Consider the following 281,515-nt stretch of genomic DNA (forward strand, 5'->3'; position numbering starts at 1 on the left):
GGAAAGCACTGAGATATTTCTTTCTTGGGATCGAAATTACAAGTTGATACGTGATCACAATTCACAATGATGTCACTTTAAATGTCTTAACCTATTGTCTGAGTATCGTAAAACAAAAGATTATTGTGCAGGAGCCGTATGTCAACATGAGAACCTATAGTAAGCCTTTTGGTCAGTAACTGTGGCTTTGTTGTAGCCTATTCAGACGTTGAAGTGTGACTTAAATTCCAACGTTTTATTAAGATTACACCTTAGGAGAGAATAGATTAATGTCTTGTGTTTTTGTATAGGCCTACAAAGTATCAAAATGCAGTTTCAATTGGCTGATTTTTCAAATTAATATGCAGTTTTTATTCTGACGTCTTGGCCACAATATTGAACATATCGTGAAGCTGGTAACATTTCTTTGCTGGTATTCGAAACTAAATTGGCGCAAAAACGAATTTTAAAACAAGATATTGTTTTTACGCAAAATTGCTTGTCTTGGCTTATTATGAGTTATGAACTAAGTTTATGAGCGAAGTAGTTTGTTTCATTTCAAGTCGCTTTGCACTGAGTGAAATTTAGTGTCGTTTTTTCCGAAAAAATCCATTTTGCAATTCCTCAGGGCGGTGGAATCGGGCGAAAAACATACGACTCTGACTCCTCGATATGTAACTGACAGACTCCGACTTCACTGTTACGATATTTTTGAGAGATGCCAGATTCTTTTCTTAACTTTTTTTTTCATTTAATTGACTTAAGTTGTGAATCAAAATTGAAATGGCGATTTACACAAAGACTGACAAAAACAAACACTACTATTTTCTGGTAAAGTTTTAGAGTGCAATACTGAAAGCAAGACACAATATTTTGAAAAAAAAGCAGAAACAAAAACTTTATGGTTTATTGTTTTGTATCAAGCGAAGTCGGAGTCGGCCTTTTTTTAACGACATCGACTCCGGACACGCCAAAATATCACCGACTCACGACTACGACTCCACAGCTCTGAATTTCCTTGATTTATCGTATAGGGCCTATAGGCTATACCATGGACTTCTAAATAGTAGCATCTGGACTGGAAACTCAGTGGGCAACAGCCAAGTAACTAACCCTGTTGGCCCACTGTTGGCCAACTGTTGTACCAACTGTTTGGCCTACTGTTGCCCACTGAGTTTCCAGTCCAGATGCTACTATTTAGAAGTCCATGGCTATACAAAAGGTTTTTGGAAGACAAATAACAAATTTATTTTACAATTGGCAATTACACAGCTTACCTTGACTAACTAATACTTAATTTTTCGCTAACACACGTATTCATGCACATTGCACAGATCTCGAATTTGCTTAGCGAGAAAATTGGCAATCAAAAGCAGGTGAAAAAATATAGAACGCTCTGGTTGTCCAATCACTTTGAAGGAGCAGCCTACGTACTTCATTAGGTTAACACGTGCTGAGAAAGAGCTATCAAAGGCACACACAACAAAAATCAAAGCAGACAGACGGGTGTGGGCTGCGGCATCATTCTAAGTGAAGATCAAACAAACTTCTTTCCACCTCTTACAAAAACCACCTTTGTCAAGCACCCTAGTAATGTTTTATCACAAACTAATACCATTGAAGTCAAGTTATCCAGAATATTTCATCAACTTTACATTTGAACACTAGAAAAGGCAATAATATGATTAATGTGCTTGAGAAATAAAGACCAACAAACATCAAGCAACCTTACGCCACTGTCATGACTCATATGAAGGATCTTATAGTGCTCTTTGTTTCTTATATCAATATCACCTAACAACGCCGGCAACTTTGCACTCTTTCATGAAATCAGAGAAATGTCACCTGGGATAATATCATCAGTTTTGGCAAATATCCGCTGCTAAACAATGCACGTGGTTAAGGTAAGTATTTTCAAAATGTATTTCACTCTAAAACAACAAACATAATCCAAGCTGAGGCCAGCCAGGTTTAATTGGTTTAGAGGCAGACCAACCATAACGAAAAAGTCACTGGAAACCGGTGATAAGGGATAACAAAAATTTGGCCCCAAACAAGCGTCAAGCAGGTCATTGGTAGGAACACGTGCAAAAATCGTATTAAACCGTTAAATCAACCCCATGTTGTAATTTTTATGTCTTTCGAGTATACAATAGAATCATAAATTTAATATGTCAGTACTGTACTTTATTAACTATCCGATGAAGGCTACAAGGGTGATTGCCTTTTCATGCCCCAGAAGCTTGAAACGTGTTTTTCTTTCATAAATTGTATATCCATAAATGTTGACAAGGCTTGGTGCAGATGGATTGTTTTCAACTCTACATAGGCCTATTAAGTGGGCTGATCAATTGTTTGGTTTCAATTACATAAGTTATTGTCATGACTTCATGATCTTATTTTTGTGTGAAAAATTTATTTTTTACTGAAACAAACTCATTTCGAACAGTGCTTGTTCTAATTTCATTCTTGTTGAAGGTGACAAGTATCATCGTAGCATGTTCTGCCCTATACCTATTATAGTTAAATTTTTCTTTTGATACAAGATGTGCGTGATAAGAAAGTGAAACAATTGATCCAACTTTGAATACTATTGAGTATCTCGCTGAGCTTGAGGGGGGTCGTGTTTGCATTAAATGTGCATAGAAACACAAATTCTTTTTATTGGAAGATCAAAATAAAGATGACAAACAACACATAAAAAGAATGGCTAAAACAGGTCGTTAAAATCTACATTGTGACATAAAAGGAATCTTTTCAATAAAACACGACAGCAGAAATAATGACTGTTTCCCAAGTATTTCAGAATCAAACGATCAAACAAAACTGGCACTGTTTTCACACTTTCTTATCTATCGGTCAGCTGTATGCAAATGATGGAAAGGAGATAATTTTTTTAAAAGTATTCTGTGAAATAAAAATATATATAAATTTAACAACTATTTGCTAAGTTACATTTTTAAATCTTTTAAGAATCAACCGTAAATATTTAAACCCATGTTATTAAGGTTGTTGCATCGTTCATACAATTACTTTGCTTGTACCTAGAACATAGTCACCGTATGCTTAACTTTGCGTAATGTTGTTATAATGACGGCACTCAGCAAAAATAGGCCAATTAGGTGAAACGACACTGTCAAACTGAGGAAATTACCAAGTTGTTAACTTTCTTTGAAACAAAATATGCTTCTCTTTAAGAATTAAACAGTGAACAATTTTATTTCGGTACATATAAGTGTTCTAACAACTTTCCTTAAATAAAGATCGTGAACTCTAACATCACACAATAGTTAATACAATACTTAAATTATTTCTATTGTGGTTTTCATGCTGTAAGCATGATTTTGCGATACGCACTTTTTTTGTTCGATGTTTGACCTAGAACTAGATGGAACAACACATCAGCTTTCAATTTATTACAATACCTTACACATACAGTTTAACCGACGATTAGCTTGTGAGTTGTACGAAAGATATCTTTACAAGTATTTCATTTTTGCATCCACTATAAATCTTGATTTAAACGATTGATTGTGAACGACGTATCGACACATTGCTGGCTTAGGACTATTGCAGCATGTGTGCTTTGTTTATTAATTAAACAAATGAAAAAAATCTAGTAATCAGGCAGTGTCAGTTTAAAAAGTTTATTGTTCTGTGCTAGTAATTTTAAAACAGTAACATCTTGTGAAGTAAAGTGAATGTACGGCCTTTGAAAGGTCAAAATCTCATTCAACCAAACTTCCTTTCCAATCAACAATGAAGCTTTTGTAGCCAACCGGTGCGCTGGAGTGTTTTAGGCTAGGATTTAGCGTTGAACTGAGATAAAATTTCAATGTAAGCGCAGACCTCCTTTGGTCCAACTATACTTGTATGAGTTTTGTACAAAAAGGGAAACGGATTTCCTTTAAAAGGATAATCTTTCGAACCTTTGTGTGAAGAGAATGCTTGATAGTGTCCCACATGGAAAGAAAACCCGGAAACGGTAAAAAAACATTCGATGATGTCAAACGTAAGCTAAAACTTGACGGTTCAGTATTCTAATTTGCAATGAAAAAATGCCTTCAAGCTAAATATAGAGCTACGTTGCAATATTGACATCCGCTGCAGCAGGATCTGTCGCCTATGTCACGCGCAATCAACAGAACCGTTTTATTGAAATGCACTCAACAACAAATATGCAGTTATTATTATGTAAGGTAAAGGTCCCATATTCAGTTACTGAGGTTTGGGAAGATAGGATTCTCTTCTCAGTTCTGTGGCCAGTTCCTTTTTCTCAGCTGTTGTTTCTTCAGCAGCTATGCCCACAGAACCGAATTTAGCTGATGGGGGGCCCGGGGAACTTTTAGATCGCCCCCCCCCCCCCCCCCCCCCCCGTGCAAAAACCACATCTACGTCTACAGTAGCATTAATCCAGCACTGCACTGCACAGCGTTTTGCCGAAACTTCAAAGGTTGAAAGAAAAAAAAAAAAAAAACACAAAATCGCATTTTTCCACGTCGGGGAGCCCTTCAAAAGGGGGGCCCGGGGCACCTGCACCCTCTGCCCCCCCCTTAAATCTGGGCCTGTATGCCCACCCAATTTATTACACCCAGGGTAAAGGTGAGCAGTGTTTATCAACAACCAGCGTAAGCCGGTTCGAACCAGGTTCGTATATTTGAAAAATCACCGCCTCATCCTCTGCGCTATCCGTATTACTAGGACTAATGGCTTCAAAACTTGTAGACTACATTGCACAAAGTGGCTTCGTGTGAATTTCAGTGCGTTGTGGGTCATGTCACAATCGTGCATTATTCTAAGTTTTTATCCTTTTGACTAAAATATGAGTTATAATACTGCACCAATGTGGTCCTACTGAGTGCGTAACATTTTGCAATAGGCTGTAAAAGTTGCCGTTTGTGACGGTAGCGGGGATAATATGCATATTTTCTAACTATGTATTTAATGCCCTTTTGAACGCATTTGTGTTTTTTCACTTCCAAGTGACTGACAGAGACAGCAACCAAAGTTATTGAAAACATTTTGTGAGTTTCTAAATAAAAGACCTTTTCTAAAAAAAAATCTTGAAAAGGTTTTTCTTTAATGCACCAATCATTAACTTACAATCTAGTAGGCTAATAACGCAATAGCACTATGTGACTTCTGTTATGGCGAACATGACTTACAAGAAGCTGGGTTTAAATCTTAACCTAACCTCTTTTCACAGAAAGGAAACTACAAAGTTGGCTACATTAATCAGCAGGTTGAGTTGATCGCCACAGAACGGATCAAGAATAAAAACAGTTAAGGACTTGACTAAGTGATCTATGTAGCACTGATAGCTTTGTGGATCATGTACCCCACAACAAGGACGTTGAGAGGATAATTTGGGCCTGGTACCAATAAGACCCTCGGGTCCCACATGAAGACATTTCTGACAAAAACCGCACTATACCCATTGATTATGAAGTGGTTTCGTTAAGTTAGCGGGCCCCTTGGTAAGGCTATGGGCCCCTAAAATCATCCCAGGCCAGTACTTCCCTGTCAACGGTAGCCTACTGCTTACATTACGCTGAAGCCCACAGTACAGTACATGATATCACAATGAACCTCAGTATACAACAACGCAAGCAAATTAAATCTACGAAAATAAATTTGTGATTTTAAATGGGTGTGTTTTCAATGTGCCCACAAGACGTGTGTCTTACGCTGGGGTTTGTTTAAGAATTGTGTGAAATTTATTTGTAACAGTGTGCCACAGTTTTACAAAAAGTCAAAATATTTTTTGTTTAGAAATACTCTACTCGAGCTCTGGTCAATCAATTTGGAAGAAAAGTTTAGACACAGTGGAGTAACTAAATATAAAAAGCAGCTTCGTCTATATAAAATTACTAAACCAATCAAATGCAAAGCCTCCCCCCTTGGCCAGAGAAATATTTCATTTTAGTTACCAGAACTAACGTTATAAGAAACCCCTTTCAACGAAACAGACTGGTGCGCCATCTTGACAAAAAGTCAGTCTTGTGCGTGAAACAAGGTCGCGGTTGTCGTTGGCTACACCACGTCATAAAGTAAACACGCATCAGCAGATGGCTACCACAACAAAGACACTTTTTCTGTTGACATTAAAACAGATTGAACAGGTATAAAAATATGAGTGTGACCCACTCCTAGTACAATTGTTTTCTAGTTTTACAGCCGTCACGTGCAAGAGATGTAACTGATAAAGAGGTAGAGAAGTAAATACTCTGCCAACCTAAATGCTAACATCTTAGTTTGTATTATGCATCATTTGATCAATGTTTATCACACCTCTAGTTACTGGTAAGTAACACCATTGGACATTTGAAAAACACAGACGCTAACGTGTGGTGTAAATTATAATTCAAACACCAATTTTTCTTGTAACAGATTCAGCAAAACTTGGGGACAAAAGCTGTATAGCTTACTGTTCGTTATGATAAAGCCATAAACGTCTTCATTCTAGTAAAGTATCAACTTTATTACTTTCTTTATCAGTGTGATTTAACACTGTTTAAAAGGGTGAAGACCTGTGGACAGGCCCATTTGATCAATGTTTATTGTTTATCCCCCATTTTACAAACGATCATTTATTAGGTTTTAATGAGCTAAGAAACGAGTACATTTGCAAAACACAAGTCATAAATATAAAACGAACAAAGTAAGCCAGTCTCACACGATCAAAACTTAAAGCAACAAAAAGTCTCTTTACCTGAACACTTTAAGAAAATCTCTTATAATCACTGTTGCCACTCTCTTGTCATGGAAAAGTAGCCTACTAGATTTGACTGAAAAAAAACACTAGATTCACAAAAAAAACACTAGTATCATAAATACACGATCATTTACATGCATAATGTACAAAATGACAGCCAATGGCGTTAGTGAGTGTTAAAAGTCCTTAAAATTTCAAAGTAGAACTGAATTTCCTTGAAAGTGATAGCCCTGAAGTCATACAGTAGCCGTAGGAGAGTAAAACATTTTGGGGGGGGGGGGGCGAACAAAATTTTCCCAAATTTGGCCTTTGCCGAACAAAATTTTCCCAAATTTGGCCTTTGCAAATATATTGTCAAAAACGCAATATTACTCACAATCATCTCTGAGGTAGCGTAGTCTAAGAACTCCACACTCATCAAATGTAAGCCGACGAAATGCAAGCCCTATGGTAGACTACGCTACCTACTTTAATCTACTTTGAACACTTTTCACAGTCATTTGTGTGTATTTTTTTAAAGCATTTATGCTAAATATCGCAAATTTGGTCATCACTGGGTGTAACTAGACAAAAAACTCGAGTCCACTTTGAAAAGCACTACAAACACATTGATGCAGCCAAACAAAAATAGGTGGGGCTACTTTGAACACTGTCGAAACTTATGCACACCAACATAGCGGTAAATCGCTAAAAAAACACTAGATAGCAAAAATAAACACTAGAACACTAGATGCAACCCAAAAACACTAGATCTAGTGGAAAAACACTAATAATAATAATGTTATGGTTTTATTTATTGTCGCTCTACAACAGCTAAGGTCTTTTAGCGACAGGGCTCATGTTTAATTTTTATCAGGTTTTACGATGTTATCACATTATTACCCGATTTATTCTCACTGCGTTACGCAAGAAAGAACACAATCGGTACCGTTTTTAAAGTCTTCGGTTTGACCCGACCTGGAATCGATCTCAGATCTACCAGCACCAGAGCCGAAGGCGAAACCACTCGGCCACTGAGCTGGTCGGAAAAACACTAGGAGTGGCACCACTGCTTATAATGCAAACGGGCTTGCTGACACTGAGTGAGCCTAGAGGGGCGAACAAGAAAACAATCAACTTAAAGCGCGCCGACCAGAGAAACCATAATCTAGAAACATAATGTAAAATAAACATAAATTTACAACAATTCTACTTCGGTCTAGAAGAAGAAGTTCTTTTATTTTGCATCATCAGCACATGCGAAAAAAAAAACAATACAAGATTACAATGTGAGCTAGGTTGTTTGCTGATGATGACTGGAGTGACAGAAGGACCGAACTGGTCATCAAGTCTGCCACACCCATGTGGTGTCATGGCTTATTTGAAATGGAACGGTGTCGAAGTTGAACGCAAATATTGATTGATTGATTGATTGATTTGATTGATTGATAGATATATATTATATACAACATAAAAAACAATACACATACGAAATTTAATAGTGCAATGTAAAAAAACAGGAATACTAGAAATGATGCAAAAATACAAAATGGCATATACAATATACATACAACACAGCATACTGATAAGACAAAAGCGAATATACAGTAATTAGCGAGATACGGTGAGAATAAGTAGAAGCAGTTTGATGGTACTCTAGGCTACCAGTTACTTATACTCAGACATTAAGTGCAGTTTTAATTTTTTAGAAAACATACTAATTGTTTGAACTTTTCTTAGCTGTTCCGGTAATTTGTTCCAAGTGTTTGTTCCAAGAAATTTAATTGAGCGTTGGCTAAGCTTTGTACGCATTCTTGGTTTAAAAAGCATATCTTTCTTAGCACCTCTGGTATTATAGTTATGAGTTTCCTTACTAGGACGAAATGACTCAAAAAAAAAAAAAATTGCTGGTAGATGTCCTTTATTGCTTTTACAGTATAAACGAACTTGCATACTTCTATTAAAAACATGTCTTCGACTTGTAGCAAGTTGCTTTTATTGAAAAGAGATTTGGTGGGAATTCTGTCCTTAATCTTGGTGAAGTTTAAACAGCGAATGATGCGATTGTGTACCAGATTTAAAAGATACAGTTCCGTTTTAGACGCACGACCCCAACAGATAATACCATACATTAGGTGGGAGTGAACTAGAGCATAGTAAACTGCTCTTAATGTCTGGGAATTTACGTACTTTCTTAATCGATATAGAGCACCACAGCTTTGAGAAAGTTTTGTTGAGATTATATTGATGTGGTGTTTCCATGATAACGACTCATCAAATGTTATTCCTAAGTATTTGTAGGTGTTTGTGCGTTGCAAACTGGTATTTTGAAAAGTTATTTGTAGATTTGAATTTTCTCATACAAACTGTGACCCAAACAACGTGTATTTGGTTTTGCTTACATTAATTGTTAACTTGTTTGTATGCATCCAGTTTTGAATCATTAGGAGGTTAGAATTCACTTTTTCTTGCAATCTAGTAGGGCTTTTATCCTTAATACATAGTAGTGTATCATCAGCAAACAAACGAGTCTCAAATTCAGAAGCGTGATTAAGGTCATTAATGTAGATAATGAACAACAGTGGACCAAGAACTGAGCCTTGGGGTACACCACATTTGATTTCTTCATATCATTTAGAATTTGTAAAAATAAATAATTCTTTGTAACTTACAATTACTCATATTCGCTTCAAAATAAAAGCAATTATTTCTTATTTTCTTTCATTTTGGTTGTCAAGACGCAAACATACGATACCACACTGAAAATAAACGAGAATATCGTGACCTTGTTCAATAACTTCTTAATAATCTTCAATTTTCAGCATTGCGACCTTTCTTAGTTTTTCAAGATTAAACATTTCTATCTCTAAAATCCAGAGCTGAATCCCTGCGCAACCAATGCCGCCGGTTGGGTTAATAAAATGGTGTGAGTTTGAGCAAACAAACCGAGGTAAAAACTTTGCAAATAGAAGAAAAATTAGGCTACATGATTACCAAATGCACCTCTGTACCTGTTACTTGATCGAATTATTCAACTGCATGTTTGAAATTTGTTAAAAAGTAATCGGTAACGTCATTATAACGTTGTAACCCTAATAATGCGTTCACATCACAATATTCACCCACACAATGTGTTTGCTAAGACAGTTTTCTGACAATGGAAAGCATGTCTAATTATTATTACAATAAAAGAAGCTCCACTTATTGTGTTCGGCTGCAGCAGGAACTTTTTGAAAAATATAAACTTAACATAAAATATTATAAACTCTTTCGGTATTGTTTTAATTTGACTATTTTTGTGCATTTGCCATTATGATTTACGTATTGTCATTTCATTCATGTTCATGTGATCAACGAGAAATCATACCGTAAAAGAACCAGGATTACCTGGTATTTATTGCTATACAACAACTCAAGCAGCCTACTTCATGCTAGTGTGTGATTCAAAAGTTTTTCTTTTGTAACTTTGTGTAAGAATTATCACGCATTTACGTTCTCGATCGAATAAATTTCTCGACTAGTGCATATTGCCCTGATGAGTATCATTGATGCAACCGATCTTGCTGGCCGAATGTATTATAATTTATTTTATGCTAACACTTGTACCAATGGTCGAATCGCGCTGAAGAATCTTGTGTTGCAGAGAAACGCGCTGTTGATGCAGCACAGTTACCTTCATGGTATGCGTGAAGCATATAAATAATTTCTTTCTACTTAGAAAATTGCATTGTTTGTTATTGATGGAAAGTATCCCCCTGTTCCATATTGGTCTGACGCACACTTCTTTACGCTGGCGGGATAAATTAACTTGACGTAGCTGAACGAGAATAAACCAGAGTGATGGAATGTCGTTGAAATAGGAGGGAAGGAACAACTCATTTAAAATCGCCTTTGTCATGATCAAGTCATATTTCAAAAGGTTGCGTAATTTCCTCCATGCTGGAACTTGTGACAACACTAGCAAAGGCTGTTTAAACAATCCTATAGGATACAATGTATCCCCACGCATGTTAAGGCTACATGAAAAGCAACTTTAACAAATACAAGAATGTCAGTTTCACTCTATTTCTTTGAAATTGTGCAATTAATCTTGAAATAGCAACACACTGAACACAGACTTAGTTGTAACAACATCAACTCGATGACTTTTGACATTGCCTAATCAACATAAGAGGGACTTTGTATGTTTTAAAATGATCACAAAAGAGGCTTCTTCATTCAAGTACGTTGGAATTTGTTTTAAAAGTTACATCACACAAAAGCTATTTCAATAGTTTGGTGTTTGTCAAATAGGAGCCACGGTGAATAGGGAAAAGTATTTGAAACATTTTTTTTAAACAAAAACAAAATTTATCGCCATAAAAATTCATTTTAAATAAGAAAAAACGAAGACAAAAGAATTATCATGGATGTTCTAACAATCACTTAGCACTTGGTTGTGTTTTTGTACTCTTCTGCATTTTGTTCTCATTTCGAGCAACTACCCAGACAGCAAATCAACTGTTTTTTACATTCGTCTGCAGACGTTAAATCAATGTAAAAACAGTTGATTTGCTGGCTGCTGATAAACGAGCAAATTTACTTCGATTTTGAAACTAGTCCCGCAGCAAACGAATTATGTATCAAAATTAGAGCTGTTGGCAGTAGCGGATCTACGAAACACATTTTGAGTTCCGACAAACCAAAAATTGTAAGTTAGCACAAAAAATGCAAAAGTTGATGTCCAAAACAACAAAGATTGTTGTAGGAGATCTAAGGATTTTGCTTCGACAAAATGTTTATAAACTTTGTCTTGTGATGATTGATTTTGGGTGCTTTGTGGCCCAAACATTGTTTTCCGTTTTAAGACGCACACTTTGTATTTGGCCATTTTCGTCACTTCAATCATAAATCTATACTTCGGTACTGTAGATGTTGGCAACTTGGCAAGTTAAGTTCGACTTTTGTTTATTAATGGCAGAAGAATTTGAATAGTTCATGTTTTGCAAACTTTTGAATGGCCTATAATGTTGACTACAAGAAGTTGGAAACCAGTTCCAATGGAAGGAGACTGTTTTTTTTTTGACAAAAGCTAATAATAACATTTGCTTTCTATTTTTGCATAACAGAACTTGTGAGGAAAATTGCTGTTATTTCCGCTTGCTCCTTTTCACAATGAACAAACTTCAATCAGCATATTCTTGATTTTCACGTAGCATTAAAATTCAAAAAGTGCATCCCAGCCTCCGCGATATTATATAGACGATCTTACAACATAATACATAGTTTACTTCATAGGCCTACATCTATTACTACCTGAATAAATGAAATTTAATTGTCAACTACACGTAGACGAGTGTTCCTACTTATTGTTATCTTCAATTTTAGGAAGTCATACCACTAAGCTCCTTAGGTCCATGATCCTTGACCGACCATGGGATGCAAATTATTTCGGAATAGTTTATATCGTTTTATTTCTTATGTTCTTTCCAATTTTTTTTGGATTGTTTTTGTTCCGAAAAAACTCGTTTGTGAGAAATTGTTTCGTTTGGACCCAAAAGAGTTTCAAATAGCATTTTTAAACTCTGCTTAAAATTAATTTAATTCAGTCAAAAGTATGATTAAAATTAATTTAATTCAGTCAAAACTCTTCTTCAAATTCTAAAAAACGTACCAGACTTAAGTGTTTTTCCAATTCACAGCGACATTCAATAATGACAGAATGGTTCTCTTTTATTGCCAAAACGGGATATGTTGTAGCCTACACAACAAATAAATACGTCGTTTCAACGAAAGCATATCAAACTGACAACGCCATAAAGGAAAAATTCCCAGCCGTTTGTGAAACAACAATGTCTAACTAGAAGAAAAGGCTTTGGAAAATGTACAAACTATGTAGGTGTTTAAATCCACAGTAGAACAAAAGACACAGAAATTCTTGGAAGTGTTACTGGCTACAAATAACTCTCAAAAGCACTTCATCCCCGTTCATAGACGTCATAAATCAGTGGGATCAAATAGTTTAAAGAAAACATGTCGTTGACTTCATTGAGTAGATAGAGTAATTCTTTTTGAACTCACAGTGACTACAGGAGCTGTCATCAATATCCCATACAGACAACTCGGTAACTTTCAAGGCGTGGTAAAAATAGGTGTAAGCGAAGGGCTGGGTTAGTCTGCAAACAGCGAGCATAAACTCGCTGGACGAGAATAGTTATTTTACTACTACACCCTTGCCAAATACAATCACAGTTAAGTTACATAACTACACTCAATCCGTAACAGAACGAGACTACGCTTCGATCACACAAGTGCAGATGCGCATGCAACAACTTGTTATTTGCACAAAACTGATGTATTTTGATGGATATGGTTGGAGCACAAAAAAGAGGGCGTAGCAGACCGACTTCTCGCCTCCGCGTTTTAGTGAAAATGTCCCCACCTTATTACATTGAAACTGACAGGATTGATATACCTTATTGCTAAAGCACTTAACCATGCTAACTTTGAAGAGCGATTTTAGGCAATAGCAGTATTTTACATAACAGCATTACAACAAATCTTTGGTTTCACAATGGCGATCAAAGAGCTATGCTTCCTAAATACTTAATGCAAAAAGAATTTACAAAGCGGATTGCGCTATACCAGGGGTTCTTAAACTTTTTTTTAAAGCAACCCCTTAAAAAATTGATTTGCGTGGACCCCCTTTGTGGCCTAGTCCGAGAAACTTTTTTGATCAGCATGAATTGGACATAACGCAATAAAATTAAAATGAATTGGTAATAAAATCTATGTTTTGAAATAGCAAATGCAGATTGTTTTTCAATATCTTCGATTTAATTTCATTAATGTGAAGGATGCTGCTGTTTGTTTTCAACAAGAACATGAAATTGTGATTTCGTCTTGGATAGGGCAACACGCATGTCGTCATTTGCATCCAACCGGTTTCGACTCTTCGTTTTGATAGTTACCAAAGATGAAAATCCTGACTCAAATAAATATGTAGTCGCAAAAGGGATTATAGAAGCCATGGCTCTCTTTACCAAAAGAGGATATGCTTGCGTCAACGAACTCAAAAAATTGTAAATACCTTTCGAATTGAAGGGCATTCTTAATGATTCCATTGCCCTTAGTTTAATGAACTCCTTTTGCAAGGTCCTCATCACTGATAGATTCCAGTTCAACGAGGAAAGAGCAATGTTTCCATGCCGTATTTTGCATCCAATATCCTCTGCGGCTAAGCAGTAACCTCAGAAAGAGTTTTGCAATGCTTCCAAATGTCTGTGTGCAGAGAAGATGGTAGAGCATTACAAAATGCAGTTCCATTTTGAAGCATCAATTCTTCCAACGTTGAGAAATTAGAATAGTTGTTAGTCTCCAATCTTCTTTTCCACAGAGATAACTTGTCCTGAAAAGCTTTAAGTTTTTCAGAAGCGTCCATAGTTTCTTAGTAAAAAAGAAACTTTCATTCGAAGTTCAAATAAGCACTTCAAAACTTGTCCCTTGACAGCCAGCGAACTTCTGTATGATAGAGGAGAACTTCATGTTCCGCTCCCATTTCTTGACATAACCTCTTGAATATTCGATGGTTCAAAGCGCAAGCTCTGATAAAATTAACGATTTTCACACTACCAGACAAAATTTCTTTCAAATTTGTTGGGAGAGTTTTCGATGCTAATGCATGGCGATGTAAAAAGCAATGAGTAACGATGACCTGAGGAAAATCATTAGCGCTGTTTGAACTTAATCTCTTTTCTTTTGAAAAATTTATTGCATGTTTGAAATTATACACTAAGATTTCCATTGGGCCTTCATGGATCCCCTAAAACTAGTCCGCGGACCCCTTGGGGGTCCACGGACCCCAGTTTAAGAATCCCTGCGCTATACCCTCATGATTTACATGTATAAAAACATAGGGAGGGTAACTTCGTTACTCCTGCACAGACGTCCAGTGGCGTGCGCAGGGGTGGAGGGCATTGGGCGATGCCCCTTATTTTAAAGAAATGTTTCAGTAATTTAACGAAGTAGACGTCATTTAATATGGTTTGGATAGCAATGTCAAAGCAATTAATAATATTGCTATAGACAGCAAAAAATCTATGGCTCAATCCCCTGTGCCTATACCACTACATACGTCTACGGTACCTAAAAAAAATGCAGCGTAAGTGATAGTTATTGCTCTACACAAAACCAAAGTAGGCCTACAAACTATCTTCACAACGCATGTAGAATGAGAAAATCAAAACTCTTCACAAAGCAAACAGACATCTGGCTGCAGTCGAAAAGATGACCCTGGTATTTTCAATGAGATTTATCTTGGCGCGCAAACATAAGAAGTCTGAAATTAATAGGAGAATTTGTCAGAAGGTAAAGAGAATTATTTTTACGGAAACAAAGCTTTGAGAATGGATCAGTACACAACTTATAGGAATTTCCAGCCAGCAAAGTTAACATTTTTCATTGTTTTAAAGTATGATGACTTCGAAAACGATGTTACGACGGCAAATTTTGCTATCTGGGATATTATTCAAACAAAACAAAGTTCAAACTTAACCAATCATGTCTAACAAACGCCAATAGAGTTACCGTGTAAGCTGTAGTAGCCTACTGTAGTATAATTGTACCTACACAATTGCATATTTCATACTCATTTTTTTGGTGTTTCGTTTCAAGCAGTGTTTGAAAATGTTGTCACATTTATGTATTGATTCAGGTCCGCCGTCGAGTTTGGTGGCTGGGTAATCCTTGACCAGGTGATTGACGTCATGATTTTGGGCAAAACTGTCCAGCTATTTGGGAAAATTAATCTCATCAGGATGTTTCGACGTCTCACGGGCTTAGAAATTTACATAATTGTTATAATTTATGAGATACATTAATATTTTCCAATAAATATGTCACAACTCACAAGCACGTTTTGTACTACGGACCGTGTCCTGTTTATAGGGCTTGTTCGTAGCATTTAAGTGGGTAAAACATAACAGCTTCAGTTTAGGTAGATTGGTAGAAAAATGTAAAATAAAAATGTTTTCTTTGGAGTGTAAACATTCAAGTTGAGAGTAATCTATAAACACTAGAAAAGCATTGGACCTAGATGTCTAAGCAATCCCATATTCAATCAAATTAAAAGTTTCATTCAGTTTGTCTAACTTAGCGAGGAGTATTTCTGAAAAGAAATCAAATGGTTTGCTACTTACAGTAGATGTTAAATATAAAACTTTGCCTTATGGTTTTGCAGTTACCTACCGGCTACCATTGTTGCAAAATGCTATAAAAGTTGCTGGTCAAATCTGGAATAGCAGCTGTTTTTCAATGCTTACAGACTAATCTTAGTAAATATTTTCACAGATGAAACAGGTAAAATGCCCTAAAAATCAGTTCGGCATTCATTTATTCATACAGTGTGTTTTCAATTGTTTTGCCAAAATGAATTGAAACGTTTTAACAATTGCTTGATGGATCAAAAAAACTAAAATACCGCTAAAAAACTCCGTGAAGTGTGAAAACTGACTTCTAAAGTGTCCTGCTAAACATAAAATTCTGCCATTGGATTTTGGCTTGAAAGGTCGTCTGTAATGTCGCTAGTCTGCAACGTCTTTGTAGGCTACTTGATATTGTTTGAAACGTATCTGTATACACTGGAGAGTGTTGTTCAGACGTTATTGTTATGCAACAAACTGTTGTATGGATGACAAGGTGACATCTTCCTTTTCCTACAACTTTGCGAGTGTGACGTAAACATGTCGAAGACGACATCGTCAATTATTATTGGACCAACCCCGTCTACCAACTGAAGAGGAAGTGATCAAGGACTGGCTGTTATTCAGTAGCTTTTCGTTATATTCCAGGAAACATCATCAGTATGGTGTGGTAGTGATGGTGAAAAGAGACCCCCTTCCTAAATTGATTGATTGAATTTTATCATTGGACAGGAAAAGCTTCCTTTAGAGCAGTGGTTTCCAACCTTTTTGTTGTCACGGACCCCTTTAGACAAATTATTAATTCTGCGGACCCCTACCTAAATTTTGCCTAAAACTCAATCAACATACTATTGACTATTGTAATAATTATGCTACTCAACTACTGTGCTGTGTCATGTTGCGTTGCCGCTATGACTCCTGCGGCAAATATCAGGTTAAACAGTTGCTCAAATAAGAAACTGAATGAATTGTTCAAGAAATGTCAGCAGTATTTGAATATTAAGGTGACCCAAAGTGCCATGCCGAAACTTTTTCAACGTAAGCAAATTAAATGAGAGGGCTGTTGGCTGTTGTTGCCTTTCCTGAACTAAACGACTGAACTATGCTTGAGTTTTTGACAATGCAACACGCATGTCATCTTCAACGTCCAGGCGATTTCGATGTTTAGTTTTTATTGTAACAAGAGCTGAAAATGAATGGTAACAAAACACTAACCGCTTGCTTTGCCAAGAATGGGTAGGTTTGCAGCTGTGAGCACCAAAATTCTTCTACAGGTTTTGAATGAACTTCAATGCGTAATAAGTTAATAAATCTTTTGATCTCAAATCAATTGGGTCATCTTTACTGAGATCGTCATCGCTAATGTTGTTCTTTGTTCTTGTCAAAAAGAAAAGGATTTCGAATCCATGTTTCAACTTCGTTCGGCAGGTGTTCTAAATTAAAATAACGTTGAAATGAGATTTGCAGGGTTTCCAAGTGTGCGCAAAATTTTTCTCTCATAGAAATCAAAAGAGTACATTCTCTTTGAGTTTCATCCATCAAGATAAGATCTTCTAACATTGGAAAGTTAGTGTAATTACCTGCTTCCAATCTGCGTATCCAAACGGCAACTTGGCTAAAAACGCTTTCAGTTTTTCAGCTGCATCAATTATTGTCACACCTGGTCCTTGAATGCCACGATTAACATTGTTAATATGACCGAAATTATCGGCTAAGTAGGTCATGCCGTATAAAAAGCTTTTACTCTCAAACAATTTTGAGAGGGGACTTCCTTTTGCTTTCAAAAGAGTTGATACTTCATTTTTTAGCTGCTGCGGTCGTTTTAAAACTTCTCTAGATAACCAACGTACCTCAAAATGATACAAAAGTATTTCGTAATCTGACCCTACTTCTTGACAGAGCGCTTTAAAAGTACGGTGGTTTCCAGCTCTGCTTTTGATGAAATTAACAACTTTCACGCAATTCGTCAGAATTTCTTTGAGACTTGCTGGTAAAGTTTTTGCTGCTAAGGCGTACCTGTGCAAGAAGCAATGGGTAACAACCACGCGAGGAGCTTCGTTTTTTACTAAAGCAGCAAATCCAGATTTTGTTCCCTAGCATAGCTGGTGCTCTATCCGTGCATATAGAACATTTTTTTTTTCCAAAATTCATCAAGGTAATCACGGACCCCCAAATGTTTTCTCACGAACTCCCAAGGGGTCCGCGAACCCCAGGTTGGGAACCACTGCTTTAAAGCTTAATCCTGGTAGTTTCGCATAGGCTACTTGTAGAGGCTTTGAACCACTGACGCAGGCCCGGTCACCGAGATTTACAGAGTGAAGTTTCTGATTTTTGAAAGGGAACTATTCAATCCATTAGATGCCGCTGAATGGAGAGCAGTCCTTAACGTGCGTTGCTCAAGTGCACACCCCGAGAGTCAAACCAGCTCCGCTTCGTCTGGAAGTTTCTTCGTTGACGAAGTCACGCGCTTAGCAACTGAGCTATCGGGGCGGGCAAAGACTGCTGGTCGTTAAACGTTTACCAAATTTGCTTTGGAAACATTGTTGCCCTAGGCTACTGACATGATTCAAACATGACTTACTTTCACTTTGAAATGAAACGAAACACAAAACATAAAACATGGTTGCACAAACTTTTTAGTCGGGCCGCATGCGGCCCGTAGTTAAACATAGCTGCTCTAAGGTATTAAAAACTTTTTTTCAATTTCGTGCCTCAGTTTTTTCAAAAATATTTCTATTTGCAGTTTTGGTTATAAAATTAAACTACGCGTGACTCAATAATCTCTGTACACGTAGCCTGTTTCAAAATAAACTTTAGTCTTTATGATTGACCTTGAAAATCCGTATTCTGTCAACCGAGTATTTTTGCGAACATGTGTAAAATCATTTAACTTCACGCACGATTAATTTTCTTTCTAAAAAGCTTTAGCATTTGGTCTGGGGAGCTTCCAACCGAATGTTTGCATTTTAAAGTAGGCACGAAAAATTTGTTCAGTTGAACATGATTTTTTAATTTTCATCAAATGAAATATGTGAGCTAATTATGCCATACCTGAAAATAATTATTTTCTAAAAATATCTCTAATCTCAATATCGGAAAGGCCAAATATTTTAAAGGGTTGATGAGAGTAAAGCCATAGTTTAATGTATGGACTATGGATATCAAGCTTTGCTTAGTCAGCAAATCAGTTTTCACATTGGTTAAGGTTAAACGTACAGCCTACAATGATTAAATCAATGCGAAAAGGACTACTCTGCTTGGTAGACACTCAAGGTAGGTCAGTTTTCCGGTGTAAGCCAGCTACCACCATTGCGACGCATTAGATAAGAAGGGTGGGACAGTTTTCCTTATGAACTCAACTGATTGAAGTCAAAAAGATCCTTCTTGCACACGATTCAGTTACAGAAGAAAACATAGTATTTGCAAAGTGGGAATCGAACCTACGCCATCAAAATGACTATTCCATTGCCCTAACCCAGGGGTCACCAAACTTTTTTCTCTGAGGGCCGGATTGCTGCGAGATTAACAGCTGCGGGCCGGATGCAAATTGCAAAAAGATATACAACTATTTAAAATCTCCATTGACTTGAATTAAGCACAATAAATAACAAAGTCAGAGGTGGTACAGCAAAGTTGTGATAAAAATCGAAAGTTTGCTAAAAAAGTTATCCCCTGCTGTGATACACTACAAGGCATCGTGCTCTTAAAAAAAATATTATATCTTTCCAAATTTGGCCTAGGCTGTTCCAATTTGTGGTGGCCTAATGATAAAAACAGAACACGTCAGCAGGGGCGCCGGAAGCGGGGGGGCAGGGGGGCGATCGCACCCCTGCCCTAAATTTTCTCTGGATGGGTGCCCTTTTAAGGTTATGTGAGCTACTGCACATTTTTCAATAATAATAATTTCTGCTATTTGCTTTTAGCCTAATTACAATCTTTCATTTTTGCCTCAAAATAATATTCACACACAAAATTCCGTATCACAGTAGCATGATACGCTTCCGTGCCATTGTTCTTTGTACACCGGTATGTAGTTCTTGTACCATTACCCGATAATGAGCTATTGTGTACTGTGTAGGTCACAAACATAATTTATTGCAATTCTACCACTTCTATGCTTCTTCAAAGACGGTTTTGTTACAACTATGTTTGGTGCTACCACCAGCCGTGAAAATCAAACGCCAATGATTCGAGGCACCACTAACGACCGTTTTGCATTGCATAGGAGAAGGACCAAAGGTAAGGCCGGATGGCCGGGTATTGTTGATGGCTGACTTATGAGAAAAAAAATGTTCCTCGTGGTCTGAGTTTTAGTTAGAACAAAAAAACTGAGTGATATAAAATTGTAGAAAAGTTAAGGAATGGTAACCTATAAACGTCTTGGCATAGCAAAGAGTGTGAGAACCTGGAAGTTAAAAATTTTTAGAAGAAAAAGTGTAAGTAAGCCGTTATGATATAGCGTCAAATTAGGAAAGGTGAATGCTGAAGGCAGTTTTAGCGCCATGAGGCGTGTAAAAATGTGGCTTCGTACCACAATGATAGACAAAAGTTTAAACAACTGACTGTTTGCGACTATTCACAAACAGGTGATGGACACCATTGACAATGCTGTTGCAAATAAGCTCATTCGAGCAACCGGCGCGCGTAAAATATACTTCGAATTGGTTTGATATTTGTCTACAGTACACTCTAGTTATACTTTGCTGCAGATTGTGACGCTATGAGCGTGAAATTTATCTTTCGTTTCTTTTTGTTCAACCTATTTCAATATATTTCATTCATTTATCTTCATCTGTCTCAACTGTCTAACTCAACAGCCGAACATCTGTTGAACTGCCCAGCATTATCGCTATATTTTATTTTAAAACTTAAAAAAAGTGCCCTTTTTTCATAATCCTGCCCCCCCCCCAGTCAAAAATCGTTCCGGCGCCCCTGCACGTCAGTCCTTTACAAAAAGTTTGGTAACTTTTTTCCTTAACAGTTGTAGTGCAGCTGTTATTTCCGCAGCACGTGGCGGGCCGGATGAAATCAGTTCGCGGGCCGGTTGCGGCCCGTAGTTTGGTGACCCCTGCGCCTAACCCATTAGGCCACGCTAATGGTGGCGTCATATTCACCTTAACTTAGGCTACATTGTATCAAAAATCTTTCGAGGAGAACGCTCAGAATATCATGTGCTGAGTCACCTGACTGAAATCAGCTGATTCACAAGGAAAACTGCCCTATTTTAAAGAGCCTACCACTTTGCTCGGTGTAAAATTCAGAAAAAAACATTTCGGGGGCAACATTGATTTCGAAAACTAACTACAACAAAATCGAAAACTGACAAGTTAAGGTCCGGAATGAAACAGATATCTTGAAGAAGGCTTGTCCCTGAGGCAATTTCATCATTTATAACCTAACTTGTTTTGGTCGTTTTGCGCATTTTGTACCTCCATATTTATTTGTTCATCAAGCACCCTTCGCATTTTATTTTAGGAGCCAGCCTGTGTGACCGAGTGTACCCTCTTTCCTGGATCTGGTAATGGCTGCATTCATTCCTAGTCCCCAATCGGCTCTTACAACTTGTATTTAAAAAAGAAACAATGGGCATCATTAGAAAGAAAAGCATTGCTTTATTCAAGGCGAAGTGGTGATGATAAGCTATACATACTGCTTCAATAAATAAGCCGCACAATATTGTGAAAACAACTGCGCCACTATAGTGCTCAACAACACAAGAAGGCAATTCAGAGAAAGATTACAGTACATGATTTGACACTAGTCTAAAAAACCACTATGACACAATAAGAATAAATAATAAATACACAATATAAAACATTACAAAGATGAAAAAAGTTTGATACTTCTTGTTGGTTTTTGATACTACGGTAAGTAATTCGTATCCTTCAAAACAGTGGCGTAGCCAAGGGGGGGGTTTTGGGGGTTACAACCCCCCCCTTTGGCACGTGTGTGACGTCACGATATTGAGAATGATGCTTTCAGTCTAAAAAAAAATTGCCTAGTTTTAAACAAAATTGCATTAAAAGAGCGAGTTTTGCCAATACCAAACATTCAAACATCTCAGCCAGGAATTAGCAACAAGAAAACACAGAGACTTTGCTTTTTTTCCGAAAAAGGCCGAAGAAAACATGATCTTATCCTTTTGTTATGCTACCGGACAGCATCATTTTACAGGAATATTCTTACCCACATTTTTGTTGAAAATGCTCTCAGAATGCACCAAATTCAAAGTAATTTTTCAAAATTTTCTGGGGGAGGCCCCCCAGACCCCCCGCCGTTGGGTGGTCAAAACCCCCCCTTTCAAAATTCCTGGCTACGCTACTGCTTCAAAATGCAGTATTAAATTTTTGGGTAAGTAGGCTACAACGAGCAAAAAGTAAGACATTGGGCGACGAAGGAATAATAGCTTTCTTGTTACAGTTAATACTGAGAAAAGCATTTTACATAGTTGTGTACGGATAAAAAGCATTGAAAAAACAAATTGAACTAAAATGTGAGATTTTATAATGCATGATTATTTATCTTTCACTTATGCTGACGTCATAGTGACGTAGGTCATTTTCAAAACATTGTTTTCAACACGATTAGAAAACTACGCCTAACTTGAACACACGTTTCTCATTCAGCTTAACTGATCAACAAAGCAAAAATACACATTCTCTTTAAGTTTTCAAAAAATTTCATCATTTCCAAGCTTATGGTATTGCTGGAGTTCATGGTTGCAAGTTGTACACAAAACAACATTAATTTTCAAAACAAACGGTGAACGAATTCAATACAAATTCAAAAACTCACATTATATCGAAGGTGAGAGAAACGGAGTCACAGACTGAAAAGCAATCGTTTTTACATTGATTCAACGTCTGTAGACGCTAGAATCGGTAAAAAAACGATTGATTTGCTGTCTGGCGGGGCTCACCAAGGCAGTCAGAAAAGATGTGCTTATTCATGAAAGCTGTCAAAGCCGGTTTACACAACTTCCATAGTAATTGTTTCTTGTAAGCTCAGCGAACTTACAGTAACCTAAGAAACACAGACATGCTGTGGTTTTTTCGCTCAAGACAACAGCTCTGATTTCAAAAAAGATCGGTTGCTTTAACGTTGATGTAAATGTTACTAACGTTAATAAAACATTGATGCACATTAGCAAAAACTCGTTGTTTGGACTTGGTGATTGATTTGACGGCATGCAGACGTTGAATTGATGTTAAAAGAACGCTTTTTTGCTAATCAGAAAAGCGAATAGGATAGTCCCTAACAGTGTAAGCATTTACTGTATAAATACATGCTACAAAGCACTAATTTAAAGGATAGCATAAATACTGTAATAAGTTGAATATTGGTGGAAAATAATGCCTTGTGTGACATTGATAAAACGCAAACGGTTGCTTATTTCATGTCTACCACATCAATACTACACCAAAAGTCAATGTTCAGCTTTGAAAAGTTAATAACATTGATATTGTGTTACTCCAATGCAATTATTAAGTCTTATAATTGTCACATACACATCGAAATTACACTACTTTGCACAAATTAACCTTACATCGTACAATCAATTACTAGGAGGATGCAATTTGGTCATTAAAGAGATCAAAGGCAAAATCATAGGTTCTTCTTTCTGGCAATGCACTTTCATTTTCAAGACCCCAGAAAGTTAAGCTTTAGTTCCATGTCATGATGAAAAGGCTTTAACTTTTTAACAAACTATTTGATGAAACAGTGCCTTAAAATATGGCTAGGAGCAAGTGTAGGTTTGTGAAAGAAAATTTAATTTATCAGTCCATACGCAGTAGCCTACTCTCACAATCATTTGTCATAAACTAGCAGCAAAAAAATCTTGAACATGGTTGAATTTTGGTATAAAGTGCGGTTGATATAATTTGTGTTTGGCGCAGAAATACTTGTTGAAATCAAACAAAAAATTTTGTTCAGTTTATAGATACAAACATGAAATGATTTTGCTAAAACTGAATAAATAATAATAAATACACTTCAAAACATATTGAATTCTTTACACAAGTCTTTCAGGAGACTCAGAATCATTGAAATTTGCATTATTACATGATACAGATTCACAAGATATAGGAATCCCACTATCAGTAGGTGATGTTGCTTGTTTTGACAACATTGGTAATCGAAGTAAATGTGCTGAAGCAAAAGATGGATTAGTGTGAGAGTCTTTTGAAAAATGATCTTGGTGATCAACTGCATTAGTTGAGTATTCTGAACCTTTGCTTTTTTTCAAACTAGGATGAAGTGGATCATCATCATCAAGTCTGAGTGAAGTCTCAGGTATATTCAACCCAGCAAAGAAGTCTTCTGGATTAGACTCAATAATTCTAACATTTGCTTTACATTGAGAAGTGTTCTCACGGGGCAAGCTTTCCGGCATTAAAGCACAATTGGAATTGTCAATATGGTTTGGTGTGGACACATCTGATTGAGTACTAAGGGATTCTGTAAAATGGGAACCTGTTTTTTTCTTAACATCTCCACTAGAATCAAATGTACTCATGATCTTGGTGGCAAACATAGCGGTTGGAGATGATGAATGAAAAGACTGAATATCAGACTCAGCGATTAGATTACGATCACCACCCGATGATTCTTGAGATTGAGGCAAGGCAGATATATCTGGCTGGTGCTTGACGATGCTGAGTAATCCGCTATTTAAAGGTAGTGCAGGTATCAAGTGGCGTTCATGATGGTTTAAGGATGACTTTAAATCATCCTCTTTATGTTGCTGGGCCAATGCTTCTGTTGTAATATTTGGAGCGTTTTCATTAGTCTTCGCTGTAAGTAAATGTGTATCACTTTTTGCCAAACCATTTAAACGACTTCTTGTGCTACCATTTCTGCTTCCTTTAGTCAAGGAGGATTTGTGTACCAATCTAGCATGCTCACGATCAAGTTTTGAAAAACTGGAAGAAGTCCCTGAATCGTGTCTTGGTGAAAGGCCAGCACTTGTTCTATCCAAACTTAATTTGACTTGGAATGATTGTTTGTGTGCATCAGCAGCAATATTTGAATGACTACCAGTAAAGGTGGAAAAATGGTTGATATTGTCAACTTCAACTTCAGAGTTTTTGTAAGAAGTGAGCATTGGTGAAGCATCTATTTGTCTGTCACCATCTACTATTAACACCTTACGAAGCAATTTACTTCGTTTTCTTTTAAACAAGCAGTATGTCCCCAAGCAAACGAATGACACAGCCATTAATGTCAGACATGTTCCTAAAGCAACAGCAAGATGCTCTTGACCATTGTGCTTGTTCAACTTCTTATTTCTAATTAATGGCCTCACACTCCTTTCATTGCATCTGCTACCATCCCAGCCTTTGTTGCAAAGACAACGTCGACCTTCAACTTCTTGGCAACAATGCCCATGCTCACAAAAGTTTGCATATTTGACACCACATTCTTTGTCACAGGTTGCCACATGAACCTTTTTTATCTTGAGAGTTACTGTGTAATTTGCAGCATGTTCAGAGGCAACATTTCTTGCGCTGCATTTAAATTTGGCATCATGATATTCCTTTCTAACATGAGGAATTTCTATAGAACTAGATTTTTTGCTTTTCTTAACCTTAAAATCTTTTGGAATATTAGATTTTGTCAATAAAACATCATTATAATACCATGTCAATGCAGGACGTGGCTTTCCACCTGCTTTGCATTTTATTCGCAATTTAGACCCAGTTGATTTTTTGATAGTTTTCGACTTCTTTTTAAATGAAGGTGGAACCAAACAGCGCTTGCATAGAACTTTTTCAAATTTCCGTATAGTTCGCTTGCGACTTTTCATGGGATTATACCTAATCCAATAAAATCCATCTTGATCTGGTTCTTGCAAAAATAATAAATATTTAGAATTGCTTTTTAAGTTGGCACAGTCTTTCACTCTTCCAACAGGCCCAAATTGTATTTCAGTACCTTCAGTCAAACCATTGTTCTTGTGGAAAAAAACATGAACTACTTTTGCAGTGACATTGAACGTTGTTCCTTTTCTGGCGTGCTTTAGATTCTTGCTCTGCACAAGTGATACTTCTACTACAATTGGTGAAGTTGTGGCAAGGACATCTGAAGATGTTTTCTTCGGAACAGGCTTACATGTTTGACAATATCCAGAGCTTAAAAACATAGCATAAAGCACAATAGTATATAGAAGATTCATTTCAGTCACATTTGTTTCAATCTAATGAGAAAATGAAAAACATGCAATATTAGATCTAACATAAAAATAAAAACTTATTCTATTTATGACAGCACGCTCGCAATTACACCAAGTACCTAACATTAAGTTAGCAAAGGCCAACTAATCTGATGTGCAAAACCAAATACCTTAAAATTGCGGTTTCATTGTTTTAAAGCTAATGGTATGTTTAATCAATCTGATGATGAGAAATCTTTTATTTATAATTTTAAAATATTTAAATATAATTTCTTAAAATTTATAATTTTATGATAATGTTTAATCTAGCAGGAACATAAAGACTAATCAAAAGAGTCAAATGTTACCACTACAGGTACAGTGTAATTCCTTCAACCTGGTCTTAACTGTTTGGACATATTGAGTGAGCTTTTGAGGCTAATCCTAATTAATAGCAGGAGAAATTCACACAACCTTCATGAGATAATGTGAGTTGCGTGCGACAAGGCACAAGGCTGTTGCTCAAAAGTTAAGCTTATTTATTGTTATTCGCAGTAAAGTACAGTAGATATAGCTGAAGCTAAGCCGTCGAAATATCCCACTAGTGACACTGACAAACAATCAAGTAAGCTTTCAAACCTTGCAATATCGTACCTAGGCTATAGCCTAACGAGGTACCGGTACCTACATTTTATAACTTACTTTGCGTCTACAACAAAGTCTCCACTCAATTCACCATGCCATTTTACTGAATTCTAATACATAAACTGGGCTACTGCTCCACCTTTTATAGTCCACCAACTTGTGCGTCTAAAAACAGATCAAGCGTTGCCTGTGTTTTGACGTTGTTACGCAAGGCTCACGTAACAACCAAATACAACATTTTTCTCTGGTACCACTCTTTAACAACACCTCGTGGCAATCTTTCAGTACAATTCAATTTTATTTTATTTTTTATAGTTTCGGGAAGAGAGGGTTTGTTTTCTTGAACCAAAGACAGGCAAAAGACAACAATACAACTAGCTTGAGCAGTATAACAATATATTTCACATACTGACGAATAATTTTAACTACCAAACGTTTTCGGCTTAACTTAAGCCCTCATCAGGAATCTGAAAATATTTATAAAAATGCATAAATTTCAACTTCTTGAAGGTAACTAGCTCAGTGGCGTAACTACCCATTGGATTTTGTGGAAAAATCCAGGGGCGGCACGTCGCTGGAGGGCGGCAAAATGTGATAACGTTTTAAACGAACAAAGACAGTCACATTAGTTTATTCTCAAACAACTGACAAAGAAATCCAAAATCTTATGAATAAGGAAAAAATAGATGGAGAGAAATCTTGCAGAGCGTAATCGCAGTCATGAAGTGTCTTAGTAAACAAAATCTTCCTTTTTGTGGTCATCTGGAAGATTCTAATTCAAGGAACCAGGGAAATTTTCTTGAAATTTTAAAACTCCTTGCAAATTACAGTACAGTCATTTACGAGCACATTTTAGTACCAAACTCGCCAAAAAGAGCATGACAACATACCTTTCACCACCTATCTAAAATGAATTAATTGAGCTTTTTGGTAAAAAGGTAAAAGATCTCATGCTGGAGGAGATAGACAGCAAAGTATTTCTCAATTTTACTTGGCAGTAGGCCTACTCCTGACGACTCTCATATCGATGAAATGGCTTTTATAGTTAGATAGCTTACCTCAAAATCGACAGCAATCTCAATGAGCTTCAACAAATGGCTTAGACATAATGATGTGTAGAGGCCAAGCATACGACAATGCTTCCACCATGGCAGGACTACGTACTAGAGTAGGCTACAATGCAGAAGAGAAAAAATATTAGTTTTGAGGCCTTGTTTATCCCATGTAGAAACCACTCACTTAACCTTGCAGGAGTTCACGCAGTGGGATCGTCGGAAGTTTCTGAACCATTTTTTGCTGTTGTGAAAAGGATTTATTTCTTCTTTTTCTGCTTCTACTTACAGTCACAGATGAGAGTTGTTGCTTAAGTATGTGCCAAATGTGGTGAAAAGAGTGACGGACACACGATGAAGTGCACACGATGAAGTGCGCACTATGAAGCTGCGAAAGCGCATCAGCAATATTTCATTGATGTGGTGGGTGCATTAAATAAACTTTGTGATCAAAATGAAAATATTGATAGGGGTGGAATCTTTAATGCGAAACACCGTTTACGTGAATTTAGCAAACATCGTTTACGTGAATTCAACACCGTATTTACTTAGGAGTCACAACCTTTGCCTCTGTTGCCGTTTTTATCGCAAGCTGTGAAGGTAGTTTTTTAAAAACTTAAGTTGATAAAATCTTACTTGAGATCGACTATGGGAGAAAGCAGGCGGTCTGCGCTAGCAATAGCCTACTGTTCATTGAAAGTGATTTATTCTGTACATTATCTTTTGATGATTTAATATTAATTGCTGAATTTGCTTCAATGAAAGCTGGACGCATTGAATTTCCAACTTTCAATAAAAACTAAACAAACACTGCTTTAATTCTGTTGTGTGGAATTTTAATCAGCTTTTACGACGGTGTTAAGGGGGGCGGCATTTCGTGCAAAAATCCAAAGGCGGCATGTTGCGTTGCTACGCCACTGGTTGCACGTTATTATACTTTTCTAATCGCGTTAGGCGGTATAGCCTATATTCTCGTGTGTTTGAAACGGTTTGAAACCTAAAAACTCCTTTGATTTAATAGCAAGTTTATTCAGAAATATATTTTCAATCATTTCCAGGTGTTGAAAATGACCAGTAGATCGTATTTGTTATATACTTCTCCTGCCTAGCACTAGAGACGAGACGCGTGCTACTTTCAACTGATCACAATTGTAATGAAAGGAAGCGCGGCAACAACACAGATAGAGCGAGTCAACGAGTCACGTGATTACGCCAGGACGTAATAGCATTCCAACACCTCCCCCTTAAGTTCTCAACTTCTGTACATGCAATTTACAAAGCGCACAAGCATATTTGGCCCAGAAAATCACAAACACGAAAAATATACACCAGTATCAAGGCAACTACGGCCAGTCGGGGTCTTCCACTAAGCTATTGGGTTTTGTACGGTGACGACGTGTCCGGCGTGGAGCCGGTCCACCAGTATCAAGGTCATAGCTTTGTTGTTTTTCAATTGGTGTGCGCTCAGCGGGAGTTATTGGAACTCTTTTCTGCAAAAAGCGTCGATTACGATCCAGGAAGCGACCACTGTCAGTTTTCACCAAATATTTTCGAAATTGATATGCTTTCACAACAACGCCATAACTATCCCATTTTCCAGAGCGTACATTTTGGATGGCTACGTGTGTGCCAACCGGGAGGTCTGGTAATTCATGGGCATGGATGTCGTAATATCGCTTACTGGTTTCAACGGATATGGCTCGTTTGTTGTCGATGCTCTCCAACTTTTTCTGCCATTCAGGGGCAAAAGCATGTCTGGGCACTGGGATAGTGTCTTGCACGGGATGTCCAAATAATTTTTGAGCAGGGGAAGCACCATCTCTTTGGGTCGGGGTATTTCTATATTGCAATAGTGCACGGGCCAATTTTTCTTCATCTAGAGAACGGGTGTTCCACGACCTGCGATAATTATAGACCTATGCAGCAAAAGTTACAGCAAAAAAAACAGACACAAAAAACCCAGACAAGTTTGTTTTTCGCAAGCCGATTTGTTAGATTTATGTGACAAAATAAAAATGTCATGTAATAATGTAATAAAAATGTGACAAATCAGGTAATATCTGCAGGTAGCCATGCCTTAACTTGTTTGAGAAAAAAAGGATCAGCTTTAATGAAATCATAAAATTACTTGCATGAAATATACGGTAATTGAAGGTGTATACAGCTGTTAATGAGATGCTAAGGACAGACTCAACTAAAAGGCTGTTACCTTCCTTGTACTATTGTGACTGCATCATGGATTAAATTCATTCTACATTTGCACCCACATAAGTTGTAAGCATCCACGCCACGATTATTTTTAAAATAAATATTTTTGAAATATTTATGTTATGCACAGTGCACATTGAATATTTTTTCGATTTGCTTCACTTGGCAAATTAGTCAAACTATTAAGTTGGTAATCAGCAACGTCTACAAGCGATGAATCAATATAAAATAGATCTGGGTAAAACAATAATTTATTATAAAAGTGTGAGAAGCTTAAAATGTAAATATGTCAAACTCTTTTGCAGTTTTTGCGTTTTTCAATGTTTTATTTCTTTGTGATTTAGCCTACTCCATTTTCTTTTTTTTGATTTTGTCCCAATTTTTCATTTTCATAAATTTGTTGATCAGATCTCCTAAAATGAGGAAATTTCCTTACATGTGGATTTGCAGTTCCACAGCACTCATCGCTGACCACTATTTGACTACTTAAGTCTTAAGACAATCTCAAAGCAATGTACAGTAGTATGTTTCAATGAACGTCTAAGATTGTTTAGAACAGCAGATCAAATAGTAGGCTACGTCAATGTTTTTTTCAAAATCTATAAATCAACATGTTGCATTGGTACAGAAATGGTTGGAAATTGCGAAAAAGTCACATAACAATGAAATCCTGTTGAAAATATGAGCAAGAAAACTGAAAATGTTAAAAAAGAGGACATTTGAGCATTTTTGGGTGTCCTCGGAGGACAATTTATTTTTCTTCAAAAAAGAGGACAAATCCTCTTAAAAGAGGACATATGGTAGCCCTAATCCCAGGGATCTAACTTGGACCGCAAAAAGTTAATTATCAAATGCCTGGTGAACAGTCTCTCTCTGTTTTTGTCCATTCTTTAACAGAGATTGAGAAGCCTACTATGTGTTATATGTAGCCTACCACCAGTAGTGAGATTCAATCCAGTTGGTAACCGGTTCGCTTACCTTTCCATTGTCGAACTTTCTTTGTACCGTTTGGGACTGGTCAGTGGTTATATAAAAATAGGCCTACGAATGTTTAGATAATTTCTTCTCAGGTTGTCGTCGTAGATTTTAGAATTTCAAATCCGAATCCACTTTTAGATTTCAACTTAATAGCCAAGTCCAAACCCAAACAATAAAACATTGTAAAATCCTAATTCGATTATAAATCAGACAATATAAAGTACTAACATTACAGCCTAAAAGTAAGAGACTAAGCTTAACAATTTGATTGATTGTGATAATTCTTTAAATGTTGCAAAATAACTTCTTTGTCCATGATTTTTGCTAATTCTTTTTGTATAAAAAGTATGGTAAATGCTGACGATTATGTTCGGCTAGATATGCACAAGCTTTTGAAAACATAAGCCTAAGTCTAGGCCTACAGCTAGTTTTGTGTCAAATCATGAGCATTCATCATTGTGAAACTAACCTTCTCCTTTTGAGCCAGAAATTTTTTTATGAAGAGCTCGCTCAGGATCCGAAAGGAGACGAGCTTATTGCCTTGCTTGTCGAGAAACTGGATGGCTTTTATCAAAATTAAAGTAGGTAGCATTTCCTGTCTGCTCAATGCTCATTAATTAGTTTCACTTCGGACGAGACCACTCGTGGATCATTGTAAATTCATTATCACTTCAGTTTCCCTTGGTTTGTTCACCGCCAAATATTGCAAATGTATTTGACGATAGCGCTGCATAGCAACAAATGCGCGCTTAGCGTCAGTACCTCAATGGTCGAGGGCAGGGCCTCTTTCAAGTGGAAAGTGGGGAGTAATGCCTCCCACTGAAAGGTTTTGCCCCCTTCCCAACTGAAATTTTTCCCCTCATTTTATACTAACTTTTTTCACCTCAAATTAAGTAATATCAGTAACAGTCAGTGTAATTTTTACAAAAAGATTACGTAGTAGCTTACTTTATCTTAGGCCTAAGTAATAGGCCTATAGTTCAGCATTATTCCTTTGCGGATAAAACACTTTTGACATGATGAACACGATTATCGAACCAATAAAAATTATCGTGTTAAATCACAATCATATCAGTTAGTTTGGTTTGCACTTATTTGCTGCCACTAATTTCGACTTCCAAGACCTTTTGCGGTCATTCAGTATTCGTTTGTTTGTCTGAGACACAGGTAGTTTATTTATCAACGAATCGAAACAAATTCAGGACAAATAATTTTGCTTCAAAGCGAATGAACATAAAGTGTTTTGAAATTACGAAACAAAATTTTCAAAAACAAAACGAAAAAGTAGCAATATCAGCCTAAAATGACTTGCATATTCTGCAAGGAAAAAGCGTGATGAACCAAAAGTTGAAATTTCATCTTCTCGTGAAGATCTAAGTCGAAAAAGTACAAAATTCTCTCGTGTAGCAATGGCAAATCAAATAAATCCAAAACAAGATGAAAGTATAGGTTAGGCCTATAGTAACACTACAAGAAATTTTGTCTAAGAACCTGGTAATGTACAGTAAATAATGAGTCTCACGACATCACTGAAGAAATTGATGGTGTATTGGCACAAGTCTTCCGAAATATTTTAAATAAACATTTCACACTCTGCTACAGCATCATTTGACAAAGTTTTATTGTTGCTTTAGGCTGAAAGCACTCTCAGAATGCGCAATTTTTAAGGGTTTTTCAAAAAATTCTGGGTGAAGCTCCCCACGCTTGCCTCTGGGTGTTTCACCTTCGTCAACTCGTTGCTGAGTTTACAGACATGTGCAATAGTGCTTATTTGCCCCCCCCCCCTCGAAATTGTTTACTGGCTACACCTCTGGCACCAGAACATTAATACACTGACAATGCATTTCATGGGCCTGGAGGCAAAAACTCAAATAATGTTTTCATCGCAGATTTCAAATTATCATAGAAAACGTTGGAAAAATTGAAATTACACGGTTCGCCACGTGAATTATACATCAGAGAAGTCAGCTACGACAATCACTGATAATATTGTCCTTGCAGTGAAAATCTGTTAATTAAAAGTGGCCCTGGTTAGGAGTTCTCCTTTTACCACCTTCGGACAGTAGCGACGACTCGGTCTAGAATCTAGATGTTTTGGCAAGTGTCGAGCAGCCACTGAATAGATTCGTCATCCAGTTCACGCGGACGCACACCATTTGGCTCATGGTATATTGGTATAGATGGCGCAGTTGAAGTTGGTGTGATCTGCAATTTGTTCTTCCGTGCCACATGCATTGTTGGAGCTGACCGATACAAATCAGTTGATCGCTGCAAGAAATTTACTTGAATAGCCTAATAGTCAAATCTTTAAATAGGTTTACTGTAGCCTATTTGTGTTAAAATCATCATTCTTTTTTTTGGGAGGCAAGATAAAATTTTGTGGGAGATTATCCCCCAAACTCTCCGTGTTTACGATCTTGCTCTCAACATGCAAGGGTTGAACCACTCTTCATTAACATTGTCCTGCACGCAAGAATACATAGGACAACATTAATTACAGTTATATCTGTTAGAAAAGATTTTTATTGGCGAAACAAAACAAAAAATATTTTAGAAACACCTCGCCGTTTGGCAATAAAAAGTGAAACAAATTTCTTCTACAAGTTTCTTCAATTGAAACAAACAAAATCAAAATAAACAAAGGGAACTTGCGTTAAACGAAATTCCAGCATATAGGCTACAAACTTGTGCCCTAAAAATTAGAAAAATTTTCTAAGAAATTTCTGAAACTCATGCATGGTGGATTCCTGCTGATTTCTGCGTTTTTGTGAAATTTGATTGGGTTTCGATCACAAAAAAGCTTGCTTATATTTCGAAACGAAACTAAGACAATCAGTGTTGTACGCAGTGCTGTATTTGTAAAAAAAAGCACAGGGTATACTCTATACTGCCAGATTTGCCAAAATGATAAATAATAAACAACTTGCAAAATACTAATCTTTTTTCTACCATATCATGAATTATGATCAACATTAAAATTGGACGAGAGGTACAAAATTGTTTACTTTTCTATGCATACATTCCAAACAGCCTGCCGAGAGGAATCTACATCTTTGTCCTCTTTACAAATTTTGGATCTAGTAGCGTAGTTGTCAAGAATCAGTAAGCATAGCATATACACTCTCTTTGGAAAACCAGAGGGTATACTATAGTCTATAGTTGCTCAAAAAAGCAGAGAGTATACTGCGTATACCGGCCGTATACCCTTGAATACAGCACTGATTGTACGTAGGCTATGGTGCTCATCAAAAGCAAGAAGAGCACACTTTTGAAGTACGCAGAACGAATACAGACAAGATGCTCAACTTATGTTTTTTACAAGGGGACAATACGATCTACTGGTCATTTTTAACACCAGGAAATGATTGAAAATATATTTCTGAATAAACTTGCTATTAAATCAAAGGAGTTTTTAGGTTTCAAACACACGAGAACATAGGCTATACCGTCGAATGCGATTATGAAAAGTATAAAAACGTGCAACTAGTCAATTCAAGACTGCGCATCAGTGTGCACTTTGCACAACAAAAGCTAATAAAAAGTCGAGTACCTTCTGGAAAGCTGCAAAGGTTATAGCGGATGTAGAAACATTATTTCGGGAAGGCACCAAAGTTTCAAAAATGCCGAATTTCCAAAAGGTGATGAACAAAGTAAACGTTGGGGTCCAGGGCAGGATAAATTTGATTAAAATTTAACAAATTTTGGGTTGTTTTTGTAACAAATTATTGTTTTTTTTTTGTTTAACGCACATTGATTTGACTAAAATTTTCAAAATAAAACTAGGTTTCTATAGATTAGAAGTTAGAGTTGCAAAGATTGTTTTAATGGAAGTTTAGTTTCAAAACACCTTTTTCATGACCAGAAGGAATTCATTAATTTCTTTCTTGACGAAGTTTTAAGTAGTCTTTCAGTAAAACTTCGAAAATCTGTCTAAAGTGTTTCTATCTTTTCAGATAACAGTTTATACAAGGCACTGCTCACTTCATATATTTATTAACACTGTAATAGGTTAATGTAATTGGTAACGAGTTGAGCAAGTAATATGTGTACTTCAGAAAATTGTATAAATTTTCTTAGTTTTGTGAATCACATACAAAAACGATCTCAAACAAATAACAAACATGAATAAGCAGTAGGCTGCGCTGTAGTTATTTTCTGTGAATTAAAATTCACGTGAAAAGATCTCCTTGATAAATAGCGCCCGAGATACAGTTCCTCCCTTTGGTAAGTGATCCCCCCGTACAACATTAAAGCTATTTAGTGGGGGGATATTTTTCCAGGGGAATTTTCACAGATGACACAAAATACAAAATATTCCATCACGTTTAAAGCTTACACATGCTAAAACCAATACCGTTTGATAGAGTTGTTGTGGTTGTGTTATGCAAACATGTTATTATTCAAGTTTTGGGTAGCAGGGCCGTATTAACCGCCCCTCGTACCCACCGGGGAGGAGGCACTGCTGTTATGGGGCCACTCATTTCAATTTGCTTAATGGCTTTTGGCTAAGTTATTGGAAATGAACAAATGTTGCAAATATTGCTACAGAAGTTCGATATTCAATAGGTTAAATCACGCAAGGCCTTTTTCACGGGTTTCAAAACCCCGGTTAGTGGGCCCTCATCTCTGTTTAAGGGCCCATCCATATTCATATTTAGTTGGTGCAGTTTTTCGGAAATTTTAAATAAACAATGTGACAATACTGTTACAAAAACTCGACATTTTATAGCTGACCACTGAGCATACCCTCAGATCAGTTCAGTTGTTTTTTTATTTCTGACCATCATAGCAAAACAATACACGTCAACATAGCAAAGGTCAAGAAAAAGGTAGAAGCGACAAAACGCGAACGTTAAAACGTGCTTGTGATCGAAGTAAGTTATTGAGTTGAAAAAAATTTGGCACGGTCGCAACACCTCAATACGCGTAGTTCATTGGGTGGAGTAAGCTAACGTCACCGTCCACGTAAAACATTCTATGCGACGTCAAGAGTGTTATACCTCATTTTTTTGTTTTCATTACAAAATCTATCCAACTCAGTAAAGTAGCTGCATCAAACTAAAAAGATATCGTCAATTCAAGTTGAGTATGACAGGCTAATATTACACAATAAGATTAGCCTGTAAGTCTTTAATATGACTTACTGGTTATTTTTAGCAAATAAACGTTTTTTCAATTCGTATTTTTTGAAAAAATTTTGAATTATCCCCTCTCTCCCACCTTCCCTTGAGAAAATCCTGCGTACGCTGCTGATAATTTTCACCAGCCCAGACTTGCAGTGTTTAGACTAGAGAAATGCAAGCGTTGCGTTCTCATGCATTCCAGGTTGTCTACAAAATACATTTTTATCAAGACATGTTTCCACTTCCATAAGTCGTTAAGTACATTTGCTCTGCTTCCAATCTCTTGTTTTGCGGCTTGATAAAAAATGATAAAATAAAAACGAGGCAACTATACACAGCTTGAACAATAGCAACTCCTAAACCACCAGAATTATTCATTACAATTCTACTAATTACGCAAACTAGGACGATTGCAGGAGTAAAAAATCCAATTAACCAAACAGATGTAAAAGATTCATCAATAGGATATGTTTGTTGCGTAGACATCTCGAACAAAGGAACCAAACATAGACTTATTGCTAGACCAAATATAAAGTTTGTGATGAAAAGAGCCGGTACGTTTTCGTAATAATAAGCTAAAAGAAACCCGACATTTGATGCACCTAAGAAGAAACCTCCAATTTTTGTCTGCTTTAAGTAGTTTTTATTAATGTTCACTAGTTTTCCTGAAATAGCAGCTCCTAAAATTCCACCAAAGGAAATCATTAAAAGTATGAACGATGTAAGCTGGTTTGGGGTAACTGATACAACTAGTCTTGGCGAAATAGCTCTTATCATTTCTCCGAGCAGTATGGTCTCTACAGCACTTACACTGTGAGTAATTCCAAAACAAATTACTATCAATATAAAAGAAAAATCACAAAAAAGTTTTTTTATTTCCAACAAAAAGTTTTTCCAAGTCTTTTCAATACTTTTGAGTCCCAAATCAACACTTGACCACTGAATGGCCACAGCAACTGTAGGTGGAGACGGTGGGTAGTCGTTTGCAAACCACCACATAAAAATAAGACCAACAAGTGACGTCACCAACAGCGTTCCGTACAACAAAAGAAGCTTTTGGCGATCATAGCAATACCAATCTTCTTCATAAGATGAACAATCATGGGTGAAATTCCTTACAAAGTTTTCTGGCTGAAGAGGAGGAGACTTTAATAAGTTTGCAGGCAACAAAAACGAAAGTACTCCACCAATATGCATACCAGCTGTCGCAACACTAATAGCTGTGCCTACTTGATCGTTTGGAAACCAATGAACAGCAAAAACAGGAGGAATAATATGAGTGATAATGAACGCTATTCCGTCAATAAACTGTCCAATCAGCATCAACGCAAACGTTTTCGGCCACACTACTGCTATCACAAGGCAAACGTAGCTCAAAAGCACTGTAACGGCTTGTGAGATGGCAAGGTTTCGGAATCCGAATTGGTTTCTAAAACTAAGCCAAGCTAATATTGGAGCACACAAAAGCACTGTTATCCAATGAGCTAGAAACAACCAGTCAACTGCTTCATAACTTACGTTGAAATAAGCCACCATGACGTCATTGATCGTGCCAAATGAATTTGAGCTTGTTTCGGCAAGAGCATTTTCAAGAAGCAACACCAGCAACAACCACCAACGAATGAAATAAGTCTTTTTTGGCAAAGAATTAAAGTTTTCTGACACTGCTGTCCCGTTACTTTTAACAAGATTGTCTTCTTCCATTCTAGGGATCTTTGTACTTTTGTTGCAAAGTTTGCTTTGTTATTTCTTTATTGTTATTACAAGCGGCAGCTTTTTCCTGTAAATAGAAGCTAACATACAAATGAGAATTGTCCAACTGAAGCTCGACCCGGAACAGATTTTCAATACACTGGAACTAGTGGGTAAGACTTGCCTTAGGCTTTTACCATTGTCTATCCTCGTTCTGCAGCATATGTAGCATATTGACCCTATACGCCGGCTATGCGCTGAATATGTTTAATCGCAAAAGTCGATCTGAGACAATAGCTTCCTGTTGCGCCATACTTCCCATGAATAATATAACGTAGGCTCACCAGTTTTTTTACACAGTAAAGATGAAGTTTGGTAATTTTCTTTGGGCTATAACAGTGTTTCTTCCATTTCAAAAAGATGATGTTCATTGTTCACCCCGCTTTCTAATTTTATCGCTATACGTTCTATCAACGCTCTTTTCCAGGGTTCACGATTCACAAGAATTCGTAGGTAGCGAGGAGCAGCAGTCCCGTAACCAAGCAATGTTTTTAGATTTGTGAGCAATTAGGATATTCGAGATCAAGTTTTGTCAAAAAGTTTCCGGTTTTGTGATTTCAAAACTAGATAAAGGGAGGGCTTAGATAAAGGGATAAAACAGTGACAATATTTTTTTCAAACTGTTAGTTGTCTGTAGTTGTCTGCTATAACCTACTGCTATTTGCAACGCAAAGAAAGCCAACTTTCGACAAATAACTATGTACCGGTAGTCCAAAAGTAAGAAAAGGCTTTACAAACTTTGCAGCTTGTTGAGCCTGATGACAGCTACTACGCCATGCAGATTTAAAGCTATGACATCGTGAAGTTTAATTGCCCAACCAGTTGTAGCACTTGCTCCAAATATAGATAAGCTTCTAATCCTTCCTGCAAGGTCACAAGCGTGGAAGCTATTGGATAGTATGCAGTGAAGTTCGTAAGCAACCTATACAGCTCTACACAACAAGACTTTCTTCAGGAGTAGAAAAGTAAGTCAACTCAAAATAGTTAGATGCAAAAAGTTTAACAAGTTGAAAGCCTTTAAAATAGTAAAAGTTGCTTGAATAACTACTTTGTCAGCGACCCTAGGCCTAATCATTAAGTGAATTAAGTGATTTGTTTCATTTTTATATTAAAATAACTCGGTTTCATTTTTTACGAGTGTTAAAACTCCGACTACGAAATAACGCAACAACTCAATCAGTGAAACATGTCTTATTGGGAAGATTTAATTTCGCCTTTGTAAACTCAACAATCGCAAGTTTAGCAAGCATTTTTAAACTAAGGCGCATTGGACCAGTCTTGTAAGAGAAGCTATAACTTTTTCCGCCCATTTTAGGGTTAAAACCAAAAATCGGTTGTTCAAATGTTCAATAAAATTGAAAAAACAATTGTTTGCTGTAGCTATACTTAAATACTTAAGTAAAATCCTGTGCTTAATGAGAAGATATTATCCCCTACGAAAACAGAAGATCTATGAGCAAAAAAAATATACAGAAAGTACAAATAACAGCAACTGTTAACTTTTAACCAAAAACAAAGTGAAACAAACATAAGCAATCACAGCCTATGCGTTGATATTAATAACATGACAATATTTACTTTGTAGCAACACTCCGCAATCCAAACAATTTGCAAAACAGCCGAGAGTATTAAATCTTCAGGCGTACTCAGCAAACTTAGAAAATTCACTACTAGAAAAGTTCTAATCAATATTTATTATAGTATTGTACACTCGCACCTACAATATGGAATTATCAACTGGGGATGCGCACCCACAAAATACTTGAATAGAATTCAGGTTAGACAAAATAAGATAATTAAAATCGTTACAGGAGCATTTGAAATGAAAACTAAATTACTGCCACTCTATCAAGAAAATAAAATACTAACTGTTAATTCTACTTATAAACTAGAAATAAGCCAATTTATGTACAAATTTTATAATAATAAACTACCGGAAAACTTCAAAACTTTCTTTACACATGTATCATCTATTCATTCGTATAACACCCGACGTTGAAGTTCCAATTCACTTTATACTAAACTGGCAAATACCCAATTATTTTAAAAAAGTTTAAAATGCATGGGAATCAAGGTATGGGACAGTTTACCTCAAAATATGAAAAAAAAACATGAACAAAGGCTTCAAATATTTCAGTAAAATGTGCAAAATACACTTCTTCAATAATCAAGAGCTATAAAAACGACATCCACTACCTGACTATGTTAATTGTTATTATTGTTTGTAGCATTTGTATTTGTTTTGTTTTTTCTGTTCTTCCTTCCTTCTTCTTTTTTGTGTCAATTTGCAACAATATTAACAACGCAATACTTTCTTTTGTGTAACTATTTGAATGAGAGAGTGCAGACTCGACGACCTTCTACGCCTTCAGGGCTACGGTCTTTCGCACTCTCTCATTGGATGCACACTGTCAGTTTTTGTTTTATGTATGTTTCGGCGTTTCGCATCCAAACAAAAATAAAATGACCATCCATCCAATAGAAACAGTTTTTGGCAAAATTCATTTCGATAATAATTAATTTTAAGTAAAAGGCTGGTCTGTTGATCAAGTTTTTCTTGATGGAATCTATGTGAATAGGTAAATGGAATATTGAATAGGTCTCACAAAAGAGTTTTTCAGCTGTTTTACTTTTTTTTTTTTTTCAGCTCAACGACTTAACGTTTATTGTATGACAGCTGACTTAACAGGGTTTGATCAATTACAATTGGAATTGAATGTAATTAATTACACATTTTGATGTAATTGTAATTGAGAGTTTTGTTTTTGTTGTTTTGGCCCAATTTACAACAAGGCTACATTTGGTAATTTGTACTCATGATATCAGAAGCTATTTTTGTTGAGCCGCTATAGTTGTTTGGTTTGGTTTTTGGTTTTTGAATCTTTATCCTCGGACTGACAAAGCCTTCATAGGTTATTCCTGGTACTTGTTCGCATACTTGTAGAGGCTCTTGACGCAGGGCCGGTTACCGAGATTGGCAGAGTGAAGTTTTCCGATTGTTGAAGTGTTGTTGCCGAGAAATTATTCCATTCACTAGGTGCCGCTGAATGGAGAGACTTCTACATTGCAACTTGATCTCAAATGCAATGTTACTTGTCTTTGGTGAAAATGAATTTGTAAAAAATCGTCAAAAAACGTAAATGTTGAAATATTTAATATTTGTAATCCAAACGGCTAATAAATTACATTTGGATGTAAGTGCAATTTTAATATTTCAAAACAATGCAATGACAAAGTAATTGAAAATTTTGATGGCGAAATTGTAATGTAATTGAACTGAAAAGTATATAATTGAGCCAACTCTGAACAATATATTGATTTTTTCCACTTGTTTTAAACATCTTTTGTGGAATTACTAACCTGTTTTGCTTTTTTACAGCACCACGTCACCTTTTCGCAAACATAAACAATTCAACACAAGACAGTTTTTGCAGCTCGAGAATTTTGATTTAAAAAGAAAGAAAATGAAAGGTAGTCCCTTTATTTCGTCAGGTGAAGATAATATACTTTCTAGAGTCTAGACACAAAAGTTTTACATGTTTCTAGTCATACACACTTTGATGTCCCAGTCCCAATACACATTTCGTAAATGATATAAAATTATGAATACAGTACGGTAGGCCTATATACATTTTTCGGCAAATTCAGTTGAAGTACGAAAGTTGTTTTAAGTTTATTAAAAGAAAATGTAATTGTGGAAAAATAAAAACGACCAACTTCTCCTCAGCATGTGGCCGCATTTGATAGAGACGTTATACTGGTAAAAGTTTTAGTAGTTTGATTACTGAATAGCGCATTTAATTTTTACAGTACATATAGGCTTACTATTGTGTATAGTTTGTACCATAAATTGCTAAGGTAAGTTATTGTTTGAAAGTATGAATTTTCATTTCTTGGTAACTTAGTTGTCTTTTTGTGCACAACTGAATCGTATGCTCGAATTATCCGCTGGTAGATTAGTGCAGCAGAGCTTGTGAACTGAAATTGCTCTGGTTGATAACTTTCTGAGTTGTCAAAGAAACCATAATATTTTTTGCAAAGAAAATTCTGTTAAAATTCCAACTAATCGCATGCTACTTTAGCAAGTAATATTTTGGTAGGAATACACCCACAGACAATATGCTATAGAATGATTTATCAAATATTATTCAGAAAATAATAATTCATAAACAAATACCAAACAGACTTGGTGGCTGTTAGCTAATTTTTATGTCATGACTATTGTTTTGGTGGCCGCGCTTAACTATATTTATCGATGCTTATACCGCAATATTTTATCTTTTCATGCACGTCTTAAACCATTAATGTTTTGCCACCTTTTTCTTTTGTTGGTTTTGTTACTGTATTTCTTTTTCACAATATCATTGCTTTTGCATTCTGACAAAGAAAAGTAAATTGAATTGTATATTATCAACTTACTTAAACCACTTTGTAGGAAGTGCTTACTACTTCAAGAACTGGAGTCCTGAAGCAAGAGCTGCACAACGATCTGCTTTAGAGGAAAAAACATTGCAACAAAATGGTTTATGTCACTTAGGCTACAAATATACTAAATTACAATGCTTTTAAACCTGGGGTTACGAGCAGCTCCAAATGGGTTGCAAGCAGGGATGGAGGAACCATTTTAAAAGTAGGTGGGCCCAAAGGCGTAGCAGTCAAAGTTAATCAAACTTCTGGGGGGGCTTCGCCTCCCAGACCCCCCATAACATTGCTGCATACCTAATACTTGCAATCGCTTATACATTGTGTTTTCATGATTGCCTTTTGTGCCAACCAGCAAAAAATTTCCGTTTTTGGGCCCGATTTGGCCAAACAAATTACAAAATTGTTAAATTGCTCTACAGCGCTGTACAAAATATGGCGATTTACACACAAATAAAAAAGCAAAAATACACACACAGTTAAAATACCAACCTGGGAGAAATAATCTGCAGCATTATACAGTAGGCCTACATGCAATCGTGCATGCACTGCATAATATGTAATGATATCATTGTTTTAACATTAGAGAGCAGTTAGATTGATTTATAGATTACTCCACCAATCACACGCAACCACGCCCACACGTGCTGCCCACCAATAGTGGGCTCAACAGAAAAGTTTGAAGATTAGATTTCATCATTGAGCTATCAAAGATAGCACAGGTAAACAAAAATTTTTTTTTTAAAAGTCACGGCATGTGAGAGTCATTTTAGGGTATTTCGAAGCCCCTGATTCAGAAAATGCACTTGTTTTTTCGAATTGGCTCTAGTTTTGAGATAGCCTATCGCAAAAACATTTTTTGCAATTTTGAGCCCCTATAGATTTAACGTCGTGTCGTTTATTACATAGACAAAACTGAAAGTAATCCCAGGCACATTTCTGAGTTGTAAAAACGCTATTTGGAACCAATCACGTTGATTACAACCCAAACGAACGGCTATTTAACGTTTACTGGCCTAGTAACAATCAAAATAAGACGTGAAGCAAGCCTTAGGATACAAGATGTAGAATAAACAACTTGTGCTTTGCCTTAATGTATTTGTTGAATTCAACAATATCAGACTTACTAACTAAGCTACTAAGTACAAACAAAATACATAAATTGTTTTGCTTAACAAACTAGACGAATAAGCAAAACAAAGCCATCGATGAACAAGCGCAATTCTTTATTATGGTAGGCTTACTATACTGAGCAACACCCATCAAGGTACGAAGGCCATTTATGTAATTACAGAATACAAAGTTATGTTCTTCAGTAAAGTAGCTGCTTGAAGTTTTATCCTTGTTACGGAGGAACGTAATCTTGGTTCCAAATTCAATTCCTGGTAGTTTCGAAAATTCAAAAAACTAAGTGCATTCTTGGAATCAGGGGCCCTGAAATACTCTAAAATGACTCTCACCTTTGGTCTCAACATTTTTTGCTGGCCTGTGTAATCAAACTAAGGTGTATTAAATGATTGAAGAGCTTTTTTTGGGAACTCTTTCTCTAATTTGCCGTTTTCGCTACCTTTTCAAAAAAACTTGGCTTTCAAAAGTGGGTGGGCCAGGCCCACCCAGAAAATAAAGTAGGTGGGCCCAGGCCCACGAGGCCCACGTGGTTCCTCCATCCCTGGTTGCAAGGAGGACTTCTGGAATTCATGACTAGAAAGTTGCTGAGGATTGTGGTATTCTTACAAACACAAACAAATAAGTTATGTGAAATTTGCACGACTTGGTAACGCACGTAGAATCTCATTCGTGGATTGCTATCATTTGTTTGTCACGGACTTTCAGCAGCAGGCTATATGTCTCTACAAGTGCACAGGTAGAGACGTTTTAAGGACAATTTGGGCCTGGTGCCAATGAGTACCCCGCTCAAAATTTAAGATTTTTAGGAAAAGCGCACTACTTCCAAGGAAAATGCGGTGGTTCCTTTAAGTTTCCGGCCCATTGGAAAAGTTACGGCCCCTAAAATCCTCCAGGGTCCAGGTTCAAAAGTACCTCCTGGCAGAGATGTACGTAGCCTATACGCCTCAAATTCTACGCCGCAAACTTGCGGCGTATAATTTTGTTTACGCTAACGCTTGCGGCCACATCTTTTTGGATAGTTTGCGCTTGAGGCTACGCCGTAAAGTTTTCGCGACTTTTTAGCGCATAGCGTCAACGCATACTTTTTAAAGTATTTTTTTCGCTACAACACGCCAATACCTACCAGCGCTGCAGTTAAAAGAATGTTTTCAATGGGCAAAGACATATTGGAATCAAGACACAGCAAAATGTCAGATGAACACTTTCAGATGCTTGTGTTTCTTCGTGGAAATTCAAAATAAAACTTGTTTGTTTCGAGTGGTTTATACCGTGTGAATGTTTGGCACCTAGCAAACAAAGTTAGTTTACGCCAGTGTATGCGCTAACGCTGCCAACGTTTTTTACAAGTTGGGTTGACGCATACGGCGTATGGTTTTTCGAACGTTTGCGTTTACGCTGACGGCATCAATATTTTTTGTATGCGCGTACATCACTGCCTCTTGGACTTCTTTGCTAAGGCTACTGTGCACAGTCATTGCCATTGAAAGTTGTTTATTTTCCCGATGAGTTTCATGGTCAGTTTCTTTATGATAACAATGATTCATCCGTGACAGCGTGACAGTAGTCAAGACAGAGTTTGTTTTCACAACAAGTTTCCCAATCCTTAATGTAAATGAAAACAAAACAAAGAAAGAAAGAAAGAGACGACTTACCTTGTGCCCCTTTCAATACCATTCCACGTGTCCGTGAATTATCAAGAAAAATATAATCACAAGTGTCCCACTGACGCTAAATTCCACTAAATTTTTGTGCGTACATATTTTCTTCTCATTAAAACGATGGCCCTACAGTAGCCTACATGTTTTTTCGTTTTCTGGGGTCAGGTGACCAAGTGCCTCCCTAGATCCGCTACTGTTGGGACCCACTGTAACAAAAGCTTACATACGAATACGAGAAACTTTGTATAACAGTATTTGTAGTTTTTTTATTGTCAGATACTTTTCTTCTATCATTTACTGTAAAACTAAATTCTGTAGCCTACTTCTCTGGTCACATCTAAAGCTTGCAAGTGTTGTAATTGCATATCCCATGCTTTTGCATACTTTCGTTTTTTTGCGGAGCTTGTAGGGAAACTCAAGATCATTTTAAAATCAATGTCAAATTAAAATGATTGTTGTTTCTTGTTGTGACGATTGAAAACGATTTTAAACTTCCAGAAAAGTGGAAGGATTGGACGACGCTCAAGCAGACTGATCAAGAGCGCCATCCACCGGAAGAACAAAATCCAACAGCAGAGATTTTATCACTGTCTTGCAACTTTGGAGAAGCCCGTGAAATGCAAAGGAACAGAGCCGAAGAAATCGCTTCTGCATGTAGAAAAGGAAAGAAGAACAAAGCAGCAGTCATGTTTCAGGTTAGGCTACTTTTTTTTCAACCAACACAATGCCATACAGCTATTCATTTGCTTGTTCTTTCAGCAAGTATTTCACTGTCGGCAGCAGTGGCCGAGTGGTTAGCGCGTTGAGCTCGCAGTCGAGAGCCTGCATGTTCGACTCCAACCACCCGCACTTGCTGTTGTTTCTCTGGGCAAGAAACTTTACGATAATTGCCTCTACCCAGTGATCGATTTCGAGTAATGGCAAGGTTTTACGTCATAAGTAGAGTAGAATAGTATCAAATTTAAGTCATAAGTAGAGTAGACAACCGGAAACAGACATTGCAGCGTGGGTCAGGTGTACGTCGGAAGGCGTACACCGATGCATAGCGCTCAAGTTCGCTTTCCTGCAATGCAGAATAAAGATATGACAAACAAAAACAAACTAAAAGTTGATGCTAAAATGAGTATAGGTGACATAAGTTTGCTTACCTTAAAGGGGACCTGAAATGAAAAATGAAAATTTTTTTGTTGATTCTTTGGTGTTTGAGTATTATCTTTTTCGAAAAATTTTTTTGATAAACGTTTTTGTTTGGCAAATATAACGAAAAGAAAATCAGCCACCGGATAGCGCTATGTGCCGTATGACGTATTTGGTTGTTCACTCAGTTGGTAGCTTCATACATTAACACTGGAAGCGTTGCACAAGTCGTAATCTTTAAAGATGTCTGAAATCAGAAAAAGATTTTTGTTTGAACCAAAAAGACAGCGCCTTGACAGAGATGACTGTGATTCGGATTCGAGCTCCGACAGCAGTCGGATGGAGAATTTGAAATGGTGTAGGTGTGGAAATTGTGCCATCATGCCAACAATGATGGAAAATGAATGTTGCCAGGAGATTGACGCCGTGGTAGCCAAAACGGACATAGCCCGCCAATGCATAAACCAGGTCGGCAGCTTTGAAAAGATGTGCCTGGATACAGAAGTCTTAGAAGCAATTATGGCTGCACTAAAGGATGTGGTCGCGAGGATCTTCGAGATCCAATCTCAAACAGGTCAGTTTAGATAGTTGTAAAATATTATCCAAACTTAGCAGTTTTAGAACCCAAATGGTGAACTTTGCTCTTAAATATGTGAGTTACACATAGCCTATGGTAATGTAAAAAATCAAGAGATCAGAGTTAGCCTACCACTGTACATGCACCCTTGCCTGGGTCTCAAATCCTAAGGTTTCCATTCTTACCCTATGTTCTAAAGTTCTAGCCTAGGGCTTTTCTACATTGTGATTTACTGATAATGTTGCAATGAAAAAAAAATGATGATTTTACACTTCTCGGTAAATCACATTTTCTTTTACAGGTTGTACAGATATGTTGCTTATCGCAGCTTCAACTTCTGGATATATGGAAAATTGGGTTGAAAGAGACGTAATGTAATTCCTGCCTGTGCAGTCCTTGCAATCCGCAACAGATTTCCTGAAGAAGATGGCCAGTACGAAGAATACAAAGAAGCCATTGATTACCACTTGCCTGATGATTTTTAATGAAAATGAAAGTTATCTTGCTGGTTATTGTATTATTAATAAAAATTCTTTTGTAAATACAGTTTCCACCTCTCCAGTGTTTTGCTTGGGACAGTATTTATATTCAAATTGTTAAAAGAAATTTCCAGCAATCTTTCGATTTTCATCACAACTTTGCTATTCCACGGCTAACTTTGTTATTAATTGTGCTCAATTCAAGTCAATGGAGATTCTAAATAATTGTAGCCTATATCTCTTAAAAATTTGCATCCGGCCCTCAGAGAAAAAAGTTTGGTGACCCCTGTCTTAACCCTTCCTAACTTTAGATGTGGTGCCCTGTAGCTCTGCCCGTAGACCACGCTGGTAATCGCTGGCCAGAAAATGGTCGCTGCACACACGGCAGTGCTTGTTGACTGGTGGGTTTTTGAGTTTCATCGCAGAGATCCATTTCTTAAGCTTGTCTTGATTATTCAGAGGTGAACGATGAAAGTGTACCCCTTTCACGTTTCTTCCGTTACTACAACCGGGAGCCATACAAAAAACATCTCAACGAGTAAAACTCAAGTATAAAATTGTTCTTTGTATTAAGTAGCCCACTTGTTTATAGTTTATTTGTATACAAACTAGTGGCTCTGAATTCTGCCTGAACAACCAAGCACGTCATCAAAGATTTTGACCAATCAGAATCCTTTAAATCAATATCCCTTTTATTAGATTTTTGGGCTAATGACAAACCCCAAAAAAATTTTATTGTTACAAATCGCTTTTTCTCATAAAGCTCTATAAATACAAAAGCTATATATTTTCGTTGCAGTGCCCCTTTAAACTCAGTCATTTTTAGTTTAGTTTGCAAGATATGTTGACAAAAAACACCTTTTAGATGTATTGCGGATCTGATGATTGTCAGAAAACATTTTTTTTTATTCTTGAAACAAACTAAGCTTTTGTTTAATCATAGTGCAGCGTATACTGTGCAGAAGCTAACTGTACTTAGGCGAGGCCTACTACAAAGTATCGCAACGTTTAAACGCATAGTGACAGATTTTTTCCGTAAAATGTTCATTATTAAGTGCGGGCTACTAACCAAAAAAAAGGATTTCAGATAAGTTTTTTTTTAGATAAGTAGTATGTATCAACGGAAAACCATTTTATGAGATGTCTACATGTCTACCATTTGTTTTTTTACAAATAAAGATAACTTTATAGGCATAGGCATAGTTTTCATGGGTTATTTGTGTTTTTTCTTATGGTCATTTTTATGTTTAATGAGGCATTATCTGGACCGCGCGCTATGCCAATTTTTTCTTTGAGGAAGGCTCTGGGGGTAAACAACACCAGCAACTTTTTATGGAGCAACCACATCCTGCAGTCCGTACTCCGTAGTCCACAACCAGTAGCGTAGGCAGGAATTTTGAAAGGGGGGGGGGCTCTGACGACAGTGGCAGGGGGTCTGGGGGGCCTCTCCCAGAAAATTTTGAAAAATTACTTTGAATTTGGTGCATTCTGAGAGCATTTTCAACAAAAATGTGGGTACGAATATTCCTGTAAAATGGTGCTGTCCGGTGGCATAACAAAAGGATAAGATCATGTTTTCTTCGGCATTTTTCGGAAATAAAGCTAAGTCTCTATGTTTTCTTGTTGGTAATTCCTGGCTGAGATGTTTGAATTTTTGGTATTGGCAAAACTCGCTCTTTTAATGCAATTTTGTTTAAAATTAGGCAATTTTTTTTAGACTGAAAGCATCATTTTCAATATCGTGACGTCACACGCGTGCCAAAGGGGGGGAGGGTTGTAACCCCCCCCCCCCTGGCTACGCCACTGTCCACAACAATTAAATGCTTGTTCATAGCTTTGTGTTTTACTCTTTCTACAACCATTTTATTTCGTTTATATTTTTGTAGTTTAGTTGATATATTCTTTTATGTCTAAAAATCTGTGCATGTTTCATCCGATTCAGAAACGCTATGAAAGATCAGAAAAGTTCGCCATTGTTCGAGAAGCGAGGAATGAGTCTAGAACGCTGGAAACATCGATATCAGAAACTATTTCCACCACTTCTCGTTCTAAAAGCCCAAACGTGAAGATAGAAAGTGAATCCAAAGATGCTGAAAGATATTCCGTAGACCCAGAACCATGTGAAGAAGAGACAAATGCTATTAAAATCCCAGTTTCTCATGAAGAAGCTTCACCTGAAAAGACATCTTTTGATGATGGAGTTTCGAACAATGAGTTTTTGATGTCTCCAAGACCATGGCACCTTACACCCAGAGAGCTACCACCTGCTCTTCCCACGTTAGACTTCAATCGCACGCCAAAGGGATTTCTGGGCTCTTATACGTCTCCGTACGGAACTTATCCATTGACAATGGGAGTTTCCTTGATGGAGGAAACTTGCGATTTATAAAATTGGTACAAGCATCTGATTGTTGTTTAATTCACATCATTTATCATTGTTGTGTTCAATAATAGGCTACTATAATTTATTTGAATTACTTAACGACAGTTTTAATCAAGTTTATAGTTTTAATTAAATGATTATGCTGTTTGTGTATATGTTTATATTTCGTGAGGCACATTACAAAAGTAGAATCATAAACAGAGGTATTTGTTTCCAACGACCAGTAGTTGACGACATTCACAAGGGTGGGGGCTTGTTAATATTGATTAATGATAATAATCAGTTAATTCATATTTTATTTTTTGTCCATCACGACAATTTTCAGTACGCTGCAATCACAGATGCAACAGACACAAGGAAGCAGCAAAAGGACATATAGTCTTTGAGTCAGCTACTCTTCCACCATTTTGATATGCCATTAAGTGTTTTTCCGAGACACAGCCGCATGCTCTAGAGCGTTGTCAAACCGGCGACCTTTTGAGTACCGTTCCAGTGCTCTCACTGTTCGGCCATGCAGCCGACATTGAAGATGTTTCAGTCTGAGATACATATGCACGCCCACTCAATCTCAGCATCAGTTGGAGATTGATCGACAAAGCTGCATTTCAGGCTCTCTTGCACAAACTTAGCAACTCCGTGCTTCCTGCGTACAGTAGCCTATACCTGACTAGCGTGCGGAATAGCTATTCCAACCTATCTGTAGAAGTGCAACGGGTCTCCTGAAACACAATGATGAGCTTCCGGTTGGTGTGAGAAAGCTGGTAAGCAAATTTTGATCCTGCGTGTTGTCTTTTATGTTTGACTGCAGAATGGTGAGGCATTCGAACTTGTCAGAGGCATTGCCCTGTTTTCCATTGCCCCCTGCAGCTATGACGTCCGGATGGAAGCTCTGTATTGACAAATTTCATTTCGTATTTACGAGTTAATGGATATGCTACTTACAGGCTGAGGGTGCTGGAAGCTAATTGTCGTCCATTCTAGAGTTAGAGATGACAAAAACAAAACAAGTTTGATCCTTGTATGCAATGCCTTGTTTCATATTATGAAGGTGTCCTGATAATTCTATCTGAAAAAACTGCTACCTGATTAAAATGAAATTGTACGGTATCTGGATGGAAGAAGCAAGAAGCTAATAAAATAAATGCAAATGTTCAAATTGAAGCAATTTGGGGTTCTAAAATAAAGTTGAGTACAACTGAAAATAGCCGTGAGATGCAGGAAGCAGCGGCTGAGAACTATGTGGCAAGAACTAGTGGTGCGGTACTGATGAGCCCAGCCTCATGGCCATAACACGTGTCTATCGCTGAGTTCTTGCTACACTTGACTGCCGAGAAACACATAAGCGTGAGATGTCGCTAGTAAGCTAAAATTAACAAATTGTTTTCAGTTTTTCTGCCAGTCAACAATGATCAAACGCACATGCTGATTAGGGGTATTCTGCTTTGTAGACTGTATAATATATTTCATTTAGCAATATGGCAATGTCTAAAAGTAACATTCACCGGAACTTTTTCCAATAAAGTAGCCTTAAGTCTTATCGACATACAGGCATTTATTTGTTGAAATACCGTATGCATTGTTCAAGTGCCAAAAACTTGCTGTGAAATTCACTCTACAATACATTGCGTGTACTAATTTCAAAACTAACAAATAGGATATATTGGCCCGCAGGCTACTCATTGTAATGAGTCGTATCATATTGATATTGAAAACACTTTAGTCTGAAAACATTGCTGCAACAAGGCTTGGCAGCAAACAATCCTCTTATGGGCTTTAGGGAGTTTCGTCAGGCACTATTGAAAGCTCCTGGCCCCGATAGCAGCACAGCAACGACACCAAGCATTGTTGACAGGATAACTTGGGCCCCGTATCAATAAGAGCATGGGCTCCATAAACAAGATATTTCTAAAAAAAATGATAAGGCGCTAAATAATGCACTGTTTTTTTTTTTTTGTTTTTTTTTGTGGGCACCCTGAAATGATCCACCAATCAATAAGAAGGATGTCTCAAAATCAAGTATAATTTTTCTTTCACCTCTCTGCCCACGCCCACAATAGGCCTACAATTCTTTTGTCTGGCTTTTTTTATCCGAAGATTGGAATGCGCGTGGCAACTGCTTGATATGAACTTTACAGTGTTTTATATTTTTGATGACAGTTTTATTTGTCACATTGTCTGGTAGACTTGCTTTTGTATTTCTCTTTTTGTCTCGGCAAACAGATGGTTCATTGGCAGTAATAAAAGTAAATAAAGCCAAGTAAAAGTAGAGAGTTAAAAAAGGAAAAAAGTTCTTTGCAGAAAAACTTCAATGATTTATTTACATTTCTAGCAAAGAAGAAAATTAATCGTCACGCTTTCCAGCTGTCACCAGTGACCCAAGTTTTGAAGCGTAGAAATCTATTTGTATCAATCTTTTTTTGCAATAATTCTACGTCTGTAGATGTTGAATCTATGAAACAATAGACTCTGCTAGCTGGGCACACGCTGGGTTTAGTCTTCATAGGGCACATTTTGAATTGGATATTAGTCAATTTGAGGTCAGTCCTTGACGGATTCAGCCTTTTTGTGTCATTTTTTACTTATTTTTTTATCTAGTTTTATATTTCGATGTGACAAAGATATTTGCGATGAAAGAAATGAGCTTTCAAATCAAAACCCAAACCTGTTTGCAATGCCACTACGTCATGGCACTGCTATTTTGCATTCATCCACTACGTCATGACTTCCTAAACATTCCCAAGCGTAGCTCAGAGTCTTAGACCGCACCATAGTAAAGGGGAGGTCACAATTTTTTTAACTCCAGTTCCTGTTTGTTTTGATTTATAAACAACTCCCCAAAACAAGTTTTAGCCTGTTTTTATAAAAAAAACTCCCCTTCAAATGGACAGTCAAGAGGCAAGGTTTGCTTGATAACAACGTACGTTACATCAGTGTTGCCAGTTTATGGCCACATTTTAATTTGTGATCTTGAACTTCATTTTTATTTTCGAGAAAGTTTTTGAAAAGCACTGTTTGAAACAATAATGTCTTGAAGATGATTGAAAGTATTTTATTTCGGCTTAATATTTTCTGTTTTTACTTTGAAAAAAAGACTATTTCTTTTCTTTGTGAATTTACTTAAGAAATTCTTTGTAACAGCAACATGTTTGTCGAGCATGTGAAGTAGTGGGTAGGCTACGTTCAGCAAACAAAACTTAATAAATTTAAAATATGAGAAAATATGTGACAAACCACAAGATAAACAGAACAACAGGCCAAGGTGACCGACTTTGTTTGAAAAGCCTCTGTGAAGATCGTTTGATTGACAAACAGGAAAACTTGCTAATTTTGCGATCAACACTGCAATTGAAAGCATCCACAGCTCGCAGTGAAGACAAGTTGGCTCAAGGCAAAAAAGAAATATCATTGTGAGCTACACTGGCAGAGATGTCGATAAGAATTACAGCACTTGTAACCACGTTTTACGAAATATGTTTCAGAAACCGCAGAAAGCAGCATATGGTTGTTGGGCTTTATCTTGATATTTCTAGAAGCCATTTACTCTAGTTGTTCGGATGGCAGATGCTCAAGTTCAAGTGATATCATATGTCATTTACCCAATGCATATACAACAGCTCATCAAAGTCTGAAATATAGAAGACAAATGATGTGATATTTATGTCCAGTCTTAATGGCTTGGGTCCAAAACGCTTCTGCAATGGCTGCAGCTGATTGCAGACAATGTTGTCGATATAGAATCACTTCATTTGTGTACAAATTTGGCTTTGTGCTGTGGCACAACAATTTCAAAACGGCACAACAAAAGACAAAGTTAATTTTTAAAATCTAGCAAAAAGTGACACTGATCAAAACTGGTCGAGAAATGAAAAACAATCCACAATTTTACTCTAGGTAGTAGCTAATAGTAGATTCAAAAGGTTGCGTTCAAAGCTTTCTATACATACAGTAAATATGAGCAAAAACAATCTGCATACCGTACAATTGAATAAAACACTTGCTATTGAAATGTATATTGCAAAAAAGTTTGCAAAATCGTCTGCAGCACTTTCTTTTCCGAGTTGCAACTTTCCATTCTAATTGTTCTTACCATTTTGTGTCAGCAAATAACTGGTTATCAAGCAACAGCATAGCAATTTGCTGAGTTATGCTGTAAGGCGTGCTGGCAAAACGTGTGATTATACCTTTAACTCTTTTGACATAAATTTCATTTCAATTTTTTTTTACAAATGAATGAATAAAAAGTTCATTGCGATAAAAACGATTGACTTTGCGGCTTTGTTTTAATGCAGTAGGCCTACATAGTGAAAAACGTCTTGTAAACCAGAGAATCGATTTGTTGAAACCGTGGCCTACGATTGCAACTCAACCCCTTCTGATAAGTACTTGACTTAGCAAGTCAACACATCGATGCGGTTTGAGATATTTAAAGTCATGCAAAAGATTTTCAACAGTTTTATCACCAGTTGTTACTCTTTCAAAAAAAATTAACCCGTTGGTCACTTGGTTTCAGTTTAAAACGCGATTTATAACATTGTACAAACTTGTTGTAGCGTATAAGCGTTTTGGTACCTAACCGTTAGTGACGTGAAGAAGTGGTAACAAATTAAACAGGTCGGAGAATTGAAATGTTTATATCACACGAAGACCTGCTAGATTGCGTAAGAGACTCTTTCTTGCCGATATTTTGCTGTTACACGAATCGTAGCATGTTGGGACTTGAGCTTAATTTCAAAACGAGCTTTTTCTTAAAAATCTGTATTCCCGTTAGTGAATGAAGCTCCTAGTTTGAAGTTAGAAACTATCGCAATTTGCAACCATTGTGCTTGTCCCAAAACTTTCTTGTCATGGTCGTCATTTAGACCAAACTTGCATTTTTAAATCAGCAAATTTGTGGCGGTTAAACATTCCGGAAGGATTGAACTTCAGACTTAACTTTAAAGCCAGTATTTAGGTATTAAACACTGCTTGCAATTATCCCAGGTCTTAGAAATATCTCAATAAACATTGTTAGCAACTTGTAAAGTCCACCACTTCTTTCAAGATTTTTAAAAGTTAACTTTTACTGTTAACAGTGAATGCCTCGAGCTATTCAAAGCACGCGAGTAGTCGTTAATTATAATAATTAACTAAATCGATAGCCTGGAAATCTGAGAACATGAAAATTAAACTTGGGTCAAAAGTGTTGTTAATTTTAATTAAAAATCATTTGATACCAATCTCTTTGTCTTGATTTGCAAATTTGCTACACTTGCTGAGTTGCTGTTTAACTTCGGGTTAAATTTCTTTGAAATTATCGCCGATTTTGTGAAGAAATGGTCTAAATATAGATATTGTACAGCAAAACATTACAATCTGCTCAAGTGAATAGAAATTAAATTGGAACAATACCAATCTTGAACCTTTTTCAATTAATTAACAGCGAAAGGTTAAATGGGCTAGCAACAACTTGTTATATTTTGTTATTATCACCTTGCCAACCATTACCTGGGTGTAAAAGTTGCTGCAAAGACCCCCACCATTGACAAAGGAAAAAGAATCAGATAAATCTCTCAAGTGGTTTCTAATTTGTAACTACAATAACAAAAGAAAAAAGTTATTTTTTAATTGCAATGCAATGAAGCACATGATGAGTCATGGAAATTTTCATTAATTCCAGAACCACAATTACTGACATGGCAAGATATCGATCTATGAACAATAAGTATAAATACAGACAAAGATATAAGAAAAGCATTTTTTAATGAATTATTATTTTTTCATGTTTTATTAAACTTTATGTATGAACACACAAAAACGCTAATAAATATTAGCTACATTATGAAAATATTAGCCTACTGTACAACATTATTACAATTTACATTACGTGGACTCATCAAACGTAAATTTTGCATATGCTTACATTTTTTAAAACTGGGAAGCATAGGTATTACTGGATTTATTACAGTACCTTAATTTAATACAAAAAACAAATTAAAGGATATCGTAGAATCACTACCAGGTCTAAAACTTTGTACAAAAGTTCCCACTGTTATGCCACAAGAAATTGATTCATGAATCCGGTCGGTTAACAAAAAATGAAATTGTCCTAAACACAATTCCTACAAGTTAAGAAGAATCAACAGCAAATAACCCAAAACACAAGAAGGTCTTTAGATCCGTTCTTCAAGTGTTGATGCAAAAGGTCACCAGTTTAGTGATCTAGTCCAGGTGAAGTTTATGTATAATGGTAACCTCCAATTTGCAGCCTTTTTCATTTCCAGTTTTTCGATCCTGTGAAGAAAACATTTTCCAACAAACAACATCTCCAGATGTCGAAACGACGTAAAAGAGACAGCTTTTGCTGGGATGCAAATCCGATTGTGGCTGAGAATTCAATTCCATCTGCACTTGGTTGTTATCTGTTGTTGATTTTTTGCACGATTATTTCTATATCTTTTTCTTCAATGCAATAATTAAATTTGCCTCATTATTTAAAGGATATTTCGCCATTTCTTCGGCCAGGCGAGTTCGTCTGGCTTAGGTGGGGGAATCACCGTCTTGATGTTGTATTTCGTTTGACGTATTTTACCTATTTGTCAGAAATACAGTGAAGGATATGTCTAGTTAGCAAATCAGTCATCTGCAGACGTTGAATCAATGTAAAAAAGACTGATTAGCTGACTGGGATGTGTCAATGTGTCAGTGTGCCATATCAGTGTGCCATGTTGCTCATTTACTTAAGTGAGAAGTGTATCTACGTCTTCTAGAAGCCAAACATCACGTGACACCTTGAAAGCCGTGGTAATAAGACAGCAAAATTTGTCATGACAAATTTTGCTGTCTTGGGGAGTAAAATCAGCCTTCGATTAATTTTCTCGATTTAAAATAATTCTTTTGGGAAAGTGGATATTTAACATTTCTGACAGCGGTAGAAAAGTGAACAACGAAGCTGCATTGAAAAACGTCTATCATCATATCTTCATTTTTGGTAACTCATGCTAATTGATCCAAATGACTAACTAGTTAGTGGACAATAGCTCTTGAAATGCAAGTCTATCTTAAAGATTATTATTAACCAAGCGGAACCAACAGCCTTCTTGACTCAAAACTGGGGCTTTAAACTTTAAATATTTGATCCCAATTTAAAGTGTGGTTTAGGTACTTTCTAGTTTGAAGAAAGAAAAATAGAAAACAATTGAGTGACAAAAAGTTCAACAGGGTTTATATGAATCATGACAAATCACGTTACAGCACTTTATGTCTATGACTAAGATAGCCTACTACCATTCAACTATATGTGCTATAGGTATTGGACAGCCAACACAAGAATAGAAAATTTCCTGGTAGAAAACAACATTGCAAGAATGTTATATGCACATAATCACACTGATTGAGAAAAACGCAGCAGAACAAAAAAATATAACATTATCTTCTCCAAAAATACAACTCAAGAGCAGAAAAAAAAAATCGAAAATCGTTTTCTAGCCACTCTCTCTTCGCTATCTGCGCATGTCATTGTTTTACATTAATTCAACATCTGCAGACGTTGAATTAATGCATAAAATGTGTGGTTTTCTGGTTGGATTCGTGTGCTAAGCGTGTTCCAGGTTCAAGCAGTGTTTACTTTACAGTGTTGCAATAAAGGCAACTTTTGCTGACTGCATATTGACTAGAATACTGGATGTACAGTACATACAGGTATTTGTTAATATACGTAACTTTTCAGTCATCCGACGCCAAACAGTTTACTACTGTAGATAGAAAACCTGGAATATCTATAAACCACAAAATCTGTGCGCCTATGAGTGATACTTGTCAACATGAATGCAATCCCCCATAAATTGAAAAATTTGATTGAATATGTATCTTGCTGACATTGAGTTACATTGTGAAAACGTCAAATTTGCACAAAAAAGTATATTTCCAACCTGGTGAAAAAACGTCAGCTTTGGTAGGGGTAACGTAACTAAAAGGGGCGCACTTTTTCATTTTGTTTCAAGTTCAAGCTGTCCGAGTTGAGCCAAAGGAATTGGTCTGAAATGATGATGTTTGTTTTTTCACATTAATTTAACTCTCAATCTCATGTCACAAAACCACCTAATAATTTTTTGTTGAATAAATTGTTTCTGAATGACTAAAAACTTGTTGTTTCCCTCAAGAATTTTTAGACAGCTCAGACAGCAAATCAGTCGTCTGCAGACGTTGAATCAATGCAAAAAGCGACTGACTTGCAGTCTGGAAAAGAAATCATAATGAAGCCAAACAATCTTTTTGCATCAGTTTATGTTGTATCGTGGTAATATGAACGTGAAAGCTGGTTAATTTAACTTCAAATGTAGAACTTTTGTGAAACGTTTTGAAATGGTTTCCTCTCGTCACTTTGCTGGTAATGGAAATATCAAATGATTGTCACAATTTCGTCCAAAGTGCACATAGCAGATGAGATTTGACTTGTTTGAAACGATTTTTTTTTTGGTTAAAACAAACAAAATATCGTGACATAGAATTTAATTTAAGAAATAACCAAGTTAAAATAATCAGTTTTGTCCTGAAACAAAATATTTCTGTTTTAAAATTGTCTCAGTATAGTTAGCCTACCACATAATTTTTTGCAGCTCACAAAGTAAATTATTAAATATTTATTAATTTAGACTCGACTAGTGGCTTTAATCATGAAATAAAGACTCTTCTTTTTTAAAGAATTTAAAGACTCTTTGAATTTCCACCCATTCAAAACCTTTTCACTTTCATCTTTTACATAATGTTACCGGTATACCAAATATTCTTTCAGTTTTTTCGATGAAAAATTTTTACGAATTGTTGAAATTGCTTTGGCCAATGGCCATACATTGCTACAAAAACAAAATTATACGTGGGTAAAAATGTTTTTTCATTGTGTAAATTTGTTTTTAACTAAATCCAGGAAAGATTCAGTTGGTAAACTTTAAAAGCAAAATAGAACGAAATAAACCCGTTAAATCGGCTAAAAATCGTCAAATTAAAAGCTTCTTTATTGATGCAATTTTGTTACAATCTGTTGTTTTTGTGAAACATGTCAACATTAAACATGTTGCTGTAAAACAATTAAGCATGCGAAATGAAATTTGATTTTGAAACAACACTACCGCGTGCAAATTTTAAAACTAGAAAAAAAGTTATGTTATCAAAAAAATTATGACATTGATAACATTTCAATTTCTGTTCTAATTTCAAAATTTTACGCGATTATTGTGTTTTTAAATAAAAGTTCATTTTGCATGTTCATGGGTTTCAGAGCAACCTGGCTCTGTGTTCAGTCATACTAGTACAGATAAGCATTACCTGATTCATCTTCCTGAAGAAGTCAGTCGTGTCTGATTAACGAAAAATCGCAATACAGTAAATGCGGATTATCATCTGGAATATCTTATACTGTAACAGTTTAGCTCATTTTGCACCAAAAGAGCGAATCGTGCTATTAAAGCGTCATACAGTATATGCCACTCCTCATAAGCGGCAAGTAGGAGGGCTATATCCATCGCTTGAGCCTACGTCCAACATTGCTGCTAAGAACACTAGCACCTTCATTAAACAATAAGATAGAACCAGCTTTATTTATTCTTTATTTCAATCGCTTCGATGATGTAAAAATGTTTGAAAATGATGTTTCAATCCAGACAAGAAGAAGTAACTACAGCAGTTACAGTGGGGTGGGGAAAAACTTCCCAAATTGAACGTGCTGTGACTTAAATTAACCCAATCCAAGACATTCATGTCTTAAAATAGCTATTTGTAATGCTTTTTCTGGGCCAGTTAATCACAAGAGAGGTCTTTTAATTGCCCGCCAAAACACACTGACAATAAAGTGAAAAGAAACATTTACGGGGTGACTTTTTATTGTGTGGGGAAACACTCACTTGTTTTCAAGTGTTTATGCAGTTCAACCCTATTCATTTCTGATAATAAATTAGAAAAAACTTTTAAAAGTGGTTTCAAGTAACAAAGGCAATTTCCCTATGTTTAAAAACCATCAGTCAATGTTTATTGATGGGCTTTTCATCCTGAGATGATGACACCAGTTTACAAACAAGAGTCTAAGTTATCTACTGTATTGTATTGTGTTCACTGTACGGAAAGGATCCTTTTCTTCTCGAGGATTAGATATCTCGATTTGTTCCATTGCCATTAAAAGCAATTAAATTCGTAGACGATGACTGTTTTTGTTTAGAGCAATCAATAGAATGTAATGGATCAGATTACCAGCTTTGCAGACTTGGTTGTCCATGTTGATAATACGTTCTCAAACGCTGTATTTTACAAAATAAATCCATGTGGCTATTTGCTAATCCTTTTTCCACTATTTCTAAACATGTTGCAATCACCTTGTTTTCTTCAATCCAGTAAGCAAAATTTGTCCGTTTTCCGTTGATGCAACGTATACAGAAGCGCTTTAAATTCTATAATATTACAAGGTTAGATGTTGTGGTGTCAGTGTATGATATTTTTGTGTTAGCCTACGCAAACTTTTTTTCTAAGCTACGGCGTGATTGAAACAATCATTCATAGGTAAATTGGTCAATGGTCAATTGGTCATAGCACGGCCTGTTATAAGAAGTAGGCCGTAGTTAAGGTTTTCCTCAAGAAACATCATAACCAGTCTTTTGCTTTGGATGTTTCTGATTCAATTAGGGAGTGATAAAACTAAGTTGTATAATCTGACAGAAAGAGTACAAGTGCACGACTTACTTCAGTTTCATCATGTTACCTCTTCTTTCTGTCAGCTTCATAGCCGAGTGGTGAGAGCCCTGAAACGGCAATCGAAAGGGCGCCGGTATGACACCGCTCAAGAGCATGCGGTTGTGTCTTTGGCAGGACACTTAAAGACATGCCTGAAGGTGGGCACGAAGATTGGCTTCCTTGCCTTCCCGTTCACTTATTCTAAATCTTCAACCACCGGATGTACGCCTGGATATGGATACGACAAACAAAAAACCTCTTCTTTTTTCTAAATTTTAAAATTTTATTCAAGTGTAACCGTGCCATATTTTACACTGATTATTCAAAAACGTTGCAACGCTTGACATTTTGTCGGTTCTACCTTTTTCTAAACCTTCGCTATGTTTGGCATATACTGTTTTTGTTTTGATGGTCAGAAACAAAAACAAACTGAATTGAACTGAAACCAGGAATTTTCTATAAGTAGGTAACACAAAGTACGCACTCTTGTATCACATTGCAAGTATTTTAAGAGAAAACTTTTTTAAGTGTAACTCATTCTTAGTCTGCAATATGACGTCGTTTTCAAGAAAATTAGTAAAAGCACTGACTATATCTTTTATCACCTACGTACTGGAAAAAAGAATGGTTGAGGGGCCATTTATAGAGCCATCTATCCAGGAGCCTATGCTGTTCGACGTGTTCGTATCAACACGAATGTTCATACTTCGAAAGTTTGATATATTATGTCTTTGCCACGAACAAAAGTTACGAATACTTGTAGGAAGATATTTTTGTTCATAAAAAAGTATTTCCATGGTAAGGAGCCTTCTTGTTCGCACAAAAATTGTTTTCAAAAATCGTTATTCAAAAGGCAAGGTTTTCTTGGATTACATGGAATATAACTTGGAATATAACTTCCACAAAATTTTTTAGTAGTCTAGTTAGCTATAGACTTCATCGTAGGCTACAGCCGTATTTTGGTTTTAGGGGACTAAAGAAAAAAAAATGCTTATGGACTTTGTTGAAGGGTACGACGTTGAAGAGTGAGTTGGTTTCATTGAACTGCCTAGTAGTTAGTTTGTACAGTATGTAGCACGGGCACCAGGCACTGCCTTCTCCTACCAAAGTAAAAAGATCCCCTTTAGAAATGTCAGATGTGACCATTGACTCAAGATTGGGTAGGAATCTAAATTTCAGTCGGAGTAAGTCTGCACCACGTTAAAGTATTTCCATAGAGATGGGAGCTGAGCAAAAAGGCCCCCTCATACACATTTCGGAACTGTTTAATTCTGAAAACTCGTTCATTCTTATCATTTTTTTATATCTGTCTCTCCAAATGGTGCATAATTTGTGTTGACTGGATGATGAAACAGCACAACGTCAGCTCCACACTTACCCCAACATTTTACCCCAACCATCTACCCCTTTCTACCCTTGGACTAGCGAAAAATGGAAGGTTCATACGAAGACAAAAATATATTTGAGGCTGCATAGCCTACGCCATAGCACAGCAACAAACGAGTGAAGGTGTGCTTCTGTCTTAAATATGTCTACTGTAAGCATAGCACATCCAAGACCAACACAAAAACAATTTTTTTGGATTTCGTCGTTTTGATTTTAACAGTAAAAAAGTTAACAGATCAGGTATAACAGGAAGTCAAAAATCATTACTGTCATTTGCACTTGGTACTTTCCATTGCAAACAAGTGAAACAACCGTAAAAAACTTTAAGAAATGTAAAAAGCGTGCTGTGAAAATAAAAGGAGACAATACCAAACATTCAAGCAAGTAACATTCATCTCATGTGGAGGTTAACCTTGACAATGAATGATGTGAACCTAAAAATTGTTGTATTTATCCTTTTTGAAGAAGAATAGGTTTCATTTCGTGCTAGCTCGCATAAGTATTTAGCTGAATTCGTTTTACATTGATACGACAACCGCGAACGCTACGAAACGATCAAGTCTAGCTATTTCTTAAAACCACGTACGAGAAAGTCTGAGGTTTTATCACTCCAGTCCCAAGATAATAAAATGATTTATATTTTTCAGCAAGTCGTATTTCCCTATAGATTTTCTGTATAAACGAAAAATCGTCTGCATTTCTGAGCTGTGACATGTGACAATACAAATGTGTAACGTGAGCTACTAACTGGGCAATAGCTCTAGCTGCCACACACGAGATTATATGGTTTTCAACATAAAAAGACACCGATAATTGGGGTAGTCGACACAAACTTTCGTTTCGTTTGTTAAAACGAACAAAGAGTACTTGCTTCGGCAGTACATATACTAAAATTGGAACGATACAGAGAAGATTAGCATGGCCCCTGCGCAAGGATGACAAGCAAAATCGTGAAGCGTTCCATAAAAGAAAAAAAAAAAAAAAAAAAAAAAAAACGAACAAAGAAAGCTTAATTCGTAAACAAAACTTATCAGAACCAAAAGGTCAAAACATGTTTGTCCCAAGCCTCTGCAAGTTCCAATAAACCCGACATGAATCTTTCATGAATACGTGGCGTTCGCTTTAAAATTTGCACTTGTTTTTGCAGTTCTATCAAAGTTAAGCACTATTTGAAATTCAACCTAAGCCTCACCCATATGTTAAAACCAATGTTTGTAACAGATTAGTTTAAGGCAGTTGATCATCTCAAAAGCTAAAATAAAAAAGTAGCCTAATCATTAAACGAATACTCAAAGACTACTTTCATGGTACCGATACTTTTCTCTTGACCTCACTTAACCTCACAAGCTCGGATTGACCAATCAAAATCGTTCATCCACCAGCTGTTCCCCATCAGCTAAAATATCAATCGAAGATGAACTTATATAGCCTCGTGAAATCTCAAACGTATTTCCTCTACCTGTTTTTGTTTATATTTTGTATATGATAAAAATAAATTAGATGTATCTATAGAAAATCGCGTTGAATAGTGTGCTGTTTGTTGAACCACGCCAGGGTTGACCGAATTGCACAAAAATACAGAAAGTGCTTTCAAATACTTCTTATCTTTAGGGAGTCACACGGAATTTTAGTCTCCCTCCGGGAATGAAATAGAATTTCTTGTCGTTGAAATGAAATCTAAAACTGCATCACTCTAGCGTTAGCACACATTTATTTAATGCAAGTGCTACGGTTTGTGAGTGATTATTTTGACGTGAATTCAGCAACTGGCAATCACTGTGGGGCCAACCGGTAAATTTTGTCAACGTTTTCTTTGCTGATGTAACACACTTTTTATTTTCATAAATTTAATCTCACTCTGTCAGCAAAACTGGTTTTACAACAGATGTCGCTTTAATTCTATAAGGCAGCGATTTCTTGGTGTCATTCACAAGAATGGCTTAATCCAAATAAACTTTGAGAATTTTCAGATTAAAAAGATTTGAAATTGGCCGCATATGTCAGCCTTAAATTTTTTAACCTTCAAACCGCCTTACGTAAGCAAGAACCTTCCCAAACTTCACGAAAATGTAAACTATCACAAATGCAACAATACTCCTTGAGCTCTGAAAGTGAAGTTTAGGTTTAATAAAATGAATATCTCTAACCATAGTTTTTTTTTTGTCGTATTCAGGCTTACACCCGGTGGTTGAAGTTTTAGATTAAGTGGACGAGAAGGCAAGGAAGCCAATCTTCGTGTCCACCTTCAAGTGTCCTGCCAAAGACACAGCCGCATGCTCTTGAGCGGTATCGAACCGGCGCCCTTTCGATTGCCGTTCCAGTGCACTCACCACTCGGCTATGCAGCCGACAACGTGACCATGGCGTACGCAAGATTTTCTTGAGGGAACATTTCTCATTTTTATTTAGAATAACAACCATTTGCTCATAATAGCTGGCATAGGAGAATGCAAAGTCTCACCATGCTTGAAACTAAGTTTAGCAGCGTGTTTGCTTATCCTTTTGTTATGGATGGAAATCGGAAATACCAGATTTTTGAACAATGTAAGGTCAAAACGTAGCAATTGTGTATAGGTTATTGTAAGTTTGCAAATAAATATTGACTAGTGTTTGCATCAATCTATCTTGCAAGATATTGCACCATAAATACATCAAAAAGTTGATAGCTACTATTTGTCGTAACACACTGTTTCATAAATTGTTATTATCTCTTACTCAGCGCATGTTATTTATACGGTGAAGTCAGAATCCTTAAATTTTCAACAAGTCCGTAAATTATTATTATCTCCCACTATTCGCTTTTGTTGGCATGCAACAAATCAGCTGCATTGAATTTTTGAACACATGGGCATTTGCAGCAAATCGTTGACGAAAGTCATGAAACTGAACTATATTATTACCGAAAACTTCTCTTGAAAAAAAAATATTGATCAATTTTACGACATCAAAATTGGATTGCCTAATACTAACCACACAACGGATAATGGTCATATAATTGACCAAATGAAAGCTAATACTGTCACCTTTTGAGTAATTTAACTCCCAAAGAATCACCCAAACAAAAATAATAGCCAAGAAGACTAAATCTCAGCTTCGAGATCCGCCTTGCCGCCATACTATATGCTCGAAGGTAAACCGAGATGAAATTTATGCCAAAAAATTTCAAGTCTGTTTTTTTTAGTTATTTTGATAAAGAGGTGAGTTTCTTGAACCTTTATTTGTCCATGTTCTCCATGTTAGGCTATGTTTTTTTCCTTTTGTTGTCTTTTTTTCTCTTTGTTCTCTATGTTATGTTTTTTCTAGCTTTCTATGATGAAAATATAAACCTCAGTTCAACTGCAGCCAAGCAACATAGTAAACATGTGAATGCTAATTCCAAGTCGTTCCACGAAACACGCTGTGGCTGAAGTAGCCATTGAGAAAGCTTGCACTCATTTCATATCCGTAGACAGTTATTTACTTGTTTAGAAAGCTTTCTTGAAAACAAAAATCAATCATCTTCATTGTTGATCAAGCGCTAAACGAATTAAGCCTATGTGACACGACCAATTTATTAAACTTTACCTTTGATTGTCCATTTTAACACTTGTGTGAGGTTTTGTGGTCTACTTTCTAACGTAAATACGTAAATGGCATTATGATGAACATTGCGGTCTGGATTTCAGCTTAGGAAGCAGCACATGTGTCATCTTGACACAAAGGTTATTGTAAAGCTCGTCTAAAGTTTTTTAAAGTTATGACAAGTTGCAAGTCAAGTGGTTCATTGCTTCAACGCATAACTACCACCAGCAAGACGTGGGCTGTGTCCCCGATCAAAAATGTGGCTAACAGACTCACGTTGTTTGCCAAATGGTTGCAAGTCGCTTTTAGAAAACTTCTGATACTGTTAACTCAGGCCTGCAAATGTAGGTCCAGGATGGGGGAGGGGCCTGGAAAATTTCAATGCGCCCTGCTAGATTTTTTAAATGTATTTTAAATCGCAATTCATAGGCCACTGTGTGGGTTTGCTATAACTGTAAATATCCCTTTGAAGAAGGAACATTTATTTGATCTTATAGCAAACACAATCATCATTTTTTTCCCTAATGGTCAAAAATGGGACTACACGTGAATCAACGAATCGAACTGAACTTCACGCTACACTGCATATGTATACGTCACTGTGACATAGTGGTGTGTCACCACCTGCCGTGTTAATTCAAGGGTGTTTTGGATTTTGTATCTCTTGTTTGTGTTTTATATTCTACGGTCACAAAACATCAACAATAAAACACACAGCAACGATAGACCGGAGAAAACAACTTTTCCTTTGAGTTGTGCAAGCATGGGAGCTTGTGGTCGATGCTAGTGTCGGTTCAAATATCATCCAGAACACACTACCGTACTGCATTTAGATATGAGACACTGTTGTGACTCACTCAAAATAAACACGACGATTATGTTTATGAAGAGTTTCAAGATTTAAACACTGATAATGACGATGAGTGGCATTTTATTTTATGGACAGTTTACTACTGTAATTTTTTTTCAGCTTGCGGCGCAGTAACAAAAACAAATCACAGCACACTCACTACAAAAACAAAGTTGTTATAAAACAATTTTGTTTAGTAAATTGTGATGCGGTGGATGATGGTAAGAACGAAACGAGGTTCCATTGTTGCCAAGCCCATCACCCTATGTTTGAGAAGTTCTACCCACATTTTCGCTTTTAATTTTAGTCAATGCAAAAAATCTGTAATCACAGAGTTGTCAAGACGCAAATGAAAACATGAGTTTAATGACTTTTGCAATCACAGAGTAAAATTTTCATGCAAAAATGAAATCAGTTCGAGCTGTTTTTGAGAAAAAATGCTTGGAAAACGGGTCGTTTAGGAAACGAATAAGCTGCTCTTCTTTAATAGAAACGTTGCATAATAGATTGATCGCGAAATCATTTTCAATCCATTATTTTGCGATGCCATTTCTTTGATTATTTTATTTTTTTCTTGTTTTTAACATTCCCAAAAGTTTCGCGGCACACCTGAGAATTTCTAATGGCAAACTTGTATACCGCAGCTAACAGTTTGAGAAACACTGGTTTACAGTGATGCCAGATTCTATTTTGCTCACTACACCATTTAAAACATTAAATATACTTCATTACAACAAAGTAGAAATTTTTTTCCAGAATACACCGAATCTGTGATGGTTTAAAACAATTTTTGTCTACACCAAGCCGTTTTAAATTACACAAATTTTTTCAAAATTGGTGTCGTAAAACACCATCTGGCAACACTGGTTTACAGTATGAAGTTTTTCTAAAAAAAAGTTTAATTTAGTACAAGAGAAAATATTTCACAAAACAAAATTTTTGGCAAAGAACATAAAAAATAAGAGAGCCCATGAAATGTGTAGGCTGCGAAGTGGATACAGACCCTGATAACATAACATAATTCACAGAGGTTTTAGATTAAAGACAGCATAGGCCTAGAGGTGACCATAGAACAACACCAGAAGATTGTTGATGAAATAACATAATTCGGTAACGGAGAGACAGGTTTCATGAATTTTTAATGTCGTTTTGCTTTCACTGGGGCTTTGGCGTCACGAACGCTTACAAACAACCGCTTTGGCTTAACCATGGCTAGACTAGCACTATCTAGATCAGTGGTTCCCAACCTTTTTTACCTTGCGGCACACTATCAAAGAGATAAATAGTTTGCGGCACCCTGGCAAAACTGGGTCAATTTTATGAGATTTCTGTATTTCAAATAACTATGAAATAACACAGAATGAGTTGTACAGTAGGCTATAGTGCGCGTAAATAAATGTATTTATTCAAATGTTAGTGTGAAATTTGGGCTTGACTTCTTGAACAAAGTCCCTTAATATCTGGGGGCACATTCGATGAAGCCACCCGCATTTCTTCCTCGACTATAAGCAGTCGTTCTCGTTTTTTAGTTTTTATGCTCGTTAATACGGCAAATCCACTCTCACATAGGTATGACGTGGAAAACTGCAGCAAAAGAACAATAGCTTTCTTTCCAACGCAAGGATATTCATTTTGAATTTTTATCCAGAACTCGTCGAGATCGAGGCATCGGCTTGTGCATAAGCTTAAAATTTCCATCGTTACAAATGTCAATTAATTCTTCTTCTTAAGATTCAAAGCAATATGAGAGTCCAGCAAAAATGGATTTCTCACCCATGCGTAATTTTCCGTGGACAAGCTGAGAAAATACTTCTCGATTTTTTCTTCCAATAATTTTAGTTGCCGAGTTAGTAATTAGCGAGACAACTTCTTTGTTCTTCATTTCAGAGAAATGTGAAAGCATGTCAAAGTTTCCGTTCTCCACTATTAAGGACCACATTTGCAGTTTTTCTCTCAGTGCTTTCAATTTATCGGTTGAAGTTATCTACTAAATAGCCTATACACTAATTTGGAGACCCAATTGTAATCGCAAAGCAATTCACAAAATATATTCATAAGTATAAAGAACAAATTAATTATAACTTAGCCTTTTCTCGATTAGCTATGTATCGTGCTTGTATCCCCCATGCAAAACTTTCCTATTTTATAATGGTTCGTAAACAATCGTACAATTTTATAATCGTGCTGGGTCACACAATCCGATATTCTATCATTGCAATTTGACTTTGTGCGCCGTGAAACCTGGCAATAATGATGCGTTTCAAACGTTTTTATGGAAAGAACAGCAACGAGTCCAAATCTCTTTCACGCTGTTTTTCCTGGGTGAGAAAACAAAGGCTTACCGCGGATTAGAGTTAAACTAAATAAATAAATTCCACACTTAACGGGTTAAACTTAAAGTTAAAATAAAGAATGGGCCGCAGTATTGCAATATCTCGCGGCACCCTTGAGCATTGCAATTGGCACCCCAGGGTGCCGCGGCACCCCGGTTGGGAACCACTGATCTAGATTCTAGACCAGGGTTACTCAACTAATCTTAACAAAGGTCCAGTTTGACAAGACAAGTTGAATGTTTTTAGTGGTCCGGTGAATAAGTTATTTCACACGCAACCACGAAAGTTAAACTATTTGTACCAAACCACTTTTTAGGTAAAATGTAACTCGAATTGGATTTCTGAGAAAGTGTTGGGGAGTCTGGAAGTCGAAGCCCCCCAGCAACTAGGATCATCACAGTAAAAGTTGTTTCCCAGTAGAAATCTATTTGAGGAAGTCCTGAAACGTGGCGATAAGGTTGTTCTTCCAAAAGCTCAAAGTTCACCACCAACACCCAGAAGGTCCGGATTCGGACCGCGGTCCACCAGTTGAGCAGCCCTGTTTCTAAATTCTAGACTGAAACCACTACAGTAAGTTATTATAATATGTTTGTTAGTTTACTCTGCAAACATCGCACAATTACTAATAGCTTTTTTGTCGAATCACTGCTTAGCCTATCCCAGTCAAGATTTATAGAATACAAAGAAGCCAATCTTCGTTCCCACCTTCAGGCATGCTTTCAAGTGTCTTGCCACATGCTCCTGACTAGTGTCGAAACGGCGTCCTTTTGACTGCAGCAAAACTTGCCCCATCATCATATATAACATTGAGCAAGATTTTTTGAATGAGTTATAAAAGAATTCTGTAACCATAGTAACGTGGCCTACATGATCAAATGATCAATAGACCGGACATATTCTTTAAGCTTTAGAAAAAAACTACAAGCTGATTTTAACAAAGAGACGAATCTATAGTATTAAAATGATTGTATCTTTGGAAAAATAGTCCATGAAAATGATACTGAACCTTCTATTGGGTTGATAAGGGCGTACATGGGATAATTTGGACCCGGTACAGAAAGCATCTTATGGTCCATAAAGTAACGCATTTTTAAAAGCAACAAGACACTAAAAATAGCTATCAAAAGAAGAATAAACAAAAATAGTAGTAAAGAGATAGTTTTTTCCCAAATCAGGGTTGTCGTTAAAGAATGGATTGGATGCAAATAAGCTACAGCAAAAGAATCCGCGGTATTTTTGTCAATTTCCGGACTCCAAAGTTCATCTGGGGATCAAAAGAACCTTTGGACTTTTCTCTCAACATTACTGTCGGTTGCTCCATGCAGAAACCTTTGCCCACTGATACATCACATTAAGCCACCTTTTAACTTGTTGGTGAATTGAATTTATATAGAAAGTCTGATCCTTTTAAGTATAGTAGAATACACTTCAAAACCTCCTTTTTGAGAGGTTTGAATTTACTACCCATGTATGCTATGCAACAATATCACCCAAAATATCATAGAAATCACGCACATCTTTAAAAACTTTGAGCTTTTAATGTTTCATGTCTGATTGCTTGATTCAGCGCCTTAGCATTCATTCTGCAGTGTTGTTGTTTGTTTCCATGCTTTTCGTCGGTGGCTCACAAATTTCCAGCAATACCCCACAGATTGTCATAAAACTACAGACTGTCTTAGTTATGGATTCTCCCTCGGTTAGTCAGAGTCTGTTGGTCGTGATAACGTAATTTCAAATTTCACGGTCTTCACAGAGCTGGTTCCGGAAGAGAAACTAGATGCACAAAACTTCCGCATGGCGTGGTGCAATCAGGTAAATACCGGTAGTATCAACAAACTGTAGAACAACAGCTTCCACTACAAACTCGGAGCTCCATATAAGGAAGTCTGACGTATTTCTCAACGACAACGTTTTAGTCATCAGACAGACAAGAAGCATTTTCTCCTTTCACACTTGCCATCCGCCATCGCTTTGCAGCCGAAATAACTTCACAACTGGGTGGGAAAAAATTTCTGAAATCAAAACACTGCACACTTCTACGCATGCAAAAAAAAAACGTTACGCTTTTGAGCGAAAATTTCAAATCTTTGTTTCGTACTTTCGAAAACAAACCCCTCCATTGTTTTTTGAGCTTTGTGTTAATCAATTTTGTAAACTGTTCCAAAAAGAAACATATCATTAATAATCTCATAATTGTTGGCTTAGGCCACTCGAAAGTTCATAAACAATCTTATGTCACCACGATGGAAGCTTGGAAGATCATGTGTGCTGACGCGTAATAATTTTCATGAAACATTAGATCTCATCAAGACTTCTTCTTCTTTAATTGCCTTGCCTGAACCAGGCATCGACGGCCTCAGATGAATAATTAGACCAAATGTTCCTATTATATGTTGCATGGATGATTGTTTCTGTCTTGTCGTTAAATTGTTCCAGATGTGTTTGTCTTTGTCTAAAGTCTTTAAATCAAGAATGTTTGATTGATTTTTAATGATAAGTTACGAACAGATTGCAATGTGATTGTAGTCAGCTATTCCATTGTGATTTGCAAATTTAGTTGTTTTTATTTAGTATTTTTTATTAATTAGTTATCTGAAAACATACCAAGGTCACCCAAAATGAAACCACCAATTTTGCTGACCTGGTTCAAAAGTTTGAATAAACAACATAGGAGTACGTTAGCCTTCAGTTAACGTTTGAATTCAATTCTGCTGTGTCACATTTGCCAGTTGGTGCTTGAGAAACTCTGCGTGACACAATGAGTCATCATCATCATCTCATGTTGTCAACCTCCTCGCGGTGGTGAGTCCCGGTGTAACGGTCCAGGAGTTACTGCGGTCTGAAAGTTACCGTAACTTCTGGACCGCGTATACGCGGTCTGAAAGTTACTGCCAGTCCAGAAGTTACTAAAACAGGGTTTTCAGATTTGACGCTTGCAGCAGATTTGTATAAATAATTTCAACATTGGAAACATGCTGAACTTGAAGACTTATCCACCATTGCATCTTAACAACATGATTTACAGCAGAAACGTAATTGGGAATGAAGCGAAAATAAGATGAAAGTTAAAAGATGAGTTTTGTACCAGAAATTGTTGCTGTTTTGGAATGAAATTTGAATTTGTAACCTAACAATTTACGTAGGCTATCATTTTAACCTGATTTGTTTGTATTATACCATTTGAAGTTGTGTCCGTGCCTTACGTGCGTTGGCAAATAAATTTGCATGGGGAGGTGATTGACTAGATGACCACTTAGCCTATAGTTTTTTGCTGTCATCCTGATTGTGCTATAATGCAACCTACGATTCACAATGTAGTAATATGAGTGTTTTATTGACTCATTGTAGGCTATATGGCTCTGTTGAAACAAATAATTTAATTGATCATCGCTACAAACATTTCAAAGTTTAAATCGTGGCTATAGGCCTACGTGAATCGGTGGCATTTAATAAGCTATACAGGCCTTAATATATCGTGCAAAGTTTGCATTTGAAGGCTGACTTGTTAGCAACTGGTCTTGAGTCGTAGTTGACGAACATAGTCTTTGACTATATTTTATGTAGGCCTATTTCATGAAAATTAAAACCAAAGTTTTCTAGTGAATGAAGCACTGAGCCTATTTTTGGTCTGGCTTTTCATAACTACCGTTTTGAAGAAATATAAAGTAACTTAGGCTACATGTAGGCCAACCGGTAGTCAAAACGCCATCAACCTTCAGTGAGTAGGCTATCACAGTGTCACACGCGGGAAGGCTTTAGCTTTACGAAAGTGTTGAACACTTTGAGATTCCAATGAATTTCCGTTGGACTCCCATCGAAAACACGTGGCACGAAACTTAAAAGTCTAGGATTATGGTTTCGTGGTGAGAATATTTATCCTTGGGATTCATCTTTCGCACACTTGCAGAGGGTTTAATCTACTGACCAAGCGAAGTTTCAGTCCATTTACAAGTTTTCCCAAAAGAATTTCGAAAATGCACACCCACTTACAATAGCAGTAACTTTTGGACTGCTTCTGCGGTGTTGCAGTCTGGAAGTTACTGTCAGTCCAAAAGTTACCAGCGGTGCCAGGCGTTTTCACAATCGATAGAAAAGCGAAAGTTGTTTTAACTAAGTGTAATGAATTCATTGCTCTCAACCTAATGCAAGCTTTTCAGTTAACATTACAAAATACTTATAATTATTAATCTGACCTTTTGAGAGGTTAAAAATTTAATTATTTTTTAAAACAAAATTAAATAAAATTTAAATGAAATATTTGGCAACTCTTGTAACTTTTGGCATGCAGTAACTCTTGGACTGCTACACCGGTAACTGTAAAATAGGCTAATGACAACAAGCAGAGACACATCAGGGTATCTCTGGGGTGGTAAAAGGATAAACCCTCGGCCCCAGAGAACGAAGAAGTCAGAAGTCCCAACAAAAGCAAGTGAGTGTGGGACTACTGTGTGATTATCATGGAAACAGCACATCAATATAATCTCAACAAAGCTTTCTCAAAGCTGTGGTGCTCTATATCGATTAAGAAAGTACGTAAATTCCCAGACATTAAGAGCAGTTTACTATGCTCTAGTTCACTCTCTAGTTCACCTCCCTCCCATCTATGGTGTTATCTGTTGGGGTCGTGCGTCTAAAACGGAACTGTATCCTTTAAATCTGGTACACAATCGCATCATTCGCTGTTTAAACTTCACCAAGATTAAGGACAGAATTCCCACCAAATCTCTTTTCAATAAAAGCAACTTGCTACAAGTCGAAGACATGTTTTTAATAGAAGTATGCAAGTTTGTTTATAAAAGCAATAAAGGACATCTACCAGCAGTTTTTTTTTTGAGTACTTTCGTCCTAGTAAGGAAACTAATAACTATAATACCAGAGGTGCTAAGAAAGATATGCTTTTTAAACCAAGAATGCGTACAAAGCTTGGCCAACGCTCAATTAAATTTCTTGGAACAAACACTTGAAACAAATTACCGGAACAGCTAAGAAAAGTTCAAACAATTAGTATGTTTTCTAAAAAATTAAAACTGCACTTAATGTCTGAGTATAAGTAACTGGTAGCCTATAGTACCATCAAACTGCTTCTACTTATTCTCACCGTATCTCGCTAATTACTGTATATTCGCTTTTGTCTTACCAGTATGCTGTGTTGTATGTAGATATTGTATATGCCATTTTGTATTTTTGCATCATTTCTAGTATTCCTGTTTTTTTTATATTGCACTGTTAAATTTCGTATGTGTATTGTTTTTTATGTTGTATATAATATATATCTATCAATCAATCAAATCAATCAATCAATCAATATTTGCGTTCAACTTCGACACCGTTCCATTTTACATAAGCCATGACACCACACGGGTGTGGCAGACTCGATGACCAGTTCGGTCCTTCTGTCACTCCAGTCATCATCAGCAAACAACCTAGCTCACATTGTAGCCTAATCTTGTATTGTTTTTTTTTCGCATGTGCTGATGATGCAAAATAAAAGAACTTCTTCTTCAACTTTATTGAAACAATGAGTCTGTTTCAAAGTCACTCAAGTCAAACTTCATCACAAGCTTTAGAAGAATTCAAACATAAAATTTTCAGCAGAATTATGTCCATTACCATCACGACACTGTTTTGTCTTAGCATTAGCCTGTACTTAGTTATTAATCACTTCTTGGTATGCGATTTTTTAAATTAAGTTACACCTTAAAATTAGACGAACAATAGCTGTAACGTAGTTTTACTGATTATAAAAAGTACACTAATTTTCCGTAAAACCGTATCAAAAACCAAGTGCCTGAAGATGACATTTTGGTGATCAAACGACGAAAGACACCAGAGTACCGTATTGTATTGCTTCAAAACTTCTCTCATTTTCTACGGTCGAAAATTACATGCTTCTCCATAGGTAACAAAAGTTGCATTTTTTTTTTAAATTAAAAGGGCAAGTTTTAATGCAAGGCTTGAAATAAAGGTTAAAGAACGTTCAAGCAAATATAACGTCACGAAAAACGTGTACAAGTTGGTAAAAGTAACCAAACAAGGTTCTAAATTAAAATCAATTATGGGCTTTGCATACATTACTAAACGTTATGTAAAAAATTACCTGTAGCTTATTATAAAGTCAAAACAGGCGAAGACATAAGTTGCATTGCTGCGGTCAAACCAGATTTATTTTTGGTGAAAGTGTGTTGTTATTACTGACCATTAGAAGAATGATGACATCAGCAAATATTGTAAAATTTTGGTTGTCTTACAATATCGTCTTGCCCGCTATTATTCTCACCTGGCTGTCGTTTCGTCAATATGTATTCAGCCAGCAAAGCTGCAATTTTTTGCCGAAGATGTTTGCAGGAAATGATGAGTTTTGCTTGCTAGATACAAAAAACTAAAATACCACAAAGTAATTTGTGGATTCCATGGATTGATTTATTTTAGAGTGACTTTAAAAATGTGTAAAACTAATTGTAATGGCAGAACATGACTTCCAAAATTTGTTATTAACAAAGTTTTTTAAACGTTAGTTTAGCAAGAATTATTGACAAAGTTCCTAGATTATTGTTGCTACAGTCATGTAATTCACCTATACGGAGAACACTCTTGCATTCTTCACGTATGCACACTGCACAATTCAAAGAAAAGCCTTTGCCATATTTGACGTTTGCCATTCAGAAACTAGTCACGTTTTTCATTCAATCCAATCACAATATTGCAACAGGGAGAAAAATGTATCCACCTAGTTAGCATATGCTTGCTGCAAGACGTGTATTTCAAATGAATTTATTTTGGACAAAACGAAAAGAAAGTTTTATTAAAAACTGAACAATGAAAGGAAAACATTTCCTATCGTTTGAATTGAGTTCAAAAAGATGTCAGCAATGTTACCTGTATCTTGCCTGTGAATTATTGCACCCACTGCGTACTGCTGATTAAAGTCTTCATGAACTGCCATAAAATGGCCATGCCAACTATTCAACTGCGCACGATCAGATGTGAACCATTGCTGCTAATCGGACATGAGCGACCTTCGAAACTAATTACAACTCGTTACTGGTTATTAGCAAGTTGTCCATCATTCATTTTTATAAATGACAAAAACGACTTGTAGATTAGGAGAGAGATGAACAACAAAAATTAACATTTATCAAGAAATAGTTTTAGCATAATCGTAAAAGTCATCATCCGCGGACGCTGTCGCGTTGTTTTGATTCATTGCAAAATCAACATTTTTACTCTTGCCACGTGAAATTCAGCTTCCTATTGATTTAGTTTTTAGTCAATTAAGGATTAAAAATAATCATTAACACCAAATAGTTTAAAATGTCTAACCAATCATTTTCAGACAAGCAAATTAGCTCTTTATTGCGTTGATTCAACGTGTTCAGAATGTCTGCAGACATTGAATCAATGTAAAAAACGTTGCATTCCTGGCTGGGTTCAGGGATACGGACGCTTCAATCTCAAACAGCAAAATCCGTCATTTTTACATTGATTCAACTTTGCTGTCCGGGAAAGTTGTGTTTAACTTTTCACCTGCAAATAGTCCGTAGTTAGTCCTGTTCGGTATCCCGTACCGTACACAACACACTGTAGTTGCCTATTACAGTAGTTATTGTAGAATCCATGAAGCTTCATCATAACTTTCTTCTGTTTTCAAATGTTTAACATACAGTACTCACTGTTAGTGTTTCTGCATCTATAGAAACTTAACGATGTTGGTTATGTTTGTTAACTATGAAAATTAGCTAATTTTGTGTATGAAGCAAAAGCATGCAATAATTACAAAAGAATTAATTTTTATAAACATCTTTTTAAATTGTCCCCTGTTGATAATGACATTTACTGCAATAGAAATCGACTACGGTATGCCATAGCGCAATAGCTTATATTTTGTGATAATGTTTATAAAATAACCAAAGGCAATCAAGGCAAAAAATATCGTTTTTACGAGAAAGACGAGCATAGAAAGATTCAGCGAGAATAAGTCTTTTTTATGTTTTTATTTTTTAAAGCATTTTTTTGCATGAGCCTACATTTCGTGATCACAACAAAAAGTATTCAAAGAAAAGTACAATTAATCATCGATCGGCAACAAACAAAATGTTGATCGATTATATGAAGACTGAGCTTGTATTTCCTGTACATTTCCGGGTTCGCTTAGTTTTTGATGCAAAAAAATTGTTCAGTCGTAATTGGTCTGAGCTAGTTTTCCTTGAATCTGTAAAGTAAATGAAAACATATGTTTTGTTTAGTTGTGTTACGGTGAGTTTTTTGCCTTTTTTCAGGTGATTTTTTTTCTAGTTTTTTCCAGCACAAGCTGGTACATAATTAAGATCAATTTAATGCTACCTGACGTAAAATCAACAAAACTAAATCGATTTTGTAAAAAGGCAACCGTCTTGAACTATCCTTTATCCTTTTACTTGTATTAGTAAAAAGATTAAAAGGGTAAAATTTTTTTTTTATAAAATTTTCACCCACTGAATCAACAACCTCTTGAACCAAGTCAATAAATAATATCGTGTTGGTAAATTCAACGTTAAAAACCAGCAACACTTCAAAAAACTAGTTGCTTGCCAATTTACTTTCACTATTCACTGAGGAGATTTGTCGATGTTGCAAATCTTCAAATCTTCTGTGTATTGCGCTTTTTCGAGTTCTTTGAATCTTGAAACTTCAGCTTTTGATGAATGCTGAAACTGCTGACTAGGAATATATTCTGCAAAACGCTAGCTATTGCTATTTTATACCTTCATATTTCGAATGATCGTGGCATGATTATAGTCAGCAAGAAATGTTATTTGTAGTACGAACTAACGTAAATGAGTGCTTGTTTGCTAAGTAAAATCTAAATGAAATTTGTACCTAGATACCCTCGTCATTCAGTAATTGATAGTCGCAGCCAATAAATTGACGTTTAAAAGAATTTTACTTCTAACGATAATTTTGTTTTTTTGCGTAAATCTTGAGTGCGATCTCTATTCACGGTTTCTGGCTCTGCGGTCCCAGACATCAAATCAGTCGTTTTTTACATTGATTCTTGCAGACGTTGATTTAATGGTAAAAACGAATGGTTTATTGTCTGGGGTGGTAGTTGTGCATTGCAATGTCTATAAGTGAGTAGTAGACATTTAAAATAATTTCTGAGATTCGACCAACAAACAAGACAGGGGAGTTCCAAAGAAAGCTTCTCAAACAGCTTGCACCCCCCAACATTTTCTGCAGGTTCACTACGAACAGACAAACAGATAAAATACAATAAAATGAAAGACGAAGTGTATCAGACAGCAAATTATCCATATTTTACACTGATTTAACGTGGAATCATTGCAGAAAAAGAACAGGTTTACTTACTAGGTCCAATAAAAAGATTTTTAAGAAGGTTCGACATTCGAATCGGAAACTCCAGGAGCACTGTGTTTTTGTTGAAACAATGCAAATTCTGAAGCGATAAATTCAATGTTTTTTTTTCTTTTTTTAAATAAAAGATCGTTTCATTTTTGCTTCAAACAATGTAAAAGACGTAACTTTTTTCAAAAAACGGTTTGGTTGGAAAGTGAAATTGACATGGAAATGAAAAACAAATTTTATCGTGCAGCGTCTTTTTTGAATGACAGAAACGCAGAATAAAAACAGATTGTTGTCCAAGATAAACTCGCTCAAAGAAACATTCAGTTCCTGCACGTCATACAGTCCTGACACCGATGTGTTGTTGTGTAGTGTTTCAAACGTTGAAAAGTGAAATTTGTCAACTTAGGATTTGCTGACTTGACAAGTTCCTTTGAACCAGAGCTGAGGTGACGAAGTGATTTATTACGTCATATCCGACAAAAGCCAAGTCCCAGAAAGACCACGTGACTTTCAAAAGACTTGATGGTGATTGCATCAACAATTCGTAATGTTGATTTTACGTCACTTTGATGTTTGGTAGTTGCAAATTGATACCACAAATCTTTGCTTGCGAAAGTTACAAACACGTTGAAGCAACAATAACACTGAAAGTATCTTTGCAGACCAAAGGCAGCAACAAAAACATTACTCCCTTCATCGAATCAATCCTTTTTTGCATTAATTCAACTTCTGCAAACGTCAAGAGCTAAGTACCCAGACACAGACAGCAAAACCATCATTTTTACATTGATTCAGCGTCTGCAGACAGAATGTAAAAATGATGGATTTTGCTGTCCGGGTAGTGACCGACTCAAGAAAGTCAAATTGTCAGATGGTTTTTGTTTACACCAGTATTTCTCAACCTTTTTTGGCTCAACGCCCCCTTCATGAACTGGGAAATTTTTACCGCCCCTCAACAAAAACAATTAATTACGAAAAGCGAATATAAAACAATAAATAAGTTACTATGAATTTACTACAAAAATGCTCAATGCCAAGCAAAAAGCCAAGCAGAGCGAATTACATCAAATATAGGCTAGTTACAGTCTCTAAAACCCTTACAGCCTGTTTTACCCTAAAAGAGGGACCATCAAAAGGTACTTATTCAAATAGAATTACATTTCTATCACAATAAGGACCTTTTGATGCTCACCCTTTTAGGGTGAAACAGGCTGTAAGGGTTTTAGAGACTAGTAACTAACTATATTTGATGAAAAGCAAATATATATTGGCGAGCATGAAAACAGTATAGGCCTACTGGTAGCCTGTGTGAACCTTGGGCTTGGTGAGAAAGTGCCAGTTTCTTCACATCCGGTGTAAAGCCAGTGAGAAACATTCGAAGATCACCTCTTATGGATATTGGATATGTCTAGTGAGTTTCTCTGTTTGGTATGTAGCAGAACAACACAGCTGAAATACTTTTCCACCAGTTATGAGGTAGGAAATGCTACCACGAAGAAACGAGCACTTTGACGAAACCGTTACGCTGGGCGGTAGATGAGTTAAACCAGAATGCTCCCTAATAATCAAAACGCCCCCCTTAATCCGAGATAATCATACCGCCCCCCTGCAAAATCAAAATGCTCCCCGGGGGGCGGTACCGCCCCCGTTGAGAACCACTGGTTTACACAATGGTCACTTTCAACGCAGGATTGTTGCAACCACCTGACGTCGAAGCAACGTCACAAACATCGTCACTAATAACGTTTGACATCAAGATAACAGAAGTAAGATTGTTTACAAACCTGTCTTTTGACATCGCTTTAATAGTGCTAGACTTCAAAATGATGCAAATCAACTGGTTTTGATAGATCAGTTTAAGTGTGATCTCCCTGTACAATAACGATAACAATTTGTGAACAGTCTTTCTCAAACACTCAGAAATATTTTGTGACTTATTTCAAACGAATTTGTTAGGGCAAAACCAGGGTTAACGAAAGAAGTTAACTTAGATATTGAACTTGAACTCTAGGTATTGCATTAGTTTTCATGAAAAAGTTTAGTTGCAAAAAAGCAACAATATTGAATATGACATTTGGAATAAACCATTTTGTCACGTTGATTTTTTGTCCATTAATAAACTATTTTACATATTACATTTTTTGTATTCAACTCAGTGTTTCAAAATTAATAGAGGACGATTTTTTTCCACACAAAACCCCTAAGGCTTTATATAAACGAAACTTGTAAATATTTACCAACTTCCCAGTCAGCAAATCAGTTCATTTTTACATTAATTCAACGTCTACAGACGTTGAACCAATGTAAAATTGAATTGATTTACTGGTTGGGTTGATACCAATGAAAAAGCTGTCTCAGTGTCATGCACACTCTGTTGGTGTTGATTCAACTTTTTGTTACGCAAATAGTTTCTGGTTTACTTCAATAACAAAATAATTACCTGATCACGCATTTCAAGAAACCTCAACTGCAAACTGTTAGGGTGGTAGGCCAACACACTTCAATCAATTACTTTCACATAAACCCTTTTTGATTTTCTGATAAAGTTGCAATTTTCCTGGTAAGAGAAGTAAATCACCAATCTGGATTGCCAGTGAAGCAAACGTGAGTGCAGAGCAGGATCCAGGGAGGGGATATCCCCCTTAAAACACAGATACACAGACAATTAACTTTATTCACAGTATATTTATAAGGTCGAATTAATGAAAAAAACAACATAAAATTGTATTTTGTTAAAATCGACCCCCCCTCAAGCTACTTGCTGGATCCGCCCTGCGTGTGTAAGGCAAAGATTTTTTTTCGAGCTGAAGAAAAGGAGTAAACCGTGTAGCCTAATGAAAATCAATATTGTAATGTTACAGAACAAACAGATAATATTAATAGTATTCAAGTTTTTCATTTTACAAATTGTGATTGCCGCGAATAAATAAATACGTAAGGACTAGTTTTAAACGCAGCCTCAAAACAATTAAGATTGTCAAACGTCTTGAGACGTAGTTCTGTCTCAGAGTGAAAAACGCAACTCACTGTTAAGTGTTATGAAAATTTCAATTGCAACAAATACTTCACCAACATTGCAGTGAGGAAAAGGGGCAGAAATAAATATCTTCTCTTCATTTGAAAGGGGGTGACTGAAAATAATTGATGTCTTGCTAAAATAGAATTGAAGAGGTTCGAGCAAGAATAATTCATTTGATATTGCTGTATAGGGAAATAAAGCATAAAGTGGCGCATGTACTTTGTTTATTTAAATAAAAGATAACTTCATTATTATTCAAATAAGTCACCACTAACAGAAAAGTTGATTGCAGCAGCTCTACGTGTTACTTCATAATTCTGTTGGTCGCAGGCAACGTGTTTTCGAATTATATTATGCAGATTACTGAATTCATAAACCTCGGTTTGTTGTCAAATTAAATTCATAGAAGAAGCATATAAAGAGCTTTAGCATCATGAAAGCGAATGTCAAACGTGTCATAATAATATGACGATGTGTTCTTAACCATATCCTGACAGCACTTCATTTGCTTCACACGTGTTTTTAACATTTTTTTGGAGTAAAAATATTCAACTTAGTGAAATAAACGTGAAAGGTGGTCGATGAAATCCTACAACAATTACAATTGTGTGCTTTACATTGAAGATATCTCACTTGACGTTGCTTCAACGTTTACAATCTTTTTTGTGAATTTGATGCCTTGTTACTTTATTCTAACTTGACCATAATACAACTGGCAAAACGACTTGCTGTGTTTTGATGTTTTGACAACAAACAAAAACTCTTGAGTTTCAAAAACCAAAGTCGCTTTTTGAACTTTGAACAAAAACCTGGACAGATGGCTTGAAACATCTGCTTCTTTTTTTGCAAAGTTTTAATGTGTTTTTTTGTGCAATCAACGTCCTACCAATAACATACTTGAAAATCTCTCACGCGTAAAGTTTATTCTCTGGCAGCCATGAAAACTCCAAGCTATTTTACATTATTGCAACATTTGACGACGCTGAAGTGACAAAGGCAAATGTCTGTTTGTCAGCAGATAGGTTAACAAAGCATTCACAGATTCACAGAATCACAGGAGTTTTGGACAAATGCCAGCGAAAGTTTTATCACCATTCTGCTGACGACTGTGAAACCTTTCTGGACTCTCTAATTTTAGTGATATTCTGGTGAGAGATTTAACCTTGAGGAGACTAAAGTTGGGGTGTTCGAAACGAAATTTTACTTTATGAGAAATGATTTGAAATGAAACAAAATCTTTCACTGAGAAACTTAATTATAACTAAAATGAAGGCGAAGAGATTTTGCGGCGAAATAAACATAATTTCGTTTTTGAAACGTGTTGAGCAAATTTAGCCTACGTTCAACCCTGTGCTTTTCAGCCAATCTCATGGTGCAGGGCCATGCACTGTGTTTTACGGTGCTTTCTGTCTGCGAGATTCTCAGGTGTTTACTAAAAACGAAATGAATTTATAGACAGACAATCGATAACAACTTAATAACATTGAATTGCATATTTCAAAATTAATACAGAAATGAAATAGATACATAATTTCAAACGTTTTCGGCAAAACTTTCTGCCCTCTTCAGGAAAATATCTTAATTCATCTAAACAGAACAAAATTATTCGTGAAATGTTAATAATAAATGACTGAAATTCAATAAAACTGCACTGACCTGCGTACAAGCAACAACTGACGAACAAACACAAAAGGTGGTAGCAATCTGTCATAATTATGCGGGAGTGTGGTCATGAGACAAAATAGTGAGCGGACAACAAAAAGTGTTGCGTCAAAAAAAAAACCGAAATGTTTTCGTAGTAGTTTTGTTTCAAACAGCCCCCGAATGAAGAGCATATGATTATTCTGAACTATTATTGTTTGAAATCTTAACAATTTAAATATTTGTTGTTCACAGTCAGCAAAATCATAATGATGTGATAATTCAAGGTCGAGGTGAAAAACATTTCCCTGATTGCGCAACTTTCCGGAAAACATTCAAGTTGAAAAAAACTTGTCAATTCTCAACAACAAACTGCTTCTTGTGCAAAAAAGATGAGACACAAATCTTCAGCTTCTTCAAACAAAACAATCGTTTGATTAATTGAAGCAATCTTCACTTGTGGAATGATTAAGAAATGACCTTTCAAGTTTCATTATGTGGTTTTGCATACGAAAGAAGGTTTATCTTGCTAACAAGTGCTACTGCTCACAATTATCACGTTTTGAGACAATGGATGAGTTATTCGGCTTATTCGTTTTGATGAAACACAGCGGCGAAATGTACATCAAATAATTAATTTGCAAAAAGATGATTATTGACATTTTACGCTTGCATTCAATGAGTGATCAATGACAACTTTGACATAAAAACAAAGAAAGTTTTGCTGGAAACTTGTGGCAGTTGGTCATTACAGAATAATGGATGCTTGCTTTATAATAATGGCTACGCTTTCAAGCAAAGAGTGAACAGACAATCCTCATATTCTCTTTCATTCGAATTTTCTAAAAAGCTGTTTGGCGACCTTGTTCAATTGACCGGAACAACGATTTTATACGAACACTGCGAATTCATTTCAATTTATCGGCGGGGTATTCACTTGGGATTTGACATTCTCATGTAATGTTTTTCTTTCCAACCAAAGAACATCTTTTCGACGTTGAAATGTTATAAAAATGAAACTCAATTTTAGCATGCTCCAGTAAACTGTTCATTAATGTATTGATGGCTGGAGAATTTGTTTCTTTGGCCTGCCGCGTTGATTTCCCTATTGTCACTGACATATCAAGTTACACTTCTGCACTGAATCACCAGTAGTCACTACACTTGTAAACGTAAATTCGATTTCAATGACGATGGTTATTGTTTTAGGTTTGTCGGTAGATTTGTTTTCATGTGGGGTAACCTTGTTCATAGTTTGCTGTCGTATATTGTACGTGTTTTATTTACAAGTTGTCGATGTTGCCTTTTTTGCTTTTCTTCTCAGGTTCAAAATTATCATGCGTTATGATTGGCAGAAGTACAAACAAACTCAGGTGAACTTATTTTTTAAAGCCTAGTTGTCATGTCAAATGGCTTTGATACATTTTCAGTGCGAGAGATTAATCGACCTATCTACTCTATTCAGGACCACATCTACGTCAGTGGGTTTTGAAGTTTGTTGGACTACGGCACACCAAAGAATTTCCTGATCTACCACAGCACATTATCTTCATACGCCAATGTTTTTTTATTGTTTTCACTAATTTTTAGATCAAAGCCAGGGTGACCAATTTGGCTTTTTTGAAGCCAGATTTTGAGAATCTGGCTGTTTTTCAACTCCCTTGGCTTATTTTTTTTAAATAAAAAAAGCCAGAAAAATTAGGCTTTTTCTGGCTTTTTTTCATGTTTCATCGATTTTTTGTCAACTTAAGAAAAAGCCAACATAATTTTGGTTTTTTTTGGCTTAATTTTATCTTTCCCGTTTTTCTTAAAAAAAAAATTCAGTCAGCGTCAATCGGAGCAGTAATTTCTAACTTATATTTGGTTGTAGTGTCCGACCGAATGTCGTTTTGAAGCCGAAACGAGAAAATTTTCTAGTTGCTTGTCTTTTCATTAACTATGTTTCTGCGTTGTCGCTGAAGTCAAAGTTCGGTGGAACACTATTTGGTTGTGCAATTTTTATATGTGTATGTTTAATGAATACTAATTGGCTTTTTCTTGGCTGTTTCAGCTATTTTATACTGGCTTTTTCAGCTATTTTCTTCTGGCTTTTTTTAGGCTTTTTTTGTGACTAGGTCTGGCTTTTTTTGGTGAAGACAGGTTGGCAACCCTGATCAAAGCTGCTAGTTGAACAAACAGCTTACTTGATAGGAATTGAATGGCGCTATAATAGTATATGATAGATTTGCTCATACTTAAAGTTAGCGTCATTTTAATCAATGTAGGCTATCTAGTAAAATAATTTATTTGCAATGTAAAATGGTTGGTTGGTTTTGAATCTTTATCCTTGGACTGACAAAGCCTTGATAGGTTATTCCTGGTAGTTTCGCATACTTGTAGAGGCTCTTGACGCAGGGCCGGTTACCGAGGTGGGCAGAGTAAAGTTTTCCGATTGTTGAAGTGTTGTTGCCGGGGAATTATTCCATTCACTAGGTGCCGCTGAATGGAGAGCAGTCCTTGAAATGCGTTGCTTAAGCGCACACCCCGAGAGTCGAACTTGCGCCGCGTGATCTTGAGCCAGGCGCGTAACTACTGTGCTAACGGGGCGGACAAAATATGTGCCTGCTCTTGTGCTCAAAGAGTCTTGATTAGGGACTGATCTATGTCATCAACATTTTATGCACAGTGGCTAACTATCGTAATCCCTTCTACAACCAGGTTAGAAAAATGCTTACTTCAAACGTTAATATCAGTGATAGTCTGATACCAAATGATAAAGTCACTATAAAGGCCTGAAAGCGAGAGAGATGACCAGCAGAGGAAGAGTTGGGTGATGACTGGCAACAACTGCGTCTATGCTGATTTTTGCCGTGTAATTCGTCTATTCTTTTCTTAATTGCATTGTATTCATGTAATTCTATATGGACGCACCGCCAACATATGGAGACATATTTTATGGAGACAGCCGTAGCACTGCTAAATCAACAGTGCATGATGTTTGACAAAAAGTATTGCAAAGCTTCTATCTCCTTCTTGTCCATCCTACACCATGTCAGCATTTATCAGTCAAAATGTTAATATTCAATCAGTGGCGTAACCAGATCAGTTTTATAGGAGGGGTGGCAAGAAAAAGACAGCATTTTCAGTGACGTCATAAACGAAGGCGATATAAATTGGTCTAAAATTGAGGCTAACGTTAAATTTTGATTGACGACGAAAGGCCTAACTATTTTTTTCTAGAAAATCTTAAGAGTTGTTTACTCTTTGATAAAATGATAAAGTTAAATTTTTCCCAACACTAAAAGACTTTATGATCCTAAATGCTTTCTTGTCTTGTTTTTAAGCGCCATTACTAAACATAGAGACCCACTAGTGGATTTGGGGGGAAACAGTATAGTGCTCACACGGCCCTGGCTACTAGTAAGAAAAGCGTTGGACAACAAAATTAGATATCAATGCCTCTGATGTCTTTTTAACACTTTTTTTACAGCTTTCCAATACCTTTCAAGTTTGTTAGTCGGTTGCGTATACATTTTTTTGGAGGGGAAAGTAATTGGCTCCATGACTATATACCCCTGGTCATAGCTTACCCCCACGCAATGCACTTGCTAATTCTAGTTTGGAAAACGGATGTGTTTAACTGAATCTGGTTAAAGGTGACGAGCTATTGTACAGCACTAATCAGATCCGAAATTCCAATCGAAAACTGTATTCCTAGATTAAAGTTTTATTAACTGCATTTTACGGGGGGGCAATTGCCCCTCCATGGTTACGCCACTGCTTTCAGTACAAAGCCGACTAGCGACGTTCAGCTACGTGGAAAAAATTGAAAAGCACAAATGTGAAAGTGAAAGCACAGTGACTCTTGAAAAGTTATTTGAAGATTTTTACAATTTTGGTTTGGATTATTTTGTGCCTCTAGTAAATCATTCACAACTTGAGCATTCTTGTTGTAACCATGTTAGGAAGTAATATTGGCCAAACGCTAAGTCTAACAAATGTAGCATGCTTCATTTTGAAGTTAAAACTTACTGTAAGCAACTGACTGTCTTGCAATTTTGTAACTGCATAGAAACCAATTTATATTTTTTTTAAGATTGGATATTGAAAATGTGAAACTGACATGCAATGAAAAGTTTTAGACTTAAATTGCAAAAGATTAAGCATTCAGACATGAAAGAGCTCCATGAAGTTCCGTGAAAAAATTGAGCAGCAATTATCTACTTAATAACTACTTTAACAAAACATATCAACGAAGATATAGTGCTTCGTCTAAGAAGATTATCGCGTCATCGTGTGCTTCACCAAAGTAAAAAGTTTGGCAGCATAATATAAATTCCAGATAAAATTCATAACCTATTTATTGCTGTTAATTGAATGAATCTTTATCCTTGGACTGGCAAAGCTTCTTCGAGAGCTTAATTCTGGCAGTTTCGGATACTTGTAGAGGCTTTGAACCACTGACGCAGGGCCGGTTACCGAGTTTGGCTTCCGATTGTTGAAGTCTTGTTGCCGAGGAATTATCCTCCCATTAGATGCCGCAAAATGGATAGCAGTCCTTTAACGTGCATAACCCAAGCGCACACTCCCAAGAGTCGAACCAGCGCTGCTTAATCTTGAAGCTTATTCGTTCACGAAGTTACGCACTAACCAACTGAGCAAAGATCCCTTCTTCTTGCACAGTGATTAGTTGCAAATGCAAACATTTCGCAACTTACTTTTCGGTCAACAAGTTATTGACGATAAAGATAATAATTAAAGTTAGACTCTGTTTCTAAGATCAAACACTTTGCAGTCATGTATGACTATGAATGATGTAGAGTAGATTGTAGAGTATACCGTACTGTATTGTAGTTTAACTAAAAAGAGTATAGGCCTACATACATTTAATTTCCATGAGCCACACAGCCAAAAGAAATTAGAATTATAGCCTAACGCCTAGTCCGAGCCCTGTTTCATTTTAGCGACAATTGTGGAAAGGTTTCTATAGTATAGTGCTGTGCAATTATCTTATTTGGTTGTATGATTCAGTCTGACACTGAGTCACGTGCTGAAGAAAGGAACGACAAAGCTCGTCGCATGCCGCTTCGGTTGAAAGATGGCGCCTTGTAAAGCTACCCTTTGTATCTGCTTCGCAATGATACCAAGTTTTAATGAAGCGAAAACAAATCTGTTTGCCAGTGATTAAACAGCGGTTTATGACAAGTTTGCTTATCTCTTGATAGAACTATCGTTATAAAAGGCGGGAGAAAGCACTAAGATTTATTTTGGCTTTCAAGGAGACTCATTTAGGAAATCCTTGACACTCTTGTAATAAAATGGTATATTTCATCAGAGAAGTTATTCATTATTCAAACATGTCAATAGGCTGCGATGTTTGCTTGGTCGTAAGTAACTAAAATTTTTGTTGAGTGAGCTTGTGATCACTGAGAAACGTTGCACAGAGTTAAAGTAACGTTTGGGACTTCTGTCGTTTACTATTGCTTGCTTCCAAGCATTTGTTTGTGCAATAATCACAGGAATGTAATTTGCATACTCTATTCAATCTATCGCATTCAACAGTTAATTTCAGAGGAAAATGTAAATTTATTGTATTAAAGGTTCTATGGAGAGCTTTTAGGATCGTTCCATGCGGTGATTTACTGCATAACAAAATCGCTTTTATTTCGAAGCTAACGAAGAGAAATGAAGCATCTTGTTTCAAACTGCCTTGGCATTTGAGGGAATTGCAGCATATACAGCCCTGACAAATTGAAAGAAAACACTGCATGGATGTGGTGTTAGGCAGGGCCGGATTTAGCTGATGGGGGGCCCCCGTGCAAAAAATTTTTCGCGCCTACGGCGTGAAAAACCACCTCTACGTCAGTAGCAATAATCCAGCACTGCACAGCATTTTGCAGAAACTTCAAAGGCTGAAAGAAAAAACAACACAAAATTAAATTTTTTCACGTCCGGGAGGCCCGGGGCACCTGCACCCTCTGCCCCCCCTAAATCCGGGCCTGGTGTTAGGTGAACGTTACATTACGTGCCCTGCAACAATCTGATTTAATAACAATTTTTTTGATTTAGTAAGCATATTTGCCAGATAATTAATATATCACTAAGTTACTACAAGCTTGGATGTAACTACCTACTGAGTATTATATAGGCTACCGAAGAGTCTCCCCCTCTCATTAGCGATACCAAAAACATTCCATCCCATCATCGGCCACCCCTACTAGTGGGGAACAAACCGACGATGGATTACGATGAAAAACATTCCATCCCTCACTCACGCTACCAAAGATGCTTTACCTTAGGGTTACGGTACTCAACTGGAGCCCTTCTGAAAGAATAACTTTATTGCCAAGCCACGTTTCAGGGCTTCTTTAAACAAATTTTTAATGGGAGGAAGCAATTTTTAATGTGATTCTTCTAGTTGATGGGGGTGCTTCGACTTCCCAACACTTTCTCAGAAATCCAATTCGAGTTACATTTTACCTAAAAAAGTGGTTTGGTAGATAGTTAAACTTTTGTGGTTGCGTGTGAAATAATTAATTCACCGGACCGCTAAGAATATTCACTTGTCAAACTGAAACTTTGATCTTATGCTCTTACATGTGCAGAAAATTAATATAAAAAACAAAGCTTTAACTATTTTATCTTCATCAGCTGCCATGTTGTGTATTTATTCTGCAATCTATAGGCTACTTAATATCGTTGTTGCGAACTTTCATTTCTGCATGAAATCTGTACATAGTCCTCGTTTTGATGGTCCCACCGACACAATTGCCAACGAAAAATATTTAATAAAGACAGAAAAATAAAAACTTTTGATACAATTTCAGATTTATACGAAGCCAAAACATAAGACCATATGGATACAGATAGTTACAGCAACCATAGACAGTCTCCTGGTTGCCAACATTCGTCGCAGCGACATGCCAGGTGATTGTGAAAGAACAAGTTCCAGTATGCACAAAATACATTTTTTCAGCAGCAAAAATCAGTGTCGTGTTTATGTACAATACGCAGGAATATAAGTGGAAAGAGGCTTGTCAGGAATTAAAAATCATGTTGTTGTGCAACAGTCAAAACATCAGTACCGGTACCACGAAACAAGCTGTTAACAGTACAGTCGCATCACAAGGCCAATTTTTTTCTCTAATTAGTGGCTAGTTTTATCCACTTGCTAACTTTGGAAGCACATCAAAATACAGTATAAGATGAGCGACACAAAAGGTTTCCAAAAGGCGATTGTTGGTGTTTTAGGATTTGCCCAACAGCACGATTTCTTTGATTTACAATACCAGACACGGTGAACGCAGAAACTCCATCCACCATGAACATGTTTATAATGCTTGAAAGATTAACGCTCTCTTGTTTGTTGCATGACAGTGGAAAAATTAAGATATAATCACAGTACAATAAGACAAACTCACCAATTCGCTTATCACTTTAAACACGATTATGTGACAATTTAAGTTCGTAGGGTGCGTCTGGATGACGCACGAACAAATATTTTTAAGTTGATCAAGAATGTGGCAAGAAACATGCACGATCATAACAGAACAGTTCCCGTAGCTAATTATTAAATGCAAAAGTTAGTTAGCCGCAGTGATAACGTGAAGCACTGTCTAACCAGACAAAGTGATTCAACGGCGTTGATCGTATGTCTGCGCACATCAATCGAAAGAAAAATAAGACTTCGCTAACTAGGCAGACATGTATGTCAACACAGCCGTCTGTAACCTGAGCATGCTGAACGCGCGCGCACACACACAAAGCGACCGACAAACACATTGTGAAGTGGAAATCGAAGCTTCGATATTGTTGGAGTGGTGACTGGTAACATGAACAGCGTTAACTTTCAGCTACATTTCTGTGACGTTCGATATGTTTATGTAATTAAGATGTACATTGAAGCACAAAATTTTCATAATGCATAGCACCTACCCAACAATAATTTTGCAACAAAATCTTACATAAAATATAACCAGCTGTTGCTTTAAGATCAATAGCAGCTGTGGGACTGCTAACGTGCATAGAAACAACTGGCAACTTAGTGTGGTAAAAGGCAGCAACAAAGTAGACATGGTGACATAATCAAAACTCACTTTCACACATAAAAACGTTTTATCAGTAGTGGAGTGATTACAGAAAAGAAACTGCAGCGGGCCAACAAGCATTAACACAGGTCGTCAAATGACAAATAAAAATTCCCAGTAGTTATACAAAATATATTATTTGTACCAATAAATAAAAAGTCATCAACAGTTATGTGTGCTGTACATATGGATGCACTAACACATGACTGTGCGACTTTGCAACCGGATCAGCTATTTTGTCATAAGTTAAAACAAAATGAGCAGCAAAGATATCATCGACTCCATTGAACCATGATTGACAATAAAACTTGCCTGACACAAGTTGTGAAAAATAAAATATAAATCGTAACACAAAACGGACACATTTGTGACCTAGCAGCACTGACCAAAGAAAAAAATTATTGACATGAATGTGCTTGAAAGGCAATATAAAACAGATTGGGCTGAGTAACTAAAATCAAAATATACTTTGTATACAAAAACGCAATGGAATATCTCGTTTACAGGTCTAGGAAGACGATAATGTGCTGGCAGTAGCATAAAAAAGAAGTCTAAAATAATTCTACATAACATTTGTAGTAATGCTATACAGCAGCTAAGGTGTATGATTTACAAAATAATCTTTGATCGAATGAACATTCACTTTCGTGTAGTTCTACTTCTTAATGAGAAGGGCCATTGAGGCAGGTTGGTGGCAGCACGGACATTTGGGGGCAGATTGCTTCACACAATTGTTAGCGCAACCGTAACAAAAGAGATTGTGGCCACAAGGCACTAAGGCAGCTACAGCTCGACTTTCGTTGCAAAGGACACACTGCTGAAATTTGACAGGATCATCCAAAGTGAATTGAGACAAAAGCTGAGTTATGGGGTCAGGTTCAACCGGAGACGCAGCAGCACTTTCGTTCGTTCCACCTGTGACAAAAAGATCATGAAAAATACTGTGTCAGGTCCACTCGTCCACTCTTTTACTGGACATTTACCATACATAGGTATTCAATTAGTCTTGATGGATAGTACTGCTAAATATTATCCATTAGACAAATCCAATAAAACGAAAAGACCATACTGTGGCCAAACTTTAACTCACAAATTCTCGGCAAAGTTGTGCTGTTTTACGTTAGTTGGTGTAGCATTAGTTGCCACCTATAATTACTGTTAAAACCCATCTAACATACTTGATGAATAGCCACTCTCAATGGTAAGAGCCAGGTTGGACGTGGAAGTGAAGTTGTTAGAGGCAGGCATGTAGTTGGAAATGGTCGGGAAATCCATTGCGTTGTTGTTGCCCGTAAGTTGGTGATCTGACAACGTTGGCGATAGACGAGGATGAGGAAAGGTACTGAGAGATGAAGTGGGGCTCAAACTAGAACCATGTGACGCCGGGCTGCTGCTTCGAGCTCTAAATCCAATGGAATTGCAAGTTGTTGGAGGTTGAGAAAAGCCACCATATCCAAACGTCGGGGCAGCAGTTGACGCTTCACATACATTGTTGGTGTCAGCAGACCATCCAGTACTCCAATGTGGAGCAGGCTTTACATTATCGACGGGTTGAAATCCATTGCTACCAAATCCAGGCACATTAGATGATTGATAAGAGGGTGTTGTGAAAGTAGAGTTGTTTGTCACTGCAATGAAAAACCCAAAATTAATAGGATATATATGACAACTGTGGTGTTAACAAGCTACATTGTTGTACAGTAGAATGCATGTAGTTTATATTAGAAGCTCACCAAGATTGGACAACATGGACATTTGTTGTTTGACAGCAGAAAGCTGTCCATTGACCGCATCAGGCGGTATGACCCCAGGATTGGACACCGAAGGAAAAAAGCTTGGAGCAGCAGACCTAAGCATGCTGCTGTTATTGTAAGGAATGAACGCTGATGGGATTGCAGAACTGCAAAAAATGTAACACATTTTAGCAAGGTTTACTTCAGCAGGTTGGCAACTTTAGTGCCACTTTATTGCTGTGTAAAGCAGCAAAGGTAATCACAGAATTTACAAATGTGCATTAGAAAAAAAAGGATTATTGTTATGTTGACATTTTAGATTGAAAACTAAATATTTAACTTACCTATTCTTAAACAACATTGGGTTTGGCACAGACAATCCAGATCTCATAAAGTCATTCAGCGAAGGGCTTCCAACTTCAGTGCCATTGTTTTTGAAATCATCATCTATGCTGGTGTGCTGTGTTCCTGTCCTAGCAGCAATATGGGCTTCTATTTCCTCTCTAGCCTTTTCTACATTTTCTGGCAAACCTACAAAAAGCATTGGTTAGATTTAACATGACTGTACATAAAATCACTAAAACAGAACGTTTTTTTTGAATGAGTAAAATAAAAATACAATGTCACTAACTTTTAAATCTTAATAAAAACAAAGTGGCTTTACAATCAGGTGTTGCCAGAGTTAGGAAGGGTGAAGGTAAGTTAGGAATAAGGTTAGGGTGTTGATCTTTGACCTAGACTATTTTTTTTTAAATACAAGTTTTTGTTTTTTGTTTTTAACAGTTAAAAACTTTTCTCAAATTAGGTAAGATTTCTTTATCAGGCAACTCTTAGGCTATATTTGCAGCTTGCATTATACTGTAGTGTGAATAGTGCCACAGATTAATAAAAAAAAGTTTGTGCAATACCTGTGACTTCGAACACTGGCTCTTTTTCTCTGCTTGGTGTCACAATGTAGGTGTGGGTTTGTTGCTGAATTCGTTTGATGGTAGCACCTTTCGGTCCAACTACAAGCCCTACAACTCGATATGGAACTCGAACTTGAAGAGTTATTGTGCCTGGAGCTCCTTCACCATCAACACCAGGTTGCCCAAGAAGAGCATGTCTGCTTCGAGATGCTCTAAAAAAATGAATCAGATAAGCTGTCAAACAAAATAGCAGCAAAACATGGCACACATTATTCAAGCTATTGTAAGTATAAAATAATTTTGGTGTTATAAATTGCAGTACAAGTTTTGAGTACTTTAGCGCAAAGATGGTTTAAAGTGTTTAGTACATGATACATAAAATCAATCTTACCGGATTTGAGTAAAATGTTCAGCAGCTGATTGTACTTCACGTCGCGCCATTGCTACATCTTCTTTCCTTCCAGTGACAACAAAAACAGGCTCTTCTCCTCGAACTGGAGTTTTTATGTAGGTATTGGTTTTATTCCTGAGAGCTTTGATTTTGCATCCTGCAAACAGAATTGTTGACCTTAACTACTATAGTTACAAATTAGCAACATCAACATGATTTTTTTTACAATTATTTGATGAATTTAAAAGATTTGCTGAATAAAAATTAACAAAATTACATAAAAATATCAGGAGCTGGTATACAAGTTCCCCCCTCTTGGTAACTCATGACAAAGAGGAATTGACCAAAACATTGGGATTGAAGTGTGTGAACAGTAAAGCAAAGGTAAAGTAGTTTCACCCTATATGTTTGGTTGAGTCCTGTCTTTGTCATGAGTTACCAAGGGGAGGGGGGGACTTGTATACCAGCTCCAAATGTCATAACTATAGCTTTGGTAGAGATAATTTTTGAATACCGGTACCATGGACGATAATTGATAGCAACTGGATGGGATTAAATAGGAAGCTGGTATACAAGTCCCCCCCACCACCCTTGGCAACTCATGACAAAGAGGAATTGACCAAAACATGTGAATTGAAGTGTGTGAACAGTAAAACACAGATAAAGTAGTTTCACCCTGTATGTTTGGTTGAGTCCTGTCTTTGTTATGAGTTGCCAAGGGTGGTGGGGGGGGACTTGTATACCAGCTCCTTAAATAGTATAATATGTATGCATTTTAGGTATTGTTTTTGAATTATGCAATTCAATCCTATTAAGTTGCTATCAATTATCTGTCTACATCTACAATACCATAAGCATGTGATATTCTTACCTTGCCGTCCAACAATTTCAGCAACATGCTCAGAACTTGGGACTGGCACACACTCAGTCATATTTTGGCTTTTCTTTGCTTTAGTAATTTCATCATAACTGGAATTTGAATCTCTATCATCATCGCAAGAATCGCCCAGTCGAGTCAAACTGGAAATCTCCAAAACTAAGTTAAATTCCCGGTCTTTGTCTGATAGTGTATTCCCACCCATAATGGGCATTTGTTCCATAAGTTGATTAGAACGCTGCATACTGTAGTCTCCCTTCATCAAGATTACTTTAGTTTATAAAAAATCAATACATAAAATCTGAAAAGAAACATAGATAGCTATGCTTTGGATCTTACATAAATTTTCAACGCCTCACTTTCCCTGGAGATCGAGCATAAAAGCCGCAGGCTGCCACAAATTGAACTGAAGAAAGTTCAATGTACTTCTCTCACCACACCTACTCCTGACCACCATTTGCAACAATGAAGCGACCACTTTCTTCGATCGCCTTATCTACCTCGTGCCCACGTTCTTTTTTCATTTATAGCAACCAATCAGAGGTATGGAAGCAGTCACGTGAAAAATTACCACGAGGCGAGGCAATGTTTATTGAAAATGAAAGAGAAAAACAACGATGTCAAAACACGTGGTCCCTTTCGCGCCACAGCCAAGTGGGTGAAACGGTTTCACTGAAACCATAGATGAAACGTTAAATCAACGCGTTGACTTCAGGGATCACAAATTTTGCACCACAAGTTTCTTCCTGATATAGGCGGCAATAGGCCAGAAAAGCTACAACGATTGAAAAGCGTGACAGACATGGGATTTGTATCAAAAAATTGATTAGAACGTCCAACAGCATACACTTTCAAAAAGCATCCCTTTCTTGTTTTGATCAGCACTTTAACAGTATGCTTCAAATCGCCAAGAAACCGAGTACGTACCGTACCCTCTCTGTGTTAGTCTGCAGTAGAATCTAGACGAGATAATTTTTTTAAAGCATTTAGTCCTAAAATTTAAACCAAAACGAGCACATGGCTCACTTGGTTGACTGTACGAATCTTTATTTTCGAACTTAAAAAATCGCTTTCAGAAGTTTTCAACCGCAGCGGTTTTGCACATTTGTGAAGACAAAGATATTGTTTATTTTGGTATAGGCCTTTCGAACGTTTCAAAGTGATTCATACCACTTTAACTTGATTTCCTGCTATGGCTTACGTAACAAGACTTTCAGCACAGGCGGACTTGTTGCAATGAATTTCGTAATGGCCAACGCTTTATGTTCTCGAGCTCCCACTAACGGAAAAGGATATCTGGATTTCCTGATGATTTCTACACATTTTCGCAACGAAATGATTTGCAGCAATGGTTGGATGTTTGAAGGAAACAGTCCGTTGCTTAGAACTTTTATTTGGTCGAAGCAAAAAATTATCAAGACCATGAGTTTTGTGTCGAAATGAAATAGTTCTGTGCTGAACGCAAGCAACCTGCATAACCAATTTTCGAATTCATGACGAAAATGCTTTTTGTTTGTGCAAGCTGGTTTATCGAGCAAAACACTTGTATGATCTCCTATTATTTTTTTTTTAACTTCAAAGGCCGGTGGTAGGCGTAGCCAAACTATATTTCTTATCTCTCACACAGAAGGAAAATCCGACCATAGCATTTAGAAAAAAACGAGTTTGAGGCATTGGCATTTTTGTTAAAGGTTAAAGGTGATTGATATAAACGGGAGTTGGTGAAGCAAATGCATTGGGCAGCATCATTTTCGACATTGAATGTATGGTGTTTTACCAATCTCTGGTTTTACCGTGTTTGAAGGAAGACTAAGCCTAAAGCAAACCCAGGCCACATAGTCAAAAAAACATCAAAAAACTTTAACAAGTTGTCCAAGTAACAGAAGTAGGTGTTTCCTGACTGTAATTTCCCTTCATTAGGTCAAAGCATTGTAAACACAACTGGCTATTGAATTACTAAGTTTATGCATCCGAACTTTAAATTGAAACGATGTAAATAACCATTGTATTGCTGCCGTATCCGCGAAGTTTCTTGTTTGGGGAAGGTGTTGAATTTACAATCATGGGAGCAAGCTTTACGCCGAGGAAATCGACTTTGCTGCAAGTTGCTTGTGCATTCAATTTCGTAGAAAACAATGCGAGCGATCAGGTACGAAACGGCGAGATTAGGCTGGATTGTAAGCCCACAATGATTGCAACAAACATTAACTCAAACATAAGCTTACAACTAGACTAAGCAAATCATAAATGGTTCAAAAAACATTGTGTCGACATATGAGTTGTACCTATTTTGGTAAAAATTAATTTGTTGGGTAGTCATCAACACTTAATTATCCGTTTGTGCTTCTTCACCAAAGATGAACAATTGAAATAACAGAACTCTTTGTTAAAAGAAACCACAGCAATTTTCAGTGCTTCAATCTTTGCTTTCAATTTAAACCAAAGTGGGAATTTGCAGTCGCATTTCGATAAATCAATTGCAGCGTGAACAAACTCTTTCCTTTGCTTTGGCTTTAGGTCAGATGAAAATATTTCAGCATGCCAATCAACCAAAAATACAGCACGTAAACAATGCAAGAACAATCGGTTTTTCCAATCAGCGTGTTTTGCTACAGCAGTATTTCCACATTATGCTAGAAACCTAACTAAAAAACTCATTCCTTTTAACATTAACTCAGCGATTGCAGACGTTGAATCAATGTAGCAAAAATGAATTTTGCTAGCTGCGAAGAACTTCAGCTGGTTTCGAATTTGCTTCCCAGAGGCTGCAACAAATTTGCTTACCAACGATGCATTGAAAGCTGAGAAAAATTAATTTTATTGGAAAAAGTACAGCACACATTCAACTGAAACTCTGGAAATGACAACAGAGCAGTTTTAACAGATTAGTTTCAACTTGGGACGAATGCTTGAAAGAATGACAAAATCAAATATTCAGTGTATAAAAGTTACAACGAAAGAATGTGAAATAGCCACTGTAATGACTCGATCAATAGTTTCCTTCGCCTTGGTTGCAGTGAAGGGAATGAGACATTAATGCTTTATATTTTTAAGCCTACATATTGTGCAATCTTCCAGCAGCAGTGTGCCAAGTTATCTTCCTTCGAAGCATATGAACTGGCCGACTACTTTACGAAAGAAAACATGCAACAAAATTTGATTTAAAAATAATTTCAGCTCAAAGCGACGATGTTTATGCAAACCCCTGTTGATATCATTGGCAAGAAGGTGATGGAAATTTTGTGGGAATGAAAATAAAATACCAATAGTTTGGCTGAAGCTGAAACAATATTCTAAATTAAATCCTAGCGAACAAATTTATCAACTTTCCAATTGTGTTTCCACATCTTCCAGCTTGTCACCAGTCATAACAGCATCAATGTAAAACAGACCTTGTAAAGCTGCGGCAAAATTGATTTTTTTTTGCAAATTGAAACGTGCTGTTCCACCTTTATGAAGCAACCGAGAGCCGCTGTATGATGTTGTCACTGCTTTGTAAGACGCAACCGGATTTGTAACGTTCAAACTGATCGATTTTTACTTGATTCATGCCGGCCAAATGTGAGATTAACTTCAGATCAATGCAATGCTACACGAGAAGCAAGGAAGCAGAGGCAATTGTCGGTTGGCAGTGGCAAGTCTAAATTTTCTCCTTCCTTTCCTGTAAAAACAAATGTAATTACTGATTTGCTGCGTTTCTTGAAAGTTCCACGTCTCCTTTCGGAAGTAACGCACATAAGGCTCTGTTAATACTTAGACAAAAATCTGTCTTGTGACATCGATTCAACGTCGCTAGACTTGCTGGAAGGACGAAAAGAAAGGATGAACTTTCTAATCCTGTGAGGAACCTGAAAAACAGGCCTTCACTTTCTGCTTGCACAGAAAACCTCGTAGTTTGTGATTATTTAATGTATTTTGTAAATCAGATAAATTGTTATCCGCTTAGTGGGGTGTGCATTGACATGGGTTTGCGCTGCGCATGATGAGAACCAGCGAAAAGACGTCCGTTAAAAAAACAACAAAATTAACGCAAAAACAGCTGCCTCCTCTGTTCAAGCCACGAAAATACCAATCCGACCAAGAAAAAGATGTGATCAACATTTTGTTGCGCATTTTTCTTCGCGGTAAAGGACAACAAAAATTGATTTAACCTCTATTGACCGGCTATTGTTGCTTTACCGATTGGACGGCTGGGTTATCAATAAATAATGAAGCTACAAAATAATAGGTTCACCACATTTTCATATAGCAAGCAAAAGATTTTTTTCCGATTGTTGAAGTGTTGTTGCCGGGGAATTATTCCATTCACTAGGTGCCGCTGAATAGAGAGCAGTCCTAAAATGCGTTGCCCAAGCGCACACCCCGAAAGTCGAACCAGCGCCGCGTCATCTTGAGCCGGGCGCCGATCTAACGGGTGCGAATCATCAAATAACTAGTAGAGTGTTAGCCTACCGGACAAGATCGGGAACAAGAAAGTTGTCAAATTTATTAGCTGTTTTTTTTTTTAAATGATGTTTGTGTCGGTAATTGCCCATGTGAGATGACTAACAATGATTTCTTGCTACGAAGCAACTTAAAAATTTGCAAAATCAACGACGCCATCCATCAGTTCGTATGTGAATTCGTAAAGCTGCTGTTTTGCTCTGTGCTGTCGTAGGGAAAAGTTTTTGCTTTATCGTTACCATAACGTCTTCACGCGTTGCTTTGATAAAAGAAACTTTATGGAAATTTGGTCGGATGTTGATCCTTCTGCAGAGCAAACACTGGCAGTAGCAAATCGTTTCAAATCGATCAATTTTCTTTCTGTAGAAATGATTCACGCGGAGAAGAACACACAAGTCAAGAGTCACAACTCTACCCTCGCCTGCGACATTCCGCTTCTCAAATTACATCAAACAACGTCGTTATTACCATCCATCAATGGTTAAACCAATCAATTTTGCAGCTTCAAGAAATCAACATTACGTCATATGACCCCACGCGCCCGAAAAGCACTGACTCAGAAAAAAAACATAAAAATGTGATTTGGTGGAGTTAATCTAATGAATTACGATGTTTTGGTTTTAGATTAGTTGCCAAATTGCCTTGCCACAAAACTAGGGACGGTACATTACGGGACGCGCAACTCCGTTGTTCGTTCAACATTAGAAGGGTCAATTGCCAATCTGACATTTTTTTTACGCTTTACTGCAGGCTTGCTTTCAACTAAAAACCTTAAATTACTTTCAAACCAACTTAACTCTTCTTATATAACCCACAAAAAGTAAAATATTTTGTAAATTAGAAAAAAACGTAACCCTTCTAGTGTTGCGGATAAGCCAAAAGCGGATGAAGTTTCGCATCCCTATGATCTACAATCCCTACACAAAACGCACTGGCGATGCTTTGAGGCAGCGGTTCTCATTTTTTTTTCAGTGCGACGCAATTGGAAGAAAGCTCGCGACGCACACGCCAACTGATGGCATTGACATTTATTTCCTCAATTCACCATCTCCGTTGCATGTTCTTGCACAGTACCTTCTCGGCTTCTAGTGTGGTAGTGAGGAATATACCACCTCAGGCACATTTTTAAACAGTAAACTGCGTTGAATGAGAAAAGGCCAGCACGGCCTACTAAAACTGTTTTAGTAGGTCATGAGGCCAGTTTTGGGGAATGAATTACGGTCTTGCAAGCAAACGGTTGCCGTTTCAATGAAATGCAACTGATCGACGTAAGCGCTCAGTGGTTTAATTAAAGCAAGTTTGCAGACCGCAAACAGCGCTTTTATTTGACTTGTTGCTTGCATCTTTAAAACGTGTTCATGGACAGTGGCAAATGTCGTTGACATCGAAGATTAAAGCGGCAAGCCTGTCTATCAATGTGTCTGATGGTGCAGTGTCGAGAGCACGAAAGACAGTTGTTTAAATATTGCTTTTGTGGCGTTGGCGACGAAAGATTTTCGACCAGTTCCGGAGAGTCCCACCCCAAGTCGCGCGACTTTTCAATCTTTCATCGTTTCAACGAGTGGCGATGTTGATACGATGTAAATAGGGCAACTTTTGTCAACTGGGCCCATGTACAGCGGCAGGAACAAAGCAAAAGAAGCAAACATAACTTGCGAAGATTTAATTACCCCATCAGCCTACGAAAAAATAGCGGAAGACTCTCGGCAATAACAACTAACCAGTAAAGTATTGAAACAGCACAATTAACTCTTTCAGGTAGCCCGATAAAAATAAAGTTTTCTGGCCAAACACTGTCCAAAACACCGCTCAATCCAAACTATCACTTTTAAGGAAATTCAGTTCTACCGGTACTTTGAAATTTTAAGGACTTTTAACACTCACTAACGCCATTGGCTGTCATTTTTGTACATTATGCATGTAAATGATCGTGTATTTATGATGCTAGTGCTTTTTTTGTGAATCTAGTGTTTTTTTTAGTCAAATCTAGTACTTTTCCATGACAAGAGAGTGGCAACAGTGTGCTCTACATTTTAGACTAGAAACATGTATGACCACAACAATTACCATTGCCTCTTTTGGCAAGCCAGCAAAGCTTCAGTGCAAACTTATTCCACAATATTGCGTAATCAATATTGAAAACAACATTACCTTGCGACCTTTTAACCTAGTTAAATCTACCAAAATAGCTCTTTACTACAGTTTTGTCGTATGACGCCAACCCAGTAGACAAGCTTGGCTCCTGCGAAATCAGACACAAAAGCTCCAAATATTGAAACAGCGATAAGGTTTCGTTTTGTGAGGCAAATACACAAGGCTGGTCGCTGTCGTGCGGTGCAAATCGTTCGATTCTCACGTCGCTAATAAATGCATGTCGATGGTTATCAAAAACAAAGAGCCACTAGAACAAGTGGGCACACAAAAATTGGTGCCTTGTAGAGATAGCGAACACAAACAAGTGATAAGATGGAGTTTGCTCTGGACAAATAATAATGCTTTTTGCAAGTATTACTCACACTTGGGACAAGAATATCGGATGTTGGAACATTTTGAAAATATTACTTGAAAGAATGGCGGTTACCGATGCAGTAGATGAGTAGAGAATGAAAACTACGACGTAGTTGTGAAGTAAAAGTGGACATCAACTGGCAGTCTCTTCAATGAGCCATCGCAACCAGCACAACAACCCGTTTACATTGATTCAACGCCTGCACATGTTTGTCAATGAAGCGAAGAATACACATACCGTTTTTAGCTTGATTTTATTATGGGGTTTCAAGGCTTTTATCGAGTCAATTTGTTGGTGATGAAATACAAACAAAAACGACCGCAAAAATTACATCATTGTCATTTTTACACACCCAATGAAACAGTAAGAGAAAAAAATTAGCTCACAACTCCAACAATATGGCAATGTTTAAAAGTAGATCACGCTCCTCGTGCGACGCGTTTCTCCCAGCTTTGCAGCGCTAATATGGGGAAAAATATCATTTGTGGTTCCGGGCAATCAACCTCACAGAGGAAACTGGGAAGCGATGATCAAGTACACTCAAAGCAGCTTTTCCAGCAAAGCAGGTGACAAATTCCTCAACTAAAAAGCATACTGTCAAACATCAAGATGAATGAGAAAAGGAAAAAACCTGTGACCTCTTTTCACGATGCAAACTGTCAACGCGGCCGTAGTTTGTTAATTGATTGTTTTTGTAAATGCATGAGACGTTGAGTCAATGTAAAAGTACTGCATTTTTTTAGTAAACTCTCCTCGGTTGCAACGGCTCATTTACGACACGCGTTTTACAAGATCGTGCACGCCAAGGAAAATACCATTGGTTTACGTTACTTTGTTGTCGCTGAATGTTCAAACAACATCTTAGTGACAACTTTTAAGAGTCTAGACGCCATTATTAATGGGGATTGTTGGAAGCGCCAAAAAGTTGAAAAATCTTTCCCTTTTTGAAATCATCATCAACATCGGCCATGCCTGAACAACGGAATGGCCCGTTTCGGTGAGTCCGATCCCTTGACGGGGGATTTTTTCAATTTTTTTTTTAAATTATTGGGTACCGTAGCCTAATTATCATTGCCGTTTTAGGGTTAGGGGTTAGGGGTTAGAGGTTAGGAACTCACCGAATCGGACTCACCGAATAGTAGCAGACCCCTGAACAAGGCGTCGGCTACCGTGAGTCTCCACAACGATCGATTGTCCATAGTTCTTACTAGGTTTTCAAAATTTTGGTTTGTCCATGTTGAAAGATTTTTGAAGATTGCCAAACGCGAACGCCCCCAGTGCCTCTGACCAGGAAGTCGCCCCATCATTGCCGAGTGTTCAATTCCGCGTTTGCCTAATAAACGTCATTTGCCTTTTTTTGATAGTTGTGATGAGGACGCCAGGGCGTACGCCAGGACCCAGAGCGTCTCCACACTGCTTCGTTTTGAAATAGCGAAAGGATAAAATTAATAAATCACTCTTCCACGGAAGGTCTTCCTTCCAGAAAGCGTAAACCCTGGAAGTAGCCTATTGGTGATGCCTCAACCGCTTAAGAACTGGTATTGGAAGATGTGAGACGTTGATACGACAGTGGAGGTATTCCTTGGAAAGCACAAGTTATAAATGACAGCAGAAACGATGCAAAATCTCCTCGAACGTCCGGTCATAAAAGCAAGATGCTCTGCACAGGATTTAACTGAGTTCAACGATAGAGCAAGAGCTTGCGTGATGCTGTGAGCTACGACTGCATGACACACGACGATGAAAAAGAATAAACTATTTGCGAAAAATCTCAACACATTTTGGAAATTGGCGTTTGTTACAATTAGCTAAAGTTTACAATTATGTAAACAAACAAAAAGTGGTATAGCTTATTTTTGCAGTGGTTCAACAAAAAAGCTGCTTTCCACGAAGCAAAACTGCAGAACAAAAGATTCACATGGAAACCACTGGATTTTGTTTTCATACATTTGACATCTAATCAACGACACATTGTAAACAAAATCTATCCCAGACAGCAAAATCCGTCATTTTTACATTAAGAATGACAAATTTTGCTGTCTGGGATGGATATCGTTTCTGCTTAGCACTCAGCATTGTAGCGCCCTATAACTACTGAAACTATGTGCCTCAGAAAGTGTAGAAAGCGACGCACATCTACCATCGTGATGGATACTCAATTATCCACCATATAATTTTATCATTACTTCTTAGAAAATTTCCAAAGAACAAATAGTATAAACCAAGCAAGACCCTCACTATACTATTATTTCAACTTTTTATATTTTAAGTGGGGACGCCGATCGCATTAAGAGAAAACTCAAGGAACATCAAAAGTTACAAGAGATAAAATTTTAAACATGGCCATGAATTAAATTTGTTGCAGAGAACACTTTTTATGTAACACTTTCAAACGACCTCGTTTGTTGGCATGATTCCCCAACATTTACCGCCTCCATATCGCAAAGCTTCGACAGACAGAAGTTTTGTTTGATCACTGCGCTAACATCTACTTTTGCCGCCAACATCTGAAGTGGCACTGAGAGTAGTGGAGTCATAAAAACGTATTGTTTTGTCTAGATTCGATGATAATACTATCAGTTATCACGCCAGGAAGATGTGGAAAAAGTATTATGGATTCTTTCTCAGGCATAAAATTAGTATATACTTTTTACATTTCTTTATCCTTTTATCGTATGCTGACGACAAATGAATAAAAACATGATATTTTGCAGGCTGAACTTGATAAATTATGTTGCCAAAGGCAGTTTAATTAATTCTGAGAGAAACGAAAGAATAAATGATAGAATTGCTTCACAGAACGTCAATTCCAAATAAACTTACTCGCATACGGTTGGTCAAGCGAAAATAGTAATTGCTAATTAGCTTTTACGACAAAGCGCTTTTCATAAAATCAACGCTCATGACGAACAAGGCAATTTCAAAGACATAGCCATGACATTTCTAACCTAGATTAACTGTCTATCAACAGGTGTCATATTAGAAGGAAAATTGGCAAAGCTATACCACAACATGCAAGACTAAAGATGAAAGAATTAAAACTCGTATTTCAGTCTGCAGACGTTGAATCAGTGCAAAAACCACTGGGCTCGATAATTAGGTTTCAAAATCAATCGCAAAATCTTATCTGGTTATTTTTGTGTTGTTTTTGCTTTCATGCTCTAATTACTAGGCAGAATCACGAATTAGATTACGGTTTCGTGTAACACATTTCGCGATTACGAAATCCACGATAAGCTAATTGAGGGAGACTGCGTAATAAAATACGATAACATTGGAGAAGTGGGTTGATCAGGTTTTCTTTTTTCCAAAACCCGGCAAAAGGAATCAAAACAAAATCAATTGCAGCAAGTAAGGATGTTGCTTGCACAGCAAACATGCCATTGATAGAGAAGTCTCAAATCTCCCCAAACAGCTTTTATATGTTGGTAGGCAATCTTTGTGACCTATGAGCTACTGCTTCTGTCCATTCTCCCTTAATAAGCCATCATAAACACAGCGCTTGCATCAACCGGTGCAAACCGGCTAGTGGTCTCAAACACTGCTTGGCATGGCATTCTTATTTCCTAGGACAGTGTCCTCGAAACATTCGTTGAGTTTGTAAACTATAGACTCATTGGTCTCAACATTATATACTCATAATAATCATTACTTCATTTACTTGTTAAATTTTAATAAACTATTTTATTGTCTCGGTCTTATCAGTGTAAAGCTAAAGTGAGGTAAACCTGCTCAGCCAATATAGATAGTGTTTCATTGCAACCTCATTTTAACGGGTATAGAGAACAGACTGTCGCGTCAAATTCAACTTCCGGTCGTTGAACAGTCGCTTCAAACGTGTTTTCCTCTTTCCAATCGAAATTTGGTTTCGGAGCAATGCAAAGGCGACTTGTAATCTTTGGTCGTTAAAAGCGATGTTAAAAACCCCTACATCAAAAACGGATCGGTGGAATACGGTTTCATACTGATCACAGCTCAGAAAATTTAAGCTTATTGCTTCTCAGCTTAGTGTGTCTAGTCTTTTTCATATTTTTTCATCGTCTGCAGACACTGTAAAAATTTCAAAACGAAGAATTTTGCCAGCTGACTTGGAAAGATCTAAAAAGATCTTCAATCAAACGAATGTTAACATCACGAAGTCGTAACAACCTGAGCAAATATAAAACATCAGAAACCTTTGTTCAATTAAAGTTACATCAACAAGATTGCCATTCAAAATATGAAATCCTTTCATCCGAAAAAAAACAACAAAAAATGATTTGAGAATGAGCTTAAAATCAAAACGTCATTGTTGCTCTGTCCGAACAAAAAACAACTGTTTGGTTGGTTTTAACCTAAATATCGCACCTCGGTAACAAATTAAAAAAACAGTTGTGAAGGAGATTAACAGAGTCAGCCATTTAACACATCATCCGAATAGATGTTACAAACTTCATCACATTAAAAACAAAACGGAAAGTAGAAAAACAAGAACAGATGCGCCATGTTCGTAATGAATTTTATTTTGAATTGTCTCTAACAGGGCTGTAGTAGGTAGCTGTCCGGGTGCCTGGGTGGGCTAGGTTTTTATAAGAAAAAAAAAACGGGCTTTTTAAAGGACGTGGCTGGATCTAAAGGCAGACCAAGAATGACTTGGACAACAAACATCACAAAATGGACAAAATTAACTTATGAAAGTGCAGTACGCACAGCTCATGGGCGAGAACAATGGCGCATTGTATCCAACCCTCCATACGAGGTAGAAACAAAATGATGATGATGATGGCTGGATCTGCAAAACTAGTGTTGCCAGATCAAGAACACTGCTCCAATTTAAAACTTTCAAGCTGTTCAAGAAAAAAACTTATGATCACACTTGTGACGGAACAAAGCTTTTTCACAAAACTTTCAAGTGTTATTTTCAACAATTAGTCAAATAGTCAAATAAATACTGCAAAGTTTGAATGTTCATCACGATTGCTATCTTTTCTAGGATTAGTTCTGTTGCAACTATTGCCAGAAAATAAATAAACCAATCAAATTCTTGTTACATATAGCAGGCTTAGCAACCATCAACTCACTGCCTAGGAGAATGACTTTTCACACGAATGCATATTGTGTAATTGTGTAAATAACAGTCAACTTGTTTTTAAACCATGAAGTAAACTTGCAAAAAAAAGTTCGGCTATCTTTACATGATAAAACTCATTTTTGCCCACAAAACCAGTTTTTTTTAGCACAAATCTCATTTGTTCCCATTAAAACCAGGGCGGGCTGTATTTTATTAAAAAACCAGGTTTTTTTACAACCCTGGTTCTACTTAACCTGATCAAGTCAAATCTCTCGTAATAAAAAATAGAGAGTTGGACTATGCAATAAGCAAAAATAGCGTAGCCGTAGCCAAGTTGCTGGGTAGGAATATTCTCAAAGCAACCGAAAGAAAAGATTTCTTCGAAAGAGTCTGCTCAAAGACCCAATGTCTATTACCATAACGATGCATCACTTTCAGATCTTTTGCAGTCACTATGGAGCTGTTCTTCAAATACACACATTCCAATTTTCTTCGAAGGTGTGAAAGGATTGCATCACCAAGCCATCAACTCAAGGGTTTAGCATATAATCTGCAAGCAGGGCGTGTGTGACTGTGAAAGTCTTTTGCCAGTGGTAATGAGTAACACTGAAAGATTGTGAATTCTCCTGATAAAACGGTCAAGTAGCTCAGCCAAGTTTAGAGGTTTATGGCCCAACAATCCCAAAATGAACTATGTCAATCATGAGATTATCTACTGTTCCCGGTGGATCAACGGATAGAAGTCCAAAAACACACGATCGACTAGATTGGCAACAAAAGGGAAAGACCTTCGGTCAGCAGTGGGCAACCACAGGCTGAAAATGATAATGAACTCAAACATTTTTGCTGAAACTGAACTCAAACATTTTTTTACATCGCTATAACGTCACCTGGTTCATCGCCTTGAAGGGATGAACAAAGAATTGTTTATGCCGAGTCAGTTTTTCGCTATCACAACGCAGATGTGCTTCTCAAACAAAATGAGACATGTGCAGAAATACAGATATTATGTTTGTTATTGTATTATTCAAATACAGTATATTTTTTGTATTGAGTTATGATATTGCTTTTGCGTTGATTGCCTTGTCTGTGAGAATAAAAAATCTTCGGTTTGAATATACAACTTAAAACGCACGTCAAATCGGTATGGTAGTAAAATATACAATTCATGTTCCAAATGATTCTAACCTCTACCAATCAATGCTCTGCATACAACTTAAGATTAGTCAGTATCCACTATCCAGTTGTTGAGTTGTTGTTACGCGGCTGTGCCAAAATTTGAATTATTAACGTTACCTGACAGTGGATTGATGTGAATGCAGTATATCGAATTATATTCACGTCTTGTATAAGTGGTTGTCGAGTTTGTTGTTAAAGCAAAGCGACACTTATTCACAACCGATGATTTTTGTAGAGGTAATTTTACAAGAAAATAAAACAGGAAAAAAGTTGTGACAAAACTGACAATTAAACTCAATGAGCTTCTCAGGAATATGAGCACCGTATGTAAATATGAAGCAAAACGTACACGCTTATAGAAAAATTTGACTTAAATCTTACAAGATGCCATGTTGATACAACGCACCGTGATTCTCATTGGTGTATTCACTCGTGACAAAATCAGAAGAGTTTGGCACATACAGCGGCAGCTTTTTGAAATATTCGGGAAACACGTGTTGGTGGAAATCAGGCCACAGTGGTGTGGTCAACACGTGGTATGCTGACTGCACGTTGTAGAAGCTGACGCAGGAATTTCAAGGCTTATGCTTGACTTGCGGTTTACAATTACCCCACTACGAGCTGAGAGAAGGTTGTTGATCACGATCGGCGGCGAAAGTTTACTTGGCTGCCACCGTTGCATGGTAGCTTCGAAGAATTCGTTGGTGTACAGAAGTAGATATCACCTTTTGTTTTTTGTAGATTCAACGGCTAGCGACGTAAAAAGACACAAAATTGGACCACAACGAGACGAAGTGAACAACAACGCACAGCAGCAAAGCAAACACTTTGCCTGTTACCACGTGCCAGTGTGTGTTTACCGAATTGATGAAGACGTATATTAATCAAGTAAAAAATGATTACCGGAGAACGGCAAAAGAAGGAATTCTTCGTGAAAACTTAAACAAGATTACGCAACCCACCCGACCACGTTGGTAGGGCTCTTCTGGCATGAGCATTATTTGGATAAAACGTGGTGTTAAGTTTCTCCAACAAGCCAAACTTCATGTACAGTTATGCAGAAATACAATATGAAAGGGATGTTCAAATAACGACTAAAACGTGAAATAATGGATATTGGTAAATCGGACAAATAAATTTAACCATTTGTTGATGTGGAAAACCACGTTTTATTGAATTAACAAAAAAAGTCTTATTACATTTGCCAAATCGAACCATGATAAGTTATACTTTCCAGTTTCCACTGAAAAAGTACAATGGATCTTCAAAAATCTTAGCAATACACTACAGAATATAGGAATAAAAATCAAGCAAATTTAATCAGAGAGACCAGTCGACAATAATTCCTTTTCATTGATGAAAGCTGGAACATTTAAAAGTGTGTCCTCGCCAACAAACAAGCACAAGTGTGCCTATGCGCAAATAGCTTTTGTAGCTTGATGGGCAGTTTGTGTGTAAACTGTGCATCGTACAAAAAGTATTGATGACGGTGAGTCTGAGTGCAGAGTATGGCGTTAAAACGGCTCTCGCTTGCCCACTTGTGGACAATTTAAACGCTTGTACAAATCAGGAAACCAGCAAAGCGAATACGAATTTTGAATCACAATTATCAAGACGTTGCCAATGTAAGCTGATAAGTCTGGGTTAGCATTACTCACTTTAAACGTCAGATCAATACCATAAGTTCCTTTCTTTGTAACTCGATGTCAAGTTGGATGGCGTGTTCCAATTGCTTCCTGGCCGCTAACACCCTGGACTCCTGTTTTCTGAAATCATTTTGTAAAAAACAACAACATTAAAATCGAATTCATATTTCATAACCAAACTCAACCATCTAAAAACTACAAACAAGGCTTGGTAGCGTGACCTTAAAGTGCCCCTGACAGGTTGGATCCAAGTATAGTAACTTTTTATAGCATTTCCTAGCGCAGAATTACACTTAGCGAACTTTTTAATCTTAACCTCGTAGCTCGACTGGTTAGGGCGTAATTTAATCAAACGACTGCTCCGCAGCGCCACCACAGGTGAAACTCCATATTTCACTGCTCTGAGACGACTTTGGTGGTATTACGTCATCCTAAGTGGACGTCGTTAGCAACGGATGAAACAAACGCTTCCTAGATGTAATTGGTGGATCACAGTTTGGTCGGAGTTGGTACAAGCGGTTGCTTTTTTAGAAGATTTATTGTCTTTTGCAGTTTAATAAAACTGTACTGGATACGTTCCTACAAAACCTAAAATATACTTGAAGTGAAAAATGAAGAAATCGTACGAATCATCATACATATTTAATTCATCATCACTATTCAAAAATAAATAAAAGTTCTCTCTCTCTCTCATAATGTGCCTTCAGTTGGCCATTGAAATCCTGTGTAACGGCCATCTGGATCATGAAAATTGTTTCGGATTCGCCAAACAATGCATGACGGCATCACAATCCGATTGTTGCTTCCGAGAGCACCACCTTGTAGCATACACTCCAACACATGCCTGTAGGCATTTTTACTTGAGTGGTATTAACAAAATCATCTTCAGTGAAGTGAACGTATACGACTAGTTTTGTATGGCCCATCCCATTTTCGAACACTTGAAGAAAACTTTGACCATTTTCTTCTCAGTACCTTGTTTTGTGGGAAAAGAAAGCACACGGTGTTTGTCACTGACAATGTCACATAAACAGCAATTTGTAGGCATTGCCTCAACCATAAATTAAAGGTACTGTTTGTGAGATACTGTTGTTACACTGCAAATGGCTATAGCCAGATTAGGACAAATAAAAAAGTGTGAAAATTGTAGCCTTATGAAACTGCAATTTCAATTGAATTGAGATGCTGTTTAATAAAAGTAAACTCAACCATGGCCACCTGGAGATGTGGCCTGATTTGTCACATTTTGCAGATTTTGATTACAGCTACTGCTGGTCCTTGACTGACATTTTTTGAGATGTTCTTGCTTTTTGCGGTTTCCTAATGACATAAAACTTTTTTGTTGCCTTGGGGAAGCAGTAGCAAATGAGAAGAAGTAAGTTGAAAAACGCAAAATCAGACTGTTATTGAAAATTAACAGTCTGACTAAAATCTTCAAAATCAAATTTTCTTTGTTTTTCGACATGTGAGAATGTTAAAACCTATTGTGTCATCTGGGAAAAAGAATAATAAAAGCGTAAAAATCTAATTTTTAGAAAAATTTATTTAAACGTTCGCCCAAAGTTAGAAAAACCTGGAAATTTCAGCAAAATGTGACAAATCAGGCCGTATCTTTAGGTGGCCATGACTCAACCTATTTGATCGAAACCTGATAGTAATAATAAGTTCACTTTTTCATTTCGGTAATTCTTAATTTGCACATGCTTTTTTAGACCAACAGAGCCCCACACATTCACGTTTTGCAGTAGCCGCACCATACTTTACCAAGTCATCACAGAGAAAGAATGTATCCTTCCCGCTTACTGTGACGTCACAGCGGTGTTGCCGTTTTTATTTTCGCAATTGAATGAGTGCCAGATTCGCCGATGTCAACGAAAGTTTGCAAGCGTGTAACTTAGTAGCCTGTTGATATTTTTTACGATTTGCTGGTCAGGGAAGTTTGTTAGTGTCATCTTTTTGGTATCTTAGGTAAATTAAGCGAATTTATTTACCTGTCAGAGGCACTTTAAACAGCAACAACTTTCATCCTCGAAAGCCTTGTCCATAACAAAATTTGTCATTTTTACATTGATTCAACGTCTGCAGACGTTGAATCAATGTAAAAATGACGGATTTTGCCGTCTGGGTTGTCTAATTAGAAAATCAGTTCCGTTTCACATTGATTCAAAGTGTGCGGAATGCGGACGTTAAATTAACGTAGAAAAAAGGAGTTATTGTTTATGGGCCAAACGGTCCGTTTTAACACAAAGCACAAGCAATAAAAGGTTACAATTTTTACATCAAGCTTGGTCAGTTACGTTTTTTGTGTTTGTTGGGGCTGGTCTTTTCGAATAGAAACTAATTCGCATATAACCTGGATGACATACAACTTGTGGTACGTTGAAAAAGGGTTTTTCGTACGCTCAGGATGAAGACAATTTGAGGGCTCATATAGTCAAGCAAAAATAAAAGATTTGACCCTTGTTTGAAAGCGTCCACACCGCTACTGAGCCTTCACATCAGCCCTCTCACTCTCAAGCCTCATTTACATGAACAATGTTCAACGTAGATTAAAAACACTCTGAATCGATTCGACGTGAGCGAAGACTGTTCACAACCAACGTTGACCTGGCAGCAGTCGCACCTTAGTAGATCGGTTGGGACATGAGTGAGTTGACAGGATCAGTGAAGCCTCTTTCTAATCGAGCATTCAAAACACTTAGTTTCAGCTAACGTAATTTGTTATTATTACATCGTTTCAACGTCGCTACTGGGATGGAAACTGTGCCCATTCACGCCGGAATGGCCCGTTTCGGTGAGTCCGATCCCTTGACGGGGGATTATTTCTTTTTTTTTTAAATTATCGGGTACCGTAGCCTAATTATCATTGCCGTTTTAGGGATAGGAGTTTGGGGTTAGGGGTTAGAGGTTAGGAACTCACCGAATCAGACTCACCGAATAGTAGCAGACCCCATTCACGCATACAGCGGACACGATACTGTTGTTAAACCATTTCTCGGTATGTTTTGCTACAACAGTAAACTTGCTTTGAAAAAAAAAAAAAAATGTTGACCAAGCCAACTTCAGATGTGTGAATGGCGCCAAGAGACAAAACATATTTATCACCTGATGTCATCCTCGGTTACATTGAAGGACTTGCACGCGGGTTGTTGAGGGTTCAGCCAGACACAAGGGTCCTTCGTAACGTTAGAGGATGTTTGACCTACAAGATAAATATAACGTTAAAAAGGCAAATATACGAAAGTGGCATCAGTGGTATGATGCAGGCCTCTAACCTTCCGGCGGCCATCATCGCCGCCTCCGAAACCACCGCGCCGGTAGGCAAAGTTTGATCGCCGGCCAATATTTTGCCACTCGCATTCGTATTCCAAACTTTTTTGTCCACTCGTATTTGGATGTGAAACTGTTTTCTCTTCACTCGCAACCCTTTTTTCACAAGCAAGCCAAAGCTTCGCACACACCAACAAGAAATATTGCTGATGAAAGTTTGCAAAAGTCTGAGCGGGGACCCATAAAAACTCGAAAACTACTTCTACACCTACTTGGAAAGCAGTGCATTTAAATACAAACTGCAAATATGTTTTAGGGCCTTCTTACCTGAATGAACGCAAAAACACGATATTAATTAACGGGTTTTTAAATCAAAAGTGGGCCTTTAGAAAAAAAAACTACTGATTAGATTTTTAAAAACACGATATTTTTACGGATTTTTATTGTTTTGTCTGCCGGGCGCAAGCATTTTTCCGCCGGGAAGAAGATCTGGTAGGCCATGCCTGGTCGCCAGAAAAGAAGTTGCACAATGCTGTTGGGTAAGCAGTGGTGATTCGTGTCCAACACCAAACGGACAAAAAATTAGAGCAGTGTGGCAATTCAAAAAAGAAAAATTGACGAGCGTTACGAATTCACGTTTTAAGAATCAAGCCTTCTCGAATGTTCAGTCCGGATTAGTTGGTTATGTGCCGGCAGCATAGCCGAGTGGTGAGAGCCCTGGAATGGCAATCGAAAGGGCGCCGGTTCGCCACCGCTCAAGAACATGCAACTGTGTCTCTGGCAGGACACTTAAAATCATGCCCGAAAGTGGACACGAAAATTGGCTTTCTTGCCTTCCCGTTCACTTAATCTAAATCTTCAACCACTGGCCTGGATACGACAAACCTGGCCTACGACAAACTACGACAAGCTAAGCCTGGATACGACAAACAAACAAAAAGTTGGTTATATGTGAGTAAATCATGTGAGTGCACATAAAATTCAAGGTAAAACATTTTGCGACTGCTATTTCAGAAATAGGAAAACCGTTCAAGAAAAGACATTGAAAATATTACAGCGCTAAAGGCCCTAAAGTGACTGACCGACAATGGGAATTGATGCATCAAGTAAGTGCGTAGAAATTCGCCGAAGTAAATCTTCTGATGATGTGATCGGTTCAAGAACTGAACAAAAATAAAACAAATTGAAGCGTTAAGAACTGATGTGCCCCTCAGTATCAATTTAACATCATATGAGTTGTTTCTTTGAATGCGTGTACTATGCCTGTTCTAGGCTTAAGCGTTCATGCACAGTTCTTTCCATTTATCCCGGTACTTGACTATATTAAAAGTTGTATTAAAAATGAGTTGTAGAGAATGAAAAGTTTTAAAATGAAAAATATTGGGTTATTTTTTTAGATTATTAGTTGTGAAACAAGACCTCTTAGTGAAAGTCGCACCATTAGAAAACTCTACCAGTGCAGGACTTGAAACATTAAAGATAAACATAGTCCCAACTTAATTCTAAGCATTAGGATGTAGGATAGGAAATGAAAAAAATAAGGTTCTCCTAACTGAGGTCTTTCCCTTATTAAGGTTCGCCCACTGAGAATTCGACACTAAGGAGTGGGCTGGCCAGTTCCTTTATTTTGGCTACTTTTCCATCAGCAACTACGTCCACCCATTTGTTACACTTTAAGTGGAGGTGTGAGTGTGAAACATTGCGAACACATAAATATGTATTATTAAAAACAAGCTAAAAGCAAACCTTGAAGAATATCAGATAAATCTATGCTTTCCACAACAGTGTTGGTGGTGTCTACAGCATGCAGACCTGTGAGCCTTTTTTCACGAAAAATCTGCCAAAACGACCAAAGTTAACAATAGACAATAAGTTGACTTTATGGGCAAGCTGTAAATGAAGTAAAAATTTCCAAGATTTCTTGTCAAACTAACACTTGAACAGTCTTCGAAACTAGCATATTTTTACTTCGGCAAAAACGTTGCCGAGGCCAAACGGCAAAAGTTGAAATTGCCTCGGCAATGGCTGTGAACGTTTATTACAAAAAAATTTGTACCAAAATATGTAAAACGAGAAACGAAAAATATACTAGAGTAGTCTATCACGACCGCACTGTTTCATTTGTTGTGATGTAGTAATACCAAAAGTAGCGATAAAGCGAGCAACCCGATTACGCACGCTGTTACAGTAATTCACGTCAAACAGCTCACGGGGGAAAAGAAAGTTAATTTTGGGTTGATTCAACGTTCGAGTCAGCACAAATCGATTTAATTTTCCAGGCGGGTTATATTGCGTAACAACAATGCCCAATCAGAAATTTACGTTTGTTTTACATTAATTCGACATCTAGCGACGTTGAATTATCATAAAATAACGTTAATTGCGCAACCAGGTACCGGTAACAAATTAATGGTGGCCGTGCTTAACTATATTTATCGATGCATATACCGCAATATTAATCCTTTTCGTGCACGTCTTTTTAAGCCATTAAGGTTTTGTCAACTTTTCCTTTTGTTACTGTATTTCTTTTTCACAATATCATTTCTTTTGCATTCTGACAAAGAAAAATAAATTGAATTGTATTGAATAACAGCTCCCTGCGAGAAGATTGCCTCGTATACAGTACACTAACATAATTTTGGCACAACTGCGAGCAACACAAAGTCAGTTTGATAAAAAACTAGCTGTCAGAATCGAAATCATCAGCTGCTGTATCGGAGAATGAGGTTGTCGCTTCATCAGACACATCAAGAGGCTCATCGCTTGGCTGTAAATTTACACTGTCTTCGCCGTTCGCAATGGAGCGACCACATTTTGCGGCTTTCGTGCTTTGATACCCATCTACACGCCTCTTTCTCTTTCGCAGAGCTCCATCAGGGTGTTGACTAAGGAAAAAATCTATGGCTGTGGCATTATGACTGGGAGGAATGTCTAACCCTAACCTTACAACCGCTCGTGTGGCCTCGGCATTTTTATTGCCGACGCTAATGCGCCATTCATGCATCTGCCTCGGCAATTGCCGAGGCTAATGTCGAAGACTGTTGAACTGCAGTAATCTAGATTATCAACTTGTGCATATTTAAAACATAAACCACCACAAAAAAAAATCCTGAAAAATCACCGATCAAACCTTGTTCTCAAGCCTAGAAAGCTGACACATCAAAGACCCTTTTTAACAAAACTAGATGTTTAGATTAAATTAGTCTTGGGTTTAGGACATTTCACTGCACATTTCAACACGACATGGGAATAGGTATCCACTGTATAATATATGTAAAGTCAAAAATTGGCGATACACATGCCATCAATAATAATTGGATTGATGCATACCAATATTGCTTTAGTACAGTGGTTCCCAAACTTTTTCCATTCATGTACCATTTAGCAGTTTCATACAGTGCACGCGTACCACCAACGACGCTACAACCAGAAAATCTCAAAAATGTACAATAAAAAGCAAGAAAGTTTAACAAATTTTAGCACAGCGCTTCAAGACTAAAAGATTTTAATATTAGACTAAATATAATCACAGTAAACTATTGAGCTGTCAGATTATAGTAGAATACCCATAAATAGGGTGCACTACTAGTGCCACTATCAGTAGCAACATTGAAAACTGAAAAGTTTTGGCATTTCTGTTCAACGACCTAGGTCAGAGGTTCTTAAAGTGTGCGTCGCCACGCTCTTGGTGCGTAGTTTTAATTTTTCAAGGGCGTCACACAATGATTCCGTTTCGTATCTAAACTCAATTGCATAATAAAGCACTCACAGATATTGTTATCTCCTGACATGTGAATGAGAACTCATCATTGCGAAAGTGTAGCAAATGCTTATGGTTTAACAATCACATAGCGCAATTCTAAATTTATTTCGTCGCGCTACAAATAAGGCTAGAGAGAGACACAAATAAATAAAAATTACTGAAATTCCTATCGCTGAGTGAGTCACAAGTCCAATAAAGATTTTGGAAAACGTCGCAACGAAAAAAGTTTAAAAACTACTGACCTAAATGTTGCGTCATAAATACTTGAATCTCCTATGAATAACATTGATTATGACACAGTAATGCACATTGAGTAATTTGAAAGTTTGCGCAAATTGTATTCAGTTGTTTTACTTTAACTGCTGTCAACCGTGGACGTCCACGTGTCAACTTCAGTGAGTTTCTCGCGTACCATCTGAAAGACCTTCGTGTACCACTAGTGGTATGCGTACCACAGTTTGGGAACCACTGCTTTAGTACAATAACAAAAAATTTTGGTAGTGTTTTTGTGTGTCTTTTTACCTAGTTACATTGATATTACCTAGCTGTTTACTTTTGCGTGTGTATCACTGTTGATACCTCTGTTAATCTTAATATTGTTATTATCTTTATTAGTTGTTTACTGTACGTGATTGAAAAATGAATAAGCACTCTGCTTTACAACATCTCATATATTATTATTATTATCAATGGACAGGCAAAGCACACATTTCGCTCTGTGCACTACAAGTCAACACAAGATAGATCTTGTGATCACTGTGATCTTGTACCTGCTGAGGGGATTTTCCATCGGCCTTCATTCGATCAGTTTTAACTTTGTTAGTTTTATGATTGGTCTTCTTTGTCACTGACTGCTTGAGCATTGACGGTGTTCGACGTGTTAACGAGGCAGTGTCGTGATTGGTCTTTCCCGGCTGCACATGTAGTTTTGAAGGTAAAAAAAGCTAGGGTAACCTAAGCTTTCACACACACCTATAGTTTCAGAGTCAGAGCCCTAATCACGTCCATGTGCAGAGATAATTTCAGTACCGGTACTGTTGTTTAGTAACATCTCACAGGACATGTTAACGTCATACAATAACGTCATACACTGATGACAATACAGTCAATACCTCACAATGCCCTTGTTGGGGTTCCACATCTTTTAGGCGCAGATCAGATAGGCGCGCACACTGTAGCGTCTGGATATTTAGGTGCTGAGTACTGTGGCGCCCGTTCATTTAGGTGCTATTCCTAGTAAAGTATGCAGATTAGGGTGTTTCATTTGCTCCCTTTATTTTAATTTTGATCTGTCCCTAAGTTAATTCTGTTCCATTTGGGAAAAAAATAACCTGAAAATAATTTTTAATTTCATGGCCCCCCGTTTACCCCCCCCCACCGCAACTCCGAAATTTCTGCCTACTCCAATCGCCATAACTCAAAAACCACTTTAGATAGACATGGGTTGTTGGGTATCAAAGTTATTGCCATACCGCACTTTAATTCAAAAATGCTGCCAAAATAATAATCTGAGCAAAAAAATTCTTTTTTTTTATTTGCACAACCTAAGAAAAGCAGTTGGCATGAATATTGAATAGCGAAACATAGGATGTGAACAACCAAACATAAGTGGCAACTGACACAAGTTCACCAAAATTAATCACATGACACAATATTATCAAAAACCATCTATGAAGTAATAGGACATCACAATAAGTAATAGCACAGCAGGGGCCATACCGCACTTTAATTCAAAAATGCTGCCAAAAATAATAATCTGAGCAAAAAAATTCTTTTTTTTTATTTGCACAACCTAAGAAAAGCAGTTGGCATGAATATTGAATAGCGAAACATAGGATGTGAACAACCAAACATAAGTGGCAACTGACACAAGTTCACCAAAATTAATCACATGACACAATATTATCAAAAACCATCTATGAAGTAATAGGACATCACAATAAGTAATAGCACAGCAGGGGATCACACAACCTCCATTAAGCAGGCAGCAACGTGGTGTGTTGTGCTTAGCGCATTGGTCTTCGCACCAAAGAGTGTTTACATTAATTTCAGCTACTGAAACCACTGTGTTGCTGTTTTCTTGTGCAAGAAAGGTCAAAATGATTGCCTCCATCCAGTAATGGGTAGTTAAAATAAATTCCAGTCATACTAATTTAAGTCACTGGAAACAGTGTATTACAGGCAACTCCAAAGCGAGTGCTGCAAAAATTGCCTACTATGTGCTGTGCTTCAATGATGTTTTTCCGTCCTGGAGGATAAAAATTCAATGACGACAACACAAGTGGGACATGAATCATGAATAGTAACACAGCAACAGCTAACGCTCATTAAGTAGGACATGGATACATTGGATAGGATACTAAGGCCCGTATTCTAATATCCAACTTGAGTTCAAGCTGGAACACAAGTTGGACTTGGGTTATGGTATACCAAATGCATGGACCAAGTCAAACTTGAGTTTCAGCTTGAACTCAAGTTGGATCTTAGAATACGGGCTTAAGTTATCTATAATCCTGCAAATAGTTACATTTTTTCAAAAACTGCAAGTACGATTAGTATCCAAGCCAGTTGGTTGACATATTATCATGATTGATGATGCATGCATATAATTGTCAAACAGGCAGTTGGGCATCATCAACAGTGGGTGCTTCTTTTGCGAAGGAATGGTTGACACTTTCTGTGTTTTTCTGTCACTTGCAGGGTGTCTTGGTAGGCCTAATGGTCTTTGCTGTGAGAAGATCCCAAGAAGTCTGAACTTAATTTTATATACCTTTCAGCACAGTCATTAATTACATTGCTTCCTAGGACATTTACCAGGTTTTCTTTTAAGGGTCTGCTACTATTCGGCGAATCCGATTCGGCGAGTCCGATTCGGCTAATCCGATTCGGCGAGTTCCCTATTCGGCGAGAGCCTTTTTCGGCGAGTGCCCTTTTCGGCGAGTTTTTGAAATTTTATTTTTAAAGGGAATTATCGGGTACCGTAGCCTACCTAATTATAATTGCCATTTTTACATCGTTAAACGTTGATATCGTGCAGAAAGGAATAAAAATAAAATGTTTGAACTATTAAATTAAAATTCGTTATGTCAGTTCAGTTGAGTTGTTTTTATTTCTGACCATCATATGAAAAACAATACACGTCAACACAGCAAAGGTAGAAGCGACAAAACGCGAACGTTAAAATGTGCTTGTGACCGAAGTAAGTTATTGAGTTGAAAGAAATTTGGCATGGTCGCAACACCTTCAGAAAAATTTAAGAAATGAACGGAAAATAAAAAAAGACAATGTTACAAAAAAAAATCATGTTTAATGTCTATAAGTTAGTACTTTTGAATAGTTAAAATGATTAGTTTGCATCAACAAATGTGTGGCCTACAGCTTGGATTGAAAGGAAATTATCGGGTACCGTAGCCTGGTTATCCCAACCAGCAGAACTTGCCGTTTTTACATCGTTTTAACGTCGCTAAACGTTGAAATCGTGTAGAAAAGATAACTTTGCTGATTAGGATACGTTGAAACTGGGAAACATTCACAGAAGCTTTTCGATTTGTTCCAAGAACCCATTTAGCCTAACAGTTCATTTGTACATTGATTCAACGTCTGAATACATTATCTTAAAAATGCATAATCTTAAAAATGCAACGTATCGAAGGGCTTCTGTGAATGTTTCTCAGTTTCAACGCAGGCCTTAAAACTCGTGTTTGTTTTTTCGGCAGCCATCGTGGCCTACCGAGAGCTTCTTCTCGGCGGCCAAATCTGCGTGCTTGGAGGCCAAAATACAATAACGATAGCACAAGTAAATAGCATTAAACTTGCAACAATGTTAAAATGATCACTTAGCGTTGTTGAAGTCTGGGCGGCATCCTGCAATAGAATCGTTGTGCCACGCATTAAATGCTTTATCAGGATTGTAATCCGGTATTGTGGGACCATCTAACGACCCTAAATTGTTTTAACTGCTCGCAGCTCAGTAAATTGTTTCAACTGCATACCGCCTTTCATAAAACCTGACCATTTATTCCGTTATGATGTTACCATTGAGGGTGTGAAGTCGCTAACCCACAGCGTTCTCAACTATGAAGACACGTGTTTTACCCACGGATGTCAACTAACCTAGTTCTCCTTTTTAACAACGATTCAATATCCGACAACATTGAATCGATATAAAAACGACAATATTGCCAGCCGATGTAAATTAACACTTCGGATTAACACTTTGTTAAAATAAACATCTGGAATTGCAAACAAGACTTACAGCGCTGGTGATCGCAGCTGGATATATTCAATACAACAGTAGTGACTATGATGCGCTGACCTAATTCTGCGTCACTCTTTGATACTACAGTACATATTTTCGACATTTAATCCACGATCATTCTATTGCGAAATTAAATAATTGGCTAGAAGAAACCGGAGGCCAAACTTGGCCTACGGAGGAGGTAGCACAGGCGGTCATTCAAGCACTACTTAGCGGCGATGGCCGCCGGCTGCCTTAAGGCTTGCAACGTATCCTAGTCATCAAAGTTCTCTTTTCTACACGATTTCAACGTTTAGCGACGTTAAAACGATAGGCCACACGTTTGGTTAGCCTTTTCATTGTGTTACTACAATGTGAAAATGAACTGTTAGGCTAACTGGGTTCTTGGAACAAATTTTTGCTGGTAGGGATAACTACAACTAGGCTACAGTACCCGATAATTTCCTTTCAATCCAAGCTGTAGGCCACACATTTGTTGATCCAAACTAATCATTTTAACTATTCAAAAGTACTAACTTATAGATATAAACATGATGTTTTTTTTTGTAACATTTTCTTTTTTTCTATTTTCCCTTCACATCTTAAATTTTTCTGAAGGTGTTGCGACCATGCCAAATTTCTTTCAACTCAATAACTTACTTCGGTCACAAGCACGTTTTAACGTTCGCGTTTTGTCGCTTCTAACTTAAAAACAACTGAACGGACATGACGAATTCAAGCACGTTTTAGCGTTCGCGTTTTGTCGCTTCTACCTTTGCTATGTTGACGTGTATTGTTTTTCATATGATGGTCAGAAATAAAAACAATTGAACTGAACTGACATGACGAATTTTAATTTAATAGTTCAAACATTTTATTTTAATTCCTTTCTGCACGTTCAGCGAAATTAAAACGATGTGAAAACAGTTAGGCTACGGTACCCGATAATTCCCTTTCAAAAATAAAATTTCAAAAACTCGCCGAAAAGGGCACTCGCCGAAAAAGGCTCTCGCCGAATAGGGAACTCGCCGAATCGGACTAGCCGAATCGGATTAGCCGAATCGGACTCGCCGAAACGGGCCATTCCGTCTTTTAAGATGCTGTTGTCATGCCATTCATTAACAGGCAGGTGCAAAAATTTATGGTTCAGGTTTAACAAGTTGATAAAATAGCATGAATCTTGTCCAACTAAATCACCAAGCCTTGTTGATGGCCCAAAGTGTTGTGGAAATTTTGGTTTTTCAAACCCAGATCCATGTCGCTGTTTTGGGATGGCTGAGTGTGTATCAATGCATTGTAGCATTCGATCAGCAATAAACCAAGTTTTTTCAACAGAGGTGTGTTCTCGGAATAGAGAAAGAGAAATCATTTCCTCTGTCAAGTACCAAAGGTGTCTCTTTAATGCCTTCAGAGGAATACATTTATTGATGTTGCTGTAAGTGAGCAGCATCTTGTAAAACTTTAGATCATTCCATGGAGCATCAGTGGGCGATGAACATGTCAACAACCACTGAGAATACACATGACATGAGTGACGAAGTTGACAAAGCCTCTTATCTTTGAGGTTTGTTGAGTGGTAGTAACAGTGCCAAGTGGAAGCTCTCCAATGTACTTTCCCAGAAGATATGTCTTAATGGAGTAAATCAGCTTTGCCGTCCATCTGGCTTTATGCAAAGCTCCTGGGTTTTTGAAGGTTATTGGATTTTGCAGTGAATTTTCCAAGAAAATACGACAGAGTTCAATGAACTCTAATTAATCACCGCTCTGGAAACTATGCTGAGCACTGAGCAGTACAGCGTAACATCAGGAGACTGGGTAATTTCAAATTTTAGATCATTAAAAATTCGAAACAGAGTGACTTCCCCTATACTACGGTGTCTACAGGCAGACTACAAGGGACGCTGCAGACTATCTTGATACATGCTGCTGAATACATCAGAAAGTTGGACTTGGGTTATTGTATACGGTACCAAATACATGGACCAAGCCAAACTTGAGTTTCAGTTTGAACTCAAGTTAGATCTTAGAATACAGGCCTTAGTATCCTATCCATGTCCTACTTAATCAGCATTAGCTGTTGCTGTGTTACTATTCATGATTCATGTCCCACTTGTATTGTCGTCATTGAATTTTTATCTCCAGGACGGAAAAACATCATTGAAGCACAGCACACAGTAGGCAGTTTTTGCAGCACTCGCTTTGGAGTTGCCTGCAATACACTGTTTCCAGTGACTTACATTAGTATGACTGAAATTTATTTTAACTACCTATTACTGGATGGAGGCAATTATTTTGACCTTTCTTGCACAAGAAAACAGCAACACAGTGGTTTCAGTAACTAAAATTAATGTAAACACTCTTTGGTGGGAAGACCAATGCGCTAAGCACAACACACCATCACCATGTTGCTGCCTGCTTAATGGAGGTTGTGTGAGCCCCTGCTGTGCTATTACTTATTGTGATGTCCTATTACTTCATAGATGGTTTTTGATAATATTGTGTCATGTCATATTCATGCCAACTGCTTTTCTTAGGTTGTGCAAAACTGAAAAAAAAAATTTTTTTGATCAGATTGTTATTTTGACAGCATTTTTGAATTAAAGTGGGGTATGGCAATAACTTTGATACCCAACAACCCATGTCTATCTAAAGTGGTTTTTGAGTTATGGCGATTGAAGTAGGCAGAAATTTCGGAGTTGCGGTGGGGGGGGGTAAACGGGGGGCCATGAAATTAAAAATTATTTCCAGGTTATTTTTTTCCCAAATGAAACAGAATTAACTTAGGGACAGATCAAAATTAAAATAAAGGGAGCAAATGAAACACCCTAATGCAGATTGTATCAGCTTGGCACTGTGGCGCCTATTTGACCGGCACCTAACTGTCTGCGCCTAAAAGACTTGTTCCCCTTGTTGGAAACCATTATGTTAATTGCTTCAAAATAAAAGTTTTTGAGCCAGAGTTAATATTCCCTCTGTGGGTAAAGTGCATCTATCAATGGAATGATTTTTATGGCAGGAAAAATAAAGTATCTACATAATAGATGCAAATTTTAACTCAAAAAAGCTGGTGGGAACAAAGCATCTGTAAAACGTAGGCAAGGGGTAAATGAGAGTAAAAATGCTGAGAACACCTGTAAATAATCTATAGTCTGTTTAATCTATCAATGTACTTTTTACAAAACATGCTATTATTAAAAATCTTGGATACCTTAACATTGTAGGAGTAACGACTTCGAGATGACCTACTGGTTGCTTCAACTATCTTTCCGGATTTATAATCAAATCCAGACAAGTCACAAGAAGCACCAAGTAATCGAGTCAGTTCCGACTTGCTGCTAACTTTTCTTCCAGTTGGGCTGTAACAAATGAGATGAGCATATAAATATTAAAACACAGCTGAGATTTTACATATACAGTGAACAAAAATCACTTTACACTATAAAAACAGTGTGTTTATCATCAATTGTACTGGTTTTATAATATACGGTAGCCTACGGTACATCTATATATAAAATTAGAATTCAATACCAGTTTTAACATGTATATATGCAAAAAAAGTTGCAAAAAAGTTAAAACAATGGCCTGTTTAATGACATGGTTATTGGTATAACCATTATCAATTGAAACCTTTTTTGTTTTGTATTGTAATCTGGTCCAGTACACATGGTATGATACTACAGAGAAAACATTAACATACCGTACTTGCAAATAACAATTGATAAGAAAACAAAAATATATAAATAAAAATAAGAAATTTTGAAGAGAAAACAAAAATCACAAGAAAACTTCCTTCCAAAATTATGTTAAAACAACTTCTCACATTTGTAGCTTATAATAGGCTGCAAAATTTAAATGGTTACAATTTTTTTTAGACGATTCTAATTTTCCAAGCAGTAGCCTATATGTATTCAGTCAATTCAAGCAAAGCAGACTTGAAATTTATGTCACAATCACAATATAGGCACTGGCTATGCCATTAAAATAATTTGTTTTTGCCAAGTAAGTGGGATTCTCAAATTTAGTTGTTTAGGCTAGGCTAATAGTAAACTACCTACAAAAGCTGTGAAAATTTGGGATATTATATCACCATTTTTACTTGTTTAATAAAAATTGTACGCTCTAAGGAAGGTAAAATGGTTTGTACCCAATGTAGGAGATGTCACTTTTTCCTCTGGAAAGTCCATTTTGTCTTATACATTCTTCTCTCACCCATCCACTTGGAAGACAGCTAACAAGGGTTCGCTTTTTGGTGACAGATGACATTTTATTTTCCAATTTTTAACAATGAATAGATTACTTCAAAAAAATATTATCTGTTCAGCATATACGCAATGCGAAGAACTACAGAAGGTGCGGTACTACACAACAACACACACTTTGTACGACTTGGTTTAAACTTGGTGCGTTGTTGCAGCAGCAGCGTTGCCAGAAGGACGAAGGCCCAATTTTCTCACAACCGTCGAGTAAATTATTTAAATGCAAAATTTTGTCATCAGTTCAGTTAGGTAAAGTTTTCACTTTTGTTCAAGCGTTTTTTCCAACAATTAGACGTGTTGTTTTCAAAACTGTCTTTCTCTACTTTAGTTGTAGTTTTCGAAGCGTGTTTTAGTTCTACGGAACGTGAAAAATAATTCACTTCCACATTTTGATTTCTTGACGACCTTAAATTTTTCACCAAATTGGAATTTTTTTATCTATCAACGTTGTGGGGCAGCATTGTGGTCTTGCGCACCTCAGCGTTGCCAGTTGCAAGCGGCTGAATTGAGTCTCCTACAAGTCAGCAGTTGTAAACTGAGCAAATGATAACTGAGCTAGCAACATTTGAGGAAGTGGCGGAAGTTGGTAAATGATGAAACTGACCGACTAACATTTGAGTACGCCGAAACTTAAAATTCACAAGTCAGCAAAATGAGTTTGACAAACGATGACCAAGCAAATCTGACGTGAGCACTTAGCCTAAATCTCATTTGCTAACTTGGAAGTAGCTGAAATGTAATAATAATAATAATATATGAGATGTTGTAAAGCAGAATGCTTATTCATCTTTCAATCACGTACAGTAAACAACTAATAAAGATAATAACAATATTAAGATTAACAGAGGTATCAACAGTGATACACACGCAAAAGTAAACAGCTAGGTACCTACCGTATATAATATCAATGTGACTAGGTAAAAAGACACACAAAAACAATACCAAAATTTTTGTTATTGTACTAAAGCAATATTGGTATGCATCAATTAGGCAGTGACTACTGGAATGCCTAATGCTAACAGTGTAATTGAACACTAGTGTTGGTACAGTAATAACAGTAGGCTACACAATCACAACAATAAATAGTAGGCTACACCACAGTATTAGATATTGGCAACAACAGTATAAATAGAAAGTAACGTTAAAAATTTTGGAAACGAAACTTACTGTGGTAAGCTTACACAAAATGAGTTGAAGCACTTATACTGAGTCGTCGCATGCCGGGTGGCCCGACGACCGGATGAATTACCCCCCACCGCAGTCACGCAATTTCTCCAAACACAGCATGCTTTAACCTTTTCCTCCAACTCCTCAGCAGTCAGCACTGCCCATCTGAGCGATCTCTGAAAAAAAGACTTTACGTCTAGTTTTCTTTTATTAATTTTAGCGTGATCACACAAGGCAGAAATTGTTTTCTACTCACGTTTTACTATTTCAGTTTTTTGCCAGCAACAATCATGAAATTTCACCAAAATGTGTGCAAATATTTTTATTTGGCATTTCTATCAGTGCTTCCACTTTTACAAAGCTAGATTACCATTTGTATTATATACCACATTTGTCCTCAGATTACCACATTTTTTGCTGTGATTTTCTTCCCGAGTTTAACTGTATTTCGACTTACTTTTACATTAACAAAGTGGCTATTTTTACCCACTTGTTGCCATGGTCACAATCAGGTATTGCCAGAGTTAGGATTAAAGTTAGGAAGGGTTAAGGTAATGATTAGACTTAGGAATAAGGTTAGGGTTTTGATCTTTACTCAGAACTAAAAAAAAATTCAAAAATGCAAGTTTTTGTTTTCAACAGCTTTAAACTTTTCTCAAATTATGACAGAATTCCTTATCTGGCAACGCTATTATTTGGCTATATTTACACTATATAGTGTAAAATAAGGTCTAAAACAACTACTCAGTTTATTAACAGTAGCCTACCGGTTATTAACAGCTATTAAAACATCCGAAATAAGTAAGCAAAGTACTGTACCGGTACTTGACACCGCAGCTAGAATCTGAAAGACATCTTGACTATGAATATGGTCACCCTACGTTCAAAGTCAAAATTCAGGATGCATTCCAAAATCAAACCGAAAACAGCGGAACATGCTAGTCGCATGTTATTATAAGTAGTTTTTTGCATATCTGTTCGATTTCGGAAGACAACAGTTTAAATGCTCTTATTTATTGATAGTATTTTATGTCAAATTTTCAAAATTTACAATTTCCACATTTTGGCAACATTTCCACACAAAATTTCCATAATACCACAAAATTACCACAAATTTTTCATTACCACAAGCATGATGAAAATTCCACAATTGTGGTAATTACCACAAAAGTGGAAGCGCTGATTTCTATTTTGTTGTGATGACGTTAAGTCAGAGTTGTCGGATTGAAATTGAATATGTCGAATGTCGATAGATTGGGGTTCAAGATCAAAAGTGAGCCTTCGATCAGATTAACCCTCATTCAGATCGGCGTTTGTGCAATGTGCAAGACGTGGTAGGCCAAGGAACAGTATTGTCACCTTTAATATTTGCTATTGTTTTGATCTTGTGATTGAAGGATTAAGAAATGGCCAATTGAGGAAAATTTTGTATGCAGATGATTTGGCTTGACCAGTGATAGTAAGAAGAGATTTAAAATAAAGTTTGAGAAACGGAACATTGAATGGAAGCATTCGATATCAAGGGTAAGAAGTTAAACCTTGAAAAACCACTCACAAAAGTCATGGTGAATGGACTTTTGTAACTTTTGTAAAGAGCAAAGTGGATCCATGTGCAACATGTGGTAAGAGAGTGATGAGGATTGAGGAATTCAATGTACCGTACATAAATATGCAAGACTGCAGACAGAACGTCACTGTTTCGACCTTAAGGTCTCCTCAGTGCAGTAAATCGTACACTAGACAGGAGCGCCTTATTATTATATAAGTAATGCATCGTGGGATTTTTCCATTTGTGGTACGCAAGGAACCACATTTAGATACGTTCACCCATCTTGCCAAAGTGCTCAAACTGCTATGTGCCAATACCAAAAGAGCAAGAACAGGATTAACTAAGTAGTTTATTTTTGGGGAATGTCATAAATAAAAGAGATTCAGTGGAGGGTCATGATGATTTTTCCCCCATGACCTGATACTTTTCATAGCATTTAATTTTTTTTTTTTTATTTGCATCAGACTCAAGATGGTCCATATTACAATCACACATAAAAAGAAGAATAGTGACAAACTTCTGTTAATTAGGTAGGTCAGGGGTCACCAAAATTTAGCAATCATGAATATGGTTGATCCTTTTTGGCTGTGTTTCCCCCTTGCTATTGTTTAGTTAATGATCACCACTTTTGAGTACAATTTTCAAAGTAAGGAGATAATACAGTAATGCACCCTAATGACTATGAGTGAAAATTGCAAAGTCAAGAAATTTTTTTAACTTGAATAGGCTACGGTATATTGGTGTGTTTGTTTTTTTGCCTCATAGTGGTGTTTATATTGGTAAGGACTCTTTTTCGTGTCACACAAAATGCTAATGACCAGTATGTGATGGATAGAAATGGTTTTTTTCCACAACTAAAACTAAATTGCGTTTAAAGCACCTTGGCTATGTGATAGTGATGCAGCTGGTACACATGTAACAATATTTCTGTCATTCAGGAAGATGTGTTTTTAAAGCAATCCTGTCTAATTAGTTTTGAGATCACTTTTGAATATATATTTGAACTACTACGACATGGCCAAGGTTATATCAAATCAACTCATCAAGAAGGTTATGAAATATGAGACAATATCTGCTCTCGAAAGATGTTCTGCTCGTGGTTTAAAGGAAAACACAAAATGGTAAGTTTGTGTAAAAAACTGATGATGTGCAATTGCACTTGCACACCCAGCACAGTATCTACAGCAAAAATACCGCACCGCAGTCATCAAATCAGCTATTTCTATTTACTTTATGTCTGTTTTGTTGACGTTTTGTAGCATTTTATATTCATACATTGTACAATTAATGTCTCTTATACTAGGCTTGCTGAGTTGTCATTTTCTCTTGATACTGAAGCTGTACAACCTTCAACGGAATATGCAAATACGAATTATGGAAATGATCTTTATTTTGAAAAACCAGAAAAGTATGTTATTTTCTGATAATTTTTTTTTTTTACAAAATTTCAATTTATTTTTTATATTTTGGAAAGCAACAGCAATGATGAAGTTACGAATAGTGTTTGGGAACAAAGCCCAAAACTATATTCAAAAGTTGACTGACAATACATGGTTTAACATTATTTCTATCTAAACACAAAAATAATCGTTGCAAAAATTTATATCTTAAGAATGTCGTTCTGCACATTTATATAAACAGAAAGTGGCCATTGCAAAACCAAAAGGTTGCTTCTAAATCTGAACAGCAAAGCAGAAACTAAAGATGTGTTACGTTTATTTGTTTGTGGTCTTGGTATGAGAAACTTTCTGCCAAAACTTTTTCAATCTTCTATGCAAATTGTTGTTTGGATGCACTGCTATTCATAGAAATATTTTTACAAAAGTTCTGATTAACAGAACAGAGATACGGTAAACTTTTAAAGGCTCCTACATTGCTGGTTATGATTCTTCTCAAAGCATGTGTGGCAGTCCTGAACAATTTCAATTGTAAAAAGCTTTGAATTTATGTTTTCTGAAGACCTGTAAAATCCTTTCGAAGTCGATTGTTTTTCACTACATAGTTATAAACAAGCCAATTTAGGACAAAACTGAATCATTACAATTTTTGAAGTAGAAAAAAAGTATCTTTGATCACTTTTTTAATGTACATTAAAGTAAGAAACCTCAGTTTATTATTAACTATGATTTGCATTCTAGTAGTAGTAGTAGTCCAGTTTTAATCCGGTGATGTCCCCGTTACCGAGGGTGGCCGGATTCACCTCCAAGTGCCGCAATCGTCTTCACAGTTCACACCCTGCCTCCACATCGATCTGTCTAGCGCGTCCTCTCTTGTCAAGCCCACCTTGCTGCTTTCTTCCTCAACTTGCTTTTTCCATGTTTTCTTTGGTCTTACTTGTTTTCTACGACCCTCCACTTGCAACTCCAGCGCTCTTCTCAAAACATCATCTTCATCCCTTCTCAAAACATGCCCATACCACCTCACTCCATTCGCTTTTGCCAACTTATCAACACTCTCATTCAACCCAAGCAAGCTCATAAGTTCTTCGGTATTCCTTTTAATGTATTCCTTTTAATTTTTTATTCCTTTTTTTATTCCTTATTCCTTCTAATGCAATATATATTTCAAATATGTTTATTGTCTAATTTTTATCACGGTAGGCTACTTGTACCTAACATGGACATTTTGAAGAACCCTTGTACTGCTTTGCATGAGGTTTGAAGTTACGATATTAGCAAGAAATCCCGCAAACTCATAACAGAACACTCAAATCCAGTTTTATTGCATCCTTGTCTCGATGATGATTTATGTTTGCTTGATTATGCAGACTTGGGCAACGAGCCTATTCAGCTTTTCTAAATTAGGTTTGATTTAATTTTAGGGCTACTCTGTTCAGTTATCCAGAAATTATAATTACCGAATTTTGTGGGAAAGATAATGCGAGCTAGAATATATCGTAAATTTTATCACATTAAAATGATTAAATAAATCTTTTCGAAAACGAAACTGCTTTATAACAACGGTTTCGCATCAGGCATTTTCTCTCTTGCCACTTGCTGTTTGTAACCTCTCATGACAAACGTTAAATTTATTGCCGCATTTCAGAATAGGTGAGGGCACAGAAGCGGACTTGTACAGATTGGCAAAGTCATATTTCGACCTTGGAGAGTACGATCGTGCTGCGTATGTCGTTCGTGATTCCAAATCTGATCTATGTTATTTCCTTCACGTCTACTCCCGCTATTTATCTGCTCTTCGAAAGCAGCAAATTGAAAATGTCAACAATCATAGTACGTGTTTTTCTTTATCAGCATTGTCCAAATGTCCATTATGAAGGAAAATGTTACATGACTATAGAGTGGCTATGAATAGGGTACTTTTTGTCGTATGCAGACCTGCGTCCGGTGGTCGAAGATTTAGATTGAGCGATTGGGAAAGCAAGGAAGCCAATCAATCTCAGTATCCATCTTCAAGCAAGTCTTTGCGTGTCTTGCCAAAACATAGCCGTATACTCATGAGCGGTATCGAACGTCAAACCAAGGCTCTCACCACTCGGCTATGCGAGTCTGCTACTATTGGGCTAGTCCGATTCGGCTGGTCCGATTCGGCTGCAGTCTTTTTCAGCTGTTTTGTTGGGTTTACTTAAGGATTATGGTTGGATTTTCAAAAATTTGCCGAATAGGGAACTAGCCGAGAAAGACTGTACCCGAATAGGGAACTAGCCGAATCGGACCAGCCGAATCGGACTAGCCAAAACGGGCCATTTTCCGGATATACAGCCAACAATACGGCACTGGCGCACCGTGACTATGCTGTGCAGTCAAAATGGCTATTGAGTCAAAGACAACCATTAAACGAAAACAACAGTTCTCTAGAGTAGGAGTCCGCAAATAGTGGGTCGCGACCCAAATTTGGGTCGCAAGACCATCCACAGTGGGTCGCAAAACGGTTTAAACTTACCATAAATATAACTTGTATGGCAAAAATAAATACAATCATATAGTCTTTGATGTGCTGAGTTTCGTACGATTTGGTAGGCTACAAGAAAATTTATACTTTCGATTGCAGTACAGTAGTTAAGCCCACGGTTATATAGCCACCTTGGGGCAGGGCATGAAAACTCTCTCAGCTTATCTCCAGAACTGGCGACTGAAACTCAGCGAAACCAAAACATTGGCGACAGCTTTCCACCTACACAATCGGGAAGCTGATCGTGAGCTACAATGGAAAACTTCTGTCCTTCTGCCCCGAACCAAAATATCTTGGGGTGGCAGTTGGCACTATGACAGATCGTACACATACTGCCACCATTTGGTGTCACTGCGCAAGAAAATAACATCCCGTGCTGCACTACTCAAACGCCTGGCAGGCTCCAGCTGGGGGGCGAGTGCTGACACTTTGCGTAAAGCAGCCTTAGCTCTTGTCTACTCTTCAGCAGAGTGCTGTGCACCTGTTTGGTGTCGCAGTGCTCACTGCCATAACATCGACACTGCCATAAACAGCGCCCTGCGCACAGTTACCGGATGCCTGCGTCCCACACCATTGGACAATTTTGCCATTCTCGCTGGCATCCAACCTGCTGAAGTGCTGAGCTTCGTCGCAAAGAAGCCACTCTGTTTCTTGACCGACGGGCACTAGAGCCTAACCATCTTCTCCATCACAAGATCTCTGCTCCCCCAAACCAGCACCCCGTCGACTGAAATCAAGACACCCATTCGTGCCAGTGGCTCAACTTCTGATCAACGAAACAGATGAACTTCATCTCTGCGGCTACTTGGGCGGACTATAAATGGAATTCTGAAGGGAAGTCAAGTACCACCAGACTTTATTCGTTCATCCCCGACGCCGACACATGCCCCATCGGCCTGACACTACAAAGACAAGCATGAGTGCGCCTCAACTGTCTTCGTACGGGCGTTGGGCTTTTCCGCTCAACCATATGCACCAATGGGGAATGGCCTCTTCCTCCTCCTGTGATTGTGGTGCCGATGAGGAACAGACCGCAGACCACATCATCAATGATTGTACCATCTTCAAACCACCTAACGGAGTGGAAGGTCTGCGTGTCATGGATGATGAAACTAAAGACTGGCTGCTCTCTAGTAGCCTTCCAGTGTAGTCCGGGAACATCTTGAATCTGGGGCGGTAAAAGAATAGACCCTCGGCCCAAGAGGCTTGCACGACGACGAAGCACACGGTTAATAGGTCCACCCGCTTATTAAGCCCAATTTGGTCCATTCCGGAATTACTGAAGGTATAGGAGTGGTAGAAAACTATCCCTTGCTTAATAAGCCAAAATCGTCCGGTCCCGATGTGGCCTTAATAAGCGGGGACGAGCGTATTGGAAGTGATATTAATTTGCAAAGTGTTTTGCGCATTCCGAAACGTTTGGGTCGCGAAGATTTCGAACGATTGCTTTTTGGGTCGCACCAAAAAGTATTTGCGGACCCCTGCTCTAGAGCTTGCAATAGATTCTCAAACCAAGCAGTTGTTACTTAAACGGAGAAAGTAGAAAATGCATTTCAAAAACTTGGAAAGTTGCATTTTTGTTGACAGTATTTCCCATATAACCCCAATGCTATCATTCTAATTAATGACTTTTTGCCACATGATTGATGAACGGAGAGAGGATCGCAATTCGATACGGATATCTGTGTTTACCCTTCAAGTTTGGGATTATGGTTTACTAGTACCGTACTCGAGTAGCCTAAAATGTTTTGTAGTAGCCCTCAAATGAGTCATTTAATTTTATGCGCCACATTTCTGTTTAAACAATAATAAATCAAGGTGGGCTTGAGATTAAACCACAGTTAAGTCCGATGTTGTAGAACAACCGAGTCCGCCAATCCCCCTGTCTGTTATAATGGTACATTGAATTGAACTATTGCTGTACTGCGCAGGTGTTGCTGACAGAGCCTTGGGAAAAAACGAGGAATTAAAATTGCTTTGCGCCGAACTTTCCCAAGCAACGAAAAAAGGAAATAACGATTCGTTTGTGCTTTACTTGTACGGAATATTGCTCAAAAAAACGTCAGAAATGTCAACCGCGACACACCGAGCTGAAGCTATACGAATTTTATCAAAGTCTGTTCAAAGTTTCCCCATGAACTGGGGGTCCTGGAGAGAACTGTCTTCTCTCGTTACAGACCAGCAATCGGTGAGCTGCGATTTGGAAGATTTTTTTTCGTCAACCTGATGGGTTTTGACCTCGGTGGCTTAGTGATTCATATTATTCTCTGTGCTGGAAGAAATGACAATATCAAATAACAGTGGGTTTATCTCTTGGTGTGTATTGTCTGTGATTATGGACAGTAAAATTTCGCTTGTAATTTTAGTGTAAGCGAAAATTCTCACCTCGCTCTCGGCGTTGGTATTTTGCGTGAATGGCTGAATTTTACCACTATCCTCTTTTCATGTGGATATGGAAAGATCTTAACATGTCTCAGTTGCTCACAGCTATGCGTTGTTTCTGCTTTCTTCTTTCAACCACGTTGTGTCATTCCTCACTCAAGTGTTCTTCTGACTCAGACTTGCCGCATTTCTGTTCACTAGATGTACGAGATGGACTTGCCAAAGCATTGGATGAGAGATTTCTTTCACGCCCAAACTCAGTGCGATTTGATCAACGCCATCGAAGCGCTATCTATTTACGACTCGTTGAAGAAAGCCGGTTTTGAAAAAAGTTTGTACATAAAGACGCAGGAAGCTATAGCCCAACATAACAGACGAGGTAACTAAAAGTCGTGAATAATGTAGAAAATCCCCATCAACGACAGCTTGTTACAAATGTCTTTTGATCCTTTGGTAGTTTTTGAATGAATTTTAAAACAAAATAGCGGTATAATAACTCAGTTTGTAATGAATTCTTTTATTTGCTGATATTTCTTGTGCTTACTACATCCCTTTGCTGTGGTATGTCAGTGGTATAGGAAAGTTGTTTCAATTATTATTTTCAAAATTGTGCTTGTTTCAATGATATTGAATATTCTTCATAGTTTAAGTGCAGTAGTAGTCTCTTTACAAGCTATTAATTTATAGAGTTTGCCCAATGCCCAGCTAAAAATATCTCATCTCGTAGAAGTAGCAAACCACAGAAATAAGAACTGCAACAGTTCAGAAAAATCCGATATTTTTCTTTATTTCGTTTTTGTCAATTTATCGATGTAGACCAACTTTATGTCTTCCATCCTTTGTGTTTAAATTTTTATTGATTTAAACTTTTTATGAACTTAACACACTGCAAACACCACGTTTAGTCTCTGATGCAGACAAACAAAATGTTTTAGTGTTTGATGAAGCAATTACTCTTCTGGAAGAAGTTCGCTCCCAGGATCCATATCGTCTAGATGACATGGACATCCTTTCAAATATGTATTATGTCAAAGGACGGCGTAGTGATCTTGCAAATCTTGCTCATCACTGCACCCAAGTGGACAAATATCGAGTTGAAACGTGTTGCATTGTGGGTAAGAAATCTCTTACGTAAATATATTGAAACAACAAGGTCCTAGGACATTCAGTTCATTTTTTCCGTTTTTGGTTTTCCTATGCATATTGGATTTTAAAGAAGCAAATATCCCATTGGCTTGAAAATTGTTTGTTTTTATTTGGAAACTTAAACTTCCTGGACAGGAATCCAGTCTCTGAAACTCTGAATTCTCTCGTGCTTTGTGCGATGATAATTTATTTTGACAACGAAACGTAAGCGGCAGCAGCACGGTTAACCTCTCGTGAAAATATTCTCTCGCATTTTCCTTTAGCTTTACTGGATTTATGAATACACTATACACAATTTCTTTTTTCACCATAATCATTCCTTGCAGGGAACTACTACAGCATACGAACTAACCATGAAAAAGCAGTTCTGTATTTCCAACGGGCGCTGAAATTAAATCCAAGCTACCTGAGTGCCTGGACTTTAATGGGTCATGAATACACTGAAGTCAAAAACTCATCAGCTGCCATACAAGCATACAGGTAAAATAATGCTGCAACAAATGTCATTGTTTATTACGGCCGTTCGAAACAATTGTTTTTTCGTGAAAACAAAATGTTTACTTCATGAAAGTAGAATTCTTCAAGAAAAATGGTGCAAAACGAATGTTGTTCTATATAGTTCAACTTTTCTGCTATATGAAAAACGATTCGAAACGAAATTCTTTACGAGCATAAGTATCCAAAGCGATTTTTTTCTCAGCGTTTTCTAATCTTTTACAACAAATGCTTTCTAGAAATGCCGTGGATTTGAACAGGCGTGACTACCGTGCTTGGTACGGGTTAGGTCAAACCTATGAATTGTTAAAAATGCATTCGTACGCGCTCTATTACTACAGACAGGTAATTGCTTTCTAAGATTTTTTTTTTATGCAAGTCCTGTTAGGGTAACCATTTGTTGAAATTTTATAAACATCGATCGCCAGTATCGTTAATATATTATTATGTTTCTTTTTATAAAAATGGTCTGTTTCACGCGCTTTAACGTGGTTCGATAAGAAAAAGAAATGTTTGAAAATCTTTTCACAGCACACACCGTATTGCTCACCAGGAAGTGACCACTGACCAGCCTCTTGGAACCTAAATGCTTGTAATCAAAGACAACGCTTTTATTTAATGGATAGCAAAAATTCTCCCAGTTGTTCCAGCCGTGTAAAAATGTAATACAGAAACAAGTATCATGGCAAGATTTGACATTCTCTTATAATGAGCAACGTATAGGACTTGTTTGGCTTTCATGGCTCCACTATCGGACATGTATAATATATCTCGTACTTGATTTTATCTTCCGTTTCCACATTGCTTATAATTGTCATCAACGATCGATTTATTTCAACGTCGCTGCAATAGTTTGGCGGTTCCTACAACTACTACCGATTCCACAAGGGTACGTTCTAACAACGTCAAATGACATTATAAAAGCTGTTTTTGGACAGTCTCATCGGCTGAGGCCTTTTGACTCCCGGATGCTGATGGCTGTTGGGGAGACGTACGAGGTCCTCAAGCGTCAGGAAGAGGCGAAAATGTGCTACAGGAAGGCCATCGCTGTTGGAGATATAGAGGGAATGGCCAATATAAAACTAGCAAAGTAAGCTTTGTTACTTTTTCATTGCAGTGATATCTTTTGAAAAGTTGCGATGTTAAAGCAGGTTGTTTGTCAACCTACTTGCACAAACTCGATTGGAAACATATTCATCAACAGAGCTGATAAAAACGTAATGCAGTTCGTTTTAATTTTTCGGCACACACGCTTTTTATTCTAAATTGTGTTTGTTTGATAAGATTTTGTTTCAAAAAACTACCATGCTTTTGATAAGCTCATGGTACACATGAAGGTAGTCAGTTCTTATTCTGTAAAAGTGCTCTGTTCCACTGCAACTTTACGTAAAATGGCTACTAGTCTAAAATTCATGATTTTAAAACAAGATTTAATTTATAAAAAACACAGAAATTCATCGCAAAATGCGCTTTTTTTGGTACAGATTATACCATCAGGAGAAAGCAGACGATTGGGCTGCTTATTACTATGAGAGGTTCGCCCAGCAGGCTGAGGAGAGTGGTGTGGTGGAGGGCACCAAGGCCCACATGGACGCCTACCAATATTTGTCACGTTACCATCTGGAACACACCAACAACTTGGACACTGCAACATACTACGCTCACAAGTGCTGCGAGTATCCAGAGGTAACGATTGAGAGTAGGCTACAAGTGTTCGGTCTGCTACTATTCGGAGAATCCGATTCGAAGAAATCCCAATTCGGAGACAGCCTTTTTCGGAGATTTCTCAAGTCTTACAACGGCATCTGTTTATTCAAAGGAATTAGCTTATAATAGAGGTTAATCAAATAAAGTCTCAGCGAAAAAAATAAGAACAGTTGTCAAACTGCGTTTCGTGATTAACAATAGTGGTTGATCAAAGTCCCAGCGAAAGAGTCTCAATTAAAGTTGCTAGACACCGCTAAAGCCTATACCCGCTACATATCAGCTAATTTACATCTATCGTATCTCACTGAAACAATAACTTTCTCGTTTGCATGAGTATGGGAAGGTAAACACAAAAACCGCTTACCCAAATGATCCCTACAAATTCTCAAATATACAGAAGCCGTCGCTGGATTTAAGAAATCATCTAATCGGTTTTCTCCGAATAAGGGCTGTCTCCGAATTGGGATTTCTCCGATAAGGGCCATTCCGCCAAATGTTCGCTGTGTTCGGAAACAAAGAAAAATACCATAAGATACACACAAAAAAAGATTGTTTAATATAGTTTTATTTACTCCAATAAATTTAGAAAGAAAATGCTCAAGTTGAGAAATGGTTCACTGCAGTTTCCATTTTGAATAAAAAACGATAGTGTCCGTTAAAAGTGTTACGGTGGGCACACTACGCTACTACACTGGTCCTTTATTTAAATGTGATTTAATTGTTGCTAACAGAGAAAGATGTGGCTTCGTTTTAAAACTAAACATTTGTGTTATTAATTAACAGGTTAGAGAAGGCGGCAATGCATTGCTCCGTGAGATTTCACAACTTCGAGCAAAAAGTGGATTGATGAACGATTCGGTTGTTAGTGCCGCCATGCGACCAACTCCAAGCCACCTTCCTCAACACCTGAGGGCAGATGATAGCGTGACTGGCATGGATACAAATTCCCCTAGCAACAACGTGGGGCCTATAAAGTTGAGTTTTTCTCCCGGACAGACTGAGTCGGACACTAGTAATATCATGTGACATATAAGTCCACAGGTTTTTTTTTTGATTTAACGTCGTTGGACGTTATTTTTGATGAAACCAATGACTTCTAACATTCGACTCTTACCACACCAAGGCTTGTTGGTCCAAGAGTCTAGGCGAACTTGCAGTGGAGATATCCTAAACTGTGAATTATGCGCACATCTTTGCCAGTGTAATTGAGTTTGATAAAGGCGACAGTCATAAGTGCACGAATGTGTCTACTAGTCGCGAGAGTCATAACTCTTCAGTTTGTCAATTCTATTCTTTATCCCTGTATTGCATTGTTTAAAAAGTTGCACTGATAAAGTACACAAAAATTATGTTCTTTTATGCTTTGGTCGACAAATGTCACAACAAACATTCATGCTATTGTTTAACTTCAATTTTGGTTTTGTTTCGCTAACTTAAAGATTGATCGACCTCAAAATGGTGGTGCAGAACATGAAGCAGTTTGTTCGGATTAAACAGCTTGATCGATGTCATCTATCGACATCGCTGTTGTGCCAACACTTATGTTGAAGGTTGCCACACTCTTCAACATCTAACTTTAACCGAATAAAGAAAACGTTTCGTTTTATTGAGCGCTGTGTTCCTGTGTGTTTTTTCAGGATGTCGTTCTATCGTTGATGCTGTTTTCGATTTCGCAATCCAACGAGCAAAATTACTCCTTTTGTATTTATTCATCGTCTGCTGATTGGGTCCAACGTTGATCAGTAGATTCTGTGAGAATATGTCATCTCTAATCTCGCATAATCTTTGCTCATACGTTTTGAACTCATGAAAAAGTGGTAATGTACGTAAATTATTATAGGGGAGTCTTGCGTTTAAGACTGCGATCTTCAAACATCATGCCACACAAATCTTTGGTATCCAAGTTCAATTCTTACTCTCTTTGACACAAAGGCATCGACCAATTCGAAATTAACAGCATAATATACTGAAAGCCTGTACCACTCCTGAACTGAATTTAAAAGTTCGAGTACCGGTATGCAACACGGTCGTTGACAAGTCGCGTCGGTAGCCTACTAGTACTAAGCGAACATCCTAGGCCTTCTTTGAAAATAAACAAAAGGGTTTTTCAGAGCACAGCCAGTGGGAGAAAATAAAAATATTTCGAAAATGGCCTGGACCCCTGTCCACGCTATAGCGATGGGCAAGGAATAAGGCTTTTGAAATTGTACTTCCAGTCTTTCATCTGATGTTTTGTTTGTTTTTTATCCTGCATTGCGGGAAAGCGGACTTGAGCGCTATGCATCGGTGTGCGGCTTCCGACGTACACCTGATGACCCACGCTGCAGCCGACGACAATGTCTGTTTCCGGTTGTCTACTGTACTTATGACTTAAATTTGGCACTACCCATTACTCGAAATCGATCACTGGGTAGAGGCAATTATCGTAAAGTTTCTTGCCCAGAGAAACAACAGCAAGTGCGGGTGGCTGGAGTCGAACATGCAAGCTCTTGACTGCGAGCCCAACGCGCTAACCACTCGGCCACTGCTGCTGATGGAACTCGTATTAAACCAAAACGACTTTGCGTTTGATTGAAACATTATATTATAACCTGACACAATTATTGCGAATTATAAATATTTTCAAAGCATTTATGCTTTATGCCAGTTGCTTTTATCAGGGTCTAAAGATTCGGTGTGTCGATTATGATGCACAACATCCCAACGCTGCATCCAAGGACCCGCTATCTCGGTTGAAAACTCTTCATCATCTTCTCCCTTGAAATATAAAGAAACGAAATTTTGTGTAAAGCGTAATTTAGAGTTTGATTGCACTAAGAAATCATCTTCGAGCAGTTATTAACCAAAAAGAAGTCTTCAGTTGGTGCTATACGTCTTAATTATGTAAAGAGCAACGGTTGTTTGCGGATACAGGATAGCTGATTAGAGTATTTTTTCAAGTTCTAAGTGATTTCTTCCATATCGCTTTTCAGACAAAAAATATATAAACGCCAAAACCATAAGTTCTGTTTATAATAGCAAAGATTGTAAATCAAGCTTAGGCTGAATTTAAACCTGTAGTTGAGTGAAGTAGGCTAATTAACCAAACAAGCTTACCACCGCCTCCATTTGTGCTTTTGTTCGATCCACTCCTACCATTTTAGTCCAGTCAATTTTATAGTTTGGGTCTTTGCTGGTTCTCATTAAAACCGAGTCTTTCAATCCATAAAACCCATTGGGTTTATCTGGCTCATGCCATCGAAGGTCTAAACTCCATCGAATGATTTCAGATCGATTTTCAAGGCTGAAACAAGCCAAAACCACAACAGCTTAAAACTTTCAAAAAAACTGCAACGATAAGAATGAGAAAATATAGAAAAAAATCATACAATACACGTTTGCAATGTTGTTTTAGTCCAGCGGTTCCCAAACTTGGCTTTGTGCAACAGTTTCATAGGGTCCGCAGAAGAGCGCTTGGTATTCTTTTAGTGACGTTGGTACGATGTTTAGCGTAGTTACAGATAGCTGCAGATGCAATGTTAAAATTGCATGCAGATGCAGTTATCCATAACCGCCATTTGATTGATTGAATCTTATCCTCGGACTGGAAAAAGCTTCTTCTAGAGCTTAATCCTGGCAGTTTCGCATAGCCTACTTGTAGAGGCTTTGAATCACTGACGCAGGCCCGGTCACCGAGATTGACAGAGTGAAGTTTCCGATTGTTGAAGTCTTGTTGCCGGGGAAATTATTCCATCCATTAGATTCCGCTGAATGGGAGTCGAACCAGCGCCGCTTGATCTTGAAGCTTCTTCGTTCCAGAAGTCATGCGCTAACCAACTGAGCTATCGGGGCGGATGTGCACAAATACAAGCAGGTACGGCCGGCCCGAGTCCCCCTGATCGAGGCCGTCGCCCGCGGAGGGTGTCAATGATGTGATTGTATTTTAAAGTTATGTAAGGTTATCGGCTAGCTGAGCATTAGGCTAACCGCTGCAACTTACAGCCAGTTAAAATAATAGGAAAGACAAGATGATTGTGTTGCCTGTTTTTGCGTTTATTTTGTATTTTGTTTTAGTAGCTTGTTGTTATTCTACACTGTTAAGTGTGCTACCAGCTAACGACTGAGCCTGCCACTTTCCCGCCCCCGATATCTCAGTTGGTTAGCGCGTGACTTCGTGAACGAAAAAGCTTCAAGATCAAGCGGCGCTGGTTCGAGTCTCGGAGTGAGCGATTGAGGAACGCATTCTAAGGACTGCTCTCCATTCAGCGGCATCTAATGGATTGAACAATTCCCCTTCAACAATCGGAAACTTCACTCTTACTCTTGACAATCTCGGTAACCGGGCCTGCGTCAAAAACCTCTACAAGTATGTGAAATTACCAGGAATAACCTATCAAGTCTTTGTCAGTCCGAGGATAAAGATTTAAAACCAACCAGATTAGACGTTTGGCTGTTTCCAAACGATGGCAATCACTTGATCAATCGAAAATTGAACGGGTTAAAGTGCTTTTTTAACTTAAGTAATGACGCTGGAGAGTTGACTTGGCATTCGGTTTTCACTTTACGAACCGCACATTTACTGCGCTACACAAGAATATTTTTTGATATCGTTCTTTACCATAAACTACCCATACCGAAAACATTGTTCAAAATAACTTATAACTTCTTGCAGCCTGTTGCTCGAAATACCTCTGATGAGGAACAGAGTTGTTGAGAAAAAGAACTCCTCCAAATGGAACTTCACACGTGACAACATCTTTGTTCATGTCAACATCCAACTCTTTGATCATTTCTTCCTCTTCAAGTTGGACATACCAAGTTCCTCCAGCGCAGCAGGTGTGTCTTGCTGTCTTTCCTTTTCGATGACCTCCAGCTGCAACCTGAAACATGTCGCCATGATCTAGGGTTGTAGCCTTTGGGATTTATACTTTAGACCCGAATTCCATGCAAACATGAATAATTACTTGCAACAGCACTGAAAAGTTTAAATTTTTGAATAAATCCAGTGGACATTAATAAAGTGCTATATGAAATTTTACAAAAGCTTTAGATTGCGAGTAGAAGTTTGCTCATGGTAGCTTGAAGCTGCAGGTTTTTGTCTGACTCTCTTTATGAGCTTTCGTCAGAATATAATGAAATCACAAATCTTGATTTTTATTTAATAATAATTGAAAAAAAAGACTAATAACAACTAAACTGGAAATCCAGGCATATGATATATCTTTTGTTGGCTTAAGTAGGCTACCCTGTGCAGAAATTGTAGTAGCCAGTAGTCTAGACTCTAGGTTGTGCTCTACTGCTCTACAATAGATGTACGTACACTCTAAATCTGTGTGCTATTCTAAAAAAAATTTCAGAAGATTTCCTGCATGCTTTGCTAAGAATCAGCTTTATACTTTGCCATTCGAATTACATTGTAACTACAAAAAAAAAAGATGTTACCTCACCTGCATACAACCGTTTATCTTGTCAGCATTTACCAACGGTATCCAAGCTGTCAAAGTCATTGCTTCCAAAGCACAAGGATGTAAGTATGCGTTGTCTGGTTAAAAGAGCAAATTATAAATTTACAAAAATTAGTTCAGTTTAAAGTAAAATCAAAATTTTCAAATCAGAGATGTTATTTTCATCTTCTTAAACTTGCATTCGGGTGTGCGCTTGAGCAACGCACGTTAAGGACTGCTCTCCATTCAGCGGCACCTAATGGATGGGATAATTCCCCGGCAACAAGACTTCAACAATCGGAAACTTCACTTTGTCAATCTCGGTAACCGGGCCTGCGTCAGCAATATAAAGCCTGTACAAGAGTATGCGAAGCTGCCAGGATTAAGCTCTGAAAGAAGCTTTCCCAGTCCGAGGAGAAAGATTCAATCAATCAATCATTTCTAGAACTTATCATTCTTACCTTGATGCCATGGAACAGTTGTTTGTTCGTTATGTGGAGTCTGATGACAAAAATTAAATAGGTTAAGGCAATTTCATTCGATTAATTAATGATCGACAGTTTGCAAAAGTTCACTGCAAAAACAAAACAAGGCATAAACTCAAAAAAATTAAACAATAGCCTACATTTGTAAAGTCCGGCCACCCAAATTTGTGCCGTTTTTTTTTTTATAGTGAACCTACTGCAGTTGGCACTGGTATCGATTTTCTAGTTTTATTTTGGCAACTAGAGCTGTTCCGTGCTTACATCTAACGGAGTTTTGCCTCATTTTGACGATTGATTGTAGTAGGCTCTGTCACTGGAGATAATAGCAAGGCTACAGGTATGCAGCAAAGCATCTACCCTGTGTTGACGACAGTCTACTTGCATTCCAAATTTTCTACCCTACGGCCCTACGCTTCGTGACTTGAGGTTAGGGCTTGTTTCCAACAATGAAGTATTCTCAGTGGCGGGGCTGGAGACACATGGTCACAATCAACCAAAATTGCAAATGCGTCTTTTTCTGACAAAACAAAGTAAAATTGCAACAGACTCTTGGGTAGGCTACACCTCCTCACGACTGCATAAGCTAAAACTTAGAGCCTTAGACTTGCTAAGAAGAATCTTTACCTACTTTATTCTTTTATGCAACGATCATTTTGAAAAACGAAATCTGATAATCCTCCTTTATAGGCCTACTGAGCGAGCAACTATGCTGGTTTCAAAATATCGCGGTCAACATTTTCAGTTTAAAGTATTAAATTAGTTTAGTTGAATAGGCTACTACCGCGTTGTAACGATTATTCCAGTCTACCACATCCTATATCTTTGTGAGTAGGCATAAAAAGACAGCAATAAAGGGTAGGACTTACCTTTGTACGAAGATTCCACACTGGATGTCCAGCGATATCGGGACCGACAATTTGTTCAGCCACGTTTAGCAATCGTTCATCTGACCAAAGATCTTGAAAAGCTTTGGGAAGTATTCCTTGTTTGTGTAATAAAACTGCTATTCCTTTGAATTCTTTTTCCAAAAAAGTGAGGCGATTAGAGAATCCTTTGTCTTCATGTTTGTCTGACCGTAAAAATAGGAATTTTTTTTTTTTAATTTGTGATTTTCATAATTCCACTTTTCCACTAATAAGTTACTATACTACAATAATTATGATAAACAGTTCAACAATAAGTTGTTAATGACAGTCAGGGAATGGGATGGGATGGAAGATGAAATGGAATGGAAGACAATCTTCCATCATTCCATCCCAATTCCTTTACGTTGCTTGCTGAAATAATTCGAACGGTACGTTCAAACAATAATTTAAACGGTACGTATAATCCTTTAGGAAAATACTGTTGAAATTTTTAGCTTAAATTTAGCCTATGGTTTTTAGGTTTCTTTGTGGCATATTCAACGCGGAGATCATAAAATGTGAAGATGGAATGGAATATGGAAGAGATTTCTGAGATGGAATGGAAGATTTCTAAGATGGAATGGAGATGGAATGGAAGAAAATCTCAGGATGGAAGATGGAAAAAAACGTCTTCCATTCTACCCCATACCCTGAATTGACAGTATTGGTCTTATGATTATTAACACTATTTCAACGACGAATAGGCTAGTATTTGAAACAAGAATAAAAGCTATTTATCAAGAAAATATACATGCAGGCCTACCGTACCTAATTTCAAGAGAATAACACAAAAATACAGAATTGTGGAAAGACAGTAGCCTAGGCTACGGTAGCTTAAAGTGCTTCTGGTCAAGCTTGCAAGCAATCGGCTACCTAGCACAGACGTCGGCAAATTTTTCGCATTTACGAACCGGTTTGAGGCAGGCGGACCCAGGGGCGTTGACAGGGGGGTCTAGGTGGTACTTTTGAACCTGGGCCCGGAATATTTAAGGGGCCCGGATTTAAAAAATTCTCCGCGACTTCAAACATTATCAACATCTTAATATAATCAGATTAATGGAATTGCCATCCGAGGATAAAACAGACATTTCAACCGTCAGATGGTAAAGTACCGGGCCCCCATCTGGGCACCGGGCCCACTTCAGCTTTCTGGTGGTAAAATAGCCACTTCAGCCACCAAAAAGTAAAACAAGAATTTAGTTTAGTGTAGTGATTTCCCTAACTACGAATATTACCCGAAACACAAATTTCAAAATAAACAGGCTAATATTTGTTCAAACTCAAAAACTGAAATGGCACAGGTAAGAAGATTGCTATCCCTATTTCTGCATTAAAAATTAGAACAAAATCGTTTTTCAGATTGCAGCAATCAGCAAATGTTTGACCTCGCACCAAACACTTTTCCCAAATCAAATTGAAAACTTTTTGACTGTCTGCACTAACTTTGCTGTAAATTCTCTTGTTGTGAGCCTAGAATGACCAGTGAAACATCAATGGAATCGGGAAGTAATACTCTAGTTCTAGTGTAATGTGACAAATACAAATTCGAAAAAGCAACCGCTAGATAGAGATAGTAAGTTTTGCGGTTCAGGAAATTTTAAGATTGCGCAAGATTTGTTAAATGACCATGCTTAAACGACATCAATAAAAGTTTGTACATGCACAACCTTTATATTCAAAACATTGTCGATGAAGGGGGCCCGAAAATAAATTGGTACCGGGCCCGAGAAATACTGTCAACGGCCTTGTGCGGACCGGCCATCAATGAACTACATATGTTTGGTGCATGCATAGTTGCACATATATTACAACTCATGCAGTCACCACAACGCTGAAAGGTCTTTGGCTTGTTTTGCAGCAATAAGCTGTTCCAAGTCAATGACACCCGCAATGTATTCGTTATGCCCAGGTTGCTTTGTAATTTTGTCTGGTTCCCTGTTGTGTTGCGGTTTTCGAAGAAAACTTTATGAAATTTTTGTTTTTTTGTTTAAGTATTTTTTGTAGCAAACGTTTAAGCCTAGGCCTACCGGTAGTTTGATAATTATAAAAAATAAAATTTATACATGAGCCGTTGGTATAAAAAAATTGCAATTTTTGTAGAAGTCTAGCTTTGATTTCGCGCGGACCGGTAAAAATTTCTCACCGACAGGCACCAGGCCGCGGCCCTATGGTTGCCGAGCATATAGCCATAGCAGAATAAAACATTTTGAGGGTGCAAACAAAATTTGACCAAGTTTTGAATTTGCATATTATGTACTTTTAAAAACGCAAGAATTTACAATTTTCCCAAATAACTGGACACGTTTTTCCCCCAAATTTGAGATGCTTTTGTTGTAGCGGGGTCTGCTCCCCCTGCACCTTAATCTCCTACGGATAAGGCCTAGCAGCACAGCAAAAGTTTATTGCTAATGTCGAGAAATTGTTATCTACATAAGTAACTAGAAATCTAAAACTCACAACAATTTTACCACGAGAAGATGGCGCAGAATAACAAAAATTCAAAATTATAAGTTGAAATTGCCAAAGCTGCACCCACTTTTTATTTTTCCTGCATTGTAAAGCTTGGTTGCTAAAACATCCACTAATTCATCGACTGCATCTTTGACCACTTCTAGTCGTTTCGGAGTAAAAAAGTTTTCTACTAAAACATAACCCTAAAAAAATACAATGATGTTACAGATCAATGAACAATTCTTAACACATTATGTCTATGAAATCAGCTTTCACAAATACCAAGATTTTGATATGTTTTCGAAACGGAAAACAATTAAATCTCAGAATGCACAATGCACCAAAATTTGACACTTCTAAGTCATCTAGCCTAGCACCTTGTTCTTAAAAAAGTGAATTATGATTGACATTGCAAAATAAGGGAATGCAGAATATTCTTATCCCATGCAGCCAAATAGTTCAAGAGTTATCGCTGTCGAAAAGAGGTCCGAGAAAAGTAAACAAACAGAAAGTTGATCTAATTCAGGAGTGTCCAAACTACGACCCGCGGTCCAGTTTTGATTGGCTCGCGCAAATTTTGAAAATACAATTGAATATGACCCGCACAAGAAGCTTGAACTCAACGCTGTTGCTCTCTCAGTGTCAACACAACATGGAGCCAGTGGCGTAGCCAGAAAAAAAGTTTGGGGGGGCCAAATATTTGATGAAATGAAGAGAACGACAAAGTGTTTGATTTGAGCCATTGCCATGTGATGTGCAGTGGCGTATCCTGGTGGGTTGAGCAAGAGAAGCAATAAAGCTGATGGGGGGTTAGAGCGTGCCAAAGGCACGCGTTTTCTAGAGGGTCCGGGGGCATGCCACCCCGGAAAATTTTTGCAAAATTACCCTCAAATAATGGATTATAGCGCATTCTGGAAACACTTTTAAGGTAATATTTGTATGAAATTTATTAGCAGATAAAAAGCTATTAACTTATTGAAGGTAGCTCTTACACGCGAACAGGCAAAAACTACGGCTAAACTTTGAGAACACCAAAAACTCAGCTACACAAAAACTCACTAACTACACAAAAACCCAACAGAGTAAGCCATTCTGAAATTGCTTCTACAAATTAGTTAAAAGAAACGTAAATCGCGTAAATTTTGCGCGATTTACGATTTGCAAAATTTATTGGTGTCTTTCTGTGTGTCTAAAACAAGTCCTTGGGGGTGTTAATAGCCAGATCTTTTGGAAAACTTTGTAAGTTTCTACAAATTTTATTATATTTTCAACAAAGGGATCAACTTTGGAATCTAAACTTTGAAAATTTGGGGGGGCCATGGCCCCTTTCGCACCCCTGGCTACGCCTATGCATGCAGCCAGCCATGGAAACAGTGCTTCGCAACTGATACCATGGCTGCTAAATAAAATTTAGCAAAGAAAAACTTTTACCGCGAGTCACCGGAAATGGCAACACCCAAGAAACGAAAATCGCAAGTCAGTGTAGAAAATTTCAAACACGGTAGGTAAATGATTATTTTTTCAAAGAAATGTATCTCGCTAAACAAATGTGAAAAAACGTTGACCACAAAGTGTTATTGTTAATGGGATGGTGGTCTGTTTGAGCAAAGTAATGGTCCGATTAAGTAAGGTGCATTGCACAGAAAAATCAATTTAAATTCGAGACCAGCTAGAAATACTCCGATTAAGCGGGTGGTCCGATTAAACTTGGATCAATTAAACGGGGTTGATTGTATAAGTAAAAACGTTCCGTGACTGCCTTCCTGACAACATACAGTTTGAAGCTAAGGTAGAATTTTACGGACAAATATGAGTGAAAAATGTAATGCGGCCCGCCAAGAATTAAAAAATAGCAAAATGCGGCCAGCGGCTAAAAAACTTTGGGCACCCTTGATCTAATTGGTTTTTCAATGGGGACAAACTAAAGCTAGTAGGCCAGAGGTTTTGTTTGCTGTTCCAACAACACCATCACATATGAGCGTCCGTAGTCGACAACAGTTTGCACTGTCTTACCAACTATGCAGTTTCAAACTCTTCGAGCGTCTAACATGCTCTTTTTCAGAGCGGCCATTAAAAACTTATGCGGAGTAGCCTACCCACCTTCCAGACAGCAAACGTTGAATCAATGTAAAAATGACGGGTTTTGCTGTCTGGGTAGGAGTTTGGCAAATGTGAGGAGGGTCGTATGGGTATGATCATCGTAATGTTATATTTGAAAACACTGAATGAAAAAACAGCTTTACAAACACTGTCAATGAATCTTTAGTCCACAAACACATCAGAAATTACCTTTTCAAAGAATTGTTTTAATTGCGCTTCTGTGAGTTGACCAGGCTTCTTTTCTTTGGGCTGCTTTGGAGGAATGGTGTAAATTTCAGGCAAAGATTTTTCGTTTTCTTCGGAAACTTTTGCTTTATATTCATATTTTGCTTTCTTTTGTTCTATACCACTTTCAATTTTTTCTGTTTTATTTTTAGCCATTATTCTAATGTTTTTCAAGTTTAACTTCTAACCCACTGTAGGCTATAGATTCTGCAGATTGAATATCACAGCCATAACCAACACAAACAATTCGTAAGCCTACGTCAAAAAACGATAAGTTTACGCTACTATTAACTTAAAAAAGGCTACTATTAACTTACGCAAAGTTATCTGTGTCTTACTAAGTAATAGACCACAACCACTGCCTTTCCAATCCACCAGTACTAAATCTCTGTAGCGTAGGCCACAGTCATCCATCCATCTGTGATGGGGTGGTGGCTGACTAGATGACTGCTTATGGTCTTTCGCTACAATCCCGATTGCGCCATAATCTAACCAACAGTTGTACAATGCATTGTTTTGACAATTACATTTACTCTGCTTGTTTGTTAATATATGGCGCTGTTAAAACAAAATAAATTAACTTGACTTGACTTGACTTATGTTGACCTTCCGCTTAAACTTAGCAGTGTAATGATCCGCTCCAGGTAATCGCATTGCAGCGATCGAACGATGCGCTTGCATGATGTCACGTGAGAAAAACAAATATGGATTCTTAGCCTAGACTTTCACAGCAGCCTACAGCTACATTAGTCATCAAAATGCTACAACGGCTGCAACAGGAAAACTTAATTTTCGCTGGCGACATGATATCGGTTCTACTAGCAACTATCCAAGGAGCGTAGCCAACTACAGGCACTGCAAACGATTGCAGTCTGCAGACGTTAAATCAATGTAAAAATGCTTGAATTACTATCTTGATGTCTCATTTTTGCTTTTAACAACTATCCAAGGAGCGTAGCCAACTACAGGCACTGCAAACGATTGCAGTCTGCAGACGTTGAATCAATGTAAAAAATGCTTGAATTACTGTCTTGATGTCTCATTTTTGCTTTTAAAACTTATTTTGTATCGGTATTGCTTGTTTTCTCGACGACAAAGAATAACTTTGTCTGCTGCGATAGTTCAGTTGGTTATGCGCCTGACTTTAGAAGCCAACAAACGTCAAGATCAAGCGGCGCTGGTTCGACTTTCGGAGTGTGCGCTTGAGCAACGCATTTCAAGAACAGCTCTCCATGCAGCGTGGATGAGGGGGAAGAACAGCCACCTTCACGCGGTCCTTCCTGTAAGTAGCATGAAAATGTAAAACAAATACTATTGAAACCGAACCTCAAGCATGAACGTTCAGAATACTCCACGGGAACCGCTCTTTTCAGAGCGCGGCAGTTCCACTGTCGACAAGTACCGTCGTCCCAACATCATACAGCTGAACGCCGAGGGCATCACATCCAGCAAAATCGAGGTGATCGAGCAGCTCACTCATAAGAACCGAGCTCTTGTCATCCTCCTCCAGGAGACCCACTGCACTTCTATAAAAAAGCTAATAATTCCACACTACTCACTAGCTGGGTCTACCAAACGCAGGAAGCATGGCCTTGCCGCGTTTGTCCATGAAAGCTTGAACTGGACGCTTGCAAAGTCCTCCGCCAATGAAGAAATAGAATGGGTGTGCGTGAGCATTGAACATTGCAACATCATCAATATATACAAGCCACTGAAGCCAGAAGCCACCATCTTCCCGCCTGAACCCATCATCTGCATTCCCTTCACCCAGTATCGACGCTGGCGACTTCAACTGTCAGCACACCGACTGGGGTTAAAATTACACCAGCAGCGAGGGAGAATGCCTGGTTGCTTGGGATGTAAATAACAACCTCGCCCTTCTTTACAACCCAAAATATCCAGCCAGTTTCTGGTCCGGACGCTGGGGAACCGGTACAAACTTTGATCTGGCCTTTGCAAGCATGGACACAAACAGATCTTTTCCTGACATGCGTGTGCTGGAAAAGTTTCTACGTTCACAACCCCGACCTTCGCTTATCGCTGCCCTTAAGCTTGTCTCTCTCACCCCAAGTGCCCCAGTGAAGCGATGGAACTTCAGAAAGGCTAATTGGAATTGCTACAGCCTCACAACCAAACAAACCGCGGCGGAACTACCATCACCTTCTACCGCCAACGTGGATGAGGCTTATAAACACTTTCGCCGTGCCATTAAATCCGCAGAAAAACAAGCTATCTCTCACGGCCGCCCAAAGAACTATACGCCGTGCTTGGATTCAGAGTGGGAAACGTTATATCGCTCCGATTTTCTTGCCTCACCAAGCGCTGCCTTTAACTCAGTCGCAACAAGTCCGCCCCGATAGCTCAGTGGTTACGCACCCGGCTCAAGATCACGCGGCGCTGGTTCGATTCTCGGGGTGTGCGCTTGAGCAACGCATTTCAGGACTGCTCTCCATTCAGTGGCACCTAGTGAATGGAATAATTTCTCGGCAACAACACTTCAACAATCGGAAAACTTCACTCTGTCAATCTCGGTAACCGGGCCCTGCGTCAAGAGCCTCTACAAGTATGCGAAACTACCAGGAATAACCTATCAAGGCTTTGTCAGTCCGAGGATAAAGATTCAAAACCAACCAACCAACCAAACCAACCAACAAGACTGTTCGATCGTCTGGATTCACGGAGGCTAGAGCAATGGAAAAGACATTCTCAACACTATCAACTTCACACACTCTAGCCGGATAGCATAAAGTAGCCTATTGTCAACAACCTTACAGGCCGTTCAGCACGCTCTTCTCGCCAATGTGCCGTTACTGCCAATAACATCGCATCACAACTAATGAAAAACAGGACTTCTAGATCAGGCAAACGCAAGTTCTCCAAACTTGTAAAAAAGGAAACGTTTGATCTCTGGAAAATTCCAACACTAGTCGAAGAAAGCATCTCCGGTGAATTCACATCGGATGAGTTCACCGTTATCTTCCACTTAACAAAGACCATTAAGGCTCCTAGCCCCGACATGCCCAAATTCCTGTCTTCCTGCTTATGCCAACTTAAAATCCTCAAAGTATGGAGACAATCTAAAGTAATCGCGGATTCCTATAAGCCTCATAAGCCACAAGAGGACCCGAAGAGTTATCGACCTATATCTCTTCTTTGCACCCTTTTTAAATCTACAATCCACACTTGAGTCGAACCAATTGTAAATTCACTCTTGAACCAAGTCAGTCTCATGACTAAAGACATAGAAGACTGTTTTGAGGCAAAGAAGAAGGCCGGTGATGTGTTTCTTGACCTCACAGCCGCCTACGACACCGTATGGCACCAAGGCCTCACCTGCAAACTGCTCCGCCTGCTCCCAGACTGCCACAAGGTCCGCATGATCATGGAGCTCGTTTACAACAGAAGCTTTGCCCTCATTACCGGAAGAGGTGAACTAAGCAGATTAAGAAGCCTTAAAAATGGCGTCCCTCAGGGATCTGAGCTGGCTCTCCTTCTGTTTAACATCTGCACTCACGAGTCACGACCTGTCAAACACGGTAGGCTATCCACAAAGTAGGCTACGCTTATGCCGATGATTTGGCCCGTATACACTTATCGAACGATTTGGAAACACTAGGACTCTAAACCAGGACATGTCGACACTTTCGGCATACCTCCAGAGATGGAGATTGAAGCTCAGCGAAACCAAAACAGTGACAACAGCTTTCCACTAAGGGGTTCCCAACCTGGGGGCCATGGCCTCCTAGTGGGCCATGAGCCTTTTTCAAGGGGGCCATGAAAAATTTGAAAAATAATAGTTTTTTTAATTTATTAATTTATTTAAATATAATCTCTAAATTTACTTTAATTATAATCTCTAAATTTAATTAATTTATTTAATTATAATCTCTAAATTCACTCCAACACTATATAACAAAAGAAATAAATTAAAATTTAATAAAAATAGGCTACTGCAAAAATAAGCTCAACCATCACATTAACTTCATATGTATTAATTAATTAATGTACTATCATGTTTATTGGGTGTTTTATTTATATCATTTTATCATTCTAACTACCGGTTACTCTATAAACAAGCTTTTAATTAAAATGACGTTTCTTAATTATTTCAAAAGGTTGAAAAAAATAGGGCGACCATTGATTTTTCAAAATTTTCAAAGGGGGCCACTGTGTAAAAAAGGTTGGGAGCCCCTGAACTAAACCAACAAGGGAGCGAAACGTGAGTTTAAGATTAACACTGATGGAAAAACCTTGTTATGATAATGATTAAGTGCCTAAACTGATACAGAGTTGGCGATCATTGTCTTTCAAACTTCTCTGCATTTGACATTCCTGTATGATATTATATGACATTACAACAAACATTAATAACTCGTCGATATACAGTACAATAATTTTTGTTTGGCAAATAGCTTACTTTTTTCGTGCCAGATTTGATTAGCCTACGTTTGGTGTCACTGATCGCTATTTTTCTATTAATTGACATGTGATCCGACTTCACATCACCAACTTGATCAATGGTCATGATAGGGTCTTCTAAACCAAGGTAGTGTTTTGTTTGTCGTATCCAGGCTTACACCCGGTAGTTGAAGATTTAGATTAAGTGGACGGGAAGGCAAGGAAGCCAATCTTCGTGTCTTCACCTTCAGGCATGCCTTTAAGTGTCCTGCCAAAGACACAGCCGCATGCTCTTGAGCGGTGTCGAACCGGCGCCCTTTCGATTGCCGTTCCAAGGCTCTCACCACTCAGCTATGCAGCCGACTACAATTTCTGTAGAGGATTTAGAGAAAAAAATGGAAGACACAGAAGTATCAACAAAACAAAAAAAAATTGGTTTAAGGTTTGGGGGATTGCCCCACAACAAATGTTTACAAATTTTATCTTGTTTTGGTCACCTTTTATGTATTTTTATGTTCAACAGTATTTGTTGCTCACTTTTTAGTTGACAAAGTTCATCAAATTTAAAACCGGATTTGTAGAAGTTTAAATTGCATAAGTTGGTTTAAAATCGAAATTAGCTTTCAAATAATTTCTTTTTTTTCACAGAAGGGTTTCAATAATAAATTTTGTTGACAAATGTTTGTAGGCTATTTAGTGTTGCGTCGTCTTTCAGTCAGTGGAATTTCAAAACTTCGTCTGAGGTGTCCCACTTTCTCCCTATCAGCTAGTACACAAAGTACATTTCAGCTGACGCATTTGTTAACTTATTCCAGTGTTCAATTCAATTCAATTCAAAATAAATTGAATTGAATTGAACACTGGAATAAGTTTATTTAATGGTTAACCGGTTGCAAACGTCATATGTTTACTTCGGAATATTGGATTTTTTTTCTAATTTTTTGAAAATCACTTAAAAAATATCTACCCTTTGACTTCACTTCTACATGCGTTGTGTCCCCAGTTAAATTAATGAAACGAGATTGAGTAAACGAGAAGATTTTGCAAACACGGAGAAAAATTACATGTTTTTTGGTTTTTTTCGGGCACTTGACCCAGTGTTCCCTACCATTGGTAGCTTCAAGCTAATCCAATTTGTTAAAGAGAGTTTTTTTTCAGCAGATTGCTTATACACAATATTTCAAGTGAAAAATAGAATACAATTACTTTGCGCCTCTGTACAGCTGCAATGACACTGTCTGCTTTGTAAAGCGCTGAGGATCAACGCATTCTGCGATGGATACAGCGCTACATAAAAACAAGCATTATTTTTTATTACAATTACACAATGTTAAAGCCATAGCACGATGATTTCAAATCTGAGTAACAATCGCAACATTTCAGACAACAACCAAACCCAAACCAAAAGTTTCGCTATGAACTTTGAAGTTTATAACTAGATCTACTTTTGGATCTATTTTCAGCAGAAATTAAGCTTTGAAAAAAACCTATTATAGACAGAAAAGCGCATTTATGCTTTATGCCAGTTGCTTTTATTAGGATCCAAAGACTCGGTGTGTCGATTATGATGCACAACATCCCAACGCTGCATCCAAGGACCCGCTATCTCGGTTGAAAACTCTTCATTGTCCTCAGCCTGTAAGAGTAACAAGTAAGTGTAACAATTAACAATTAATGTAAGTTTATCAGGTTTAGAGTCATATTTATTTAGGCTACATGTTTACAATTCTAAACTGAGTTCTTTTTTTTACTTGCTTTACTGTTTTTCGTTTTCAAGTGTTAAAAATTTTCAATGACATATCAATCAATCAAATTAATTTCGGAGTATTGGAATAATGTTGGTCGGTGCAAATGCTCTCTTCAAACAAGCCCCGTTGGCTCAGTGGTTGAGCGCTCGACTCAAGATTACGCGGCGCTGGCTTGGCTCTCGGGGTGCGCGCTTGAGCAACGCATTCTAAGGACTGCACTTCATTCAGCGGCACCTATCGGATGGAGTAATTTCCCAGAAACAACATTTCAACAATCGGAAAATTCGCCAATCTCGGTAACCGGCCCTGCGTCAAAAGCTTCTACAAGTAGGCTATGCAAAACTACCAGGAATAACCTATCAAGGCTTTGTCAGTCCGAATATAAAGATTCAAAATTAAACCAAACAAGCTTACCACCGCCTCCATTTGTGCTTTTGTTCGATCCACTCCTACCATTTTAGACCAGTCAATTTTGTAGTTTGGGTCTTTGCTGGTTCTCATTAAAACCGAGTCTTTCAATCCATAAAACCCATTGGGTTTATCTGGCCGTTGCCATCGAAGGTCTAAACTCCATCGAATGATTTCAGATCGATTTTCTAAACTGAATAAAGATGCAAACTTGCTTTTGTTGTACCGTCTTCAAGCTTGTTTTTAAATTCTAACAACTCACTACACACAATTACAACTTATAACAAATTGATGTTAAGTTTACGATACAACCCTTTGAAGAAAAATTATTTCCAATGTCACATGCATATCTGCAGGGCTGGGTTGTAGAGTTGTAGGCAAAATGGACCCGATATTTCAGGCCTGAAACCGAAATAAAAGTTCTAAAATTGTTCACAAGTTAAATACTTCAGGTCTTTAAAACCGGTTAAACAAAACAAACATAACTCCTTATTGTTGGTTTAACATTTTTAGTGACTAATTTGCAGAGATGTACGTATACGCCGCAAATTCTACGCCGCATACTTGCGACGTAGACTTTTTGTTTACGCTAACGCTTGCGGCCACATTGTTTTGGATAGTTTGCGCTTGAGGCTACGCCGTAAAGTTTTCGCGGTTTTTTAGCGCATAGCGTCAACGCATACTTTTTAATGTATTTTTTTCGCTACAACTAGGGATGGTAGATCATAGGGATGCGAAACTTCATCCGCTTTTGGCTTATCCGCAACACTGGAAGGGTTACGTTTTTTTGTAATTTACAAAGCAATTTACTTTTTATAGGTTATATAAGAAGAGTGAAGTTGGTTTTAAAGTAATTTAAGGTTTTTAGTTGAAAGCAAGCCAGCAGTAAAGCGTAAAAAAAATGTCAAATTGGCAATTGACCCTTCTAATGTTGAAGGAACAACGGAGTTGCGCGTCCCGTAATGTACTGTCCCTAGCTACAACACGCCAATACCTTCCAGCGCTGCAGTTGAAAGAATGTTGTTTTCAATGGGCAAAGACATATTGGAACCAAAACACAGCAAAATGTCAGATGAACACTTTCAGATGCTTGTGTTTCTTCGTGGAAATTCAAAATAAAACTTGTTTGTTTCGAGTGGTTTATACCGTGTGAATGTTTGGCACCTAGCAAACAAAATTAGTTTACGCTAGTGTATGCGCTGACGCCGCCAACTTTTTTTTACAAGGTACGTTGACGCATACAGCGTATGGTTTTTCGAACGTTTGCGTTTACGCTGACGGCGTCAATATTTTTTTGTATGCGCGCACATCACTGCTAATTTGACGATGAATAATTTGTCTTACAACGTTTTCTACAGCCTATGATACCTTTGATGAGGAACAGAGTTGTTGAGAAAAAGAACTCCTCCAAATGGAACTTCACATGTGACAACATCTTTGTTCATGTCAACATCCAACTCTTTGATCATTTCTTCCTCTTCAAGTTGGACATACCAAGTTCCTCCAGCGCAGCAAGTATGTCTTGCTGTCTTCCCTTTTCGATGACCTCCAGCTGCAACCTGAAATTGTACATCATGCACATCGTAAAAAGTTTCACACTACACAAAATTGTTGTTTAAAAGTAATGCAGTATTCAAGTGCACGCATATGCCTGCATCTGAATAACGACAGTATCGACTTTAAGACCGTTAACTCTAAATCAAACTGCATCACTCTACCATACAATTTTTAGATAGCCTAACCTTTTGAATTAGGTTTTGAATAATATTGACTTGAAGGTATTATACCACACCTGCATACAACCGTTTATCTTGTCAGCATTGACCAACGGTATCCAAGCTGTTAAAGTCATTGCTTCCAAAGCACAAGGATGTAAATATGCGTTGTCTGGTTGAAAAAATAAATCATATATTAGTCAGTTTATTTCTTGGCAGCGATAGCGATAGAAGTTTCGCCCATTAGGTGGGTAAGAATATTATTGGAAAAAAGATTGAGTTAGGGGAAGACGGGGCAAAGCGGGACATCACGATTTCTCACATTTTGTATTCTTTGGCTCCCTCTAACCGGAAGCACCAGTTAGGCAACTATAAACTGTATTTGCTGTGAAAAAATAGCAACTGGCAGAGCACAACGCGTGTCGTGAAGAAGTAAAATGTGTTTTGGCATGGTTTGTTATAAGAAAGAGATGGAAAAGTAGCTACCACATTCGTTAGCATAAGCGAATTTGTTGGTAGCTTTGTTTTTATCTTAGACATTGAGACAGTATTTGTTGGTAACAAAAGCAACTTTTACCTAAAACTTTACAGGTTTCAGCAGAGATGTTATTTTCTAAAGGCTATACTTTGGGGCAAAGTGGGACAGCTGTATTTGGGCAAAGTGGGACAGTGCATTAGGGCAACATGAGACTCTAGAAGTTTAGATTGTATCTGTGGTTCTTCTCTAAATTGAATTTTTGTTTATAACTCTTTTAGCCTTCAAGATTGTAAATTATTTATCAGCATTCATTTATATTGTACCGGGTAGGCCTACACAATTTAATTCTGACAATGGTTCGTCGCTATCAGAGAAAAACTGACATAGGTAAATGGACGGATAGGCTATCAATATTAAGAATGCAATAGAAGATGTGAAAAGCAAGGTGTTGTCTTTGAGAGAAGCGGCTAAACAGTACCAAATCATGCAAAAATGAAGTGTCCCGCTTTGCCCCAGCCGTGGGGCAAAGCGGGACATTAAAAAAAAAGTTCTTTTTTGATTTGTACTATAACAGTAGAAAGATTCCGCTTGATCTTCGAACCAAATATGCTGACTAACTAAGGCTTTCGATTAAAAAAGAAATTAACTAAATCCAACCATCACTGTTGCTGAAATTACGTTTTTACGAAAAGTGTCCCGCTTTGCCCAGTCTTCCCCTACATAAAAGAATTTCGGGAATTCACGTGCTTTTTCCACTTAGCAAAAGTTACCAAATTTACAGTGTTTAAAGATCTAGCATTGATAAAACGATGTAAAAACGGCAAGTTTGGCTGGTTGGGCACTTGGGCAGTAATGAGATCGCCAGTTATATACATTACCTTACCTCCAGACTACAAAAGTTTCACCTTATATGTTGTGTAGTACTAGTAGGCTATATATACCAATTTATGTGTTTTTTGGTTTAGCGCTATACAAGACAACTTCTTGCATCCATTGTAATAAGATATCATAATAGCTGGTCGGGTCGTTTCCAAATGTTTAGTAGAGTGATGTACTGTAACTTATATATTTTCTAACCCTTCTCAGGCAATGGGCAAATCTACTTGCAAAAGAAAACGAAACTATTTAAATAGTAAAATATCTCTCTAAATTTGTGCAAAAGATTTACTTTTCAATAGACGTTTGCTTTATTTTGCTGCAGATAGATTTTGATATTTTCTCACCTTGATGCCACGGAACCGTTGCTTGCTCGTTATGTGGAGTCTGACGGAAAATCGAAAGTATTAATAAATGTGTTGAATAACATATTTATATTTTGGCATGTACATGAAGTACAGTCAGGGCCGGATTTAGCTGATGGGGGGCCCGGGGCACTTTTAGATCGGGGGGACCCCGTGCAAAAATGTTTTTCGCGCCTTGGGCGCGAAAAGCCACCTCTACGTCTACAGTAGCATTAATCCAGTACTGCACAGCATTTTTCAGAAACTTCAAAGGCTGAAAGGAAAACAATTAACACAAAATCACATTTTTCCACGTAGGGGGACCTTTCAAAAGTCGGGGGCCCGGGGCACCTGCACCTTTTGCCCCCCCTAAATCCGGGCCTGAGTACAGTAGACTACATGGAAGTACATAGGCTATATTTTGTTTAAATAAAAAGATGGTGATGAGTGATGACAAGTCAAAACGTACGGTTTCAACGAAAAAAGCCGCAATGCATAAGTGAACTAAAATAATTTTTACGAAAATATATTTTTATTTTTAAAGTAGCTTATCTCAGCGATGTACAGTATGTAAATGAGAACGCTATAGACATTTCGATTTGCCTTTGTACGAAGATTCCACACTGGATGTCCAGCGATATCGGGACCGACGATTTGTTCAGCCACGTTTAGCAATCGTTCATCTGACCAAAGATCTTGAAAAGCTTTATGAAGTATTCCTTGTTTTGCCATTAACACAGCTACTCCTTTGAACTCCTTTTCCAAGTACGTCAGACGATTAGAGAACCCTTTGTCTTCATGTTTGTCTGCAAAATTTAAGATTTTTAACTTTAGCAAAGACTACAATGAATGCAAATACACAGCAAGAGTCTCGTAAACCTACAGTTAGGCCCGGATTTAGGGGGGCAGAGGGTGCAGGTGCCCCGGCCCCCCTGTTGAAGGGCCCACAGACATGGAAAAAATGTGATTTCGTGTTAGGCTATTATTTTTTTTTTTCTTTCAGCCTTTGAAGTTTCTGCAAAATGCTCTGCAGTGCAGTGATGGATTAGTGCTACTGTAGACGTAGAGGTGGTTTTTCGTGCCGTAGGCGCGAAAAAATTTTTGCACGGGTGGCCCCCCGAGCTGAAAGTGCCCCGGGCCCCCCATCAGCTAAATCCAGCCCTGCCTACAGTCGAAGCCGCATATCACAAATAATAGGTTAGGTAAGTAAAACGGAACGACTATTAATGAATAATTAGAATAGAAAAAAAATTGCATCTAAAATACACTGCATGCTTCAATCTTCAGACACATCAATCACAAAGCAAGCCCTCCTAGCAATACTTACAATCGGAGGAGACTTTGTCGTAGTAGTTGTAGCTTACAGCAGTTTTGTATGAATCCATGACAACAGCGCCATCGTAAGAACGATGTTAAGCCAAACAAATATCTAAAATTGTTTTTGTGCTCACTTTTTATCTTTCCTGCGTTGTAAAGTTTGTTTACTAGAGCATCCACTAGCTCATCTACAGCGTCTTTGACAACTTCCAATCGTTTCGAAGTAAAAAAGTCTTCAATTAACACGTAACCCTGAAAAAAGAGCAGCCTGAGCAGAACTTGTAGTTTTAAAACACAGACTCAGTTGTTTTTGTTGTGCTGGATAGTCGTGCGCACTGCGCAGCATAGCTGTAAGCTGTGGAGTAGACCTATGGAATGATGCTTATTGCTTATTAATGCTTAATAATTGCAAAGTTGACTGAAACGACTTTGTAAACCTAGTGATCAATTTACTTGAAATTGATACAAAAGTCAATAGCAGCGACGTTCGGTGGCTTAAACCGTTGGGAAAGCAACTTGGAAATATGCTGCAGCAAGGTAGTAGGCACAAAGGGCGTAACCGTCGGGCGAAGCCCGAAGGCGTGTTGCCGAAGGCAACACTTCCAGAGGGGGGTCTGGGGGGCCTCCCCCAGAAATTTTTGAAAAACACTTCCAATTTGGTGCGCTCTGAGAGCATTTCCAAAACAAATCAAAAATAAAAATCTGTCAAATTGTGCTTCGCCTATGTCGTGATCATACATCCATTTAATGTTTAGAAGTCATGAACAATCTTAATTTTAACGTTGCAGGACCAAAATCCTGTGTTAGACATGGAATAATAGTTGTCTAGATGTTTAATTCGTCATGAATGTTCATTCTCAGATATTCAGTTAGGCCTACACTACAAAAACTAACACTTAGGCCTAAACATTACAACCGCAAGCAATTTGTACAAAAAGCTGGATAAGTTTGCCTCCTGCGTAGCCTATAGAAGCTTAACAAACTAAATATTGCATCCGCACCTGAACGTTCATTGGCGAAGTAACGTTATATCAACGCTGTAAAAAGGGCAAAGGCATGACTATGAAAGCTAGTACAAAGCTAGTCCTCGCCATGTACTTTAGCTAGTAGGCTAAAGTACATGGCGAGGAGACATTAAAAAACAGCAACAAGCTTTTTGGCATTATGATGCTGTGCGTGTACCGTGACGAGAGACCATTCTGACGAGTTAGTCTAGTCGCTCTAGCGAATGTACGCATTGACGTCACTGGGAAAGCACAACTAACCATACCATAACAATATCACATCTGATTGGCTAAGCAGCTGGTGACGTTTTGCAAAACGGGTGAGGATTGGATAAAACGAAGGCGTTTTTTGACATTTTTTGAACCTGGGAAAGCAACTTTGATAGTTGATTTCCCTGGAGCTTCAGTGGTTGTTTCTGACAGAAGCGTTTGCGTCAATTGGCATTTATAGGCAAGACATGCGGTTTGGTGAGGACTTAGACTACTCACAAGCGTTACGAGTAATTCTAGTCACAAATACAGTAATTTTCAAGTTAAAATAGACGTGATAAAAATAATAAGAAGTTAAACCTAGAACTCAGTCATTATATTTTGCATAGTTTTTGCTAAGGTAAGCACTGCTTTCCTTGCTTTCCCTCACCGATCGTCACTGGTCAATAGTGTAGGCCAATTGCAATCTTATGTTTTGTACTTTAAAATAAAACACTTTGGTAGGCTATACTGTTAATTAGCAATGGACTTAGCCGATGAAACTCATTACCGTAACTTGATTTCAGTTCTTAAAGTAGCACAATAAATAATGATTTTGAATGAGTAACTGAAAAAGTTAAGGTTATCATAAATTCATGATTTTGAATATATACTCAGACAATAATTTTCAACCAAATAAAATCAAACTATTTTTTTGTAAATCAATTAAAATAAGCTACCTCTTCAAATAAGCTACCTCTTCAAAGAATTGTTTCAGTTGGCTTTCGGTCAGTTGGCCAGGCTTTTTTTCTTTGGGTTGTTTCGGAGGGATAGTATATAATTGTGGCAAAGGTTTTTGGTTTTCTTCGTATAGCTTCATGTCATTTTCGTATTTTGTTTTCTTTTCCTCTATGCCACTGTCGTCTTTTTCGGCTTTGTTTTTAGTCATTTTTCAAACATTTCATGTTACAACGCTTGTCTGTTTTACTTTTCAGACCTGTGCAATACAAGCATTAGAAGAACTGTTACTGATTTCAACCAATAAGCAATAGGCTTGTTGATACGACAAGACGATTTCTCATCAAATCATGCTTTTTCCACGAAAGCATATCAGCTCAATATTGCCATTTTTGCATGGTTTCAACGTCTGGAAGCGTTGAAGCGACGTAAAAATGGCAACTTTTGCTGCATGGCGTCACCAAACCTCTCCGTTTGCCTATAAAGCAAACTCGTCAATAACCTAAACTGATCGCAGTATTTACAACTTGTGACTTAAGACTTAAATATACAAAAATCTAACTTGTCTCGAATTGAAGTAGCACTCTTGGTGTATTGCTGATTTTATTAGCTGTAGCTTGACTATAAATTTTATAATTAGCAACAAATTTCGGGACACTTGAAAAAAAGTAATGTAAAGTAAATATATTAAAGTAGGCTACAAATCAAACTTTAGTTTTTTCTGTATCAACTTAAAATTTTAAATTTAATAAAAAAACAGTTTTCCAATTAACTTTTGATACTTCAAGCTAGGCCTAGGCCCTAGAATGCCTAGATCATTGCACGCAATGTAAAAGTACTGGTTTTGCAGCCTACGTGCTGGTTAAGCTGCTTACGTGCCAGTTAATGTATTACAAGAACTACCGGTACTTTGTAAACTGCTTTCCTTCTCATAGCTTGCGATTTGTGTGCTGCAAACATTAACAAATTTAGCTGAGACAACCTTACAGTAATAGCAATAGACCTTTTCCGAGCTGATCTCAGTCAAGCGTGACCGGGTAAACACGGTCCTCTGAGATGGCGCAGTCAGAACTGATTTTGCTTGAAACTTGTTGCATTTTTGCGCGTATTGTAAGTTGTAACGACATCGCAACGTTTTCTAAGTAGTTTTTATCTGGACAAACATGTGTTTTAATGTCTATGAAACCTTTTGTCAGTTCGTTTCATTTTTTTGACAGAAAGGTACCAGTTAACATGCTTGGAATAGTTAATCAAATTTGGGCTGTTTGTTGCATGCTTTGCAATTTCAAAGGCCAATACTTTCGTCAGAAAAAGATTAGACATCGCTTGTAAGCATGTTTTGTTAATTTCATCATGTTCATGCAGTGACCTGTGATCACCTCACCTGAATATGAACCGTCTGTTTGTCTGCACTGAATAAAGTGGCTTTAGATGTAAAAATGTGCAGATTTCAAAAAGCGAAATGATTTGTTGAGTTCCCTCTGTACTGCATAAATAGTTTAAAGCATGGCCGAAGTAAAAATTGTTTAGTTTAGGTAACATACAATTCCAAAAATCACCATCAAATGGAACTCTCTGTACAAACAGTGACTTGGACGTTGACACAATAAGATCACACCAAGTCATTCCAGATATAGCCATTTGTCCTTGAATTTGGAAATGATAGTGATGAGAGATTTTCAATTGTGGCAAGTTTGTTTTTGCCTGGTTCAGTTCTAAGCAAAAGTCAGGGTAAGACGTTGCTGCTCTGACGCCAGTGGCGTAGCCAGAAAAAAAAATTGGGGGGAGGGGCAAATATTTGATGAATTGAAGAGAACGACAAAGTGTTTGATTTAAGACATCGCCACCTGATGTGCAGTGGCGTATCCTGGTGGTTTAAGCAAGGGAAGCAATAAAGCTGGCGGGGGGTTAGAGCCTGCCGAAGGCACGCGTATTCTAGGGGGTCCGGGGGCATGCTCTCCAGAAAATTTTTTGCAAAATTACACTCAAATAATGGATTATAGCGCTTTCTGGAAACACTTTCAAGGTAATTTGTATGAAATTTATTAACAGATAAACAGCTATTAACTTATTAAAGGTAGATGTTACACACGAACGGGCAAAAATTGCGGCTAAAATTAAAGAACACAAAAAACTCAGCTAGATAACAACCCAACAGAGTAAGCGATTCTGAAATTGCTTCCACAGATTAGTTAAAAGAAGCGTAAATCGCGTAAACTTTGCGCGATTTACGATTTGCAAAATTTATTGGTGCTTTTCTGTGTGTCTAAAATAAATTCTAAAACAAGTCCTGGGGGGTGTTAATAGCCAGATGTCTTGCAAAACGATATAAATTTATACATGCAACAAACAGCCCAAATTTGATTAACTATTCCAAGCAGGTTAACTGGTATCTTTCTGTCAAAAAAATGAAACGAACTGACAAAAGGTTTCATAGACATTAAAACACATGTTTGTCCAGATAAAAACTACTTAGAAAACGTTGCGATGTCGTTACAACTTACAATACGCGCAAAAATGCAACAAGTTTCAAGCAAAATCAGTTCTGACTGCGCCATCTCAGAGGACCGTGTTTACTCGGTCACGCTTGACTGAGATCAGCTCGGAAAAGGTCTAAGAATTACATTTAAAGCTCAAGAGTCATTCTTTGTGACATCACTCAGGCAATGTCACCCATAGCCATTGTCAAAGATTTTCATGAAATTTTAGAGCTTATAGTTATTTAAGCAAAATAATACTAGTAAAAAAATGGGTTAATATTTTTGAAGTTATGCCCTTGGAGAATATTTGTGGTCACTCAATCATGAAATTGCAAATAATAGAAGTTTGTTTTAAAATTGCTATAACAGACGCAGTTTTCAACTTCTAAGTATGACTTTTGATCAACTTGTTGCTAGTGCATCGTAGGCTATTCGTAATTAATTATGCAATTTTCAAGCAAATTTGATCATGATTGAGCGATTTACCAAACACTTTTCTAATTGTGCATGCACGTACGTAACTTACACAAGGCTGTATGAGCGCCACCTCGCCTCCTCGAAGTCCACGAGTGGGCCTTATTTTTAGTAACCGTGCCTAAAATGTTTCTCAGACCGCGGATTGTGAATTCAGATAAAAACCCCAGACTTAGACAGCACAATCTTTTTAGTTGGTTGGTTTTGAATCTTTATCCTCGGACTGACAAAGCCTTGGTAGGTTATTCCTGGTTGTTTCGCATACTTGTAGAGGCTCTTGACGCAGGGCCGGTTACAGACTGGATGAGTGAAGTTTTCGATTGTTGAAGTGTTGTTGCCGGAAAATTATTCCATCCACTCGTTGCAGCTGAATGAAGAACAGCCCTGAAATGCGTTGCTCCAGATTCAAGCGCACACCCCGAGAACCGAACCAGCGCTGCGTGATCTTGATTAGGGCGCGGAACCACTGAGCTAACGGGACCGATTTTTGGACTCTATAACAATGCAAAGGGCTATAGAGTTCAACTTAAGACAAATTGGAAAACCTATATTTGTTACGAACATGTTACAATCAGGGGCGGCGGAACGGTTTTTGACTGGGGGGGGGGGGGGGGGGCAGGATTATGAAAAAACGGCACTTTTATTGCTGAAAGGCCAATTTTTTTTTAAGTTTTAAGATAAGATATAGCGATAATGCGCTCATCCATCAGCTCATCATCGAGTAATGATACAAGTGTCCGGAATACAAAGAACAATGGCAAGGAAGAGCATCATGCTATGTTATGATGAAGTCGGCTAACCTAGTGTGATACAGAATTTTGTGTCGTGAATATTATTTTGAGGCGGAAATGAAAGATTATAATTAGGCAAAAAGCAAATACCGTAGCTGAAATTGTTATATCGTATTTCAAAATGTGCAGTAGCTTAGCCTACATGATCTTAAAAGGGCACCATTGCCCTCCCTGCCCTCCCATCCACAGAAAATTTGAGGGCAGGGGGCCCGCCCCCCTGCCCCCCGCTTTCGGCGCCCCTGGTTCCAGTCTGAGTCTCCTACAAGTAAGCAGTTCCAAACCGAGCAAATAGCAGTTGAGCAAGTGACAACTGAGCTATAGCAACATTTCAGTAAGTTTGCAAATGATGAAACTGAGCAAGTAAAGCTGAAAATCTCATTTGCTGCTTTGGACAGTAGGCTAGCTAAAATGTAGGCTACCCTACTTGCTGATTTGAAGCACTTGCTGAGTTGTCGCTTGCCGAGTAGTCTGACGACCTCCTTCGGGACTAAACTTTACACTGGGAGACTGCAACAAAACGTTAGAGAAGCACAATTATTGAGTTTTGATTTCAATCTTTTTCTCTAATTGTGAATTTAAAGTTAGTCGGAGTCTAAAAAACCACATTCTGCTTAACACTGCGGCCCCTCAGAATTTTATGATGATACTTTCCAGCTTCAGAAAATAAATGTCCAAGATAAAAAAATATTTTTAAACTCAGTTGTTTCAAAGTTTTTTTGTTTTTTTTAAACCTATAAGGAGCTGCAATTTTGACTTGAAAATATATCTAAATAAGAAAAACAGTAGCTGCTAGCAAAATGGGATAGGCTTAGGTTCGGGACTAGTAAAGTCCCGGGCTTAGGTAGAGTAGGCCCATCAGCTCAGTTTGATTTTATTCTAACTCATCAAAGCAAGAACAAGCTTTTTGCCACTACATGGTTTAGAAGTCAAAGTCTTAAAACAGTGGAAGGCTGGCCAAAATATATTAGCCTACCGTACTCGTTTGGTTTTGAATTTTTATCCTCAGACTGGCAAAGCCTTTGATAGGTTATTCGAGGTAGTTTTTCATATTTGCAGCCAGGGATGGAGGAACCATTTTAAAAGTAGGTGGGCCCAGAGCAGGGATGGAGGAACCATTTTAAAAGTAGGTGGGTCCAAAGGCGCAGCAGTCAAAGTCCAACTTCTGGGGGGATTCACCCCACAGACCCCCTTAGCTTTGCTGCATTTCTGCAATTGCTGCATTCCAAATTCTATATCATTTATAGGCTACATTGAGTTTTCATGATTGCCATTCGTAGGCTACCAACAACCGAAAAGTTTCCATTTTTGGCCCAGTTTGGCCAAAACGATTACAAAATTGTTAAATTGTGCTTATAGTGATAAAGCTTTGGTAGAGAGTTTGCTTTGTTGAACCATGGAGAAATAAAACATAACAGGAAACAAGAAACAACACATATAAGTTATTGGTATGTCAACCAGACATTTGTTGACAAGGGCCGTGGAGCACTTAAACCTAAACCTAACAACTAAAAGCGCAATTAAAGAGCACTTCGCCTGTTGTGAAACGTGCACTGACAATGTCTCGATCGGCCAATTTAAAATCATCTCTCGATGCAGATCTGATTTTCAGACTAAGATCATGGAAGCCTTCAGAATCAAACGCTGACATTTCTTGAACAATTGAATAAGCTACTGCAGACATTTCTTGAACAATTCATTCATTTTCTTATTTGAGCAACTGTTTAACCTGATATTTGCCGCAGGAGTCATAGCGGCAATGCAATATGACACAGTACAGTAGTTGAGTAGCATAATTATTACAATAGTCAAAAGTATGTTAATTGAGTTTCAGGCAAAATTTAGGTAGGGGTCCGCAGAATTAATAATTTGTCTAAAGGGGTCCGTGACAACAAAAAGGTTGGGAACCACTGTTTTAGAGACAAAGTTGCTGCATCCTCTACCCTTGCTGCAGCTAAAATTACTTTCTCTATATCACAAAAAACCGCAGGTTATCTTGGTCAAATATTTCGCTACCTTTTCAAAACTATTTGGCTTTCAAAATTGGGTGGGCCAGGCCCACCCAGAAAATAAAGTAGGTGGGCCCAGGCCCACGAGGCCCACGTGGTTCCTCCATCCCTGGCCCAGAGGCGCAGCAGTCAAAGTCAATCCAACTTCTGGGAGGCTTCGCCCCCCAGACCCCCCTTAGCATTACTGCATTCCAATATCATTTATATATTTTAGAGAACACATATCCGTGTCGATGACATTTGGGTTCATTTTAATTATGTTATATTTTTTGTGTGTAATAAAGTATGTTAAACTCGCTAAGGTTACTATGTTTTATTTCTCTAGGCCTATGCTTTATAGTGCTGTACAAAATATGGCGATGAACACACAAAAAAAAAGAAACAATACACACACAGTTATAATAGGCTACAACCTGGGATAAATAATCTGCAGCATTATGCCTATACAGTAGGCTGTGCGCATATGTAACAGCTGCAGCACCAATATGCAAATATAATAAGTTAGGCTACTGGCATCAACAATGCACAGCTAATTACCTCAGTTTCAATACCAGGAGTACCGGTACTGGTAGGCCTATATACTCATATTTAACAGTTAGAAAAGTTATCAGGGAGTAACAGCCTGCAGTCAGTGGCGCCGCCAGACCTTTAACAATGGGGGAGGGGGGCAAAATATTGACAGTGCAAGACAGTAGGGTAGTCAAAAATTTTGAAAGGGGTGGTGTTGACAGCCGACGGGCGCAGCCCGATGGCGTGTTTGCCGAAAGCGACACTCAGCGGCGGGGGATCTGGGGGGCCTCCCCCAGAAAATTTTGAAAAATTACTTTCAGTTTGGTTCATTTTGAGAGCATTTTCAACAAAATTGTGGGTATGAATATTTCTGTAAAATGGTGCTGTCCGGTGGCATAGCAAAAGGATAAGATCATGTTTTCTTCGGTATTTTTCGGAAATAAAGCTAAGTCTTTATGTTTTCTTGTTGCTAATTCTAGACTGAGATATTTGAATGTTTGGTATTGGCAAAACTCGCTCTATTAATGCAGTTTCGTTTAAAATTAGGCAAACTTTGTTTTAGAGACATAGGTTGATTGCTTTTTTTGCGAGATTATTACAGTTTTATTATTTATCAATTTTCTTTGTTTTTTGTTTTGTTTATTATCTTTATCCTGCATTGCGGGAAAGCGGACTTGAGCGCTATGCATCGGTGTACGCCTTCCGATGTACACCTGACCCACGCTGCAGCCGACTGCAACGTCTGTTTCCGGTTGTCTACTCTACTTATGACTTAAATTTGGTAATGGGTAGTGACCCATTCCTCAAAATCGATCACTGGGTAGAGGCAATTATCGTAAAGTTTCTTGCCCAGAGAAACAACAGCAAGTGCCGGTGGCTGGAGTCGAACATGCAGGCTCTCGACTGCGAGCCCAACGCGCTAACCACTCGGCCACTGCTGCCGACATTTTCTCCTTGGTTGATTCAAAAAGCGATCTTATTCCTGTAAGTCGCTAACTTTTATGCTCTGAAGTCAACTCAAAGTTTAGAAAATGTAAGGTCATAGAGGTCATACATCTTGATGAGTGTCAAACAAAAAGCTTTGAGACAATGAAGTTACTTTAGGCTATTTCTGATATATTCAAGTTTTGTATAACGAATAGCTGTTTAGATGTTAATCTAGATCGAACAAGCGATCTCAGCAGTTGCAGATGGCTTGCATCCTTGCACAGTTTGACGAGAAATTACATCATAGGCTAAAGCTTTTCTTGTAAACAATGTATTAACATCCGTAAATTCAATTTGAAAGGTTGAAACCCCCGAACCCTCCTCCCTTGGCTACGCCACTGGTGCAAAACATGCAAGACAGTGGTATATTATTTAATTTCTCTTGTTTTCTACCAGGGCTGGAAAAAATGTTTAGCTTCCCGGGAATCTGTTTTTTAGAGAAAAAATTTCCAGCGGTTTACAATCACGATAATGAGAATCTTATATTTTACTGATCTCGGGGGCTGACGTAAACCTTAAAAGTCATTTCGACATATTCTTGATGCCCCCCTTATCGAAAATTGTTCTTTGTAATACCGCTTTGAAGGATGATTAGGCTACGAGTTACGACTATGAACAAAAGAATAAATTTTAAACTTCATTTTGAATTGAAATGACATGACGTAATGTCTTCCAACCTTAGTTATGTATTTTTTCATTACGTAACGTCTTGTAGGAATAAATTGAAAATCAGTATGATCACTCAAAATGAAAGCAATGGGACTACGAATCCTCACTAAACCAATCAATCAATGGTCTTGTTGCACCGAAGATGACAACCTTATATTTTACTGATCTCCGGAGCTGATGTAAACCTTAAGGCATAGATCTGTTGACTCAATGCAAACCCTTTGAAGGTAGGGGGGGAGGGCTTGTCAATTCAACTTTTTGTATCAACAGTTGTATCTCTAAAACCACTGAGGCTGCGACTACGAGATTTCTTTACTTTTCCTAACTTTTATTCACCTCTATTGAGCTGAAATTTTGAGCAAATGAAGGATATAAATTGAAAGATATAAGGCATTTCTCAGCATATCCTCTGAAATATTTCATATTCTATTGTGAAACATTTTCCCACCAGCTGGATGAAAGTAATTAATTTGGCCCATGTCTCGTTAATCCAGTGGCGTAGCCAAGGGGGGGGGAGGGTTGGGGGTTACAACCCCCCCTTTGGCACGCGTGTGACGTCACGATACTGAGAATGATGCTTTCAATCTAACAAAATTGCCTAATTTTAAGCAAAATTGCATTAAAAGAACAAGTTTTGCCAATACCAAACATCTCAGCCAGGAATTAGCAACAAGAAAACATAGAGACTTAGCTTTATTTCCGAAAAATACCGAAGAAAACATGATCTTATCCTTTTGCTATGCCACCAGACACCACCATTTTACAGGAATATTCGTAACCACATTTTTGTTGAAAATGCTCTCAAAATGCACCAAATTCAAAGTAATTTTTCAAAATTTTTTGGGGGAGGCCCCCCAGACCTCTCCGCTGGGTTGTCAACCCCCCTTTCAAAATTCCTGGCTACGCTCCTGCGTTAATCCTAACTGTTTCACTGCGTGAAGGGCATTGACTGTATGTAAAATAATGTAAAAAAAAAATTAATCACAACATTACAATGCCCGTTCTTTATTACTCTACCAAAAAATAATGTGTAAACTCACGCTACAAATTACACTCATAAGTGCCCTCAACATTTCAACGTATATGAGCAGTTCTAAAATTCACATAGTTTTAATTTTCGGGTATGCTCAGCGTGAATAATTTTACAAAGTGAATCCCAAATTTTGAAACCGTGTCAAAATAACAGAGATATCACTCCTAAAGCATGAGAAGAATCGACAGCCCCCCCCCCTCCCCAAACTGAGCAAGATTCCAGGAGCCCAACCTTCTAAGGGTTAAAAGTCATGTCGACTTATTCTTGATGCCCCCTTATCGAAAATTGTTCTTTGTAATACCGCTTTGAAGGTGGATTAGGAGTATGAACATAAGAATAAATTTTAAACTTCAATTTGTATTGAAAATACATGACGTAATGTCTTCCAACCTTATCACTTTTCATTACGTAATATTTACCCCCACCAAACCACTTTTGACGATCGAATTTGTTAATTTATTATTTGGTAAAATGTTTAGATCAGTGGTTCTCAACCTTTTTGTCTTGGTGGACCCTTTTTGGTGTCTTCCAAGCGGTCGCGGACCCCTAAAAATTTCAATTTGAAATTTTGGTATATTGCGTTTCCTTATGGAATCATATGTTACATAAGTTTCAAAGCAACACACTTAAAAGAATTTGCTGAATTCGCAACGCACTTGACGATTGATGAAATTATGTTCTGACTTATGAGCTATATGTTGGCACGCAGGATCAAACATCGGTAAGCTATATGCTCATTTGATGTTTTTCTATAACTTTTATCAAAAGTTAATAGAATACTTGCGACCGTTACAAAGAATTTCTCCCTTTTTTCATTTGAAATCAATATTAATTCGTTATAATCACAGTCATTGCAAAACTGTGAGTGGTGATAGACTGCTGACTAACGTTTGTATTTCTAAATTAATCATTGATCAACATTGAACATAGCCTTATTAAAAGGTTTAAGTAATTTATATGATATTTTAGTTAAGAAACCAAACCTTTGTGCAATGTCCTTTGCAATTTCAAACGACGTACCAGTGCGTTGCGACTTACAGTTTAAGAATCACTGTAGGCTAATACATAAACAAAGCACAAACAATTTTTAAATTTCTTAATTTATCCATCATGTGGAAAACTCGGAAACTTTCGCGGACCCCCGGAAATCGCTTCACGGACCCCTTGGGGTCCGCGGACCCCCGGTTGAGAACCAATGGTTTAGATGATGTCACGTCATAACGCCGATTTGAGATATAATTTCATTTATGCCGTCGTATGGATGAAAAACTTATATAGTTTTATACTCTGCTGAGATTAAAGAAGAAACATAAATGATAAATATTAGAGAAATTGAGTCTCCTTTACAACTTAAGAATTGAACAACTCAAAACTGCTGAAACAAAACGTTTTGTTTAAGTGAAAGAATCACTGCAAGCAAGCAATGCCAAAATGCGCTAAGTCATGGGAGTGTGAGGTAGCCTATCAAAAATTTAACAGGTTGTTATTTTTCTACCTCAATGTGACGTTAGTTAAAACTTTAAAAAGTCTTTATCTTTGCTTCTGTAGAAAATCTTTTATCTACTGTACAATTTGGTCATCAAGGTTTTCCATACTTTTATTTAAAGAGAGAGCTTTTACCCCCCCCCCCCCCCCCCCTTGCAACTTGAGTTGACTTACTTGAGGTTGGGGTCCAAATATTAAAAAAATAATATTAATATGTATTAATAAAGAAGAAATTAAAGAGATGATGCCCAAAACATTGGAGGGGCAGCTGCCCCGCCTGCCCCCCCCCTGCCGGCGCCACTGCCTGCAGTATTATGTGCATACACAACAGCTGCACCACCAATATACAAATATAATAGGCCTACTGGTATCAAACAACAACTTGTTCCTTCAACTGTCAATATATAGGTGACTGCTACTGTATTACCAGAGTCACATGTAGGCCTACATAGTGACTCTGGTATTACACTTGAAATTTTTTCCTAAAAAGTTAATAATACGATCATTGAAAGCAATAAATTCTTGGCAAATTAAGGTGAGATCAACCTGATCGATCAAGTTTTTGTTAATGTGTTCAACTGTTCATCCTATGGTTCAAGTGCTCTTCGGTTAATTTGCTTTTGAAGTAATTTTTCACCAGTCTGTGGTACGAAAAAGACCTTTTTGCAGCAGCATTAAACATAGGGATTTCCAGGTAAAACTGTATCAGTTTTGATAGATTTATGTAAATGTTTTATCTATTTTAACAGCTTGAGTTCGTTTTCGAGAGAATTAACATCAATATCCCCATCTAGCTTGGTTTAAGTGCCTTCTTTAAGAGACAAAGTTGCAGCTAAAATTACTTTCTCTATAGGCCTATCACAATAAAACCGCAGGTTATCTTGGTCAAACCTTTCGCTCCTTTTTCAAAAATATTTGGCTTTCAAAAGTGGGTGGGCCAAGCCCACCCAGAAAATAAAGTAGGTGGGCCCAGGCCCACGAGGCCCACGTGGTTCCTCCATCCCTGTTTGCAGCCCAGAGGCTTTTGACTCAGGGCCGATTACCGAGATTGGCAAAGTAAAGTTTCTAGCACTAGTTGCAACGTTCATTTGATAAAACCTAGTGATTCCTGTGATTCCTGTGATTCCTGTTATAATTAAAAAATATTCAATTAGCTTTTTGGGGATTGCCATTTAGTACTTCGAAATGTTTGATCTGGCAGCTCTTATTGGTGAACTGGTAACTGGAACACTGGACGTCAAGAAGTTGAATTGGATTGGAAGTTGGAACCGAGTTGTTTTGATTGAACGGAATGTTGATTTTCGATAACAAACGAGATAAGATAGGGGATGTAGGTTTTGACATCGTCACAAAATATATCCCGCAATGGCCTCTGTATATTATCAGAGCATAATAAACTCCTGAGAGAAGTCCGAACTAGTCAATGTCGTTTTGTGAAACAATAGCCTACCGTACTTGTTCATTAATTTGTTTATAGTAGGTACGTACGTATACTTTTAGAGAGTTTGTCATTGAAGAAGTTACTGTAGTTAACAATAGACCACTTTATGAAACAATTTACACCTAGCTTATGCACATGATAACTCTGCATACATCATAAAAAAATTGGGAGCTGGTATACAAGTCCTCCTCCCGGGTGCAACCTAGTCCGTACCCTGAACAGTTCGCACCCTGAAAAGATTGAGAGAAAAAATTAAAAAAGCCGAAGTCGCTGATCGGAGTTTCCGCAAACAACTCGAGGGTTAGGGTTAACGGAAACTGCGGAAAAATATTTGCGGAAACTGCAATCAGCGAGGGTGAGGGTTAGCGGAAACTGCGATCAGCGACTTCGGCTTTGTGCTATCTTTCTCTCGATCTTTTTAGGGGGAAAATTTTAAACTGTTTGCGGAAACTGCAATCAGCGACTTCCGCTTTTTTAATTTTTTCTCTCGATCTTTTCAGGGTACAAACTAGGTTGCATCCGTCCCCCCCCCACCACTCTTGGCAACTCATGACAAAGACACGACTCAACCAAACATACAGGGTGAAACTACTTTACCTTTGCTTTACTGTTCACACACTTCAATTCACATGTTTTGGTCAATTCCTCTTTGTCATGACTTGCCAAGGGTGGTGGGGGGGGGACTTGTATACCAGCTCCAAACCTATGCAAGTATGCCAAACTACCTGGGTTAAGCCTTCAAAGAACCTTTCCCAGTTTGAGTACCAAGTAGCCTATAAAAATTCCCACAATCGATCAATTACTATTAGATTTCATTGGGTGAAACTAAATACCCAGTTGACCAAGCTACAAATAGTTTATATACGGTATAATGTCATTTCAATATGTACGGTATACTTTAGAGAGCAAAATAGAACCCGGTTAAATTAGCAAGACATAAAGAAACTTAAATTTTAAGTGTAGATAGTTATGTTCTGCTGATACCTAACGACAGTGCAATTAATACTAAATGCTGGTTGCGGATTCAAGAAGATCTTTGTCTTCTATGCCAATTTTTTCTCCGGAAATTTTAACAAATGATATGAATGGATCGGAAGATGATGGAACAACTGGTAAGATTAATCTTTCAAATTTTTTTTGTTTTCGATCTAACAGTTTTTTTCATCAAACCAATGAATTATGTTAAAATGGTTTTACCAATCAGTAACAACTGCAAACAGTGATGGGTGTAGGTTTAGGCCAGAGGTGACAAACCTGTGGCCCATTAAAGAATTTTGTGCGGCCCGCAAAACAGTTTGACAATCGCTCATGCATTAAAGACATTACTGTTGCTCTATCCTTTTTGCTCAAGTTGATTTTTTTTTGGTATGTTTTGATTCTGCGTAAGATAATTTCAACTGTGTGGGTTTTATTACTTTCATCTGCCATTTGTTACTTTTCATGAAGAATATCTTGAGTCGCTTCTAAAAGATTTCATAGTAGGTTACGATTAAAAAGTTGTGTGGCCTGATATCTCATGTGTAATTGACAAAGTGGCCCGCGACCGCAAAAAGATTCGTCACCCCTGGTTTAGACAAATGCAAAATTTTATAGAATGGTTGCTTTGGCAATCGCCTATTACATATTGTAGTATGAAACAATTAAAACTGTATTTCTTATATGACACGATATATAGTTTTTGTTCAAATATGGTCATTTTTGTGTGATACAAATAAATCCTAGGCTAATGCAGTAGTCCTCACTTGTTAAGTCCACTTTTAGACCGGATGATTTTGGGCTTATTAAGCAGTGGGACAATTCTCTACCACTCTTATTTGTTCAGAAACTTCGAACTGGACCAAATTGGGCTTAATAAACGGGTGGGACTGTTCATAGGCGTCGATTTTTTCTTAGAAGAGAGGAATTCTGGGTGGGCGAGAGTTTTCAAACAGATTTCATTGAATGTGTATGTTCGCAAATTCGCAATGGTTCAGTCTTCGAAATGAGCATATTTTTACTTCGGTAAAAACGTTGCCGAGGCCAAATGGCAAAATTTGAAATTGCCTCGGCAATTACTGTGAATATTTATTAGGAAAAGATTGTACTAAAACATGTAAAACGAGAAGCGAAAAATATACTAGAGTAGTCTATTACGAACGCATTGTTTGATTTGTTGTGATGTAATAATACCAAAAGTAGTGATAAAGCGAGCAACGCGATACGCACGCTGTTACGGTAATTCACGTTAAAAAACTCACCGGGAGGGGAAAGTAAGTTAATTTTGGGTTGATTCAACGTTCGAGTCAGCACAAATCAATTTAATTTTTCCGGCGGGTTATATTGCGTAACAACAATGCCCAATAAGAAATTTACGTTTGTTTCACATTAATTCGACATCTAGCGATGTTGAATTATCATAAAATAACGTTAATTACTCAACCAGGTACAGGTAACATATTAATAGCTCCCTGCGAGAAGATCGCCTCGATTTATGTAAGCTTATAAGACAACATAATTTCGGCACAATTGGGACACTGCGAGCAACCCAAAGTTTGTTTGATGAACTAGTCAGAATCGGTATCATCAGATGCTATATCAGCTGGACGAGATAACGGAAAGCGAGGCGCAACAAGGAGTAGATGCTTACAATAATTTGACGTCTACTGGAGTTAAATCAATACAAATAGCAGGCCTTGATACAACTTTTTTTTCCGGCGGCCAAACGTGTCCGACTGAAGCAAGCTGTTCGGCGGCCAATCACAAGCACATGGCGGCTATCGGAACTTCGACACGCATCAACATACAGTCTTCGAAATTAGCACATTTTTACTTCGGCAGCAGCGAAAAATATACTAGAGTAGTCTATCACGACCGCACTGTTTGATTTGTTGTGATGTAATAATGCCAAAAGTAGCGATAAAGCGAGCTACAAGATACGCACGTGGCACGCTGTTGCAGGAATTCACGTTAAATAACTCACGGGGAAAAGTAAGTTAATTTTGGGTTGATTCAACGTTCGAGTCAGCACAAATCGATTTAATTTTTCCGCTCGGTTATATTGCGTAACAACAATGCTCAATAAGAAAGTTACGTTTGTTTTACATTAATTCGACATCTAGCAACGTTGAATTATCATAAAATAACGTCAATTGCTCAACCAGGTACAGGTAACAAATTAATAGCTCCCTGCGAGAAGATTGCCTCGATTTACGTATACACTAACATAATTTCGGCACAATTGGGATACTGCGAACAACACAAAGTCTGTTTGATAAAGAACTAGCTGTCAGAATCGGAATCATCAGATGCTGTATCGGAGCACGAGGTTGTCGCGTCATCACTGGAATCAGACACATCAAGAGGCTCATCGCTTGGCTGTAAATCTATACCATCTTTGCCGTTCGCAATGAAGCGTCCACGTTTTGCGGCTTTCGGGCTTTGATACCACTCCACAGGCCTCTTTCTTTTTCATAAAGATCCATCAGGGTGTTGACTAGGAAACAAATCTATGCTGTGCCATAACGACTGGGAGGAATGTTTAACCCTAACGTTACAAGCGCTCGTGTGGCCTCGGCATTTTTATTGCCGACGCTAATGCGCCATTTGCCGACGCTAATTTCGAAGACTGAATTTATCGCATTAATAAGGTGTATTGTGATGTCACTTGCATCCAGCTTATCGTGAGACATCAGCTGCTTGATCACTCAATAAGGTTAACAATTCAAGCATATACAGGGTGTATTGTGATTTATCGAGTGCTTTAACTCTTTTCTAGTCCTTGGTGATTATAAGTGGCAAAGTACTACTACTTTAATTTACAAGGCCGCTTGTGTAAAATTTTCTCGGAACTTCATGGCGGACAAATGCGGCCGACGGAAGGGCGAGACCCTGCGGACAAAATGTCGGTTTTTGTAGGTTAATCGCGGCGATGGCCGCCTTCAGTTTCGAGGCCTGAATTATAGGGTGATATTTTTATAAAAGATTCTCCCAGCTGGGCACGTGTCTAAGCGCCGGCGAAGTAGGAAGTAACCCAAATAAAACATCCAGCAATAGTAAGATTGAATCAACATTCTAGTCTGGTGTAGTCTAAGAAAACTAGTTTTTTCTTGTAATCTTGTTGTCCTTACAATCACCTCGGCAATTGCCGACGCTAATTTCGAAAAGTGTGGTTAGTCTTTCTCGCAAAGACTGCGTTTAGCGTCGCTGCAGCAATTAAGCTTTAATAGGTTGGATGTTTTCTTTCTTGCATCTTGCGATCTTATGAGCGCTGCTAAACTAAACAAACTTCTTTTTCCTTTGCGACCTAAAAAGCGCGTGACTCGTGACCTGTTATCTTTAAAGTGGCGCCTTCGGATTTGCCGCATTTGTAAAAGCGATTGTTTTTAGTACGTCTTTAGTTTGTGTCGGTTATTTTATTGTCATGTTCATTATGATGTCATATTCACATTCCCTTACGCTGACCGGGAACTGAAGTTTGATTGTGACGTAACGAAAGTGGGACCATTCGGAGAAAAGATCAAATTGCCGACACAAATTTGGAGAAAAGATCAAACGTGGCTTTCTCTCACCAGGAATTGCCAACTGTGGCAGTTGCCGTAGCAACAACAATGCAGTGCGTACCGCCGTTTTTCCACGCAGCGTTGTTACGGAATTGCTTTGTTCTGTCGGATACCTAGCGAGAGACATAGCGTAAAACAAGAAGTTGCGCTGCAGTTGGTTGGATAGTCCAGCGTTTAAGAAAAACGAAAATAATTGTAACGAACACTTCATAAGTGGCATGAAAACAGGGTGGGCGAAACATATTTTGCCCACCCTCGTTTCACGGCAGGGTGGGCGTCGCCCACCCTATTTCGACGCCTATGGGACTGTTCACTGTGGGCTTAGTGGGGACTACTGTAATAATAAATAGACAAAGTTCCTAATTTGCATTTTATCAGATTTAACAGCAAAATTAGCAATTCTTTAATACATTTGCCATGAAAATTCCAATTTAGCATTGGTTTGATAAACTATATATCTTAAATGATATGAGATGTTCTACTGGTGCAAATTAAGCTAAACTATCACAAGATGTATACAGTGACAATCTGCTTTTATTCCGACGTTTCGTCAATCAGACACGACTGACTTCTTCAGGGGGCTAGACCAGGTAGTGACTACCTGTCTAGCATGGCAAAACACAGGACATATTGCTGAAAACAACTAAACATGCAAAATGAAAATTCAACTTCTGGACAAAAACTTATCGCGCGCAAAGTTTGAAATAAGTTAGAAAAAAGGGGGACTTAATTGCGATCAACAAGAAACTTAAATAACAACAAGATAGGAGAGTGAACGGCATGAGTCATGAATCGAGTTTTGTACGCACTACTGCACAGTTTTACAATCAGCATGAAACCAATTTAAAAAAACGTCAAATCAGCACTTACAATAGTTTTTTGTAGATAGCGGGAAAAGAGATGCCATCATTGCGATTCATTACATGAGGCTTTTGATTGATGAACCAACTTTCAGAAAACATTCGCTTTTTATAATCACTTTCAACTTTTAGAATTTTAGAATTGCTCCAAGTTATTTTATGATCTGAAGTTATGGCATGCATGCAAGGAGCGGAATGTTCAGGGCGTTGATATTTGAAAGCTCTTTTGTGTTCATTAATGCGAGATTTGAGATCTCGTTTTGTTTGGCCAACATAAATTAAATTGCAATCATCACAAGAAACTTGGTACACTAAACCTGAGATTTCGCTTTGATTCAAGGGGTCTTTTAAAGATGGCAAAAATTTACTTATTGTCAAGAAAGGTTTTAAAGCGACTTTTACACCAATTTCATTTAAGATACGCCGAATTTTTTCAGAAACTCCCTTAACATAAGGTAAAGAAACAAAAGACTTATACTGGGTAGATGGGGGTACTAAACTTTTAGGTTGTCGTTGGCAAGCATGCTTTCTTGGAAATCCATTGAGGCGCAAAGTATTGTGTAATGCTTTGTTCTGTCGTGAACGTTCATGCGGATCTGCGACATGTGTGTCAATGCGGTCATACAAAGTTTTAGCTACAGTAAGTTTTTGATGTTTGGGATGGTGTGAATTAAAATTTAAATATCTGTCAGTGTGTGTGGGTTTTTTGAAAATTGTAGTGGTCAACGTGTTTGTGGCATTGTGACGAATAACTGAGACGTCTAAAAATGATATGGAGTTGTTTTTTTCATGTTCTGTTGTGAATTGAATTGAAGAAGATATGCTATTCAAATGTTGATGAAATTGGTTGACCGCAGACTTTTTTATAATGCAAAAAGTGTCATCTACATATCTCACCCAAAGTTGCGGTGGTGTATGGAATGAAGTGATGGCAGTGCGCTCAATGTATTCCATGAAAATGTTAGCCACGACCGGGGAAATGCAAGAACCCATCGGCGTACCATAAATTTGACGATAAAGAACGTTATTATAACAAAATACAGTAGACTCAAAACACAATTTCAAAGCTTCTGTGACGTCATTGATAGAAAGTTTAGTGCGTTCGTGTAAATTCGGCGTATCTTAAATGAAATTGGTGTAAAAGTCGCTTTAAAACCTTTCTTGACAATAAGTAAATTTTTGCCATCTTTAAAAGACCCCTTGAATCAAAGCGAAATCTCAGGTTTAGTGTACCAAGTTTCTTGTGATGATTGCAATTTAATTTATGTTGGCCAAACAAAACGAGATCTCAAATCTCGCATTAATGAACACAAAAGAGCTTTCAAATATCAACGCCCTGAACATTCCGCTCCTTGCATGCATGCCATAACTTCAGATCATAAAATAACTTGGAGCAATTCTAAAATTCTAAAAGTTGAAAGTGATTATAAAAAGCGAATGTTTTCTGAAAGTTGGTTCATCAATCAAAAGCCTCATGTAATGAATCGCAATGATGGCATCTCTTTTCCCGCTATCTACAAAAAACTATTGTAAGTGCTGATTTGACGTTTTTTTAAATTGGTTTCATGCTGATTGTAAAACTGTGCAGTAGTGCGTACAAAACTCGATTCATGACTCATGCCGTTCACTCTCCTATCTTGTTGTTATTTAAGTTTCTTGTTGATCGCAATTAAGTCCCCCTTTTTTCTAACTTATTTCAAACTTTGCGCGCGATAAGTTTTTGTCCAGAAGTTGAATTTTCATTTTGCATGTTTAGTTGTTTTCAGCAATATGTCCTGTGTTTTGCCATGCTAGACAGGTAGTCACTACCTGGTCTAGCCCCCTGAAGAAGTCAGTCGTGTCTGATTGACGAAACGTCGGAATAAAAGCAGATTGTCACTGTATACATCTTGTGATAGTTTAGCTTAATTTGCACCAGTAGAACATCTCATATCATTTAATTTAATGCCTGGTGAACAGCCTCATTCAATTTTCAAACTATATATCTGTTAAAAATTATTTTAAATGAGAATTTTTGTGATAATGATTACAGTATATACCTGAATATACCGTATGTAAAATTGAAATCTCTTGACTAGGTGCGGCCCTCCAAGAGGCTATTGCTTTATTCGCCTTTACCTAAATCGCCCACTGACTGCAAAGTTGTAACGAATACAAACATCAAACAAGAGTGCTGTCAAAAAGCATACACTATCATAATAAGTCCCCGAAGATGTTCAAGAAACAAAGAGTATACATATATACAGTATTAGTGTTGTATAGAAAATACTCTTACAGTTTTAACCAGAAGAGTGCTGCCACCGACATGAAAAATGTTTATAGTCCAAGTATTTAGGCGCCAAGAACAAATATACACTATAGGCTACAGTATGTACATACGGTACTAGTATAAATAATGGAGATGGAAAAAAACTCTGATTTTAAGGTTATCTTGTGCTAAATTTCGTTGCTGTGGTACAATACATGTATAATAGTATATTGTATAGCTCACTGTTTCAAGGTCCTCATGTATTGTATTACGTCCACAAAAATATCGCATGCAAAATTGCAAATCTCAGTTGAAACATTGCGTTTAAAATTTATTTCAGCAAGAATGTTTTAGGATACATGTGACTTGAGAAAATGACAGTCAAATTAAGCATTTTTTTATGAAACAAAAACATTACATTTTTATATTGTGTAATTGTATATCCTATATCATACTGTATTGAAGTTTTGTGTAATTTAGATCTTTTTGTTGATGTTTTTTATCTGGTATTTTGTCTAGAAAGGATTTTTACCAATTTCTGTTGTCACTGTTTGTTCACTGACTGACTTGTTGTTGCTTAAAAAAAGGGTGACATTATATAACCAAATTATTGCTGTGCTCTGATTGAGTTTAAAGAAACCTGTTTTCTCTTTTTCAGGATATGACTTTGAGTTTGTGCCATGTTTGGATAATAAGTACATGTGTCCTATTTGCTTGTTAGCATTGCGAGATCCTGTTCAAACCGGTTGTGGACATCGGTTTTGCCGCCTTTGCATCTTGCGCTGTATAAAGTAAGTCTTGCTTAGTTGTTCTGTGAATTTCACTTTAATGCATCAATTCAAAAGCACTGAACTTACATTTATTAATTTCAATACACAATATGCATTGGTCGCATTTTTTTAATATATACTGTGCCAGCAAAAATTACACCTTGTATTTTATGTGAATAGTGAGTATATATATTTGCTTGCAATTTTATAGAAAAATTATCTTGTTTGATTTTGTAAACAAAGTAATTCAGGTCTCGAAATTCGTTTTTGTTGACGGCGGACAAACGTGTCCGGTCTGAGCAGCTATCTCGGCGGACACACCAGTTTTAACGTCATTTGTCATGCTTAATCACTATCTTGATATTTCTTCGCCATTTGAGAACTGTTCTATAGCTATACGGTTTAGAAGGCTTTAAATTTCTTCGAAGTCACTCTGAAAGGCTTTCATCAGACCAACAATGTGCGCTTGAAGAGTCAAAGCGCCGTGTGGCTGCTCAATGCGCCGCCTAACTGATTAACTTCCACCAAACGAGGTCGTGTGGCTTCTTGCGTCACAATGCTCTGGGCACGAGTCCGAAACCTTCTACTGTACACTAACGCTACTATTTTCTGCTGTGCAAAGTATCACTAGGCTTTTTTAGGTTTATTTTTGCGTGTCATGTGAGCGAAAGTGAATTTTTCCGGGGGGCGTTTTCTTACTGTAATACCAAAACTTAACAAATTTTGCTGCATCTTGCTGTAATAGCCTACTCGTATTTCTAATTTTGTAACCAACCTTTCCTTATCAATATTACTCGGAGATCAAAGCCAGACATTGTGTCATTTATAAGACTTAAACTAAGTTGCGCGTGATTAGTGTAGAAGTACGATCCGGTACTCCCATCGATTCTTAGCGAAGAATTCACCAAATTACGATGATTCAAGTCATCAATCGTTGAAGCAACGTAAAAATCAAAAGTTTTCCTACTTGAATGGAAGTTGACGATTTGTATCGCTAGTTCTTGTGTTATTTCTGGCGGACAAATATGACCGATCTAGAGGGTACTTCCCACGGACATCACATGCTGAGACGGCAGACATCACATGCTGAGACGACGGACATGTCCGCCGTGAATTTCGAGGCCTGTAGTTACTGAACTTTCAACTACTGTACCTTGTTTATATGTTTAATGTTTATACTTGATATATATAATGTTGTCATATTAATTATGTGAAGCAATTTTTAAAACAGTTTAATTTTCAAAGAAGTGGTAACTACCACATTTCAATTTTTTTTTTCTTTTGGTGAGCGTTGGCCGTTGGGGTGTGGCGGCATCCCGAGATGTACAAAAACATGTCACCTGTTTTTTTCCTGTGATTTTGTATGATACACTTGTTACAGAAATCCCATGAGGTTTACGGATAGTAGGGTAATGCGATCATTTTAATCCCAACTTTGGCGTTGCTTTTATAATTTTTGAAGAAAAGATTTGTGAAACATCCAGCGTAAAAGGAGTTTAAAGTTTCAATTAAGCCCTGCCTGATAGTAAAATACTTCAGTTAAATCTCCACCTAGAGATGGGCGAAATAGAAGAATAAGCTATTCTAGAATTATTCTAGAATAATTTTTCGAATTTAAAATTTCGAATACCTATTCTAGAATAATTTTTTTAATTTCAGAAAATGTCAAAAAGCTTTGTTTTTATTGTGGTTTTATTGAAGACACATAATTGAAAAGTGGCAACGAAACGAATAAACAGCAGTAACTGTCTAGGAGAGCAAGTCTTTGTTGCAATGAAGAATGTTTAAAGCTTCTTGCTCGCCAGTTAGCCGCAATCGCAATTTTGATGCTGTCAATCCAGCACTCGAGAAGGATCTTTTTGAGGATGCAGAAGTGGCTAAATACTTTCTCTCAAGATCAAACAACAGCGGCAACTTTTTTTGATTTTTGTTCCACCATTCAATTGCATCGCTGTTTGGCACTTTTTTGGTACGATCGGTTTTCTTCGGCAGCTGAAAGCTGTTCGTTGTCGTTACTTGATGCTGAAGTATTTGTCGCTTCACCACCGGAGCTCAATAGATCATCCATTTGATTGGATTGCTGCATTGTTGCAGAACTTATGACACTAGGTGTAGCGGCAGCCTCACCCAGAGTTGCATTGTGTTCCATGTTTAGTAGCCTACGATGAAAACCCACAGCACAACGGCCTTCCGACGTCTACAAACCGCACTGGTAGAGAGCTGGCTAGCCGTTTTCGCTAGAGCGAATAGCTATCGCTGAGCCGAATGTAATTGATCGGCCAAAAATCGATAAAAAATGTTGGTAGCTGGAAAAGCAGATATTTCCATTTCGGTTTGGAAAATTTGATTCGAAATGTCATTTCAATTCGAATAATTAGATATTCGGATTGCAACTATTCGAAATTCTATATTGCCCATCCCTATCTCCACCCAACTTTTAAGGTATTTTTTCAAAAGTGCGGTGTCATGATCTGTGTGAAAAGGTAATGTAACAGAAATCCTTGATATTTTTTTGTATTTTTTCCTTGAAAGGCTTGACATTGATGAGTTGCACACCTTTAAGATCAGATAGGTACCAGTAAGGCTAAACGTCTACCGGCATAGGCGCCGAGTTTTCAAAATAGCTGGGCGGGCGAACACATACTGTTATTTTGGTTATTTATAAAGGTTATTTTGTGCGTTTTTTAAATGGGCGATTTTTTTAGGTTGTTGCGCTAGCCTAGGTTTACATTTAAGTCTATGCCACCTATAACACGATTTGGAAACAAGTAACAAATATAATTGGTACGCAACAACGTCTGGTCCTGGTAATTCAGTTCCGCATATTTTTTGTGATTGGTATGTGCGGGTTGCGGGACGAAAACTGCAATACTGCACTAGTTCGATAATTACATTACTATTGTTAATACAACACGATAACACACACAATACATCGGTGGGTTCATACGATAAGTCGCTCCTAGCGGGCGCACAGATAAGAAACAAGATGCTGTAATGCAACGCAGAAGCGATTTTACGGCAATTCAGCTCCCGAGAAGCCATCTAGCGATAAACTGCGCTATTGAACCGAGCTTACATTGAATCTACAATTAGAACAGTTATATAACGAAGGAGCTGAATTTCAACTAATGACAACCAACGGTTTCATCCGGCCAAATCAACAGGTGTGCACAGTTTAATATCAGTGACGTAACAGACGCAACTGTGATGATTGAGACGACAAAATAGAGCATTTTGGCAGCAGAGTTAATTGATAACGTCGTATGAGAGAAAATTACTCCTTTGAAGAACAATGCTACAGTTTTTACACCGATTTAACATCGCCAGATGTAATAGCAGTGGAAATTGCGGTCAGACTTTTGCCGCGAATGAAGTTCCTCGCAGGTTTGCGCAATTTACTTGCTTTATAGCACTGGGCTACGAGTGGAGACAAACGGCGCGGCCCGGACACTTTTGCTCGTTTAACGGCGAATCAACGTTGTTTAACGTTGCATGAATGTAACAATGGCAGTAATTGACGAAAACTAATCGCTTAATTAGTAGGTCTAGTAGGGCCTATCATATGGCGACAAAACCCTGCGAATAAGGTAAGTAGGCTAGTATCAGAAGGTGGCAGATGGTTACAGAAATTTTGGGATTTAAAGTTGCATTAAATTTTTTTTTTTAAATTCCTGAAATGTCCGACGGGCGCCGCCCGCCCGGGACTCGGCGCCGCCCGCCCGGGACTCGGCGCCGGTGTCTACCGGTAACTCATCTCCACTTGCTTTTGCTCGACCCTTTTGGAAAAGCTGGCATGAGAATATAAATCGAAGCAAAAAGACTATTAAATATATGCCTTTGCAACAAGCCTTGTTATACAACTACTTCTACCCTAGTATCAAAAATCAGATACAAAAGCAATTCAGTAAAAATTTGAATGGTAGAAGTAATACCAGTTCAACGCAAGGGATAAGAAAACTGCGAAAAAATTGCCCATGAAATAGAGTTATTGTTGTGTTGAAAGAGTAAGGACAAGTTGGTGCGACCGCTATGCAATTTTCATCAAGGAATTTCTTTGTCAAAAATGGACAAAGCAAGGAGTGAAAATGTCCAATTAAAATGATTTGTTGGCTAATCAGATACTTTGTGCAGTGAATACAACAATGTAAGTTTCAAGATTATTTTTGAAGTCCTATGAGTATTTTACATTTGATTTTATTGAATAGAAATCAAGCACGGTGTCCGATTGATCAAACCTCACTTTCTTCAAACCAACTTTTTCAAGACCGATCCGCCCAACGTGAAGTTTTGGACCTTAATGTTAAATGCAATAATGCGGGATGCGATTTTACATCTGAACTACGTAATATTCAGGTAAATTCTTTGTTTAAATACATTTTTCTTCCCAAAACTTTTGTGACCTACCTGATCCAGGCAATTTTCTTGCACTTCTGATTTACTGACTAGTTATACTGTTCCACTACTTTATGAATAAGAAACATGGAGAAAAATGATTAAAATTATGTAACTATTGGGCCTACACAAGCCACAGTAATCTTGTGAAACTTTCTCTTTATTCTTTATCTTAATTCTTGCTTTTCATAATTCCCTTTAGATTTGTCATGGTTGTGATTATTTTGCCATCTCTTAATGTATATCAGTTGGTATATCAAACTAATGATTTATGAATCTTATGAAGTAATATTCATTTTAATATTTCATTTGAGGAAGTGTCTTAGTACTAGATCGCCTTTTTGAGTTGACTTTTCCCACTTTTGATCGTTTCAACTTGTACACTGCTCATGCAGCCAGCTCTCGAATATTCCAATTCTGTTAAAGTTTACATGTTAAAGTGAGACTATATTGTAAAGTAAAAAAAACTATGGTATTGTATTTAAAAAAAGTGCATAACAAATAAACAATTTAGTCATAAACAAATGAACATTAACCGAACTTCAAAACAGGTTTTCTCACCAGGAAGGAATCACTTGTCTTGATGCAACTTTGTTTACGCCCAACCGAAAAGTTTGTTTGATTTGTTTTTGTATTGCAGCAACACGTTGACACCTGTCCAGTCGGCAGGCAACCTTGCAAGCACAAATGCGGCCGTTTTTTTTCTTCAAATGATGTCACAATTCATGAAAACAACCACTGCTTGCTTCGACCTGTTCGGTGCGCGGTATGTGGTCGAGACTTCCCGCACAATTCAATAAAGGTACGCATGTTGCTGTAGGCCTCTATTAGGGCAAGTATTATTCACTACTGAGATGACTTTACTGACGTGAAGTTATTGTTTAAAACTTCCCCTCTGGTTCTGATAGATGTGAGATCGATTCCTGGTCGAGTCAAACCGACGACTTTAAAAACGGTACTATTTGCGTTTTTTCTTGCATAGCGCAGTGAGAATAAGTCGGGTAATAATGTGATGACATTGTAAACCTGATATAAAATTAAAAATGAGCCCTGTCGCTAAAAGATCTTAGCTGTTAAGTGACAAAAAACAAAAGCATAAAATTATTATTGTTTCAAACTTTTATTGGTGTAATAAAAGCACTATTGAGGAGATTTATTTTGTAGTCATCATCCAGAGCACAATTTTCAACCTTCAATTTGACAAAGCACGACTTTTAGGCGCAGAAACTGCTTACACGTTTTGTAACTTCAACTCATGTGTTTGTTCTTCTTCAGTAGATGTGTGAAACTCTATATTAAAACCATTTTTTTTTGCATTGGAACAAAGATTTTAAGATATCAAAGCTGGTGTCAGGTCAGCGTACGGGAGAAATTTTCTGTAAATCTAGTTGATCTATTCTTACGCCTTCCCCTTTTCATGCCAATTTACATGATTATGTGCTAGTTGGTACCAATTGGTTGTATTGCATTGTTTGTCAATGTCGTCCCTCCATCTTGATTCAATGTTTGCAAACGTTGAATCAATGTAAAAATGACGGATTTTGTTGTTTGGGGTATTCACAGCTTCATCAGTCGTTGCTGGTGGCTTCTGGAATTGTTCGACTTATTCATAAAAAATAAAAAGGAACTTTGAATTTCAAGTTTTACAGAAAACTATGTCATTGATATTGATTTAAGAAATTTGTCAATTAAGGATATTCGAAAACAAAATAAACCGGATAGTATGAATGGAATTAAACTAGTGTACACTACAGTCACACTACTGCTGTTTAAATAAACCCTTTCAATTTTAAAGTAGACAAATATTTACGATTTAATGGAGGTGGTCGAAACTATGTTGTGTTTATCAGGCGTTAGGGTCAAGTGTGTAACTTTTAATACAATGCAGGCCCATGAAGACGAATGCAGACAACTTGAACTTGTGGACTGTGAGCACTGTAAACATCAGTTCAAGAGATACAAGGTAAGCTTACGGTGGAAAGTTAGCGTGTTTGTTTAACAACAATACCTGAGACTTCATTGCTGCTTGTGGTAGTGAAAAAATACCACAACATGCCAGTGTCCCCTGATTTTCGTTTTTTGTTCTGCGAACGAGTTTGAAGGAACACTTCTATCGAAGTGAAAGTTTTCTTGGTCGCAAGTAAAGACATTTATCGGACTCCCAACAATGCTTTTGTCATGCAAAGCAATCCCAATCAGCAAAATCCGTTTTTTACATTGCTTCAACGTGTGCAGACGGATATATTTTACTGAGTGGGAGTTAGTAAAGGTTTAGTGTGGCTGTTCCTGATGTGCTGTACTTTCTCTTTTTGTGACGTCGGTTGACACACCATGCTGATATGCCGTGATGAAATCATGTGATTTCAATGGATGTTTGTTCACAAAAAGCTTTCGAGATGTTTGATAGAATTCCATTTGTTTGTTTGATAGAAATCCAGCCGAATTACCTCCAATGTGCAAAATTTTTTTAACGTTTCGCTGGCCAATCAAATTCATCCATTACTCTTTGATTTGTTTTCATAATAAAAGTAACAGCAAATCAGTTATTTTTTACTTTGAACAAACGTCTGTGGACGTTAAAACAATGTATTATATATATGAAAGGACTCACTGATTTTCTGCTTGGGAATGCAGCACAGAAGTGCATCTCTCGGCCACTACTCAGATTTCATGGAAGAATTTACTATTTATTTCATTGGCCAAACAGTTTTTCTGTGTTTGAATTATTATTATTAATTAAACATTCAACAAGGTGATTCGTCCGTAATTTGAATAGCTCTTTATTCAAGTCAATATTATCATATTTGACCGCACTGAATGTCATGTTTAACATGCAGAACTTTACTAAGATATATGTGATAGTGTCTCCTTTTGTGGCAAACAACAGCTTATTTAAAGTGTAAACAACAATTAAATCATGTAGAATCTTATAGTTTTTTTTCTCCTGATTTACTGCTCGCAGTTAAAAAGTTATCCATGCGCTTTGAAGATGCGCGTTGACTTGGTGCACCAAACGTCAGTGAACCAATTCATTTAATTTTTATTCAGAGTTGATGATAGTTTTCACATATTTTGGATGAGCATTGTCATAAAAATTATTATCGTCACTAATCTTTTGTAGAGTCTTCTCCGTTTAGTGATGAATTGTTACAATTTTGAGTTTGGTTGTCGCTAAAGGTCTGCTACTATTCGGTGAGTCTGATTCGGTGAGTCCGATTTGGTGAGTTCCTAACCCCTAACCCTAAAACGGCAATGATAATTAGGCTACGGTACCCGATAATTTAAAAAAAAAAATTTGAAAAAATCACCGACTAGGGATCGGACTAACCGAATTGGACTCACCGAAACGGGCCATTCCGGTCGCTTAAGGCACCAATTTAAAAAAATTAATTTTTTTTTTGTATTTGACCCACCCTTCTCACATGTCAATTTATTTTTAGCCTTGCTTGTGTTTAATCAAATTTTGATTTTTTTCGGCGTTTATCACGATGATGTTACGTTAATCAACGTTTAAAGCATATAAGCATAATTATGGTTGTTTGATATCGGAGCTTTGTAGTGATATTGAAGTAATGGAATTATCAAGTGCCAGATAAAGTGCATTATAAAATCCCTATCTGATAAACAACCACTTTAAGTTTCAGCAATGAAATTTAACTGTTCACGTCGGTTCAACATATGCTGCTGTTAATGCAACTACAAAAATACAGAAAAAAAAAGTTGCACACTATATACATATTGTTTTCTAGTCACCCATTCACTCTAGTTTCTAATATTTTTCTTCTTGTTTTTTTTTCATCTACAGTTAAGCCGCCATGTGTCTGAAGAATGTCCCCAGGCTCCCATCCAATGCGTCTTTGACAAAGTTGGCTGCCACCGCACGGTCAGACATTAATCTCTGTTTTTGTGTTTACTTTTTCCTTTGTCTTTTTCAACAAAGCTTTGCGAAATATTTCAAATATTGCCAAGTATGTAGCTTGTGTGGTTGTCTATGCTATGTTAATGTTATGGCAGTTTCTAAGCTGAAACACTAATTAATCTCAGTGTGTTTTGTGAGGTATTACACAGTAGAACCCTTCTTTTTGTCTGGCACGTAATAAAGAATATTTTATTACAAAAGACAAACATGTTTTATGTTCATCAAATATGCTTCGTATTATGTGGCTACGTTGACTAGATTTGGGATATCTACACTACCTGCAGATGTGAGCACATCCAACACAATATTTAGATGTTTTTGCAACTATTTATGAGAACAAATGCCTTATCGCTAGATTTAACCAACACAAATGCTTTCGAAAGTAACATTTCTCGCGATAGAAGACGGGCTTTGCTATTTGAGTCAGCTTATCTTGTTGATTCAGTTAAAAATAGTTTTGAATCCAAAATGATTGATTGAATAAAGATCATCCAAACAGACCTGTTTTCTACTAGAGTTAATATTGAAATGAGTTTTTTTTTCTAGCATTCGCGTCTTAACATTCAAAAGCATATGGAGACATCTACCCAGATTCATCTTCAATATCTCCTCAGCACTGTAGTCGCTCTCCAAAAACAAAACGAAATGCTTCAGGAAAAGTTTGAAGAGACGCAGACCAAGCTCAAAGGCATGGAAGTCTCTGAAGCGAAGCCCAGTCGCCGCGTTATGGTGAGATTTAAGGGGAAAAAAACAGTTTTACTGAATTTTTTCACGGACTTGGTTTTTTGTGTGTGATATTATCTTTGTAAGATGACTTCCCCTGCAGCAGGTACAATGACGAAACGTTTTTGGCAGTAAATCCATGCAAAAGTTTGTTTCCCACACAATATCTCGTTCTTTTGTTGTCAAACTCTTTTTGACAACAAAAAGTTTTTCAAACTTTTGTTAATTTTCTGCTTGACTAGGACGGACCAAGCTTTTCCCAGTCGTCCGGCTTGTACTTTGATGACGACATTGCAAGCACGTTGACAAATAGCCTTAACTTATACGACAGCGACTCGGGATTACGAGATGAACCATCCTCGTCGGCAGGTGAGATTGCGAACAGTTTCTGCTTAGTGGTTGATACAGCAGAAAGACCCCGCACCTGGTTTGTGATATTAAACTTCTGTCAAAATATTTTCTGTTCTGACAGCAATAACGTGGCTTCAATCATTATATCTTCGGTCAATTCAACAAATTTCCTAAACGTGACTTCTGTCTTGGATGCGGCCGTGTGTCTGCATGTTACAGCACAGTCCTGTTACTTTTCGTAATTAGACTTGCGTTGGCAATAGCGCAGAGGTGCTTGCTGTCAAAAAAACAGTGAATATCGAGAAAGGTTTAAGATTTCTTTCAGGAATTGGTGTGAATATAGTTGTAATATAACTCTGAGTAGTATTTTGAAACTAATCTGTATTTCTAAGCAGTGCTTTTGAGTGAATTACCCAGTTCTTACAAAAGTGCTGTTTCTCAACCCCAGTCAACCTTGAAATGATTTAGAAATATCAACTGTATTTTTTTTATAGTTGGTTCGTAGATTTTAAATCACAAGGTGAAAAAGCCCAGTTTTGCTATCTGGGACTTCTTTTGCTGGCTGGAAAATCATTTCGGGATTTAATAAGACACAAAGCAGAAGCTCAACGATTCTTTATAAGTGTTTGCCAAGATTCCATCCATTACCAATTCAGCAAAATATAAGCATTTCCGCTATGTTTGCAATTTTAGTAGTTGATTTTCATATCCTCTGAACTTAATTAGGTGCTTTTGTCAGAAAAATTTTCAGACTCCGAAATTGATTGCGTGGGACGTGTAAATGTACCGACGTTTGATTGTAATTTCTTTCATTGTAATTTGTAATTCCAAACACTGTACTTCGTGCAAAAACTCTCTAAACTTGCGACATTGATTCTAAGCAAAAATGAATGAAGAGTAATGCAGAAGTTTTGCTTTGGATGCTGCCAATGCATTTGAATACGTGAATTAAGAAAGGGCTAGCTACATTTGTTTGTGGTTTTCCGATTCTTTTCGATGTGTTCTAAAGGATGCCATAACTGAAAAAATGGCCGAAGTTTTCAAGCCTAAAAAACATGAAAAATGCCCCTTCAGCATTTCCATTGAGTTTAAGAAGGTTCAACTCAAAATTTTGGGATTAACTTCCCCCATTCCACAGAATCTTCACCGAGTGAAATTTTTAGGCATTACACCTACCAGTACTGTATCTAAGCGTTTAATGATTATCGAAATCCCGCCACAAAGGGAATGACCAAAACAATTAGCGCATTCATCTCAAAAACACATTTGTAGGAATTGGGTCCTTCTTGAGGTCATGTGTGCAATTGCATAAATGAGCAACGTAATCCCAATTATCTCAATTCAAAGTCGAGTCTACTGAATCTTGTCAAATGATTTGCATGTTCATAGCGGCACCATGCTTGCTGTGATAAGTCTGTGAGCGATTGTGTTGGTCAATAGGCCAAGCTTATATCCGCTGGCTCAGTACAGCATTTCCTGTACGTTTTCAAGCTGCCTACACGTTTAGAGATGGATAAATCCACCAGCGTGAATGAGATCTTCGGTTTATTTCATCAGTGATATAATTTACGTTTCCTCTCTTGGCTATGAGCTCAAGTAAAAGAACTTCTTGCTTGCAACTGAAATTTGTGTTATCTCGATTTTGTGTTGACTGATAGTTCTTGACTTACTGAGTAAAACTATTGTCAGTTATTTTTTAACGTTACTTGAATGCAAAGCAAATGTTTGTCTTTGTTGGCTGATGTTACTTTCCCGTTTTTTTCACTTGATTGTAGTTTTCCGGTCATCAGATTGCAGAGTGAATCGTTTAAACGCAATCATCAAGATCAGCTTTATATTTTAAGCTTCCAAACTTTGCTTGAACCGGTTTTTTGCTCACTCACATGACGCTGTCTTGCAAAACAACAGTGCTTTGGCTATAGGCAATCCTAGCGGCTCAAAACTTAATTGTTCGTTTGTTCTAAAAATCTTCGGCAAGCAAATTCTTCTAGTTTCCAGACGTTGAATCAATGTAAAAAAGGATTTTGTTGGATGTATTACAACTCATCCGCATCAAACCACGCATTACTTCCATCGCCTGCCAGAAACTAGTTGTTAAAAGACTTCTTTTTTTAAATGCATGTCAAGTTGACCTTTGTTTCATGAGCCTGGTAATTAACGAGACAGTTGTTTCTACTGTGACCGCAATGTCGGTCAAATATTTTAAACTCGAAAAATATTTGAAAGACTAACGCTCTGACACTTGTATATCTTTGTAGATATACTGTAGTATAGTTATGCTTTCTATTGTGTGGTATACCATATCGATCCTATCTTTTTGCTAAAATAAACCAGCTCACAATTTGTGTGTCAATGTTTATTTTTTGCATTGTTCACAATTGTGGCAAAAGTTGAAATTTTTTGCAAAAGTTGTTGTTTTTTTGAAGAACAAGGGAGCACACAGCTGAATGTTCTCTCAATTTTTACCTAATGGCGAAAAATTTTACTTACTTTCTTCTCCATTCAGCACACCAACTGGAAGAAATCCACGATACCAGATTGTCACATCATTTTGCAAGTCTGTAGCAGCTTCAAACGAAGTGACACTTATAAAGATGTTATTTTATTGTTATTTTATGTTGTTTTAGTGCAAATCTCATCTCAGTGCTTGACAAAGCTGCGATATCTTCTGCATGTTGTTTTTTCCAGCACTGCGAAAAGTTTCCTCAGACGCTTCAGCCTAATTCAATTGTTAGGCTTGAGCGTACTGTAACTAAATTGCTTAGCACTCAGTCGAGCCCACCATGAAGTCTTTATTTTGAACAGCTAATATCCACCTATTCTAAAAAGTGGGCCCTGAAATGTTTGGTGTGTACTGATCTGGTCTATTTTAGTTATGTAGTCTTACTGAATTATTCAAAATTTTGTCTTACATGTATGTAATGTTTGAGTGATGTGTTGAAATTTAACAACACATGCTATTTACTTTTTAAAGTGAGAGTACTCTTCTTCCATCTTTCCTTTCACAACAAACATTAAGTTTGTTATGAAAATAAGGTTTGAATAGATTTGCTTGAGTGGTCTGGGAAATACGGGCGCTTGAAATTATTGTGATGTGACTAAAATGGGAAAATAGAAAGGGGTTTGAGGCGCCTCTAAATAATACAAATTTTCAAAAATTGTTTTCACAAAATTTTTTTTGCAAGTAAAGGGAACTTTTTGGTAGGGTAAGACTTCAAAGCTTTGAATAAAGTAATTATTAAACCAGTCTTCTTAATAGTTACTAACGCACCAGTGGTCTTATCTTTGTACTACATGTTCATTTGATACCTAATCGTGTGAGTCTTCCGACTTTCGTTTCATTGTTTCAACATTTAGCGGCACCTCACGTGTGTATGAGTGCAACCATTGAAAGCTTTTGATTGCGTTCGCTAATTGGATGTAGCCTACTGCAAGCTATGATCAGCTTGAAAATTCAGGAAGGTTATTATCTCATATTTACTGGCTGGTTTTATGTCGATTCGATTCTAAACTTCGTAGTATCGTTGTTTACTGTTTGTTTAAAACAGTCTTTTTTTCCGTTGCACTTTTGACCTACACATTATTATGGATAAACACGAAATCGTTATCCGAATAAAAAACTTACGTAAAAGTACGCTTGCTTCGAGCGAATCGAATTGTTTTGACAAAGTTGCAATGTAATTGCGCTTTTTTTTGCGCTCCGCACTGTTTTAAATATACATGAAAGACGTCCTCATCTCTGTGAACACCATGATACTCGTTCAGTTACCAGCTTGAAAAGTTGTTCCCGGTCTTTTTTATTGTACCCAAGGCTTATGCCTCATAGTTGAAGGTTTACTTAGACTGTTGCTAGTGTTGCTGTACGGTAAGTGGACATTAAAAGTATCTTGCGATGATACAGCTGGTTGTTTTAGATGGGCGTCGAACAGATGCTTTTCCAATAGTTTTTCATTCGGAAAACGTTCTCAACCAGCAATTCAATACTTGTTTAGGTCAATTCAGCGTTTGCAGATGTTTAAACAATAAAAAAAAACTGATTTGGTGACTGGATTTTCTGCACTTGGCTTCGTATACTTTGCACTGCTTCTTTTCACGGATTGACTTCGACTGTTGCGCGACTAGTGCTGAATATCTTGCTATAACGAAAACCCTGCTGGCGAACATTACCATGTATGGTCACTGAAGTGAAATCTGTAGTGTCTATATGTCTACTTTGTAGAGTGTAGAGTCCAACGGTGGGCAAACTGCGGCTCGCGAGCCGCATGCGGCTCTTCAACATAAATTTTGTGGCTCTTGTATTGAATCGTAATATTACAAAAAAATTAAGATTATACTTTATAAATACATTATCTCGGACTGTCAACCAAGCAGTGGCGTACCTAGGGTATAGCAGGTATGGCTCGAGCCATGGGTGCCACATTGATAGGAGCGCAAAAATCGGTTGGTATAAATTAAAATTTGTGACTTAGCCTACACTGTCTTCAAAATCTAATTTGCGGCCAATACAACACAAAGATCAAAAAAGAGTCTCTCTTTTACTGTAGCCATTGCTAAACAATGGAATTGTGACTTTGCAAAAGCAACATTGTGCTTCTGGCTCATTTTGCGTTCAGTCAGCAACAATTGGAAGTTTAGTAAAGTCGCTAAAAGCAGCGATTAGTTGAAGCTTAGAAGTAGTACTAGAACTTACTTATTTATTTTTACAAAAATTTATAACTTTGTAAAATCAAAACATTGTGCTACCTTGACAAATGAACACTTGGAAGAATTAATTCGCACAGCATTAACAACTTATCGTCCAAATTTTCAGAGATTAGTGAGTCAAGTACAAAACTCATATGGATAAACAATCATTGTGTTTTTTTTTATTGTTGTTATGTTATGTTAACTGATTTTGCGGCTCGCTGGTGTTTATGGTTTATCCGCGAGCGGCTCTTTCTTTGAACAACTTTGCCCACCCCTGGTGTAGACCATAGCGATGTGGAAATTTAGTGTTTTTACAGCACCACGTTGCACATTTTCTGTGGACATTCTTCAAGGTGGAAATGACTCTAAGAGAGAAAAGAAAATACCAGTTGTGTACGTTGTTGCAGACGTTGAATCAGTGTAAAAAATATACCGATTTACTGTCTGATTTGTAGTAAACAACAGATTAGCATCAAATACAAAATCGTTTGCGTATATTTTGCAGGAGCCGACAAAGAATTTGATGAAATTGCTCTCATCAAGGCCTACAACAAACGTCTAGAAGAAGGTGATGGGAACGGTGTGTCTTCCTCTTCATCTGCTGCTTCTTCTCCTCTTGTTCTTCCAAATGGAATCCCTGAAACTCCACTTGGCGCCTCGAGTGGACTTAAAATTCTTGAAAGCAAACACAATGATCACGACCAAAAGATAGTGAGGTATGTGAGAATGTTTCAAAATGACCGAAGCCGATAGAGTTATTTCTCTTCTGAATTATTTGTTTTTATTAAAAATGTGTGGAATTATTGATATAGAATCAACTCTGCTTGATCGGACTTCCCGAATAAATGGTTGGTCATATTATGCCTGAGATATTGTACTACAGATGTTGATTTGGGACCATTGAAATGCGGTTCGTTTAAACATGGACTGATTAGTAAGCAGGGTTGACTGCACTTTCTCTATTTTTTTTTCTTTACTCATATTTTTGCTTCATATTAAGATCGTGTTTTGCATCGGTTTTGCAACTTTTGCCGTGACAAGTCTTTCCATAACTGCCGTATTTACCCAATTGCACTTTTATTTCCTTAACTGTTTTCCTTAACTTTCCTTAACATGACGACATGGTACGGTTAAAAAAGTTAGGAAAATTTCCCGGTAGGCCATTGGCAACACTGTGTTAGTTCATGTACCAGTTAACGCAATTAAACGCATTTTGGCTGTTTGTCATAACGTTTGTGATCTGTCCTTGTGACTATTAGCTCACCCAAGAACAGGATTCCACTCTTTAACTATCTCTCTTGGTCTTGTTGCTTCTCTCCATCTCGATGATCTTAATCTTGGTTGCCCAGCCAGCGAATGTCTTTTTTTACATCCATTCAACGTTAACAGACAACAGTGGGACCGAAAGAATTTTGGCGTTTGAAAGTTACAAAGATATTCATAGCTGTTTCTCTTCAGGGCGCCCAAGACAAACCTTTTTTTAAAAAACTGGACTTTGTTATTGTTTGTCAAACGTAACTGCTGACATCATAGATTGAAATCGACATCTGCTTCTATTTTTGCTTGTATAGACTGAGGCTTGCCCTTTAACATGGATCATATTGACAGGAAGCGTATTTGTAATCTGCAAGTCGCTGCAGCTGAACAGGTTTATTAACCAATGCAAGATTTAAATCAGCCTATTACAGTCACGTGACTTATGGACGTGATATTGTCTGAGGGTTCTTCTCGAAGCATCTCAGATAGAAAGTAAATTAAGTAGACGTTTCGCCGTCGGCAGCTTGGCTTAGCGGTTTGAGAGTTCCGTTTTGAGAAGTAATCTTTTCGATGACGTGGGTTCGATTCCCACCTTTGCCATTATTCTTTTTTCTTGCGTATTTACTAAACAAAGTTCCAAGCAAAAATCAACTATCTGGCTGAGTGCTAGATGGGTCACAATGACTGCAGTCAGCGTAGGGAAAATTGTCCTATGTTGAAGCGTCTACTGGTCAAAGCACCCCATATGTTGCAGCAACCTTAAGATTAGAAACACACGGCCACGTGTTCTCGACGAGTGTCGAGTTGACAACCTTCAAAACATGAACAGACGCTTTCACCGCCCGTGATCAGACATAGCAAACAAAATGTCGACTTGGACTTTTGGACTTATTACTCACACAGCAAAAATCCGTCATATTTAGATTGATTCGTCATACGTCATATTAACGTCTGCAGACGTTGAATCAATGTAAAATGATGGATTTTGCTGTCTGGGTTTGTCAAGATCTGCAGTTGCAGACTAGTTTATCGATTGCTACCAGAAGATAAACGTCTGTTCAAAAATCTGTATTGACTCGGCTACAAAACCTGCTTCCTATCACCATGGCCTAATTAGATATTGTAGATTTGGTTTGTGACTGGACATTGGACAGTAAATTCAAATTTTTACTCAGAAAAATAATCTCGTGTGTATCATGACCTCTGATTGCACAAGTTTCATGTCGCAGCGATTTTGGTGGCATGTATCGGTATGATAAAGTCGCAGTGCATTGTATCGAATGTGAATTTATGTTTTGCCAAAACACCTTTACTTTTGTCGGTGTCGTACAATCGCAATGCACCACATTCTTGATATTTGTATGCCAAGAAAGTTATTTCACCAGTAACAAAACACCTGATTTGTAACGCCAGTGGAAAAACGTTAAATCAGTGTGAAAAAAGAGCTGGTTGGCTTACTTGACACTGAGGATGCTTATGTTATGCTGGTTTAGCTAATGTTTCTATCAGTTGTAGTCAACTTGTTTTGACAACCGGTTAATATAAACAACATCGCAGTGTAAAGAAAATACGTGCAGCCCACAGAAGGAAGCAAATTGACACAAGGTGTTAGGCGTGTTCTGATTTTGCCTGGTGGAACGCCTTGTTTCTTTCGTATTGTGGTTTGCAGAAATATTTTCAGCCTATTGATTTTGTTTTTCAAAAGAACGTGACATTACTTTGTTTTGCTAATGCCAATGCTTTCATTGGCGGTTTTCTGTGTGCAGAGAATGTTGTATCATGATTGCTGGACAGTTTGTCATTTTTTTCTTGCAGTACTGCAGGGCGATCTTTAATCATTATATAAAGGATGGGTTTAATTTTACCAGCTGGAAAGTTGGATTTTGTAATTTCTCGACACCCCACACGTGATGCTTTCAACCAGGGTAGCCCCTCTTTGGAATAAATTTCATCTATTAGTAGAGAAAAGTTACGAAAGTAGGAAAGATAAACTGTATCATAGCTTGATCATAGTCCATGTTTAAATGCCAAAACTCTACTACGGACCGAAAATAGCTGATGGATGTAAATTTATCTTTCGAAAGTCGCATGGGTTAAACGAGGGTAAAAAGATTGAGAATCTATTTTTCCTACGGAAAGTGCGTGAATGTTTATTAAATTCTTTCAGTCCATTGTTACGAAATTATTTTTCATGAAACTTTTCCACTTCAATGTATTCTGATCTGATTTCTGCAAAAATTCTTTTGCCCTGGTTTCAGCGTTTGAACGTATTCGAGCGCGAATACTTCATACATGCAAACTATGCATGCACTGCACGTACCAGACAGCTGGCCTCAAGGTGACACGCAAGCACACACAACTAAAATGAAAAGAAGCGCACTAATCTACAAAGCACTGGTAACTTTGCAAGTGCAAGACCATAATTTTGAAGCTTCTAGTTGTTGAATTCCACACGAACCAGAAATGAAAGTCATGGGATTGTGGGTATTATTCCGCACTGCGCTGTGTGTTGCGCTACCCTTTTGACGCTTTTTTTTTCTGTATCACCAAATAATCAAACTGCTAAGCCAAGAGTTTCATTAGCAGTGAGTTGGTTAGTAATAGCTGAGCTGACAGGAGATGAAGCGTCAATTCAATTTGTGAATGAAGATCTGCTCACAGGCACTTTGTCGATGTATTCGAATCCGAATGTGCTTTTCCATATTGTTTAAATTCAGTAGCTTACATTTAAACATCAGTATGCGAATACACGGAGTCTGTAATCTTTGCACTATTGATTTATAATCCTTTCAGCCTCGATCATCACGTACGTGAGTTGATGGCAAAAATGGAAAACCAGCTGACACAAATGAAGGATATCACCACGAAGCTGTCAAGCGTGGAACAGAGAATGGACGAGGAAGAGTTAAGGTGAGTACGCTTGATTTTGGTCAGGTCAACGTATTGTTACTGTGATTAGAATGACCAACTGCAATGAACTTAAAACTGGTTAGTTTTTACCAAGCGCCTGGGTTAGACACTAACATTACGGGGTAGACGATATGTTTTGAAACTGCACGTTATGTTGCTGTCATACCTGGTGCGCTGTCTCTTTTGTGCACAATTGTTTGTGGGTACGTTTTGCATGTCTGTTGTATGCTGTGCATTCATCTGCATTACTGTTTTGCGCATCAAATATAAACTTTTTGACTTTCTGTAACATGCTTTTTTTTGGTGAATTGGTCTACAATAAAAGATTCCCTATTGCTTGGAATGGCAAGAAAAAAGTGTGGTAAACATTTTTGTGACTCACTGTTTGGTTAGCGATGTTGCCGCTCTGTGAAAATTGCAAGTTTTCTTTCGCCAAGCTTGTTTGTTGATTTCCAGATCAAACAGCTTTTTTTCCGGTTGAAAGCGTGACTTGAGGTTCATATCTGCTTTTGGTGGCATTTGTTGTTTTAACATTCCCTCATCAGGAAATTTTCAACAAAACAAATTTTTCACAGATGATTAGACGCAGTGAAGGTTCACAGACCTCATCATGACTTACATTTTGTGTTGATTCTACGTCACATATTCTGAGCGCTGCTTACCAGTTTCCGCGCCAATGTCAATTTTTTCTTATTTTCAAATTAGTCCGATTTCGAGCACGTTTTTTAGATTAAGTTTTTATGACACACTGATACTTTCACTTTCGACCACGTCATAACCTGGCAACAACATTTCCTATCCCACCTGACTTGATGCCAATGGAAAAACATGCCTACTTCCTTAATATAGACACCCTATGGGCATTGTAGTGGCGTAAATACATCGAAGAATATAAAAAGCGATGCCGGTAATCCCCAAACAGCAAATCAGTCGTTTTTTACATTGATTAAACGTCTGTAGATGGACACAAACTGAATGAGGTGTGAAAAACAACTTAGTTTTGGTTTTTCATCGTTCAGTTGTTATTTTGATGTAAACACAAACTGTTTTTATGAAAAAGTATATCAAATAATGTGAGTTACCTTGTCATCTTTTCGGTGTAGGTGCTGCAATGGACTTTACTATTGGCGCCTCAAGGAATACTCAAAGTTGAGGAAAGCGGCTACACAGGGAGATATGCCAGTTTTGCACAGGTATTAATCAAATTTATTTATTTTTGCTTAAATTTCTAATTGCAAATCTCTCTCTTTTCATTGATTTACCACTTGCTGGCTGGAGGTCTATATCCATATCTAACTGTGGAAAGGTGTCCACTGTCCATGGTTCCAAATCAATATAAAAACCTTTCGATTTACATCAATTTGGCTTAATGGACAGTTCTATTTGAAAAAGAGAATCGTGGAGCCACTCTCATCCCAGCTAGCAAATCAATCAGTTTTTTACATAAAAAAATAAAATGACAGGGTTACCAGATTCTTTTGTTACCTAACTCATGAATGTCTGCTTCCACTATTTTAACCGCACCTACAGTTGACCTAGAGACCACTGGGATCATATTTAATGATTTGTGAATAATAATAAACAATAGTGATGGGTTGATTTGCAATCTCCTCATCTCCACTTGGCAAGAACTTGCGAGAGACAGCACTGATTGACATAACCTCCTGATTCAATGTCGGCAACAACACTTGACACAAATGTATATTACAGTGCATGGGGACTCACTTGATTCCAAGGTTCCCAGATAGCAAAATCTGTCGTTTTTACAATGATTCAACGTTTCCAGACGTTGAATTAATGTAAAAACGACAGATTTTTCTGTTTGGGGAAGGGCCATGTTGATGGCAGTGAGACATAGAATTTAACATTTTCTCAAAATCATTTTCTAGTCCTGGTTTCTACACTAGCCCGCAAGGCTACCGGATGTGCATCCGTGCCAATCTGGACGGGGTGGAAAAGGCCCAAGGCACCCACCTCTCCTTGTTTGTTCACATCATGAAGGGAGAGTACGACGACTTGCTAACTTGGCCCTTTCAAGGATCCATAACTCTCACTGTCATCAACCAAGTAAGTAAGCTCGTTGTTGTTTCCACACAACAAAACGCGTCATTTTTACATCTGACAAAAAAAATGACGGATTTTGCTGTCTGAATATGTTATTGTGTTATCACGCACACGTTTTTTCCAACTAGCATAGGTTTCTTTCGCAAACTGGGTTTGCCATTCCCTGTTTTTTTCTTAAGGTAAAAGCATTTCGCTTTGTATTTTTGATCAAGTCGAGACTGAAATGCCACCTCCGTTTTGCTGTCGGCTCAGCGTTCTAAGAAAACATTTTTCAAAATATTCCATAAAATATTCATCAACGGGTGTTAAAAAACGAGATTCAGTTCGTAGCATAAAACCTGTCGATTTTCACTTTGATTCAACGTCTGCAAACCTTTTGAGTGAATGTAGTTTTCTGCCCGGGCGACTAAGCAGTGATAGAACGTGCTTATATGCGTTAATGCATTGCAGCAACGAACTAGTATGGATGGAATGGGACACCAGCCAGCAAATCATTCCACCTTAACATTGAGTCAACATACGCAGACGTTGAATCAATGTGAAAGGGAATGGTTTGCTGGCTGGGGTACGAAAAAGTAATTGAGTGGAACTTTTCCACCCAGCCATTGAAAGCTACCCTTTGTACATCGCTTCAATGTCGCCTGTTGTTTGAACATTGTAAAAAGAGCAACTTTGTGAACTGTTCGTCTTGGTCTTTGAACAACACAGCCAGCGAAACTGACGCACAACTTCATGATGGGGCCTGGTTTTTATGTTGTTTTTTTTATGACTATTGTCGGCCTCAGTTGCCATTGTTGAATGATTGAAGTCAATTTTTTCACCGCACGGATAGACTTTATCAGTCACCGTTGCACCATTGCACGCCAACCACATATTAAAGCCTGATTCAGGTTCGTTGGTCATCTTTGGAAACGAAGGGCAAACATTATCATCAAGTCCAATCTTTCCGTTTTTTTTTTATTAATTTTTATGATGCGACTGTAAGTCGTTGAAGAGTTGTCAGGAAGTGGTGTGAATTATCTTTTAATTTATTCAGACAAGTTTGTCACATATTTTTAACGTTCTTCATCAATTCGCAATAGTTTTTCATTTAACATCTGCCGAAGTAAGTAGAATCGATTTGGTTTGCTGAGGAGAACAAAAATTTAAAGACGTCCTATTTTGAACTATAAATTGTGCAACTCTGCGATTTCATGACTTTGGTTTCATGAAAATGAATCCAACAGGTATACGGCCAAACGGTCTGTTACTGTCAACAAGTTAACTTTTGGTGACTTTATTTGTATTAGACACCACACTGCAAATAAGAGATGACAAAAGAGCCGCCTTTTGCGTGACCAAGTGGTATGAGCGCTGGTGCAATGGTCGAAAGGATGTGGGTTCGACACCTATCGAAGCCACACAGATGTGTCGTTGGCAAGACACGTAATAACATGCGGGTGGACGCCAAAGTTAGCTTCCTTGCTATCCCTTTCGCTTAATCTAAATTTTAACTTCCAGACGCAGTGTGGTTGCCAAAAGCCGACGAAAAAGTTCTCGCTTCTACAAATCAGGAAGCCTTCAATAGTTTCATCGTTGTCTATTATTTAAGTCAAACCCCACATCGCATTGTTGTAGTTTTGCCACTCTACTTACAATATTCCAATGTACATTTCAGAGGGAATTGCCTTCACAGCGCTCACATATTACCGAGACACTGGAAGCCCGGACCAATTTGATGGCATTCCGCAAACCAACTACGGATCGGAATCAAAAGGGATACGGTTACATCGATTTCTTTCCACTGTCGATGATAGAATCTGAAGGATTTATCAAGTCCAACACACTGGTCATAAAAGCTCAAGTGAAAGTGTATGACTCCGTTCAAAATTGACGACATAGTTTTTCTTGGAACCTTTAAAAGAAGTTTTTTCTCTTTGTTATTATTTAAATTGCATTATGAAAAGTTCAACGCTTTTCTAAAACAAAAAAAAAGTAATGGAAAATGAAGAAATGTGGAATGGGAAAATGTGGCCTAATCACGAGGCAAGGTTGTTGTTTTTGCGTAATGATTGTTTATAGTCATTAGGTCCTCACCTTGTTTCCTATCGATAATACAATGTGAAAGAACAAAATGGATCCCACACCCGAAAATGTAGGTTGCGATCAAAGCATAATCATCCAATTGGCCGCAATTACCTTTTTCTGGCTTTCTTTTTTTTATTAGCAACAACACCCACTTATAGTGCATTGTGGGTGGTGATGAGCATTATGTAATGACATTCACCTTGGAATTGGATTGCTGTCGAACCACGTTTGCATTATTGAAAACCGAGCACCTTATTCATGCGGCCATCTTGTAACCACATGTTTAGCATTGTTGGTCTGAACGTTTACGATCAACTTAAGTGTTGATTGTGCTTGTTCACAAATTATTTACAACGTTTCGCTTTGCCGCTGACAAAAGTACGTTTTGCACGTTTGTTAGAAATCGCCAACAAGCAAGAGATATAGAGTAGAACTCACTTCACTTATTTTCTAGCAACACTGGCTAAGTCGAATTAATTTACGCCCGCAAAATGTTTAGCTAAAATCACCAAAATATCGCTAAGGAATCAAATAGTGAAGATCATGTGTGTGGCTATGTGGAAAAAGCTCACACGCTATGTAAAAGGGAAAAAAACACACGCACACACACATCAATCTTTTGTTCACACGCAGGACACTCTAGACTAGAGTCTAGAAAAGTATCTTGTCAGTTAGCCTAATATTTGTTGCTACAAAATACGTCTAACTGCAAAGTGAATATTTCAAGTATTATAAATGAGGTCTTGCTTTGTGTTATTTTTCGTTTTTTTTTTAACAAATAAATAATCAGATTAAATTTGTAACTTAATTGTTATATTGTGCCTGTTGACTTATGACGTCATGTCAAAATTCAAGTTTGTCTAATCTCCACAAAAACCCGCCTGACGCACGCAGTTACGTCACTGTTGGATGTTTCCTGTCAGTTTTAACCAATTTAATTATTTATTTTGTTTTTTCCCTGACAACGTTGAGCTTCATGCCTTGTCTTTTTAATGATTTTATGTCTTCATTCCTGTGTTTTTATGTATCACCCAACGCGCACTTTCTGATCTGCGTGTTGAGCTTTCGAGAAATATCTGAAAAAAGTCAAAAATTACATTGTACACAAGCACCTAAAACCAAGAAACTCATTTGTTAGTTCGATCGCTTGGATAGTCACAGTTTGCGTTCGTACGGGCGTGTGGATTGTGGAATGTATGTCTGATGACAAAGCGCTAGTGATGGCAAAGAAGATTTCTGTCCAGGGAAAGAAAATGGGAAGACTAAAAAAAGATGGCTAGAGTTGATGAGAGACGAGATCAGTGCAAGAAACGTGGACCGAATCAACCATAACAATAGGGAAGCTTGGCAAAAGTGCTGCAAAATCTGGCAGACCCCTGCTAGCGGGGACAAATGCCAGGTCTCATCTATTGAAGAAGGGACGAATGGATGATGATGACAGTTCTTGAAAACAATGTTTGCGCCAATGCTATCCTATGAATACCTTGCCTGAAATAGTTTTTCTTAATTCTTCGTTCAGTTTATGGCGTTGGAATGGCCGGCCGTAGTTCGCCTGGAGACCTAAACTTGTCTTTCAAAGTTATCTCTAGATTGTTTTTATACCCCCAAAGGCGATCACCTAAGAAAGTGCTGGTTTTCACTCAGGCATGGACTTCTAAATAGTAACATCTGGACTGGAAACTCAGTGGGAAACATGAGGCCAAACAGTTGGTACAACAGTGGGCCAACAGGGTTAGTTACTTGGCTGTTGGCCCACTGTTGGCCAACTGTTGTACCCACTGTTATGCCTCATGTTGCCCACTGAGTTTCCAGTCCAGATGCTACTATTTAGAAGTCCATGACTCAGGCTTTGCTAAAACAGCCGTCCACCTTTTCATTCTTACCACACTCGACTCCCACACGCAGAAACAAATCCAATCTTGGCCTTGTTTGTGCAAGGAGAGCATTAGCCTAAAATTCAGGGCTGTGAGATCCGGCGAGAAATATACCTTGCTGACTCTGGACACGTCAAAGTCCTTCGGACGCCTGTTTTATTTGTTGTTTGATCAATTTCAGGATTACACTTGAAGTGTAAACCTTTAATTCTACATGCTGTATAGGTGTAAACAACGCTTTATTTATGTGCTACCATGGTTTCTGTTTCATTTCATCGATTCACAGTCGCTATATTCCAACTGAAATTTATCCTCTGGTGTAGCAGTGTAATTTTATCACAGCGTTTGCTAAATCCAATTTAGTGTTATTTATTGCATTTTAATTGTTAAGTCGATAATTTCTTCTGCGTATTGCTTTGAAGATTCTTGTTTGTTTTTTTGTTTCCAAGCTTCTAACGTTACTTTAACATTACGTTCGTTATTGATGTACGTATTAGTGACACCAAAATAAAACAAAACTGTTAATGGAAAAGTACTGGGTCTGGTTTGTTTTCAGGATTGTCTGCATTCACAGAATCTATTCCTCAGTTCGGAATCAGTTAAAAGGTAGTGTGTCAGTTTCGGCAGAATGTCTCTACTTCGTCACCTCATTGGAGGTGGAAAAAAGTAACGCTAGACCAAAGGACCAAGTAGGCTACGTAAAGCTTTGTAGCGAATCGCTTCATGCTTCGAATTTGAAGATTGTTTTTTTTAGCGTGATATGCTGTTGAGGGCAGCTATTCTTTTGAATTATACGATTATTTCATAGTCAACACAATAATATACTCTCGGCTCTTTAGCATGCTAGCCTTCGGCTTCTCTAGGGGGAATTTTAGAAGGTGCCTGACACCACGTCCGTTGCGTTACTATTACCAAGCCCCAACAAATTGTCTCCGATAATCACTTCTTGTTTTGTGGCACCTCAAGCATGTGAACTATCCATAATGCTGCGAATAGCAAGGCGAGGAATTGACTAGTTGAAAGGCAAATTTTAATAGGCTGCGTTCTTCTGTAGATACGGTATGTCAAAGTAATGCCCTGTCTGTAGTTATGGAATGCTCTTCGCTCATGCCAATTATGCACTTTTCTTGAGACATCTTGTTGTTCCATTGCTTCTGCAGTTGGTGCCATATATGTACCGAATGTGGTCATTCCGGATATATCATAAACGGATAATCACTAAACTCAACTACAGTAGAACTCGGTTAATCCGGATTCGATTTGACCGGCGATTCCATCCGGATTAGGCGAAGATCCGGATTAACCGATGACGGTTTTTATCAAGCCTGACGTTACCTAGATAGAAGGGTATCGGTAAAAATCACCGAAATTGAACGCATTAGTGTGGTCATCTGTCAATTCCGAGACGCGCGATCACCATATTAGCGATAGAATTCTTTTGAAATGCAGTAGCCTATGCATGTAAAACGATTGTATTTGTAGACTCTGCGTCTAACGCAAGAACACACTGGCAAAAGTTATATCTTCAGACATGCGTGTCGGAATAATCTGTAGTCACTCAAAACTTTTGAAAACAGTTACGGAAGACGAGTTTCTTTGGAAAACTTACAAAAATCAAACAAAGTCTTCTATTAGAAAAACATCACCGACATACCGTCGAAAATTCCACCGACATCTTTTCAAGTTACAGTACGAGTTTGGGCATTTGCGCAGGAATTTTGCGTTAGGAGGGATTCTTATTCATGAAAAGAAGAAATCCGCAATAATTTATTGCGTCACATTAACGGAACAATAGATAAGAAATTTCTCGCAATAAGCCACGTTACGTTTTAGCATAAAATGGCAAAACTGTCGGGAAAATCCGGATAAAGCGATAGAGAAAGCGCAACTTTTGTCCGGAATAGGCGAAGATCCGGATTAAATAATCCGGATAATCCGAAGCTGTTTCTTAAGAAAAAGATTACAAATCATTTGTACTTCCAGTTTCATCCGGATTAGGCGAAGATCCGGGTTAACCGAGTTCTACTGTAGCCTATTCTATATAATGAAAAGTAGTAGCGTATCGTCTAATAAGTAATAAGGGGCATGGAGGCAGGCCGGCGCGTCCATTAGGCTGTCGCCTTATGCGCATAACTTTTTTTTCATTTTTTTAAGCTTATATTTTTTTTAGTAAAGATGTCTTTGTATTTCGAATATCGTCGTACGAACTGCAAGCCTATACGTTACAACAACCGATGTTCCGTTAAAGATCGTCAGGTGTTCCACAAGAAATTTATTAGTTTGACTGGTGTTGCATGAAACACTGGTCGAAAATGGTTGGTTGGTTTTGAATCTTTATCCTCGGACTGACAAAGCCTTGATTGGTTATTCCTGGTAGTTTCGCATACTTGTAGAGGCTTTTGACTAGAGATGTAAATGCAAAAAAAACTTGGGCCAAAAAAACGCGCGTTTTTTTTTTTTCATATTTTTCTGGAAAAGTTGCAAATTTTTTACAATTTGTAACTTAGTTTCATTATAGTGCTCTTAAAAAACATTAAGCTAGTAAAAATAGTTTTATTGGTGCTGAAATTCATAAGTGTTTGTGCTTGGCAGCATATGTTTTTTGCATAGTCCTACGTTGTTTCACTTTTTTCATTCTCAGGCATATTTGTGGCAGTAGATCTGACAAACATTGAATTAATGCAATTTGATACATGACATAATGTAGATGAGTTAATTTCTTTTCCTTTTGTGGAAGTGTCCTTTATGGAAGTTTGCCTACGAATTACGATGTTAGTATGCCGGTACTGGTTATTCTTGTACACACTCAATGGATTGACGAAATTTTGACTAAAACAAAATGGCAGTATTCAGAACACACATTACTTGTGTTAATTTACTAATGCAAACTATTGCCAATAGCTTGTTTAAACATGTGTTTTAACTAATAGCTTAGCAATGATGTACAGTATATGCTTTATGAGTGTTGAAACAGAAGTATTCCTTTCGTATGTTGTAAGGTCTTAGACAATTTGTCATTGATACTTCTTGCAGATCATTTGTGACATAATGCAAGAGATCTTATCACTGATATTTTTAGCTGTCAAAAGTAAGTGCATTTGTCAGAAAAGGTTTAGGGGAATGTTCCTTTCAAATGCCCACCACCCATTTTGACTATTGCTAGTAACTACCAACCCTGAATGAAGCAATTTTTCCTTTAAAGTGGAGTTTTTCAGCACTGCTCAGTGTGCACATGGTGAATAAATGCTTCATAATACTTTTCCTGACAAGTATAAAGTTTCACCCATATTTCCACAATACAGGATATACACAAAAAACAAACATCAAACGTGAAAACTTATTTTATTTGGGAACAAGAACAAATTTAATGAAATTAACAAAAATGTGATGTAGTAAAATTCAATATTGTTTGAATCATTTGAATGCCCCCATTGTGAAGCTGAGAAACAGGACACTGACCACCTGGTCCTAACATGCTCGTTAACCAAAATCCCAGGTGGCTTCGAAACTGTACACGAATGTTGTACTGCATTTAACAACTAGCTGGACCAAATTACACACAATAGCCTACTTGAGATGTGCCAACCAGGGGAGCAGTGGCGTAACGAACCCCCCCCCCCCTTTGACACTCGTGTGACGTCACGATATTGAGAATGGTGCTTTCAGTTTTTTTATGTCTCTAAAACAAATTTTGCCTAATTCTAAACGAAACTGCATTAAAAGAGCGAGTTTTGCCAATGCCAAAAATTCCAATATCTCAGCCAGAAATTAGCAACCAGAAAATATAGAAACTTAGTTTTATTTCCAAAAAATGATGAAGAAAACATGATCTTATCCTTTTGCTATGCCACCGGACAGCACCATTTTACAGGAATATTCATATTCAAATTTTTGTTGAAAATGCTCTCAGAATGCACCAAATTCAAAGTAATTTTTCAAAATTTTCTGGAGGAGGGCCCCCAGAGCCCCCGCCGCTGGATGTCGTCTTAGGCGGACACGCCATCGGGCTTCGTCCGCCGGCCGTCAACCCCCCTTTCTAAATTCTTGGCTACGCCACTGCATAGGACACTGTTACTACTGTTTGAGACGATGAGAAATCTTTATGGCTCGTGTGTTGAGATTTGAGATCTACAAAATTGCAAATGGAAAAATATACCAGACATGCAGTTTGATTTGAATTAAGTTATACGAGTCATGAGACTGTTTGCTTGTTGAAAGAGACGCTATTGCAATGAGTTTACCCTAATTGCTGCATATTGTGACATTTAATGTCAAAATAACATGGGCTCCGTTAGAGGAGGGGACGCGGGGATGATTACCCCCCCCCCCCTCACCAATCGGAGTGGGGGGTAACTAATGCAAAATTACCCCACTAATACAGAGATAAAAATTTAATTTTTTATATATTTTTTACTTTTGTGTTTTATTTTCATGTTTTTATTTTTTTGCACAACTTTTGAGGTTTTTACTTGGAAACTCCGACTTGCAAGGCAACGCCAAACTACGTAGGTAGCCACTTTAACAAGTCGAAATTCTGCCACTGAAATTGACTAGAATGAAACCGCCAACCAATCATAAGCTACGGTTTAAGTGACGTAAAAAATGGCGAAAAGAAGATCATAGAAAGCAAATTAAGTGATGGATTTTTTGTCAGCTGGTTGGCTTAGGGGTTAGGGTTAGGGCTAGAAAGTAGTCATTTCATTGACGCGTGTTCGGTTCTCACCACTGCTATTGCTCTTTTTCTTCTGTAATTACCAAATAAAGTTCAAAACAAGCATTAACTCTCTAGATGAGTGCTAGAAGGGTCACAATTGGATGGTAGCCTCTTATAACACGTTCTGATTGGTTGGCGGTTTCATTCTAATCAATTTCAGTGGCAGAATTTCGACTTGTTAAAGTGGCTACCAACTACGTACCCTGTCAAAAATACGCATCACAATGCGCTATGTGTGACGTCATAGTTTTTCACTGCTACAAACTGTTTAATTTCGCTTTTACTACTCACGAACGAAACCCACTACAGTTGCATTGTTTCAATGTCTTTATATTTTCGGTTGTTGTAAAAGTTAATGCGTGTTAGTTTTTATTTTATTTTTTCTGAATTGAATGTAGGCCTAGACTAGGGATGTCCAACCTTTTATTATACTGGGCCGCCTTGTTACTTGAAATAATTCAATGCGCCGCAGAACCTATTAAATTTCAAGAAAATAGGTACATAAAGTAACAATTAAAAGCCATTAATTTCATCTTTGAAAATAGGAACAAATAACACACACATAGAAAGAAACAAAAATTTATTTCTACAATATTTTTGACATTGTTTTCCAGCTAAGGTGTTATCAACATTTGCATTAAAAAACGTTGTCTTGATTCTTAGGATGTTTGCTAAGTGTTTGTCGGTCAGTCTGTTTCTTTCTGCAGTTTGATGTTTTTCTTGGATGAAAATAACTGCTCTACAATGCATGAATTTCTGCTCTATAATGGCATGCACAATTATTTTCTGAACAAACTAACTAATTTATTAAATTCATTACATGAATGTAATTCTTTATAAAATAAAGAAAGAGTGTGTTCTCTGTGGACAGTTGCGAGCAATGCAATGGCGAGTGGATAGCGCGTTGGGCTCACAGTCGAGAGCCTGCATGTTCGACTCCAGCCACCTGCACTTGCTGTTGTTTCTCTGGGCAAGAAACTTTACGATAATTGCCTCTACCCAGTGATCGATTTCGAGTAATGGGTAGTACCAAATTTAAGTCATAAGTAAAGTAGACAACCGGAAACAGACATTGCATTCGGCTGCAGCGTGGGTCAGGTGTACGTCGGAAGGCGTACACCGATGCATCGCGCTCAAGTCCGCTTTCCCACAATGCAGGATAAAGACAAACAAACAAACAAACAATTCTCGACTTTGCAGTTCAAGTAGGAATTCGGATGGCGCTTTATCACACTGAAATGAAACTGGGTCACTGAATAATTTTAATACAATTTCAATCTTTTTGAAGTCAGAAAATCTGACTGTAAATTCTTCAAGCAAATCTTCAATTTTACAAGCAAACCAGTAATTCACATAACTTAGCATATTTTTCATAGTTTACAGAACAGTCTTGAGCTCTTTCGGATAGACTACGAAAATATACAATTGCGCCAGCTTCCAGTTGTGCTATGAAAAGTGTTAATTTCCTGGTAAAGCTACTTATTCGCTCGAACATTGAACTACACAACTGACCTTTGAAGATTCAAAGTTCAAAATACTACTTGGAGTGAAAATGATTAGTGGGCCGCACAAAAATTTCAGGCGGGCCGCAGGTTGGACATCCCTGGCCTAGAACCTCGGGCCTAGAATCTAGATGCTGACACTTTTTCTTTCACTGCGGATGTTATGGCAAAGTTTATCGTGTTTTATTTATGCAATTATAAATTAAGTTATGGAAAGCTTTGACCTTAACGCTTTTGAACTTTTAAATCTAACCATTTAGTGTCTGAAGTGCAAAATTTGGAGGACTTGAGCCAACGAAAAATACTGAGAGGAATTTTTGCGTACGTCCACTCTTCCAGTCAAAATTGTCTAAAAACCTCAAAAATTGTGGCAAATGTTAAAAAGCTTTTGCTCGCGATTTTAGATTCGTTAAAATAATTTTTCGATTTTAAATCGTGTTGAAAGGCAAAAATTTTGCGCCTTCGGCGCGAAACATGCCGCCTAAGACGCTGTATAAGAAACTGAAGCTTTCAGTAATGTGAAGGAGGGTCTGAGGGGCGACCTCCCAGAAGTATATATGATGCGATAATCCAATAAGCCCCTGTCGATGTCAAAACATTGTTCTCGCCCCTGCTTAAATTACCCCCCCACTTTCAGGAAGTGTCCGGAGCCCCTGCAAAATAGGTAAAAAAAAACGAATAAAAAACAACAAAAAAACGATTTTTACATCTCTACTTTTGACGCAGGGCCGGTTACCGAGATTGGCAGAGTGAAGTATTCCGATTGTTGAAGTATTGTTGCTGGGGAACTATTCTATCCATTAGGTGCTGCTGAATGGAGAGCAGTTCTTAACGTGCGTTGCTCAAGCGCACACCCCGAGAGCCGAATCAGCGCGCGTGATCTTGAGCCGAGCGCTTTCCCTTTTCTAACTTCGTCTATTTGCAGTAATATTGGACTATTTCCCAGACAGCCACTTTAGTTGGTCCAACCAACCAAAATGGCCAAGGTTTATTACAAATGCGTTGAATCGATAATATAATAATCGATAAAATTTGGAATGCTATAAACCAAGAATTGCCTGTAGCTAAATTTTTGTGCTTTTGCAGTGCTCCCCTCAATCAAATGAGTCACACACGCCATTGATGAAAAGCGTTTCACCCTGTAGCCTGCATATTTGTTTGCTTGACGGATTGAAGCAAAAACCCTGTTTGTAGTTACAAATGTATTTTCTCAAGCTAAACGCAGATAGCTATTTTGATAAGGTAGGCTATGTATATTTGGGCAATTTCAATAAAATTATACAGATTTGGGCAAATTTTTGTTCCTCACCCAAAAATGTTTTGATTCCATACGGCTATATGGTTACAGTTAGGGATTTTAGATCATAGGGATGCGAAACTTCATCCGCTTTTGGCTTATCCGCAACACTAGAAGGGTTACGTTTTTTTGTAATTTACAAAATAGTTTACTTTTTATGGGTTATATAAGAAGAGGGAAGTTGGTTTTAAAGTAATTTAAGGTTTTTAGTTGAAAGCAAGCCAGCAGTAAAGCGTAAAAAAAGTGTCAAATTGGCAATTGACCCTTCTAATGTTGAAGGAACAACGGAGTTGCGCGTCCCGTAATGTACCGTCCCTAGTTACAGTAGCCTACGTTTAAAATATGATACCTTATCAAGTTATCATGCTTTTTTGTTTTTCTTTTTCGTCAATGCAGGCTAACTTTGAAAAAAAAAATGCTCCAGCCAGACAAAGTAAACAGGTCAAACTCTACAAGAACATGAAGCCAGAAAACGCAACCTCTGGCCTTATCTTTGCATATGAATAAATCCCGTATAGGCTTACACAACTGAGAAAAGATGTTTCACTAATTTTCCAACAGTTGGAAGGCGCATAACGCTACTATCTGCCTGTGTTAAAATTTTTCAGCTAAATTTGAGGAAATCCCGGAAGTCACCGCAGGGTGGAAGAGAAACGTTGACGTAACAGAATTTCCGATTTTACGGTTACAGCTGTAAAGTAGCTAAACCTGTAATTTAAAACGTTTTACAAGGGCATGCCTTGTCGCAAAACAAAATAGCTTTCACTCAGACAAGGTTATCCTGCCATTGCGTAGTTATTTTTCATCAGTCTGAAAAGCTACTTGATTTATCAGCTGAAATGAGGTTAAATTGTTACTGAGTTTCTGAAAAGTCTAAAACAGTTTTAAACTATTGCAGCTGTTAGCTTTGACCAGTATCTGTTTTGCTTGTAAACTAAGCTAATTTTCATTTTTTACGCTTGTACAGTAGAAGGCCGGTCCTATGGGACCATGCTACAAATAGCCTACATAATGTAGTCTACTCATTCGGAAGCTCGCTTTACTTCAGCACAATAAACCTAGGAGCTGTTCTAAGTGAACATGATGATAGCTACCAAGTGCCAACACGATAAGAGCTTCTTAATTTTGCATCTTAGACAAATAACATCCATCAATGTGGTTTGAGGTGTCACTACCTGAACCTCACATGAAGGTGTGACGAAAAACTAACTAGTAATTTTAGCACAACTTAATTTTTGTTTGTTTTATTTGAAAACAAGATAAAATATGGAGCTGTTACAGTTTAATTTTGAGTAGCCTGCTAGGCTACAAATTAAAAATTGTGATGTTGAATTGTGTTGACTAATTTGCTTTGTTGTGTTCATTCTAACTTTTTGTCAAGACAAAAAATTTAGTTCACAAAATGAAAAAAGTTGTAATAGCCGGAGTTGGGGTTTTGTCCATGGCATGTTACGGCTATTCTATTTGTAAAAAGGCTCAAAAAGCAAGCGTAATTGAGACCGATGTCAAAGACGATTTTAAACTAAAACTTGTTCAAGTTGTGTTTCGCCATGGAGCAAGAACTCCAGTGAGCTCACCTGCATACCTTCCAAAAGTGACGTATGACTCTGAATTGATGCAGCATGGCGGTCATACGTATGTGCCTTACCATGCAAAGCACCCCGACGGGAAAACTGTTGACGTTTCACAAACGCAATATAAACATCAAGAAGCTATGGCTGGTGATTTGAAGCATGGCGAGTTAACCAGCAAAGGTGCAGAGCAAATGTATCAGTTGGGTTGTACTCTCAGAAAACGGTACATCTCACAGCTCAAATTTATATCTCCAACTTTCAACGATGAAGTTTATGTTCGCAGCACAAGCGTGAAGAGAGTCGTGGAGTCGGCGCGTTGCACTTTGGCAGGTACGTCCAACTCATCAAAACTATATTGCAATCAAACCATAACCTACATGAATAGTTACCAATGCATTGCAGAGCATTAATTGTTAAATTTTCTCGAATCAAGTGATTAAATAAGTTGAATTCAAAGACCTCTTCAGCCCCGATAGCTCAGTTGGTTAGCGCGTGACTTCTGGAACGAAGACGCTTCGAGATCAAGCGGCGCTGGTTCGACTCTCGGGGTGTGCGCTTGAGCAACGCATGTTAAGGACTGCTCTCCATTCAGGGGCATCTAACGGATGGAATAATTCCCCGGCAACAAGACATCAACAATTGGAAACTTCACTCTGTCAGTCTCGGTGACAGGTCTGCGTCAGTGATCCGAAGCCTCTACAAGTATGCGAAACTCCCAGGATTAAGCTCTGCAAGAAGTTTTCCCAGTCCGAGGATAAAGATTCAATCTATCAAAGTTGAAAGTCTAATCACATGATCACTGAGCTGATAATGATGTAAATGAATAGTTAGACCTTACCTTGCATAATTATTCTAATGTGCTCTTTGATTGTAGTGCTTAAAAGAATGTTTTAACGTTTGAATCGATTTTAGGTCTTTTTCCTGGCCAAAATGTCCCCATACCTATAGAGATTGCTTCTACGGATTCAGAAATCCTATTTCCTGACTTTAACAAATGTGCATATCTCAAATCTCTCACTCACTGGAGTTGGAGGTTTCCTGACCTCATAGATGGATTGAAAGAAGAGGTGACCAACTAATTAACATTTGTCATACGTAGGCTACTTTTCAATGACTGAGATTTAGTTTTTCAACAACCACGTCCACATGATAATTATTTTGTTAAAGAAGAAAAAGAAAGAATTGCAATTGTTAAGAAGATAGAGCTCTAAGCAGAGATGTTACTGTACAATAGATACTTTTATTGGACAAATGTTGCTAAAATGGGCCGTCTGGCCATAATTTGGATCTGAATTTGTTATTTAGTGTTCAAAACATGCACAAAGCGTTGCTTCTAATTTGCGATACCATTGAAAGGAAGTGGCCGACACCCATAATCCCCATTGGTTATGTTTGTGGATCCACAATCTTATCAATTAAGTTCTAAGTTTAAGTTTAGGAAATGAAACTAAAACAATGCTGATACAATGTAGGTTGCTGCAGCTGTTCATTAGGCAATGCAAATTAAAAGCAAGGATTAAAAGCGAACATCTAGACCAGTAATTTTCAATCTGGGGGTCGCAAGCCGTTTTTCGGGGGGTGGCGAGACGCTTGAAAATCCAATGTAGCTTTTTCAATATTTTTACAAAAAAATAATAAGAACTATGTTTTTTCGCAATCAACAATTCTTCGACCTGGAGTTAGCCTACTCTATTCTTTTTTCAATTTTAAGACGTTACATTATAGGAAAACTTTCGATTTTATTCACTTAGTTCTTGTACTTTGCTTTGTGCGAGCTAAGGTTTCAGTCATAATGCTATGACGAAAAAGCGAGGTTATTTGGAATCGTATGTCAAATTTACATTTTTCAGTATCGTTTCCAATGGCATTGAAAAACCTCAATGTGTACTTTGTATGAAAGTTCTTTCAACAACAGTTCGACTCATTGACAAGCTTGTAGATGAGCACCAACTATCTCAGTGAAACTGATTTCAATACATGCATAAATGATCGCTATAAATTCAGTTGGCAAAAATGCAGCTTTTATTCAAGATTTTTTTCTCCTATAGTCTGGCAAAGCTTGACAGGAAATGGAACTAATCGGAGGAAATGTAATAAAAGCAGTAATAACACAGCAAAAAGACATTTTTGATTTCAAAAGTTTACATTAGAACAGCAAAATACGACATAAACCGGATGTCGGCATGAATCAAATTTGATTAAATTTTACATTAAATACGCGTTTTCATTGAACATTTTTATGAGTAGTTTGCGGGCTACATTGATTGCTCTGATGAGTCGCGGTGCAAGAGAGGTTGAAAACCCCTGATCTAAACCGTGTCGCCGCCAATGCCCGAGGGTGGTAAGAAGCAGAGCTCCTCGACCCCAGGAATGGCAACGAAGGTTCACAAAAGTGCAGAAAAACGTATCAAATGCAATTTTGTTTATTGTAACATTGTGATGTTGTTCTTTATAATGAGGCTCACTGTAAGCAAGATTTCTGTAACAGTTTCTCTTTGACCTTCACCTCGTTAGCTTAGTAGTTAAGCACCCGACTCAAGATCACGCGGTGCTGGTTTGGCTTTCGGGATGTGCGCTTGAACAACGCATTTTAGGACTGCTTTCCATTCAGCGGCATCTAGTGAATGAAATAATTTCCCGGCAACAACGTTTCTACAATCAGAAACTTCACTCTGCCAATCTCGGTAACCGGCCCTGCGTCAAAAGCCTCTACAAACATGAGATACTACCAGGAATAATCTACCAAGGCTTTGTCAGTCCGAGGATAAAGATTCAAAACCAACTAAAATATCAAACCAACAATGTTTCTTTGTAATCAACAATGTTCTTAGAGGCACCACATACAAAAAGCATTCGGCATACCAGCTGAGACTGAAGTTCATGTGGTTGTGCTGCGTGACGCGTTGGCGTCACACCACGCACATGACTTGCTTCCATCCGAGCTCAATATTCCTGAAATGTTGAAGCGAGTTGATATGGCCGCAATTAAAGTCATGGACCACCTCTATGCTGGCTTTCACGAGACTAGGTAACGTAGGTATATGTTGTAGCCTTCATTACTTCCATGGATCTTTACAGACGTGATAAGAATATTACAACTCAGTCAGTTTAAGATCATGTATAAAAAAAGTGTTGTAAACTTTTTGGGTTCATCAGTACCGCACCACTAGTTCTTGCCACATAATTCTCAACCGCTGTTTTTGTTTTTGCTTTTGCAAACATATAACCCAGCTTAATGATATAAACCGCTTAATGACGCAAACATGAACTTGATAATTCTTGACTTCTACAACTTGTTGGTCTGGCCACAACAGGCCCGGATTTAGGAGGGATCAGAGGGGGCAGTTGCCCCGGCCCCCTTTATGTGATGTGATTTTGTGTTATTCTTTTCCTTTTGGCCTTTAAAGTTTCTGCAAAATGCTGTGCAGTACTGGACTGATGCTACTGTAGACGTAGAGATGGTTTTTCGCGCCGTAGGCTTGAAAAAAATTTTTGCACGGGGGCCCCCCGATCTAAAAGTGCCCTGGCCCTCATCAGCTAAATCCGGCCCTGGGCCACAACAATGCTGGACATTTTGTGTCGATAGGCTGACTATGTAGGCTACTATTAAGGATACTCCTCCTTTTTATGTGCAGCCTACCGCGGTCATAGATAACGTCGCACTAATGTAATTTGACTCAACGCTTTTACAGTTAAAATTTCAAGAGGTTTGAATTACGTTTTAAAATCTTACAAATAATTTAAGTTTAAATATTCTTTGAATCTTTTGGGAAATTATCGTGCGTTTCAGGGAGACTGCGTTGAGACTAGGAATTGGGCCTTTGCTCAACCTGTTTGTGGATAATATGAAATCTTCAATAAATGATTCTTGGAAAACTAAGATGTGTTTATTTTCTGGCCATGATACCACTGTGATGCCTTTGCGACATGCTCTTGGTATCGAGGAATCACTGTGGACCCCTTATGGAGCCAACATCACTTTAGAACTTTATGAAAAAGAAGATAACGATAAAAAGAAAAACCATTTTGTTCGTGTTTTATACCAGCAAGAAGAGAAAGTTATACCAGGATGTGAAGAGGCTATGTGCAGTTTTGAACAATTTCAAAACGCTTTGTCAAAGTACCTTATCACAGACGAAGAGTATGCAGAAAAGTGCAATGTGAAGTCTGACCACCTTCTGGAAAAAGTTCCTAAACATAACTGAGCAAAATGAAGTCTTTTTGAAATTATGGATTTCGATTTTTGAAAAAAATATTTTAAGTGTTGATTTGATCTTGTTGTTAGTGTTGACGCAGAATTTATTGCTCGAATATTGCTAAACGTAGTTTCTTGACAATGGCATACTGCCTATAAATCAAATGATTCGCACAGAATAAACTTGAAGCACCTCAGAAACTTTATGTTTTGTGCCATTGCTCTATCATAATGTTGTGAGTCTATATATGTTGCGACAAAGCAGTAACGTTTAGACCTTATAGTTGTATGCATGATGATACTTACTTCTGATACTAGTAGTGGATACTTGCGGTATTTATGTGAATATACTAAAAGCTGACAACCCCAGGTGAGTATCTCTAAGCGATAAAAACTACATTGGCCAACCATGGATTTACCTTACCAGTGCAGATAAAGCGGTCGGGAGTGCAAGAAAACCTTTAAGATATTAATCGCCAAGCTTACGCCTGGATGCAACAAAGACCATTCGGATTCATTTAGGGGATTAATGAATTGACACTATTTTACTTCAGAACTTTTGCCACACAAAGTACAGGTAGCTTTCTCAGTAAAATGGGTAAATGCTGCTATAGAAGAAGGAAGATAGGCTACAGGTTCAACAAAGTATTCAACGTATAGGCTACACGTACCCTACAGTGTAGTGGCAGCTAAACGTTACGTTTTGAAATAAATCCTTTATTGTAATAATAAAAAAGTTTATTAAAATATTAATCTTTATTAAAAACAAGTTTACGTTGTTAAACAATGTGAATAATAAAGTTCAAATGAAACAGACAATTGAACGTAAGAGACATACATATCACAAATACTTGTATTTTTTCAAATCATTTGTCGGCAACATTCTAAAAGTGAATCATCGATTAAGTGTTCAAAATAAGATGACTCCATGATATTGGTAAGAGTAAACTATGAATACAATGATAAAGTCACTGCGATATACCAGATACTGAGCAAAGCAATAAAAAGTAATCTTTTTAAAGCCGATTCCTTTACCACCACACCTATGCAGTGATAACGCCTGGTAACATTCTAATGAATTGGTTATATTACTTTACCTTTTCTTTTAAATGGAGATAAACAGTGAACAACATAACATGTCATTTTTCAGTGGAGATGCACTTAGACATGCTGCGCTTTCCACTGCAACCAAATTAAATTTACATTTTTCGCAAAAATCGATACAGTTGCTACTGTATTTTCCGTTTTTATATAAAACAAGCAAGTGTCGTTATCAAACGATTTTATGTAATGCAGTAATAGGCTAACAGTTAGTACGTTAGTGTGCAAAAAGTGCAAGAAATATCAGTTTCTCCTCTCCGTTTGTCTTTTACTTTTAGCTTATACAGGTACAGAAAAGGTTGCAGAGTTATTTGTTTTCGAGCGACTTATTTGGCTAGAAATTTCAAATATGAAATAGACCTATATTTAGAAAACTGTGTAGTTTTTGCGTTTTTAATTTTTTTTATTCGAAGACTAAATCATTCCTCACTTTGTTCTTGTGTTAGACATACGTAGGAACATATAATAGCCCTGTCTCGTTCAAAATAATACTGACACAGTTTTGATGATTCTTGACAAGTTTAACTATGAATTTTATACAGAAATTATGCAATTGATTGAGTTTCGCTTTTAGCACCATGATCGTTGCTTACTTCACAGCGTAGATTCTAACGATCTGTTTTAGCCTGATGCCGATATTGCCACAACGAACTCGCAGCATCAGGCTAAAACAGATCGTTAGAATCTACACTGTGAAGTAAATAAAGAAATTAGTTTTGTAAATAAATAAAAAGTGACAAAACACTGTTTCATAACGTCAGTAATGTTACGTTTTAAAGGTACCGTACGTGATTTTGTAATAATCATAATGATAAACATATATTTGATACAACTTAACAAAAACAAGAAAAATTTTGTTTCATAAATAAATAACAAAGTTATAGAAAATAGCACGAGGTCAAAAAATGGCGCCAATTGTAGTGTAGTCATCTGTTGGAGTCATCAGACCGAGTTGTTCAGCTTTGAATTGTAAAGATTCTGTACCCTTGCAGTTGTCTCTACGGGGCATGACAAGAAGGGGTGTGACTGCTGAACCGTGTCTTCGTTGCTTGGTGGAGTTGGCGTGACATGAGGGCCTATATCTGGCCGGGATGACAAATCCATTCGATTTTCTTGCTTCTTTTGTTTGAGTGTTTTTGTTGAAGTTTGGTTTGTTTGCGCCACTCTCAGCCTCAAATGTAGACTCTGTTGAAGACTCCGTTGAAGATTCTGTGATAAGAGCAGTCTCGGACAAGCTACTGACTGAAGAAGAAACACTCTGATTGGGTTGCCTGTTGTTGCATTTGTGCACGTAAATGTCAACGACCGGTGCACTAGCTTCTTCTTCCATAGACTCAAAATGACTAGGAGGGTTCTTTTCGCCAATTAACCACCACGTATTCCATTCACCGAGTCCCTAAGAAGTATAATAACAGATTTTTATAACCTTAATTGAGTTTCAATTTAGTGGTTTTATTTTGTTTTGTTTTTTTGATTTACCCATAATAAAAACATTTCCCTCTTTTTTATAATCTTCCAATTTTTTTCATTCCTGCAGAATATTGCAAACAAAATATAGTGTTGCAAAGACATCTCATTTTCTTCTTCCTTTACCTGTTTTGGTTTCATCCGTTTGCAAGTTATTTAAACACCAAAGCTTGCATTAAAAGTAATTGATTGAACATTTGAAAACGTTCAGTGTCGGACTGAATATTGTTCTCTTATTTTCTGAACTTTCGTGTAAGCTATTATTCGTGAAACCCTATCTCCTTCGTCAGTCTGTGCTTTTGTTTCTTTGCAGTCGAGTGTAGCAAGAATTGACAGCAATAGACACGTGTTTCGGTCATGAGGCTGGGCTCATCAGACGGCGGTTGAGAACTACGTGGCATGAATTAGTGGTGCGATACTGATGAGCTCAGTCTCATGGGCGAAACACGTGTCTATCGCTGTCAATTCTTGCTACACTCGACTCCTGAGAAACACGTGTTTTTAGAAAAGTCTTGATGGCTAGTGTGGAGGCTACACCGGTATGGTTAGCGAAACACAATGCTTGCTGTTCTATAGTGAGTAGTCAGGTAGTGCTGACGCTAACACCAGGAAGATCGTTCCATCTCAACAGTCAATTTTTTTGTCAACTCGTTCCAACGCAGTAATGCTTGTCTACATTCCGTTGATACCTTTAGTGTTACGCTGTGTTTTCGTTTTTTCAAATTGAACGTTTCAAATTGATCCAGAATCTGTTTGGTATGGGGAGATATGTGGATCTTTAGTTCTGAAAAATAATCAATAAATTATTACAAAAATGACCAAATGAAACTACCCTTGTTGCAAAACCATATTATAGCTCACCTGTAGACAGTATTTTTTTATATTCCTGTATGCAGCAATTCTTCAAAAGTACAATGTGCATTGTACGACCTTTCTGTTGCGTATATAATTTATTGTTTTTGTTGCATTGTTAAGAAATTTTAAGGTGCTGGGTCTGGTTTAATGTGAAAACATCTTGAAGTACAGGATGAGATGAGTTAATATGTAACTCCGTCTTTGCAATAGAGCACTGTTTTTAAAGTGGTCGACGCGCAAGCTCTTACATGCTTGTAGTTTAATTAATTATTTTTAGAAAGTTTTTTTTATGAGAAACTCTCGATACATTGCAAAGTTCCAATTTCTTTAATGCTAATATAGAACCTGTAGCTTAGCCAAAATGACTTGCTGCTAGAAAAAAGAACAAGAGGAAATTTGATGATTTTTTATTGCATACTTGCAAATGTAACTATTCAATCATGATAATTAATTCTCAATCTGCCAAATTCATAACATAAGCTGTCACATCTTTAGCTGGAAACGACAATAATCTCGTTTACTTCACTGCAAACCACTCGTGTTAGACAGGCTTATACCCAATTGCAGTTTGCTGCTCATTTTTGGAATTTAACAATCGGAAATTTTTTTTTTTCAAATTTTCTTTTGATTTGACATTCCAAGCATGGAGCAAAATACCATTCGTCTTCGCTGTTTTTGGGAGCGAATGGAATGCAGTAACCACGGCATTTTACATGCTTGCTCGCCTGTTGTTTAACTGATGTTTAAGTTCACGTGCAGCAATTTTGCTTTGACTAGGCTGTCATTAATTTAAAGACATGTGTTGGAATTAAACCAAATATTGAACGCAGGCTGTTAATTACAATCTTTGACTGGAAGAGAACATTTTAGCAAAGTTGTTAATAATGAAATTACAGTGCAAAGAAAAGGAAAAGTTTTAGCTTTAGAAAGACGGTGAGGTGATAATTGTAGTATCAAAGTGGTTATTAACAGTAGCAATTTCCATTTGCTTACTGACCTTTGCGCTTGTTAACAAAGCCACGCCTAGTTTATTCTATTTCTTTTGGAATCGGCTGTTACATACTGATATTTCATTCACTTTCCTGTTTCAATATCGCAATAAATTTTCAAACCGGCGTTTTCAACTCGTGAGTTCAAAAAGGGATAATGAATGGATATAGAAAAGAAATCTGCAATTGGCTGATTCGTGTCATAAAAAGAACCAATAAATAAAAAGTTTGAGCAAGGTCTTAAATGTTATGACGCGAAGAGACAACAAGAATATTCGAAGATTTAAAATGAAAATACACGAAACGCACATATTTTTGTAATTTTAAGCAATCACTTTTTGTGTTGTTGAAGATGTAGACATTTTTACATATCACGCTGATGGTTACATTCGGAAGATTTATCAACTTATTTCTAGACAGAGACGTATAACTCTGACAGCACTACGCATTCCTTGTCAAGTTTTAACTGACATTGCACTACCATTAAGATGCGGTATTGGAAAGTTTTATGAGCAATTATTGCCAAACGTGACAATAGAAAAACAGTCGTCAAAAACAAAAATCTATTGGTTTAAATTTACAGATGAATTCTTATCTCTATTTTCTTTTAAGTCACAGCACGACAAATAACCGTGTGTTTATCTCAATAATTGTATGTGCTTAGTGGATAGCTTTAAAAGAACTTACATAACAATTTTATTATTTTTTATTTGAATACTAGGATATGGCTACACAATTATTTACAGAACAAGCAGTAAACTGCCCGTAAGCTGTAGTTCTGAAATAGTTCTGAACCATATTGTGAAACGACCGCATGTAAACTAATGCGAAGCAAGCCCGCCTCCCAACCAAAGGTAGATTGCTATCGTTTTATAAGCTATAAAGCTCGCATTTTGTTTTGATTCAATACTGAAATACACAACTAAATCATGTATAATTTCCGGTGTCGTACTTGTATTTATAACAATGCAAGACTTATAAGAATGTTTCCTTTTGGACAATACCTTAGGCTTATAAATTTCTCAAAATTATTATAAAAAAAAGTTATGAAGTGTTTTCAACGGTGTCCGACGTTTTTTCGTAAACAATTGTTCGTAAAACAATGGTTCGTATACAATTGTTCGTAAAATTAAGTCGTCGTAACACAATTCTTTGTAAAGCATTTCTTCGTGCATGCAATTGACCGTAATGCTAATTGTTTGCAAACAATTGTTCGTAAAACAGTTAACACAATACTTCATACTAAACTTGGCTGGTAGACAATTTGTACGAAGTTACTTAAAGTAGTATTGGTAGTGTAAGCTAAGAATTGCTAAACACAGACAATTGTTGTATTCGAATGAATAACAAAAATTGCACTTTTTCATTGTGCTAATTTTTTTATGTTGTTGTAACTTGGTTATTCACGAAAACTTGCATTATGCACCTTCATCGGAAATTTTAACACAAACCTTGCTGTTGCGAAAAATTGTTCACGAACAATTGACCTATCACCTGTTTACGAACAATTCACCTGTACGAAGAATTGATGTATGCGAACAAATGCTTTACGAAGAATTGTTTTACGAACAACTGTTTACGAACAATTTACCTATAACCGAACCGTTTTCAACTAGTTCCAAACTTACCCTTGCCACTTTGTTCCATCCTTGCAGCAGTGTTGACTGTATCACCAAATAAACAATATCTTGGCATCTTCAAACCTACCACGCCTGCCACCACAGGCCCAGTATGGATCCCGATTCGTAATCTCAATGTATCGTTGGGCATATGTCTGTCAAGATTAGTCGCATTTATTCATTTTAGTGGTAAGCAAACAGTAGCTATCTCTTTCATTACAATACAGTATTTTTTGCTTCAAAAATACAGGTTGAAAAAATTTTGGCATTTATGAGAAGGCAATATAAGAAAACGATGTCTATCACCTTAAGGCTTGATAAAAAGATGTCTTAATATCAATACCTTTGATTTTAGCCACCTTAGATGCTTTTTAAATTGAACAACAAGCCAAATTGCAATGCAAGATGTTGCACAATACACAATTACACATACTCTGTTTACCTGATTATAAAATCATTGCACACGCTGTCCCGAAGGCGAATTGCCATCTTTGCAATCTCACGTGCGTGGTCGTTGCCATTTCTGATCGGCAGACCGGATACGACCATGTAGGCGTCACCAATGGTCTCAACCTGTCAAGGTTTGGTTAAGTGATTTCGTGCCGCTGACGTCCCAGGCTCATAATTTATCTTCAGATAAGTAATACTTTCACCGAATGCAAGGAGTAATTAAAATGAAGCACTGCTCTTAGAAAATATTTGATTTGTTCAAAAGACTTTTTTCTAACTTGACATTTTGCATTTGTGTTTTTAGGACTGTCAGTTTTAGTTTTAATCTTGAAATAAATAATTATCATTGAAAACTTGATCTTAATGTCATTTACATAAAGAATGAAGACGCATTGGCTTTAATATTTCAGACATGTTAATTCGAGCGATTCAATTCACTTTAAAGGGAATGTTGTCAATTCGCCTTTATTCCACAAACTCCACTGACCTTATAAACATCAAATTCGTCGATTATCTGATCGAACATCGTGTACAAGTCATTGAGCATTTGGACAACTTCCAAAGGTTGACTTTTGTGGCAAATTGCAGAAAATCCAACAATATCACTGAAGTAGACGGTAACCCGACTGTACGATTCCGGCATGACATCCTTCATTTAAAAACAAATAAAATATTGAAGTTGTCTGGATTCCATCGAAAAACCAAACCGTTAGGTTTCCTTACTAAAGATCTTATAGCTATCACTCTATAACATATCTAAGAAAGTGTTTTGGCTTTAACCTTGTCATAGCACTTTAGTTCTTTGAAGTGAACAACTTATAAAATGGCATCACTCGACACCAGTGCTATTATTACCAACCTGCGTCATTATTTCAATTGGCAACGTCTTTAAAATTCTACTTGTGATGTTTTTGAGTATAAGATCATTACAAGAAGTTGAAGTAATATAATTTATAACACAGAATGCTGTAAAACCCATGACGAAGAAAAAAACACGTTTAAAAGCGACTTTTATAAAAAGTTATAAAGTCATAAAAAAATGATTTTCGGTTTCAAACCATGAAATGTGACTTTTCATGTTTGCTTTACATTACAAACTGCAGTAACTTGATAAACGCAATTGGAATAGCTGCTTGTGACGAGAGTAGCAAATTTGAGTAAATTCATGAATGGAATGGGCAATGGGTAAAGTGTATTGCAATGTAGATTCTTTACCAAATGAAAATTTAAGTAATGCTTGAACTCATTGTTTTTATGTAATTTATTGAACTAAAATCTATGTGTAAGAATGTTACGGCGAGCCCCGCTTTCAACTTGAAACCAAAGAGCTGAGAACTACAGCACAAATGCAAAGAAACACGAGTTTTTGGTTAGTGTGGCCATGGTGCAAGTAACTGAGTACCCAAACTCATGCAAAACACGTAGCCTAATAGGAACTTTTCCTAGATACTAAATGTAAATTTAGCACGTACTGTATTAACTTTCAGTCGATTTGCAACCGTTTTTGGAAGCATTTGGTAAAGTAAGCTGTCAGATCGTTCCTTTTCCGCTTTATATTGCTCAGTTTTTTCTTCTACTTTTTCCTCCAAACGGATGGAATATTTTTGAAGTCGTTGAATCAGGCTATCGATCAAAGTATTTTCACTGCAATATTAAAAGGAAAAAGGGTTTATTTTGAAACATAACTTTTTACATAGGTTACAGTTAGAAAAGAACTTTAAACGTAAACAATCGAAATAAAAACGAAAAGTTTACTGGTGTTCTACGCCACTCTTACAACATTTACGTTTGAAGTCCCATGGCTATTTGGTATATTTCTTGAAAGTCAAAACGGTCTCGTGGATTTTCTGCCCAACATCTAGTCAAAGTTTTTCTCCATTGTTCATGGATGACAATATCATCGTCGTCCTGCAATGTAGGCCGAAATGCTTCTCGTTCATCGCTTGGAAGTGCCATTAATTTTTGAACAATGTCTAAAAAAGTTGAAACAATTAAATACATTACAATACAGTCTTAGGAAATTATTAATGTGATGACAAAGGAAAATCCCCTGTTCGTAGTTATTTGTTTAGTTTAAGCTTGTATTGAATAGATTTCTTACCGCCCTAGAGTTGACCGTCATTGGGGAAGAAATTGTGTTGTTTATTTGAATAACCTCAACAACATCTTTAAACCAGCAACAACACTTTAATAATGACGATTATTAAATTACAGGTTATATCTTTATAAGCACTTCAATGTTTTCTTTTCGTATATTAAAGTGAAGAGATTGGAAAAAAATAATCATAGTTTAATAGCGATTTTCACATGTCCAAACCCAAACATAGCTCTAAAAAGCTCATACTTTTAAATTACATTTAATGAATTGTTTCTATGCTTATGGCCTATTCAATCAAAAACTTTATGGTATGGAAGGCCTAATTTCCATCGATGACGACACCAGGCAGTGGCTAACCAACGGATGCCCTGACATATAGCGACAACACGAGAGAAGAAGAATCAAAAACTTTTTGAAAAAATGAAAGCTTTCCGTTCTTATACTGTAATTCTACAAACTCAAGAAATATCGTACTTTCTGCAGAAAGAGAATCTTCTCTTCGATAAAACACTCCTCTTTGATATAGAATCTCTTGCGCTATAATCGCAAAACTATAAACATCTCCCTTCTTCGTCCCTTCCTGTGGTGGCGTAACTACCCGCAGCAATTCTGGGGCTGTCCAGAGCTTTTCTGCGCAGAGTTCATAAAATATTGACGCGTCATCAAGAAACGTATCAAGTTCCACCAAGTAATTTCACCACATACAATTCACTGCTTCACGCAATTTTCAGGCGTCTGTTGGATTACTTACTTTTGATTCAATAATTACTTCAACGATATTCAAACAAAGTATAATTTGCCACTTAATTTTGCGCATTAATTCAATAAAACAATAGGCTACTGTTCAGGACTATTACTTTGAAAGGAATCTTGCGCTACTCCATTCATTTTTGGTCTTCTTTCTTTGACTTTAAATCTTTGTCCAATGATTCCGAAATCAGTTATCTTGACCATAAACCTGCTGTCGATAAGGCAGTTAGACGGTTTGAGGTTGCCATGAGATCCGATATCAGTTTGGTGAAGATGCAGCATTCCCTTGACGATATCAAAGATCAACGAATTTCTATAAAAAAAAAATACAATTAGAAAACATTGTTCACAAAATTTTAAGAACCATGAAAGAAGTTGTTCAATTTATGTCTGCTGTTCAAAGGAGGAAATTAACCAAGGTGACCTTAAAAAAATGCGTGAATCTTATTAAAACTATAACAAGAAATTACTAATAATCATTCCTCTAGGTTTTTTTAAACAAAAATATTATCAAACAATCTATTTTGGAAAGTTACGAGTCAGGCAAAATTTCAAGCTTTATAAAAAAAATCGTCACAGTCTTATTTGTTTTTATTAATTTCAAAACTAAAGTTGCTGTAAAGACGGAAGAACTCACTTGAAGACGTCGTCCCAGTCCGATTGATCATAAAGAAGATCTTGCAACGAACCTCGTGTGCAATATTCGGTTAATACTGTTACGTATCCTCCTCCTTGGTGGGACCCGTAGAACTTACAAATGTGTTCATGGTTAATTTTGAAAATCTGTAATGAATAAAATGGCTGCAATTGAATTTAAAAAATGATTACTAGAATGTGGCATACATCAGTAGCTCATTTACAAAATGATCAATCACTTGTATGGAATAGATATTCAGCAACGCTTGTGTTTGATCAGCAGTTGCTCGTCGCCCATTGGCAAGACAATATTATTTTTTGCTTTTGTGTAATAATTTTTGTGATATGATATGCTGCGCAAATTATCTTTTTGCAATAGTTTTTAAAATTTAACCCTCTCAGCATCTCAGAAAGATCTGTCTTCAAATGATTAGCTAAGATCAAACTTATAAGTACGGTGCTGAACTTCTATTGTTATTCTTGTTAGAAATCCTTCATTTTGAACTTTGAATATTCTGCAGGAACCATTGACAAAGCATAGTTATTTTATTGAACCGAAAGTTGGGCTGGTTGAGTTGAAAATTAACTGGAAAACAATGTAAATGTTGTGGCGTGCTTTAGAATAGTTTGAGAAAAAAGTACCTCTGGCTATAGTAAAAGTGCTTCAAAATATATAAATGTAGACCAGTAAAATATAGCCTAGGCCTAATACTTGTTGAGTTTGAAAACAACATCTTTTTTGCGCCACAATGGCTATTGTTAAGGTGTAGACTTTGTATAGGAAATTACTTTTACTTGACCCTTTAATGCTCAATGTAGCCAAATTAAACAACCGAAATGATTGATAAAGAATATTTTAAGTTGCAACATATAAATTTTGCAATAAAGATAGAAGAACCTTCATTTGATGCGGTAAAAAGTTGCAACCCTTGATGTCAATCAATTTTTTTTTTTTTTTCTTTCTTTAACGATGATTTTGATAATTAATTTACGAAAATGTAGACAGAACTAAGTTTCTTAAGTGCATTGTTTCCGATATCTTGCATTTCATATGTAGACTGTAGACTTTTGTGATCGTTATTGTAATCATATAGATTATAACCTGGTCTAAATCGCTCAACAAACTTCTTTTATCCAAAGACATTCTTCTTGCTCTATACTTCTGCACAGCCACCATCCTTCCTTTATAATATCCAGTTGGTGTGTAATAGTGTTTCGTTTTTTTCGCACTCAGTTGACACTTTTCATCAATGACTTCCAAAGGCTTGTAATCATGAGTTTGTTTCTGAAAATTAAACTGAAAATTAAACAGTCTGGTGAAAGTAAGTTTGAAAAAAAACTTCTTCTAGAAATAGTACAACGATACAGCACATGCAAATAAGTTATGTATTATTATTAACTAGTAACATTTTGATTTATAAAACTATAGCTTGTGCAGTTATGCAACTGTTGCAGCAGATACCCCACCCTTTATTTTTAAGATCAAATACAACTTAATGTCCATTTGGTAGAGCATATCACCTAGCTTACTCTATCAGTTGCAGCAAGAATGTTAAAATTGTATAAATGGTGATATGCCAAGCCTTATTAGAATGTCCCAAGGTCAAAATTGCCAGGTATGGGTCTAACAAAATTTTTACTGTGTAAAACTACTGATCTTTAAAAAAATTAAACATTAAAAATTAGAATGCAATGGTGACTTTGCAAAACATAACGAGAACTAGGCCTGTAATCTTGCTGATATGACGTCCAACAGAAAATAAATTAAAGAAAACGAACATCTTTTGATCAAACCTGAGTTGTAGGTGTTGTTTTTATTGCTTCAACTCCGTTCCATTGAATCTTTTCCAGGCGGATATCTTCTGATTTTACATTCCACATTGTCAGCCGTTTGTTTCTTTCCTTTCTATATAACCTGACCACGAAAGAGATCATTAGACCATGATATATAGGTTGGTTCTAAAAATTACATAATTAATTAACGAAAAGGGGTAAAAATAAGACATGTCTTCTTGGTAGCAAGCATAGCAGTGACGCAAAGGAAACGAAACAAAAAATGACTTTGCTTCGTCATGCCATACAAATTAAGCATTAAATATTTGTGTCGATATCTGTATGCCACGATTTTGCATAAACTTTCAAAATTTAGTTCAATCTTACACAAGGCAACTTTTCCACTCGCCATCATTCGTTACGAAAGATTATTCTAAATAAGTAGTGTACAGTAACTTGGCGATTTTAAGCAACCAACAGCAACATTAAAATAGTTTTGTAACAATATTTCTAATTTGTTTTAAGCCTGTGCATATTACTTTCTGATGATAGAAATAATTTCTGATCCCATAAATTCTTTTTTACATTAAAATAACTTCAAACGCCATCAATGGTACGTTAAAACGACTTTTGGGTTGACTAAAATCCAAAAAATGCGCAATTTCTTTTTTAAAAACATAGAGTTGTACAAATTGTAACACAGCCCATTGGACCGCAATACTGCAAGTTTTAACAATTTTGACGCCATTGGTGGGTGTATCTTGACGATAAAGTGATTTAAACTTGTTCACTGCTTTTAAGTTGTCCACTGCTACTCAAAATTTATTTTTGAAGTTGCTACTAAATCGCTGTCAAATGGTTTTCTCTGAAACTTAGTTACTATCTGAGAAAGTGTATGTTGATCGCACTAGTCACTTTACATTCGTTAGATTTACAATTGCCCAACGACTTTGTTGCATAATCACGCCACATACCACATCGTTGGAGACCTGTGACCACAATTATTACCACGGTTGTACTAACCTGAAAAATATCCCTGATAACACGATAAAAATTGCAGTAACGACACTTAGTATGCCAATCACGTAGTGCAGATCTGAAACAGAATAAATAGCATTTTTTAGAGCAAACTTTTTTGACAATATTAGTATAACACAAAAAGAAAAATTTCACTGTTAAGTTAAGAAAGTTTTATCAATTACTACGATGCTATATGTTTTTGAAACAATTTACGCCCTGCCTCATCCCATGATGTTATTAAGCTGTGTATTTGCTTGATATATCATGGATAATTACAGTCATTTCCAACTTTCCCATGAAAACTTTTTTCTGAATTGAATTCATACGATTCGGCATATTTGTAGAAGATTAACCAGAGAAAGATTAACGAAACACCAGAGATTGACAGTTTGTAGTTTTTGCTTATACAGTGATTAGAATTATATCATTCAACAAATTCCACTAAATGGTATTTGGTCGTTGTGAATAATGATCAACCAATGCTGTGTCTAAAGGGGAGGGGACCAAAAGGGCCCGGCCCTCGGGCTCACCATCTCAGGGGGTTCACAGATAACAGACTTTTATGTTTCGTTGACAACATATTTACTGTACTGTTCTAAACTTTCATTCTGATAGGAGTGTGGTTCTGTCAATGTTTTTTTCGTAAACTGTTTGGTGCAGATTCATCTGTAGTAAACTACTGATTCAACTGATTTAAATAGAGCGGTCACGTGTTAGAAATGTTAGCAAGACAGATGGTACACTGTTAGTGGTTTTTGCATGCATGTTCATTGCTTTCAGTATTTTCTAGTAGTCTATTCTTTTCGATCAGTGGTGTTAGGGGTGTGGTTGCGGTTGTCAGTCAATGTTTTTCCAGTCAATGGTTTTTCGGTTCTTCACTTCATGTCCGTAGTTTGGTACAATGTTAGTAGTTAGTTATAGCATGCATGTTTTTTGCTTTCAGTATTCTCTAGTGTTCTTTTCGTTTGGTGGTGTTAGACGTATGGTTCGGTCAACGTTTTTTTTTTTGTAAATTGTTTGGTGCAGAGTCACTTGTAGAAAACTGCTGATTTAAATGGAATGGTTGTATGTGTAAGTAACGTTAGCAAGAAGAGATGGGACAGTGTTGGTAAGTGGAATCGGTAGCCTGGTGCTAATTGCTGTGCCCCTGCAGTATTTGGCAGTCAGGTAGGTTTATTTGTGCATGAGCTTATAATGGGGTGGTTTAAACCTAATACGCAAACATAACCACCACTTGGTGAAATAACTGTAACTTTAGAGAAAAATCGTTTTCAAATGTAGCCTAGCTAAGCAAATTAAATCTCCTAATTTGCCAATTCTCATTCAATTTAAAAAAAATTTAAGTTAATTTTATAAGTATGCTAAATTTTCATGCTAGCTTCTACTGTCTGTGTGATATAAGTTCTGGGTTGAATGACCCCAATGTTTATGACCATTGTCAGTGTTTTTAATTAAAAATCTTTAATGCTTTCGTCTTTCATTTCGAGCAACGGACGCGCTGCTATGACATAATAAACCTGTATTTGCTATCACATAGCCTAGCCTACATTTGTGTTGTTTTCCAAAGGGTCAGAAAGTCTGTTAAAGTAAACCACCTTTCCATATCGATGCAGTGAAAATACACGCTATATTATCATAGATTTTCTTGCCTGTAGGAGGCCCAAAATTAATTTGACCCCGGGACCCATAAAGGACTTAACACAGCACTGTGATCAATTGCATATACTGTATTAAGATATAGTTTCTTCATACTGATTTTTTAAATATTATTCAGCAAAATAATGAAATAGATGCGTTGCAAAAGCAAACAGAAATACTAACCAATAATATACTTAAACAAGTAACAAAAGATGTCTACAACCATGGCTTAACTTAAAGTGAAAAACTTTGTTCAAATTTTTATATCAAATTTTTATTAAATTTATGTTAAAATATTAAATTATAATCACCAATTTCTAAACCTTGATTGTTTGTGCTACTGCTGTTAAGAATTTTACAAAAAACGTTCAACTGTTGAGATATCAACATTTCACCTGTTATGTGATTGCAATAAATCTCTTGACAAAATTCTTTCCAGGCGAATGAACTGATATACTGCGGTGAGGTTGCATTTGCTCTTTCCATTTTTAAAATGATTGAATTCTTTCAGAAATAATAAGAAGAATCAAAAGAAAACCTTTGATTTTCTATAAAATGTCATTCAAAAATCTATTTTATGACAACCCTGTGGAAAAAAATCAAAAAGAAACAATTAGATGCATCAATATCAGTGGAATAAAACAGCACATGCAGAGTCAATGGCGTTTAGACCGACTGACCTTTGCAACACATACATTTTATAAATTTGTTGATATGGAATTGAATGGATATGGAATGTTTTTATCAATCTCAGGATGTTGTGCCTACGCTAAATCACGGGAGTAAAAAGTGCCGCTTTACTTGTAAGTGTGACAACCATACCATCGTCCTCATACACTCCAATGAGAAGACTCCATTGAGAAAAAGTATGAGATTTGCACTTCCTTGAATGCCAGAAAAAGAAGCACAAGGACGGCTTGACTTTCTGCCAAATATTTTGTTCAGGTCACTACCTTAATCAAGAAGGATAAAAACAAAAAGCTATGCCTCTGCAAATAAAGGTTTACAATGACACAGACGTCTATTTAAAATCATACTGGTCATTTTACGTTTGGTTTAAGTCATTTCAGTCATGCTGTACTTAAAACTGATAAATTAATTTCAAAAATTAAAACCACATTCACTCACGATTTTTTTATTTTAACGTTTTCAAACCACTTTACATTTTTCAATAAACCGGCATTGAAAGCATATTGAAGACAAAAGTGTTCGCAATGCCTCCTTTGGTTGTTATCCAAAGGCAAAACTAGCATAAAGCTAGGCATCAGAGACATTCAAACGAAACCGGTTTACAATTTAGACTGCAAACCACACTTTAGATTCTTTGCTGGCGTAATAACTTACACGAATTCTCAAAAACACTTATCCAGGAAAAGGCTTTTTCTAAACAGTTTAAAATGGACACTTGTTTGGTATAATTATTGTTTGCCTGCTTAGAAATGAGCTATTTGGAAACCTGACACTGCTAGCCTAGAGCCGGCTGTAATTTTTTTCATGAGATCCACCCTTATTGTATCGAATAGTTTACCACCAGCAAATTGCTTTTATAATATTGTATTTTTTACTTTTTTAAGCTTCTGTGTAATTCTTCTAGTCTAGTGTTTTTTTTTTATCTTTTACTAAGTTGTTGTCTTGTAATTTCTGAAACAAAGATCCTTCTCTTCTGCATTCGTCATAATTCAAAAATTTAAAAGGTTGTTGAAAGGGATAGTTTTATTGGATGGTTCTGTCATAATTTTGGTGTATTTATCACTAATGGTTATTTGTTTTTATTGTTTGCACATAAGATTTAACTTTTCTTTTCAAATAGTTTTTGCTGACACAACGTCAGTGCATTCTAACAGCAATGAAATATCACAAAGCCTTGCATGATGTTTTCTTAACAGACAATATCTTCTTTGATGCCGCACACTGAACTATTTCAGTCAGAACCTCCAAAACATAGAGCAAAGCCCTTTCCAAAAGGTTAAAACTATAGGTAATTATTTAGAACAAAACAGAAATGCTCAATACTTTTCTGGTGCCGAGATATTGTCATTGGTAAGACATACCAGAACACCTGACAACGTCTATGTTGGTTTTAAATCTTACTTAGCTCACTTTTTTAGGAATATAGATTTCGTTTAAAATTACACTGTAGACTCACAGTTACAAAAGCTTCACAAAGATTTTTTTCTGTGGTGAAACAGCTTAAGAATGCTGTAATTATACTGGGTTACGCTGATTGAAAAAAAGCAGTTTTTTCTCCTTATGAAATGTAATTGACGAACAATTAATACTATCGTCATTAAAAGTAAGTATACGTTGGCAATCTATGGCTTTCAGTGTAATCATTATAGCTTGCTCTTGAGATTTGGTTAAGCTTTCTGATAGTTAAACGGTACCATAGGTGAGAATACGAAATCACCTTCTAGCTCCTGAGGTGCAATATAACAACATAGTATTTTTGTATTCATTTTTGTATGTCATATCTTCATACCTTCAAATTCACATTTCATGTTTGTCATCCTTAGGTGGTCCATTCTGTAATTAGCACTGTTTACAGAGTTGCCAGTTTTACGTCGTTATTGGAAATAGTATTTGAAGCTCTCAACCTTGACCCTGAATATTTGCCAACCTCGCACGGGAGTCACCTTTTTCTAAACGCGACAGCTCCACTGTTGACAAGTACCGGTATCTCACAATTGTTTATCTGAACGACAAGGCCATTGCAGAGCAAAATCACTTGATCAAACTGAAGCAGCTCGCACATGCCACAGCGTATAAGCAAAAGTTCCAAATTTATTTCATTCTATTTGATTTTTATGTTAAAATTTAGTTTCTTTGTGACAAAACTATATTTCGCAACAAGCTAACGCATTTCAAAATTAAAATTCACTGCAAGCCCTCAACGAGCAGTCTGGAAAAGCAAAAGACGCGAAAAATTTTTCTGAAGGACATCTCTTTCAATCATTTATCTTTTCTTTTCTCTGACTCAAATATAGTTTTAGGTTTAGCTAAATCACGAATCGCGTGGCACAGTTTTATACATGTGAAATCAGCGAAGAAGTAACGCACATTTTTAAACATAGTCTACGTTTTTCTGATGTTACTAATTCCACATTTCACCAGTTAGAAAACACCTACTTAGCTAAAGGATGTTTTTAAGCAATGCACTTTCAAGTCGACAAATAAATGTTTTTTTACAGCACGCAATATAATGTGCAAAGCATAGTCATATTTACCTGGTGTTGGTTAAAACACAAGTACCGGTGTGTATATCTTACATACAGTACATCTCATGTATTTGCTTACTTCAGTATCAAGAAGTTTTGATCTAAATTGTGCACCTTCAGCAGCAATTGACTCGCTATTTCCTGAAATGACAGCGCCAAGTTCGTTTTTCTAATGTCGTCTGCAATTGACAACCATTTCTTTTTATATAAAGATCGCAACATTTTAAGGAAAAAGTTTGCAGCAACTTTCAGCGTGCAGTGAATTTTTAAAAGGGAAAGTAATGGCTGTATTATGTTTTACATTTTATTTTAAATGAAATGTAAAAAAACAACCTAAGTTGCCCATTTGGGTTTCTAACCCCGAGAAATAGGTTGTCGCTGACAGACAAAGGTTGCACAAAAACACTGTAGCCTAACTACAAACGGATCACATGAAATTTGATGATAAAAGCAAATAATGCGAGAAAGCAGTCGGCCGGATGACTTAACGAAAAACTTTTAACCACTGGCGTTAAGTTAATCAAAATTTTTAATATATTACAATTATATTGCAAGACTAAAGTTTTCATTAAATCTTGTAGTAAGCCTACTTATCTCTTGCTGATTAAGTCGGAGAAGCGAAGGTGGTGTAAATGCTATGCTGGCCTACTTTGCTGAACGTGCGTCTTTCGTGTATATTTTGTCACACCATTTATGATCAAACAACCCGAAAATGACTTGTAAGAAAATTGCTGTATTTATCTAGTTCATGTTTGCTTGCTCTGTAATTTCACCTTGACTTTACAGTAATATTTGCTTTAACGCAAAGGGAATTTCTGACGTCAGAGCGAGGTTTCGGTGAGAAATTGCTGCTCCAATTTTTGCTAAGTCGTTGGTAAGTTGAAACTATTTGTTGCCATTTATTTTCTATCGTGATGATCAGAAAAACTAATTATCTAAAAATAGCTTGCAGGATGAAAGTGATGCCGGAGTACACAAGTAACCCAAACTATACCCATTTGGCATAAAATCAACTCATACTTTCAGCAGCGCATCTAAAAACGTTTAAGGCCATCCCATAGTTGTAGCGATGCAAAAATTAAAAAATATAAAAGTTAATGTGAATGCTGAGTTTCATAAAAGCAAATGACTTAGTAAATGAGATTCCAAGTGGATTGTACCCAGAACATTCTAATAAATTTTACGTTGTTTTGAGCCGTTTTTTTGTTAATATTTTATGGTTTACACTTTACAGTATAATGACTTTTCGTTAACATCCGTCCCATACTTTGCATTTGGATATAATCATCAAATCAAAGCGTAATTAAAAATTTAAGTTTGAAACCATTTTTTTGATGACCACAGACGGATTTCAAGAATTTATTTATTTTTATCAAGGGAAAGGGTGCACGGTTCGCATAGAGCAGTGTTTCCCAACCTTTTTCGAACCGTTACCCAAATAAACGAAGCGATTATGGCATATTACCCTTAATATTTCTTTCAGACTTCAAACGCATGACGTAGCCTGCCTGTCTATGTTCACATGTAAAATTTGAGAACCGGCAAGTGGTCTGCTTACTGTTTTTCAAAATGGTTTTGCAAGACAACAACACAAGTTTTTGTCGGTTCCTTTTATGATTTCCACATGGCATTTAATTTTCCAAATTTGTCCTAACCTAAGTGTTTTCATTTCCTCAGCGACATGCAAGGCATGCCTAATCTTATACGTCTATAAGCACTGGAATATATTAACTTAATGCGGCAGAGTGAAAAATGCTTTCATTTAAAAATACTGCATTTTTTCTCAATAATTCATGAGAAAAATATGATCGAATTCCTATTGCTTAAATCGGCTGCTGATTTAAAGCAGAGGAAAAGGTTTTTCTTGAGTGGTGAAACCGATGACTGCTGGCTGTCCGGGATATATCACCAATTTTGAGTGATAAGGAGATGTATCCTCTGCCCTAGAGGTTCATACCAAGACGATTAAAAAGAGACTCATCCGATACTGCCGGCTAAGTGGAATGTAATTGAGCGAGAAAAAAACAATTGCAAAAATGGACAACAATTGCACGAATGCGCTTGACCAAACGCCTTTTCTTAGATCCGCTGTTGTATGTTTTTATTACATTACTGTATGACGGAACGACGTCCTTTTTTTCTTTTTTCACCCGACTTAAATATATCTTGTATAACTATGTTCAAAGCTTGTTTTGCTGCAGTGTTACGTTCTTGTATTCAGCAGAACAACTTGAGTGGGAGTGCCAAGCCATACCCAGTTACCCACAGTCACAGAATACTGTGGTGGTTTACCTCACATATAAAAAAAACAGTTGCTTTTGCTTTTTGAATTTTTAAAACACTTTTAAGAATGCCCTTCACTTAGTCGTAGACTTTATTATTATTTGCTTTTCTTAGTTTTTGATCGGAATGGATCCCTCCATTTGTTGTGATAACAATATTTGTTGTATATTTTTATTATTATTTAGATGTTGCATTAAGCTAAATGTGCTCTACATCTTTTGCGGTTATTGATGCGAATGTCAGACATACATGAACAAATCGTTTTGATGACGCCGTACGCAATGATGTCTGTGATGACGCGTTGCATGCTAGCCTGTGAGGTCATTACAGCATGTATGAGGATAAATAGAAATAGTTATATGTTCGTTATACTTGTTTATTTGGAATAAAACGATTCTAAACACCATTCACACTGTACTTGAAGCGTTATTGTCTTCGTTAGTTTAATTGTTGCCTCTCTTCTGCGCATTGCTCGATGTACGTTGTAGGCTACGTCAGTCGGTGGTTTAATAATTAATTAGTCAGCGTAATTGACTTTTGGCAACGTAAAGTTTTCACAATTGAGAGTAAACATGTTTGTTGTGCAATGCTTATAAAAACTTGATCACATCAAATTTGTTCCGTTTAAACTTTTACCAATCGCTTTTGTTTTCGTTATTTTCTCAACATTTCTTTGCTTTCTGGCGCTAAACAATGTTTTGAAGTAGGATTTTTGCTCTCCATCCTAATTGCCATTTTGTGCACAATACAGCAGCACTAGGTTAGAATAGCATTTGATGCAATCACCTTTTATTGCAAAAGAAAGAATATAATGAGTGATAGAGGTTCTTCCGCCTAATCCTGTCACATTTCCAAATTCAATGTCATGTATAAACTTTGCAACTTTGTAAAATTTTATTTATTAGAAAAATTAGCATTAAGCTCCATCCCTGGTTACCTTCTATAGCTGTAAAAAAAATCGAAAAGCAATAGCCTATTGTACGCTACCACTCGCAACATGTTATAATGTAGATTTAATCGAATCACTTTCATCTACTGTAAAGTCAACTTATCAGTTTTCACCATTTAACGAACTAACTATAAAGGTGATTTGTGAATTCAAACTCATCAGCACACAAACGAGAGAAATGAAGGGTCTAAAACTCATCAGCACACAAACGCGAGGAATGAAGGGTCTAAAACTCATCAGCACACAAACGCGAGGAATGAAGGGTCTAAAACTCATCAGCACACAAACGTGAGGAATGAAGGGTCTAAAACAAAATGGTTCCAACAAATCGCCGAAGCATAGAGTTCCTAGTAAACAGTTTAAACTTTTTTCTGTGTATCCTACAAATTTCTATCTTGTTACTTCTCTATTATTGTTGCGTATCAAACTTGAAAGAGAGGAGATTTTCATTGAATTTAAATTCTCTATTTCTTAATGCGCAATACGTGCAATCCATAAACTCTCAGCCTATTGCTGGCGTTCTTATGGTTGGGTTTTGACTTAGGCTATAAAAAATATATATTTAAAAACAAATTGGTCGAAATATAAGTAGCTAGCTATGTGTTTCTGTCGCTGTTTGATATTAATATATGTACAATATCGTACACAGCCTTATGCCTTCAAATTCTAAATCAATTTCTGAAATGCTGTCACGAAGTTTCTTGATAGGTGTCTGGACGATTGTAAAATTTGTGTGTCAAGATTGAGTTGGTAAAAATTGTGGTAATTTGGTAAGTGCGTTAATTTTCATGTTGTTTTCAACTTGTTTTCTGAGATTTGTTTTCGACTGGTTATCCACTTACATCATTACTGTACATATTTCACAAATAACCAATTTGTTTTCCTGTTTTTCAAATAACACAAAGATATTCATAGTCTTATATCTTTTTTCCTTTTTTGGTCTTTGTGTTCTGACAAAATGCGGTAGACTGTGATACAGGTTTGGCAGCAGGATGTTTATTACTGCAGCATAAGCGAATGAAACCCAGTCACAACACGGCATTGATCATAATAGAAAAACATAAAAATATCTATGTTTAAAGATTGACAAGGGTGTGAAGTAAAGCCAAACAATTTCGCGTATTTTTTACTTTTGTCTTATAGAAAATATACATTAGAATAATAAATAAATCCAAATCACTTTCATATTTACATGAAAAATTTCACAAAGTTTTGTTTTAGAGAATACTGCATAGGTCTCACTCGGTCTATTTGGATTGACTTGGGCCCACACAATCAAGCAAACTTTTTTTTATCTTGTTCTGCTCATTCTTCGACGCAGACACCATATAAGACCCATGTTCCACTTCCATTTAAAATTGCTGAATAGAATAGCTAAATACAGCTTATTTCTTTTAAGTGGTGGTGGGAATCAAACCCACGTCAATGTAATGACTACCACCGCCCTAACCCAATGCGCCAAGCCGGCCGATGGCGAACCAACGACTAAACTGAGCTAGTATATACGTTTTCCTTTGTTGCTCAAAGGGGATTTTTTTATGGTACCTTTTCAAAAGTTGCATCCCGGCCATGGTGTAATGTAGTTTGACATTCTGCTACCCAGTATCCAACTTTCAAGACCACACAGAAGTAGCCCAAGAGCTATTGCTGAAAACTTTAACGTACGATATTCAAAAAACTAAAACAAGTTTTGTGAATTTTTTTTACGTAAAACATTGTTTCAACTTTCCCATAATCACCAACTAAGTTATGCAACAGTGTGTTTGTGCATATAAGTAAATTTGTGTGAAAATACCTATCAGGTGTGGCCACGGTTTAGGCGTGCCCGCAATTATATTCCTGAATTGACTTGTACACGAAGACAAGTTATGAGATTTAAAATGTCGCCACTTCAAAGCAGGTCAGGCAGCGGTCATGCCATTTTAAAGAAAACGACTTTGTTTGTTTGTTTGTTGGACTGGATTTCAAACGGTCAATGGCCTACGTTTGCTATATGAGCTTATGCGAGTTTAAGTGCATGCTGGGTTTAACAAAGCTAGCTTAATCTAAGGTAGCGGTTGTGGAATTGTAGCTTACACTCTTTTGATTTGTTCGCAAAAACTCAGCTGATCGATCAGCTGATTGCATGACACACAAAAAATACTGTTTACCTATTTAGACAGATAAAACCAAGCAACCACACGGCACTTAACATCATACAATCAGAGTGAACATAAAACTATAAACTACGAACGTTTTCGGCCATACTCAAGTTAGCCCTTCTCAAGTAACGAAAATAACTGATTTTGCAATAACATCTACATTGAAAATAACTGATCTACACAATGAACTGAAATGAATAGGTATTTTCAATGTAAATGTTATTGTAAAATCAGTTATTTTTGTTGCTTGAGAAGGGCTAACTTGAGTATGGCCGAAAACGTTCGTAGTTTATAGCTTTGTGTTCGCTCTAATTGTATGATGTTAAATACCGTGTGGTTGCTTGGTTTTATCTGTCGATGGTTAAAGAAAGTCACCTCTCTACCAAGATTGTGCTTATTTTAGAGGGCTTGGCTTTGCTGTGCCAAAGACCTATCAAATTCTATATTAAAAGGGATCTATCTCCGACTTAAATGTGGTCAACGATTTAAAATGTGGACAAAAGACAGGAAAGCCAATCTATGTATTAACTTCATGTTGAAAATTATTACCAAGAGTCAACCATGCGCCATAACAGCTGTCGAACGAACGGCCTGTTGATCACGAGGTTGTGTTGTGGTGAAACACTACAGTATGCCAAAATGGGAGCGTTGACTCAATGAACGAATGGTCTTTTGCTGCTTCCAGCTGTTTGTTGTGTTACTTTTTTAATTGATTTTGTTTTTGAATCTTTATTTTCGGACTGACAAAGTCTTCATAGGTTATTCCTGGTAGTTTCGCATACTTGTAGAGGCTCTTGACGCAGAGTCGGTTACCGAGATTGACAGAGTGAAGTTTCCGATTGTTGAATTGTTGTTGCCGGGGAATTATTCCATCTATGAGGTGCCGCTAAATGAAGTGCAGTCCTTAGAAAACGTTGCTCAAGCGCACAACCCGAAGGTCGAACCAGCGCCGCTTGATCTTGAGGTTTCTTCGTTGACGAAGCCACGCGCTTACCAATTGAGCTACTGGAGTAGACAATTACAATGGATATTGTTGCGTTGGACACAGCATAAGATGCTTATAGCTAGTTGTTGTTTATCACAAGCATGTAAGTTTCTTTGGCCATTAAATTGAAATGTCGGTATATCATCGTTGCAGGCTGTGAGACTTTTATCCATACAAGGTCTCTCGTGTACCTACATGTGAAAAAAGTAGGGTACAAACTAACGCTATTATTAGTCACCTTATTTTCTGTTCGCAAAGTATATTCATTGTTTTACCGCAAAAACGAAGTGCTGATTTTCTCAGCCACTTAATTGTTTAAATGATTGAATTGAACAAAATGTCTTTGTGTTTGGTCTTTGATTTATGACTTTTGTTTTTCTTCACTTGTGAATTTCTTCTCGCAAGTATTTTGCTATTCTTAATAGGCCTACAATAACCACACTTCTCGTTATTGTCTTTGTTTCTGGCGCAGCGCAACAGATAATTAAATCAAATGTGTTACAATTTTCCTACGTAGAAGAACCGACTGTTGTGGTGTGATCTCAGACAGCAAAATCCGTTATTTTTACATTGATTCAACGTCTGCAGACGTTTTTGCTGTCTGGAAGATGATGAAGATGGTATGCTTACATTCGGTTTCTAGTAGGCCATCTCTATTCTCTGACGACCCAATTGGTTAAAAGATTGCACTTTTATGGATAAAAAGTTTTGCGACGAGACGCTGTTTTTATTGCAATAAGTTTTTTTTTGCTTATATCGATCATTTAACTTTAAACAAATATCCATTAACTTGAAAGAGGAAATCGACAACGCTGGCATAGCTATATACGTTTGACAATTGAAACTGAAAGATGTCCACTTGTTTATGTAACAAACAGTGAAAACAAACTTACAAAGTAGAATAGATTACTTAAAATTTCTCCATCTGACAAATTTCACCATTTCGCTGCCAGGCCCGGCAAGCCGTTGGCGAGTCAATTTAGCTATTTTTAGAAAACTCTCTTCAAAATTGTCTATAAATATTGCATGCTTTCTGAATCACCTGACAGTAAATCAAATTTTGTAATTCTGTATTTGGATTTGAAGAGAACGTAAAATTCAAGATGTCTATCTTTTTGATTCTAAGTGTTATTCTATTTTTATCTTATTATGATCAAAGTCTTGTAATCTTAGAAAGGACGCAAAGGAACAAGAAGTTATCCGGGTCAAGTGGTTATCCTGAGCTTGAGATTTATGTTCGCCAAAAAGAAAAGAAATTGAATACGATTTGCAGTGTTTTTATATCATTATGTTAAAGAAGTTGTTCACATTTATTCAAAATGATTGTTGCCGACCTGAGAAATGTTAGCTATGACTTTATTTGTTTTTGAAATGCATAGGTCTTGTTGGGAATGGGACAATTCTATATTGAAGACTTTTGCGGTGGCCCTTTGAAACCTCTTGCTTGGTCATTGTGCAAGCTTTTCAGGGCAATTTGCAGTTTGACGTGTAACATGATTTTTGTTTAAATATTAATCCAGCTACACTGCGTTATAAGCAACAAAATTTTCATGATCTTTTAATGTTTTTTTTTAATATTGTTGTATTTACGCGCTACCGTTCTATTGTATATTTTGTTTGTCCAAATTACCTTTTTGCGTGCCATACTGTCAACAGAGCTTCCAGGTGCACACATTATCTGGATATCCCCATATAAAACGAAAAAACATTAGCAAACAAAACAATTAAAAGTTTATTTAACAAATGTCTGATATTAATTTATTCATTGCAACGTAAATGATATTTGTGAAGGTTAAGGACCATTGTAAACAATAGTTAATTGTAAACAATAACCATCGGTCAATCACATGTTTAAAAAAACAATACTTTTCTGTGATGCAGCTCATGAAGAGAATATTACCTTCGTGAACGTCAAACAAGTTATCTTTAAGTGAAAGACGCAAGAAGCGAATCTGTAAGGTAAAACGTTTATCAAGCCTATACTTTTGGCCACAGATGGAAAAAAAATGTAATTGCAGAGTAAATAAACAAACGCAAGTAAGCGATGAAATGAGAAGCGAACAGTATAACTTTGTGGTGCAAATAAAGCAACCCAACTCTTTTAAAGAAGTCATGAACTCTGGCCATTTAAGCAAAGTTGTTATTTTGAACCACAAGCGGAAATTTATGCTCAGAGTTTGCAACTTACCGTTGCAAATTGACTTAAAATTGTGATCTTTTGTGCGTGCTGCTAATAAAAAAACAATATAGGTTTGTGCAGAAATGCAGCCGTGACGCTTTCAATTTCCGACACGGCCAAAGTTGTATCAGCTGATAAGTCGGATAAGAACATTACTGGTGCTTTGTACTGCCGAGATTGGGAAATGTAAAGGTGGGAAATTTCGTGCTGACATTGCCAACTAACAGCAATCTACAACAGATATTCAGTGCGGTCATCAAAGAACAAATTGACGCCATGATCAAGTACTTTTTCAGAAGTTTACCACCGGCACGCTGACTGCTATATCACCGATTAACACACTGATAATCGCTGCTTATCAAACTTAATCTCATTATCAACGTCAAACCCATCAAAGATTCTTACCCATCACCATGGACAGATCATTGAGTGATTAGACAACCGTCAACTCCCTGCATTCAGAACAACTGTCAAAAATTCTCAGAAATCTCTAAATAAACGCTCATTTGGTTCGGTAATAAAATATCGTATATGTTCAAGTTTCTTGGTTTATTAATTGCACGAGTATGTAGCATAAGCTATTATTTACATTATTGGACCAGATATTTTAGTAGTTGGATTGCATAATTTGCTTGCTATAGTTAAGTTATTTTTTTTAGGAAATTCTATTCCCTGAAGGTGTTGCGACCGTGCCAAATCCTTTCAACATAACTTACTTCGTTCACAAGCACGTTTTAACGTTTGCATTTTGTCGCTTCTACCTTTTCCCGACCTTTGCTATGTTGACGTGTATTGTTTTTGCTGTAATGGTGAGAAATAAAAAACAACTGAAATGAAAAAAAAGTTTTCAAAATTTTTTCACTCAATATTGATGGTCAAAATGGTGATTGTAGGTTTTTGCAATTAACCTGACTTTTGGGCATGTTATTGCAAGTAAACAGTTTGCCGTTATTGATGGAATACCAAATCAGCCCAAACAAGTTCCATGTTTTTTAGAACCTACACAACAAAGCTTATATCTGTTCTGCTCCAATAGTCGGTTTGCTAATTGTATGCGCAACACAATGTCTGTGGAAATCGGTCGAAATAGCGTCCTTCTTTTGTCGTATTCAGACTTGCACCAGACAGTTCAAGATTCAATCAAATGGACCGAGGGACAAGGGAGCCAATCTTTGTGTCTAACTTCAGGCATGTTTAAAATGTCTTACCAAAGCGGTCGGATGGCGCAGAGGATATGGTGCTTGCTTTCCGATCATGCAATCCTGGCTCGACTCCTGGCTAAAACTGGTTGTTGATAAAAACCGCTCACCTCTACCCAGGGTGTAATGAATTGAGTGGGCGTAGTTTCTGAAGGAAAGGCGGCTGAGAGAAAGGAACTGGCCACCTTACTCTCCTTAGTGCCGAAGGCTTAGTATAATGAGAACCTTATCATCTCATCTCCCAATGCTTGGATTCAAGTACTCACCTTTACGGTTTACCAAAGACACTGTCACATGCCTTTAAGCGGTGTCGAACAGACGCCCTTTCGAACGCCGAACCTGAGCTCTCATCACTCGGTCAGGCAGCAGACTATAACAGCAAACCGAAATTTACATTTCGTGCCACATTACGGCGTTTCTCTATAACAATCCCAATTTTTAACTTTGGGTTGTTTTCAAACATTTTTTATAAGAGATATGTTTTGTAAATTATAAGGTTTTACTTTAGTTTTTAATTTTGTATGAAACTCAGTCAAAGGATACCTTGCTTGTGCTTTATAACTTCAAGCATACGGTATCTTTAACGTTTCAACATAGTTTTTATGATCTATTATGAAAATTTAATTGTTGTGCATAACCATGCATTTTGCTGTCAACTACCACGCCTTTTTAAATACTTAATTAATTAGCTTAATCTTATAAAACACGTAAAAACTTGGCTATAACAACCAGCTTCTAGATTGGTGATCTGGGAGATTTAATTTGTTGGACGTTTTTTAACACTTTAATGATACTCATTTTTAAGCGCTCTGCATTGTGAAGAGGCTGCAACATTGTGCTGTGAAAGTGCTCTGACTTGACAGTCTCTAAAACACGTTTCAGAATAATATAATGCAGACTACTTCAGCGCAGTCGAGGAAACATCGCTCTGATTTGTTCTTTCATTATTTAAGCCCACACAAGAAGATAAGTTCAACGCAATTTTTAGATGATTTGTTTGAGCTTATCGATTAATATCGCACTATAACAGTTAATAAAGAATTGTTCTATTTTGCATGATCAATAAAATCCGGGAAATAAGAGTGACAGGCAAATCGTTGGCTCTTTTTGGCTTCCAGTAATATTTAGAAAAAATGTGTTTATCTGAAATCAGAATAATAGAATCCAATACACAGTAATTAAACTTATGATTAGATTGAAGAGCGTTCATGTTTTAATATTTTCAGGCATGTTATTTATTATTTGAAAATTTGGGTAAATTGATAGGAAGACATAAAACACATCTTTTTGTCTTGCTAATAAGCCGCATGCTTTGTGTGGGTGTAAAACTAAATTAGCTTACTGTAGCCTACTTTAAAGCGTCTGTCAGATGCTCACAATATTCGACCATGCGCTCTATATAAGTGGATTAACACACTGCATAAACTGTATTGATGCGACAGCGGTGGTAGTATGAGAGATTTATCAAAACAAGCGCCTCATTAGGCTTCGTCATCCCAGACATTAGAAGATTCCTCTGCAATCTCCTTAAGTGAACTTCGGTCTGGCATAAATGTCCGTTCTTCATCTGATGAACGACCAGGAGAATGCAATCCATCATTGTGGGCGAAGCTCCCTGTAAGAAAATGTTTATTTAGTTATCTTTGTTGGTTACCACGATTGTGGATTGACCTGGGGTGATTATTCCTGCTTCTTTGTGTTTACTTTTTATATACCGGTATCATCGTCATCAGCCGGTCATGTCACTGCTGGCAGATGGCCTTCACATATGTTTCCACACCATTCTGTCTTTTGCTGTTCTCATCCAGGTGATGCCAATCTTTTCTTCTATGTCATCTCGTTATGTCATACCGGTATGTGTGGTAGTAAAGGATGGGACGGTTTGGCGCTGAAAGCAAGGAAGCCAGTTTTCTTGCTCACCTTTAGACATTATCACCATGGTAATTTTTCGTTGTTTTCTGTGAGGCATAGCAGATCGTAACCGCATGCTCACTGTTGCCATCAAACGGACATCCTTAAGATTATGGATTAGAAACTCTCACCAGCACCACTACACCATATAATGCACAAGTGCCAATAAGTTGATAAGTTCAGTTCATTGAGTACGAGTCGTAGTTTGAACGATTTTGACTCATTATTATAAGCCCATGCAGGTCGGAAGAAAACTTTTTTTGCAAATCAATAAAATTGGGAACTTTGTTTGGTTTTTCATTGTAAATATATTAGGCCTGTATTGCGTTGTCAATTTTTTTTTTCGCTTATGTATTGAAGTTTAAGCAAGTGATATCAGAAAATGAACTTGCTATATAATGGAACTTCTACTTTAATTCTGCGTAATCTATGTCAGTATTAGACTTAACCCCAACAATAGATTTCTTTGAAGTACGGTAAAGATAAAAAAAATTACCGACAAAATGTGTATCAAAACTTTAATCAAAGGACAAGATGAAGGCTAATTATTATTATTATGCTACACATTTTTTTACAGGGTTTGATTGCTTTGTGTTCAAAAAACCGCGGTGCTAATGTTAGACTAAATCAAAAAAGTTTTGTACCATTTCTTTCCTGACCACAGTCGACAGCCGATATAACTTACACATACGATAAGCGACCACAACTTGCCTGCTAGTCTGTTATGGACAAAGTGATTAATTCTGAGTCTCTGCAATGGAAATTCATCCAAGACATCATTGAAATCGTTCACTGACAAAGAGTACAGGTAGCAATAAGTTTCCGCTACTACACTGGCTACTCGACGCAAATTCGGCTGAAAACAAAAAAAACAAGGCTGTTTGTTTTTCTCACGACACTCAGGCTGGAAGCTATCGACGCCTATTACAGTACAGTGAAGCAAACTAACTTTCTACCTAAGACCATGAAGACCTAACATAATCCTACTGGCAATAGTCGTCACAAACAAAATATTCATGAACAAACAATGATCTTAGGTTTTAGGTTTAGTTGGTTTAAGGGCAACCGCTTCTTCTGCTTGTCTGTCTATTCCATCTGTTGGTCTAAGATTACTGTTTACTTTTAAAAAACTTTGTATGTTACCTTTTTAGCTCTTTTTATTATAGTGGAATGCATTTTTTAAATGCTTGATAAGGGCTAGATGTAAGCTTATAGCCGTAAACATTCTGCCATCTTCTTGTGTATTATAGCCTAATTGCTTGCTTTCGTTAGTTATCTCTTTGTCCTTTCCACAAAACAATATTACTGTGCATAGTACGGTAGCTCACAAAAAAAATATTTTAAAAAGAAATACCTGAAGCAGGGCAATTTCTCCAAAGTAACAACCATCTGAGAGACGTTGCTTGATGTTGTGCCGGCTAGATGTTATGACTACTGTCCCACGACTGACGAAGTACATCTTGTGACCGAGGGAACCTTCCTGAAAGCAATGTAAAGTTAAATAATTAAAAAGCAATCATACATAGGCTAATCTACACCATAATCCCGGGCAGTGATGCAAAAGAAACGGCTTCAGAAACGCTACAACCCTGCAGAACCCACAACTCAGACTCATAGATATTTACATGGCTGTAAAGTTGGATTATAAGTAGTCTCCCGGAGTCCGTTAACATCAACATCTAATTTTAACGTTGACGATGAAATTAACTCCAACACTCGAAAACAAGTTATGAAATGCTATCTTAGGACTACGTTACTTTACAATGCAAAAACATGGACATTGTCATCACAAATGGTAACACAACTAGAGGCATTTGAAATGTGAGTTTATAGAAGAATGGTTAAAATTTTATGGAAGAATAAAATCACATATGAAGATGTACTATTTTGAATGCAAACCAACATGGAAATTCTACAAACAATTACAACGAGAAAGCTGAAGTATCTTGGTCATATAATTCGCAATAAGTCTATTCAAAGACAACTGCTTGAAGGAAAAATGAATGGAAAACGGAGCAGGAGTGGACCACCAAGAGTTTGGATTACTGATATTAAAGACTGGTCAGTACTTGATTACAGAACTGCAAAAGAAAAATATCACCACAGAGAAACTTGGCGCTTCATTGCCTCCAACCCTCGACGAGAGGAAGTAACTTAATGATGAACGGGTCGAACTTCACAGTCCAATGCAGGGCTAATGCATCAACTAGACAAACCAGGCAACTGTCTAAACTCTAAGGCACATCTTTCAGAGGGAGACAGAGCTTCCTTTTCACTTTTCCAGTTTCATAGCTTTTTTTTAAGTTAGTTTTCTTTGAATCAAAATATTATGACAATGGAGTAAATATAAGAAGTAAAGTAAATGATAGGCTATGCAAAGGAAAATAATTAAACATCAACCAAAGCGCATTTCAGTGATTTGAAATTCCACACTTTATTGTAAATGCTGGTCCAGAAGCCTCTGGGACCGACGGTCTATCTTTTTACCACCCTATTTTGTTTGCCACAAAGGCTAGTTTTGTAGCCTTTGTTTTGTATTGTAAACTCTAACCTGGACAATTGGCTCGTCCATGAGAAACATTTCAAATTCAAGCTTGGTCATAATAGCGATGGCAAAGTACGGATCAGGATCATTGAATATAGGAACTTGCTCAATTAGTTCTCTGCAGTTAGAGTTGATAACCTGAAGACAACTGTAAATTAGATCGTGCATCCAAAAGTGCAACATTTATCAAGTACAGAAATTCAAAGTCGTTTTAATAAATTGCATAACTTAGCTGTGACTCCTAACATGATCTTGTCACAGTGATTATTAACCCAAAAATCACTCTAAGCCTAACCCAAAAATCACTCCAGGCCTAACCCAAAAATCACTTTAACCCTAATCCAAAATCACTCTAACCCTAACCCAAAAATCATTTTACCCTTAACCCAAAATCACTTTAACCCTAATTCTAACCCAACCCAAAAATTACTCCAACCTTAACTCTAACCCAAAAATCACTCTATTTGAAAGTCAATTATCAGGTTTTGCTATAAAAGCGCATGCTGCTACTATTTAAAAAGGATAATATTTGAAAACAAAGTGGCATTAACGTTTTTCTTGGTTAAATCTTTTTAAAACTATATCATGCTATTTATAGCATTCTTCAGGTTTTAACAAATTAAAGGACTCCAACAAGAAATTTTACCACAATTAAACTGATTGACAATTAAAACGTTTTCTTTTACTCCAGAAATCGCAAACGTTAACACAAAACAAAAGTTTTTTTGAAACTTGCTTTTAAAAAGTTTATGAGTTTTACCATGTATAGGGAAGAGTGGGGCACAGTTGGACAAAAAATAGTAAAATAGAAATCCACTCTATATTAAATGTTTAACAAAATCCAATTTTTGCACAATAACAAAGTATCACACTGTTAACAAAATGAGAAAGTGAAAAACACTTAGGCAATGCATATTAAATACTATATTCAATTGAAAAAAATATTGTTTGCGTCCAATTGTACGGGGAGGGGGGTATTGGAAAAGCAATTTTACCCCCCCCCCCCGTAAAATTTTATCTTGTCTCCCAAAAAATGAATTTTTAATGTTATTACAACGTTTAAATGACATTGTATTACATGAGACAATGCACTATTAAAAGATATATTCTTACGGTATGATCTACCTTGTGTGTTAAGATTTAGATTAAGTAAACGGGAAGGCAAGGAAGCCAATCTTCGTGTCCACTTTCAAGCATGCCTTTAAGTGTCCTGCCAGAGACTAAGCCGCATGCTCTTGAGCGGTGTCAAACCTGCACCCTTTCGATTGCCGTTCCAAGGCTTTCACTACTCGGTTATGCAGCCGACACTGCTTTGATCAAAGAGCAAATGGGATCTACCTCTTTATCACAAAAATGCGTAATTCTGTTATAGACCGATTTTACCTCTTCTCTTAAATTGTGATTTAATTCACACAAGATTTTCTTCTCGTCGAACATTTTCCCCTGGAATCTGTTTTCGTAGTAATCCGACACTTTTCTTCGCAAATGAGTGGGAAGTTTTCGAAATTGCATGTATTCTTTCACTTGCATAAACTGAAACCAAACAGTTGCCACTGCTCAAAAGAGTAGAACAAATTCATAACTCTGTTCTTAAATTACAATTGTTATATAAAATAGTCGCCTTATCGTTTGCAATTACTTTTAAAACAACATTTATGAACTTGTGTAAACAATAATGTAACATTGTTTAGTGTAAATTTCGACCCCACATATATATTGCACGTCATAAGCAGTACTGGTGCATTGTTCAAGTTACTTTTTATCAAACCAACTGTTTCTAAATCAGTTTAATAGAAATTCGGATTAAAATTTACGGAAATGCAAATAATGTCAATGGCAAGAAAAGAACTAACTTAAAATTGTATTCTTAACTAAAATTAAATCAACTCTTGCATAACTCTATGTATACAAACAGATTTATAAAAAATAAACAATTAAGAAAGTATCTACAATCTACATTCTACAGCCATGTAGCAGCGTTTACAGCATTCACATAAAACTGTAAAAACTGCAAAGTATTGAAACTGTGGCCTAGATTGAAACGCATAGGTCTACTCAAGCAATGTCATGCAGAAATTCTTGAATAACGGCCTGATGCGGCCGTGACGATATTTAGCCTAATCACTATTCAGCTAACACATTTGTTTTCTTTTTTTTTTCGGTGCGACGCACTTGGAAGAATTTGCTGAACTTGCAACGCAGTTATGACGATTGATGACATTAATGTGCATTAAATTCGATAGTGCCTATTTTTTAACAATACCTTTTCTTTGTAGGTACGTTTCGAAGAATCCATGGACTGAATGAGAGAAGTGGCGTTTCCAATAAAAAGAGCAAAACACATCGCTCCTGACAACATGCTAACATAAGTAACCCACACATCAACTAGACCTTGAGGTGGGAACAGGCCATACCCAATGCAAAGCATGTGACTTGTGGATTTAAACACCGACCAAGAATACTGTTCCCATTTTGAAACATTGACAAGCTGAAACATTTAATCACATCATCAAAAGCTCAATACTGAGTGGCCATAGCTTCATATGGATGAATGAATGTGGATAAATAAGTTTGTAAATAATTCGTTGGTCAAAACAAAAGTAAAGTTAATGGGCTAATTAGACTTGCTGTTTTCCTACGTTTGTTAATATTTTCAATTACAGGGTGTATATACATGTACAAGGATGGGCTGATTATTGTAGGCCTACTTAAAAGAAAAGCATATGCGGGATAAGAGAACCTATCAACTTTACCATAAACTTTGATGCAAGCTTTCAAATTGTTTAAGTGTTTGAACAATTATGCAAGTGCTCGCTCAAGGATTCTTATCCAGTTGGGAATTGAAAGCTATTATGCAGTACAGTCAACTGCACGATCAAAGTCTGAATGAAGTAATGGAGTAGTAAGCAAAACGCCCTTTTGTATCCTTTCCACTAATTAAAGCATAGAAATCAGCTTAAAAACTTACATGCAAATTGCGATCCCTCACCCACGTTTTCTCTGGGAAATTTAAAAACATTGGTATCATGAACTGTAGACATCCATTGAAATGGCAGATAAAAAGCATGAACATGATTTGGTTGAAGATTCTGGCAAACGCAAGAGCGATCTCGTACTTAAAGTTGAATATCTTTGAATTGGAAAATGTATAATAATTAGTAAACCTAATAACGAAATGTCCATTAAAAATTATTATTCAATAATTGATATCTCTTAAAAAATGAGTACAATATTTATGCTGTTATTATGTTGATTCATGTAGGCCAACTGCTGTTGTAGGCTACTTTTTTTTTATACGAGTTTTTGTTCTATTTCTGCTCAAGTTCAGACGGAAAGCTTTGTCTCTTAGCTCATTAAACCTTTGAGAATAAAATTGTAATTTTTTTAATTGTTTGAAACCTAGTTCCAAATTATGGTACATTCTTACTTTGGTTTCAATTTTTTGCGTTTTCCACAAACGCTGCAGTTAAAATGTAAGAAAAAGTTAAATTGTTGAGTCACATTATTATTATTCCCATCGTTACCTCTTCCCATTGTTTCATGTATCTGATGAAACGTGACAACCTCAGCAACCGAAGGAGAGCAAGAATTTTGGCCAATCTAATTAAGCTCAATGCTTTAAATCCATTTACAACCCCTTTATCATTTAATCCTGATTCCTGAAAAATAGGTCATAAAGGTGATTTAGAGGAGAAGGATTCTACATGGAAGATTCAAAAAGGATCACTACAAGGAGGATTCAAAAAGAAAAATCCATAAAAATCAATAGTTTGATAAAATACATTCATGTGATCGGACCTATTCGTACTACAGTATTATGATCGACAGTAGCAGCATAAAACTAAGTGATTGAGCATTATGATAATTTAAGCATTGAGTCAGTTTATGATTGAGTATTATAACTTTAAGACCCTTTTGCCTTCCAACAATACGATCCTGGATCGACGCTCAATTAAGTTCGATGAAAATCGCACCTCTATCTAAGTGTTGTAATTGACTGGGTATATACAGTTATGTTAAAGGATTCTTCTTATTCTAAACGCTTAGTTACACAATACATAAGCTTTTATTTTATTTATCCCTACATGTGACGGGCGATGTCAGTTAAAAGTATACTCAGTGAACAAACTATTATTTTGTGTTGGTTTAATTGTTTGGTTTAATTCAAACTGGTTTAATTCAAACTGGATTAATTGGTTTAATTCAAACTGGATTAATTGGTTTAATTCAAACTGGATTAATTGGTTTAATTCAAACTGGATTAAAAAGACTTCTGCAATCTGCTTCATAACAACGTTGTCTCTTGGCGATGTCACTCAAAAACGTCTTATTTTATCCTGATTGATGTAAGTGTCAAGTGAATAAAATGCTGTACTCAATAAGAAAATAAATAGTCTTCAGTACAAACAACTCACTATTAAAGTGAACAGAAGATCAAAAGGAAATGTTGAAATGAGGTCAATTAGGAACCAGGTTTTTAGGTACATAGCTCGGATTTCGCTTGGGTTAAGGATAACTTCACTATCCGGCCCGTCAATCACAATTCCCGTGCGAAAATTGAAGAATATATCAAGAAGAAACCACACATCTGTAACATACTAAACCGATCAACTGTTAAACAGAAAAACAAGTTACGACGATTCAGACCCATAGTTAGGGGTAAGCGGGGGAAAATGGACCCGCGGGCAAAAGGAACATCTTACTCTTCTTGAAAACAAAACCCGCTAGCGCCACCATTCGTTTGCTGAACCGTGAAAAACCTCAAGAAAACGTTTCTGTCAAAAAGAATGGCAGACTTGATTTTGCACAAAATGTAGTGACGGAAGAGTATGTATTAACCAGAGATACCTAAACTATTTGGACTAGTTTAGGTATCCATGGTATTAACTATTATAGGTGTTGATATAGGTAAGCGGAGTGATAGTTGGTGTTGGCCATTAAAGTTGAAGTTGCTTGTTTGTTAAATCATTTGCAGGAAAACGATTTTCTATTGTTCAGAAGTGGTTGGTTTTTTTGGGGTTTTGAGGTTTCAAAGGAAAAAGAGTTTCACACGATGAATAGCGTTGAATCAAAAGGGACTTTCAGGCGGGACGAAACGGCAGTTTTCTCTAGCAAGATCCCCCTGACGAGGATTGGAAGAATGAATTGGGCGGGAGGCACTGGATTTAGGCTACTGATCAGTGCTGTGTTAAGGTGGAGACCAAGGGGGTCCCCGGGCTATCGTCTCAGGAGGCTCACAGATAATATATTTTTGCGTTTTAGTAGCAACCTATTTACCGTACTGCTTTAAACTTTCATTCTGAGCACAGATGTAGCGCTATAACTTTTTAGATTTGTGTTTGCTATTAGTTACAATTCTGTTATTTTCTGAACTGGTCAGAAACTCACGAAATCTTTTGAAGTAAAAACCTTTCTATTTCCATGCAGTGAAAATACCCACTATATTGTTATGGGTTTGCTTGCCGATAAGGGGAAAAACTCTTCTCGCCCCAAGGCCCACAACAGGCTTAATATTGCACTGCTAATGATACACACAAAGCGTAAAGTATATACAGTATACTACAGATGATCGTAACATAGGGAGCGCCGTTCAATTTTGACAGATGACATTAACGTGCAAAATTGTTTTTATTGATCAAAATGCAGTTAAGCCTACTATTAGGCCTATACGTGGTGTATCCTAAAAAATATTATTCAATGTTTATTTAAACATACCTTGAAAGGTAACCATTGGGATTCGTTCTCTTTCCAAAATGCAATAGCAACTGGAATTAAAATGATGTTTATTAAAAGTAAGACTAAGGTCACAGAGTCCCACATTAATCGGAAATTGCTGTATGGATGTATAATCCAACTTCCTGCTCTTTGTAGTCTGTTTTGTTCTTCCATAACCGCTTTTTCACTGCCATAAAGCTTTAAAGACATTTTATTGATTGGGACTGACATTGAACCTGTTGCCGGTCTTTGGAATGGCGTTTTGTGCCTATGATGAACCGGTTTTGAGGCAGATACTCGATCTGGGATAAATTTTTGAGGAATTTCAAACGTTTTATCTTCATTATCTGTATCTTGGCCATCTTTGTCAAGGTCTGTCACACTCCTAATTTTTCGCACAAGATATGGCTCTTCATTCATTGCTAAGGAAGTGAGAGGTATGCGGTTATCATACTCATTGCTAAACCTGCCATATTGGGCTGAGGCGAACGAAGCATTGGATAGTTGGTTTTCGGATTTGGACAAATCTTCATCACTTCCGTTTGTAATACGAATCGCAGGAACTGTGGACAAATTTGCAGAGATTTTTGCACCTTGGTTGGCAAGCAATCCCAATTTACGACGAATGAAGCCCCAAGATGCTGACATAATCTTTCTAAGATTGGAAAATTCAACGATACGACTTTCCAAGGCAAAAGTTTAGCTCTACTTAGTCTTGGCTGTAAGATGATCTTATATCAAAGGCAACATAACTTCCTATGACTACACAATCGTTTATTACGTCACATACAACAATTGGTTGCAGGGTGATTTTTGTAATAAATAACTAATATAGACAAGGCAACAGCACTATACAAATGACTGACACAAACAATAAATAATAACAAAGTTTTCTGTCTTAACAGTTTTGTATCAAATCAAGAAGTGTTCAATAAAAAACAATCGAGCATTTACAATGACAGACAAATGAATGCAGACCAGGCAGTGTTGTGATTATATTGACAAAGAAGCGTTTTGGAAAAGTCAACAAGGACTCAATCGAACGAAAATGAAAGACGCCATACTCGAGTTTCAACCTTGCTTGGGACATGGCCTACGAGAATATACACGGCCCTACAGTTTGCCTTGAATGGCAAAAATTAGTAGGGTAACTTTTGTCATAAAGTAGCTGACTTTCTAGCGCTGTATCAAGTGATAACATGATAGTTGTATTTCTACAGCACACCAGCCAACAAATCAGTCCTTTTAGCATTGATTTAACATTCACAGGCGTTGAATCAAGGTAAAAAAGAAGTGCTTTGCTCAACAGCAGAGGTTTTTGTAGCTATTGACTGCAATCCTAATATAGTTCAAAGTGATCCTTTGAGTAAAACCAAATAAAGCATAAAACCAACTTTAATTCGGCATTTCAAGTGCATAGTCAAACTAAACACCAGTGACGATCGGTGAGGGAAAGCAAGGAAAGCAGTGCTTACCTGAGCAAAAACTATGCAAAGTATAATGACTAAATTCTAGGTTTAACTTCTTATTATTTTTATCATGTCTATTTTAACTTGAAAATTACTGTATTCGTGACTAGAATTACTCGTAACGCTAGTGAGTAGTCTAAATCTTCACCAAACCGCATGTCTTGCCTATAAATGCCAATTAACGCAAACGCTTCTGTCAGAAACAATCACTGAGGCTCCAAGGTAAGCAACTATCAAAGTTGCTTACCCAAATTCAAAAATGTCAAAAAACGCCTTCGTTTTATCCAATCATCACTCGTTTTGCAAAACGTCACCAGCTGCTTAGCCAATCAGATGTGTTATTGTGAGACTAGGTGAGTCTTGCTTTCCCAGTGACGTCAATGCATACATTCGCTAGAGCGGCTAGACTAACTCGTCAGAATGGTGCTCGTCACGGTACACCGCACAAGCATCATAATGCCGAAATAATTGTTGCTGTTTTTTGATGTCTCCTCGCCATGTACTGTACTTTAGCCTACTAACTTTCATAGTCATGCCTTTGCCCTTTTTACAGCATTGATGTAACGTTACTTCGCCAATGAACGTTCAGGTGCGGGTGCAATATTTAGTTTGTTAAGCTTCTATACGCAGGAGGCAAACTTATCCAGCTTTTAGTACAAATTGCTTGCGGTTGTAATGTTTAGACCTAAGTGTTAGTTTTTGTAGTGTAGGCCTAACTGAATATCTCAGAATGAATATTCATGACGAATTAAATATTTAGACAACTATTATTCCATGTCTAACACTGGATTTTGGTCCTGCAACGTTAAAATTAAGATTGTTCATGACTTCTAAACATTAAATGGATGTATGATCACGACAAAGGCGAAGCACAATTTGACAGATTTTTATGTTTGATTTGTTTTGAAAATGCTCTCAGAGCGCACCAAATTGGAAGTGTTTTTCAAAAATTTCTGGGGGAGGCCCCCCAGACCCCCCGCTGGAAGTGTTGCCTTCGGCAACACGCCTTCGGGCTTCGCCCGACGGTTACGCCCTTCGTGCCTAGGCCTACTACCTTGCTGCAGCATATTTACAAGTTGCTTTCCCAACGGTTTAAGCCACCGAACGTCACTGCTAAACACAAAACATTAAGCAACAATTGCAGTAGAGTGACGTAAACCTCAGACGAGAATAATGATAGGACGCCATTGTTGTCAGACATTAATCAACCACGAATAAAAGTGAGCACAGTAAACAATGGTAGGGGGAGACCGGGGCTAGTTGTAACATTTTTTGAATTATTTGTTATATGTCTGTAAAAACAAGTCTGAGCGAATTTTTTGGAGATTAGTTGTATAGGTAGACTATTTACGCATATTATTCCACCTAAAGCCCTGTGATATGTATTAAGGATTTTGAGAAAATTGGCCTAGAAAAACTTCAATCGGGCGTTACAACTTGCCCCGGATCTGGGGCAAGTTGTAATACAGGCAGAGGCAAGTTGTAACAGAATATTTTTGCTGCTAATAAATAGCAAACACTTTACTGAACATTCACTTTTGCTCAAGAAAGGTTTATTCACTCCTCAAGGTCAGAAAATGTTCACCAGAAGGTACACACTGAAGCGAAACTGCACACAATATAATAGGCATTTCAAAAATTCACATTTTTCCTTCATTCCTCACAAAGGTGACAATAATACTTTGGCAATCCCTCGGTACATTGAGAATGCGACCAACCATGGCACTTTTCACACGTGACCCAGTTTTCTCCCGGTCTACTGTTCGAATACGCTCGAAAGACATAGGCCTACAGGTGTTCAATGTTTTTTCTTAGAATCAGTAAGCTATCTTAGGTAGGCTAGTTAAATTTACCTTTAACTTTCTTAACCAGTCTGAACAAAGTCACATGACATATGTTGTAATCTTTGGCAATTTTTCAAATAGACTCATTTCCAGTGATGGCTTCCTCAGCAGCACGTTTTAATACAGCAGGTGGAATCTTCCCACGTTCACTTTTTCTTGTATAATTACGCATAATTGTAACAGTTACCAAGTAATCTAGCTCATTTACTGCCAAAGAACATAACACAGCTCTTGTTACATCTTGCCCCAATAGCAGTTAGCCATAAACTGTTCGATATTTCACCAATAAAATGCCACATATTTTTGGTCACCTTTAATTTTTTAAATACCTAAGTAAATGGTTATATCAAAAAAAAAAGACCAGCCCTCTAGCTTACTTTTTCTTGTCGTAGTAACTACAAGTTTATTTTTCTAAAATTTTACTTTCAGTAGGCAAAAAATGCTTTTCGTTATAACTCAACTGTACGGAGAGATATTGAAACGAGGGTTTCTCTGTAACTTAGCTACAATACACTTGATAGAGGGCGCAATAGAGAAATACATTTTTCTGTTTAGTTGGGTAGAAAATGATAGTGTTACAACTTACCCCTGTTACCTTTAGCCCCGGTCTCCCCTATGCACGCGTCAAAAAACATTGTGAACTTAAAATAAAACGTAAAATGTTAACAATCTTTTGCTTTCTCTCAGCCAACGTGCATAAAATGGAACAACAGTTAGAATGCAACGTTTTTTTGAGGATTTGCAAAGCCGCTTAAATTATGTGCAAAATGGAGATATCGTATTTGGCAACTGATGTCACAGTTAGTCACTCTCCTCACGTAATTAATTCTATTTCAACTGCTGTACAATACTGACCTAAAAAAGATACAATACTATACGTAGATATCACAACAGCCAGGATTAAATGTCGCGCTTTCGCCGTTTATGTTTGAAATGCAATATTGCGTCTTTTTTCGCACTGAATCACTGGACATTTTTTGATTATTATTAAAATACACATTAGTTATAATTGCATTCACAAACTTGATGTTTGCAAAATGCTTTTGACACAAAAAGCTAAATGGCATATCATTTAAGAGCAAAACATTTTCTGCAGCAGTTCTTTCACTCAGTTCGCTTTGCCTCATCACGCTGAGAGCAGTATCTAGCATGGCAAAACATTTCGATGTGTACTGAGCAAGATCAACAGAAGGCAACGTTAAGCCACCTCGTGACAGTTTCAAAAGATAGTCATATTCATTGACAAAAGGTTCACTACTAGAAGAAATTAACAATGCATTGCATTCAGCACACTGTGAACGTTTAACGATTTTTTTGCACAGTACCCTGCCACGACCGCTGCAACTTCAACAGCGTTTTTATCCAAGCAACAGTTTTTAAGTTCTTCAGAAATATTGTTTAGCTTGTTTCTTAATGTTAGCAAAGCAGTATCGTTGATATCAGACCGAATGTCCGCATTCCATATGGAAACCGATACAAATCTTCTATAAGTGAAGCTGTACATTTCAATGTAGAGATCATAGCAGAGCTGGTTTGTTTACTTAAAGTGAATTTCTTGGCGTTTGGACACTACATATCCGTCCACATCTGAAACCATTCAGCTAACTGTCTGAAAAATATTGGTTTGTTGTCATTTTGCACAGCAGCATTTCCAAGGCGGTAATTTGAGTTAAATTGTTGCTTGCTGTTGCTTATCGTCCACCATATGTTAATTAGCTTTAAAAAGTTAGATGCATCTGGTCTGTCTCCATAGTAACTTTCAATAGCAGCTGATGTGGTCGGATCAAAAATTGCAAGTGCAAGTGGAGCACTTTGTTTGTTGTCACCAGGATGTAAAGATTTGTATGACAACTTGAATGCTTTACGTAGATTCATAGGCGTAGCCAGGGGGGGGGGGGGCGAAAGGGGCCATAACCCCCCCAAATTTTCCAAGTTTGGATTCTGAACTTGAGCCCTTTGTTGAAAATGTAATAAAATTTGTAGAAATTTGTAACGTTTTCCAAGACATCTGGCTATTAACACCTCCAAGGACTTGTTTTAGACACACAGAAAGACACCAATAAATTTTGCAAATCGTAAATCGCGCAAAATTTACGCGATTTACGTTTCTTTGTACTAATTTGTGAAAGCAATTTCAGAAAGGCTTACTCTGTTGGGTTTTTGTGTAGTTATTGAGTTTTTGTGTAGCTGAGTTTTTGGTGTTCTCTAATTTTAGCCGCAGTGTTTGCCCGTTGGTGTGTAAGAGCTACCTTTAATAAGTTAATAGCTGTTTATCTGCTAATAAATTTCATACAAATATTACCCTAAAAGTGTTTCTAGAAAGCGCTATAATCCATTATTTGAGTGTAATTTTTCAAAAATTTTCCGGGGGAGCATGCCCCCGGACCCCCCTACATTACGCGTGCCTTCGGCACGCTCTAACCCCCCACCACTTTCATTGCTTCCCTTGCTCAACCCACCAGGATACGCCACTGCACATCAAGTGGCGATGGCTTAAATCAAACACTTTGTTGTTCTCTTCAGATCATCAAATATTTGGCCCCCCCCCAAATTTTTTTCCTGGTTACGCCACTGCGTAGATTGCCTTGTAACTTTTGGTCTTTATCATAAACATTATGAAGTAATCGCCATGAAATTTCTCCTCCGGGTAAGCAAACATCATCAAAAAAACCATCAAATTGAAATGCGGGAAATATAAAGCTACCAGAGTTTAATAGGTTGTTTCTTATAATTTTCATGAGGTGAACAGAATCAAAAAACATATATGAAATAATTTCTGGTTTGCTGGGATGATTAATTGCATTTACATGTGATGCAACGCCATACTTATGAATATAAATCTGCAAATGCAGCAACATTTGAGGAGTGATTGTCTGATATGATGGCACGTACCTTAAACCCAACTTCATGAAGACATTTTATACTTTCATCAATATGAGATGCTATCCATTTTCCTTCAACTGTTATTTCAGGAATAGCCTTAATTACAAACGGTATATTTTTTCTGAGACCTACAATCATAAAAGTCATAATTCCAGGGGCGTATCCTCAATGGAAGCATTGCTTCCCCTGTCAAAATTGAAAAAAGAGAAGCTGATATTTTTCAGTAAAACGATTTCGTAATTTCTTTACCTAAATGCGATTTAGAACGGTTTTTAACTCATGCCCCCCGTATGATTTTGAACTCGGTTTTAATTTTCAAAAAGTTGGAAGCCAATGGAAGCGAAGATTCGTATTGCATCCGTTGCTCTCGTTTTTGCAATAAGAAGAAACAAGTTTGAAAGAAAGGAAAAAAGCAGCGCAAAGTTTTCGCAATTTACGTTTCTTTTAACTAATCGCTGGAAGCGATTCAAAAATTGCTTCCAGTCGCGGGGTTGCCAGATTAGCCAAATTCCGCGAATTAGTTTTTTTTAAAATAACTTTTTAAAATGCATAATAATCAATATTTCTCTAATATTGTAACCTTACCAGATGAAACCATATTCAACATTGTTCAATACATGTTCTATACTTGTTTAATACTCGTAATGTGGCGGATCAAAACTCATCCGCTACTTTTATAGGCTAACTTGCTATTTTTTGGGCTACTTTCAGAATTATTTTTGCTACAATTTATTAAAATTCACTACAGGTTATAAAATATATATGTAAATTTTATTATTTTTGATAGAAACAGGTAAATATATCCATTTGGCCTTTTTTGTCTAATATTTTCCTTGTTTTGGCCTTTTCTTTGTATTATTTTGGCTTTAAGACTTTTTCATAATCTGGCAACTCTGCTCTGTTGGATGTTGTGCCAGTCAGGGTTGCCAGATGGCCTTTTTTTAGGCCAAATTCCAGAAAACTGGCCTTTTTAAATTGCAGTTGGCCTAAAAAAATTGATGCAAATAAGGCCAGAAAATCTGGCCTTATTTGGCCCTTTTTATGGCTGCAAGTTTTGACCGGTTTAAAAAGTATTATTTTAAGGAAATTCAATTTCAATTGTAATATAAAAGTATCACTTATCATCACTTAGAGCCTGACTTATATTCGTTTTAATTTTAATTAGTGAGTAGAGAATGTGTTAGCGGTAAGCGGTGGACAGGACGATTCTATTAAGTTGCACCCTCCGTAAACCGTAAAGTATACACTTGCCTTGTTTGTTAATGTGATGTGTTTGCATTCCGTTTGTGCAATCTTGTCGTATTTTGTTTGCTGCTAAATAATTTCAAAACCGAGAGAGAGAGAGAGAGAGACCTTTTATTTTGTCTGTTGCGAAAAATAGTATACGGTACAAACATATATATATATATATTCAACAACAGACAGGAAGCAGCGAAAGACTATATTAGTCATCGAGTCAGCTGCTTCCCGTGTTTTTAATGTGACAAATGTAAAGCATCGGCATTACGTTGAAAACAAGATAAGCTTTAGTTCCGTGAAAATGAAAACAAAAAGGTGAATTCCTGTGGTTTTATTCAAACATCAAAAATATCATGCCCTACAAAAGTAGTATGAGGAAAAAAAAACACCTATGCAAAAACAACAACTGTTAACTGCTAGCATAAAGGACAAAGCAAAAACACTAAAAGTAGGCCTAATCATAGTTTACATCTTAATACTTTAATAAAATCAGTCATTTCATAAGCCGACTTGAGTACAGTTAATAAGATGACAGCCGTTGATAAGCAGTAGGCCTACGTAGCACCAGTTCGTGAGTAGTAGGCCTACGTAGTAGGTTACCAACAATGTTCAAACCAAAACAATTTGCGAAACAGTCGTCAATGTTGTGACAATAAAAACAGTCACAGATCAAGTTTATTCATATAATGAATTTTAAGTTTTTTCGTGAAAGTTTTAATACTCGTAGCCCCTACTATTTCTGAAGGTAAATCATTCCATATTTTTGGGCCTAAGAACTTCAAACTGCCTTGACCTTTTCTTGAGCTGACACTACGTAAATGAAAGTTATTTTTTTGAGAAGCTCTCGTGCCATGGCAATGCACTTTAGTAATTTCCTGAAAGTAAGGTTCAAAGTAGCCAGGTAATAGCATATTTTTAAATTTAAAAACAAATTTAGAAATTTCTAATTTATGCAAATTACTGATAGGAAGTATGTCGAGATCTTGGTACAGTAGTGAAAGTTTTGCTCTTCTGTTGCTAAAGGTTATTGTACGAATGATTCGATTTTGCATTGTTGAAATTTTCTTGAACAGTTTTTGTGTGCTTGAACCCCAACATAAAATGCCATATTGTATTATTGAGCGTGCAAGAGCATAGTACAGTGTTAACATGCTGTGTTTGTTTGTGTAGTTTCTAATTTTATAAAATATTCCAGATATTTTCGCCAATCTCCCAGATAGATCTTCAATGTGATAATTCCAACTTAGTTTGTCATCAAGAAATATGCCAAGATATTTGATGTTGTTTGTTTTTTGAATTTTTGTGTCGTTTAAGACTACATTTAGTTTTGAAGTTGATCCCCCTTTTCGTTCAAGTAGCATGTAAAACGTCTTGGAGTAGTTGATGCATAATTTGTTTGCATTAGTTTTAGTTATTAGTTTTAGTTCTTATGACATCTTAAACGTATTGATTTCGTACTGGGTTGGTCTGTGAATAAGTTTATTATAAAAGCCTACGACAACACATTTCACTGACTGTTGAACACTCCATGTTTACTTCTGCTCCGGTTTGCAATACGCAAAATGCTACAGAACGACAGGGAATTTTTGCATTCGTTTATTTTTGATTTTTTAGATTCGTGGTTTTAAACTTCTATACATCAAATAAGTTTTGATGTGAGTGAAGGCTATATCTTATATTGTTATTGCAAAATTGAATTTTATATATTCTTTAGTTGATACAAACAGTGTTTTATTTTAATAATTCTTCTGTAGTCATGTATAGCACTGAAAATAGTTTCCAATCCTGTAGTTGTAGACATCCCTGGTACATATACTCAATAAGACAAATTCATGCTTATTGCTTAGCTAGATGTTCGGAATAGCACTGTTCATGAATTGAAGTAATAATGGTTTCTAGTTTATCTGCTACTACAGTAATTTTTCATTAACCAAATTATGCAAACGAACCGGTCATTATGCTCTGACAGTGCTAAATTATTATCTGTCATATTTGATCGTAAAATGGCATTTTCAAAAAAGTATTTCAATTAAGTTGTTAGCGTTTATTTAGCCTTAGAAGTAAATAAAAAATTTGGCCTTTTTTTGGCCTTATTTTATAATGGATTTGGCCTTACTATAGCTTGAGTATCTGGCAACCCTGGTGCCAGTGAGCTATGTAATGAGAAAATCTAGGGCACTGTTATGGTTATAATATCGGCCTTGTAAGATTGATTGATTGAATCTTTATCCTCGGACTGGGAAAGCTTCTTGCAGAGCTTAATCCTGGCAGTTTCGCATAGCCTACTTGTAGAGGCTTTGAATCACTGACGCAGGCCCGGTCACCGAGATTGACAGAGTGAAGTTTCCGATTGTTGAAGTCTTGTTGCCGGGGAGCCAAATGTTGGCTTTACACTGTTATCCTGGCTGGATAGACTTTGGAATAAGACAGGATATGTGAGGTCTAAGCTAGACTTGACTTTGTAGCTGAGTTTTTGGTGTTCTCTAATTATAGTCGCATTTTTGCCCTTTGCCCGTTCGTGTGTAAGAGCTACCTTTAATAAGTTAATAGCTGTTTATCTGCTAATAAATTTCATACAAAAATTACCCTAAAAGTGTTTCCAGAAAGCAGTATAATTCATTATTTGAGTGTAATTTTGCAAAAATTTTCCGGGGGAGCATGCCCCCGGACCCTCTAGAAAACACGTGCCTTCGGCACGCTCTATTCCCCCACGAGTTTTATTGCTTCCCTTGCTCAACCAACCAGGATACGCCACTGTATAATTCCTTTGTATAGATTTCCATTTGGATCACTTCCAACAAGCTGCCCACTGTGATACTGAACACCTTTTTGAAGATACATTTCGTCAATTAAAAGCAAAACTTCTTTGTCAAGTTTTTCTTGCTGGAGTAATAATTTTGCTGTCTTCAAAGGTTCAATCCCTCCCTTACTCAGTTTACTTAATAAACTCAGTGATGGCAAAGGAAAGTTTTTCAGCATCAGTTTGTAAGCTGGGAGTGAAGTGTACCTCAAAATAAGTGCAAACTGCAAAAGATCAGCAGAATACTTTGGACCATCAGTGGTTTTCATGTATCTTGATCTGGTCAGTTCATCAAGAAGAGGATGCAATTGATCTTTATCTTCTGCAGTGTTGTGTATATACGATGGAAAGTTTTCTAAAGCAGACTTGCTTTTTAGCTTACAATCACCACCTTTTCTAAACCAATCAGGCAGTGGTATAGGTGATGACTTGTAAAATAGCTTAACATGCATTGATCGATCAACAACAATAGTCTCTGTTACAACAGGAATGTCATAAATTTTGCAGTTTTCAAGTTTGTAAAAGGTAGCCTTACTTTCTTCCAGATTTAAGTTGTAATCTTTGGGACAGAGACTTGTGTCGATATTGGTAAAATCTCTTATTTCATCACAAACTTTAAAGTCAATTATTTGATCTGGTAATGTGGTTTGCCTTGAAGGTGGTTTTCTGGAGGTTGAAGGTGAAGGCAATACCGAGGAGGGAATGTTTTGTACTTCACCATAAATTGATGGAATAGGATCCAATTCCCATCGCAATGTTGTGCGGTTGCCAATCTTAAGATATTTAGACTCAAAATGCTTTGCACATATCCCACAACTTTTGCTTGGCTTCCAATTTTTTCGATTGACAAATCGAATCCACTTTTGACACAAAGCAACTTTGGTTTGAGGAAAGTTAAAAACTGGATGCTTTTCTGGAGCCACAACGACATCATTCAGTCGTTTTCGATATCCAGTTTTGCATAACACAACAGAACACGTTTTTACCATGATAAGTCTAGTGAGTGATTGTCTTGAATGTGAATTATGTAACTGGTCACAGCGGTAAACCATAATCTCTTCGTGGGAAAATTGTAACATAAGATTCCCAAATCCGTTCGTCTGTATATAATGACCGAAGAAACACACACTTGAACTTCTTTTCAAACAGTGTATTTCTGTAAAATTAGCCCGCGGCTATCGAAATGGGTATGCAATGCCTACACCTCTAAAACTGTCACTACGATACAGATTACTTGGATAAAAGACGGAGAATTTGTCCAGCTAGCAAGCACCAAATAAACCAGTTAAATGTGCGACCGACTTCCAACAAACAACTTCGAGAATGAATCAGAAAAATTTGTGATAACTCAAAGGCACGAGAGCAGTTCGTGACGCAATATTTCATGTCCAAACAGGTCTCAAACTGAAACAGGTTTAAACCGGTCTGACACGAGTCTTACGGACGATGGTGCAATTTTGGCTCATGTTTTAGGAATTTCCATGACGTAATATTCAGTAGACCCGAACGGTTTCTACATGACGTTTGACCAGGCGAACAACCGTCTGTAACATAGCGGCCCCTAGTTATGACAGTCTGACATGGCATAACTAAAAAAGAATTGACGACAATTGTGAGCCAATGAATAAAAACACATGATACACAAATTGTTTGAATCACTCACGTTTAAGTTAATACGCAAATACAAAGGGCATGCAAAGAATGAACAGCAATAAGAATAAACACGACGATACATGAAATTGGTACCATAGGTAGTAGGTACACGCAAAAAATGATGCTATAACCAATGATTGCGATAATAACCGACTGTTCTGGGCTCAGACAAGGGTCGGCCACCGCAGACAAAACCAGGCTCAAACCCTAACACTTAGGTGTTCTTTACGGGGGCGAGGCACGAAATATCCCTCAACACATAGTCTACTTTCACTTTCCCCGTACTCTCATCATAGTTGCAGACGGCAACTTTAGCTCTACGAACCACAGGCTTCCCTTTCCTAATTTGTGGAACTACCTCATGCACCCTCCCAAGTTGATACTTCCCACGTTTACCAATGTCCTGGAGAGAACCTACCACTACAAGTTGACCAGGCTCCAAATTCTCGGCCATTTTTTGCCATTTTTTCCGGCCCTGAAGACCTGGCAAGTAAAAATCGATCCATTTACTCCAAAACTGCTGAGAAAGTGACAAATTGAACCGATAATCCCTTCTTAATTGGTCACGATCATGTGGTTGCCCAACAGCACAGTATGGGTCTAAGTATGGGGTTAAAAGTGAGGCAGGGGTGATGACAGTAAAATCCCTAGGGTCGTCACTCAAAGGTACCAAAGGGCGTTCGTTCACGATCCGAACGGCACTGCCTGTGTACGTAAGCAGTTCAATAAAATTGGGCTTACGAATTGAAGAGTCCAAAATGTGAAAAAATGCGATTTTAAATTGTTTAACCATTGCCTCCCAGGCGCCACCTTGCGCCGAAGTATCACTAAACCCATGCAATTGATATGAAACAATATCATCCGGACAGCACACACCAGAGTTTGCAAAATACCATCTCGGTAACGAAAAATCCTTAAGCAGGTCCAAAGAGCGAAGCCACGACTCCCACTCTTTAACAAAGCTATCAGGGACCTCGGTGTCCCAATCAAACTTGTCTATCGCCAATTGCTGAAGTATAAGGCGTGCTTTTAGAAAAAATGGCGCTCCAAAGCCCAGCGGATCAAATTTTTGTCCAAGCTGACTGAGCATACTTCGGCGCGTGTGTTTAGCTAAGGGCTTTAAGGAACATGCGATACGCATCTCGTCAGACTCGGTTTGCCACACACAACCCAATGTCTTCGCTGATGGCAAAGTCATATTTTCAGTCTGAAAGTCAATGTCACGAATCAAAGGTGAAAGCATCTCATTATCCAAATTTGACAAGACAATCATAGCTTCCTTGTTAGCACTCCACTTACCAAGTTTAAACCCACGGCTATCAAGCAAAGCAATTGATTCATGAGTGATTTGCTGAGCGTCCTCTAAGCTATCAGCCGAAAATATAAAATCATCCATGTACATATTATTTGCAATATTGCAGAGAGTCAATTCACCAGCACTGCTGGGATTCTGCTCGATCATTTTCTTTATAGCCAAGCAAGCGATATACGGGCTACTCTTTATTCCCCAAGGGTGTACACAAAAACGAAATGGTACCATCCTACCATTTTCAAGGTCATCATCTTCAAACCACAATATACGAAACAAATCCCTTTGCGACTCAGGTAACTTTATTTGAAAGAAGCATTTAGTCACATCAGCCATGAGACCAAATCTACCAAGCCGAAATCTAGCCAAGACATCTACCAGAGGGTTTAACTAGTCAGGACCCGAAAACATTACATCATTAACACAAGTTTCTCGAAATTCAGACTTGCCATCGTAAACAATGCGCTTTTTTAATTGTGACGTAACAAAGTATGGTAAATACCATTCAAATCCCTTGACATTTCCTGCTTCACCAGTACGCTCAATATAGCCATTTGATTTAAGATCTTTCATGGTGTCAGTAAGGAAATCACGAAGTTCAGGTTGTTTTAAAGCTTTCTTTCTTAAAGCAGTAACTCTATCTGACGCCAACACAAAATTGTTAGGTAGATCAATATCTTCCTTCAACGGAACAGGTATCTCAAATCGACCATCTTTCAACTTAATATTCGGTTCAACAAGTTCTCTAGCCAACTTATCATTGCGAGACAATTCACAGGTTTCATTTTGCAACGTCAAATCCTGAATGACTTTATTCAGGTCTGCTATTTCCATATCACGAGACTCAATTTTACGCTGAAAGCCAGAGATGACATCCGACTCTGAAGACGTCTGCACTCTGCACACTTTAGCAACGCTTTCATCTAAGGGTGACTTACCACCACAAGCCAACCAACCGAGAGGAGTGAGCAAAGCATGCGGTTCACTACGATTTTCACCAACACGCTCTTCTTTTGCACACATTAAATAAGCGTTGTCGTTGCCAATCAGTACATCTACAGTACTACAATCATTCAAATGAAACATATTCACGTCATGAAAATGACGGAAACCATTTAAATCTTGTTTATGCGGTAAAGTTTTAACATCATCAGCCCAAGCTGGGTTAACCACCGAAGTTATATCACAAAACAGTTCATCTGTCTCTAACGACTGGATGTTGAGTTTGACAAGGTCAGCACAAGTAGCTTTCTGACCAGCCAGGGTATCCATTTTAAACGACGCTTTATCGTACGGTTTAAGGTCAAGTTCACACACCAAGTCACTCGAAACAAACGTCAACTGCGAACCAGGATCATGCTGACAATACACCAACTTCGATTTGCCAGTCATTGGATTCAAAACACGAGCAGCAGTAACGCGGTTAAAGGCTGCTTTAACATTTCCAATCTTAACATTACGCACAGGAACTCTGGCACCAGCCTCATCTTTACCGACCAAATCCAGAGAATCACGTGACGTCACATAAAAATCATGCAGAAGAAAATAGTGTTTCCTATCGTTGTTAGGCCCACACTTACGACAGCTATTTGCATGAACGCAATCCCTAACCATATGCTGGCGCAAACAATTCAAGCATTTGCCAGCTTTCACAATGACATCTCTCCGATCTTTAGGTGTCAAGCGCAAAAATTCTTTACAATTAGACAAAAAATGATATTCAACTTGACCACGTGACGAACAACAAATGCACGCCGGTAGGTTTTTACGTCTGGCTTCACCACCGCGCGGTGCGCCAACAACAGTCGAGTACTGCGAACTCCCTGACATCACATCATCATGGGGTTTTACGGACGTCTGCCTAACCGGACATGAAGGCAATTTTCCTTTGCCAAACTTTTTAAATTGCTGCGACTCACCAGAATCGCCCATTAGCATAATGCTAAAATCAGTCGACTTACGCGTTTCCTCCCGTAGGCTACTACAAATTCAAACAAACTCTGAAAAGTAGGCTCATCAGTGCCACCATACTGATCACCTAAAAAGTCAAGATAACGCTGCTTAGCGTCAAACGGGAGTCGCTTAGCCAAATCCAAAACAAAACGTCCTTCTAATTTGTCACGCTGACCATAAGCTTGCGCGTAAAGCAAACACTGCGATAATTCATCTTTAAACTCTTTCAGATCACTGGAAGAGGTCGAAGTCAATTTGCTACCATAGCGATACTTTCTAATTTCCGGTTCTGCAAAAAGACCTCCACGAACCCCAAAACGCTGGGACAAGCGAGCTAACGACATTTCTATCCTGTCTTCCTCTGACAAGCCAGGGGTGTCAGAAACCAAATTAGCAATCGTTTGCGCAGCTGTTCTAACACAAGCTGCTTGTAGCAAAGTCAAACAAGTCCCCTTAAAGGGCGAAGCTGTCATTAAGGCCGTAACACGATTTTTAAAGAAGATAAATGGCATATTATTACCATCGTAACCAATCAAGGCCGCCTTATCGAAAAACGTCCTACTAGTTTGGTATTCAAAAAAGCAATCCTGCTGTTGAGAACTCGATTTAGCAGGAGAAGACAAGCTATATCCCTTAAGGGGCTGAGTGGGCTCAGTCACATGCACAGCCCGATCAGACGCGATACGCCTCTCACAACCACCCAAATTACGTGTAGCTGGGCGATCAAAACCTAGCGGCGCAGAGAACTGTGAAGGGGGCAAAGCATTACTACTAATGGCGGCCCCGTGACCTGTACGCTCTGGGGGAGAAGTTCGGTTGTAATTCGCAGACCTTGGCTCTACAGCATTCGGAAGACCCTTAGCCGCGGCCCCGAGACCTCCTGAAACAGCTGGAAAACGTGTGGATTGCCCTGGTCCACTCACAGGTTGAACGGGTGTTTGGAAAAGGTTATGTAAATTAAACTGCGATTGATGTTCATTTCTGGAATGCCTAGAAGAGCCCTTCTTAGAGCTACGCCGAGAGCCCACCTCTGATCGATATTCAGCTAAAACTACCTCTTTACGTTGTTCAGCCCTCAACTGAGCGTCTTTGAGTGCGAACTCAGCAGCTCTAGCTTCGGCTCTCGCTGCGGCCTCAGCTGCTCTCGCTTCGGCCTCAGCTCTCGCGGCAGCCTCAGCTCGAATGGCCTCAGCAGCTCTCGCTTCGGCCTCAGCTCTCGCGGCAGCCTCAGCAGCTCTCACGGCAGCCTCAGCTCGTATGGCCTCAGCTCTCGCGATGGCCTCAGCAGCTCTTGCTTCGGCCTCAGCTTGGATCTGGAGCTCCTCTCGTCTTAGCTGTAGGTTAATTTGTGCAACTATCCGAGACGAACTCTTAGACATCCTAGTGCTTACATTTGAGGCGCTATCCTCAGGATGTATGTCAGCATCCAACATATCTGAGAACTCACTTTCTTTTTGTTCAAAGTTATTTTTTAACGAGTTAAATTCGGGATCTACCCTATCACGAAGTTCTGCCAAGATTGCAGAGTTAAAGATTGTAGTCAAAAGAGCATGGAAATGCCGTAATTCCTCTTCTAAAGTAGATAAGTTAGATCGAAAAATTAACAGTTCCTGCTTATCACTCAAAGAACCTAGGGCTACAGAAAGTTCTCCAATTTGAGTCAAAGTATCCCGTCTAAGATGCCGGGCCTCTCGAACTGACTTAGCCTCATCGTTATTGGGTCCCTCCCCAGAATGGCCTGCCCGACAGCAAAGAACATCATCAGGCTTAAACTCAGTCGAGTCTACGGCGGTCGAGTCCTTGTCGCCACCGAGTGTAGACATATTAAATGTTGGGGCTAAATTAACAATTAAAAAAATTAAGTTACACAAACACACAAATTATTAGGCTACAGTAGTTATAAAAAACTTAACTGCAAAGACCGTAAAAATACAAAAAAGAATTTAAATGCACGATACCGTAGCTGTACGAGCATGAAGTCCTAAAGTCCACAAAACTTGCTTGGATTCTTCCACTTGAATCTACAAGCACAGATGGATTGTCTTTTAATCTTCTTTCTTGCCAATGATTGTCAAAGTTATTTTTCTTCTATACCAAACTGAGAAGAAATGTCTTTACTTTTCTTTGCTTCTGTAAGAGTGTAGACTACCAACCAACAAATCTTCTTTTATTATTTCTTGTACTTCTAATTAGTTCTTCTGCACTAGCTGACAACAAACACGTCGTTTATTTTTATGCCTTCAAGTGCTTCTTGGCCTACCAGCTAACAAATTCGTTTTTTATTTTTCTTGCTTTAATTTCTTCTTGACCTACCAACTGACAAGAACTCGTCTTTTATTTTTTATGGTCACAGCGGTAAACCATAATCTCTTCGTGGGAAAATTGTAACATAAGATTCCCAAATCCGTTCGTCTGTATATAATGACCGAAGAAACACACACTTGAACTTCTTTTCAAACAGTGTATTTCTGTAAAATTAGCCCGCGGCTATCGAAATGGGTATGCAATGCCTACACCTCTAAAACTGTCACTACGATACAGATTACTTGGATAAAAGACGGAGAATTTGTCCAGCTAGCAAGCACCAAATAAACCAGTTAAATGTGCGACCGACTTCCAACAAACAACTTCGAGAATGAATCAGAAAAATTTGTGATAACTCAAAGGCACGAGAGCAGTTCGTGACGCAATATTTCATGTCCAAACAGGTCTCAAACTGAAACAGGTTTAAACCGGTCTGACACGAGTCTTACGGACGATGGTGCAATTTTGGCTCATGTTTTAGGAATTTCCATGACGTAATATTCAGTAGACCCGAACGGTTTCTACATGACGTTTGACCAGGCGAACAATCGTCTGTAACAGTAACCTATTAAAAAAGCATTTATACGTAAATGGTTAGTTGGTTTTAAATCTTTATCTTTTGCTATTTCTACATTTAAAATTACGAGACAGAAAATCAGACGTTTTTTCATTGATTCAACGTCTCCAGACGTTAAATCGAAGTAAAGAAACTCTAAGTGATTTGCTGTCTGGGTACACTCTTCGATTTATAAAAACTGAAAGCACAGTAGTTTCACATAGCTTCCTAGTTCACATATGTCAAAGTAACTTTTCAGCTAGTAGCCTACCTACCTTAATTTACCAGTAAATGATCCTGGCTGCATAAAACTACAAATTAAGACAAGAGTGTTGTATTTCCAGACGTTTAATATAAAATAAACAATAATAATTGTAGCGATAGCCAACCAAGTGAGAAAACCATTTACCTCTTGTTACTTACTGATTCAGTGTATAAAAGCAACGCAATATATAGTAAGAAAGAAACGCAAAACAATCAACTAAGGAACGTGGTACAGAACGCTCAATTGATTACACGCGCAGTGCGGTGGTAATCAATTCCAACGTCTGTACCAGAAAACGCTGAACTGTGATTATGTAGTGACGCTGGTCACGAGTTACATATTTTCAACGTAAATAAAATGACGACTACAACACCTCCCCCGATAATTTTTATACACAAAGAAAAATATGAACAAGACACCGAATTAAACAATAACTCTCAAAGTCCGAAACGGGCCGGAGGTCTGCGGCGACGGCTCGACCTTCGTGGGTTGTGTGGCCCGAATTCCGGTACAGTCGGTGTGTCGTCCGAATCCGTTCGAGCTGAGGTGGAGACAGCGGAGGAGTCGACTGTTGGTGCAGGAGTTTCTCCCGGCTCCTGGTCCTCCGATGATGCATAGCGAGGTTGCAGTTGGTCCATATGGCGCCTCCACGTCGGACCATGTGGCAGCAGACGTACCAGGAAGATTCGGCTACCCTGTCGCTTAATCACCTCGGCTGGAATCCAACGAGGATCCTGGCTCCGTCGTGGAGTGAATGATAGCGCGTAACAGGGATCTCCCGGTTTGAAATGTCGTTTTGTAACTTCAGAGGCGTCCGTGTTGTGAGGGTTTTGTCGGGGTACCATTTGAGACGGTGTGGGGAGAAGCGTGTCGATCTTGGTTCGAATCTGACGATTGTTGAGTAATTGGCTTGGAGAGTAGCCACTCGGAGTGGGCGTGCGTCGATACTGCTGTAGAAATTCCAAGACGGCTTGTTTCGGAGGCAGGGAAGATTTGCGAAGTGCTTGCTTGAACGTACGTACGAGGCGCTCCGCTGCTCCATTGGTTTCCGGATGGTAAGGGGCACCCGTGATGTGCACCATACCCCTCTCCTTACAGAAAGTTTGGAATTCTGTGGATTTAAAAGTAGTAGCATTATCGGTAACTACAGTATGGGGATAGCCGAAATGAGCAAATCTTCTTCTAGCAGGTTGATAGTAGCTGTTGAAGATAAGGAAGTAGTAGCATGAATACAAGGGTATTTAGAAAAAGCATCAATGCTGAGTAACCAATGGTAACCCATGAATTCTACCGCATGATCTATGTGTAAGCGACTCCACGGTGCTTCTGGAACCGTCCATGATTGGACCTGTGCTTTAGATTGCGGTTGATATTCGCCACAGGTACTGCACTTGTGACAAAGTTCCGCGATGTCTCGATCGATGTTGTTTGGCCAGTAGACGGACGTCCTTGCCAACTGCTTCATTCTCTCAATGCCGAAATGTCCTTCATGAAGCAACGGAAGGACGAAGTTTGGAAGGGATGACCACTCTGGAACCGTAAAGTAGACATCCGTAACAAGTAGAAAGAGAGTCTGCGTGCTTACGGAACGGTTCGACCGGGTCTTGTGGAGAAGACTTGGCCGGCCATCCTTCATGAATGAAACGCATTACCGTGGAAATGATAGGATCTTTAGAAGATTCTTTACGCAGTGAGGCGGCATTTGGGGTCTGGACCTGCAATAGCACAGACGATATCAATGTCATCCGCACTTTCCTCTTCATCGAAGACTTTATCCCCTCCTGCTGGTAAGCGACTCAAAGCATCAGCGTTTTGATGATCCTTTGTCTTCCTGTACTCAATAGTGTATGTAAATTGCGACAAAAAGAGTGCCCAACGAGCCAAACGATTTGCTGCCAAAGAAGGTGTCGATTTGGTCGGGCCAAAAAGACTAAGCAATGGTTTATGATCTGTGACCAAAATGAATGATCTACCAAAAAGATATTGATAGAATTTCTTTAGCGCAAAAATTATCGACAAAGCCTCTTTCTGAATTTGACTATAGTTTCTCTGAGAGGCTGTTAATACTTTTGAAACGTTTGCTATAGGCCGTTCTGTGCCATCTGGGTAACGGTGAAACAAAGTAGCACCAATGCCCACACTAGAAGCATCACATGCGATACCTACCGGAAGTGACGCATTGAAATGTGTAAGAACCTCATCAGTAGATAGATGATGCTTCAGCTGAGCAAAAGAGTTTTCCTCTTGTTTTCCCCATCTCCAAGGAATGTCCTTTTTCGTGAGATGGTATAGTGGTTCTGCTACAGTAGAAGCGTTCAACGGTAGAAACTTCGAGTAAAATTGTAAGGAACCTAAAAACGAACGAAGAGAAGATACGTCAGTGGGGACAGACATCTCCAGTACGGCGTTTACCTTGGGACCTTTGGAGATGCCCTGCCTGGACAAAATGTGTCCGAGATACTCTACCTGAGGTTGTGCAAACTTACACTTGTCTTTCCTACACCTCAGGCCTTTTGAGTGAAGTCGATCCGGAGCCGTCTAAGATTCTGGAGATGCTCCTCAGCAGTAGTGCCACTGACAAGAATGTCGTCTAGGTAGACTGCAACCCCTGGAAGGTCGGCTGTAAGGTCGTCCATGATCTTCTGAAAATAACCTGGAGCAGAAGATATGCCAAAAGGTAAAACATTTTGTAAAAGTAGGCCACGGTGAGTGCTTAATGCGAGTCGTTTTCGACTGTCAGGACCAAGTCGAATCTGATTGTAGGCATCAGCCCAAGTCTATCTTGCTGAAACCGTACCCACCACCCAACTTTTGCATTAAGTCTTCTGGTAAGGGTAACGGGTGACGATGGGTCTCCAGGGAAGGGTTCACCGTGACTGAATAATCGCCACATATGCGTAACTTGGCCTTCGCTTCTGAAGAGTTTGAAGGCTTACGGACTGGAACAACCGGTGTGCCCCAATCGCAAAACTGAACTGGTGTCCATACACCACGTGCAATGCCCGAATCATAGGCTTGTGCTAAGTCCTCCTTTAGCGCGAAAGGTACAGGCCTAGGTTTGAGAAAAACAGGTTTAGCATCAGACTTAAAATCTATGTCTAGTTCATAATCTCGTAAGCACCCGAGTTCAGGCTTAAAAACATCTTTGAACTCGTCACATAAGAGGGAGCATGCTTTCTCCAGACTCTTATCAGGCTTGTCGCATGACTGGATACTCTGTAAAGTAGAATAGTTAGACAGAAGGAATTTATCGATAGAAATTCCTAAAGACGAAATTGCATCACGACCTAGCAAGTTCAGTCCTTTGACTGTCGTGACTACAAAAGGAATATTATCTGACCTTCCCGTGGAAGGACAAGTTACCTGGGCCGTGAAAGAACCCGTGATTGGTACTAGATGCTTGGTAGCAGATTGGAACTGCGACACTGGTGCTTGCAATTGAGGTGCGCCTACCCGAGTCCAGACGTCGTTGGAAAGGAAATTTACATTTGTAGCAGTGTCCAGTTCTAAGTGTGTGGTTACCGAATTAATGGAGATCGGTACTTCCAACTTTGAATTTCGAGGTTTTCTGCAAGAACTAGAGAGCATGTTAATTTCCTCGATACAATTTACCTTAGAAGGTTTGAACTGTCTAGCTTTCTTTCGACAAACACTCTGTAAGTGTCCCGTAATATTGCAGAAATGGCAAGTGGCTTTCTTAAACCTACAGTCATTGGCGTTGTGGTTGGAATTACCACAGCGATAGCATTCTTTATTTTTAGAAGAAAAGAAAGTACCTGTAAGTTGCCTAGTTTTTGGAGGTTTGCTGATGGTCCTTACTTTCGCAACTGGTACTGGTGGAGTGCCGTAAACAGTTTCTTTGGCCACCTCGGCTGCCTCTTCGGTTTCTGATGCAACCTCCACCGCACGTTTGAAAGTAAGTTCATCAGCTCTGATTTTGAATAACGCCTTAAGCACCGCCTCGTTACCTATTGAACAAATAAAACGAGTACGTAAAGCTTCGTCCAATGGATTTGAAATGGACGAGAAGTCACAGGTGGCAGCTGCCTGGCGTATGCGGATGGCTAGTTCTTGAGCTGTTTCACCGGGCTTGCGCTTCATTTCGCTCCAGAAACGGAATCGCTCCCTCACGATGAAGCGTTTTGGGTCGAATTGTTGAGCCATGTAATTTGTAATTTCCGTCATGGTGAGATCGTTGACTTCTTTTGGGTTTGTTTCCTGCCCAGCCAAATTTGTTAACATTTTGTAGATTGTAGGTGATTGATTGGTGAGAAAAACCTGCGGCATTTTGTCTTGTGCGACTGAATGTGCTGCTACAAAGGTGTTAAACCTCTTCCAATAGTCTGCCCACAGTTCAGTGGTGGCATCGAACGTTACGAACTTAGGTAAAGATACCTGTTGTTGTATTGTTGTTGGTTGTGGTCTTGAAGTTTGGGCTCGCATTTCTCGTAGTTGCTCCATGAGTAGTTTTGTCTGATCTTGGTGACGTTCTTCTTGTCTGGCCATTTGCTCCTTTGTCTGGCGTTCTTGGTTGGCAATTTGTTGTTGCAGGACTTCGATCAGTTTCTCCATGTTTCTAAAATCCTGTAGAAATTCTTTAAAGATCCTGCCGGCGACGCCAGTTAAATGTCTGTTGTATTTCCAGACGTTTAATATAAAATAAACAATAATAATTGTAGCGATAGCCAACCAAGTGAGAAAACCATTTACCTCTTGTTACTTACTGATTCAGTGTATAAAAGCAACGCAATATATAGTAAGAAAGAAACGCAAAACAATCAACTAAGGAACGTGGTACAGAACGCTCAATTGATTACACGCGCAGTGCGGTGGTAATCAATTCCAACGTCTGTACCAGAAAACGCTGAACTGTGATTATGTAGTGACGCTGGTCACGAGTTACATATTTTCAACGTAAATAAAATGACGACTATAACAAAGAGAAAATGTTTTTGCAAGCTCATTTATTTGCTGACAGTTCCCTAGTTAGCTGAGTGACCGTACAACCAGCCCAATGAACAGATTAATTTAAACTGAGCTGTAGTTCATTGGTTTGCTGACAGTAGGCTACCCTAGTTCATAAAGACTGAGTGAACGTACAACTAGCCTAATGAACATTTTCTTGGTAATAAAAAATCTTACAAATCTACCAACAGCACCTACCAGTGCAAACCTCTCACCTTTGTAACCATGAAAGCGACTGAGCGAGTGCGAGCTTGAACTTCGCAAGAGACAAATTGAAAAAGCGCGCGGCAAAAGCGCACCAATCGAGAGTTACCCCACTAATTTGATTTATGAAGGCAGCTTGTTGTGCCGTGTAGTATTCTCGTATGCCACGCTTGGGATCATCAACTTTTCGATGATCTCAAGCAAGGCTGACACTCGAGTATGGCGTCTTCCATTTTCGTTCGATAAGGGCATCCAATGACTTTACAAAACCCTACGTCTCTTTAATTCTTTCAGAAGAGTTTTTTTATAGCCATGATACAACTCAATTTTATTCATGCCAATCTGTGCAACTATGTAAATCTTGTTGAAAATCGATTTCAATTTGAAAAGTCATCTTTCATCAAGGTTGTCAATTCAGAAAATTACATGTGATTCAAATTGTATTTTAAGAAGTTCGCCTGTACAGTTATATTGATTGTGTGACCGAATTGCGTTACTCAAGCGCACACCCCGAGAGTCGAACCAGCGCCGCTTGATCTTGAAGTTTCTTCTTTCCAGAAGTCACGCGCTAACCAACTGAGCTATCGGGGCGGACGAATTGTGACCCTTCTAGCACTCAGCCAGAGAGTTGATTATTATTTTGAACTTTGTTTGGCAATTACAGAAAAAAAAAGAGCAATAGCAGTGGTGGGAATCAAACCCACGTCCATGCAATGACTACTTACTAGCCCTAGCTTAGAAATTCTTGCTTAAGCTGGTGGTTAAGCTCGTTTCGTCTACACTTGCAATCTCGACCAAGATTTTGCTCGCTTGAATCGCGGTCACGTAAGTATCTAAACCGCAATGACGTCACGTTTTAAAAAGTTCGCGCCAAAG

At 37.6% G+C, this 281,515-nt stretch overlaps 11 protein-coding genes and 1 non-coding gene across 14 annotated transcripts; 5 read left to right on the top strand and 7 right to left on the bottom strand.

Moving 5' to 3' along the window:
- Positions 1 to 21,444: 21,444 nt before the first annotated feature.
- On the bottom strand, positions 21,445 to 26,039 carry LOC145772702 (uncharacterized). The gene has a single exon (XM_082584575.1). The coding sequence runs from the start codon at positions 26,027 to 26,029 to the stop codon at positions 23,867 to 23,869; it is 2,163 nt and encodes a 720-aa protein (XP_082440701.1). The 5' UTR covers positions 26,030 to 26,039; the 3' UTR covers positions 21,445 to 23,866.
- Positions 26,040 to 45,236: 19,197 nt separating this feature from the next.
- Positions 45,237 to 49,726, top strand: LOC145772834 (uncharacterized). Its single transcript, XM_082584716.1, has 2 exons — positions 45,237 to 45,666; positions 49,107 to 49,726. The coding sequence occupies exons 1-2, from the start codon at positions 45,589 to 45,591 to the stop codon at positions 49,551 to 49,553; spliced, it is 525 nt and encodes a 174-aa protein (XP_082440842.1). The 5' UTR covers positions 45,237 to 45,588; the 3' UTR covers positions 49,554 to 49,726.
- Positions 49,727 to 62,491: 12,765 nt separating this feature from the next.
- On the top strand, positions 62,492 to 62,598 carry LOC145773050 (U6 spliceosomal RNA). Its single transcript, XR_014289468.1, has one exon. It is a non-coding gene; the product is annotated as a U6 spliceosomal RNA (small nuclear RNA).
- Positions 62,599 to 89,120: 26,522 nt separating this feature from the next.
- On the bottom strand, positions 89,121 to 94,756 carry LOC145772237 (RNA-binding protein MEX3B-like). Its single transcript, XM_082584090.1, has 7 exons — positions 94,343 to 94,756; positions 93,472 to 93,628; positions 93,081 to 93,292; positions 92,517 to 92,703; positions 92,173 to 92,339; positions 91,618 to 92,067; positions 89,121 to 91,354 (listed from the first exon to the last, which is right to left on the bottom strand). The coding sequence occupies exons 1-7, from the start codon at positions 94,608 to 94,610 to the stop codon at positions 91,095 to 91,097; spliced, it is 1,701 nt and encodes a 566-aa protein (XP_082440216.1). The 5' UTR covers positions 94,611 to 94,756; the 3' UTR covers positions 89,121 to 91,094.
- A 2,394-nt stretch (positions 94,757 to 97,150) lies between these two features.
- Positions 97,151 to 124,836, bottom strand: LOC145772238 (methyl-CpG-binding domain protein 2-like). Of its 2 annotated transcripts, none has more exons than XM_082584092.1 (8): positions 124,590 to 124,836; positions 123,660 to 123,801; positions 116,979 to 117,122; positions 114,192 to 114,282; positions 113,528 to 113,608; positions 112,281 to 112,377; positions 109,188 to 109,295; positions 97,151 to 98,009 (listed from the first exon to the last, which is right to left on the bottom strand). In XM_082584092.1, the coding sequence occupies exons 1-7, from the start codon at positions 124,706 to 124,708 to the stop codon at positions 109,196 to 109,198; spliced, it is 774 nt and encodes a 257-aa protein (XP_082440218.1). In that variant the 5' UTR covers positions 124,709 to 124,836; the 3' UTR covers positions 97,151 to 98,009; positions 109,188 to 109,195. The 2 variants fall into 2 exon arrangements, with proteins under 2 accessions (XP_082440218.1, XP_082440217.1); XM_082584091.1 differs by having other exon boundaries at positions 123,654 to 123,801.
- A 3,524-nt stretch (positions 124,837 to 128,360) lies between these two features.
- Positions 128,361 to 138,976, top strand: LOC145771921 (uncharacterized). The gene is made up of 11 exons (XM_082583685.1): positions 128,361 to 128,538; positions 128,721 to 128,825; positions 130,463 to 130,647; positions 133,258 to 133,514; positions 133,910 to 134,087; positions 134,644 to 134,823; positions 135,181 to 135,334; positions 135,589 to 135,694; positions 136,288 to 136,439; positions 136,834 to 137,035; positions 137,840 to 138,976. The coding sequence occupies exons 1-11, from the start codon at positions 128,432 to 128,434 to the stop codon at positions 138,080 to 138,082; spliced, it is 1,869 nt and encodes a 622-aa protein (XP_082439811.1). The 5' UTR covers positions 128,361 to 128,431; the 3' UTR covers positions 138,083 to 138,976.
- A 646-nt stretch (positions 138,977 to 139,622) lies between these two features.
- Positions 139,623 to 148,848, bottom strand: LOC145772173 (uncharacterized). Its single transcript, XM_082584021.1, has 8 exons — positions 148,610 to 148,848; positions 146,406 to 146,523; positions 143,831 to 144,033; positions 142,941 to 142,980; positions 142,483 to 142,577; positions 141,725 to 141,915; positions 140,153 to 140,339; positions 139,623 to 139,813 (listed from the first exon to the last, which is right to left on the bottom strand). The coding sequence occupies exons 1-8, from the start codon at positions 148,799 to 148,801 to the stop codon at positions 139,688 to 139,690; spliced, it is 1,152 nt and encodes a 383-aa protein (XP_082440147.1). The 5' UTR covers positions 148,802 to 148,848; the 3' UTR covers positions 139,623 to 139,687.
- Positions 148,849 to 154,343: 5,495 nt separating this feature from the next.
- Positions 154,344 to 162,115, bottom strand: LOC145771963 (uncharacterized). The gene is made up of 8 exons (XM_082583739.1): positions 161,880 to 162,115; positions 160,064 to 160,181; positions 159,216 to 159,418; positions 158,616 to 158,655; positions 156,992 to 157,086; positions 156,568 to 156,758; positions 155,206 to 155,392; positions 154,344 to 154,679 (listed from the first exon to the last, which is right to left on the bottom strand). Exons 1-8 carry the CDS (start codon positions 162,069 to 162,071, stop codon positions 154,554 to 154,556), a joined length of 1,152 nt encoding a protein of 383 aa, XP_082439865.1. The 5' UTR covers positions 162,072 to 162,115; the 3' UTR covers positions 154,344 to 154,553.
- Positions 162,116 to 174,649: 12,534 nt separating this feature from the next.
- On the top strand, positions 174,650 to 205,305 carry LOC145772235 (TNF receptor-associated factor 6-like). Its single transcript, XM_082584089.1, has 13 exons — positions 174,650 to 174,848; positions 182,041 to 182,173; positions 186,358 to 186,505; positions 187,185 to 187,346; positions 188,433 to 188,507; positions 190,350 to 190,427; positions 191,010 to 191,192; positions 191,429 to 191,555; positions 196,729 to 196,939; positions 200,274 to 200,390; positions 201,494 to 201,583; positions 202,280 to 202,457; positions 204,112 to 205,305. The coding sequence occupies exons 1-13, from the start codon at positions 174,746 to 174,748 to the stop codon at positions 204,325 to 204,327; spliced, it is 1,821 nt and encodes a 606-aa protein (XP_082440215.1). The 5' UTR covers positions 174,650 to 174,745; the 3' UTR covers positions 204,328 to 205,305.
- A 10,005-nt stretch (positions 205,306 to 215,310) lies between these two features.
- On the top strand, positions 215,311 to 219,687 carry LOC145772562 (lysophosphatidic acid phosphatase type 6-like). Its single transcript, XM_082584425.1, has 4 exons — positions 215,311 to 215,812; positions 216,395 to 216,549; positions 218,314 to 218,510; positions 219,273 to 219,687. Exons 1-4 carry the CDS (start codon positions 215,311 to 215,313, stop codon positions 219,685 to 219,687), a joined length of 1,269 nt encoding a protein of 422 aa, XP_082440551.1.
- Positions 219,688 to 221,676: 1,989 nt separating this feature from the next.
- LOC145772563 (atrial natriuretic peptide receptor 1-like) lies at positions 221,677 to 230,889 on the bottom strand. The gene is made up of 11 exons (XM_082584426.1): positions 230,745 to 230,889; positions 229,644 to 229,789; positions 229,114 to 229,319; positions 228,731 to 228,886; positions 227,945 to 228,131; positions 227,631 to 227,802; positions 226,646 to 226,807; positions 226,151 to 226,281; positions 225,718 to 225,863; positions 222,935 to 223,029; positions 221,677 to 222,174 (listed from the first exon to the last, which is right to left on the bottom strand). The coding sequence occupies exons 1-11, from the start codon at positions 230,817 to 230,819 to the stop codon at positions 221,677 to 221,679; spliced, it is 1,974 nt and encodes a 657-aa protein (XP_082440552.1). The 5' UTR covers positions 230,820 to 230,889.
- A 17,545-nt stretch (positions 230,890 to 248,434) lies between these two features.
- LOC145772270 (potassium/sodium hyperpolarization-activated cyclic nucleotide-gated channel 2-like) lies at positions 248,435 to 257,892 on the bottom strand. Of its 2 annotated transcripts, none has more exons than XM_082584135.1 (10): positions 257,196 to 257,892; positions 255,896 to 256,078; positions 255,005 to 255,139; positions 254,449 to 254,610; positions 253,744 to 253,968; positions 252,864 to 253,013; positions 251,487 to 251,618; positions 250,290 to 250,415; positions 249,647 to 249,791; positions 248,435 to 248,639 (listed from the first exon to the last, which is right to left on the bottom strand). In XM_082584135.1, exons 1-10 carry the CDS (start codon positions 257,841 to 257,843, stop codon positions 248,506 to 248,508), a joined length of 2,040 nt encoding a protein of 679 aa, XP_082440261.1. In that variant the 5' UTR covers positions 257,844 to 257,892; the 3' UTR covers positions 248,435 to 248,505. The 2 variants fall into 2 exon arrangements, with proteins under 2 accessions (XP_082440261.1, XP_082440262.1); XM_082584136.1 differs by having other exon boundaries at positions 248,435 to 248,635; positions 249,643 to 249,791.
- Between the last annotated feature and the right edge of the window lie 23,623 nt (positions 257,893 to 281,515).

The sequence above is a fragment of the Aplidium turbinatum genome, chromosome 6 (assembly GCF_918807975.1).
Source record: "Aplidium turbinatum chromosome 6, kaAplTurb1.1, whole genome shotgun sequence".
Taxonomy (NCBI): Eukaryota; Metazoa; Chordata; class Ascidiacea; order Aplousobranchia; family Polyclinidae; genus Aplidium; species Aplidium turbinatum.

What these genes read in the sequence shown, in the direction of transcription:
- LOC145772562 (XM_082584425.1), top strand. Translation starts at nt 215,311, where the DNA reads ATGAAAAAAGTTGTAATAGCCGGAGTTGGGGTTTTGTCCATGGCATGT. An exon ending in TAGATGGATTGAAAGAAGAG is followed by an intron (nt 216,550 to 218,313) that starts GTGACCAACTAA and finishes CAATGTTCTTAG; the next exon opens with AGGCACCACATACAAAAAGC. An exon ending in GCTGGCTTTCACGAGACTAG is followed by an intron (nt 218,511 to 219,272) that starts GTAACGTAGGTA and finishes CGTGCGTTTCAG; the next exon opens with GGAGACTGCGTTGAGACTAG.
- LOC145772834 (XM_082584716.1), top strand. Translation starts at nt 45,589, where the DNA reads ATGCAAAGGAACAGAGCCGAAGAAATCGCTTCTGCATGTAGAAAAGGA. An exon ending in AAGCAGCAGTCATGTTTCAG is followed by an intron (nt 45,667 to 49,106) that starts GTTAGGCTACTT and finishes CATCCGATTCAG; the next exon opens with AAACGCTATGAAAGATCAGA.
- LOC145771963 (XM_082583739.1), bottom strand. Translation starts at nt 162,071, where the DNA reads ATGACTAAAAACAAAGCCGAAAAAGACGACAGTGGCATAGAGGAAAAG. An exon ending in AACTCTGTTCCTCATCAAAG is followed by an intron (nt 155,393 to 156,567) that starts GTATCATAGGCT and finishes ATCTTTATTCAG; the next exon opens with TTTAGAAAATCGATCTGAAA. An exon ending in AAGCACAAATGGAGGCGGTG is followed by an intron (nt 154,680 to 155,205) that starts GTAAGCTTGTTT and finishes TTACTCTTACAG; the next exon opens with GCTGAGGACAATGAAGAGTT.
- LOC145772238 (XM_082584091.1), bottom strand. Translation starts at nt 124,708, where the DNA reads ATGTCATCTGTCACCAAAAAGCGAACCCTTGTTAGCTGTCTTCCAAGT. An exon ending in TGCATCAATTCCCATTGTCG is followed by an intron (nt 112,378 to 113,527) that starts GTCAGTCACTTT and finishes TTTATCTTGTAG; the next exon opens with GTCAAACATCCTCTAACGTT. An exon ending in GTAACCGAGGATGACATCAG is followed by an intron (nt 109,296 to 112,280) that starts GTGATAAATATG and finishes AAATGATTTCAG; the next exon opens with AAAACAGGAGTCCAGGGTGT.
- LOC145772173 (XM_082584021.1), bottom strand. Translation starts at nt 148,801, where the DNA reads ATGGCTAAAAATAAAACAGAAAAAATTGAAAGTGGTATAGAACAAAAG. An exon ending in AACTCTGTTCCTCATCAGAG is followed by an intron (nt 140,340 to 141,724) that starts GTATTTCGAGCA and finishes GGCTTGTTTCAG; the next exon opens with CCTTGAAAATCGATCTGAAA. An exon ending in AAGCACAAATGGAGGCGGTG is followed by an intron (nt 139,814 to 140,152) that starts GTAAGCTTGTTT and finishes TTATATTTCAAG; the next exon opens with GGAGAAGATGATGAAGAGTT.
- LOC145772702 (XM_082584575.1), bottom strand. Translation starts at nt 26,029, where the DNA reads ATGAATCTTCTATATACTATTGTGCTTTATGCTATGTTTTTAAGCTCT.
- LOC145772235 (XM_082584089.1), top strand. Translation starts at nt 174,746, where the DNA reads ATGCTGGTTGCGGATTCAAGAAGATCTTTGTCTTCTATGCCAATTTTT. An exon ending in TGCATCTTGCGCTGTATAAA is followed by an intron (nt 182,174 to 186,357) that starts GTAAGTCTTGCT and finishes TTTATTGAATAG; the next exon opens with AAATCAAGCACGGTGTCCGA. An exon ending in TCCCGCACAATTCAATAAAG is followed by an intron (nt 187,347 to 188,432) that starts GTACGCATGTTG and finishes AATACAATGCAG; the next exon opens with GCCCATGAAGACGAATGCAG.
- LOC145771921 (XM_082583685.1), top strand. Translation starts at nt 128,432, where the DNA reads ATGGCCAAGGTTATATCAAATCAACTCATCAAGAAGGTTATGAAATAT. An exon ending in TATTTTGAAAAACCAGAAAA is followed by an intron (nt 128,826 to 130,462) that starts GTATGTTATTTT and finishes GCCGCATTTCAG; the next exon opens with AATAGGTGAGGGCACAGAAG. An exon ending in CGCTCTATTACTACAGACAG is followed by an intron (nt 135,695 to 136,287) that starts GTAATTGCTTTC and finishes GTTTTTGGACAG; the next exon opens with TCTCATCGGCTGAGGCCTTT.
- LOC145772237 (XM_082584090.1), bottom strand. Translation starts at nt 94,610, where the DNA reads ATGAAGGGAGACTACAGTATGCAGCGTTCTAATCAACTTATGGAACAA. An exon ending in CCAATGTTGTTTAAGAATAG is followed by an intron (nt 92,340 to 92,516) that starts GTAAGTTAAATA and finishes CATTTTTTGCAG; the next exon opens with TTCTGCAATCCCATCAGCGT. An exon ending in TGAGAGTGGCTATTCATCAA is followed by an intron (nt 91,355 to 91,617) that starts GTATGTTAGATG and finishes TTTTTGTCACAG; the next exon opens with GTGGAACGAACGAAAGTGCT.
- LOC145772563 (XM_082584426.1), bottom strand. Translation starts at nt 230,819, where the DNA reads ATGGTGGCTGTGCAGAAGTATAGAGCAAGAAGAATGTCTTTGGATAAA. An exon ending in AGCGCAAGATTCCTTTCAAA is followed by an intron (nt 228,887 to 229,113) that starts GTAATAGTCCTG and finishes AACTCTGCGCAG; the next exon opens with AAAAGCTCTGGACAGCCCCA. An exon ending in TGCAATGATTTTATAATCAG is followed by an intron (nt 225,864 to 226,150) that starts GTAAACAGAGTA and finishes TAATCTTGACAG; the next exon opens with ACATATGCCCAACGATACAT.
- LOC145772270 (XM_082584135.1), bottom strand. Translation starts at nt 257,843, where the DNA reads ATGTCAGCATCTTGGGGCTTCATTCGTCGTAAATTGGGATTGCTTGCC. An exon ending in ACATGAAACAATGGGAAGAG is followed by an intron (nt 254,611 to 255,004) that starts GTAACGATGGGA and finishes TCCAATTCAAAG; the next exon opens with ATATTCAACTTTAAGTACGA. An exon ending in GAGAAATTGCCCTGCTTCAG is followed by an intron (nt 249,792 to 250,289) that starts GTATTTCTTTTT and finishes TTTTGTTTTCAG; the next exon opens with CCGAATTTGCGTCGAGTAGC.